Below are 288358 nucleotides of genomic sequence, written 5' to 3'. Positions count from 1 at the left end.
GCCCCCCTCCCATCTTTTCTATTTTCTGGAGAAATTTGTGATTTTAGAACTGATACTATTGTTCTTTAAAATGTTTTGTAGTATATAACATTGAACTCATCTGAGCCTAAAGTTTTCCTTCTTAGAAAAATTTCCAATGTGAATTCAATTTCTTTAAGACCTAGGACCATTCAGATTATTTATTTTTATTTGAGTGAGCTTTGATAATTAGTGTCATTCAAAAAATTTGTCCATTTTATCTAAATTGTCAAGTCTGTGGGCATAATTTTATACATGATCATATTTCCTTATTGTTCCTTAAATGTTTGTAGGATCTGTAGTGATGTTCTTTCTTTCATTCCTAATATTGGTAATCTGAGTCCTCTCCTATATCCATGATTAGTTTGGCTAGAAATTTATCAGTTTTATTGAACTTTTCAAAGAATCAACTTTTGGTTTCACTATTTCACTGCTGTTTCTTCTGTTTTCAATTTCACTGATTTCTGCTCTTCTTTCATTATTTCCCTCCTTCTCTTGTTTTGAGTTAATTTACTTTTCTTTCCCAATTCCTTATGGTAGAAACTTAGATTATTGACTTAAGTTTTCTTCTTTTCTGATATCAGCATATACAGCATAGTTTTTCCTCTAAGCATTGCTTTAGCTATATCCCATACATTTTAATATGTTGTTATTTCATTTTTATTTGATTCAAAATATTTTCTACTTCCCCTGTGATTTCCTCTTTCACCCATATATTGTTTAGTAATATTCCATTTCCAAAGATTTGGAGGTTTTCCAGATTTCTCTTTGTTATGGATTGTAGTTTAATTCTGCTATGGCTAGAAAACATACTACATATGGTTTTTTAATTCTTTTAAATTTGTGGAAACATTTCAGAATATGAATCTATTCAGTGAGCCTGGCATCTGGCCTATCTTGGTGAAAATGTTCCACATGTACTTGAAAACAATGTGCATTCTGTCATTTTGGGTGGAATATTGGCTTTACCCAATGTCAGGTAAGCAAACTCGTTCACAGTATTATGTATTCTATATAATTAGGTTGCCCTAATCTTTTATTTATCACAGGCTACCTTCAAATAATACTCTACTGCTTCTCACATAGTATAAGAATGTTATGACTATATGCTTCCAACTCCCCATTTCTATCCTTCGTGCTGTCATTGGCATATATTTTTCTTTTATATGCCACAATTCTACAGTCCACTGATACTATTTTTCTTTAAGTAATCAATTATCTTTCAGCACAATTAAAAACAAAATGTCAAGAAGAGAGTTAAAGTGGTGGAGAAGTAGGGGATCTACATTTTCCTCATCCTTCAAACACAGCTATACTAAGGTCAGATCACTTGGAACACCCAGGAAATAGATCTGCAGAGAAGCAGAAGGATTTCCACAGTTGGAGGGAGAAGGCTTGGCAGAATGGAGGTGCATGTATGTGAGCTGGGGGAGATAACACAGTGGGGCTGAGGAAGAAAGGGAACCCTTTCTGTGGAAAGACAACAGGGAGAGAAAGAGAGAGTTGTGAAAGTGTGGCATCAGCACAAGAGGAAATCTCTCTGGACCATGGAATAGAGAGGGAGAAGTTCTGAGTGTATATATTCTTTTCTGCAAACAGCCTTTGGAGCTGAAACTCTGAGGTTTTGGAAATACTATTTTCTTCCAAGCGGAGCTGTGGTGCACACTCCTGGGGAGGAAGAAACTATCCTGAGTGCATAGCATGGTGTAGCAATCTCCAGGGTACGGTGAAAGAGAACAGTCCTCTTCCTAGAGTACTTTGGTAGAGAGTTTATTACCTCCCCAAGGCAAAACTCCCTGCAGTTGCCAAAGGCATTTCATCAGCACGGTGGAGGGGGTCTACTCCAGAGGAGGGGAGTGGATCTGCACCTTGCCAGGTCCTTTAAGACTTCAGGTTTTGAATCCCAGCCAATCACCAAGGGGAAGGTGCAGGGAATTGTGGTGCAGGGCAAGCTGATTGCCCTTGCTATTCTGTGAGGGCTGCCTGAATAGAAAGAGTTGAGATCCTCAGTCCGGGGAGGAGAGATGGGGGGCGCCATTTTTCCCTCAACACCAACGTGATGGGACTTCAGAGAGCAGCAAAGTGGCCCCTGGTGGAGGAGGGACACACTTATACCAAACCCCAACCCCGCGTGCCCGGCAACTGCTTATCTACTGGAGCAAGACTAACTGTCCCAACACACCCAGCATCTCTTCCAGGTCAGCACAGCCACCATCCCAGGAACCAACAGACAACTCTTTATTTTTCTTTTTCTCCTCCCTCTTCTTTTTTTTCTTTTGGAATCATGCTCATGGTTTATAACTTTTTTTTTGTCATTTCTTATTATATAGTTTTAACTTTTTGATCAGACTTTTTTTATTCTATTCTTTCTTCTTCTTTTCTCTTTGCTTCTATTCTTTTCTCCTTCTTTCTTTTCCTCTCTCCTTCCTTGGAGTCAGCCTTATAGTTTTTTGATATTCTGTTTGTTTGTTTTTTTCTCCCCTTTCCATTTTCTCTTTTTAGGGGCTAGCCCTCTTTCTTCCCCGCCCCCCTCCCAAGGTTACTTCAACAAACAAATAAAAGCACACCTAGTTAAAGATCCAAACACTCAACCACTACAAGCAAGGGGGAGCCCGGCAGAGGACTGACCAGTGGGATAGAGCAGCCAAAACACAACAGCAGAGTGTATACCACATACACTAGAAACACTTCCTGAGGTGCCAGGCCCTTGACAGTGTATGACCCCTTTTTAATATGGTAGTACTGTCAGGTGCAGGACACATAACACACTTATAAAACGTGCAAAAGACAGAAACCTAGCCAAAATGATCAGGCAGAGGAATTCTCCCCAAAAGAAAGGTCAAGAAGAAATCACAGGCAGAGACTTGCTCAAAACAGATATAAATAGTATATCTGAACAAGAATTTGGAACAAAAGTCATAAGACTAGTAGCTGCGCTTGAATAAAGCATGGAAGACACCTGAGAAACCCTTGCTGCAGAGATCAAAGACCTCAGAACTAGTCAGGATGAAGTCAGAAATGCTAGAGCTGAGATGCAAAATAAACTAGTACAGTGAGAGCAAGGATGGAAGAAGCAGATGAGAGAACAGGTGAAATAGAAGATAAAATTATGGAAAATAATGAAGCTGAAAAAAATAGGGAAAGGAGATTACTAGGTTATGAGGAGAGAATTAGAGAACTAAGTGATTCCATGAAACAAAACAATATCCATACCATAGGAGTTACAGAAGAAGAGTGAGAAAAAGGAGCAGACATTTTATTTGAACATATAGCTGAGAATTTCCCTAATCTGAGGAAGGAAACAGGCATCCATGTCCTAGAGACACAGAGAACTCCCTTCAAAATCAACAAAAACAGGTCAACACCATGACATATCATAGTGAAACTGGAAAAATACAAAGATAAAGAGAAAATTCTGAAAGCAGCTAGGGACAAAAGGTTCTTAATCTACAAGGTTAGACACATAAGGTTAGTAGGAGACCTGTCCACTGGAACTTGGCAGGCCAGAAGGGAGGTGGCAGGAAATATTCAATGTGCTTAATAGGAAAAATGTGCAGCCAAGCATCCTTTATCCAGCAAGGCTGTCATTCAGAATAGAAGGAGAGATAAAGACCTTCCCAGACAAAGAAAAACTAGAGGAGTTCATGACCACTAAACCAGCCCTACAAGAGATTCTAAGGAAGACTCTGTGAGTAGAAAGCAGGAAAGACTACAAAGGACCAGAGAATATCACCACAAACATGAAATCTACAGATAACACAATGGCCCTAAATTCATAGCTTTCAATAATCACTCTGAATGTAAATGGACTAAATGCCCCAGTCAAAAGATATAGCATATCAGAATGGACAACAATAACAAGATCCATCTATATGCTGCCTACAAGAGACTCATTTTAGACTTGAGGACACCTTCAGATTGAAAGTGAGGGGATGGAGAACCATCTCTCAAGCTAATGGAGGTCAAAAGAAAGCTGGAGTAGCCATACTTACATCAGACAAACTAGATTTCAAAGACTGTAACAAGAGATGAAGAAGAGAATTGTGTCATAATTAAGGGGTCTATCCATCAAGAAGAGCTAACACTTGTAAATATTTATGCCCTCAACTTGATAACCCCAAATATATAAATCAATTAATCACAGACACAAGCAAGCTCATTGGTAGTAATAGCATTCTTGTAAGAGACTTTAACACTCCACTTACAACAATGGACAAATCATCTAAACAGAAAATAAACAAGGAAACAATGGCTTTGAATGACACACTGGACCGGATGGACTTAACAGATGTATTCAGAACATTTCATCCTAAGGCAGAAGAATACACATTCTTCTCACGTGCGCATGGGACATTCTCTAGAATAGATCACATACTGGGTCACGAATTAGCCCTCAACATATACAAAAAGATTGAAATCATACCATGAATATTTTCAGACCACAACACTATGAAACTTGAAATCAACCACAAGAAAAAAAATTGGAAAGCTCCCAAATACATGGAGGTCAAAGAACATCCTACCAAGAATGAATGGGTTAACCAGAAAATTAAAGAAGAAATTAAAAAAATACATGGAAGCAAATGAAAATGAAAACACAACAGTCCAAACCCTTTGGGATGCAGCAAAGGCAGTCCTAAGAGGAAAATACATTACGATTCAGGCCAGCTCAAGAAGCAACCTAACGCAAACCCTACACCTAAAGGAGCTAGAAAGGCAGCAGCTAAGAAAGCCCAAAGCCAGCAAAAGAAGGGAAATAATAAAGATTAGAGCAGAAATAAATGATATAGAATCCAAAAAAAAAAAAAATAGATCAACAAAACTAAGAACTGTTTTTTTGAAAGAATAAACAAAATTGACAACCCCCTTGCCAGACTTCTCAACAAGAAAAGAGGACCCAAATAGATAAAATCACAAATGAAAGAGGACAGATCGTAATCAACACCACAGAAATACAAATAATTATTATAGAACACTATGGAAAATTACATGCCAACAAACTAGACAATCTGGAAGAAATGGACAAATTCCTAGACACTCACACACTACCAAAACTCAAACAGGAAGAAACAGAGTATTTGAACAGGCTCATAACCAGCAAAAAAATTAAATAAGTTATCAAAATTCTCCCAACAAATAAGAGTCCTGGGTCAGAGAGCTTCCCAGGGAAATTCTACCAAACATTTCACGAAGAGTTAATACCTATTCTCCTCAAAGTGTTCCAAAAGGTAGAAATGGAAGGAAAACTTCCAAACTCATTCTGTGAACCCAGAATTACCTTGATTCCAAATTCTCCCACTAAAAAGGACAATTACAGGCCAATATCCCTGATGAAACTGGATGCAAAAATTCTCAACAAGATTCTAGCAAATTTAATTCAACAGTACATTGAAAGAATTATTCACCATAATCAATTGGGATTTATTCCTGAGTTTTAAGTCTGGTTCAGTACTTGCAAATCCATCAACATGATACGCCACATTAATGAGAGGAAGGATAAGAACCATATGATCCTTTCAAGAGATACAAACAAAACATGGTATCCTTTCTTGGTAAAAACCCTCAAGAAAGTGGGGATAGAAGGAACATAACATGATAAAGGCCATATATGAAAGGCCCACTGTTAATATCATCCTCAATGGGGAAAAACAGAGCTTTCCACCTAAGGGAATACGACAGGAATGTCCACTCTCACCACTGTTGCCCAAATAGTACTAGGAGTCCTAGCCTCAGACATCAGACAACAAAAATAAATAAAAGGCATCCAAACCAGCAAGGAAGAAGTCAAACTTTCACTCTTTGCAGATGACATGATACTGCACATGGACAACCCAAAAGATTCCACCAAAAAATTGCTACAGCTGATACCTGAATTCAGCAAAGTCACAGGATATAAAATCAACATACAGAAATATATTGTACTTCCAGACACCAGTAATGAGGCAGCATAAAGAGAAATCAAGGATTCGATCCCATTTACAATTGCGGCAAAAACCATAAGATACCTAGGAATAAACCTAACCAAAGAGGTAAAAGATCTGTATGCTGAAAACTATAGAAAGCTTATGAAAGAAATAGAAGAAGACACAAAGAAATGGAAAAACATTCCATGTTCATGGATTGGAAGAACATACGCTGTTAAATGTTGATATTACCTGGGGCACATGGGTGGCTCAGTTGGTTAAGTGACAGACTTTGGCTTGGGTTATGATCTCACAGTTTGTGGGTTCAAGCCCCGTGTCAGGCTCTGTGCTCACAGCTGGAGCCTGGAGACTACTTTGGATTCTGTGTCTCCCTGTCTGCACCTTCCCTGCTTGTGCTCTCTCTCTCTCTCTCTCTCTCTCTCTCTCTCAAAAATAAATAAACAGTAAAAAATTTTTAAAAATGTTGATACTGCCCAAAGCAATCTACATATTCAATGCCATCCCTATCAAGATAACACCACCATTCTTCACAGAGCTAGAACAAGGAATCCTAAAATTTGTATGGAACCAGAAAAGACCCTGAATAGCCAAAGTAATGTTGAAAAAGAAACCCAAACCTGGAGGCATCACAATTCTGGACTTCAAGCTGTATTGCAAAGCTGTAGTCATCAAGATAGTATGGTATTGGCACAAAAACAGACACATAGATCAATGGGTTAGAATAGAGAACCCAGAAATGGACCTCACAAATATATGGCCAACTAACCTTTGACAAAGCAGGAAAGAGTATCCAATGGGCAAAAGACAGCCACTTCAGCAAATGGTGCTGGGGAAACTGGACAGCAACATGCAGAAGAATGAAAATGGCCCACTTTCTTATTCTATATGTAAAAATAAATTCAAAATGGGTGTGAGACAGGAAACGATCAAAATCCTACAGGAGAAAACAGGAAGTAACCTCTTTGACCTTGGCCACAGCAACTTCTTATTTGACACATCTCTAAAGGCAAGGGAAATAAAAGCAAAAATGAACTATTGGGACCTCATCAAGATAAAAAGCTTCTGCACTGCAAAGGAAGCAATCAACAAAATTAAGGCAATCAAGTGAATGGGAGAAGATATTTGCAAATGACATATTGGATAAGAGTTAGTATCCAAAATCTATAAAGAACTGACCAAACTCAACATCCAAAAAACAAATAATCCAGTGAAGAAATGGGCAGGAGACATGAATAGACACTTTTCCAAAGAAGACATCCAGTTGGCTAACAGACACGTGAAAAGATGCTCAACATCACTCAACATCATGGAAATAGAAATCAAAACCATAATGAGATACCACCTCATACCTGTCAGAATGGCGAACATTAACAACTCAGGAAACAGCGGATGTTGGTGAGGATGCAGAGAAAGCGGAACCCTTTTGCACTGTTGGTGGGAATGCAAACTGGTGTAGCCATTGCAGAAAACAGTATGGATGTTCCTCAAATAATTAAAAATAGAACTACCCTACAACCTAGTAATTGCACTACTCGGTATTTGCCCAAAGGATACAAAAATGCTGATTTGAAGGGGCACATGCCCCCCAATGTTCATAGCAGTGTTCTCAACAATAGCCAAGTTATGGAAAGAGCCCAAATGTCTATCAACTGATGAGTGGATAAAGAAGATGTAGTATATATCTACAATGGAATATTACTCAGCAATGAAAAAGAATGAAATCTTGCCATTTGCAACAACATGGATGGAACTAGGGGTATTATGCTAAGTGAAATAAGTCAGTCAGAGAAAGACAGATATCATATGACTGTACTCATATATGGAGTTGGAGAAACACAACAGAAAAACATAGGGGAAGGGAAGGAAAAATAAGAGAAAAACAGAGAGGGAGGCAAGCCATAAGAGACTCTTAGATACAGAGAACAAATTGAGGGTTGCTGGTGGGGAGGTGGGTGGGAGGATGGGTTAAATGGGTGATGGGTGTTAGGAGGGCACTTTTTGGGCTGAGCACTGGGTGTCATATGTACAAGATGAATCACCGGGTTCTACTCCTGAAGCCAAGACTACACTGTATGTCAACTAACTTGAATTTAAATAAAATAAAAAATTAAAAGGAATGATTGAATAAATAACAAAAAAAACCCAAAATGTCTTTTTTTTTTTTTTTCAGTGACCTTGGCACCCAGTGCAGAGCCAACATGGGGCTTAAACTCATGCCTATGAAATCAAGAGTTGGACGCTCATCCAACTGAGCCACCCAGGTGCCCCAAAACATAATGTCTTTTATATTTTACTTTCAGTTTAATCACTTCTGGAGATTTTCATTTCTTTTCATAGATCCAACTTTCTGTTCCTTTGCCTGTGGAATTTCCTTGACCTTTCCTTTTGGGGAAGGTCTTCTGGTAGTTACTTCTCTCTTTTCATTTGTCCCATATTTATGTGACATTTTAAAATATTTTTCCTGAAGATGAATGCCATCAATCCCTTGTTTTTTTTCCTGACAGCACAGCAAGAGGTAAAAATCTAGTTTCTGTCCCCTTGAACCTGGGCTGATCTTGTGACTTACGGTGACCAATGAATACAGCAGAAGTAATCGTGTGCCAGCTCTGAGCCTTACCTATAAAAGGACTGGCAACTTCTGTATTTCTTGAGGAATCCAGCCACCCGGATGCAAAGAAGCTCAAGCACACACTGTATTATGGGACACCAAGTAAAGAGAAAAAAGTCACATGGAGGAACACCAGGCACCAGACGTGGAACTTAAACCATCTTGGACCTTCCATCCCAGCCCAGCTACCTGCTAAATTGAGCTGAGAAAGTGACTTCAGCTGATTCTACACACAGCCAGAGAGCCACCCATCTTATCCTTGCCCGGCTCTCAACCCCTTCACATAGTGATGATAAAAGTCAGACAGATGTTTTAGTTCATTTAAAACATGTTATTACATTCTTGTCAGACTATACACCCCCTTGTGGCTTGCACCCAGATAGAACTGCTCTCCCATTCCACTGACAGACCATTGAATAAGACTGAAAAACCTAGGAGCGCCTGGGTGGCTCAGTCAGTTGAGAGCCCGGCTTCAGCTCAGATCATGATCTCACGATTCGTGGGTTCAAGCCCCACATGGGGCTCTGTGCTGATAGGTCGGAGCCTGGAGCCTGCTTCAGATTCTGCGTCTCCTTCTCTCCCTCTGCCCCTCCCCTGCTTGCACTCTGTCTGTCTCCCCCCCCCCCCGAAAATAAACATTTAAAAAATTTTTAAAAATATTGCAGCAGAAGAGAGGAAGGATTGCTTTATCCTTCGTTGAAACTGAGTCACTGCTCTCTGGCTGCAAGTTTTAGCTGGTTATGCACACAGAAGGGCTGGTTATGCACACACTTGCCCTGGCTTCAGCGAGAGGAGTCCCTAGTGAGATAAACCAGACATCTGCCACGCAGCCTTTGTGGAACACAAAACTGGCTGCAATAACGTGTTAACGAATGTGGCTCTCTAGGAGTTTTCTGTATTTGTATTTACCTTCTCTAGCTGCCTCTCGAAGGTGTCTGGAGGAAGCTACTCATCAGCCGGGAAGAAGTGTGTAAGTATCTCTTCTGTGGAAGGACAGGTCTTCCTCGAGTTATAACTGGTAGACAGCGATGAAGAGAAAACTGACTCCCTGAAATATATACAGAAATAAAACGCCTGCTTTGAGGCGGTCTTTGTTGAGGATACGAAAGATGGAGATAATGTACTTGAAATGGAATGAAAAGGGGTCGGTTGGTTGGTTTGTCGCTACTGACCAATATTTATCCTTGTCCACGTTCACTTACTCTCCTGGTTGCTGTGAGTGTTGGCTTCAGGTAGTCGAGCGTGTTTCTGGACTTAGTCTAGGCCGGAGAACCTTGCTGCTTGGCTCAAAGTTGTAGCCTCTCTTTTGCCCAGGTCATGGATACATTTAAGGGACCGGTCACGTGAGGATATAAGGGCTAGTTCCAATGATGTGCCATCCCGGCCTGAGCACCCATAGGATCAAGTGAATCCTCCTTCCACTGCCTGGGCTTCCTGCCTTCACTCCCTCACAGATGCTGATCCCAAGCGCATTCCCCAGAGAATTTTCTCCATCTCTGAGACTGCTTCCCAGGGGAAACCCAACCCGTGACAAATATATTCAAGTAGCTAAGTATTTGTGGAAAACTTCAAAACTTCCAATGAATGGACTGCATGTACCCATCACCCAGCTTCAACAAGTATCAACCAACAGCCAATTTAATCTCATCTGAGCCTTTACTTGGTTCCCTTAATCCCACCCTAGCTATTTGTGAAGCAGATCCCAAATACTGTAAATTTTAACCTGTAAATGTATCACGCTAGGTCTCTAAAGGGTAAGGATTCTTCTTTTTAAAGATCATAAGTACGATACCATTGTCACATCGTAAAAAATTAACAATAATTCCTTAATACCGATGAAGTCAGTGTTCAGTCAGATTCAGTTAGGATCTATAGAATAGACCCCCTACATTATACCTGATTGATATATCTTTTAATTCTCTTTTGGTCTATAGTTTCTCTTTTTCCCTCTTATAAGTTTTTATTATTTATTTATTTATTTATTTATTTACTACTGATGGGTTGAAAAAATTTTTTTGTTTTTAGTTTTTTAAAAAATTTAATTCCAGTGTAGATAACATACACTGTTCTATTAGTTTTAGGTGTACAATATTAACGATTCTTATCAGTTTATAAACAATATACTTTTTTTTAAAGTTTATTTATTTTGAGAGAGACAGAGACAGCATGAGCAGGGGAGGGGCAGAGAGAGAGAGGGAGAGAATCCCAAGCAGGCTCCAGGGTGCAGAGCCAGATGCGGGATTTGAACTCATGAACCGTGAGATCATGACCTGAGCCAAAACCAGGAGTTGGATGCTTAACTGACTGAGCCACCCAGGCATGATGTTTGATCACTGCCTTCCAAATGCTCACAATCCAGAAGCTGGGGTAGAAGGCGACAGACACAAGCAGGTGCAATGACAAGGGGACTGTGGTGCACGGTATCACAGAGCTACGGGTGAAAAGTGATACAGAACAGAGAGAGAGAAAGAATTCTGCTTTGGGGGATTAGAAAAAGCTTTTGGAGAACCTGGGAGCTTCAGGGCCCCTGAATGATGAGTAGGACATCAGCAAAGTTCAGGTGACTGGAGAGTGAAGATGATGAATACTGAAATATAATACTGCATTCTTGCGAAGTTTACTTGGGGCGTCTGTTCCCCACTGTTGATTTTGATTTTGCAGAAATGCACAAAGCATTCCTTGCAGCTTTCCCCACAACTCAGCAACTTGCACCTTAGGTAGGTGGGAGCTAACTCCTCACCTGCCTCCACCCCCTGTCCAGGCAGGATCTAGGTCAGGGTGGTGAGAGTAAGGGCATATTGATCATCCATATCCACTGCTAATCGTCTCTTTGCTGGTCCCTTTAAAAAAGCCGAGGATCGTGTTTGGATTGCCAGTGGCCGTGGTCCTTGTGGCCTGCTTCTGACCTAAAACTTCCTTCCACTTTGTTGAGGTCAGGCAACTTGCCAGCTCCATCTTGGCGGGGGAGCTTGTTCCCCAGATAACAAGTTTTGTGCCTCTCTGATTACAACCTGATTACAACCCTGGATTGTTCCTGGTGAGCAGTGACAGCTGTCACTGCAGAAGGCGGTCAAACTCCCTGCTTACTGGCACAGCCACCTGAGATTCCTTTAGGTTTATTACATTAAGCAATGAAACTTGTGGCACCTGAGTGGCTCAGTCGGTTAAGTGCCTGGCTCTTGATTTGGGCTTAGGTCATGATCACATGGTTCGTGGCTTTGAGCCCTGCGGCAGGTTCTCTGCTGTCAGCTCAGAGCCTGCTTGGGATTCTGTCTCTCTCCCCCTCTCTCTGCACCATCCCCAGACTCCACATGTGCTCTCTCTCTCTCTCTCTCAAAAATAAATAAGTAAAAACTTAAAAAAAAAATAAAAGGAAATGAAAACTCCTCTTTTCAGTACTTGGAAGGACTACTTCATTTTACAACTTTTTTTTTTTTTTGAGAGAGAGGGTGCAAGTGAGTGAGGGGCAGAGAGAGACAGAGAGGGAAGTGGGGCTCATCCGGGGTAGGTGTTTTACCTGAAGCAGGGCTCATGCTCACTTGATGCGGCGCTTGAGCTCACCCGATGTAGGACTCGAACTCACGAACTGTGAGATATGCCCTGAGCCAAAGTCAGATGCTTAAAGACTGAGCCACCCGGGCACCTCCATTTTACATCTTTACTAAAGAAACCTGTTTCTCTGACTTCATGAGGTTAAGCGAAAAGGGAATGCTGGTTAGCAAATTTTCGTTTCTATTTTGTCACCCATCAGCAGCAAAAGGTTAGCTTCCAGCTGCTTGACCCTTTCTCCCCATCCTGGTTGTATCTCTTCCATCCTCTCACACCCACAGCAGCTATTGTGTGCTCAGAAAAGACAAGTCGGTTTTAACATTAATCAAAGCAAATCCTAAGTAAAGAAGTAAATCTACACTCCACCCCTCCCCTCCAAATCATACGTGGCAATGAATTTAAAAGCCAAAAGGAGAATAGCTTAATTATCCGTGCTAACAGTTCCTATCGTTAAGGAAGAAAGTTAGCGATACAGCCTACAATCCCTTACTTGGAAGATAAAATAACTTCAAAGTCAATGTTGCTGTATTATTTCTGACGACTTTTAATTATTATCGCATTTGTAGCATGTGGTAGTGACAAAGGCTATCAGCCAGATATTTCTGGCTTTCTTCCCATATGCATGTGTTGTATTTCCTAAACTCTACATGTTAGGTGACACGGCCACGTGATTTGCTTTAGTGAAGAAAGTGTGAGCAAAGATAATGGATGCCACCTCCGGACAAGCCTTGAGAGCCAGTGCCTAGTTGCCCGTGCTGTTCTTTCCCTCTGCCATGGTGACTGGCGACTTTCAAGATGGGGGCTACTCCGTCAACCTGATTCCCCTTGTAAGGACAACCCCTGGACAACGACGTGATGGACACGAAGCATGAGCTAGAAAGAAATCTTTGTTGTTGAAATCGCTGAAACTGAGATTGTTATGGCAGCGTTACCCAGTCTTGCTTGACTGATTCTAGGGTTTCTTAAAAAGCTTCTGAGGAGTAAACAAATAGGCCTCCAGATAACCTTGAAGATAACCTCCACAAAGTTTTTGGATTGATGAGTGTGATAACACGCCCTCTACAAAGTTGAGGGACTGATGATGATTTTGCCAACCTTTCCAAAAAGGCTCATCTTCCAATCTTCTGGTAACTTACCTGAGGTATACTATACGTATAATATATATTGTATTATTTGTATGGCACCCTACAACAAGTTTTACCCCCTTGAATGTTAAGTATTTTACAAAGTGACAAGATAGCACAGAGGAAATTACCTTTGTATTTCATTCAATATTGAAAAAAACCTTATAAAATTTTTATGAGCTCTTATATCCATATTCTACTAGACTAGTCCTTTTTAGATGTATTTGCTGTATCTGACCATTAGAACGGAATAGGCAAATCTATTATGCAACTAAACAAACATGTTAAGCAAGCTTCACTGTGCCAAAGTTACATTTTAGCACCCTCTGCTGAAGAAATTATGTGGCCCTCTTGATAAATATAGGTGATTCCTGCCTGTGTGAGATTTTTGACTTGTGGTTTTCAAATATAGGCTCTGGAGCATATATTATTTATACTCCATACTAAAAGAAGTTTCGCAAACTTCTTCTTCTCAAACAAATACGTTGTGATAAACTATTCATCGACCAATGGTATGTGTCTTCTATAGATCCTGTAGAAAAAAGAAATACGGATGCATATGTCATTAAAGTGTTTATAATTTACACATTTACAATGCAAATATATACCTGGTGAAAATTAGACATTTGTGATACTATACGTCTCTCTCTAGCAACACCCTTGCCTCCCATGCTCACATAGGGCTCTCGAGCCTCCAAACTCTCCTTGTTGTCTTCTGAGTTTTTTTTGCCAAAACCCAGTACAAATTATGACATTAGCAACTACTCATTCAACAGACTATGTGATAGGCATAGTGCTGAGGGCAGGAATTTCACGTTGAGCTCAACAGATGTGAAATCTGTCCTCTGGGAGTTGACAATCTTATTGTGGCGCTTTCGCCAAATGAGGAGATCAGCAAGTGTTTAATTATGAACTGTAACATGTGATTTGAAAGGATACAACTCTGTGAATATGTAGCAGGGAGACCTAACTTACGTCCACTAAGTCAGAAAGCAGTGATTGAGTTGAGATGAACGGAAGTCGATGGGCAGGTGCCGACCAGCTAAAGACCAGGGTGGGCAGGAGGAGGAAGAGCATTCCAGGCACAGAAAGTAACGGTGTGGCACTCTGGAGCCTGGATGATTGCAGAAGCGAAAGGCAAACAAGGTTCCTGTAAAGAGATCAAGGGGGAGAGGGGAGGGAGGGGAGGGAGGGAGGCAGGGTCAGATCAGGGGCCTGTGGGTCACGGGTGGGAGATTTGCTCTTGGACTCAAGAATGCTGGGAGCTGGTGAAAGGGGTGGGGGTTAGAGTAGATGCTGCAGACAGGGCACCATCAGCTCTGTGTCTGAAAACAAAATTACTCCTGTTGGGTTTTGGAGAAAGAATAACATTTGATATAACAAGAGTGTTTTCCCTTAGACTCTAGAATTGAACCTACTGCCTGAGCATGACATTAGAGTTCTCCATGACTAGGCAGTGCCTATTTTTCCAGTCCCACCCATTCGTAGGTGCTGTGGTTGCTTATTGTTCCCTGAGAACACCCACCATGCTCATTTGACATGCTCGTTCTTCTTCTTCTCTCTGCCTTCTCCACTTATAAAAATGCCAATCATTCTATTTTTTTTTCCAACTTTATTTATTTAAGTAATCTCTACTCCTGACACTGGACTCAAACTTATGACCCCAAGATCAAGAGCCACGTGCTCTGCTGACTGAGCCAGCTAGGAGCCCTGAAATGTCAATCACTCTTAAAAGACCAATGCAAGGGCCCCTGGGCGGCTCAATTGGTTAAGCCTCTGACTCTTGATCTCAGCTCAGGTCTTGATCTCAGGGTCATGAGTTCAAGCCTTGTGTTGGGTTCTGCGCTGCGTGTGAAGCTTACAAGGAGGGAAGGAAAGAAGAAAGAAAGAAAGAAAGAAAGAAAGAAAGAAAGAAAGAAAGAAAGAAAGAAAGAAGAAAGAAAGAGAAAGAGAGAGAGAAAGAAAGAAAGAGAGAGAGAAAGAAAGAAAGAAAGAAAGAAAGAAAGAAAGAAAGAAAGAAAGAAAGAAAGAAAGAAGGCCACTGCAAAACTACCTCTTGGGGAACGTTTCTCTGAGTGTCTCAAAATGAATTCTGCTTCTGCTTCTATAACATAGGATCTGCATTTCTATACAACACATTTCACACTTCTCTCTTTACAAGATTGTAAAAAATATGATAGGAACAATATCCCCTTCATCTTTGTACCTCTTCCCCATATTTCCTAGATCATAAACTCAGTAAAAGCAATTTAAAACTGAAATTTCTTCATGCATTTCATTAGCCCCCTTAAGAAATTTTATTAAACCTACCATAGATATAAACTAATAAGGCTATACCTACGTGCATAAAAACATTTAGATGTGCAATCCTAAGAGCAAAGTGGACAAAAGGTTAATGTTGTGCTTGGGTTGAGAGAGAACAGAGTAGAAAGTAGCTAGAGAGAAGGAGAGGAGGTGGGAACGAATAGGGAGGTGAGTTAGAGCAGGTGGGCAAGCAGAGGAGATGGTGAGTAGTGAGGTGACCAGAGAATGAATGAAGACATAAATAACCATGCCTATCTGTAAAGCTATCTATCTATATATACATATATATGTATATGTATATATGTATATATATATGTATTTGTGTGTGTGTGTATACGTGTGTGTGTGTGTGTATTTATGGCAAGATGTAACTTATAAAATTATAAATATGTGGCGAGAGGCAAGATATAACTTGTGCCTACTATTCTCTCTTGCTGTTTTCTAATTTTGGGAAAAGCTCTATTAGATCTAAATCGATGAACATTCTCCCTGCTAGTATCTAAAAGTCCCGATTTATAGAGAGGCAAAGGATGAGATTAGTGCATACCCATCAGCTGGGGGTCTTCCAGCTTCTGACTGAGGAGGCCTGAGGTTGGGCGTGAGATTCTTCTTCAGGTGATGCTAGTTCCAGGGGTCTATGGACCGCGCTTTGAATAGCAAAGAACTGGAGGTTCTTGGGCAATTATTTTGTTGGAAAAACTCCACTTTTTGGAGGCATTTACCTATAAATCTCTTCTAGCTTAATCTATACAGTTTTAGGTAAAAACAAAATAGAACATTGCAAGGTTCAATTGCAAGATTCAAAGGTTAAACAACAGTCTTAAATATAAATCTAGAGTTATTCTTTTTTTTTTTAAAGTTTATTTATTTACTTTGAGAGAGAGAACACAAGCGGGGAGTGGGTGGGCAGAGAGAGAGAGAGGGACAGACGGAGAATCCCAAGCAAGTTCCATGCTGTCAGCACAGCACGAACCCTGAGATCGTGACCTGAGCGGAAATCAAGAGTCGGACACTTAACTGATTAAGCCACCTGGGTGCTTGTAAATCTAGAGTTATTCTGAAGGCAATAAAAACTGCCCAAGTAAGTGGTAAGTGCTAGGCCTGAATTTTTAAGCGTGCGCTTCAGTTCAGATGGACAGCCGCTGCTGAGTGAAGATTTGCTTCTAGTCTCTCGGGAAAGGGAATATATCGACTACTGGATCAGCAGATATCAAAGTTTTTTTTTTTGTTTGCAACCCACAGTAAGAGATATCTATTTAGGCTGTGATTCTGTACAAAAATAAGTTTCATAAGTAAAATGATACCTTTACTCTATGAAACATACTCCGACATTGTTATTCTATTGCAATCCATTAAAAAAAAAAAATGCTTCTCCCAACTTGTGAATGACTGGTGACCTGAAAGTTTGAACTGGAGGACACTTTCAGCTTTCTGTCTTTTTGGTTTTGATTACTATTCACCAACAAAATGTCAGAAGACTGTATTGCCTTTAGATTCCTAACACGTGTACTTTTTTTTTTTTCTTTCTTATTGTGTGAGATGGAAAGTTGGAAGGTGGGGCCGCAGCATAGCCTGAATGGCAGACAGGACCTGCCCCGTCTTTCAGGAGCAATTTTATATGATAGGTCCCAGTTTGATTTTCTTCCCCATCTACAACATGACTACATGTCTGATTCTTGGCATTTTACGGAGGCAAGCTGGAGTGTTCTTTCCACCCATAACCAGACACCCCTCCCTTACACAGGCAGGGTAGTAGAGTGGTTAAGAGCTCGGACTTGGAGCTCACTGTCTGGCCTGCACCTTGGCTCTCCCATTTATTGGCTATGCAACTTTGGTCTAGCTAGACATTTAACCTTCCCTGCCTCAGCTTCCTCATCTATAAAATGGGAATCATAATAGTTTTTGCCTAGCAGAATAGAGGTGAAGATTAAATCGTAAACATCGTAAACAAGTACAATAGGAATGTTATCAGCTACTGTTAGACTTCAATTAAGTTACAGTGTAAAGAGTTTGAGCCTAATTTTACATTTTCATGATAGGGTAAAAAAGTACTGTACTGACAAGTGCTTTTTGAACAATGGCTTGAAAATTGTGACGTGAGCTATAACAAGTCCAATAAAAGTGTCTTCAGTCATCACCGAAGGCGATTCTCCCCAGTCTTGATTCAGATGTCATCAACTGATTGACAAACTATCCTGGGGGGAAAATATTCTACTAGAAATGAAAATTTTTGTACTAGAAAAGAGAGATCCAGTAAAATGTCACATTTCTCTGGCAATGCAAGTGTTGGGGCTTTATTGTTCAAACTGAAGGATGCAAACAAACTCCATTCTGTGTATCACCAAGGAAAACAGCATGTGATTTAGGAATTCATTTCTTTTGTATTAGTGCCTCTCTCTGTTGTTGCCCATTTTTCTGATAGGCAGAAATAGCTGGGGTATTTATAAATAAGATAGGCTGAGCTGTTACAGGAAAGAAGCGTGATATGTTATGAACTGAATGCTTATGTCCTCCCAAAATTCATACCTTACAATCCTGCCCCCAGGGCACCCGGGTAGCTCAGTCGTTGAGCATCTGACTCTTGACTTCAGCTCAGGTCATGATCTCACGGTTCATGAGTTCCAGCCCCGTGTTGGGTTCTGCGCTGACAGTGCGGAGCCTGCTTGGGATTCTCTCTCTCTTCCTCTCTCTCTGCGCCTTCCCTGCTTGCTCTCTCCCTCTCTTTCTCCCTCTCTCTCAAAATAAATAAATAAACTTAAAAAAACTCCTAGCCCCCCCCCCCCAATGATGGTATTAGGAGATGGGGCTTTTTGAAGGTGATTATATTATATATATTATATTATATATATTATATTATATTATATTATATACATATATATGTATATATATACATGTATATATATACACATATATGTACATATATATATGTATATGTACATATATATGTATATATATGTACATATGTATATATATATGTACATATATATATATATATATATATATATTAGTGCCCTTGTGCAAGGGACCCCAGAGATCTCTCTCTCTCTTTTTTGGACATATGAGGACACAGTGAAAAGACAGGCTTCTATAAACCAGAAAGTGGTCCCTCACCAGACACTGAATGTCCTGATCCCTTGATCTTGGACTTCCCAGCCTCCAGAACCGTGAGAAATAGATGTCTGTTATTTAAGCCAGCCGGTCTGTGGTATTTTTGTTATGGCAGCCCAAACAGATGAAGACAGTATCCATTACAAATGTTCAATCTATTCCCTTGTGAAAGTAAGAGTATCTATCTTTAAATTTTTTTTTAACGTTTATTTTTGAGAGAGAGACAGAGAGCAGGTAAGGGAGAGGCAGAGAGAGAGGGAGACAGAGACTCCAAAGCAGGTTCCGGGTTCTGAGCTGTCAGCACTGAGCCCACCGCGGGGCTGGAACTCACCAACCCTGACATCGTGACCTGAGCCGAAATCGGACGCTCAACTGACTGAGCCACTCAGACGCCCCCCTCTCTATCTTTTAAAGTTCTAAATTGTTTAGCCTATCCTTAAGAAAACCTAACAAATTGACCTAAACAGCTACAATATCATCGTTTCATCTGTACAACTGAATATTCTATTTGTCGTGGGAATGAGGAGACCAAGAAAGCAAGGATCAGCCACACGTACCCTCTTGCTAGTGACCAGCTGCTACAATCTGTATAGATAAAAATCTATTACTATAGTTAGCTAAGTTGCCATAGAGAAGCTGGTGTGTGTTCCATGCCTAACTATAACTTAAACCACTTCTAAAAATGGAAGCATGCTTATGTGGATTTCCATGAGGTCAGAATGAGAGGAGGAGACAGTGTAGATATTTTTCCAAGGAAGGTCTAGAGGGAAAATTTGGACTCTTACCTCTCCCTGGGTCCCCACATTCACAGAGCTTGCCCTTCTTAGTGATAGCTCTTGATCCCATCCTCTCCTTTCCCTCCCTGCCTCCTCCCCATGCCCTCGCTTTGGACTTCATTAACCCAAAGCTGCACCTCTTTGGCCTCCTTGATGTCACCTTGAGGCTTGCAGGCGAGGTAAGATTCCTCCCCCACTCTCTTAGGGTCTCCAGATCGGCCTACGAATTAAGCTGACAGGAGGCAGATTAACAGGAGAAAAGCATACAAGTTGTATTTAGAGATTTTACATGTACATGGGAGCCTTCGCAAGAAAAATGAGGATCTCAAGAAGCAGTTAGGGTCCATGCTTGTAGTTTGGACAAAGGGCAGTCAATTGTGAAAACGGGACAAGACAAAGGCGCTGGTCCAGGGAAGTTGACGGTGGAGAAGTGGCCAGGAAGATAAGGGTTAGTTTAACCAGGTTTGTTTATGCAGATCTCTCCTGACCTCAACTCTCCGCTCTGGTGGCAAGAATGCCTTCCTTCCTCCTGGTGCAGGGAGGGCATCTTTCCCATGGGAATTTTATCTTCTGCTTTCATGAACAAAAGGAAGATCGGTGTGTCTATCCTGTATATGCTGTCTCTCCTGCACCTTTAATTTAAAATACCAATATGATATGCTGGGGCGCCTGGGTGGCTCAGTTAAGTGTTGGACTCTTGATTTCGGCTCAGGTCAGGATCTCATAGTTCATGGAATCAAGCCTTGCATGAGGCTGGGTGCTGACCGCACGGAGCCTGCTTGGAGTTCTCTTCCTCTCTCCCTCTCTCTCTGCCCCTTCTCTGCTCACACTCTCTCCTTCTCAAAATAAATAAATAAACATTAAAAAAATATATATTAATATGCCAAAGTGGGCCTGCTGGGCCTAATCTTCCCCCCCCCAAGATTTCTAGGTATAATCTTTTATTGTTTTAAAAATGTTTATTTATTTTTGAGAGAGACAGAGTGCAAGTGGGGGAGGGGCAGACAGAGAGAGAGGGGGACCCAGAATCTGAAGCAGGCTTCAGGCTCTGAGCTGTCAGCACAGAGCCCAACACAGGACTCAAACTCACAAACAGTGAGATCATGACCTGAGCCGAAGGCAGATGCTTAACCAACTAAGCCACCTAGGCGCCCCTCTAGGTGTAATCTTAAAAACACTACTTTGATCCTGTCACCTTCTTTTCTTATACTTTCATCCCTTCCTTCGCTTTCACATTCCCAAAGTGGCCTGACTGCTTTCATGAGCAAACTCCACACACTGTACCACCACCACCCCCCCCCCCCACCAGCTGGCCCTGGAGCTCCTCCTCTGAATGTCTTTATCTAGACATCCTGCCATCACGATCCAAATCCAGCATGGCAAATGTCACCTTGCTCCCCAAGTCAAAGATTTCTGTTCAAGGTGCTGACTTTCATTAAGTCACTTGGGGTCACAATCTGGAAGTTATCATTAGCTCTTTGTGTGCCCTGAGCAGCACAGACAACTCATGGGTCCTGTCTCCATAGTGTTGGGCCCTTCTGCCCTTCCTTTGCTATATCCTCTGTTCAGTTCTTGTGGCTTTTTGCCCAGAGGAGTGGAATGTGAAATATAATACACTGAGAACGTAAAAGGAAAATATAAGAAAGTAAATATTTTTATTTGAAAAAGAGAGTAACCTTTCCTAATATTTACTACTATAAGGACGCTGAGGCCCTCACTTGTCCTTATGCTATATGATCACTTGTCAACTAGAGAAACAGGCAGTAACCTGAGGGTATAGTAGGGGCTCCACTTTTGGTGATCACTGTGTGCTACGGTTTCTTTGCTACGAGTTGTTTCCGATGGGCTTCATTTTACGTAAAAACAAGAATTAAAAAGAATATGTCCTCATCAGAATGGCCGACAAATATTTTGTACCACACAGGAGTTTTCTGATTTTCTCTTAGCAAAGAATTATGCATTATTTTCTCTTAGATGTTGGCGTCCAGGTTGGGTTCCTATTGAAGGACATTCTGAGACACAGCCCTCAAGATGGTAATGAAGGGCATGCCCTTGGTTTGCAACATGAGTAGAAGGCAGAATAAGAAGGAAGCAGGTCTGATCAGAAGGAGAAGTCAAGTTGCACCGCAGGCCAATGACTCTTGGGGCTGACCCCACAGGAGCTCTGGAGCTAGAACGGTTCTTTCAAGTTGTCTTGAGTTGTGCTCAAATGGCCAGATGTTTGTATTCGTGTGTGGATCAGTCGCTGGTTGTGGACAGCCTAGGAAGGGGTGGGCAAGCCAACCCCTGAAGTGCTCCTTACAGCTGGAGCTACAGTGTGGCACCGTGAAGGGGGTACACATGGGTGGCAGGTCGGTGTCGTCCCAGAAGCCAACAGTACAAAGTTTGCTGGTCTTTTCTGCAATGAAATGATAGAGTGGCTGTCTATAGTACAGTAGGTAGCTGACAGTTTGGAAAAACAGCCACATCTCATCTGTTTCCTCAAGATAAAGAGGATGTCTTAATAAAGAAGAAAGTAGTTACTTTGAAAAGAAGTGCACATGATGGACAGAATATTTTGAAAACACGTCCACTGTTCTATGACTTACTTGTCAAAAACTACACAGTTGCATCACTCACAAACTTGAAACCAGAACTTTTCTCACTTGTCTCCAACTTTCCAAAGAGTCCTCACGGATTGTTAAGTTATTTATAAAAATAATAAAAATGCACCATCTCCCAATGAGTGCTCAAGAACAACTAACACGGGAAGGATGGAAATTTACTAACTGAATATTTACGGAACTCTTTGTATAATAAATGGATGGGGTTGACAAATGTGTATCCCCATTCAGAAAGTCAGTCAGAGATGCTCTGCTTTCATTTGGATCTCCGGATCTTTCTGAGGCATCTCTTACAATTATGAAAAAACATTAGAATGAACTATAAGGTGAACTGAACTTAGATCATTGAGCTGCTGGATCTAAAACATTAACCCTTTCAAAAGATCTTCTTTATTGTAATGAGGACTGGTGATTGTTAACGGATTGAATTGTGGCCCACAAAGAGATGAGTTGAAATCCTCACCCTCGGTATCTCAAAATGATTTTGTTTGGAAATTGGGTTGTTGAAGATAAACTTCAGTTAAATTAATGACTGGGTCCTTACAAGAGAAGACAGAAGCACAGAGGGAAAGCAGCCTTGTAAAGAGGAGGCAGAGATTAGGTTTACGCTGCCTTAAACCAATGCATGCCTGGGGCTGGAAGAGACATGGGAGGATTCTCCTCTTAAAGGCGTCTGAAGGGGCGTGGCCCAACCAACTCCCTGATTGGGCACTTCTAGCTTCCAGAACTGTGAGAGAATATATTTCTGTCATTTAAGCTACCCAGTTTGTGGTACTTGGTTATGGTACTTGGTTACTAAACAGTGGTGTTAAAATGTTTTCTTACCATTAGGCATAACATTTTGAAAATTTTAATATTTTTTTGGTCTCTATCATATTGTAAGCAAATAAATATGTGTTAAAGGTGTGCTAATTTTTTTTTTTTTTAATTAAGAATGGCAAACAACAATTAAAAAAAAAGCTTGAGTACGTGCTGGGAATTGTGTTCGAAAATTTATTTGTAAAAATAACTTGAGTCCGAGAATGGTGAGTTTCTTAATTTGTTTCTGCCAGGCCTTGGGGCTGTAGTAATCCAGGATTTCCTTAATCCAATTTCAGGATTTGAACTTTTCTGGGTCAGCCAGATCAGGCAAAGCTGACCCAGGCTGCCCGTTTATTTTTGGTTCCCTCTCACTCCTGTGGTGTGGCTTTCTGATTTCTCAGCCCCACTGGCCTGGTAGTCTTCCAGCATCCTGAGCCCGGGACTCCAGCTTTGCTCTTGTCCCCAGAGCTCTGGGAAGAACTGCTCAGCATTCTCTTCAGGACCTCCCCGTTGCATCTCTGGGTAAAAGACCCCTTAAACGCCAGCTCTTGGTTCTGGATTTCCACTTCTGTCTCCTCTCTGATCTTGGACTGGTTATTCTTCATTATGTTATTAGTGTTTTTGACATTTAGAGTTTCTCTCAGTTCAGATTTTTAAGTTGCGTTCTACCAGACGGTCGGCCCTATTGATCTTGTTGGAGAAATGAATAAAATACTGCACCAAAGATGGCCGATGGGACTAAAACAAACTCTGGTCTCTAGCTTAGACACCCTTCCTCCAGTTCTTCCTTTGTTTGCTGTGCACCTGAAAACCCCCACAGATATGGAAGCTAACAACTATAAATTACCCTCCCCACTTGCATTCAGTGCTCAGATCTTAGGAGAAATGGTCTCCTATGAGCCCGCCAGTGTTAAATAAATCTCCGATCCACCAAGATCTCTGAGTGCCCCCTTGGTTTTTCCACCAGTGTTCCAGCCTGGTTCCGTAACATACTGTCTACCATTACCAAAAGGACAATCAAAAAGAGTTTAGAGACCACTCTCCTAGACTATGCCCATGATCTCTTAACATCTTCAATCCCCTTCACCCCCAATCTCTCCTCCACTCGGCTGCCAGATCAAAGTTTTTAAGACATTTCCATCAGGTTATTTCCCTATTTGAGAAAAAAAAAATCCTCAATGACTTACTGTACTGTGGTTTAGCTAAGCTGGAATTTCCTAGAATTCCCTTTCCTGTACGGTTCTGGATCAGTATTGGCCAACAGAGACATTTTTTTGTCCTTTTGTCAAATTGTATTTAAGTTCTAGTCATTTAGCATACAGTGCAGTATTGGTTTCTGGAGTAGAATTCAGTGATTCATCACTTACATACAACACCCAGTGCTCATCACCACAGTACCCCCCTTAATGCCCATCACCCATCTAGCCCATCCCCCACCCACATCCCTCCATCAACCCTTAGTCTGTTCTCTATCTTTAAGAGTCTCTTATGGTTTGGGGTGCCTGGGTGGCTCAGTTGGTTGAGCGACCGACTTTAGCTCAGGTCATGATCTCACAGCTCATGGGTTCGAGCCCTGTGTCGGGCTCTGTGCTGACAGCTTGGAGCCTGGAGCCTGCTTCGGATTCTGGGTCTCCCTCTATCTCTGCCCCTGACCCACTCGCATTCTGTCTCTGTCGCTCTCAAAAATAAACATTAAAAAAAAAAAAAGAGTCTCTTATGGTTTGTTTCCTTTTCTCAACAGAGACATTTTGAATGCTGTTTGGGAGGAAGAAATGAAGCAGCTGCCACATTATTTTTTTAATGCTCTGATGGCTAGTGGTAGGTGCCAGGCACACTGTCTCTGACCTGCAGCTAACCCCCCTATTGTCATGGGGAAACAACCAGCTGCAGTTCCTCCACCTGCACAATTTAATGGTGTTGTCCCCTCTCCTCTCCCCAAATTCATGTCCACCTAGAATCTCAGAATGTGACCTTATTGGGAAAGAGGGTCTTTGCAAATATCATCATTTATACTAAGATGAGGCCCTTCCAGATCAGGCCCTAAATCTGATGACTAGTGTCCTTTTAAGAAAGCCACCCGAAGACCCAGAGAGACAGACACCTAGGAAGAATGCCTCGTCCAACCCCTAGATGGCTTCTCTTACCATCATGGGAGGCACTGAGGATGGAGGTAGGGAGAGGAGGATGTGGGTTCTCGTTAGTCCTTCTGGGTAATACATGTCGGTCCCAGTTTGCCCTTGCCCCCACTCACATCCAATTTTCCTTCTCAACTGCTGGGCTAGCAACTGTAGGATCAACACTGGACATGGAGGCAACTGCCTGCATAGACGGTCTATCACTCACACAACTGCCTTGAATTCTTATAGCAGTTGCCTTATTCCATATCGCCACACATGGTGGTTCTGCTTCTCTGATCAAACCCTCTTCCAAATTAAGTAAAAATGAATTGGATGAAACCAATTGGGCTGCTCTGTTCCTTCTATTATATTAGAATACATTAGGTTATTCATTAAAATTAATAGCTAACATTGACTGAAAACCTCCTAAGTGTAGGGCACTGTGCTAAGTAAGCTCTTTGTAGCAACACATTCAATTCTCAAAACCCTATGAAGAAGGCACTGTTTATATGCCCATTTTACAAAGGTTCACAAATATTACAATGTTTACCAACGTGGAAGTGGTTTAAACTTTTAGAGAGATGAACTAACCCAACCAAGTCAGATTTCATACCCAGAGTCTAATTACAGAACAGGAGTTCTCAGCCACCATATTATACCTCTACTCCCAGGTCATTAGAACTGAAAGGAAATGTATATTTTCCGTGGGATCTTAAGGACCCTGCCCCTCCCCTGTATATACTCACAAAATGCATTTGAGTGACTTCAAGACTTTGCTCATGTCTTTTCCATCTTCCCCTTTTCCTGAGAACCTGCCTGATGTCATCTCAGTCTTGTGGTCCAATGGAAACAAAATTATCTTTTAAATCAGACCGACCTGAGTTTGGATGTCGGCTCTACCATTTACCTACTCCTACATTTCTGGATTCCCTGAGCCTTGATCTGATCTGTAAAATTCCTGTTACAGGTACAATAATATTTCATACAGTCACAAATACATATGTCTGGCTTCCTCTGCTAGACTGTAGGTCTTCAACTTTTTAAAAACTATAACCCACAGTAAGAATGTATTTTGCATTGTAATTCAGTTCACACACACATACACACACACACCCACATACATAGTTAACTAAAACAAGTTTCATGAGTAGTGCTTGCCCTTAGTACTTGTGATACACAGTGGTATCTTCTATTTTATTCTGTTTTTTAAGGTACCTATCATGATTCATTAAACTGATTTCATGACGCACGGAAGGGTCAGTGTTGAAAAAGGCTGAGCCAGTTTGAGTTCTTTTATGTAAGGGAGCATATTTTATCTATTTTTTAAAGTTTATTTATTTTGAGAGAGAGAGAAAAGGAGCAGGGGAGGAGCAGGGGTGGGGGGGGGGGGAAGAGGGAATCCCAAGCAGGCTCCACACTGTCAGCACATAGCCTGATGTTGGGCTCGATCTTATGAACCGTTAGACCGTGACCTGAGATGAAATCAAGAGTTAGAAGCTTAACCAACTGAGCCACCCAGGTGCCCCATACATTCCATTTTTGTATGGCTACTGGCAAGCACAGTACCTGGCACAAGGAAGTCTTTGGTAAACACTTAATTTAGAACTAGGTTTTCCTTGAGGGCAGGAATCTTAGTTTGTATCCATTGCACATTTAGCATAATCCTTTCCACAATACTTAGAAATCAAATGACTAAAATGCAGGCTTACTGCCATGCTTTAGAGATAAAAAATTTGGGCCAATCAATATCTGACAAGCACCTACTAAGTGGTAATACACACATGCTGAATTCATGACTCCTTTTCTTAGTTATCTTAAAAACAGCATGGGATTGCTGCGACGGAACAATGAACAATGTGGTTCAACTGAGAAATTAGAAAAAAAAACAACAGTAAGACATGTGGAGGCCAAACGTCACCTTTACGAATAATAAAGACTAGGTCAGAGAACACATAATAATGTGAGAGCCGGTCAGGCCTGCTAATTAAACCCTAAGTTGAGGCAGTGCTGAACTAGTGTGGCCCTCCCTATGCTGAAAGCCTGCACAGTTATGAGGCTTAAGGCAGCTCACACCCTAGAGGAATGTGGGAGGAGCCAAGCTCAGCAAACCCACTTTATGTCTCCTAAATGCACCAATTAGATAAGTCACTTCTCCCTGGACCCGGGACACAGGGAATAAAAGAGCACAGAGAGACTGGACCTATTATTACCAATTGAGCTTCCTCCCGTATGGAAGGAAATGGCAGGGGAGGAGTAAGTGTTCTTTTCTAAGCATCAGAACGTATATATGCATATGTGAAATATTAAATACTATATATGTACACTTTAAATGCTAAATATATAGGGGCGCCTGGGTGGCGCAGTCGGTTGAGCGCCCGACTTCAGCCAGGTCACGATCTCGCAGTCCGTGAGTTCGAGCCCCGCATCAGGCTCTGGGCTGATGGCTCGGAGCTGGAGCCTGCTTCCGATTCTGTGTCTCCCTCTCTCTCTGCCCCTCCCCCGTTCATGCTCTGTCTCTCTCTGTCCCAAAAATAAATAAAAAAACGTTGAAAAAAAATTAAAAAAAAAATAAATGCTAAATATATAATAATATAAACAATCCAAGGAATATCATAAGGTAAGTACTTAATTTATTTCTGAATATAGTTTATGCCAGTGTTTCTCAATGTTGACTGTGCATCAAAACCTAGAGGATGTTACACAGTTACAGACCCTCTGTATCTCCCTCCCCACCTTTCATATGCCTGACGTGAAACCAGAGAATCTGTTCTTAAAACTTCCTGGAGAACTCCAACGTGTAAGTAAGGCTGAGAACCACTGGCTTAGAGGAGCTAGACGGACAAGTGACTGGAACAGGAAACCAGGAAGTCTTACTGCATAGACCTCCTCTTACTGAGGAGGAATTTGGACCGGCATCTAAGGATAAGTAGGTCAGAAAGGAAGGGGCGGAGCATTTTATACAGGGATGAGAACAGGAAGTAGGAGGGCTCCAGAAATGACTGTGGCTCAAGAGTAACCTCAAGACCCTATACCTGAAAATCCTTACAGAATTAATCCTTGAAAATACGAATCAATGCTAATATAGCAAATGAGGGACCCATGGCAGCATGATTTAGTGGAAAAGCCCTTGGACTTTTGATCAAGAGTTAAGAGACTGGTTTTTGGTTGTGTGATTTTACCCAGTCACCAACTACAGCCTTTGCCCAGGCAGTTAAGGATTTTTGTAAAGACAAGAGTCCGTAAAGCATTCTGGGGAGATGGCTGCATCATCTGACCTTTCAAGAAAGGGCACAGACATTCACCTAGAAGCCCAGGCTACAAACCCAGAAATCATGTTTGATTTCTTTTCCTCACCTGTTTTCACATCTAATTAATGTATCAGCCAATCCCCCCGATGCAGTTCTCCTTCTAAAACATATCCTAAATCTTTCCACTTTTCACTGACTCCATTGATTATGACATATATATATATATATGTTTATTTTTTTTTTCCTGGGATTACCCCAGAGTTTTGGGTTAATAGGTCTGGCTGAAGTAGGTCCTGAGAACTTGGAGTTCCAACAAGTTCCCAGGTAATGCTAATGCCGCTCTCATTCTTTGAGAGCTTTAGAGCAATGGTTAACCATGGGTGCACATTAGAGTCACTGGGGAGCTTTTAAAAAGTACTATGCTTGGCACTGACCTCTAGAGATTCTGAGTCATTTGGTCTGGCCATTTGTAAATTTTAAATCTCCCTAGGTCATTCAGAATGTGCACCTGGGGTTGAGAAATACTACCAAGGTCTAGAGGAATGGCTGTTTGTTTGCTCCTTGTGGCTTCTGTACTAGTTGCTCCTGTTACCTAGTACACTCTAGGTATTTCCATAGCTGGATCTTTCTTGTCATTCAGGTCTCAGATTAAATGTCACTTACTCAGGGCTTCTCTGATGCCCCCCAATCTAAAATAACACCCTTATCTTTACCCCACTGTCCTGCTTGTTTTCCTTATAAGAATTAGCGGTTTGAGATTTCCCTATTTATGCTTATTGTCTGTACCTTCCAATATAAGCATCTTGAGTATAAACACCTTGTCTCGTTCACTGCTGTGTTGCCAGCATTTACAAGAGTGTCTGGCATCTATTACATACGTATTCAATACACGGGAATGGAAAATAAAAAGCTTTAAATTCTTCCAGTTCTTGTGTTATTTTCAACTATTTAATTGGATTTTAACACATAAAATGTTTTATTTATGCAATAGAATTAGACCATCTATTTTTTTAAAAAAAAGCATGATTTTTTTTTTTTTTTTTTGGCAAATGCATCATAATTGCACTGGATTCATTTTCTTCATAGGAACCTTGTATTAAATCTTCCGCAAAGTCATTATCCCATAATGTATTTTCATATGCAGTATTTGTTCATAATACTGCTGCTTAGGGCATAGTTTACAGAGTGAGACAGCTAGGTTATGGCCAGGATATATATATATATATATATATATATTTTATTTTTTTGGCCAGGATATATTTATTAAATCAAGAGATTTCTGCTCAGATTTTGTCGGCTTGTCTTTGGAGACAGAGAACAACAGGAAAGGAATTCGTGGAATGGAAAGGTACTGCAGGAAGCAAGAGTGGCAGGAAAACGGGAAGGCTATTTACGGTACCCTCTAAAAGTGGGCTACGTATTTATCCTCTCCTCTTCGGGGGGCACCTCTTTAACGAGTGAATATAATGGGGCGGAATTGAGGAGTTTTGATTGCAGGTAGAGACAGAGTACTTGAGATGATTAAAAACTGTCTTGTTTCCCAGTGATGTGTTCAAGCCATTGCGGCAAAATCTTCAGCTCTGGGTCCTACGTCGCTTGGTTTCAAGGAAGCCCCTGAATTAAATTTACAACTCAGGTGAATTAAGGGCTAAGCAGATGTACTGAAGTCCCTCGCGGACCATTTTTGAATACATTACTCATGAAAACATAGACCAACATCTGTTACAGGAGGAAAAGGGAGATTCCGTTCTCTGGCTCGCCTGTCTGGCACTGACGCGGGTATTTCCTCAAAAGCCCAAGTATCCAACGTTTCCTCCCAGCACTAGGGCTAGGTCCACCTGCAACCAGTTTTCCAGGCAGCTGCCACCGCTTTCTTCCCTTCTTCGTGCTTCGTCGATCATGGCTTTAAGGAAAAACGATTTCACGTGTGGAGTAATGGTTGCGATCACCCTGGCGCTGCGCAGGAGAGGCAGCCAACTACTCGCATTCCGAGAACACCAACCCGCAGTCGGTGGACGGAGGCGGCGGCTCGAGAAAAACCGAAGGCAGAGGGGGCGGCAGGGAGGGTGAAGCAAAGCTGCCAAACGGGCGGTGCATTCTGGGAGTTGTAGTGTCCGCGGCGCGGCCTCCTTTAGCCTCCACCGGGCTCTGCACTCCATCTCCCAGCAGGCCCCGCGCCGCGGAGGAGACGAACGGTGGGCGTGTTCGCTGCTGGGCTGCTGCTGGGGGAGGGGACTGGGGTCGAGAAGCTGCAGCGGCCGCCTTCGGGAGACGTTAGCCGCCGTCCGCGCCGGCTGAGGGACCCCCTCCCCCCACTCCTCTCGTACCACTCCCCGGACGGGTGACGACGAGGGTCGTGTGTCCGCCGCGCGTCCCCGTGCTCACCCTCTCTCCTATCCCTGGGCGCGCGGCGTCCGCCATGGAAGCACATCCGGCGGTCGCCGGAGTCTCCGGGCGCCGCGTCCTCGGCTCCCCCGAGCGATGAGAGGCTAGAGGCGCCTCTCCGCGCGCTCCGCGGGCCGGGGAGCGAAGGAGGGTCCGCCGGGCGGGCCGGCCGCTGTGCCCGCCCCCGCGCCGCCCCGCCCCGCCCCCTGGGGGCGCTGCCGAGGGGCGTCCGCCGCCCATGCCGCCCCGGCGCTCCGCCGCCCCCGGCGCCCGCCGCTGAAGCCCAGCACGCGCCGCCGGCCCGCCCGCGCCCGCCGCCCCGCAGCCCGCCTCCGACCGCCGTCCTCTCCCCAAGATGTGGCACAACGTCGGGCTGACCCTGCTGGTGTTCGTGGTCACGCTGCTGATCGTCCTGCTGCTGATGGTGTGCGGTGAGTGGGGCATCCGCCGCGGGGCAGTTCCACACGGCGGTACACACGCCCGCGCGACTCGGGGTGCTCGCTTGTTTTCTCTGTCCCTGTCTCTGTCTCTCTTTTTTTTGGTTTTAAATGTCGTGGATGGACAAGTGTCTTAAAATCATCCGCTGCCCACGTCGCTCGGGGGAGATGTGCCCCTCACCCAGGACAGGCCCTCTGGCATCCTGGAGAGGGAAAGAACAGGTTCCAGGGCTGGGCATCCTGACTCGGGGTTAAACCAGATACTGCTTGCTCCTCGGGCAGCGTCTGCTCCTGATTGCCGTTCTTACCACTGTCTGCCCAGATTTTAACCTTGGCCTGCATTCGAAGGTGAAGTGATTGGTTATTCCTTGTCCTTTTTTTTTTTTTTTTTTTTTAGAGGTTCGGGCCCTGATGATAATGAGAACTTTCCGTTCCTTCATTGAATCAGGGGGTGGGGACAGAGTTGGGTATGAAACCCTCCGTGAAATTGTTTACTTCGAGTTCAGGCTCAAACTAGATTCCCGACAGAAATGTCTAGGCTAGGCAGAACTTAAAAAAAACCCCGGCTATATTAAACTTCCAGGGTCAGGTAACCTAACTCTCAGTTTTGTAATAATGGTGCTGTTTTGTTTGCTGTGATTTTTTGACTTTCTTGGGTTGAGACGACATAAAACTTTCTTCTCAGGGTAATATTAGCGTCATTTTAGATCTTCTTGACTTCTGTATGTACAGTAACTGATAACCACAGGTCTCTGAGCAAAGTGGCTGAGCAGTTGTGAAAATTTGGGAAGTAATTGAGAACCAGATGTCAGTGAGCTTAATTTTTCATAATTCCAATATATTGAAGAATGGGTTCAGGTTGATGCAATAACTAAGCAGAAATAAAAATAAATACATTCATTACATGATGTACTAAATGCTCAGTATCGACTATGTTTGGAGAAGATATGTGTGCACTTATGCAAATGCCTATATATGTATTTGTTTTTATATATATGTGTGTGTATATTTTTAATTTTCTTGCTTTAGGAAGGAACCGGAGTTAACAGCCTTTCTTTTCTGATGATAAAACAATTGAACAGCCTTTCTCGGTTTCCTGCTTGCGACGTCAGAATTTGGGGCTAATTGTAGATATGTGAGATTCTGGAAGTAAAGAAAAGCAGATGTGTGTGGTTTGTTTGCATGTGGGGAAGGAGGAAAGCATGTAAGCATCTCTGTCCTTGGCTTGTGGAAGGCTGTCTTTTCCCGGCTGTCTTTTCCCGGTGTTCTCGCGTGGTCTTTTCTCTGTGTGTGTCTGTGCCCTAATCTTTTCTAGTAAGAAAGCCAGTCATATTGGATTAGGGCCTCACCCTTATGAGTTCTTTTAACCTTAATTAAGTCTCTAGAGGCCCTATCTCCAAATACAGTCAACATTGGAGATTAGAAACCTGTGACTGTCCCAAGAAACTGGTAGCCTACTTTATTTTAAAACTCTGACTGGTTCTTTCACATAGTGAATTCTGATGTTCAAATTCCAGGTTCCTGGGGAGGTTTTCTTTCTCTTGTCTGTATTGGTTGTATGTGCTTTTTTGCCTCTCATCCACGCTAAAGTGTTTTCCACTACCACTGTTCACTGAAGTGGCCCTTGTCAAGGTCAGCAACAAATGGTCTCCATATTACCAAGCCCATGGTCACTGGTCACTTAGTCTTAATTGTAGTTAACCTCTCATACTCATTCCATATAGGTGAGCATTTCTTCTACGAAGTATTTCTCTTGGCTTTTGTACACTATACTTTCATAGTATTCTTCCGACCACAGCGCCTAATTGTTTACCTTTTTCCTGGCTTCTCATCCCCTAGAATTTCTTAAATATTTTGGATCACAGTCTCTGATAGGAAATACATTTTACATTATTCCCAGTACATTTATAAGTATACAAATTACATCTACCAATCTGTTTATTTTATACATTTATCTGTCTCACTATCATCTTTCTGTCTCTGAAATAAAAATTTTATGGACTAGTACTTGCCCTTACTCTGTGAAATAATGCATGCTATTTTCTATTATATTTCTGTATTATAATACAAGTATGTATTTCTATTCCTTTTTCCTTCTGGTCTTTCCCTATGATAACCTTATCTAGTCCTGGAGATTTAAATATTAACTGTAGCTAATGACGAAAATTGATTATCTCCAGCTCTCACTTTTTTCCTGCACCCAAGGCTCATGCATCACATAGTTTTTCTTAAAAAAAATTTTTTTTTTAATTTTAGAGAGAGAGAGAGAGTGAGCTGGGGAAAAGGAAAGAGAGAGAGAGACTGAGAATCGCAAGCAGGCTCTATGCTTAGCGCTGAGCCTGATGCGGGGCCCCATCCCACGACCCGTCATGACCTGAGATGAAATCAAGAATCAGATGCTCAACCAACAGAGCCACTCAGGCACCTCAAGTATTTTTTCTTTTTCTTTTTCTTTTTCTTTTTCTTTTTCTTTTTCTTTTTCTTTTTCTTTTTCTTTTTTTCTTTTTCTTTTCTCTCTTCTTTCTTTCTTTCTTTCTTTCTTTCTTTCTTTCTTTCTTTCTTTCTTTCTTTCTTTCTTTCTATTTTTGAAAGAGAGAGAGCAAGCATGAGCTGGGTAGGGGCAGAGAGAGAGAGAGAGGGAGACAGGATCCAAAGTCAGTCATGACCTGAGCCCAAGTCAGACTACGTGTAACCAACTGAGCCACCCAGGCGTCCTCCCCCCGCCCAAATGTCTTTTCTTAATAGCACACTTGGATGTCTAAAAAGAATCTCAAACTTAATACATCTAAAACAGAACCCCCCCCCCCTTTTTTTTAAGTTTACTTTTGAGAGAGAGGGAGGGAGAGCATGCCAGGGAGAGAAGGAGAAAGGATCCAAAGCAGGCTCTGCGCTGTCAGCACAGAGCCCGATGTGGGGCTGGAATCCACAAACCATGAGATCATGACCTGAGCCGAAATCGAGAGTCAGCTGCTTAACTGACTGAGCCACCCAGGCACCCCTTCTCAAGTGTTTTTAACAAAAGAAGCAGTTTCAAAAGTCAATAGCACTAAAGGCATAAAGTAGTTCCCTTCAGTCCTCTGTCTCACTGTTTTGCCTATTTACTTTCATATTCGTAAATAATTTATTCATAGCTAGTTCTTGATTTTGCAACATAGGCATTATTTATTAACCATGGTAGAGTCCCCACTTCTTCCCTTGCATGCCATTGGTAATGACAGTCTTTGGCTCATTTGAGAGTCAAGATTTATATTTTAACTGTGTAAATAGTCCCTGCTGGTCAAATGATGTAATATGACTTCACTTCCTTTCTTGTATGGTTCTTCATTTTTCCTGAAGTTAACAGTTGCCTTTTCAGTTTACCTCCTAGTCTTACTTTTTTCCTGGGTGCACCCTGTTTTTGCCCCTTGGTCTCGCTCTGCCATCCAACCCCAGAGCTCTCCTTCCATCTCGCCTCCCCTTGACTTTCTCTGCTGGCACCCTTGTTTTCTGGATCTCATGTCATCATCATTCTCAATTTATAATCTTGTTTTGCAGGAGCACATTTTCTGGTCGCTTTCTGAAAAAAAAATGCATGGAAAATAACCTTTTTGAGCTACTAATGCCTGCCTGAACATATCTTTCGTTGATGTCAAAATGTCTTTCATTGATGTCAAAATGTCTAGAAAAACTTTCCACCTTTATACGTGATTGATAATTTGAATGATTGTCAGGTGGTAGATAATTTTCATCCACGTTTTAAAAATGATTACTTTATTGATTTCTAGCTTCTTAGGCCTGATTTTAAGAAATCGAATGCCCTCTGTTTCTTTGTCCTTATAAGTAACTTGGTTTCTGTCTCTAGATACTTTCTGGTAGTTTTTTCTATCATTGTTATTCTGAAATGTCATAATTATATGCCTTGGTACATTCTCTTCCTTCCATTTTTCTGGGTCCTTTCAGTTAAAAACACTTCTGTTAGTTGGATGTTGGACCTCATGGGCTTGTTCTTTAGTGTTACCTGTTTATATCCTATTTTTTATCATTTCTCCTTTCCCTTCTGGGATATGTTTTGGGTTTTATCTTCTATCTCTTATGTTTTTATTTCAGTTACCCAGTTTTTAATTTCTGAACTTGTTCTCTGATTGCTTCTCCAGAACCTCTTTTTGCTTTATGCTTTTATATTTTCTCTTTATAAGCATGTTAGTAATACAGTTGACTCTTGAACACGAACCCCCACACAGTTGAAAATCCACAGGTAACTCTTGACTCCTCAAAAACTTAACTAATAGTTCCCTGTCGACCAGAAGCCTTATTGAGAACATAAAGAGTCAATTAACACATATTTTGGGTATGTATTACAACTGTATTCTTTCAGTAAAGCAGAAAAGAAAATGTCATTAAGAAAACCATAAGGAAAATACATTTATAGTACTGTATTTATTGAAAAAATTCTGTGTGTAAATGGACCCGCACAGCTCAAGCCTGTATTGCTCAAGGGTCAACTGTAGTTTTTAATGAAGTGTTTTTCTTCTCCCTGCATTGTCTTTGTTTCTTCCATATCTTTTCTTTTGGTTTGTTTGCTTTGGATTCTTTCTGCGATTGGAGATTTTTACAAATGTCTACTGCTCTGTTCTGTATTCATGTTTAAGGGTGAGGAAGTAAAAGTTGGTAATCAAGTCTTAGTGTCAGTTCTGGCAGCAAGTTCTTCTTCTCTAGGAGAGTCCCCAGTTGTTGGTGGCTGGAGGTCTCTTCTCCATGGGTATTTCGTGTTTTCCGAGGAGCATCCTCTCATTTTCTGCTTGGGTGCTTTACACTTGGCTGCCTGCGTGTCAGCTTTGCAAATAGACTTTCCGCCAGTCCTTTTTTCTTTCCTCCTCAACCCTCCCGTCTTCCCATCCCAAGTCCTGATCTTTTCCATAGTTCTTGAGTAAATTTTGGCTCCATTTGATATTCGTCTTTCCAGCCGTCCAGACTTTTGTTTCCTTTGCTCTGCCAGATCATTTTACCACCCTTTAGAAAATGTCACTCCTTGCTTAAAACCTATCCTCCTGTGGCTTCCCGTTTCCCTTGGAATACAATCCAGATCCCTTACTGTGGCTGCAAGGATCTGCCTGATGTGGCCCCTCCTGCTTCTCCACTCACCTCTGTTCTCCTCCCCGCCGCTCTCACCTTTCCACCAACAGGCCAGCCTTGTACTCTCCCCAGGGCCTTTGCCCTCAATCTTCCTCTGTCTCTTCACGTGGCTGGTTCTGCATCCACGTTTCACATCCGCTGCTGTCTCAGAAGAGACCTGCCCCGTCCGCTTCGGGTAACTCACCCAGTTACTTTTTATCTCGGTGATCCTTGGTTTTCTGAGCTCTTAGCCCTTTCTGAGGTGAGCTGTTTTATGAGTTTGTTTTCCCCAGTTAGGGTATAAGCTCCACGAAGACAGGGACCTTGTTTGGCTGGTTCACGGCTCTGTCCTTGGATTTGAGAGTAGTGCTTGGCCTGTAGTAGACCCTCCTATATTTGAAGAAAGAACAAAGAAGGATGCCCCAGTATAAATTATTAAAACTGTTACCAACAAGTCTTCAGGGTAGTACAAACCAAGGTGGTCTCAAGATGGACAGCCCTCCTATTGCTCAAGATGCACTGAAGGAACTCATTCATGTTCAGGTGCTGTGGCAGTGCTTATGGGTATCCACAAATTAATGAAGCATAATCCATGCTCTTGAGGGCCTTTTAGTCCAACGGGGAAGACACTCATACAAGGTAACTATATTAGGGAAAGATAGGATAAAATAGGCAGAGAGGGAAAGGTCAGGTAGGACGTGAGGTCTCTGGCTGGGGAAAAACACAAATTTTGGAACAGTTATGGGAGGGTCTGACCACAGCAAACTCCTTCGGGCATAAGGTTCCTCTGAAGAATGTGACAGACCACATACTCCCCCTACCAGGAATTTGACAAAAGACCTAACTAAAAATAAGTAGTAGACCTTAACACCTTATGACCCACAGGGAACAGGATGGCCACAGACCGCCCCTCATACAATAGAAAATAGCCAATCAAAAAGGAGTGAGTAGGCTTTTAGAGTTACCCAGGCAATAAAGGTGGCACCTGAGAAGAAACTCGGGGAAGTAGAGAGGCCTGAACAAAACCCTGTAAAACAAAGTCCCCTGCTGTTGTCACAGGCATTCACTTTCAAATGCTCCTTCTCTTAGAGAGCTTTCATACTATTCTTACTTTCTTGCACCCTAATAAACTTTTCCCTGCTGTTCATTTTGTGTCCACCTCTTTATTCTTCAAAGTGGCAAGACAGTGAATCCCAGGTATTGAAGTTACAAAAAAATCCTGCAATGTAACTTGAGTAAGATCTAGGCTTCTGAGCTCCAAGTTGACATACATGACTCTGCTCCTTTTTCTTGTTATTTAATAGAGCCCAGAATCTTTACCCAAAACAACTCCTTATTTTCAGTTTATGCACAAAACCTTAGGCATTGTTTTTACCTTTCTCATTTATTCCCACTTATGGTCAGATGTCATATGCCCTTTCTTCCCTCAAATATTTGAACCTCTCTTATAAGCATGGTTCTGAGATACAAAGATAACTACCGAAAACCTGGTTCTACCACTAAGTCACAAATTCTGGAAGAGGATACAAATTAGTTGTTACTTTCAGCAACAAATTTGTAAGAATCTAAGAAAAGATCTAAGGTAGGCACACTGTATTTTACATGAAATTCATCAAGTTGGGTGTGTGTACTTATTCCCTGTTGTTACCTGATTTTCAAAGAGAAACAAATGTTTTCTTTGTCCTGTGGCTTGAAGAGTAGTCATCAACTAAGGAGTTCAACTCCGTGGGATAATAATATATTTGGTCTTTGTCCTTGGTCTCTGGCAAAAAGTTCCCCAAACCCTTAGAATTTTGGGGGGATAGGAGCATCTTTCCTTATTCATAGCATCTTTGGACCATTGCAGGGAGGTGGCTCGGGGTGGGGCCTCTAGGTGGTTTGAGGCCAGGGGCTGGTCATTAAGAAGAACAAATGGGATTAGAGGGTGGCATGTTTCAGCTCCACCCCCTGACCTCCCCACCTCGAGGAGGGGGGGGGGCCTGGAAATGGGGTCATAAAAACTCTCGAACGAGTATAACAAGCATATCTAAAAGTGCATTCTTGATCTGGGAGCCTTCTCCATCTCAGTAAATGGCAACTTTGTCACTGTCCTTCTAGTTGTCTGCGAGGCCTCCCTAACCTCTCTCTTAAGATACCTGCCTTTCACACACCTGCCCCTTTCCCTCACAATACTTTGTTTTTGCCTAGATTTCCTTATTGGGCCAATATGTTTCAGTAAAGATGGTATTTGGAACATGGCAGGTGTTTCACGAATATTCGAATGAATGAGTAAACGAATGAACGCTTAGTCCTTGAAGTACGGGCTAAGATGAGGTTGTAGATGGAGGCAGGAAGCACCCAGATTGTGGCATTTTATATGCATCGCCTGCAGAATTTATGCTTTCTGATAGACACTGGGGAGCTGAGAGTTTTTTAGCAGGAACTCAGAATTTTATAGGCTGTTCTAGCTACAGTGTGTGGACTGGGGAGGCTAGAAGCAAGGAAAGCAGGTAGGTCAGTATTTAGGGTTGATGAGAGTTTGAAATCAGGAGGCCACGGTGTAGGGGCTGGGAGTGGTCGTGGCCTGACTGTGGCACGGCCTAACAACAGTGATGCCACTTCGTCTGCTCTGTCTGCCCGTGTCTGAAGAGCGTTTGAGATTTGAAGCCGTTAGGTCACGGGAGAGCCTCAGTGGGGGCCTGCAGGAGCAGAGAGAAGCAGCTGTCTGTCTCCGTGGGCACATTCTCCCTTCCCCAGGGGTTGGCTTCCTTGTGCTTCGTGGTTGAACCTGGCTCAGCAGACCCCAGACGGACAAATCTGCAGGCCTGTCTAGTGCCCAGTCCTGGGTTCCTGCTGTGCTGTTCTCCCTCGTCAGGGAGCTAGTGAGCAGAGTTGGACTCTGGCTGATCCAGCTTTAAAGGCAACCAACACTGCCACTTACTTACTAGCTGTGACTTGAGCAGTGCACACAACCTCTACTTTTAGCCGAGTGCAAGTAATAGAATCTGGGAATACGGAGGATCGTATTCGTGACGAAGTATGAATTAACTGATGTGTGGAAAATAGATTTTCAAAGGTTAAGTCTGGTCTTAGACACATAAACTGTCCTTAGATTGAGATGGATGATAATACACATTTCAAAGATAGTGAGAGAATAAGGTAAAACATGTCTGTTGGTCACAGAAAAGGAAGGGCAGAATTTGTTGAGTTTACAACAACAACATGTATACAGTAGTGTGACCACCACCACAACCAAGATACAGAACTTTTTGATCACTCCAGGTTCCCGCATGTCCTTTTGTAGTCAGTTCCTCAAGCCCCTGGGAACACTTGCACTGCTTTCCATAACCATAATTTTGCCTTTTCTAGAATTTAATGTAAATGGAATCATACAGCATGTCTTTTGTGTTTGACTTCTTTCCCTTAGCACAATGCTTTTGAATCCATCTGTGGTTTTGTATATATCAGTGATTCAGGTTTTCAATTGGTGGATAATATTCCATTGTACGGGTATACCACGATTTGTTTATCCTTTTGCTGATTGATGGATGTTAGGATTTCCAGTTTTGGTTGATACAAGTATTACTATTATTATTAACATTCATTTACAAGTTTTGGTGGGGTATATGTTTTCATTTCTCTGTGAGAAACTGCCAAACATTTTCCATTGCCAACAGCTATCTTATCAAGTGTCTGTTTACATTTTTTGCCCATTTAAGAAGTTGCATTATCTTTTTATTATCAAGTTGTAACAATTTGGGGGGACAGTCTTTTATCAGATACATGTTTTATAAATATTTTGATGTGTCTTGCCTTTTAACTTTTTTTTTTAACATTTATTTATTTTTGAGACAGAGAGAGACAGAGCATGAACGGGGGGAGGGCCAGAGAGAGAGGGAGACACAGAATCTGAAGCAGGCTCCAGGTTCTGAGCTGTCAGCACAGAGCCGGACGCGGGGCTCGAACTCACGGAGCGTGAGATCATGACCTGAGCGGAAGTGGGATGCTCAACCGACTGAGCCACCCAGGCACCCCGCCTTTTCATTTTAAAGTATCATTAGAAGAGCAAATGTTTTGTATTTTAAGTTCCATTGATCAGTTTCTTTTATATTTCATGCTTTTTGAATCCTAAGAAGTCATTGCTTACTCCGGGGCACAAATACTTTTTCCTATGAGTTTTATAGTTTAGGTTTTACCTGTAGGACTGTGATCTTTGAGGTGATTTTTTTGTGTATGGTTTTTGAGTTAAGGATCAGGGCTCTTTTTTACATAAGGGTGTTTTAGCATCATTTGTTGAAAATGATGTTTTAGCGTCATTTATTGAAAAGGCAGTTGTTGACAATCAGTTGACCCTATATATGAATTTATTTCTGGACTATTCTGTTTCAGTGACATATATGTATCCTTATATCAATTGTGTAGGTTATGCAGTGTTACTCTTTTCAAAATGTTTGCTATTTTAGATCTTTTGCATTTCCTTAAGCTTCAGAATCAGCTTGCCAGAATAGACCTATTGAATCTGTAGGTGAAGGTAGAGAGATTTGACATCTTAAGGTTGAGATCCATGACCGTATTGTATCTCTCCCTCCTCCTCCCCCCTCCACCTCCTCCCTCCCCTCCTCCTTCCCCTCCTCCTTCTCCCCCCCTCCTTCTCCTTCTTCGACTTTAATTTCTCTTTGCAACATTTTACGTATTTCAGTATATAATACAATTTTTGCATTACTTTTGTCAAATTTAACTGTGAAGGTTTCATATTTTTGGTACTATTGTGTGTGGTACTCATTTAATATTTGCTGCTGATATGTAGAAATATAAATGATTTTCATATATTGACAGTGTATTCTGCAATACTGCTAAATTCATTTAGTTTTTGTAAATTCCGTAGGATTTTCTACCCAGAGATTCGTATTAAGTGCACATGAAGATGATTTTACCTATTTTTTCCAGTATCTGTGTCTTTTTTAGTTTTTGCTTCATCGTACCTCTCTAGTATAGCATTGAAAGAGCTGAGAGCAGATCTTTCTCCCTGATCTTTCGGAGATAAACATGTAGTCTTTCACTGTAGAGTGTAATGTTAGCTGTAGGTTGTTTGTAGATATTCTTAACATTTTTTTTTTAACATTTATTCAGTTTTGAGAGACAGAGACAGAGTGTGAGTGGGGGGGGGGGGGGCAGAGAGAGAGGGAGACACAGAATCCAAAGCAGGCGCCAGGCTCCGAGCTGTCAGCACGGAGCCTGACACGGGGCTCAAACTTCCCAGACCGTGAGATCGTGACCTGAGATGAAGTCAGCCACTTAACCAACTGAGCCACCCAGGCGCCCTGTTTGTAGATATTCTTTATCAGGTCGAAGAAGAAAACTTTCCTTCTTTTCCTAACCTGATGAAATGTTTTAGAAATCAGAAATGGATGGTGGATTTTTTTTTCAGATGCTTTTTCTGTGTTGAGATGATCACGTTCTTTAGTGTTTAAGTGTTTAAGTCTTAAGTCTTTAAGTGTTTACATGGTGTCTTACACTGAGTTTTGAATGTTAAAGCAACCCAACGTTCTTCAGATAGACTCTTTTTATATGTTGATGGTTATCCTTTTCATATGTATCTTTTTTGTATATTGCAGAATTTGTTTCATGAGGAATATTTGTAGCTTTCTTAAATGCTTTTATCTGATTTTGTCCTGAGGGTCCTGGGAGACCTCATCAAAAGTGAGTGGGGAAGTGTTTCTCTTTTATTTCTTGGAAGGAAGAATTTACTTAGAATTAGGGTATTAGTTCTCTCTTGCTGCATAACACATTACCACAAACTTAACGGCTCACAAAAACATAATTATTTGTTCACAGTGTCTGCAGGTCAGGAGTGTGGGGATGGCTTAGCTGGGTCTTCTACTGTCCATCTCACAAATGCAGTCAGGGTGTTAGCTTGCCTCTTACGGCTGTTGGCAGAGTTCAGTTCCTTGTGACTGTAGGACTTGTGGTGGCTTGCTTCTTTAAGCCAGTGGGCGAATCTCTCTGATACCAAGGAAAGGCTCAGTGTCTCTTTTAAAGACTTAACACTTAATTCAGTTGGGTCCTCCTAAGTAATTTCCCTTTTTTTTTTTTTTCAACGTTTATTTATTTTTGGGACAGAGAGAGACAGAGCATGAATGGGGGAGGGGCAGAGAGAGAGGGAGACACAGAATCGGAAACAGGCTCCAGGCTCTGAGCCATCAGCCCAGAGCCCGACGTGGGGCTCGAACTCCCGGACCGCGAGATCATGACCTGGCTGAAGTCAGACGCTTAACCGACTGCGCCACCCAGGCGTCCCTAATTTCCCTTTTCAGTAACTCAGAATCAGTTGATGGGGACCTTAATTGTACCTGCAGAATCCTTTTACATGTGTCTTAAAACCTCATAAAAGGAGTAACTATCCCTCACCTTTGCTGTATTCCATTGGAAGTAGGACACACATTGTGGCCACACTCATGGGGACAGGTCACACAAGAGTTACACGGTGGCTTGACTTTTTTGAGGTTACTAAACTGTGTCTGCCACAGTTCATAGTTTCTTAAATGTTCCGTAGAATTAATCTGGGCCAGAACTTTTCTTTTGGGGAAGGTTTTAACTACAAATTCAATTTTTTAAATAGACATTGGGCTACTCTCGTTGTCTGTTTCTTCTCAAGTGAGCCTTTATAGACACAAAGTGGACATTCATAGAATGAGTATTTTCTCATTCTTTTATTATCTGTAGCATCTGTGATGATGTCTTCTCTTTCATTCCTGATATTGGTTATTTGTGTCCTTTCTCTCTTTTTTCACATGATTAGTTTGGCTAGAAGTTTATAAATGTTATTGATCTTTGCAGTGAATCAACTTTGGTTTCATTTTTTCTCCCCTCTATTAGTTGTCCATATTCTATTCCATTGCTTTATGCCGATATCTTTATTTTCTTCTACTTATCTTTTTTAAAAAGTCAATCAGCCTTTTTTAAAAAAAGTTTTTTATATATTAACTTTGAGAGAGAGTGAGAGAGTGTGTGTGGCATGAGTGGGGGAGGAGCAGAGAGAGAATCCCAGCCAGGCTCTGCTCTGTCAGTGCAGAGCTCTACGTGGGGCTTGATCCCACAAACAATGAGATCTTGACCTGAGCTGAAATCGAGGTGGGTGCTCAAAACTGAGCTACCCAGGTGCCTCTCTTCTACTTACTTTGAGTTTAATGTGTACTTCTTTTCCTAGTTTCTCATGGTGGAAGCTTAGATGATTGATTTTAGGCCTTCCTTTTTTTTTTTTTTTTTTTTTTAAATCATGAAATAAATTTCTTTTTGGGTATTGCTTTTGATTAAAAAAAATTATTCAGTTCAAACTAATTTTAGTTTCTCCTGTGAATTCTGGTTTGAATGGATAATATTTAGGAGTATGTTGCTTAAATTTTGAATATTTGATTTTTTTCCATATATCATTTAGTCATCCATTTCTACTTTAATTTTTGTTACGGTCAGAAAATACATTTTGTATAATAAAATTTAAGAGAGTTTACTCTTGGGTGCCTGGGTGGCTCAGCCGGTTCAGGGTCTGACTTCTGCTCAGGTCATGGTCTCGCGGTTCATGGGTTCAAGCCCCATGTCATACTCTGTGCTGACGGCTCAGAGCCTGGAGCCTGCTTTGGATTCTGTATCTCCCTCTCTCTCTACTCCCTGCTCGTGATCTGTCTGTCTCTGTCTCTCAAAAATAAATAAATGTTAAACAAAAAATTTTTTAAGAGAGTTTACTCTTAAATTTACTGAGACTGATTAATGGTGTATTTCGGTGAATGTTCCATATACACTTGAAAAGAATGATTATTCTACAGTTATTGAATAGAATGTTCTGTACGTGTTAGGTCAACTTGTTTGATAAGGTTGTTCAGTATCTTTAAGCAGTTCTGTCCACTTGTAACTACATTATGTAGTAGGCATCTTCAGAGCCGTGAAATGGCTTAATTGGTGAAGGTCATTAAACCCTTAAACTCATGGGTGGTTTTGTCTGTGTGTTGGGTGCTGAGAGGATGGAGGCTGGTTGATTTGATTTGTGTATCTACTCTTTGCCAGACGTGCTCAAGACATAGGGAATAGAGTGAAAGACACTGATAAACCATACCATTTCCTTAAGAAACTTGTGTCTTGGGGGGAATGAGAGACAGTCAGTTATTAATGCAGTGAGGACGGAAGTGAGCACCCAGTGTTAAAGCCATCACCCAAGATAGCACCACACTGAAGAGACAGTGCAGTAGGAAGGTTTAAAAGTTATGTATCAATGATGCTTAAAACCCTTAATAACAGTGGTAGTAGCCCTGCATCTATAGAGTTTGCCCTAGAGAGGAAGAGACTGGAGCCTAGGCAATAGTAACAATGGTAGTAACAATTCATATACGTTTATTATGTGCCAGGCATCTTTTTAGCCTAGTATATATATTCTTTTTATTATCATTGTCACTCTCTGAGAGTAGGTACTGTTATCTCCACTTCACAGAAGAGGAAACTGAGGCACATAGAGGTGAACTGGCCCAAGTTGCAAGTAAGTTGTTGAGTTAGGATTCATGGCCAAGCAGTGCGGCTCCAACATGCATATGAGCTATAGGAGATTATGCTGATAATCCAGTTGGCAGATAATAAGGTTTTGATCTGGGATAGAAAATGGCACTGGGAATGTAGAGAAGGAAACAGATGGAAGAGGGTTTATTGAGGTAGAATATTATATAGCACTGAGGTGAAGTAGAGGAGGGACAATGTGCTGAAAAGGAACTACTCACCAGAGAGATGGGGAGAGGATATAATACCCATTACAGAAAGAAGAAAATCAGAAGGAGCTGTTGTTCAAGCCAACCATTCCTCCCTCGGGTTCAAGAAAGGTGGAAGGCATGGAGGGAAAATTTGGTTATCATTTGTAATAGAGGTAATATTTGGATCTGTGAGAGTGTTGTGGTCACCAACGAAGAAAATAGGAAAGAGGAGAGGTTTCAAAAGGCAACTTAAAAAATGTCTTGTTTATTGGGTAGAAGAGTTTTGAATGTGGAGGTATTGGTGGTTCAAGCTTGTGTTGATTCAGTAGTGGTATTTCCAGGGGCTTGTAACTTAGTGTTGCCCAGTGGGTCATTACCAAAGGGGCGGGCGGTAGAGGGAGTATTGTGGTAAGAGGTGGAAGAGCATGGCTCTATTTTTACTTAGCCTGTGTCCATGGCCTTGAATATATTATCTTAGAAGTGAGCCTTAGCTACCTTCAGATTAAACTAAAACTCAGTCATAGGGTTGAAAGTGGAAAAAAGCTTTGTACAAATGGAGACTGGTATTGAGCCAGGTAGTTAACCACTTCGATACCATCACGAAGGTGAGATTATGTAACTCCATTGGACTGATTCCACCAAGACAAGAATTTGTGATTATACTGTAGCTGGGCTTTTGACCTGAAAAGATCTTGGGTGGTGATATCAAATTCTCATTCTCTAATTGATGTTTTGTGTTTAAATCTGAACTGGTGATTCTGTCCTTCAGCCATACTTTCACCACAAAAATCTGTGATATTTGATACACTTTTAAAATTCATTGCTCTCTTTTGCCTAGCTGGCTTTCTTCAGTGGTTGAGTCACTTTCTCTTATTTTCTTATCTAGAAAATAGGGATAATGATTCCTAGTCTCATTAATTCAGAGTGTCATTGGGAGGATTAGAGGAGACGTTGAATAGAAAAGCACTTTGTAAAGGGAGAACTCTATAATTACAACCGTCCCTTGGGTTTGTGGTGTGTTGATGGTGTTGGTTCATCACGCAGGTTCATCTGCTATCACCACCCTTCTGCTGCCAGCACGTTTATCTTGCACAGGAAAACAACGTACGATGTGTTTCATGAAATTCATCCTTTGAGCTAATAACGCTTAATTGTTGGCACACGCAAGAGAGTGCTCATTTGCTTGTCCCAGAATATACACCCTGTGTTGCCAGCCAGTGTTTCTGACATACAGTGCTTACCAGTGTGAGACCAGCGAGGTGCAGACTTGCCTTTGAAACTGTGAAAAACTGCCCCACTCGTTTTAACATGTACACATCTAATTGTGGACAATTCTCCTCCGCCACTTCTTTTCTCCCTTCCTCCTTCCCATTTCTCTCTTACTAAATCCCAGGACAAGGCACAAGACACACATCCCATAGAGTAAGGTTAGGTAGGGAGTTTGTGGTACCTGCATATCAGGTCTCAGTGGGAGGGATTATATGAGCTGTACTCCCGGGAGAGTTCCTGAGAGTTCCTGTCGGCTGTAGGTGTGCAGGGTACAAGGGTAAGTCCTTTTCAGTAAAAGATAGCCTTCGTAGTGATTATTCTTCCTTTTATCCCACTCCTCCACAAAGATACATACACGTATCTGGTAGAAGTTAGTCACTAGGGCCCAGAGTCCAAATTGAGCTGGTCTATTAATATGGAAAGTCACAGTCGTAAATCTGAACTGTTGATTCTGTCCTTTGTGTCTGTGATGCCTTTCCACCTCCCGGCACACACTCCCCTCTCCTATTCGATACTGTCTTACGTCAGTAACACGTAGATAGAGTGTGATGCTTCATTTTATGTTACGCAACTTCCCATTTGTTTTCTCTTGTTCATAGTATACAACAGAATGAACTTCAGATTCCTAAGTGTTTCATTAAGTCATTCTGTTAACCGGGTCGTAACCGAATTCTACTTGGAGCAAAGGTATGATTGTTCTTTACGTCCAACTTCTGACCATCAGTTACATCCTTCATTACACATCCATCATCCTTCTGCAGCATCGCCCCCCTTACCAGCGATGCCTGGGAAAGTTTCTTTGTAGCTCCCCCTCATACACTTACTTTGTCCTATTAACGGCTAATGTGGCTCTTGTGGCCTTTTCTCAAGTGGGATCTTCTCTGTTAGATGGCCTGGTCGGCTGGTTTCTTGCCTCCTCCCCACTGCTGATCCACTGCTCATCTTTTTTTTCCTTTTCCTCGGCTCATCTCCATATTTGAGCTGCAACAGCACTCGTGTGTCTTCTTCATTTCTTTTTTCCAAACCTGCATGTGCATCAGAATCATTTAGGGAGCTTTAAAAAAAAATGAGTAAGCGCAGTCCTTGGAGTATGATTTATCTGGCATGAGTCTTTGGGAAGCTGTAATTTCTCAAAGCTTCCTAGCAGAGTGTGATGAGTGGCCAGTTTGAGTGGTTTTGTTGTGAATGGCTGTAATGTGGTAGTCACCTATCGTTAATGAGGGTCATTCCATTGTATAATGAATGCTTTTGAACTTGCCTTGCATTTACATGTGTTCTTTTCTGTAAAAGGGAGAGTAAGACTCCCAGCCTTCTCTGATCTCACTCACCCCTCCTTAGGTAAGTAGTTTCTCATTTCAAGAGGTTGAGGACTTCTTGCAGTGTGGACATTCATTAAAGGTTGCACTGTGTTGCAGTTTTGAAGGAATCAGGGTGAGGAGATTGAAGGTTTTGAAGGAATCAAGGCAAGACTGTTGAAGATTTTGGCTAGACTTTATCCATCAGAAGAATTGTCTGCCTAGCTCTGGGATGTTTTGTTTTGGAGTGACTCATTAGTGGAGACTGTCCTCCAGGACTCTGTTGCTAATGGAAGTAGAAGAGACAGCTTTACTGGCTTCTTTCTCCAGGCTATCCCATCACCCCCCTGCTGTCGCTAAGATCACACAAATTCTACGTGGTAGGCCCGACAGCCACATTCACAATACCCAACAGAGGAAATGCACACTGGCCCTGGGGCTGACGTGTGACCCAAGTTGGGATAGAGATTCCAGGGTTTTATTTTATTTTCTTATTTTATTATTTATTTATTTATTTATTTATTTTTGAGTGTATGAACTGAGAAGTCTTTCATAGGACTGGGAAGAAGCAGCTATGTGCAAGATAAGCCGAGAAGAAAGTGAAGCAAGTGTGTAGAGGGAAACAGATAATGCTGTGAGAACTACCTCAGTTCACAAGAGTCTTCTTGTTCTGTCCCCAGTAAGGGTGCTTCTTCCCATGCATTCTGAGGCTCTCCTGTAAGCTAACAATAAATTCCCTCTTTTTGGTTAACATAAGCCAAGGTTTCTGTTACTTGAAGGAAAAGCCGCTTTATTAACCTAAGAGGAGAGGAATGTGTCTGTGCCTTTCTACTTTGTATTTGTCGTAAGATCAGTACCAGTAAGGTGCTATAGATGAATAGGTCAGGGCCCCGTTAATCAGCTACCAGGAATACGTGAAGAAACAGTTTAGTTAAACTGAGTGACAGTTTGGCCATTAAATTTGTGCAAAGCGTTTCCTTATAGTACCTGTCCCCAAGTCGGACACAAAAAAGTTAGCTAATATGATTTCCATGTCTAATTAACACAGTCAGTGCCTATCTTATTAGTTTTATCTGGCACTGTGATAGTACCTCTCTTAGTTTTTTGTTTGCTAAGTCATGCTTTTCCTGGTATATACCCACTGGGGTTTTAATAATGGTTCTTTTTCTAAAATAAATTACAGCCTGTGTGATTGTTTTTTTGTTTTTGATCAAATTGCCTGGAATTTTTGGTGTCATCCTTTGTTCAGACTACTAATACTCTTTGTAGAAGCATGAGATGTTACTGTTCGTAAGTACTGTGATATGGAAACTCCCTTCCCCCACATCTGTCTTCAACAAATTCTATCTCTGTAAGAACGTACTCATTTTACTTGGAGAACAGCTTGTTGAACTTCCCTCACTTTAGTGAATACCACTGCAGTTCTTATCAACACTGCAATTTCTCTCTTAGCTTTGCATTCCTACCCTGTCATTATAGTAGCCCCTGAAAAACAGGCACGGTGAGTATTTGTTCTTTGTGGCCGGCCAGCAGAGGAACTCCGTATCTGGAATTCTCTACCTCACGATTTTTTGTGGGAAGCAGTGTCACTACCCACATGCTCCCCCCTCCACTGCCAGCCCTTGCATATCTTCCACCCAGACCAGAGTGGGGAGTTTTCTTTTCTCCAGGTTGGGGGATAAACATTAGAGGTGTGAAGTTGGATGGCTTAGCTGGTGCGGGTGAGGAGGGGGTGCTGAGCCGTAACTTACTGCTCTGAACTCAAGCGTCTCGCTGGCAGCCACATTCTGAATTTTGACTCGAGATTGGATCCCTTACATAGGTTGTTGGCAGAGATTGAAAACATTTTTTTGTTTTCTTAAAGTTGAGTTTGTGATCTCGCTGAATGCTTTTGTAGCTTCCCGAACTGACTGTGACAGCTGTCTTCAATTCCTTATTTTGTAGATTTCTGTGCTAGGAGACTTCGCTTTGTCTTAACCATCGCGAGGGCACTGTAGTGTTTCATGGTGGAGCTCCAGTCATGCCAGCCCTTCACTGTAGTCTCTTTTTAATAAAAAAACTTAAACCTCCCTTACGTTTCTTTATGGTCGTTTTGCACCTTGCAGCCACTGTTGGAATCTTTGTGTTTTATGAGGTCAAGACTGTCATCTTTGATAGTCACAACTAATCCAAGAGTTAGGGGTTTTCCTTAGTATTTATTGAAATGAACTGGCTCTGTGATGGGCATTGAGGAGGGCACTTGTTGGGATGAGCACTGGGTGTTGTACGTAAGCGATGAATCACGGGAATCTACTCCCCAAACCAAGAGAACACCGTATACACTGTATGTCAGCCAACTTGACAATAAATTAAATTAAACAGTTTAAAAAATATTGAAAATAAAAGAAATCAACTGGCTTTAATAATTTAGGCCAATTAATGGCATTGGCGTGTTTAAACCTGCACATCTATAGAGTGTTCATGATTTACTTATAGTTTCTGACTTGTTTTTCCCCTGATTTTCCTGTTTATCAAAACCCATGTGTGTCTGTTGTAGAAAAATTACGTTCAGTACAGGGAAGTATTAAAAAACTGTGTAGGGCCCCCATGTCAGTCTACAGATTCACTGTAACCCCTATTAAAATTCTCACGGCCTTTTTTGCAGAAATCAACAGTGCAATTCTAAATTCACATGGAAATGCAAAGAACTCAGAACAGCCGAAACAGCCTTGAAAAGAACAAAGATGGTAGACTTTCACTCTCAATTTCAAAACTTAATACAAAGCTACTGCAATCAAGATGGTGTAGTACTAGCATAAAGATATCGTACGTCAATCTGCGGTCACTTGACTTTTTTTTTTTTTTTTTTTACCACCCCACCTCCTTATGGTCGTTTGATTTTTAACAAAGGTGCCAAACAATTTAATGGGGAAAAGAACAGCCTTTTCAACAAATGGTTCTGGAACAACTTGGTATCCATATGAAGAATGAATGAATTTGAATCTCTCATACCAAAATTAATAAAATGGATCGGACCTAAAACTAAAACTTTTAGAAGAACACAGGTGTAAATCTTTATGACCTTGGGTTAGCCATTGGTTCCTTAGATAGGACACCAAAAACAGAAGCAAGCAAAGAAAAAATAAATAAGTTGGATTTCATCAAAGAAAAAAAATGATAAATTAGGCTTCATCATAATTGAAAACATTTGTACTTCAAATGACATTGTCAAGACAGTGAAAAGACAACCCACAGAGTGGGAGGAAATGTTTGGAAATCGTATCTAATAAAGGTCTAGTATCAAGAATATATAAAGAACTCTTACAAGCTAAAAAGACAAACAATCTGTTTTAAAAAGTAGGCAAAGGAATTGAATAGATATTTCTCCAAAGAAGATATGCAGATGGCCAGTAAACACGAAAAGATGCTCAACGTCTTAGTCACAAGGGAAATGCAAGTAAAAGCCACAGTGCTACACCCACTAGGATGACCGTAATGGAAAAGGTGGACAATAAAAAGTCTTGGTGAGGATGTAGAGAAAGTGGCACCTCATGCGTTGCTGGTGGGGATATAAGGTGGCACAGCCACTTTTTGGAAGACGGCTTAGCAATTTCACAAACAGTTAAGCACAAAGTTACCATATGACCCAGTAGTTGTACTCCTAGTAGGACTGTTGGGTGTCCAAGAAAAATGAAAACACGTCTCTTCAAAAACTTGTACACAAATGGTCCTTGCACCCAAAAGCAGAAACACTTTTTTGTACCAGCCCCAAAGTAGAAGCTACCCAGATGTCCGTTCACTGTTGAATGGTTAAACCTAGTGTGATGTGTCCATGCACTGGAATACTATTCAACAATAAAAAGGAATGGAATGATGATGCCTGTAACAACGTGGATGATGAACCTTGAAAGTATATGCGGACTGGAGGAAGCCAGACAGAAGACTACATATTGTGATTCCATTTATATCAAATGCTCAGAATAGACAAATCCGTAGAGACAGGAAAAAGGAGGCGAGTGGTTGCTAGGGGCTGGAGGGAGAAGGACATGGGGAGTGACTGCTGATGGATACGGGGTTTCTTTTGGGGTCGACGAAAATGTTCTGGGCGGACACTGACCACAGTGATGGTCGCACAACCTTGTGAATATACTATAAACCACTGAATTATATACTTTAGAAGAGGCAATTTTATGCTATGTGAAACATATCTCAATTAAAAAAAAAAGATAATTGACAAAATAGAAGGCACCTCAGATCCCACTGCCCAGGGCTTAGGTGCTACCACAGCTTAGGTGCACGAAGCATTTTACAAAGTGCTTACTCAGTGCTGGACTCCTGAGCCCTGTATGTACCTTCTCATTTAGTTCTTACAGCAGCTTTGTGAGTCTTCTGTCAGAACTGGGACTCCTGACTCCAGAGTTTTTTCTGCTAATTCTCTGTGCCTGTGTTTACAAAGAATTTTGGGTAGAGACAAGAGCATGCTACTTTGGAATTTTATTAAAATACTGTTTTACAGAGTTCAATGCTTAACTCACAGTTGGCCAAAATATATTTGTGGTGTGGTTTGGTTGGTTAGCATTCAGCAGTTTAGGAAAGCGAATACTTGGGAAATAGGGTTAAATCCCTGAAGTTATTAGTCTTTTGATACCAAGGAGCTTGCGTTGATCTTTTTTCTTTCTTTTTTTTTTTTTTTCCTTCAGAGATTGCAAGAAAGTAACAAGTAGAATTAGAAATTTCCTTCAGTGGCCATTCATCCTGGTCTGGTGTAATACTGGGGGTAGAAGAGGTGCTTGGATTTTGTTTTCATAAAATGCTCCTCATCAGGATATGCTGTGATCAATTGCTTTTCTGCTAGAGTGTATAAAGTGGAAGGCACAGTGAAAGGCCCTTGCATGGAAAGCTTTGTTACAGTGGTTACTTTTGTTTGTTTTCATATACTCTTAACATTTCAGAGCAACTATCATGGGTTCACAGGTTTTATCCTGTGCACTCATTTATTGATTGATCCTTATTCGTGGGCACCTAAAACGTAGTGAACTTCAAACTTCTCGTAAAACAAACAAAACTTGGTTAGTGATTTTTTTTTTTTATTTGTAAGTAGAGTTGTTCAGACTTTTTAATGACTCTGACATGAAAATGCCATGTTTTTAAAAACCTTGAGCCTCGATAGTGGTGCTCTGGCTTTATTCTTTTGTCGTGTAATGAAAGAAAATGTATTAATTTTCTTTGAAAGTTTATTATTTCTAGAAACTTATGAATAGCTTGAGTCTGACGGAAGTTCATTTTTGTTTTATTTATTGATTTTGAGAGAGAGAGAGAGCAAGAGAATGGGCAGGGAGGGGCAGAGAGAGAATCCCAAGCACACTCCCCACTGTTTGTGCAGAGCCCGATGCGGGGCTGGAACTCATGAACTGTGAGATCGTGACCTGAGCCGGAACCCAGAGTCAGACGCTTAACCTACTGCTGAAGCCCCCAGCGCCCCTGACCAAAGTTCCTACTGAAGTGCGGGTGCCCCTGCCATGGCATGGCCTTCACCTTGCAGTTGAAGGAGACTTGGTTTTAGTAAATATTAGCACTGAGATGTGAATGTCCAAGGAAACGCAGAGTGTATTTTTTCCCCAGAAAAGTGCTCTCAGAAATTTGACTCTAATAAAATAAACACTTGGACGTAGATATCATAATCTCATCATAATTTTAATGTAGATGGACCAAGCTTGGATTCTAAGTTCCACGAAGGCAGAAACTTTTTACCACCCTTGTATAATGTAAGAGTTTATTCTTACTCCTTGTCTGTAGTAAATACTTAATAAATGTTTGTTATATAAAAATATATTTGTAATCACATATATATTGGTATTTTACATACTGTTTGGTGAAATACCCCCATGCCTATACAATTAACTAGAATGTTCTCAATTGATAAAATTGCTTGTAATAATTTTTCTTAATGTTTCTGTCTCTTTTTAGGTTGGTATTTTGTATGGCATCTTTTTCTATCGAAATTCAAGTTTCTGCGGGAACTGGTGGGAGACACAGGATCTCAGGAGGGAGATCATGAGCCATCAGGCTCTGAAACAGAAGAAGACACTTCGTCATCCTCACACAGGATCAGATCTGCTCGCCAAAGGAGGGCACCTGCTGATGAAGGCCACTGACCCCCAGCCCTCGTCTTGTACTAGTGAATGATGAAAGGCAGTGAGGAGCCTCTGTCTTTAATGACTTGGCTTTGCATTTTTTTTTACTTGGATTTTAAGTCCAGTTGGAAAAAAAAAAAAGATTTATATGTAAGCCATATGAAAATAAAGGGAATTAAAACCAAATCAGACCATTGCAAATTCCATCTTAAAGAATAATCTTTTGCTTCACTAGCTTTCCACTTACATACTACTCTTTGCCTCCTGGGCTTATTTTCTTGCACTGGTGTGAATCTGGTAAACATTACAGGCTTGAAAAACCATATTTTATTCGTTCTATGATGTATGTTGTGTTTTTGTTTTTGTTACCACATGTTAACCTTGTCTGAAAGTGGGACGTAGCTCATGATTACCATCAGCCAGGATATGGTTATGATGGAGTTACCCAGCCCGTGCATGTGTGCACGTACTAATAGCTTGTCCTAGACAGCGTCATCACTGTATTATTGGTGTCAAACGCTTCAGGTTTAAGAGGCATTTAAAAATGTCTTCAAAAAGATTGCACTATGATTCAGCGTTGAAACGAAAAGTTATCGTGTACGCAGAAAAGCATGGAAACAGGGCAGCCGGGCGCACGTTCGGTATTAGCGAAGCCAACATCCGTCGCTGGAGGAACGACCGTGCTTCCATATTTACTTGTAAAGCGACAACAAAATGCTTCACGGGGCCTAAGAAAGGAAGATACCCACAAGTGGACGAAGCTGTACTATGTTTTGTTGGTGAGATGCGTGCAAAAGGATTGCCTGTCACGCGCCAGGCAATGCGGTCGAAGGCGGGAGAGATTGCCAAAACCCTGGGAATAGACGAAACAAAATTCAAAGCGACGAGAGGCTGGTGCGATCGATTCATGCGCCGAGCAGGACTGTCTTTAAGGCGTCAAACATTGTTTTGCTCCAAGCTGTCTGCTGACGTGAAACAGAAGGCCACGGTGGAACACCCTTTCAAGAAACGCTGCCTCCCCAGTGCTCTGGGTGACACCAAGGGTGCTGTTCTGTGGAAGCGAGCAGACCTCCGCGGCTGTGGTTGGAGAAGTGATTCAGAAGAGTTGGACTCAGAATATGAAGTTATAGTTATAACTTAACCAGTTAATTCATACACTTTCTTCAGGTATGTGCAAGATGGGTGTGATAAAAACCCGTTTAACTCTAGAACAACGTTTCACTAAACACCAACATTCTACATGCTAGGAAGGCATTGTGTCGGTTTAATTGCCTGTTTTTTCTTAGTGGTACACATGGTGCCTCCTACAGTTGATGGTATCTTAGGTTAAAAATAGTTTGTAAATTTATTTTTCTTTGTTGGATAGCGGTTATTTATTGGGGAACTTCATCCTGACTCTTAGGCTGTTACAGTGGTCCTCTAGGAGATACAGTTTTTTTTGCAACCTATTCAAGGTTTTAGAGTAGTAATTTAGGCATCTAAGAACTGTCTTCTACTTCAGGAAGAGGATTCGTTTCTCCCTTTTGTGTGGGAGGACTTCATGCTCAAGGCATGCGTTGTGGAGAAAGTACTTCTTCACAAACGATTCAGTGACAAGACCTCAGAGGTCCTGGGTATTGAGGATAAAATAGAGTGGTGACCATGCCCGCCTCACTGGAAAATGATCTGCCGGGTGCCCGTGTTTGTCTTCACTGGACTTTGGACTGGGTGTTCACCAGGGAAGAGAGATAGGAATTCAAAGACCCTTCCCGTTCAGTGTTACCTGCTCTGTACAAGAATGAACTGCAAAGCCGGTGTCTTGTATTAATCCAAGTTCTTGTTAGGTTTTTCCCCTTTTTTTTCTCAAGAACTAGTCATCATAGACGCTCCCCTCTGTTTCACAACCGTGTGGAACCACGTCTGATACCTCGTCTTTCACGCCCATAGTTGGTTTGTTAACAGGCGCACTTGCTGCGCCCCAGCTTGTGTACCTGAGGTTTGCCTCTGCCGTCATTGTAGCCCTTTGGATAAACTGAAAGGGAATCTACAGACCATAAGTTTAGTTTTCAGTATTTGCTAGGGGAAGATCCCCAGCAACTGAGAAGAGGCACATACTCTTTCTGTCATTTCCTTATTGGATGCAGTTTTCTGTTTGTGACTGTGGCGATGAACAGAACCGTGACACAAGTTGCAAGCATTAATTTTTGTGCTTCATGCTAGCTGCATTATCACGTTAAAACGGTCATCAGCTAGAAAAGAATTAATGCCTAAAAGCTTCTTGGTTACTGGGAGGATATTTTAAATAGGTCTTTCATAGTCTAATAATTATTTTGAGCTGTGGATTCTGCTTTCTGGTGTGTACCTTAGGTTTAGATACTAATCATAGTTGCTGACAAACATTAAGTAGCCAGTGAGCTTCTGTACTGTTTCAGTATTAAAGAACGATGGCTGGTGTAACTTCATAAAATCTGCAGGGGTCATCCACAGGTAACTACAAATGAAGCCATGTGAAGGTGTACATGTTGGTATTATTTACATTTATGCTTCAGGGATATCTTTTTTAGTAGGATTTAGGGAAACGGTCTGTTGAACTTACTTAGGAAATACATCCAAAAGCATATTAAGTAGCTTACACCCTACCACCTTTTAACTCTTCGGAGTGCAAAAAGAAATCACTGATGCCAATATGAATGTTTTGCAAACCAATTCCTTTGTTTAAAGCTTTTATCTTTTCTTGCATTCCTTTTGCCCTCGATACACTCACCGTAGTACGTATTTCTAAGGCCGCCGCTAAGATAGGCGAGAGGAGTGTTAACACACAATTATTTGTGTGGGATAATGTTTCTGTTCCCATTTCTCTGTTAGTGCTTTTGTAGCTGTGCTTAACCATAACTTCATAAGTGCATTTTCATTTTCTCAGTGGGAGACTGACTAGCCTGTGGTTAATTTTGAAGCTTAGAAGGTTCCGAGCATTAAGAGTGCATTCAAGTATCCATCTGGTCTGAATACTCACAGAGATGGTGACCAACTATGCCATCTTTTGAGGATTAGTTCTAAAATTGAGGACTCTGATAGGTTGTTTCATTTCCTTTCCAATCAACCATTCCCACATCTCTTTTGCCTCTGACACTTTTGTGAAAATTGCCTGTATCAAGCGTACTGGTTTGCATTGCTCCGATTCCAATGCCAAAAAACACTAGATATTTGTGTGGCACTGTTCAGTGAGGTTTTTAATATTTACATCAAGCTAAAAATAGAATTCATCCAATGGATTTTGTAGTATTGTTTTCATGGTGGAAACATTAAATACCTAGTTTTTGGGTGAATAGCTAATTCACCTATGTGCTGACCCATTTCTTTAGATGATGCTAGGCTTAAAAACAAGTTCAACTGTTATTTTGCTGAAAGGTGGGAATATATTTTGCTGGAAGATGGGTGAACCATATTAATGGCTTCACAAAATGTTACTTTAAACCAAAACGTGTTGAAAGATTTGAAAGTAGTGCTCTTTTATTTTTAGGAGCAATGTAGTTTGAAATTACTTTAAGTCAACAATGCAGTATTTTTTAAAGTCCGTTTTTCTTAAAAGTTGTGTTTTAGTGTAACATGTAACCAATGTCACATTAGATTTTTGACTGGTAAACTTCAGGTGCTTTTATATTTGAAGTTGACTTTTAAAAGCTAAGGAGCAGTACTCAAAGGTTGTAGACTTTGGAGCAACTAATGGAGTCTAGAATTCGAGCACCTAGTATCGTCTGCTTTTAAAGTATCCTATAGCTTTTAACTTAAAGCATAAAGAATAGCATTTTATCTTATATTACTGAAACTTCCATTTTCCATTTCTTAATGTACATGGGCTGCCTGCCTTATGACCAGTGTTTAACAGTAAGTACCCTTCCAAGTCAGTTCTGTGCATAACCATCCACCAAATATGGCTTCTCTGGTTTCTTAAAGGAAACATTGTGTGCTGTGCTATGATGCATTGCCATCCTGCTGCTTGACAAATAGGTCTATGTATAAGGAATTAGAAATGTGTGCATCAATAGTACCATTATATAACGAGATGTAAAATTAGAGTTAAGGAATGTGTGTAAATGATCATTCACTGTTTTTGTTTCAAAACTGGTCAATACTATATACCTAAAGCTTCTGTGGTTTGTTTGATGTTTTAACTTTCACTTTAAACTGCAAAGAATAAATTAAACTGAAAACAAAAGTTTGGTATGTGTCATTGATAAAATATAGTAAATATGAAGGGTACCTGGGGCATGAAGGGAGTTGAAAGCAGTCATTTTTCCCAGTGGTCCACGCTTCACCACATTTTTCACACTCTAAGAGTCTGTAAGAATTAAAGTAACCTTGGTCCTAGTGCCATGAAAGTAATTGACGTAGAACCCAAAGGACATAGGGATTTGAGCTAAATTGCTTTGCCCATGTATAGCCTTTGGCTCTCTTCTCATATTTTATCCAACACCCTCAAGATTGTTTTGATATTCTGTTTACCGTAGGTCATGTCTCACATTTTTGTTGGTATTAACCACCCAGAGGACTGAGTGAGGACACGGACCAAAGCCCAGTAAAAAGATTGAGGAATGCCTTTGAAAACCAGTTTGAGATGGGAAATCATTAATTGTAGAGGCTAGGAGTCAGGTTTTTAAATTTTCCCTCAGTGATGCTTAGCTGCCAAGAAGGTAGAGTGCGGAAAACGTGGCTTTTGCCAGGGTCAGGCTTCATAAGGTAGGAGTGTCTGCAGGGCAGGGCCATTAGAGATTACTGTAGATTGGCTGTAGATTTGGGCTGGGTTGTAAGAGAAGTCTGATCAGTAAGACACTGATAAATTGGGTGAATGGGAAGGGGTAGAGATTGAAGATAAAATGAGTGTGACATTTGTGTATAATGGATAGAAGGAAGTTAGGGGTGGAGGTCAGAATTTTAGAGGTGAAGCAGTTCTGAGCAGTGTCAATACAGCCATCGAAAGGGAATCAGAACTGGGACTCATTCTAGGGGTTCTGTGGACCGTCACCACGGTCACTGTTACGTGCTGGCTGGAGTTGGGATCGAGAAGAGGGCCATGAATTGGGGATTAGTTCAGAGACTCGGGGGACTGATCTCAAGGTCTAGGATGTTAGATGGCTCTCAAAATGTTTTTGGAGAGCTCTCGGAATGATTTCTCTTCACTCTGGGCCCCCCGGCAGCTCCACAGGTCAGTATATGATTGTTGCCTGCAAGTTCAAGTGAGTACTTCAGTTATAAAAAATGATGCTGTTTATGGAGAATGTTAGAGGGTGGGGGGAGGAGCATGGAGGAAAGGACAGCAAAGGCTTCTCTAAAGATCCTGGAGGAGTGGGAATTTTCTGGGTAGAGGAGGAGACGAGGAATTCTAGACAGAAGAAAGCATGTGCAAAGTCAGAGTTGGGGAAAGCTGCTTTGTTTGGAGAACTGGAGATGGTTGGTTATCCCTGGAGTAGAGAGTGGTTAATAGGGCACAGTGGTTTTTCCCACAGAAGTGGGAAAGGTCTAAGTCACAGAGGACCTTGTTTGCAAGGGCAGGGGCTTTGAAGTGCATGCATATGTGATGGACAACATTGAAATACTTGGAATTGAGCGAGAGCATTGATTCACTTGTTTAACGTGTATTGAGTGGCTATTCTTTTTTTAAAAATTTTTTTAATTAAAAAAAATTTTTTTTAATGTTTATTTTTGAGAGAGAGAGAGACAGAGTGTGAACAGGGGAGGAGCAGAGAGGCAGGGAGACACACAGAATCAGAAGCAGGCTCCAAGCACAGAGCCTGATGTGGGGCTCGAACTCACAAACCACAAGATCTTGACCTGGGATGAAGTCGGATGCTCAACCGGCTGAGCCTCCGCTTTTTTTTTTTTAATATGAAATTTATTGTCAAATTGGTTTCTATACAACACCCAATGCTCATCCCGAAAGATGCCCTCCTCCAAGCCCCTCACCCACCCTCCCTCCCTCCCACCCCCCATCAACCCTCAGTTTATTCTCAGTTTTTAAGTTTCTTATGGTTTGGCTCCCTCCCTCTCTCTCTCTTTTTTCCTTCCCCTCCCCCATGGTCTTCTGTTAAGTTTCTCAGGATCCACATAAGAGTGAAAACATGGGGTATCTGTCTTTCTCTGTATGATTTATTTCACTTAGCATAACACTCTCCAGTTCCATCCACGTTGCTGCAAAAGGCCAGATTTCATTCTCATTGCCAAGTAGTATTCTATTGTGTATATAAACCACAATTTCTTTATCCATTCATCAGTTGATGGACATTTAGGCTCTTTCCATAATTCTGCTGTTGTTGAGAGTGCTGCTATAAACATTGGGGTACAAGTGCCCCTATGCATCAGCACTCCTGTATCCCTGGAGTAAATTCCTACCAGTGCTATCGCTGGGTCATAGGGTAGATCTATTTGTAATTTTTTGAGGAACCTCCACACTGTTTTCCAGAGCGGCTGCACCAGTTTGCATTCCCACCAACAGTGCAAGAGGGTTCCCGTTTCTCCACATCCTCGCCAGCATCCATAGTCTCCTGATTTTAGCCATTGAGTGGCTATTTTTCCAGGCACCTGGACTAAGTACAGATGACTCAGGAAGCTCATGCTAGCTGTCAAGGAGGGCTACTTTGGAGGCGCAGTGGAAACAGCATATCTTACTGTAGTCCAAGTACGAAAATAGGAAGCTAGTGGAAAGAAGTGACAACCATGGGAGTCAACAGGACTTGAGATTGGACTGTGAAGACAGGTGAAGAAGAAAGGTAAGTAAAGGATGGTTTCAACGTTTGAGTTAGTTTGAGCCTGATGATATTGAGGGATGCACATGGAAGGAGTAGGTCTGTGGTCGGCCACAGGGAGATCGAAGACGAGAGTCCTGTTTTGGGTGTCCGCATTTGAGTTTGATGTGCTTATGGGCCATTAGCTGGACAGCAATACTGAGCAGTTGTAAAAATGGCCTGAGGGGCTGGGTTGAAAACATAGGCTGTGATCATCAGTGTGAATGCAGTGAAAGCTGTAGGCAAAAATCGTATCTACTGGGGGAGGAGGCTAGCGTAAGCAGAGACCAAGAAGCGGCCCTTGAAGAGCACCGATATTTAAGAGTCTGGCAGAAGAAAAAGAGACCATTAGGACATTGAGAAGGACTGGGGAGAAAACCAGGAAGCTAGCTGGAGGAAAGTAATGTGCTGGAAGCAAACCAGAGAAAGAACTGGAAAGCAGTGCAAGTGTTCAACTGATACATATATGTAGAATGATATTGCTCAGATCTGCCTATTAAGAAATTGTGGCAATAGGAAACTTGCAGTAATCCACGCAAACGATGATGTGAATCTGTGCAAGGCTGCTTGAACAGCCTTGAACAAATGAGACAACTTGAACAAATACCCATGGGAATTGATTTGACTGGGGTTGGTATGTGAGTAGATACGGGAGGTGAAGGATAAGGATGAGCCAGTGGTGGGTGGCTGATGGGGTATGTGGATGGGGCCCGTTTGGGGAAGAGTCCAGGTACATGTAAGACCAGTGGCAATGGCCCATCTGGAACTTAGGATACAGTCAGGAGAACTGATTTTCTACCTTAATGCTTTATCTTCATAGTTGGTGGTTTATTTAACCTATTTCCTGATCTGCTGAATAGGAATGATAACATCTAGGATTATTGTAAGGAGTACATTTTTAAAAAATCTGACTCTCTCTCTCAAAAGTAAATAAACATTAAAAAAAAAAAAACAATATTTGGGGCACCTGGGTGGTTCATCGGTTAAGTGTCCGACTTCAGCTCAGATCATGGTCCCACGGTTCATGGGTTCTAGCCTCGCGTCGGGCTCTGTGTTGACAGCTCAGAGCCTGAAGCCTGCTTCGGATTCTGTGTCTCCCTCTCTCTCTGCCCCTCTCCCACTTCTTCTCTGTCTCTCAAAAATAAATAAATGCTAAAAAATTAAAAAAAAATCCAAGCGAAGCATATTCGTTAATGTATAGTAAGCAACCCATAACTTAACCTCCCTCTCTTCTTCCTTCTTATTCATTTTGTAACCATAGAAACCTTCTGAATGTCAGCTTGGTCTAAGAGTTGGTCAGTCCATTGAAAAAGTGAGTTGAAACGGGAAATCATGAAAACATATACATTCATCCTACAGTATATAGGGTAAGACTAAGGCGCTTTTTGTTTTGTTTTTGTTTTTTAGTGATTATTGATCCATTAGAGTTTCAATCTCATTTTCTTTCTTTTTTTAATGTTTATTTTTGAGAGAGAGAGCACAAGTGAGGGAGGGGCAGAGAGAGGGAGACACAGAATCTGAAGCAGGCTCCAGGCTCCGAGCTGTCAGCACAGAGCCCGATGTGGGCTTGAACCCACGAACTGTGAGATCGTAACCTGAGCTGAAGTGGGATGCTCAACTGACTGTGCCACCCAGGCCCCCCAACCTCATTTTCTTTGTAAAAGCTTAGCCTTAATAATTCTATGATTTCTCGTTTTGTTCTCTTAAAATTGGAACAAGAACAGAACCTTGCAGAACAAAGATTTTTACTATATTTTCCCATCTTTTATAACTGCCTCTCTTGTTCTAGATGGACAGGATTTTTAGCATCTTGGCTTTATCAGATTTTCATAAAACATTCAACCAAGCTTACACAGAAATAGCAATTCTTCTTTTACACTTCTACTTCGTTGCAGCATTTAATTATAGAATTACAATATCAGAGACAACTGAAATAAGCAGGTAGACCCCTCTACCTACCTGGAATAATCCCTCCTCCTGTGCTTTGGATCTCCCCTTTTCAGCAAATTGACACTGTAAATTACAGTTGACTCTGGAGCAATGTGGGAATATCCCCCCCCCCCGCCATGCAGTCAGAAATCTGCTTATAACTTTTGACTCCCCCAAAACTTAATAGCCAACTGTTGACAGGGAGCCTTACCAATAACAGAAATAGTTGATTAACATATATTTTGTTAATGTGTTATATGTATGCCATATTCTTTTTTTTTTTTTAATTTTTTTTTTCAACATTTATTTATTTTTGGGACAGAGAGAGACAGAGCATGAACGGGGGAGGGGCAGAGAGAGAGGGAGACACAGAATCGGAAGCAGGCTCCAGGCTCCGAGCCATTAGCCCAGAGCCTGACGCGGGGCTCGAACTCCCGGACCGCGAGATCATGACCTGGCTGAAGTCGGACACTTAACCGACTGCGCCACCCAGGCGCCCCCATATTCTTATGATAAAGTAAGCTAAGGAAAAGAAAAGGTTGTTAAAATCATAAGGAACGGCCACCCTCGGTGGCTCAGTCGCTTAAGCACCTGACTTCAGCTCAGGCCATGATCTCACGGTTCCTGAGTTTGAGCCCCACATGGGGCTCTCTGCCGTCAGGACAGAGCCCCACTTAGGATCCTCTGTCCCCTCTCCCTCCCTCCCCTTCCCCCGCTTGCACTCTCTCTGTCAAAAAAATAAAACATTAAAAAAATTAAAATCATAAGGAAGAGGAAATACATTTACAGCATGGTACTGTATGTATTAAAAAAAATCCATGTGTAGGGGCGCCTGGGTGACTCAGTTGGTTGAGCATCCGACTTCGGCTCAGGTCATGATCTCGCGGTCCGTGGGTTCGAGCCCCGCATCAGGTTCTGTGCTGACAGCTCAGAGCCTGGAGCCTGCTTCAGATTCTATGTCTCTGTCCCTCTCTGCCCCTCCCCCACTCATGCTCTGTTTGTCTCTCTCTCTCTCTCTCTCTCTCTGTCAAAAATAAATTAAAAAAAAAAAAATCCATGTGTAAGTTGACCCACTAGTTCAAATTCATGTTGTTCAAGGGAAAACTATTTCTTCTGTATATTCAGTCACTTTGTCAACTGGATCATTCTCTTCAACATTTAAACTTATTAAGCATATTATGTCTCGGGAGAAGAAAACATCTATTCTTTCTTCCCTCGGCTGCCAGCCACCCTTCCCTCTCAGCAACAGACGTCTCTGGGCAGTTACCTCTAGGACCCCTGACACAAGATCTGAAGGGCATTTTCCAGCCCTCAACTTTGCCTGACCTCCCAGCAGCATTTGTTGTGGCTGCTCATCCCTTCCTTGAAACATTCTTCTGGTTTCCATGATACTAAATTCTCCTGGCTTTACAGGTTTTAATACTGTCTGTCTGCCCCCCACCCCTTTACCTCATTTGCAGTCATTCTGCAATTAAATGTCCGAGTTCCCCAGGGCTAGGTTGTAGCCCTCTTTCCTTACCTGTGCTATTTCTTTACTTGTCACTTCAGTTATTACCTTTTCTACTAGTGGGACCACATTCCTGTCTCTTGAGCCAACTGCCTTCTCAGTATCTCCTCTTGATGGTCTTAAATACTGGTCAAACTCAACACCTGCAAGGTCAGATCTGTAGTCCCTTCCAAGCCTGTGTTTTTCCAGTGTCCCTCTACAGTTGCCCAAGTCTACAGCCTAGGTACACTGGAGCTCCCTTTCCGGCCTCCTATTTAGCACATCATGTCCTGTTGGTTTTACTTCTGAAATAGTCCTGAAACCATCTGTTTTTCTCCATTTTATTTTTACCATCTGTAGGCATCATAGTGTATTGATCATCAGGATGGCTTCTGGAATTAGACTTCTCTGTGCCCCATTTTTTTAAAATCTGTAAAATGGGTGTAGTCATAGTTATAACTATCCCATAGGGTCTTTGATAGGAATGAGTGAATCCACACAAAGCATTTAGAAAAGTGCCCAGCGTATACTGCGTGTCCCCTAACATTGTAATGGTCACATGGATCACTGGACAGTGGTTGTCTTAAATCCATTATAACTCTTCACAAGTCTTTCCCCCTTGTCACCAGAATGATCTTTCTGAAACTCAAATATGACCCTGTAGTCTCCTTGCTTATAACGTGTAAATGGTTTCCCATGGCTCCTTCTAGAAAATGGGTTAAGAATCCTTAACACTCCCAGTGATATGTTGCAAGATCTCATTTACCAGCCTCGTCTCATACCACAGCCCCCTCACTCTCTATCCCTGTGGCAGTGTAGGCCAACCCCCAGTTGCACAAATACCCACCTCCACCCCCACCATCACTGGACCCTTGTCAGGGCTCTTTGCCTTGACTTGAACACTTGCCTCACTTCCCCTTGTCCCCTGGTCATTCACCAGATTTCAGCTCACAGGTCACTTTCACAAGGAAGCTTCTCTGAACACCACCCTTCCCCTTTCCAGGCAGGTCATTTGATACATAGACAATCTTCCTCTCCTTCGGTGGCCCCACAGAGAATTAAACATTCACTGGTGGATTGATTTGAGTAAGCAGCATCATCCTCACTGAGTTGAATTAGTCAGTATTTCTTTTTTTTTTTTAATTTTTTTTCAACGTTTTTTATTTATTTTTGGGACAGAGAGAGACAGAGCATGAACGGGGGAGGGGCAGACAGAGAGGGAGACACAGAATCGGAAGCAGGCTCCAGGCTCTGAGCCATCAGCCCAGAGCCTGACGCGGGGCTCGAACTCACAGAGCGTGAGATCGTGACCTGGCTGAAGTCAGACGCTTAACCGACTGCGCCACCCAGGCGCCCCATTTAGTCAGTATTTCAGTATAAGGCAGAACCTCCATCAAAATACCATTCTAACCCACAGGCTGCATATCCCATCTTTCAGTTATAATCTGAGTCTAAAATCAGAGGCCTAATTCCTGCCTTATCTACATCTCCTGAAAATGGTTACTGTTTTCTTTCAGGGAGAGCACCAAAGTGTATGTTAATGAGATGCTTATTTCGCAAGCCCCTAGTTCTTTCCCGGATTCTGTGTGGGTTTGCTCCACGGTCCCTTCTGAAAAGGTCAAAAGATCTTGTGGGTGGAATGGCTTTTGACCACAAGATGGCGACAGATTTCAAGCATTCGGTGAGTGTTTTCTGTTCCCGTTAGGGGTGTGCTCCTTTAGACTAGTGTCCATGGGCTTGGTAATTATGTGACATCCTGTTTTACAGCACAGGTATTTTACTTAATCCTCTTTACCTAAAGCAGCCAGGGCGTGAACATAAATTAATCAAACTGGAACACTTTAGAGAGTGAAGGGGAGAGGGCAGCTTCTTCATCATTGGGCCAGGACCACAGATACAAACCAGGGCTGTTCTGGCCACACAGGGACATCTTTTCTCTCCATCTAAAGCTGAGGAAACAATATTTATAGTCCCTCTGATTCCTACTGATAAGGACTTGAAGTCAGAGAAAAAAAAGCGCTCACAAATTTGAACTTCACTTCCCAGTGTCTGACCCCAGAAATAGGACCATTTTAGAAAACCAGTGATGGATTGGTGAGATGTTATGGAAACACTAAGCCTTTGTGTTCATGGTGCCTTCGATGCACACAATCCTTTTTTTATATTTTTGCTTTCCTCGAACCCCACAGCTTTGCGGGGCATGAGGAAGGCAGGGGAAATATTCCCTTTACTTCACAGGTAAAGAAATTGAGGTTCAAAGTAGCTTGGCCATGGGCATGGTGAACACCACACCCCAGGCTTCTGCCTTGTTGCTTAGAGAAAGGAAACACAATTTCTTTGTTACATAAAGCACCGAAACAAAACGAAACAAAACAAAAACTGAACAAACAAACCCCAATCGCCTTAGGTCATTTAGCACAAAGGGAAATGGATACGTGTTTGAATGCAAACACTAGGTGAAGCCCTAATTTATGTGAGCGTACATGGCGGGATAAATTGAGAAAGTCATGGTGTCTGTTTTCTCTGGTTACCTCCCCAACCCCCAGTAGAGCAACGGGCCCCTGTGTTCTATAGTGCTGGGTTTCCCTTGCTGTAGGAGGGACTCAACAGGTGCGGGCCCATGGGGGTTCCAAACCTGGATGGTCTGCTAGGGAGCAGCACTTTGCACAGGGTTGGTAGGGAAAAAGACATTTAGGGAAAGTGACCCAGGGGCCGGTGGAGAATGCAGTTGGATTGCCAAGGATTGGGAAGGAGAAATTTCACCCTCTTCTTCCCGGGCCCTGGGAGGTGGCTTGCAGCTACTTGGGATTTGATGGGGATGGCTTGCAGCTACTTGGGATCTGAGCTCTAAGCTCTGGCTTTGAAAAGTGCAGCCAGGTTTTCTGTGGTCCAGAGAGTGATGCCGGTGTGGCTCTCACAGGGGCTGAGTGATAAGCATCTCAGAGGCAGCCCTGTTGGACTGAAGGGCAAAGTCTTTTGCTAGCGTTTCTGGATTGCGTAGGACCCTTTGGGCTCCCAGGGAGGGAGATGTGTTTGCCAGTAATGACTAATACTCACCAACCCTGGCGAACAGATCCAGAGGCACAGTTCATTTGATTTAGGCACAATACAATTCAAAACAAAATACACAACAAGTCTTGCACCGAGTGTTGTCGCGTTAATGCGTCCTCATTCATGATGGCATGTGAAAACAGGCTTCTTAGCGCTCCTTGGCAGACCCAGAAGGGGAGCACAGAAAGAAAGTCAAGGCCCTGGCCTCTCTGACCTTCCTCTTTATCCCAGAACATGGATTCTTTAGCCCTGTGCTCTGTGCTGCTGCAAACACCTGTCACCTTGTCTGGAGACCTCTGTCCTTCTTCTCCCCCCTCCAAAGCCACCTCTTCTGTCACCCTTCCCTGCACCCTGTGCTCCTGTGTCGTTTCCTCTACTGGAGCACTTCCCATTTGTGTGTCCTGTTCCACCGCTATTGTTGACAGGGACAATCACGTGGATGCTTGCTAAATGCAGATTCTTGGCCCTTCCTCATTTCAGTCCACTGAATCAGAATCTTGGGAAGGTTGGAACTAAGAATCTACATTTTTAAACATTTTTTATTAAAAAAAATTTTTTTTAATTTATTTTTGAGAAAGAGGGCACAGGCAAGGGAGGGGCAGAGAGAGAGGGACAGAAGATCTGAAGCCGGCTCTGCGCTGACAGGAACCAGCCTGATGTGGGGCTCAAACTCACGAACTGTGAGATCAGGACCTGAGCCGAAATCGAGAGCCGGACTCTCAACTGACTGAGCCAACCAGGCACCCCAAGAATCTACATTAAAACAAACATTTTTTTTTTAACACTTCTTTTTGAGAGAGAGTGAGCGAGCAGGGGAGGGGCAGAGCGAGAGGGATACACAGAATCCAAAGCAGGCTCCAGGCTCCGAGCTGTCAGCACAGAGCCTGACGTGGGGCTGGAACCCATGAACTGTGAGATCATGACCTGAGCTGAAGTTAGTTAAGTGTCTGACTTAACAGGTGCCCCAAGGATCTACATTTTTGATGGATTTTACCTTTACGGTTTTTTTAAACCCCCCTGTACGGGGTCAAATATTTCTTTTCCAAAATTCCTGTCCACCTGGAGCGTGCACGTGAGACCTTTTTTGGAAGTGGAGTGTTTGCAGATGTAATCGCGCCAAGATGAGGTCATACTAGATGAGGTCGGGGCCCTGGTTCAATGACTAGTGTCCATGTAAGAAGAGGGACATTCACACACGCAAAGGCGCAGAGGCAACACCATGGGAAGGTGGAGGCAGAGATTGGAGTGATGCATCTACAAGCTGAAGAACGCCCGGGATTGCCAGCAACCTCCAGAAGCTAGCAGAGAAGGAGGCATGGAACAGCTTCTCCCTCCGAGCCAACAAAATAAGAAATCAGGCCTGCTAACCACTTCCTTTCGGACTTGTAGCCTCCAGAACCTTGAGAGAATGCATTCCTGTTGTTTTGAGCCCTAGGAAATGAATAGCACCCTCCCCTTTCCTACCTTCCATTGTCTTGATGAAGTGGCCTCGCTTCCCCTTCCCCGCCGCGGGAAGTTACACTTCTCACGCAAATGATTTTTGTGTTACGGTGCGCTTATGTGAGGTTGTTCACTGGGCCCGTGGGGGCATCTCTTGGGGGATCTCAAGAGCCCAAGTCTCTCTGTAAAAGTGAAAGAGCTCCCTCCCCCCTGTGCAGCTTTCCTGTGTAGCATCCTCACCACCGGGGTGGGAGCTCGTGGCCCCATGGAGCCCCAGGAAGCCCTCGCTCTGGGTCAGCGGTGTGATTCCCCCAGGAGCACCGGCAGGGGCTCCAGGGTGATGGAGGTGATGCCACAGTGAGGGCAGCAGTGTCCTCACCCGGCCGGCTCTGCCTGAGATCAATCTCTTTCCTGCTCTAGTCAGCCCCAGTTGGTTTATGTGGGCATCTGTATTCTTCTCTCTTTTTCCTTCTTTTCAAAACAAGGATGTTTGTTCAACAGATTCTAAAGATAGACAGTAACATTCCCTCCCCAGGGGCACGACCTTGGTAAGTGTTCCGTCCCATCCGTCTTTCGTGTTATTGTGGTTGAGTAAATTACTATTAGCCACTCATTAATCATCATCGTTATCATTTTAGCTCGCAGCGCTTATGCGACTTTGGTTATACCGACATATTTACCGATTTCTTCAGTCTTTCTTGTTCCTTGCAATCCATTCTTCTTTCTGGCTTCAGTCTTTTCACCCAAGACCTTACCTCCCTCAGAAGCTTCCTCGGTGAAGGTCTTTGCGTGGTGCACGCTCAGTCTTTGTCCGAATGTATCTTTATCTTGCCTTCTTTCATGATGTGAACTGGATATAGAATTTTAGATTAGAGGTATTTTCCCTGAGCACTTTCAAGTTATGATTCCATTGTCTTCTGGCCTGTATTGTTGCAGGTGAGAAATTAGGAAAGTTATCAGTGATCATCCCTTTATAAGCTATGTGTCCCCACCTCCCCCAAATACACACCAGTTACTCTGCTGTTTGAGAGTTTTACTGCCACGTTCCGAGGGGTAGATGTGTTTGATTCATGTTGCTTGGGAGTTATGGAGCTGCTTAGGGCTTTCTTATTTCTGGAAAATTCTCATCCACTGCCTTGAAATCATTTCTTCTCCATCCTCTCTAGTCTTTCCTGGGCCTCTAAGTAGACCAATGCTGGATCCTTCAAATTTTTCAACTCTTTATCTATGTGCTCCTTTTTACTGGATTTCTTCATAGTTCCCCGTGAGTTTATTAATTCTCTCTTCAGCTGTGTCTAGTTGGTTTAACCTGTCAGTTGAGTTCCATTTAAGTTGGACTTCATTGTCTGTTTATATGCATACACAAAATTATATTTTATATAAATACATAAATGTGGCCTTGTCAAATGTGTGTGTGTGTGTGTGTGTGTGTGTAATCTTTTTTCTTTCTCTCTTTTCTTTGGCTCTTTCTTCCAGTCTTCCACTTTCTTTATCCTCTCCCTATTCTATGTAACTCAGGTTAACAACGCAGTGTATATTCTCTCATGTTTTTGCCTTGGTTAAATCATCTTTAAAAAAAATTTTTTTTAAATGTATATTTTTGAGAGAGAAAGAGAGAGAGAGACAGAGTGTGAGCAGGGGAGGGTCAGAGAGAGAGAGGGAGATACAGAATCTGAAGCAGGCTTCAGGCTCCGAGCTGTCAGCACAGAGCCCAACATGGGGCTCAAACCACGAGCTGTGAGATCATGACCTGAGCCAAAGTCAGATGCTCAACCTACTGAGCCACCCAGGCACCCGTCATCTTTTTTTTTTTTTCTTAGGGAGACAGAAGTTTATAGTTACATTATCTTAAACTAAGCCTTTATATACAAATATATATGACATATAGATTGGTTATTGTTTATTTCATGAAAGTAGAATTGTACTTATGCTTCTTGGTATATTATTCAAAGATACCTCCTGGAAATCCTCACAAATCTACTGGTAAAATGTTAATTCATGGTTTTATTTTTTTAAATATTCATACTGTTATCTAATAGGTTTTTAAAAATATTTATTGATTTATTTATTTTGAGAGAGAGCACATGCACACAAGCAGGGAAGGGAGAGAGAGAGAGAGAGAGAGAGAGAGAGAGAGAGAGAGAGAGAGAGAATCCCAAGCAGGCTACGTGCTGTCAACGTAGACGCGGGACTCCGTCTCATGAGCCATGAGATTGTGATATGATCTGAAATCAAGAGTCAGTTGTTTAACCGACTGAGCCACCCAGGCACCCCCAACTCATTGCTTTTAAGACTTACTATTCCATGGTATGGACATATTACAATTTATGCAGACACGTTCTAACAACGGACTTTCACAAGCGGTGTTCCAATACGCAATGCTGTACAAACAGCTCTATAGACTTGTGCTTTTATTTCCATGGGATGGAGCAAGGGTCAGCAAACTTGCCCTGAAAAAAGCCAGATAATAAATATTTTAGGCTTGATGGGTCACGCCATCTTCTCCGACCCCTGCTTTTGCCCTGAAGCAGCCATAGACAATATGTAAACAAACAAGTGGCTGTGTTTCGATAAAACTTAATTTGTAAAACCTGGTAGTTGTTTGGATTTGGCCCACAGCCATAGTTTGCTGGCCCCAGGGATGGATTATCGGAAGTGAGATATGAAGTATAGTTTTAAAAATTGTAATACTAACTGCCAGATTACTTTCCAATAAAGCTGTAATAATTCACATGTTCCTGAAATCATCTCTTTTCCTGAATCCCCACAACAAATAGGTATTATGGATATTTAAAACTTTTGCCAGTCTGATGGATATGGAGTAAACAGCTCACCGTAAATTTAGTGGGCATTTCCAATGGTATTAGTAAGTTTGCCCGTTTTTTCATACGTTTGTTGGCCATTTGAATTTTTGTCACCTGCCAGTTATCTCCATATTATGTGTCCTTTTTCTAGTTTTTGTTCCGTTCTTGTTACTCAATAAGGAATGTTTGTATACTGCGGTTACTAACCTTTTCTTCTCTGTATTGACAGAGTCTATTTTTGTTTATTAATTTTGTTTATGCTACCTTTTGTCATAAAGCATTTTAAAAGACTAGAGAGCCAAATGTATATCAGTCTTTATTAAGTAACTTGTGGGTTTCCAGTATTGGTTAAGAAGATCTCTGCCATCCTTACTCTAAATGCATAGTTGCCTAGGATTTTTCTTTAATTTTTATATTTAAGCCTTTAATCCGTTTTGAACTTATTTTTATATGGTTGAAGATAGTGCTATGGATTATGTTCTTTCATACCCACATATGGAAGAGGCCTGAGGTTTTTGATTCCTCAGGGTAGTATTTTCCCCTACCCAAGATGCATAAATGACCAAATTTCTTGTCTCTTTCCCGGACCGATGTGCAAAAACTTCTAGTCCCCCTTTCAGAAATGAGGCTTAGTGATTCATGCCTCTGTTTGTTTCCAGTGCCTCTGCCCCCTGAGGCAGCCCACGTCTGCTGCCCACATTGTCAGGGTCCCAGGGTCTTTGTCAGGACCCTGTTGTTGGTGGGCCTCCATACCCCAGTGCTGCCTCAGCTCCCTCTCACTTCTCCAGCTTTGATTTCTGTCTTGGTTCCTGGCTCCTAGTTATCTCCCCTTCTTTCTTTGTAGCTGCATTATGAAATACCGCAATTAAAAACAACTATTACATCTGACTGTTCTATGTGTTTGCAGTGAAAAGGGAGGCTGGTCTGCATCACCTAGGTAGTCTTTTGTGTTGCCAGAAGAGATCCCTGGTGATGGATGTATATTTTGAACCTTGGAAACCAAATGTGTAGCACCTCTGGGCCCTGCCTGAAATGGGTCCATCTCTCCTTCCCTCCCTAGGTTCCCTACGGTTGCTGTCTTCAGGGGCTGTTTTCTGCATTGCCAATTCTCATTCAGTGTCAGATCCTATGCCAACTATATTAGCCAACCTGCCCAAGAGACTCGTAATCTTCTGGATAGTTGCTTTTTAAACTGTTACAAAAGTATTTGGTTCAAATTCTTAAGTATGGTTGTTAAACCAATGAGTCATGCTTTTGAGCGCCTGAAAGAAATGAGATCGAGGAACTTGGGGATAGAGTCCCACCGAAGTACGTGATCCAATCGAGAGATCTCACGTCACGTTGTATTTGGCGCAGTGGTAAAGGAGCAAAGAATTAGAAATGCCTTATGCTTTTTCTGTTGTTGTTTTTTTGTTTGCTTATTTTTTTGCTTGTGTGTGGGAAGAGAGTGATTTCCATGGAAGAATTTGCTTGGGCAACAGATAAGAATCAAGGAAGAGCTCAGCATTTTCTTTCTTTCTTTTTTTAATGTTTATTTTTATTTTTGAGACAGAGAAAGAGCATGAACGAGGGAGGGTCAAAGAGAGAGGGAGACACAGAATCTGAAGCAGGGTCCAGGCTCTGAGCTGTCAGCACAGAGCCCAACGCGGGGCTCGAACTCACAGAGTGTGAGATCATGACCTGAGCCGAAGTCAGATGCTTAACCGACTGACCCACCCAGGTGCCTCGAGCTCAGCATTTTCTGAGCATTAAGTGTTTTATAACATCTCATGTGCCTTAAGATAAGCCTAGGAGAGCTTAGAGGATGTGTAAATTACATAAAATGTAAGGTATGACTATGAGGTTATGCTACTTTGGGGGGCATGTTGTGGACGTAAATTTTGTTGTTTTATTACTTCTTAGTCATAAAAGGATATCACAACCGTGAGATTGTGGCCTGAGCCGAAATCAAGAGTCAGGTGCTTAACCACCTCAGCCACCCAGGTGCCCCTAAATTAATTTTTAAAAATCTTTTAATGTTTATTTATGTCTGAGAGAGAGACAGATCGCAAGTGGGAGAGGGGCAGAGAGAGGAAGACACAGAATCTGAAGCAGGCTCCAGGCTCTGAGCTGTCAACACAGAGCCCGACATGGGGCTCGAACCCACGAATCATGAGATCATGACCTGAGCCAAAGTTGGACGCTTAACCCACTGAGCCACCCAGGATCCCCTAATTTTTAATTTGTTGTCATCAACTAGGTGCGCTGCTTTTGCTAACAGAGAACGAGGTGATTCAGACCAACCCTCTTGCTAAAGATAAAACTAAAGCTAGATAAAATATAAATTCAGTTTTAAAATCATCAAAGAATTAAGGTAGTGAAAAATTACTGGTCAGGATCTGGGAGAAGACAGAAATCAAGAGTGAGCTTAGTGTTGGGGCTACTCTTGTCTGGGGAACATTTGCAGATCTTGAACAGGGAACTGAAATATTGAGCTACACTTTTAAAAACTTCTTGAGGCTATGAGAAAGAGTTCTGGGTCCAGAGCTTGCCAAGGTTGGAGGCCTTGGGACATACCCTGTACTTTGGATCAGAGTCATGAAGAGCTGCCCCCTAAAAGTAGGGTGGACTAGAATTAAATGGCCCCCCTTATGGAACACAGCCTCTTTTCAAGACATTTGAAAGGGCTAGAAAATCTAAAACCTAAAATTAGAATAGGATTAGTCTGGATTATTAATAGTGCCCCAAATTATGGCATAAGCAACAAAAATTCTCTCTGGAGCAAACTATATCATCCTAGGCCTCATTTCTACAAATAATTTTTCAAATGCAAATGTCCAGCGTATAATGAAAAAAATAGCATGGCAATACTATTTTTAACCTAATAAAACTGTGTGTGTGTGTGTGTGTGTGTGTGTGTGTGCATGCGCATATCAGTCCAAAATCCAGCTTCCTATTTGATTGTCAAATGTCAAACACTTTAGGGAGGCATCTCCTCAAAGTCAGGAAGAAGAGGAGGATACCCACTACTTCTCCAGTTGTTTAACATTGCATTGGAATGTTAGTTACTCCCATTAAATAAGAGAAAACAATTAGATTCCTGAGAACTGGAAAGGAAGAGGCAAACCCTTTGTTGGTAATGTCTGGAAAAAACCCAAAGGATACGAATCAATGGACAAGTGCTACCAACCATAAGATAATAAACTAGTACGATATAAAATGAACATACTGGAATCAATAGCCTTCAAATATATGAATGATAAGCAGTTTGAAGATACAATGGAAGAGAAGACCCTGTATACAACAACAAAAATTTAAACACCTATACAGAAACCTAAGAAGAAATATGCAAAAATAGTAAAACTATAAAACATCCTTGAAAGATATTAAAATAGCTTTGAACAAATTGAAAAAAATACCTATCTTTCAAAGGGAAACTTAAGATCCTAAAGATGCTATTGTCTCCCTAAATTAGTTATTTAATTAATGCAACCTCAATAAAAATTTCCTCAGACTTTTTTTTCCCAGAACTAGGTAAGTCGATTATGAAGTTTATGTGGAAGAATAAACAACTGAGAATAGCCAGGAAATAGTTGGAAAGAATATCTAATGCGTAGCTAATCCTCTTAGAATATACCGAGACACTTAAAATCCTCTAAATTAAAGCAGTAAGGTACTGGCTCAGGGAAAGACTTAAAAACTAACACATTGCCCAGAAATGTAATTAAGAAAAATTTAGTGTATTACAAAAGAGGTTCTGAATCAGAGGGGAAAATTAACTTTAAATTGTGGTGGAGCAAATAGGTAACAGCAAGGAAAAAGAAAAATATTAGATCTTTTTCTCATAAAGTAGTCCAGGATAAATTACAACTGTGTTAAAGATCTAAGTGAAAACAAAACAAAAATGGGAAAAAAAAAACACCCAAGTACTGGAAGAAAACTATGGGTGAATCTTATTTTATAACCTGAATGGAAATTTCTAACTGAAAAAAAACCAAAATAGATTCAATAAGAGAAGAAATTTGACAACAGTGCAAACAAAACAAAATAAGTGGAATCACCAGATAATTACAAATTGGGGAAAATTTTGTAACTTACACTAATATGCTCAATGTAATAAGGATTTCCTAAAAATTGAGAAGAAAAAGATACACAACCTGATTTTAAAAATAAGCAAATGTATGAATAGAGAGTTCACAGAAAAAGTACACTAATAGCCTTCATTCTCAATAAGAGAAATGCGTGTCAGAACTACTGGGAAACTGTCTCTTATCTATCAAGTTGAAACAAAATCTCCAAAGTTTGACAATGTAAATTTTGGCAAGGCTATGTGAAAACAGGTGCTTTCACACAGCGTCGGTAGGGACACAAGACAGTACAACTTCTGTGGGTGAAATTGGGAACAGCTAGCAAAATTTTATATGCATTTGTCGGATACTCAACTGCATATATATGGAGATATATGCAGAAGGCTATTCACTGTGAATATTTTGCTTATTTGTTATAGCAAAAGGCTGGGACAACGGAAGTGTTTTTCAACAGAGAACTGGTTCAATAAACTACAGCATATCTACAAAGTGAAGTACCGCACAGTTGTCAAAGGAAACAGAGGGGCAACTCCCATTTCCAGATATGATGGAGTAGGTAGCGGAAAACTGCTGATTTCCACCGAGAACAACTGACAAAGATGGACACAATTGAAATGGATCTTTTTGAGTGTTTCAGGGAGCCACTGGGACAGCCTGGCGTGGAAGGGTCAAAGGATCAGAGAGAGGGAACCACACGGAAGTAAGCCCAACATCCTGAAAGCTACTTTTCTCCTCTTGGCATCGATGATCCTTGGCATTGAGAAAGAAGCTGAGAGATTTGGTCGAGGGGGGCCGCTAAGAGGCACAGAAGAGGCAGAGCCCTTGGCAGTCTCACAGGTCTGAGGAGCTAATGCTTGGAGTGGGTTCCCAAATCAACCAAGACTCTACAAGCCCAGGTTCCAGAAAAAAAGGGGAGGTGCAGAGAAGTGAGCCTGATATTTGGTGGTGTTCTCTTTGAAGGACTTGGGCATTCGTAGTCCATAAAGTGAAAGGCTATGAAGGCAAGAAAAGCAGCTGGAGTGCAGAGTGGAATTTTTAGGTTGTTGTGGAGATACAAACTGGAAATCAGGATCTCAGAGGCAGCAAGCATCTAGTAAATGCCCTAGACTTTCAGTTGAGACCCTTATGAGGGGGCGCATTAGGGTAGAGCAAACCTTGTTGCAACTCAGTCCCCCATCGCGTTGAGATAAACTGTCCGTACTCTAGCTGCCTGCCAGACCATAGATTGAATTCTTCCTGTAGGAAAATCACTTCATCTGGAGCCTCTACACTCTTTCAGGCACAGTGATTAGCGTTCAATCTAAAATTAGTAGGATCTAAGAAGTGGGGCCAAGAGGAAAACATAATAGAAATATACTCAGAGGTGTTCCAGATGATTACAGTTATCAGACACAGATTTAAAATAGTTCTAACTAATGTGATCAAGAAAATAAATGGAAAAGGGAAGAATTTTGTTAAAGGACAAGAATCTAGACATTTAATAATAATATAGAAATTTTAGAACTGAAGAATATAGTAATCAAAATTAGCATGTTGGTTTAACATGCATGTTGGACACAGCTGAAGAGAGATCTGGCAAGCTGGAGAGAGGGTAGTAGAAAAATCTTGACCGAAGTACTAAAAGGATAGAAAATACAGAAAGGAGTATAAGAGACATAACCTATCATATGAAACATTCTAACACATGTAATTGGAATTCAAGAAGGGAAGAAGATAATGTGGCAGAAGTAATATTTGAAGGGACAATAACCAAGAGTTTCCCAAAAATGATAAAAAATTTTGAGTCACAGAATCAAAAGTTACTAAGAACCTTAAGCAGGACAAAGGCAAAGAAACTACACATTGGCACATCATAATCAAATTGTTAAAAATCAAAGGCAAAGAGGAAATGATAAAGGCAAGTAGAGAAAACAAGATGCATTATTTTCAAAGAAGCAACAAGACCGAAAGTTAACATCTCAACAGAAATTATGAAAACCAAATGATAGAATGACACCTTTAAAAGGCTGAAAGGAAATAATAGCCAGTCTAGAATTCTATATCTGGTGATAATAACCTTCTAAAGTAAATAAAGGTATTTCCAGAAAAACAAAAGCTGAGGGTATATATTACATATGTCACTGGTAGACTTAGAAGAAGTATTAAATGCAGTTTTCATGTACTGCATCACAATTGTGGTGGTGCATACACAAATCTATGTGTGCATTAAGACTCAGGGGCTCCTCAAGTGGCTCAGTCGGTTAAGTGTCTGACTTCGGCTCAGATCATGATCTTGTGGTTCGTGGGTTTGAGCCCTGTGTTGGGCTCTGTGCTGACAGCTCGGAGCCTGGAGCCTGCTTTGGATTCTGCGTCTCCCTCTATCTCTTGTCCTCCCCCGCTTGTTCTCTCTCTCTCTCTCTGTGTGTCTCTCAAAAATAAGTAAACATTAAAAAATTTTTTAAAAGATTAATAGAAATATACATCAAAAAATCAATAATTATTTTTAAAAAAGAGTGCCTTCAGCACAAGGAGAAGAGTCCCAGATGGAAATGAAGATATGTGAAGGATTAAAGAGCAATAGAAAAGATATATAGGTAAATGTAAGTGACTATTGACTATACAGCAATAATAATATGACTTTAAAAATTTACATTGAATCAAAACATAATAAAACATAAAGAAGGATGGGGGTAAATAGAGAAAAGTGTTCTAAGGAATGAATATTTTGGGGGAGTGTAAATACTAATTTACATGTTGCAATCTCTAAGATACTCAGTATAACTATAACCTGAGAAATACATTATGTAAGAATAGTAGAAGAAATGCTTAGTTTAAGAATAGTAAAATAATGTATGACTGAAAAGCTAATGGAGAGGTAAAAGTAAATGATTCTTTAAAAGAAGGGAAGAAGGGAAAGAAAAAGAAACATAAAACAGGTAAACTACATAAACAACAAATAATTAGTGATTACAGTAAATATAAATGTACTAAACACTCCAGTTAAAAGACAAAGATTGTCAGAATAGGTTTAAGAACAAAACGTAACTCTATGCTGTTTTGTTTGGGTTTATTCCACGAACAATGCTTGGTTATTATTTTTAAAATAATTAGTTTAATTCACCACATAAAAGGAATAAACAAAGAAGAAACACTCATGAACTCTTTTTATGAAGCCAGCATAATTTGGCAAGAAAATTGCAAGAAAGGAAAATTACAAGTCAGTCTGTCTTATGGATATGGATGCAAAAATTCTACACAAAATTTTGGCAATTTGAACCTAGAGGTGTAGGAAAATGGTGATATAATACAACCAGTCTATTGGGTTTAGACAAGAATGCAAGGTTGTTAACTATTGCCTTTTCTATACTGTGTGGGGATAATTTTCAAAGGAAAAAAAGTTACTTACAGGGGAGTGAGGGAGTAGGATAGAGGGGAGATGGATGGAAGCAAACCTTCTGTGAAAATATCTTCTTCAGTAGTTTTGATGTTGGAGAACTATAAATGTTCTATGTAATTAAAATACAAAAATTAAAAAGGAGTGAAAGCAAGCAATAAAAATAGTAAATGAGTGGAAACAAATAAACCTAAGTGTATATCAAGTTGGTACCATAATCACAAAGAGAAAAGAATCTCTAAGTGACTTTACATTATACTAATTTGTCTGTACATCTCTCATGGGATATATTCTAGTGACAAAAATAACTACCTCAAAAACCTTGAATGGTATTCGGTATTTAACTTTCAGTAATACTATTGATGTTATTACTTGGAAGCTGTTATATTAATATTATAAGATAAAACAAATATCTAATTATATCACCCTTAAAAGGGATCAAGATTTTCAGTGTAAGTGAAATGAGATAAAAGTGTACAAAGAATTTAAGTAAAACCTTGGAATTTTATATTTAAATTAAAAATATAAATGTGAATTTGTGACTTTTTCCTTTATTACATAAAAAAATCTTATTTCCTAGTTCTGTCAACTACAGGGACTAGAAGAAATGATGACTCATAGGAATAGTTACCCCTTATGCCCAGATTGTGGTCTCTAAATATCATTTCCCACTTAAAGGAGAGCATTTTTAGAAAACTTGATGATTCCAGGACCAGGGAAACACTAGTTCGATCCGGGACATCTTCTTATATCAGAAAGTGAGAAAGCAATCAAAGGCTAAAGCAATCGTATTAAAAGTTCACAGGAATTAAGTAGAAATAGACTCCCACTGACCAAAAATGGGAAAATTTTAGCTCAATAAGAGAATAATGGCTACAATTGAAACACATCATATAAAAATGTGTAAGTTCAGAATAAGACAAGCTTGTCCACTCTTGCCTCTTCAGTATTGTACTAGAGATTCTAGCCAGGGCAAATGGTGGGGAAAAAAGAAAGAAGGAAGGAACGGAGGAAGGGAGAGAGGGAGAGAGAGAGGAATGAATGAAGAGAAAGAAAAAGAAAAGGAAGGAAGGAAGGAAAGAGGGAGGGAGAGAGGGAAGGAGGGAAGAAAAAAAGGAAGGAAGGAGAAAAGCATTCCTGTTGGAGAGAAAGAAGTAAAACTATTTTTATTCACTGCTAAAAAATGTTAGAACTAATAATCAGGTTCAATATAAAAATGCATTTTTATATAGTAGCAATAAACAATCTGAAAATGAAATGAAGAAGAGAATTTCCTTTACATCAGCTACAAAAACAACAAAATACTTAGGAATAAATGTAACAAAATGATGCAAGAATTGCACACTGAAAATTACAAAACAATGTTGGAAGAAATTAAAGAAGATTTAAATAAATGGGAAGACATCCTATGTTAACAGATTGGAAAAGTTAATATTACATATCAATATACCCATTTTATCTATAGATTTGACACAATCCCTGTCAAAATTCCAGGTGGCTTTTTTTTTTTCCAGCAATTGATAAGCTGATCCTAAATTTGTATGGCTATGCAAGAGAATCAGAACAACGTGAACAATCTTGAAAAAGAACAAAACTTGTGCACCTACATTCCCAAATATTCTCAAATCATGTATCTGATTAGGGACTTGTATTCGGAATGTATAAGGAATTCTTACAGCTCCATTATAATAGACAGCCCAATTAAAAAATGGGTGAAGATTTTGAGTAGACATTTCTCCAAAAGAGATAATGAATGGCTAAAAACATGTGAGACAATGCTCAATATCATTAGTTATTAGAAAGATGTAAATAAAATTCATAATGATATATCACTTCATACCCACTAGAATGGCTATAACAAAAAGGACAATGATAAGTTGATGAAAGTGGGGAATCTGGAAACTCATATGCTGCTAGTGTAAGTGTACAAAGTGCTGTCACTTTGGAAAAGAGTTTGACAGTTCCTCAAAATGTTAAACACAAAGTTACTGTATAACCCAGCAATTCCCTTAGGCAGTTATCTGCCCAAGAAAATTAAAACATACGTCCACATAAAATCTTGTATGCAAATGCTCATACTAGCATTGTTCATAGAGCTAAAAGTGAATACAACCCAATGTCCATCATCTGATGAATGGATCAGCAAAACGTGGTATATCCTTACAATAGAATATTATTCAGCAATAAAAGGACTGAAATTCTGATACAGTATTGGATACAGTACATGGATGAAACTCAAAAATATGTTGCTAAGTGGAAGAAGCCAGTCACAAAAGACCACATATTGTATGATACCATTATATGAAATACCCTAAGTAGGCAAATCTACTGAGAAGAAAATATGTTAGTGGTTGCCTAAGGCTTGGTGGGCAGAGAGACCCAGCAGAATGTGAATGATTACTAATAGGTACAAGGTTTCTTTGGGTGATGATGAGAATATTCTACAATTAGATTATGGTGATGGTTGCACAACTCTGTAAATATACTAAACACCCTTGAATGTTGTAGTATAAATTGTGAACATTATGGCATATGAATTTGTCTCAAGCTGTTTCAAAATTTCGTGAGTGTATATAATGCTATACATTTAAAAACAATGATTAGCGTTGGAGATTGCTAGGGTATCAACTCTTACTCTAGGAAGAATAAAGCATTTTTCCTGTTTTTCCTTTCAAACTGAGTTTTTATGTAACAAAATAGTTGGTGAAGGGAAAGTATTCATTATGGGAGAATTATAACTAATAAAGGCAGAAAGATACAGAAATAGAAAATCACCATATTGAAACTCTCATCAGCAATTTCAATAACTGAGGGGTGCCTGGATGGGCCAGTTGGTTAAGTGTCCCACTCTTGATTTTGACTCTGGTCATGATTTCATGGTTCATGAGTTTGAGCCTGTCCTCAGGCTCTGTGCTGATAGTACAGAGCTTGCTTGGGATCCTCTCTTTCTCCCTCTCTCTCTGCCCCTCCCCCACTCACATTCTCTCTCTCTCCCTCCGTCCCTCTCTCTCTTTCTCTCTCTCTCCTAAAAATAAACTTAAAAAAAATAAAGAAGGAACTGAAAAAAATAACCATATTTTAAATTCACAAGAAAAATTAATGGAAATTACAGAACTGAAAAATAAAATAACTAAAATTAAGAACTCAAAATAGTATAGATACAGCTGAAGAGAGAATTAGCAAACTGAACAGCAAGGCAGAATGATGCATAGAAAGACAAAAAAAAAAAAAAAAAAAAAAAAAAAGAGAGAGAAGTACCTCCCAGAGGGTAAGAGACATATATGATCAAATGAGAAAGTCTAACAGACATTTAAATGGTGTTGCAGTAGGAGGGGAGAGAGAGAATGGTGCATAGCAATATTTTAAAAGATAATGGTTGAAAGGTCATACAGTTTTTAGTGCTGAGGCTGCCGTTTGGAATAAGCATTGTGGATCATATAGAAGTAGATGAGGTAGTAGATTTTCTGAGGACGAAGAATGAATAAAATCTGGGATCATGCTGCTTCTAGAGAGACAGGCAGATATTTAAAGACAACAGTTCCGGGGGCGCCTGGGTGGCGCAGTCGGTTAAGCGTCGGACTTCAGCCAGGTCACGATCTCGCGGTCCGTGAGTTCGAGCCCCGCGTCAGGCTCTGGGCTGATGGCTCAGAGCCTGGAGCCTGCTTCCGATTCTGTGTCTCCCTCGCTCTCTGCCCCTCCCCCGTTCATGTTCTGTCTCTCTCTGTCCCAAAAATAAATAAACGTTGAAAAAAAAAATAAAGACAACAGTTCGGTACAGGGATTTTTTTCAAGTCTTACTTTTAGTCCCTTGTGATATCCATCTGTATTTGCTATTCTTTGGTTTCCTTAATCTTTATAATAAATCGCCTTTCACTTAAGCTTTTCTTGTTTAAAGTAAATTTTTAAACTCAAAACGAGTATCTTCTTACTGCTTTATTGCACTGGTTAGACATCCTTGTCTTGTTTTGTACCTTTGTGGAAATGACACTATTGTTTTATTAACATGTACACTCTTTGCTTTTGGTTTCAGATTATGGAAGCATGTTTCTAGTCCAATATACAAAGGGCTTTTGTATGTTAGGAATGGATGTGGGATTTTATTGGATATCCTTTTTGTCTTTATAGAAATGGTCATATGGATCTTTTTTTTTTTTTTTTTTTTAACTTCAACTTATTTTTGTGGTGGTTTACACCAACGGATTCTCTACTGTTATAGTAGCCTTATCTAACTGGACTAAACCTTAGTTATGGCACATGATTCTTTTAATGCACTAAGGTATGCATGTCTTTCAATTTATGAATATCCTTTTAGAATCTGTGTCTGTTTCATTCGTTTGGACACTGGTCCTTATTTCTCTTTTTTTCTCTTGTTTTGGAATCAAGATTATGCAAACCTCGTAAGATGAATTAGAAACTCTTCATCTTTTTCTCTATTCAGCAATAGTTTTAATTCACATCAGGATTATATATGTCCTCCTCTGGACTTTGATAGGACTTTCTTCAAAATCTACCTGAATGCAGTGTCTTATTTTGGAAATAGTGCTTTGAAACCTTTTCATTTTTTTTTCTCCGAAGGGTTATTTTTCATGAAGTTTTCTATCTCTTCCTGGTTTTGCTCTGATGATTAAAATTTCCAGGCACTGTCCTCTTTCATCCAGATTTTCAAACCCACTCACATAGAATTGTATTTAGTAGTTTCTCCTGTATGCTATGATTATATATCTCTTTTCACTTCTAATGTTATAGAGTCATGGTTCTTTTTTTTTTCTTTTTTTCCTGCACACAGGCACTGGGAATTTGTGTTTTTTGCTGGACATTTGAAAGCCAAAAATCTTGATTTTACTTATCAATTCTACATTTTGTTTGTTGTTTAATTTTCATTGCTTTTTGCTTTTATCTCTATAGAGAGATGAAATCCTCTTTCTCTACTTCATTTTGGTTTATTTTGTTCTTTTCTTCCTATTTTTGAATGCAAATTTTAGTTTAGTTAGTTACTTAATTTCTAATTGCTTTATTTTGATGTTGTCCTTTATTTAAACATAAGTATGAAGACAGATACCTTCTCCAGAGAACTGAAAATTCTAGCAGTGGCTAACATAACTGTAGTATGTTATCTTATTCGAGGAATCAATCTGAGAGAATTCATAGGAAAATATGCAGTTAGGGGGCGCCTGCGTGGCTCAGTTGGTCAAGTGTCCGACTTCAGCTCAGGTCATGATCTCGCAGTCTGTGAGTTCAAGCCGTGCATCAGGCTCTGTGCTGACGCCTCAGAGCCTGGAGCCTGCTTTGGATTCTGTCTCCCTCTGTCTCTCTCTAACAACCATCCCCCCACTTGCACTCGGTCTGTCTGTCTCTCTCAAATATAAATAACATTTAAAAAAATAAAAGAAAATATGCGGTTAGATCTGCAAGAGAGAAAAGATTGTTGTTAGTCTCGTAAATTAAAAAGATGTCTTTCTATGAAAACATAAAGAAATTTGATGACCATGTTTCTCTTTCGTTTTTGCCACTTGAGCTTAGGATTATCCAAATTCCTATTTCCTAAAACTGCTAATTCAAAAAAGGTATGTTCCCCCAAGGAGCATCTTTCTTTTAAAAACCTCACCCTGCTTAACCAAAATCTTTATTATTAATATTATTTGACAGCTCTCATTCCTTTCTGACCAACCAGTTCTCCAAGTTCAACCAACTTTCTGCATAAACATTTAAAATTTTTCATAATGTGGAAAAGCGATTCATTTTAATTGAAGAGAGCTTGTTCAGAATTTCCAAAATGAAATTTGAGCTTACACAAAGAAAGCCTCAGACTGAAAGGCTAATTTTTCATAAACTACTGAAAAGCGGACACAGAATGGATGTCTGTCTGTGACCTTAGCATTTGTGGTTTCTGCTGCTGAGCTGAACAGCCATTCTTTATTGTTCTGTGACTCAGCCCTTGTGCCTGAATACTTACATAAAACAGAGGCACACAGCAGGGGAGTTCTTCACTAGTTTAAATTGTTTATGGTTTCTTTTGTACCTATAATTCACAATTTAAGTATTCTAAAGTGCATTTGTTTATATGTTACTCAGGCTCAACAGTGAGGCTTTTGAGAAATTCCTATGCACTATTACCCTATGAAATGTCTACTTAGCATGGAAAAGAAGGCAGTGGGGGGATGGAGAATGTGACTTTATGCCCCCGGAACGTGTTCAAGAAACTCAGACTGTTGATGGGAATCTGAGGAAAGAAATGATTCCTGGAAAAACTGAAAGAGAAGTGTGAAACAGGTGCTCCAGTAGTAGAGAAGATGTGCAGGAGGAAAGAGCCTGGGCTTAGGAATTGGACGGAGGCACGAGTAACTCCCGAGTAATGAAGAATTAGGCCAGTGAAGAAACGTGGCAGTTGTGTGCTTGGTGGAGAACTGGAGTGAGCAAAGTTAAGAAGGTGTAAAATGGCGTGAAGAAGGGCATGGCTGAGGCCAGTGTGGGCAGGACAGGGTGCAGGAGACGAGGCTCCGGTCAAGGAGGACCTTGTATGCCACACCAGGAAGACACTGGGGTGTCCCCGAGAGATGACATAATCACACTGGAGTTGGAAGAAAGTTACCCTGAATGCAGGACAGAGCGTGGATAGGGACGGGCAGGGTGCACGCAGGCAGATCATTTAGGGGGCCCTTACCGTAGTCTAGCTCACGAAGATGGTCCCTGGCAATGAAGGACTCGCCATAGGAGTGGCAATGAAAAGCAGACAGGTTCTACGATGCTAGAGGCCAAATCACTGTTGGATCTGGAGCTTGAAAGAATGGAATGGTTTTTGGCTTCTGGCTTCACCAACAGGGTAGGCGGTAGGTGATGCCATCACTGAACAGACCGTGTCTACAGAGGCTGTCTGCAAAATGCAAGCTACGTAGTTATGCGTCACGGAAGGCGTGAGGAAAGTGGAGAAGGCCTGAGTTAGCCACCTGCACAGTGAGTGAGGAGGTGGCCAGAGGCTTGTTAAGCAGTATTTGTGTCCACCTGCAGATGGGAACCACGAAGGGAACTGTGTACGTGGTTGTATGATTTTTTTTCCCCTGACCTTGTGAAAGAAATGAATGCTGACCAGTGCCCTGACGTGGTCAGATGTCCCTTAGACCAAAGCAGGGAACACGTGGGTGCAGAAGTGTCCCATCTGATAATAAGCAAGGGATGGAAGCAGCCCAATTGGCTTTACCAACGGATGAACAGATAAACAAAACATGGCACATACATACAATGGAATAATATCCAGCCTTATGAAGGAAGGGAATTCAGATGCATGCTGCAACATGGCTGGACCTTGGGGACATGATGCTGAGTGAAATGAGCCGGCCACAAAAAAAGAGAAATACTGCGCACTTCCATTGATATGAGTTTCCTAGGGTAGACAGATTCATGGACAAAAAGCAGGAAGGTGGTTGCCGGAGGTTGGGAAAGCGTCAGTGTGGGAAGATAAAAAGGTTCTGCACAATGTGAATATACTTAGCACTAGTGAACTGTGCACTGAAAAATGGTTAAGTTGGTAAATTTTGTGTTATATGGTGTGTTTTGATGTGTGTGTGTGTGTGTGTGTGTGCGCTTGCCGCAATTAAAAAAAAAAGACATACCATAAGCCATAAAAACGTTTAGCCTGATTTACAATTAAAAAAAAAAAGGTTGCCTCATCTGATGAGGCTGAGCAGGGTCAACCCACCGGTTCCTGTCACCTCGTTCGTATCGCTGGTCCTGGAGCCAGCTCAGCCTGGTGTCTGCTCCCTTAACACCTGGTAACTGACATCGGCCATGACCTGAGGATTCACACTGGCTTTCTGCAGCGCACTTTATTTTTCTCATGGCCTCCCCAGCACTGACTCAGTTAGGGAGGGTGTTGGGTTTTGTTCTCAGCAGCTTGTGGTTGGTGAATGACACAGGTGACTGATCCTTCTTGTTAACCACACAAACCTATCTTGTAACATTTAGCAGAAGTCCACCTCCACGGTTCATTTGCACACCACCACATTTTATTAGGGGTTGAGGGAAGCTTAGCGGCGCATGCAAGCCCTTGACACCTACTGTTTAAGATGAGCACATTGGTGCCAGAGGAAAATGAGGAGAGAAGCATGAAGAAACTTCAGAGTTCAGGATGTTTCCCCGAAGCGCATGCCGGGAGGTCTGGTGCGGGTGGGAGTGCGCCTCGCCTTTGACTCTGAAAGTACTGGGGGTCCCAGCGGTGAGAAAAACGCGTGGTTGCAAAGTCTACCGCGTTCCTAAGACTCTTTCAATAAATACTTATTGGCAATTATGGTGCTGCAGCCGCCATTTGGCTCTGAGAACACAGCGGTGGACAAGATAGGAGGGGTTTCTTCTCCCAGGGGATCCCATTTTCGGTGGAATTAGAGGAAAAAAAAGGCAAGAAATAGAAAAGCTACTAATAAGGGTTCTGAGAAGGTTAAGAGAAGTGAATGTGCTAGAAGGTGGCTGGGAGGGGACATTCGTTTGGAAGGTTAAAGCCGCTGAGCTCTGGGCAACCACAAAAAGCCTGATCTCGACCGTCCGGCAGGGAGCCTCAGGGCAGCAGGACCGATGGTACCAAGGAGTGACTTTAGCTTATTTGAGGAACAGAAAGGAGGCTCCTGTGGTTGGAATGTGGGAGGCGAGGGTGAGTGCGGTCTGAGCTGAGGTCAGAGGTCAGCACTGGTCATGAAGGGCTTTATAAGTCAAGGTTTGAATCAAAGGGCAAAGAGGAGGACTGCAGGGCACTGAGCAGGGGGAGGGGAGGGGTAACAGGATGTGATTTGTGTTTCTAAGAGGCTGTCCTGGCTGCTGTGTGATAATTGCATTGTAAAAGGTGAGTATGAGAACAGGGAGGCGCATTTGGGGGGCATTTGCTACCATCTAAGAGAGAGATGACTCTCGCCTGGATTAAGTTGATGGGGCTGGGTCAAATCCCTTAGGGAGAAGGGTAGGGCATGGGACCAAACCCTGGGCCCTCCAACAACCAATCCCTTATTCAGGAGACCTTAACCATTTCTAGGTCTGAGACCCAAGAGAGCAATTTCTCAGGGAGGCCTTATGAAAGGGACACTTGGGAACAGCAGAATTCTTCTCAAAAGCATCACAGGGTTCTCCCTTCTTCCCCCGGCCACCCCCCCTCTGCCCCTCCTGGAGCCTCTCTTGTGCCACAGCGACTGGAGAGTGTCCAGCACCTGCCATGGCCGATGCAAAACCCAAGGCAGGGTCGAGACAGGGAACGGGGAGCCAATTAATTTAAGGAGGTGGGGCAGGTCGTTCTGTTGGGGGATTACGAGGAGTGAGCACTAGCCAATGCATAAAAACCTGTGAATGACAGGGTTTGTCACTGAGGAAGATCAAATTCCAATTTGATGGGCAATCCGCGAAACCAATGCACCTGTGCAGTGGAGACGAAGGATGACAATATTAAGTGATGTGCTACTTCCCTCCAGAACTCAGACGAGAAGCCGTTCTCAGTTGGAAAAGGGCAGTTCGATTCCACCACACCCTGACTTGTACCCTGATGGTTTACTCGGTCCTTTTCCCATCTCCTTTCTTTTGTCGTACGTCAAGTAACTGGCTTTTGTGACCAGGTTTATTGTGCTATTATTTCTTTTTTTACTAAAGGGTCATTGATGTATTCTGTTGACATCCAAAGGAAATGGAGGGGAGAAAAAGCTTTCTGTAAAAAGGCCCATTGGCAGTGTGCTCATTCAACTGTTATTTATTTTTATTTATTTATTTTTTATTTAGTGTTTATTTGTATTTATTTGGAGAGAGAGAGCGAGCAGGGCAGGGGCAGAGAGAGAGGGAGAGAGAGAATCCCAAGCAAGTTTCTTGCCCAGCTTGGCACCTGACGCGGGCTTGATCCCATGATCTCAAGATCATGACCTGAGCCAAAATCAAGAGTCAGATGCTTAACCAACTGAACCAGCAAGGAGCCCCACAACTTTTATTTTTATATGCCATTAAATTATTTTGCTTTCATTGTTTGGCAAGCAACAACAACAACAAAATCCTTTGCATACTTTATCTGCTTAGAGAATTCCAATGGATTTCATTTATCATTGTAAAACCAAGGACAACTTAAACATTTTATAGTCTTTTGTACATAGCTGTTACATGCGGGGAATCTGTTTTTAAGTTGGAACACATTTCTCGGAAGGAAATGAATCCTAAGTAGCTTTTCTTTTAACTCAGGTGTCTTATTTAAATAAACTTTTTGTTGAAAATAATATTAAAAAGCCCATCATTGCAGCAGGAGAGCGGTGAGGCTGTTTTATCCTGGCTTGACCAGGATAAAGTTTGGCAAAGTGGGAAGTGTGAATAAGCTGGTTATCTCTGGGGTAGCCCAAGCGAATATTCATCACCGTCTCCAGGCTGCAATCACCTTGACCTGCTGGGTTGGAGGCACGCCATCCCTTGGTTGCTGTAGGTGATCATTGTTTTGGAACCCGGAGGATGAACCAGGTGGCCTTTTGAGGCACCCTGGAGCCCAGGGATGGTTGGAGAGAGAGCTCACTCGGGCCCTGTTGACAAGAGGGCTTCCTGACAAGAGTCTTGAGGAACTTTGCAAAAAAGTCTCCTAGTTGCCCTAACTCTGCTGTCTTCCAGGAGAAACAACAGTAGAGGCTGAAAAGAGATTTTTACCTTTCTTTCATTGGGTTTTTGGTTTAATAGGGCATTCTCCTATGAAGTTTGAAATAAGTCATGGCTGTGAGGAGACCATTTCTGACTTTCTGCTTACTTTGTGGCCCCAAACAAGGCTGGACCATCTAAATTTTTTTTTTTTTTTACATTTACTTATTTTTTTTTTTTTTTTAATTTTTTTTTTCAACGTTTATTTATTTTTGCGACAGAGAGAGACAGAGCATGAACGGGGGCGGGGCAGAGAGAGAGGGAGACACAGAATCGGAAACAGGCTCCAGGCTCCGAGCCATCAGCCCAGAGCCCGACGCGGGGCTCGAACTCACGGACCGCGAGATCGTGACCTGGCTGAAGTCGGACGCTTAACCGACTGCGCCACCCAGGCGCCCCTACATTTACTTATTTTTGAGACACAGAGAAACAGCACACGTGGGGAGGGGCAGAGAGGGAAGAAGACAAAATCCAAAGCAGGCTCTGAGCTGTCAGCAGAGAGCCCGACGCAGGGCTTGAACTCAAACCGTGAGATCATGACCTGAGCTGAAGTCAGACGCTTAACCAACTGAACCACCCAGGCGCCCCAAGGCTGGATCATCTAGGATGTTATCGTATTTCCTCTCCCCCTTTATGTATTGGAAACTCAATATAATACTCAAATGTGTTCAGTTCAGTTCAATGAGTACTTATTTTCTCTGTTTTTATTTTATTTTATTTTATTTTATTTTATTTTATTTTATTTTATTTTATTCTACTCTATTTTATTTTATTCTATTTTATTTTATTTTATCTTTTTCACTCTTTTAAATGCTTATTTTTGAGAGAGAGAGTGCAAGTGGAGGAGGGGCACAGAGAGAGGGAAGGAGGATCTGAAGCTGGCTGTGCACTGACAGCAGAGAGCCCGATATGGGGCTCAAACTCGCAAACCATGAGATCCTGACTGGAGCGGAAGTCAGACGCTCAACTGACTGAGCCACCCAGGTGCCCCTCTCTGTGTTTATTTTAACTGAATATCTGATTTGTAATATATTTCACTGTTCTTATAAAAGCAAAGTTACACAAATAGCTTAGGCTCCCCCCCCACCTTTCTGACCTTCCCCGATGAACCATATCTGTCTGATTGGCCACCTAGCAATTAACACACAGTTCAGGCTAAGTCGTTGAAAACACTGATGTATTAATTTAGTCAGTCAATGGATCCTAAGAGGGGATTTTTAGGTTTGGAAAAAGCTGTTTTGTGTGTTTGTTTTGTTTTTAACTTCAGAATTGTGGTGACACATTTTTCAACCAATGGCATGATGCTGACCGTATGCCAGAACCTGTTCTAAATGCTTCATAAACATTAAGTTTTAATTTCAGCTTTGAAACAAGCCTCCTACACAGCAACTATTATTATGCCCATTTTACTGACGAGGAGATCAAGCTTTGCAGAGAGTAAGATCACCGAAGGTCCCACAGCTAAGAGGCAGAGAAAAGATTTAAACCCAGGTTCTTCTGCTGAGGCCAAGATAGAGGTATTGTTGTTGTTTTTAAAGTGTTTTACTTGGAAGTGATCCCAAATTTACAGAAAGGTGGTAAAGGAAGGTGCAACAAGGAATATCCCACTTCCTGAGATTCTTTGTTGTTAGCGTGTGTAACGTTCTTCTTCTGAGACGCAAATACCCACACGGTGGCCCTTTACCCTAGAATACGTCAGTGCGTATTTGCTAGGAATAGGGCCGTTCTTTTACGCAATCAGCGCATGTCTATCTTTAGTAAATGTAGCACTGATGAGATACTTCTATTCATTTGCTGTCTATATTTCAGAGTTGACAGTTAACCCAGTAATAAGGTCTTTTCTCATTTCCGCCAGGATGGGATCCAGACTAGTTCTAGGTATTCTTGTTGTCAAATCTCTCTTGCCTCCTTCATCTGGACACATTTCATCCCCTTCCCGTGTCTTGTGTGACCTTGATATTTTTTTTTGCAGAGTAGGTTTCCCCTCCTGCCTTTAACAAAATAGAACAAGCATTCTTCATCTTGTGTTTGATGCCTTGTCGCGATTAGGTAAGGAGATTCAGTCCTACATAGGAGACGCGGTGACCGGCTCAGGATCTTATCTCTGGAGACACACGATATCTGCCTGCCCCTCGCTGGTGGTGGTGGCTCGGATCACCATGCTCCATCAAGCGGTTGTCTGATTTCTCAGACAAAATAATTACTATTTTTCCCTTGCCGCTAATAAGCCGTCTGGGGGGAGGCTGAAGGATGTTTCTCTGCCACTTGGAGGCACCAGTCATAGGGAGACGCCTATGTGTGTGAGGGTGGAAGCAAGTTCTTCCCTTCCCTTCCGCGGGAATGTTACAAGCGGGGAATACGTGCTCCTTCCACCTGCAGCTGGAAAGTCCGCACATCTTTTGTTGTGATTTCCGGTCGTCACAGGGCATTTCGTTAGGGCTGAGTTACTGCTCGCAGGTAGAGCTTTTGGGGCTTTGATGTTTCTGGGCCCTGATGAGTCAAGCTTGCCTCTGTGAAATGATAAAGCGGCTGAGATGCCTCCCGAGAGAACAAGGAATGGGATCCTCACCCGTAATGTCTGAGACCACATTTCAGGAAAGGGCACCGGTTCCTTGAGGGAAGGCAGACAGCAACAGAAATGGAAATCTGGACTGGCTTCACATCCAAACCTGGGAGACGTTGCAACGAAGGATTGATTTAGGGTGTCGGAAATCGCCAGTGGAACTGGTCCCAGCCCAGAACCCTGGGCAGTAGGCAGAATGGCTGTGAGCCCAGTAGGACTGACCCAGCCCATCCTCCTAGAGAACATCTTGACTCTGCGGAAGGAGAAGCAGAGCCCTGGTTCTTTACACACCCATGAGCATCTGGGCTCTTACACAGCCAAAATATTTCCCACGAATACATGTGATATTAAAGATAGTATGCTAAAAAGAGAGGACAGCGAATAATCTAGGTAGAGAAGATTAGACGAAAAGTTAGAACCCATATACTCAAGCCGTAGGTTACTAAATAATTACTAACACTGGCATCGAATTTGTCTCAGAACTTCTCTATGGGAAAGGCAAAAAGGAAAACGTGATCAATTAGTTACAAAAATCTCACTTCCATGGCAAAAAATTGATCAGTTACTCAGAAGAGACAAAACATTCCCGATGCTTAAACGTGAATACGTCTGTCTTTGCTTTGCTTTGCTTATTGGTAATAGAGCTTTTCTTGAACACTTAGCCTCTTGTCAGTTTTCTCTGTAATTGATTTTTACTTCCAGGTCCCGTGGTGGAAAGGTCTGTAAATGCTGTGATGTCTAAAGATCTGAGTATCAGGATGGGGAAGAAACAGAAGTGGCGAGTCCCATCGAGAGAGCACATAAGGTAACGTAACAACACAGTTAATCCACAGCCACGGATTCCAAATCCAGGGACAGAGGGTTTGGCCTCATTACACCAACTTGCAAGGGAGTGCCCTGGAGCTGTGCCCGCAGGGAGCTAGGAAACAGGAAATCCCACCTCAGGGGATTGCTGGCAGCGAAATGGCAGTCACCCAGCAACAACAACCACCACAACAAGAAGGCACGAGAAGGAATGATGGAAAATCACTTACATGAAGGGAAACAATGCAACCGGAACTTATGAGTACTCTAAATCCTGCCCTTTGGAGGGATTTCAGATTTTATTTGTTATCTTTAAGGATCCTGCAAAGTCCTTTTGGTTCAAAGGGCTTCTCCAATGTGGGATTGGTAGGAGACGTTCGGGGAATAGATTCATTCATGTGGTCAGTTAGCCAGTCAGCAAACATGACTTGAACTCCAGGCCATGAGATGGAGAAGAAGAACTCCAGCTGCCCTATGTCTGAAATATACAATAGAATAGGGACAGGTGCAGGCAGAGAAATAAGAGCAGTGCTATGTGTTTCTAGAGCACTGCAGAATTCTTTTAAAAGCTTTATATTTGTAGGGCGCCTGGGTGGCTCAGTCGGTTAAGCGTCCGACTTCAGCTCAGGGCATGATCTCCCGGTTTGTGCGTTCAAGCCCCGCATCGGGCTCTGTGCTGATAGCTTGGAGCCTGGAGCCTGCGTTGGATTCTGTGTCTCCTTCTCTCTCTGCCCCTTCCCTGCTTGCACTCTCTCTCTCTCTCTCAAAAATAAATAATAAAAACATTAAAAAAAAAAAGCTTATATGTGTAACATCGAGCGAGGTCTGCGTTAGCATCTCCTGCAAAAGCAGGGTGGTGGCAGAATCTGTCAGAAAAGCCAAATTGCCCTTCCGGACTTTTTTTGTTTCCCCAACTCACCACAGGGGGGCGCTGTGTGAGGCTACCCTGAGGGCTCCCGAGTGAACTCTGCTTTACATCAGCAAAATGGTAGGCACTAAATGAAAAGCTTCAGAACCATCCTAGGTGGTGTCCAGATAAAGCCATTGTTACCTGGAGTGAATGAGCATAGGCCATTTGCAGTGGCAGGGACATAAAGGACTCTTGGAGGGCCCTTTCCAATAAGGGCGGCTGCCTGGGAAGTGTAAACACGCAAGTCTGGTCCCCTTTGCAAGCGACAGGACATGCTAACTTTTCTCCAGAACGTTTTCCTCCACACAACAGGCCCCCACAGGCCCTCTTCTGAAGGTTCTTTGCAGACCTTTTGTTTTCTTGCTTGTTGATTTTCTTTTTGCAAACAAGACCGGGGGACCCATTATTCAACTAAAACCTTCTTTTGTCAACTCTTAGGTTTTCTCCCTAGTGTTGATTGGATGTCTAGACAGATAGGTGGAAATAATTGCCCAGGGGGAAGGACAACCTTAACTCAAGCGGTCCATTTACATTTTTACATCCTCCTAAAAATACACCACACCAACCCCTTTGTCTTGGTAGTTCAACGTTGTGCAAGACTCTGGAATATGTTGCTTCTTTTTGCAGTGTTTAAAATGTCCCGTTCAGAACCATTGTTCTTCGAGACTTCAACTTCTTTGATAGGGATTTAAATCACAAAGGGCTCAGGCAGTTCTGAAAAAAACCCTCTGTTATGCTCCCTGGGTCATAAAGGAGACTCATAAACTGCTTTTGCGTGGTAACTGCTGTGGGGGAAGGGTAGATAGTGTCTGATGTCTGATGGCATCCTAACTGCCAGGCGGGCCGGAGAAAATTAAGGGTATGTTTTCATTTAACATCATTCCTTGCTGACGCTTGTCTCCCTGGAAAATTGTCCACGAGGAGACAAACGAGGGTGCCCTTTCTGTTAACTCAGTTTTCTTAATTATAGTTGGTAGGAGATGGGCTTAAATCGTGTTGTGAGGTATGGGCTCCGTCTTCCCTCCAGGCGGTGGAGGAATTTGTGTCAGAGACTGGTAACAGTAAACCCTGAGATAAAAGTCAGCCTGCCCAACTTTTTCCGTTGCCCCTTTTAAAGGTTTCTCTCCGGTGTACTGGCCTCTACTCATTAAAACCCTTTCAAGGTTGTTTTTTTCTTTTCTTTTCTTTTCTTGCTTTCAAGCACAAAATAAGCGTGTGCCTACACGTTCAGGACCTGGGAGGAAAGAAGGGTGGGCTGAACGGAGTCTTCCCGTGGTACTGTTTGGGGTTTCTATGGCCTTGTTTATTATTCCCTCTTTTGCCTAGCCTCGGGGTTCAGTGCCAGGCTGGGATAGTGTTCACCCCAGGCTGCTTTCGTGGAGACGTCCAGGACTGTGGTGCTTCCTAGTTCAGAATGGGTCCACATCCGTCCCGATGCCCAAACCAGAAACCCTCAGCATAGCTACCCCTGCATCAGGCGCCATGTGCAATTCATCAATCGTGTTGATTCCCTCTCCTATACGCCTGGAGTCTGTCTGCTTCTCTCTCCTTTTTGGCCCAGGCTCCCTTCGCCCTTTCTCCTACGACGGACACGAGGGCTTCCTAACTGAGCTCTCAGGATCCTCGAGGCCCGTCCTCACCGCCTTCCACCCTACCAAGTGCTGTGTTCAGAACACGGCATTTGTTATCATGACGGCCGCCTTTTCGAGAAGAACTTCCCAAGTGTTAAGCAAATGGGAATCCTTAGAGCAAAGCCCCGGACAGGCCAGGCAATCTTTGACTGTTCTTTCTCTTTCTCTCCGTATGGATTTCATTGTCCTCTCACTTTCTTGGGTCCCGTCTAAAAAATACTTGTATTTTAAAGCTCTTCATACAAGATTGACCTTCACTTGGGCTTTTGTCTGTAATCTGCCTTAAATTGTTTCCAAAGCATGTTAACTTTTGGCTTCAAACAGAGCAAAGCAGAGAGCAGGACTTCCATTTCCTTCCTGCCCCCGCTGGGGCACCACACATTTGCTGAGCAGGTAGAGACCCTGGCTGGGAGGCTGGACGACTCCTCGGGCTGGGGCCGCCCTTGCCTTGATGGGCACAGCCGATCCGTGCTGTGGCGGCCAGGCAAGAAATGTTCGATGAATGCATGAATCCTCGTTTTTCATATCCTCTGGTGAATGGCAATTTCTTTTGTCATCCTTCCTCAAAAACTGTGAAGAATGTGGATGTGGTATGTGGGGAAACATCTAAAGCCCAGACAGACTTTTAACTGACTAGGGGAGCAGGAAACTGTCTTTGTCTTCCTGGTGAGTCTTAAACTAGCCCGGGGTTGTCACTAAAAAGCTGAACTTTCTGATTTGCCCTTTTTTTTATTTTGGGGGGGGGCTGCCAGCGTTTTTTGGTGAATTCATTGGCAGTGTCGGTTTGACAAAAAAATGGAACATTAGAATCAGTTGGGAAATGCCTTACCTCTTATGAAAATCAACTTTATTGAGCTAGACGTACCTGTGATGACATGCAGCCGTTTTGAGTAGATATTATAATTTTGACAAATTTCTGCACTTGCGTAATTACCCTAAGGCTCAAGATGTAGACACGGTACTGTCCAATACCATAGCCACTAGCCACATGTGGCTACTTAAAATGAACTAAAATGAACTGAAACTTAAAACGGTCCCACGGTTGTGCTAGTTACCTCTCAGATGCTCCGTAGCCGCAGGTGACTGTTGCCTACTATGTTGGACAGCGCAAGTGATAAAACATTTCCATCGTAGAGTGCAGATATAACACATATGTATGGCCCTGAAATAAAACGTGTCCGTCACACCAAAAAGTTCCCTCGTCCTCTTTTCCGAATTATTCCCAACTCCCACCCTTGCAGGAAATCACTGATTTGATGTCTGTTACTGCCAAGTAGATCTGTGTTTTCTAGAACTTCGTATATATGTACTCTTTATTTGGGTGGCTTTTTCTCAGCAAAGTGTTTCTAAGGTGGATCCATCCATGTTGTTACATGTGTCGTTAATTCACTCCTTTTTATTTATTTATTTATGTTTTGGTTGCTCTCTTTTTTTAGAGTTAACATCGCACTATGTTAGTTTCAGGTGTACAATATGATGCGGCAATTCTGTACGTTACGCAGCGCTCATCATGATAAGTGTGCTCTTAATGTCCTTTGTCTGTGTCGCCCGTCCCCACACTCACCTCCCCTCTGGTAACCATCAGTTTTTTCGGTGCGTCTCGTTTTTGATTTGTTCATTTGTTTTGTTTCTTAAATTCCACATATGAGTGAAATCGTACGGTATTTGTCCTTCTTTGACTTATTTTGCTTCCCATCATGCTCTCTAGCTCCATCCATGTTGTTGCAAATGGCAAGATGCCATTCTTTTTTATGGCTCAGTAATATTCCTTATATGTATACCACCTTCTTTATCCATTCATCTATTGATGGACATTTGGGCTGCTTCCATAATTTGACTATTGTAAATAATGCTGCAATAAACATAGGGGTGTATGTATCCTTTTGAGTTAGTGTTTTTGTATCCTTTGGGTAAATACCCAGCAGTGTGATTACTGGATAATATGGTAATTCTATTTTTAATTTTTTGAGGAACCTCCATACTGTTTTCCACAGTGGCTGTACCAGTTTGCATTCCCACCAACAGTGCACGAGGGTCCCTTTTTCTCCACATCCTCACCAACACTTGTTCCTTGTGTTTTTTATTTTAGCCATTCTGACAGATGTGAGGTGGTATCTCATTGTGGTTTGACTTGTATTTCCCTGATGAGAAGTGGTGTTGAGCATCTTTTCATGTATCAATTTGTCATCTGTATCTCTTCTTCAGGGAGATGTCTGTTCATGGCTTCTGCCCACTTTTTATTTGTTTTTAGAGAGAGAGAGAGGGAGCAGGGGAGAGGGACTGAGGGAGAGAGAGAATCTTAAGCAGGCTCCATACTCAGTGCAGAGCCTGACACAGGGCTCAATCCCACAACCCTGGGATCATGACCTGAGATGAAATCAACAGTCAGGTGCTCAGCCAGCTAAGCCACCGGGCGCCCCTTGTGCCCATTTTTTAATTGGATTATTTGGTTTTTGGTATTGAGTTGTATAAGTTCTTTATACATTTTGGATACTAACCCTTTATTGGATATGCCATTTGCAAATATCTTCTCCCCTTCTATAGGTTACCTTTTTGTTTTGTTGATTATTTCCTTCCTGTGCAGAGGCTTTATATTTTGATGTAATCCCAATAGTTTATGTTTGCTTTTGTTTTCCTTGCCTCAGGAGACATAGCTAGAAAAATGTTGCTATGGCTGTTGTCAGAGAAATTACTGGTGTTCACTCCTTTTTATTAATGAATACTGTTCCATTGTAGGAATAGACCACAATTTATTTATCCACTCACCTGTGGATGCCATTGGATTGTTTTCCTTTGGGACTATGGTTAGTTTTTTGTGTGGACATACATATTTTAATCTCTCTTGGGTAAATACCTATGATTGGAATTGCTGGGTTATATGGTAAGTGTATGTTTAACTTTATAAGAGATTGCCAAACCATTTTCCAAAATGGTGGCACCATTTTACATTCCTACCAGCAGTGTAGGGAGTTCCAGATGCTCCCTGGAATAATCTTTACCAGTTATTACTGGTAATTGTTTACTTGTTCTATTAATTACTGAGGCAGGAGTATCTAAATCTCCACCTTTAATTACAGATTTCCTATTTTTCCTTTCAGTTATATCAGTTTTTGCTTCATAAATTTTGAAACTTTGTGATTAGGTACATACAAAATAAATATTTTTTTTATGAGTTGACCCTTTTATCTTGCAGTGTCCTCCTTTGTCCTTGTTCTCAATTCTTTGTCTGCTAATGTAGCTGCTCCAGCTTTCTTTTTAAATCAGAATGTGCACGGTACATCTCTTTCCATCCCTTTGCTTTTAAACTTATTTGTATGTTTTCATTTAGTGCAGGTGTCTTTTAAATAGTATATAGCTTAGTCTTACTTTTTAAAAAAAAATCCAGTTTGAGAATCTCTGACTTTTAATTGGTGCGTTTAGATCATTTAGTTTTAAAAAAGTCATAACCAACAAAAGAATAAATCATATGTATTTCAGGTGTACAAACTGATGATTTGACAGGTGTATATCTGTGAAGCTATCACCATGATCAATAAAATAGCCATTTTCATCATTTCCCCAAAGTTTCCCTGAGCTCCTTTGGAATCCCTGCCACCCCTCCTCTTTCTAGGACACCACTGAGCTGCTTCCTGTCACTATAATTTGCATTTTTAGAATTTTGTGTAAATGGAAACATACCGTATGTAGTCTGTTTTGTCTGTCTTCTTTTATATGTCGCAATGGTTTTGAAATTCAATCATATTGTTTTTGTTTCAATTTTGTCGTTCCTTTTTATTTCTGTGTAGTATTCCACTGTGTAGATACACAATAGTGGTTTTATTCATTCACACAGATGGAGATTTGGGTTGTTTCTAGATTTTGGCTATTACAAATAGAGCTGCTATAAGCACTCTTCTTCAAGTCTTTGTATGGACATATGCTTTTATTTCTCTTGAGTAGATACGTACGAGAGGGTTTCCTAAGTAATACATTAGGCATAAATTTAATTTTTTAAGGAACTGCCTATGTATTTTCCCAAGTGTTTGTAGCATTTTACACTCTCACCAATAGTGTATGAGGGTTCCATTTGCTCCTGTCTCGTCAACAGTTGGGATGGCTTGCCTGCTTAATTTTATTGACTCTATTTGGTGTGTTTACATTTCATTTACTTATTGCCCATTCATATGTCTTCTTTTGTGAGGTTTCTGTTCACATTTTTTGCCCATTAAAAAAAATTTCATCATCTCTTCATTGATTAATGTCCCTGGTGGATTTATGTGATGCGAATATTTTCTCCTGCTTCGCGGGCTGCCTTTTTGTATTTTTAATGGTCTCCTTAGAAGAGCAGAGTTTTTAATTTTGGTAAAGTCCAAATTATCGATTTTTTTCTTTTATGATTTATTCATTTATTTAGTTATTTCATTACTTATTAATTTTTTTAACACTTATTTATTTTTGAGAGAGAGACAGAGACAGGGAGACAGAGCATGAGTTGGGGACGGGCAGAGAGAAAGGGAGACACAGAATCTGAAGCAGGCTGCAGGCTCTGAGCTGTCAGCACAGAACCCAAAGTGGAGCTCAAACTCATGAACCGGGAGATCATAACCCGTTATTTACTTACTTATTTATTTTTCTATCTAAGGAACTTTTATCTACCTGAAATCACAAAGATTTTCTCCTATGTTTTCTTCTAGAAGTATTACATGTAAGTCTATGCTCCATTTCAGTGTTGTGTAGGCTGTAAGGTAAGTCTTCGTTTTTTTCCATGGAGAGTTCCAGTTGTTCCTGTACGATGTTTTCAAAAGACTTCATTCCCCATTGAAGTGTCTTGACACTTTTCTTAAAACTCAGCTCATGTTTATAGATGTGGACAAAATGATACAAAATATATACAAATAACTTCATCTGTTCATCTCACAGTTAGGATACCTGTGTGAAAGAGGGGGCTAAACATTAAAAATAATTTATGTGCATATGAATGTCTAATTTTCATCAAATCTAGTTTTCTTTTAACTGTTTCTTTATGTCTCCTCTAAAATGAATTAAGCAACTCTCTTTGATTCTAAAACCTCACAAATGGTATCATCCATATTATGATGGTAGAAATCATCGTACCCATGATTTAAATGGACAGGCTTTCTGGGGAAGCCAAGGCTTGTTCCAGATATTTGGGTTTGGCAATGTCCACAGATCACAGAATTTTCTTCATATGTAAAGACACTCTGAAGTGACACCAAGTGAAAAAATACACAACTCTCAATTCTCCTAAAAAAATCCAGATCTCTAGTATTGCTCTGTGACAAAGAGAAATATGGAAAAGAAAGCCCAGTGCCTTTGGAAATCGAGATCTAAAAATTTAATGTTTAAAAAATAACCTTTACATACAAGATGGGAAAGAGTAATACAGACTGGATGTTTTGGTTTCGAAAACGTGAAATGTCACCACGTAACTTAGAACAAGTCTGCCATCTCCTAAGAAATACACATTATTATACAATGGACTCTATAGGGACACTTATGAACTCCTGCTTAGTTGATTTTCAGCAGTCTCCTTCCTCCCTACAAACTTACTTGTCATATAACCATACAATTTGTAATCATCTTTTGACAGAGAACTTGGAGAGCTACAATCACGGCTGTTTTCAAAAGCACCTTCTATGATGTTTCACTGATTTTTTTTTTTTCCATCACACTTAGATCACACATTCTTCTCTCTTAAATCCCTTCCTGTTCCAATGATTTGGTTTTTAAAACAAGCAAGCTTAATTAAGTCAAGGCATATATTGCAAAATAAAAACGTTTTCCAATAGGCTAGACTAGAACCATTAAATAAGAACGGGACCAAAAGCCCATAGATAACATGCTTCCTGACTCAGTAATGTGAGAATACCTTTACCCATTGGGTAGGAAAGGTCTCATCTGCCCCAAGATGAATCTGATGGCTTGTGTTGTGTCTGTACTGTGCCAACACCAACAGGTTTAAGGGGGAAGACTATGGAATGGACTTTGCTGAGCTGTGAGATGGCAATGGGCTGTTTACACAGGGCCGTGGGCCAGACAGAATTGTAAAGGCTGGATGGGCTCAGTGCTGGGTCAGCAGCTGCATGTTTGAAGAAGGGTGCGAGATCAAGAAATGGATTTTCATAGAATAGGATGTGGCCTGGAGGCTCTTCACCTTTAAGTGACTAAGAAATTGGTCAGTTTTCCTCAGGTACTGACGGTGGTAGCACCCAAGTGAATGTTGAGAGTCCAAAAAGGCCTCTACTTAAACCTGACAGAACGGAACCATCCCTGCTTTTTGTGGACAATCGTAGTCTGATATGTCTTTATGAATTCCTGCTGCAAATAATCTGGTCTTTGCAAATTTAAAACACCCTCTGGAAAGCCTCATGGCCAAATCACTCATAAACGCAGATGATCAAAAAGCCCCGGGGAAACATGTGCTCTCCTTTTATTGTGATGTCCTCTCTGTTTTGAAACAACCCAGCCCGAACTGGGGATATGGCCTTGAAATACTTCGAAAATATCGGTGCTTGAATCAACATACACTTCCTGAAACTTCTAACAGGGCTTCCTCCATCAGAAGTGCGGCATTTTGCCACAATGTGCCCGAGAAGGTCGACTTTGAAAGGGGCCCCAACACAAGAACAAGTCACATCATGCCTCATTATTGGAAGGTGAACATTTGCATGTATACGTGCTTCCCAGACTTGGAAGTGACAGGCTCAGGATAATTGCTAGTATACATATAGCAATATTACAACTAGCTGGTATGTTTTCTAAAAAAAAAAAAAAAAAAAAAAAAACAGAAAAAAAAGGAAAAAAATGCAGCATTAGGAGGTGGTTACTAAGGTGCTTCTTAATTCATGTTTTCTACTGGAATGTCTCGGACAGACGTCTACAAACGAACGTGCCTACACAGGCATACACACGCACATGGACACGTTTCTGTACAGCTGATGCCTTAGATGCTTACGTGTTTACATAAGAACCACACGGGAAAAAAAAAAAATTCCCCCTCGAGCTCCCTGAATTTCTGAATGTCATCTAACCCCATCAAATGTTAAAATATTTCATTTTCATATAAAATTATCTACAAAAATAGATAACATTTACAAAAACCAGATAGCATTTCCAGTTTTCCTTGGTGGCGCGCTCAGCTCCCCCTTCTTCCTGCCCTTCTCAGAAGGTTGCCATCTCCAGCAAAGAGCGCTTGAAGAGCTGGGCGTTCCTGGACAGGTCTGTCACATGGTGCACCATCTCCTGCAGGGCCGTGGTGCTGGGGTAATGGAGGGCGGCCATCTTGGTCGCCATCACTATAGTCTTGAGCTGTTCGCAGAGCTGGTTGCTGGAGTTCATCACTTTGTGGCGAATGTCCTGGGTGGCCACCTGCCTCGTCAGCGTGTCCCCAATGAACACCAGTTTGTGTGCGCTCAGGATGACAAACTTGCTGTGGGCCACGAAGATGCGTGGGGGCTGCGCGGAGCTGACACAGCTGAAGAGGGCGTCGATGGCATTGAGGAGGGAGATGTAATGGGTCTCACACTGGTCATAGTAGAAGTAGAGCAGCTGCCTATCCTGAGAGCCCACGCTGCTGTTTGTGGTCGGGAGGCTCTGAGAGGGCTTCCACTTGGAGATGTCGTTCTCCACGGGCTTGGTAATTTCCTGTTCCAGCAGCTGGAACTGACTTAGCTGCAAGGAAGCAAAAAGCAGATTTCCTGAAGGGCAAGGCAAGTGCGCTGTGCCGGAAATGAACCCCGGGGCTTGGAGTTCAAGGACAGGGATTTTAATCCCCAACAAGAGTCAAGTGCTCATTAGATGGGAGGCCTTGGTCAGGTTGTCTGACTTTCCTAAAGTGTGAAACGTAGAGGATCCCTAAGGAATCGGGCCCCTGTGACTGCATATTGGTCCCTTCTGCCCTAAGGCTGGAAGGCAGCTCGCACTTAGACTCAGCTCTGTTACCTGCACCTTTATGAAGGTTAAATGAGTTAAGGTTTACAGCGTGCTTAGAATGGTGTTTGGTTTATTGTAGCCTCTGTGTAAATGTTTATTGAACGTTGAGTGGTGGCGAGGGAAACTGAGAGTTGGTTCCTTCTCTGGGAAAGCCTTGACTCTGTCCCTTCCAGACTCTTAGATAAATGACAGTCTGTGACCCCTTTCCATTTCTCCTACTCTTTCAGTCAAGATCCGTGAATGTTATTATCCAGCACCGCAGGAGAGACTAATGCACGTAAATACATGTACATTGTGGAGAAGAGCGTCTCTAAGGGAACCTGAATAATTGTGCATCATACCATTTAGCTGCTCAGAGCTGTTGAAAGAAAAGCTCCTCACACACAGACTCAATGAGCGTTAGCTTTCTTCTTCCCTTCCTGCGTCCAGCTGGTGTATTATTTAAGCTGCAGTGATAATAATTTCATGCTATTCCACCAAATCTCAGGAAAGACCCTTCTTTTGCAGGTGAGGACTATTTGTGACCTTAGCTTAGGACTCAGTGATCTGCTCCAAGGTGGGGCTCAGTCAGAGTAGGGATAGCCTCGTCCAGCTTCCCCCACAAGAAATGCACAATGAGCTTTACTTTTCAACCGACTCTGCTTTCCTCTTAGGAATTGCTATGGTTTCAACAAGTTCCCCAAAGCCCTGCTGTCCTACTTGGCCAAATGCCAAAGCGGATATAACCAGGTACAACGTGATGTCTGAAGTTATCTCGTTTATGCTGTTGCAAACATGTTCATAAATGTATCATCTTACTAGACGGAGAGCTGGGGGTATCTTCTCATTTTATACATAAGTAACTGAAGTTCATGGCGGTTAAGTGACTTGCCTGAGGTCACATAGTTGGCTGGTCCGAAAGCAAGGACATGTCTCTGCATGCTATTTCGTTTCAATTTAAAAGGCTTATAAGTCCTCAATCCATTGCTTTTTTTTTTTTTTTTTTGTGCCCAGTTACTAGCAATACCCATCATTATCAGCCCCACTCATGCCCAACTGTTGAGTGAACCTGCCCTGCCCAAATCCCTTGTTTAAGAGCTTGCATGTAATTTGAAAACATTTGATCCTGCCCTCGTTCTCTTCGATTGGACCAAGAACAAACAGCCAAGCCATAGGCTTGAGTTGTAGGAGAGAGAGAGAGATAGAGATGACCCAATTAGGCTCTTTTTTTTTTTTTTTCGAGGAATTTGATGAACCACAGTAGGAAACCATCAGCTGAGGAAGCTGAGACGAAAAGCCATCTGTAGAAAGGACTTTGAGTGGCCATTTATGGGTTCTGTAAAGTTAGAGGGGCGACAAATGAATAGATAAGCAAAGGAAACTGCTAGAAAATAGAGAAGGGAGCAGATTTAGAGAAAAGCAAAGGAAGTACAGAAGGAGAGAGAATTTATAGTCCTAGCTCTCATCAGACCTGGCTATATCTGCATTTTCTGTTCTTGCATTCCCCTACTATAAAACCTGTTTGCTTGGGCTAGCTTGAGTGGGTCCTGCTCCTTGAGACCAACAGCTTTAACCCAAAGAGTCCTAATACGTTAGATATAAAGAATTAGCCCGGAAAAAAATGGCTGTTGGGACATAATCCAGGAACACCAGCTGGATTACCAATGCTATAAACTTTCTCTTTGTTCTTATACCCTATTCGATGCCTTAGAGCCTATTTATGCCAAAGTATGCTGGAAGGATCAAAACCATAATCTTTTGAAGTAACACCTTCCTTATTAAGTGGGAAATCTTTTCAATACCCAGTAGGTTTTGTTCTGAGTCAACTTACCTGATGATGTTCCAGCTGCATCTTGCTCTGTTTGATGATATTTTCCTTTTCCAGCAGCTCCTTCTGTTGCCTCTCAAACTCCTCCTTGCCCTATTATTTTTCAACACAAAGAAAACATTACATCACCCCTGTGATTCACTTACGCTAACAATTTCATTGACAAACGTGTAAATACCCTTTCATTTTCCAATGCCTTGGCGATTTCCCACAGGCCCGCTTAGGCCCTGTGAACCCCAGGCCCTGGTGTGCTTCTTTGCCAGACTTCCAGAGTCACCACGGAGGTCAAGGCTGAAAAGTAAAGTCCGTGTCCATGTGAGAGGCCACCATCTCTGCTCCACTTCACCATTCTTGGAGATCCACAATCCCCTTCAAACCTCCTTAAGCAACACTGTTTCTCAGCGTCCTAATGGGATCCACGCTGCACTCCTGGTTTCGTTGAATCACCTATGACTCTACACCAAGTCGGTATTTCCAACAGACAGAGCTGGACAACCCGCCATATGAATGGTGAATGCCCCCATCTACTCTCTCTCCACACCTTTCCTTAGCACTGGGAGATGGGGGAGGGAGGGCGGGCTCAGCTCTCTCCCTTCCCCAGTCTCTTGCACCCAAGGGAATTGTAGTAGTTCATCAGTTCTCAGGATAATCCATGCCTCTCAGTCAAGTGAAATAAAACAGCACACCAAATTCTAAGTAATGGACCCTGGTAGAATGTCTGAATTCCCCAAAGTGAAAGGGATCCCAGGTCAGCTTGGTAGAATTTCCCACTTGTAGGAGGCCAACTGTGCCTGTCCAGCTTCCCATGTGCTGGTTAAGTTCTACGTCAATTGACAAATGCCCAGTGTTCCTTAAGGTAAGCCTGAGGTCGGGTTAAGTTTTTCTGTAGGTAATTAAACACACACACACATTATAGAGCTGAAGGGACCTTAGACATGCTTTAGTATAGAGGTTTGCGTTTTTTTTTCCTTAACGGTGCCTTTCTCCTTTTTCAAATAAAATACCACGCAGAACTATATGACAGAATGCCAACAGAAGTGGAGAGGATATGATTATCTGGGGGCCCACTCTCCTACTTGGGGAGTCTCTTTCTGCTTGCCTGAGGCATATCAATGGATCACTCCAACTCTGTGCTTCACTCATGTTGCAAATGAAGAAATTACAACCCTGGCAGGTTTGAGAAGTCAATCACACTTAGTTAGTGTCGGGGAAAGGTCTAGAGCCGGGGACTCAGGACTCTCCGGCCAGTGTTCTCCCAACAGTACGATATCGCCTCCATCTGTGAACTACTAATTTTGTTTGTGAACCAGTAATCATGTTCTCCCCTCCGTGTCCCAGGCTCTCTGGACACGAGTATAGGTGCTTTTATGGGTCTGGTTTCCTTACCTGTAGGTGGACATAATCATAATCATCCATCCAGCTCCTTTCAGACCCATCGCTGCTGCTACAGTCAGGAGGCTGGTCCTTGCCTAGGCTCGGGGGCAATGGCTTGGTGAGGGCTTGGGCCTTGTGGTCCCCGGGATGCAGCAGCTGCATCTGGGACGCGGCGTGTGGGTACTCAGCGGAGTTCATGATGCTCCCAGACCCACTCTTCACGTGTGAGCTGCCCGTGCCTGGTCTAAAGAGCGCCTCCGCGTTGGTGTTGATGGTTGTGGTGAGCTGCTTGGCATCATCGGGCACTGTCTTCGCCACCATCACAAACCGGTCCAGATCATCGCACTTGTTCTGGGGCTTGTTGATGGCCAGAATGTTCAGGGACCAGCTGTGCTCGTTTAAGTCATGGCTGGTCTGGCTCAGAATCTGGTGGGAGTCTTCCACTCTTTGGAGCTCCCGCTTCATTTTGTTATGGAGGACGAGTTCGGGGAGGCAGGAAGCGTTTGCTACAGCTCCCTTGGCAAAATGGAGGTAGTCCCTCACGAACAGCTCCACCTTGTCCACCGCGGTGCGGATCTCGTTGACGTGTCGTTCCATGTATCCGTAACACCGCCAGTCTGTGGTGACCAGCGCCATGAGGCTGGCGACGCCCGTCTCCAGGGTCTGCTGGAGCCGGTGAAGTCTCTCGATGGCTGTGTCTGGATCCAGTAAGAGCCTTTTGTCCTGAGACGGGGAGGCTGACAGCGAGGAGTCCTTGGAGGTGGTCGAAGACGTGGACATGTTACTCCTGGTGCTGCCCGTGCTGGAGAAAGATAACCGGTTGATACTGTCCACCACGTCCTGAGAGCCTTTGACATCTGGTGGGTTGTGCAGAGGGACGTCGTACACGCCGTCTCTTTCTTCGGGGTTTGCTTTCTCACCGCTTTCTGCCGCTGGCTCCCGAAACTGAACCCCTCGGGGGACATCATATGCATCGTTCTGGGCGCCCAGTGACTGTCCCAGCTGTGGGTGGTTCACCGAAACGCTTTGGTGTCTTCGTGTGGCCAGTTCAGCGGCTCCCGGAGCATCACAGTTATATTTTATGCGAAGGTCCTTCCCCATTGGCTTGGTGCTGGCTGGGGGGATGTCATAAACGCCCTCTGGTCTGACGTCCAGCCTTCCCGATTGCCTCACCGGAGGGGGGAAATCATACTCTTTTTCCCTCAGCCCTGCTTCGTCTCGGCAAGTAGAGGGTGAAATGGCATATACCTGAAAAGTAAAGGAAGCAGGAGCTGGTATTTGTTCGCTTGGCGCATACGAACATGCAGAAATGGAAAAGGACATTAAAATGAGGCTAGAATTCTCAGGCCGCCTCTCTGGCTCCTTGTTTTTCACCTTCCACCCACTTGACGGCCAGCGTTTCCCAAGGCTCTGCTCGGCTCTGTTCGTCCCTCATCCTTTGACAGGATCGTCCCGCCCCGTGGCCTCTGTGCCACCTGTGTGTGAGTTGTGAGCCTGGCTGAGTTGCCCTCCCTGGGTCCCAGTCCCTCCCTGGGTCCCAGTCCTGCGTTTCTGACCACCTCCCGGGCCTCCTTCCTCGGCTGAGCCGGGCTGGGCAGCAGACTACGTGTTAACACACAGGACTGGGTGTCGGGAGACCCAAGGTCTCTCCCTGGACCTGTCGGCCGTGAAATGCTGCGTAAGTTGCTTAAATGTTCTGACACACAGTTCCCTTATCTGTACTTCCTGTGCAGGCATACCCCAGCAGATAACAGAGTGCATCAAATGCACCGACCCCTGTCTATGGGCCGAGGAAGCTGTAACACTTTCCATAAATATGAGATGTGTTAGTTGCTTGCCAAACTGAATTATCGTACCTTCTTACTGGCTCTCCTTTACGGACTACCTCGTTTTTAGCACAGTCCCCTAAATATGGAATCCTTAGACTTATCTTTGAGGTGTTTTTTTCCTTTCACTTTTTTTTTTTTTAAATAATCTCTATGTCCAGCACGGGGCTCGAACTCACGAGATCAAGAGTCAAGTGTTCTACCAACTAAGCCAGCCACGTGCCCCTGGAATCCTTAGACTTATCTTTAACTATCGCCTTTCCTTCCTCTCGTTCACTCTCTCAGAAAGACTAGTTTTTCCCCTTTGGTTTGCCCTTCTTGTTTTATTCCAATAAACACACGCACACCCCTTTTGGGCTGCTCTGTCACTTACCCCTTTTGTAGGAGGGATGTCATAGACGCCTTGAGGTTTTATTTCTCCCACTGGAACTGAAAACACAGGGACTTTGACTGATGATGGAGGGATGTCATATACCTGAAGAGAAACATTTGAGTTACCCAGAACAGAAATGTCGCATACTTGTCATTTTTTACACTACTGAGCCTTTCCTTATGGATTTATTTGCCAGGTTATGTACACCCTGGCTCTTTAACTGCATTCTACGTGATAAGAGGTTGATGGAATTTTGCTTTTTATATATCATAATTTTCGACCCAGATCGCATATAAAAATGACATTACGTGAAATATCGACACTGTACGTTCAACTGTGGTTTAAAATTTACACTTCCTGAAACAAAATGATAAGCAATAAAAGCTTTGTCAAGTAACAGCCTATCAGGATTTCCTGATAAAGCAAATCCAGAAAACATAATTTTTTTAAAAAAAATTTTTAATGTTTATTTTTGAGAAAGAGAGAGAGAGAGAGAGAGACAAGAATGTGAGTGGGGGAGGGGCAGAGAGAAAGGGAGACATAGAATCCCAAAGCAGGCTCCAGGCTCTGAGCTGTCCGCACAGAACCCGACGTGGGGCTTGAACTCACGAACTGTGAGATCATGACGTGAGCAGAAGTCAGATGCTTAAATGACTGAGCCACCCTGGCGCCCCCAGAAAACATAATTTACATAACATTGGCTAAAATGGCTTCTGGATGGGTGAACTTAATAATTCTTCACGTGAAACACACCTAATCTGTGAACTTCCCTTTGCTCTGTAGCTTTGAAGGAATACCACCCTGAAGTGATCTCCTCTGCTGGTGACCATGGCCCTGGTACATACCCCTTGAGTGGTGTGGGAAGGAGGGATGTCGTAGATATCCTTTTGGTATCTGGTCGGGTACTCATACACGTAGCCTTGGCCTGTTCTCACGGGGGTTATCACCTGTGGGCAAGAAGACACAGAGGTGTAAACTTCCAAGCCCCCGTCCTAGTATATCTCTTAGCCTCCTAACCAGGCACTCCTCCCTCACCTCTCCCCCATAAACAAAGAACGGAAGACAGAAAAGGAAGGAGACAAGGAGACATCAAGTCAGAACACTTTTAAATCCCCTCTTGAATCCCAGCAAAGAAAAAATCCCTGAAATAGCTCCAACCCTCTTCCTCATGGTGACAAATCATCTCAAAGTAGGTCAAAGTCTCAATTCCCAGGATGCAACTTAAGGGAGAATCATTTTTAAATTATGAAGGTCCTAGATCATCCCTTTGGAGCACCAAAACCACAGATAATGGAAAAAAAAGGTGCACTTTTTTTTTTTAAAGGCTCTGAAACTATTTGTAAAGTGAATAATGCAAATAGAGAGTTCAGCTACTTAAAATTCCTCTCATACCTTCCCCAGGATGCCTCTTCATGTGACATTATTATTATTATAACTAAAATTCCATAGGTCACTAGAGCACTTTTATGAAAGTAACACTCAGACAGTGGTGCTCTCAGAAGCCTCCAGGAACTTTCAATCTAACCTTTGAAACAAATGACAGATGGACCTGTGAGCCACCCGGAACAGAGGTCATATCTCTAATCATTTTCTTGTTTCCACCAGGGAAGCAGCCATCCCAGACAGTACCTATGTCCAAGGGATGTGGGAAGTCAAACACACTCATCACAAGTGCGGCATCTGGAACCAATGCCAGTGAAAGGAATCTCACCCGACAGGCTGGGATTTTCGTATCTACAGCCTTCCTTGTGTCCTAAGCAAGGGTAGAGAAATTATTTTTGAACTTCAACTCATTTGGAAGCCTATTTAGTCCTCCAAGGGCTTCTAAATTACCAGGGTCTTGTTTCTGCCTAACCGCGCCCCCCCCCCCAACCCCGAATGACTAATAGCGCCCACCTTAGCATCACCCATGATGGTTTTTTTAGAACACTTTGTAAATTAGGATGAGTTGGTTCTTCCCTAAGAAACCATCATCTTTTATCCTTTCTCTAATGTGAACATTTCTGGCGTCAGGCTGCCTACAAAACTATGTGAAAAATGCTCGCGTTCATCTTATGCTGAAGTGGGTGGAACTCAGCCAAATGCATCAATACCCTTCTCCCCGGGGAGCTCTAAGACGCTTAAATCCTGGTGTTTGCAGTTGATTACTGCTCTCGATGAAGGTAAAGGGGATTAGTACACAGTCACCGTCCCATCAAATCTCTCCGCCGCCTTGGGTTTTAAAAAAGGAATCTATTGCTTTAAGGCTTGTTGGCATGGAGCATACAGAACCATTTATAGAGTGGCCACTGTATTGTGCATAGCAAATCTTCCTTTTAAAAGCGGCATGCCCTTTGCTCAAGAAAAACACACTGTGTTCCTAGTGCCCTTATATAATTTTTTTCCCCCACTCACTATTGTCCAGGAGAGAAATGAAGTATCTTCTTGGAGTCTATCTCATCAGCCTCTCTATTTATAGCTCTCTATTTTGGCTTTGTAATAGAACCTGTGCAACAACACAGCTTTTGTTCAGTCTGAAAGTTTCTCAGAGTGGATTCTGCCCAAGGTTGCCAAGATAGTAATAATGCTAATGGAAAACCAAGGCTGGTTATGCTGAAGGCCAGCTGAGTGGTTCCATCTTTAGTTTAAAGATGGGAAGGGGGAGCTGGGAGATGGGGGGGGGTGGTGCCGGCGTCTGAAAATAGTCCTGGGTGAAATGTAAACGTATGGCAAGACGTCGGAAAGGCAGGGTCATAGACAAAGCTTTTCCTTGCCTCTGTGGATTTTCCCTGGCAGTGAGCATTAGTGCTTCCCGGTATTTAACATCTCACTTCCTGACAAATGTCACAGAACCTCAACTCGCTCTCTCTTTCTCATTTAGAGGATGCCTGTGGTCATCTGGTTTTTAAAAACTTTGCATTCCAAACCAGTCATTTGCCTTGTTTATGCATTAAAAGAAACAGATGGTGAAAACCACAGGGGGAAGAAGCCAACAAAATACAATCTCTCCCCCCATTCCAGCATTCCCCATGGTACCATCTAATTCACACCGGTCCACAAATAGCCTTTAAATGGGACCCGCGTTCTGCATCTGGTGGGACACATCCACGGCATGCCGCGACCCACTCTGTGACGTCTGCAGGAACGGGGAGCTGGAAGTCTTCTACTTTTGGACACTGTCCTCCTCAACCCATTGCTTGGGCGACTTTGATGCCAATTGTGTGTTCTCTCCTCGGAGGAAAGTGCTGACTGTTCTGTACCTTACAAAGTATCCAGTTTTGTGGTCATAAGACCTTTTCTTCCCGCTTGACACAGTACAAAAAAAAAAAAAAAAAACAACCTTTCTAGGGCCCCAGAGTTACTGAACCTCAGCCTAGGAGGAACACCAAGGTCTAGCTAAGAGGATGTGAATTTCGGAGGCACGCTCCTGGGCACTTGCACGGCAAGGCTTTGATGGACAATGGGCACAAAGGGCACATCAAAACTATTTTCCTCAATGAAATTAAGTCAGGCTTTTCGTTTCCTTTTTTTCCTCCGTCAGTTTTTCTTTTGTGCATTCCTTTTATTCTGCGCATTTATCTCTAGTTACAAGGGCTTAGCCTCAGGAGCTACCCAATCGACCCCTTAGTTCCTTAGAGTTGATGCAAACGGGGCTAAAAAGGGGAATCCTGGGGCTCCCTGACAATGGCTACCGCCACCCCTTTCCCGATGACCTTGGCAGAAGATTTGCATTTCCCAACTACGAATTTTCTGCCCCATGAGGAATCTGACAGCTTCTCAGCTGTTAGTACTCCGTTCCTGTCAACTAACTGAAGAGTCTGAAGGTGGACGCTTTGAGAAGAGTTCTGAGGCAGAGAAGAAGGGGCAGATGTAGACAGGAAAGGAAGAGCCCGCTTAATAAATCTCCCAGGCCGGGTCCTAGCAGGGTGGTATCCAAAGTCCAGGGACTGGGGTTAGGGTAACTCTCCAATGAATGTGCTTTGCATAAAAACAAGCAAACACACAGGGCACACCCCACCCCACATTTTGACCCGTTGGATTCACACCGTTTTCAGCATCAGATCCTGGGCGCCAAGAGCAGCTTTCAGAGATGCTGTAAATAACCTCCAGGTCTCATAATTTTGAGAGCCACGCATGCTGACGTTTTAGAGCAGAGGAGCCTGTGTTTGGGGTGGCAGCAAGGGCCAGGGATCACTAACAACCAGCACGTGTGAGTCAGAGAGCTGGAAGAGGGGTCCTTGGGCAGCGCCACTCACACCTGACAGCCTTTGGCGTGGGCTTATTACTACCCCTGTAGCCAATGAGGGCCTCACACTTAGATACCTGCGGGGCTGAGCAGGTGCGGTGAAGGAAGAAAGAGGCTGGGATTCTGTGCTGGGGAGACAGAACTCACGCCCTCCGGATGGAAAGCGGCCATTGCTTGGCTCCCGCCAACCGCCACCCTGAAAAAATGCACCCCAGGTTGCCGAGTCTCTCGAATTTTCAGGAGAAGCCGGAAATCTGGATTTTTTTTTTTTTTAATGTGAAATCCGATTTCCAGAATTGGCTCAAATATTTCAAGCGGCGTCTTGGCCAAGCTAAACCTATCTCTGGCCCCCAGGGGGCCGCTCTTGCCTTCATCTGTGTATTTCTGCCATCCTCCCTTTAATATCTTGAAAGGCTCCGAGCGCAGGGCCCAAAAAGCTCCTCACGGACTCCATGCCTCGGCAAGACGGAACCACACCGTTTCGTACACGTGCCCTGCGTGTCGAACCTCTGTGCCTTCACCTACGCTGTATCTTCGTGCCAGGTGTTCTCCTTCCTTTCCTCATGTTCAAATTTTATTTAACCTTCAAGGCTAAGCTGAGTGCCTCTCCCATCAGGGCTTTCCAGACGGACATAATACCTCCCTCCTGAGAACTCCCCAAGCATGTTATCCATGCCTCTCCTAATGGTACTTATCACTCGTGGTCTGTTTCATGGCACCTCATTTCCTCTCTCAGCACGGTGGAGACTGCAGGGCCTAGTACAGGGCCTTGACTACAGCAGGGCTTGGATAAATGCATTGGCTGAAGATATTAACAAACTACAGGAAAACTCGAGGCTTTTCTTAAGCAAGATGGTGTGGCACTGGCCAGGGCAGAAAACAAGGTCTGCCTGTATGGGATAAGGTTGGTGTCCGGGTGAGTCAGCTGGAGGATGAGTGGGACTCATGGGATAAGGGGCAGAGCTGGCTGGATCAGCCATGCAGTAACGTCAGGCAAGTGAAGAAGCCAAAAAAGCTGAGTGAATCTTAGATCCAATCGAGAAATCAGAAACCATGGAAGAATGATCGCCTACACCACTACTTGGTACAAACCACAACTGGAGGCCAACAAGGACTGCTAGCTGGTTTCCTTTTCCCCGGTCTAGAGCCCGTGTGTGACATGAATATCTGCGTTCTTCTCAGCCACATGCTAGAAACATATGGCGGTGGGGGGTGGGGGGGGAGGTCTGGCAAAAAGAAATCAAAACAAACTCTGCATTTTACCTTAATATTGGAAGGAAAATACAATGGAAAGGAACAGGACTTCTGACATGTGTCACGAGAAGCTGAGTGTCAAAGGCCATGGCCACGCTAGGTCTTTAGCTCCTTGAAAGAAGGATTAGATCTGATGGGGGGAGTGACTGAGAATATAAGCTGGACTCAGGCAGGCTGACTCTAGCACATGTGAGAGCATGACCAAGGCATCTGTCCATTTGAAGCCGGTTTCCTTATTAGTAGAATGGAAATAATAATACTTATAGCCTATTAGTGTATTAAATGCGATCAAGGACATAAGGTACCCAGCATAGAGTAAACCCCTTAAGCCTTAGTTGTTTTTATTATAATTGTCACCTGGATTAGACAGATTCCACTTTTGGACTTAAATTGTGGACCAGGGAATTCAGATCAATCATCCTACTGAAGACAGCTTTTAAAAAAATGAGGAAAAGATACTAAAAATCTTCTTAATAGCATTAAAGCACTACAACATAGTAAAGAGTTATCAGGTCCAAATTTGGGAGTAGAGAAGGAACTCATAGAGGTAAGCCCCAATTTTTTTTTTAAAGTTTATTTATTTTTGAAAGAAGGAGAGAGTGCACGCATGTGTGCATGCACAAACCAGGGGAGGCAGAGAGAGGGAGAGAGAGAATTCCAAGCAGGTTCTACGCTGTCCGTGAGGAGCCTGACGCAGGGCTCTATCTCACCAACAGTGAGATCGTGACCTGAGCCAAAATCAACCGTTGGATGCTGAAGTGGCCCCAGAGGTAAGCCCAAATTTTGAGGCTGCTTTTTTTCCTGGTGGCATTTGTTGATCTGGAACAGGCATCGGAGAGGCCACAGTGTGTCTTTTCACTGCTTCTTTGGGTGAGGGGGGTATCAGGCTCTAGGGCTCACCAAGGATGAGACTCTGATACCCATCCCCACTTTGGGTTGGGATCCTAAGGGCTGCATGTAAAAGTCAAAGTTAACCCAGAAGGGAACCCACCCTTGCACCAACTAAAGCCAGGTTTTCACTCACTGGGGTTGGTAAGAACATTTCAAAGCCTGAAATTAGATTTATGTGTGGCTGTGAGGCTGGCAGAAGGAAAGAAAATCCTGTCTGGAATTAGAGAACATCTTTATGGGCTTTAAATTATTTCTTACAAATATTTAAAAATACAATGTCCACTATGCAAAGATAACCAGGAATACAGGAGACGAGACAATGGAAGAAGAGAAACAACAGAGGATTCTTGCTTTCTTCCTTATATGATGAGGATGTGGTCTGTGTCTTAGTGATCACAGATTTCGAAGCTGTTTGCTTTCACAATGTTTTATGATTAAACCACGGGAGCAAACAAGATTTAATCATTTAGATATAAGTCAAATAGAAATAGATTAATCTTTACAAAGCATAGAGTGTTCCTAGTGAGGTCTATGAGGCAATGGGAATTTCAAATCAAAGCAGTAAGTGACAAGAGACTTTAGTTCTTGATGACCATCAGTAGATTTACTTGGGTGACCATTTTACTGTGGTCATATCAGTATTGTCATTGTCACAGTTAACACCGTAACAGCCCAAGACACTTCAGTGGAGAACCCCAGGAGAAAACACGCTTTATGAGACTTCAAAATAAACCTACTATCCAAGAGAAACATGGAGGTCCCAAGCCCAGGACACCTTATTGAATTTTTCTTCAGACAAGGTCTTTTCAGTGGAAGATCACAAGCCGGGTTTATCAAGAGGATCTCGCCAAGAAGTAGGGCACATTCCCAACTGGAATGTCTAGAAGAAAACGCTTTCTCTCAGAACAACTCCTGCTCACGTGATATCAATGGGGCCAAGGTCTCAGCAAGTCTCCTTGGGCATCCACTCTACCCCCTGAAAGGGGAGCCAGCTGGCAGGTGCCTGGGAGTGGGGCGTAGCTGCTGTGGAGGCACTGGGTGAGGGAGATGTTAGCTTCTCAGCTGCAGGCCACCAGTTCATTGGCACGCCATGGGAGGCGGGAGGGAACAAGCTGTGCCAATCATGAAGGCAGCCCCTCCTCTCCCTGAGAATCCTATGGGAGCCGATTAATAGGGTCTCAGTTCCTGCCATGTTCTGCCATGCTTCCTTCTGACGCCAGCCCTACCGCTCACCACTTATGACAACTTCTCATCTCTCTCCTCCAACACTCAACCCTGTTTTGTTCCCTTCCCTCCTGCCATGCTACCGGCAACCATAAGGAAGAACAGAAACAGTGCAAAGGAAGCAGAAAAATCCTACCGTTTGACAGAAAGAATTGGGTGGAACAGATGAGGGACTGAGATAGGATGGGGAGGAGCACAGGTGAACTGTTCTGGAGTATTATTACCAATATTATTGCTCATACTTCTACATTTGAGAGATGCCTGTTTCAAAAGTTACAAAAATCACAAAAATGTAATTTCGTATAGCTTTAACAGAATTTTCTTTTTCTTTTTTACCTTTTCTTTTTGAAATGTTTATTTATTTGAGACAGAGAGTGAGCACAGGAGGGCAGAGAGAGAGGGAGACACAGAATGAGAAGCAGGCTCCGGGCTCTGAGCCGTCCGCACAGTCCAACGTGGGGCTCGAACTCACGGACCGTGAGATCATGACCTGAGCTGAAGTCGGATGCCTAACTGACTGAGCCACCCAGGTTCCCCAACGTTAACAGAATTTTTAAAGAATAACAGGAAATCCCGCGTGGAAGGGGAGGGAGGCCATCTTTTGTAACTGTCCTAGTTGCTGTGTCCCATGATTTAATTCTCTGGGTCCAAGTCTCTACATTCCAAAGCAACATCAGCAATGGCCAGAATGACACAATCCTTTCTCCTGATATCCAGATAATGCCTTGAAAATTGACCAGTGGAGTTTTCCCATCAATCTAGCAGAGCAGGAACGTGTGGAACGGGCTCCTGGTGTTCCGCCCCAGGGCCTAGTCAAGAACTAGGCAACCCAGGTGGTGCTCAGGAAATATAATGAGTAATCGAGGAGAAGTTAAAAAGTACCGCTGTGCCATAATAATTACACTACAGGGGGCACCTGGGTGGCTCAGTCGGTTGAGCGTCCGACTTCAGCTCAGGTCACGATCTCGCGGTCCGTGGGTTCGAGCCCCGCGTCAGGCTCTGGGCTGATGGCTCAGAGCCTGGAGCCTGTTTCCGGTTCTGTGTCTCCCTCTCTCTCTGCCCTTCCCCCGTTCATGCTCTGTCTCTCTCTGTCTCAAAAATAAATAAATGTTAAAAAAAATTAAAAAAAAAATAATTACACTACAGATTTATAACTTCACCGTTAACAGTACCTGGGATTGTCTGAATTCAAAAGTAGGCCTCACCAATTAGCAGTCAGCCATTTGCATTTTTTTCTCTTTGTTTTGGCTCATGTGGAAAGTAAAATTAGATTGCTTCCTTTCGAGCTCTAATCTCCCCGAGCCCCCTGTTTTATTTATACTATCTCTGGGTTTCGTGCATTAACAAGAGTATTTAGATTTCTAAGACTGCTTGCTGGAAAGGACTTCTTTCACGTAAATGCCCTTAAAAAGCATGAACAGAACCACCACAGTATTTATGAGATCTTATAACAACCTCTTTGTCTTAAAGCCCATGAACTGTGTGACCCTTTCCCTTTAAAGAAAACCCTTAGGAAGAGAAACATCACTATTATCACTGCCTGCCCATTAGAAGTTGGATCCAGGTTTCCGAAAGCGCAAAGTTATAGAGGTCTGTCTGTTTAAAATCCAAGATTACTAGTTTCTTTTCTATGACGGGAGGAAAGACCACATGTTGCCTACACTGGATTTATTAATTCTCTATAAATTCTCTCTGCCCAGCTTGGGTGTAGCAGTGAGCTCATTTATTATTCGCACAGCAACAATATAATGAAAACGCAGTCTGGCCTTAAAACTACACCCTCATGGGCCAAGTGCACAGTTTACCCTTCCTAATGCTTCTCTTGTGCTCATGGAGGTTTCTCCCCCTCTGTATTTGGGCGGTGATTTACTTTCCTTTAAAGGCATCTCGACATCTGATTTTATGCGAGAACCAAGCCTTTTGCGAGCCAGTCTACATCACGGCCAGTCTCTTTTTCCAAATGAGGAGAAAGTCACAACCGAAGGCTCAGAAGTAGAACGGGGCTCTTGGGTCACTTTCATTGGACACAGCATTTAGGAGGCAAAACACTCAATGGAAACAGTGCCCTGATTGTCAAGCCTCTAGCATGCCTCCCCTGCTGCTTTCTGGAAGCTCTTTGTGCAGCAAGTGCTAAAGCAATATTTAGTTATGGAGTGACCAAGCGCCAAAGAGCAGCTAGAAGCATTTAACGTGAAAGGACATGGTGGGAAGTGACGTCGGGGCTCCTCAGGGGCTGTCTTCCTCTGGACAAAGCCGAACGTGACCCGTGACAGAGCTGGGTGCCACAGTCATTTTTTATATGCCGCGGACCGAAATGCTCTTTGAGAACTGTAACGGCATGGGCATTCTGGTTCTTTTGATGTCCAAATAAATGCAACAGGCCACTGAACACTAAATCTAGATTTTGAAATGCATTTTGTTTATTTTATTTTTTAAAAATTTTTTTATATTTATTTATTTATTTTTGAGAGACAGAGTGAGACAAAGTGAGACTGGGGGAGGGGCAGAGAGAGAGGGAGACACAGGATTGGAAACAGGCTCCAGGCTCTGAGCTGTCAGCACAGAGCCTGACGCGGGGCTCGAACCCACAGACTGTGAGATCATGACCTGAGCCGAAGTCGGACGCTCAACTGACTGAGCCACCCAGGCGCCCCTGAAATGCATTTTAGAGAGATGCTCATAGACCGCCCTGAAGAGGATGTGATTATGGAAAGGGATCAAGGCATGAGAATTTCTAGACCCAAATGCCTAGCGCTCTCGGTTCCTCCCACGGCTTCACTGGGAGACAAGATGCAATGGCTGATGGAACAAACCACGCACGTGGCAGAACTTGGTTCTGCGGCAGGGATGTCGCTTCGAGAGACACCTGACCCACCAAGGGCCTCTGCCTTATTCGAGAAGATTAAACACAGGAAAATGGGAAGAAAATGACAAGGTCTAGGATGAAACACTCTCTTAGCTTTTGGTAGCAAAGCAGGAAAGAGAGTTCTCCTTAACAAGACGCTCTCTGGAAATGTTCCCACGTAGGGGGACAGGGTGAGAACTCTGATTCTCCCTGGCTCAGCATACCCCGACCCTCCCTCCTGTGTTCCACCTGTTCCCTGCCTTCTATCGCCACAGCTCAATCTTCTAGAGGTGACTGCGATTTCTAGATGGGAAGGTGCACTGCCTCCTACAGGAAGAGTAAAAAGATTGGCCAAAACGTAGGGAGTCAGCTAGAAATTTATATCAGTGCCTGCGTGTCTTGTTTTTGTTGTTGTTGTTTTGCGTTGTGTTTTAAAGAATCTTGAGGCCAAGTCATTTTATTAAACTTTTCAAGTGACTCTGGGTAAGAATCAGATAAGGGTATCTGGATCATAAAATTTCAGCAAAGACCATTAGAGACAATTCAACCCTACTCCCCATTTCACAGTTCAGGGAACTGAAGTTCAGAGAGGTTATTCAGACGGTTAATGACAGCAAAGTAAATGAGAACCTGGTTGGCTGGGCACATACTACTTTTCTCAGTGTTCCTGTTGCTTACATTAGCAAGACAGATTAGAAATTTACTAGGAATTTAGTACTTTCCCAATTTCACACAGAAACTCACTTCCTTGCTTGAGAAGCAAAACTTGAAATCTGGGTATCTTAAATTTTGGGGGGGGTCCCCTTTCCCTGGCAAGACCATTCTGGGAGATTTAACTATACAGCAGTCTCCCCTCATCCCTTGTGAATGTGTTCCAAGACCTCCCCCCCCCCACTACCAGTGGGTGCCTGAAACCATGGTTAGTACCGAGCCCTATATATATACTATGTTTTTCCTATACATACATATCTATGATAAAGTTTAATTTATCAATTTGGCATAGTCAGAGATTAACAACAATAATAAAATAGAACAATTATAATGATATGCTATAATAAAAGTTATGTGAGTGTGGTCTTCTTCTCTCAGAATATTCCTATTGTACTGTACGCACCCTTCTGAGAATGACGTGAGATGATAAAATGCCTACGTGAAGAGATGTCAGGTGAGGGGAATGTCAGTACGTGACAAGGAGGATCATTTACTTCTGGACTGTGATTGACCATGGGTAACAGAAATCGTGAGAGCAAAACAGTGGACAAATGGGGACAATTGTGTCTGGTTACATGAAGTCCTCCATTTGGACCAATTTGAAGTCATGTGACAAGGTGGTATTTCCAATGAGAGAGAAAGCCAACACAGCAATGTTCTTGGTGGTACCACGGTCTTTACATCCCCTTAATCATCTGCTCAGGACTTCTGGATCAGCCTGCCATGAAACTGACCACTATACCTGGGTGGCGGGAATTTCCCACCTTCCTAAACCCACATTCCCTCAGCACGGAGGCTACTCTCCTGATCTGGGATGGGAGCCTTCCGAAGTGCCTTTCATTCTTCCTGGCCCAATGGATGCTGTTTAGCACCCAGGATTCTGATGAGGTGGAACTGCTGATAAAGTGTCCTAAACATGTCTTCCTATTTTAGGGCTGGGCAACATTAACCATTAGCTGGACAGATGTGAGTTCAAATATCAATGCTGCCTCTTACTAGAGGGATGTCCTTCAACAAGTTAACTAACCTCTCAGACTTCAGATCCCTCCCCTGTAAAATGAGGTCGTAATGAACATCTTATGAGGCTATTGAGAAGATCAGATGAGATTATGGATATAAGGTCCCTAACACGGAGCCAGGGCTCCAGGGCACTTTTGGGTTACCCGCACTTTAGTTCTACAACTATCTTGAAAAATGAGCCACTTGATAGCATGGTAAAGGTCATGCAGTCAGTTGGTGGTGCATTTGAAAATAAATAGCTATTCTGATAAATAATTGGTTTAAGCACACTCTGCTTTAAGAAAACCAAATAAAATTTACTCCGATAAATCAGATGTGATTATGGCATTGCCGAAGATTCTTTGCTTCAAGAATGGACCTTCTCTGGAGTCCCTTTAAACAGAGGATTCCTTGGTACTCTACAGATATTACTGGAGTTACATAGAACTTTCAGAGGAGACACATTGTCCTAAGTGAGTCACACCCTGACTCCTTCAACAGGAGCAGCATACCTCTCTAGAAGTGTCCCTTGACAACTGGGTGGGTGCACTCTTGAGAAGCAAGTGTACTTCTGATGGCATCTAGCTTTTTCCACAAGGCACCCACACAAGGATGTTATTTTTTAAGTTTATTTATTTTGAGAGAGAGAGAGAGAGAGCAGGGAAGGGGCAGAGAGAGAGGGAGAGAGAGAGAGAGAGAGAATCCCAAGCAAGTTCCTATCTGTACAGAGCCTGACACGGGGCTTGATCTCGCGAACCATGAGATCATGACCTGAGCTGAAACCAAGAGTGGGACGCTTAACCGACTGAGCCACCGAGGCACCCCAACATAAGCCTGCTTTTAAAGATGCGTTCAACCAATATTAAGTCTCGGTTTTAACATCAAATCAAATAAACAAATGCATTCTTTCCTCTCCCTCACAAATACAGCATTATCCACTCAGCCAGACATCATACCACACACAATATCTGACCTATTCACTGTGATAAGCACATTCACATAGCATGAAATCATTGAAAAAGGAAGGAAAATTACCTTTGTTTGCTTTGGTGTGGGTTCATAAGAAGTTGCTACTGCATTCATAGAAATATATACTATCTCTAAGCTTTGTGACAAGCTGCAACTGAGTTAGAAGGCCTTGGCATTGACCAAACAAAAAAAAAAGACCTTTGTACATTTTTAGGGAGGTGTTACAGTTTGCTCATTCCCCCGGCGTGGGTGGCTCGGCTGGGAGGAGAGACTTCTCATTTTCAAAGTAAGCTCATGAAGTCCTGCCCCTAAGTGCTCAAGGACCTCCAGTTCTGTGTAAGATTTAAAATTCATCTTGACCCTTGTGGGTAGGGATTTTAGATGAACGTTCACTCCTCCACACAGCCCCCGGAGCCATGTATTGAGGGGGAAAATCGTTTAAATTTGGATTATCTTTATATAGCGATGCGCAATTCTGAAACATAGTCATACTTCATTGAGTTTATAAATGAAGAAACCAGATGTACCTAGTGCCCTGTCAAACTCTGATTTTCCCTGCTGTTTTTCAGGGTGTGTGTGTGTGTGTGTGTGTGTGTATAAGAAGGCAACAAAGGAAAGTGAGGTGAAGTCAGAGTTTATCTTCCTGGGGAGATTTCATTTCCTCTAAATCTATTTTTACTTGTTGGTAGACAAATCATACTGCTAATATATAGGAGTTAGTTGGCTGGTAACGGAGTGTTGCTGTGAGCAACCAGATTTCACAATGCTTCAAATCCCAATATGGGAAATCCTCGGTTCCCTAACCAATGGCTTTGGGTTAGAGAGAGAGAGAGAGAGAGTGTGTGTGTGTGTGTATGATTCATGATGACTCAGTGTCTAAGAAGGTACAAATATTGTAGTGAATCTATTTCTGGTTCTTATGTTACCTTTCAGGAATGGATCCGGAAGACCTGGCTAAAATCTTTTCATCATCTCCTGCCAACATTGAGCCATGTCCCATGTTGGAAGGTAAGAAATGGTTTTTAGAGATGATGTAATGGGGTCTAGATAAACCTTAATGTTACTTGAGTTTTCTTTAATTTTTTTAATGTTTATTTATTTTTGAGAGAGAGAGAGACAGAGACAGAGACAGAGACAGAGTGTGTGAGCAGGGGAGGGGCAGAAGAGAGAGGGAGACACAGAATCCGAAGCAGGCTCCAGGCTCTGAGCCGTCAGCACAGAGCCGGACGCGGGGCTCAAACCCACGAACTGCGAGATCATGACCTGAGCCTAAGTCGCACGTTTAACCGACTGAGTCACCCAGGCGCCCTGTTACTTGAGGTTTCTGAGTGCTACCACCAATGCATCACTAGCTCCAGCCTAGCCCATCACACACATTGTGATGGCAGGCCATTAGTGTTTTGATGAACCCATGAGCTCCCTTGAGATTAAGTGAAAAGTACAACATATTCTGGGGACCACAGAGGAGGGAGAAAACTGCTGGGGTGCAGAGAGGACGCTCCGTAAGAGGAGATGAACATTGAAATGGGCTTTAAAGGATGAACAGGAGTTTACAGATAGAATAGAGGAGGGAAGGCATTCTCAGTAAGTAACAGAATTATGCAAAGGCAGCTCTACTCCTCAGTAAAAAAAAAGTGTAGTTCTCCTCTTTAGGTGAGGACAGAAGCGTTAACTAATCTTGTCTCCGCTGGGCAAAACGTGTAAAAGCTAGGCTCTCAGACAAGCTGAACTTCACATCATTCATGCTTTGAATGCTCACTTGTTGTGTATAGATGGTTATAATTCCAGAAAAGAGACGGTGGCATTCTCCAAGACACTTCTAGGGGGAAAACTACCATATGGAATCTGACACGTAATCACCACAGATGGTAATGAGCTGGGTGATAAGACTTGAACAGTGCGTGATAGTCCGATGGGTGATAAGATCGGAACCGCTTTTCAGTTTACTTAAAGGCCAACTCAAATTAGACACTTCGTTTCTTGCTTCCGCCTTGTTCATTCGTTCAGTGGCTGTTAGCTGTGTGCTGACACTTGGCTATGAGCTCAGCCTATAGCAGTAAATGCTGTATATGTAAATGACATAGGTAAATGGCAGCCTTGAACCCTGCCTGCCTTTATGGAGCTTATAATTTAGCTCAAAACTGATCTTCAGAAGGATGCAAAACAGACCTAATTCCATCAGTTGGGAATAAAAGCGACATGTCCAGAAAGTAATCAGAAACACGCATAGTTCTCGATTCCGATCGAGGCACAGAATGGACCAACTCAGATGGCAGTTTAACTGATCTGTGAAGCAGAAAAACGAGGCTATTTTAGAGGCTTTTAGACGTGTGGGGGCTCCACTCCCAACCGTAGTCCCTTATTAAGTAGAACTGTCACTTGTAAAAAATTGAGAACATTAAAAAATACACACAGTTTAGCTTTCCAAATGATTGGGCTATGAGTAACTCATTTAATTTAAAATTGCCTGTGAGTTCTTGGCAATCACGGGGCATATTTAGAAACCTTCGCAAAGCAAGAAGAATCTAACCTACAAATTGTTTTCAAATATAATAAAATAGCTATGAGCCGTAAATGTAACAATTAATGAGGTTGACCTTAAGTGGCTTTCTGCACATTTGTGTAAATGTTTATTGATTTACACTTTGCAGTCTTTGTGTGTCATACTTGGGAGTCAATTTTTTTTTTTTTTTTTTTTTTTTTTTAAATCTGAGCTCTCAAACATTCTTGTAGGCCCTGGGCATTCTGCCCGTAATGCCTCATGGATAAAACGGCACTGCACACAAACGCAGAGTGAAAAAGGCCAATGAAATTAAGAAAGGTGTCAGTGTATATGGTTTCCAGATAACTTTAAGCGTTCTTTTCTACTCTGCGCAAAATTCTTGTAGAACCAAAGAGAGAGCCACGCGCTCAAAGGAACAGCAGATGTGCTAGCAATAAAGTACGTGCCTATCTGATGTACGTTCAGAACCACAAACGGGGCTGAGGCCCTTCGAAACAAAGTCTGAGAAAAGGAAAGACAAACAAGGAAGAGGAACTGATTTTTTTTAAGCCCCCTGCTATGTTCAGCTCCGGGCCAGATCCTTTCTGTAGACTGTTGTATTCAATTCTCACGAGAACTCTGTGAGGCAGTTGTGATTGTTCCCATTTCACAGATGGAGAAACGAAAGCCTGGGGAAGTTGAGTAACTTGCCAAGGGATGGACAGCTACGAAGGAAGAGAGCCAGGGGTCAGTCTAATGCCAAAGACCACGTTCTTGGCACAACACGGATGCTGTCTTGTTTCGTAAAAGGGTGGCGATTATATCATTATCCTTCTTTTTCTAACCCCTGATGTAGTAAGTGTTGCATGTCGCGTAACGTCGTTGGGATGGGTCGAGGTTTCTTAGGTGGGTGGAGGCTGCAGGTTGCCAAAGAGCAAAGTTGAAGTGATAGAAGGCAGAATTTTGTCTTTCCTCTCAAATGATTCATTAGTGGATAAGACTCCTGAAGCCCATATTCTGTAGCAACATCAAGGGAATCTTTAACTATGGAAAGTCCCGCATCACAGTCAGATGGGAACACAGCCAACCGCTCTCATGGTCACTTCACAGAGTTTCTCAAAATGCAGTCCTGGATCCCCTCTCTCAGAACTAGTGGAGGAGCTCGCCCCAGGGCAGATCCCAGGCCCCAGGAATAGAATCTCTGGTGAGGACGGCCTGGAAATCTGCATTTCAACTCACCTTCCCTACCTCTCCAGATGATTCTTATGTTCCCCAAAAGCTCCCTTTAGTGGTTTAGAATAAGCTGCACTGCCCTCCTCTTTTTCTTCTAGAACAGCTTTTAGGGACCATAGCTTAAACTACCAGAAACGTCTAGTGCCAGGCTCACCACCGTTTAAAAGATGGGAGAGTAAAGAGAAAACTTGTAGCGAGTCAGCTACGAGGAGAACTCAAAACAAAGACAAAACAAAAACAAAACCCAAGAAGCCTTCCTGATTCTTGCTGTACTCGGATTAACTCCTGGGGCCTTGGCTTAAGTCAGTACTGTGATTCTCACCCACTGATAAGATTCCTACAGAGAGGTGGATGTTGACAGAGGTTTTTCAAGCAGCTATTATTGCCTAGAAGGTTAAAATTATCTTTTTAGAGCAGCCAAGCCATCTCCACCAGGAGGGAAGAAGGAAGGATGGAAGGATGGGAGGATGGAAGGAAGGAAGGAAGGAAGGGAAAGAAAGGGAGAGAGAGAAACAGCAGGAGCGAGAGCGAGCAAGAGAGAGAAGGAAGGGGGAGGGAGGGAGAGAGGAGAGGAAGGAAGGAAGAGAAGGAGAGGAAAGGAAGGAAGAGGTTCTTCCTCCTCAAGCCCATGGGGGTTCAAGCCAGTGGCCCAGTGGACAGGATGGACAGTGTAGGGAACCAGAGGCACTAAAATGACTTTCAAGGTGAGGCCAGGATATTCTGTAGAACACTTGGTGTTTGGCAGGGAGAAGCCAGGACCAGTCCATCTGCGTGGCCACGTTACCACTTCAGACCCCCACTGCTCGAAGCTTAGCACTGCAGTCATTGTCTACTCCCCAGTTCTGGTAAGGTCTCCCCACCCCCCGTCTGCTTGCACCCCCTATATGAACTGGCAGAGGTCCAATTCAGAAGCTGGCTTCCTCCTACCGGAATCGCCTACTTCTTGCTAAACATAAAATGTCCCACGGATTTTGGAATTAAGCAAACAGAACTCTGAGCTCAAGCGCACACCCCAGCGTCAATCCAAGGGAAGGCGTGGTCAAAGTGTCTCCCCTTTAAAAGGATGCAGGGCCAGGGAGCAGGTCAGCAGCGCAGTTACAGCAAATAAAATGGGAAGAGGTCTGAAGGACTTTTCAGACTTGGAGCTAAAAAAGGTTGAGTCTAAAAAAGGAAAACGTGTCACCTTCCTGCCAAAATAAACTGTGATGAAAGTTTAGACCCCACCACCTTTCGGCCAAGCATTTCCTGTTTCGGCCTCCCTTGTCCGCCTCAAGCTAGCTCAGATGAGGGAGAGCTATTTTTAAGGTGCAAACAACCGGGAATAAGAATGAGAGAAGCTATTTATTTAGAGTTGCACCTTTCAACTGTTCTGTTTTTCCCTCTGGAGCTAGAGGCTTGGTTTGGCTTTCCCTTTGAATCGAAAGCTCCTGGGGTAAGAAGGATTTTGAAAGGTCAGGGTGAAGTCGCCACGCCTCCAGACAGCGATCATTGTCTTGGAAAAGACAAGTGCCCACTTCTTGAGGAATTTCTCCTAATATACAGCTACTCGGCTTATGCAACACAGGTGCTCTTGAGCAGTGTTTTTCTTTTAATTTTTTTTTTTTACTGTCTATTCATTTTTTTGAGAGAGACAGAGAGAGAGAGAGAGAGAGACAGAGCACGAGTGGGGGGAGGGGCAGAGAGAGAGGGAGACAGAGAATCTGAAGCAGGCTCCAGGCTCCGAGCCATCAGCAGCGTCTGACACGGGGCTCAAACTCATGAACTGTGAGATCATGACCTGAGCCCCGCCACTTAACTGACTGAGCCACCCAGGCGCCGTTCCTGAGCAGTGTTTTGTAATACATTCCTTTTGTATAAAAGGTGACTTGGAAATACACTCTTGGCTTTGTTATTTATGGAATCCAACAGTGATTCTCCCCCCCCTTTTTTGTCCAACAGAGCATTCCATTATCATGCAAATAGACATTCCATAATTTACATGGGTTTTAAAATTCTTTGTATTAGATTTTCTTGAGGCAGGGGACATGTATACGTAGTGTTCTTGGAGCCAGCAAGCTCGTTCTGCTATCTAACTGCGTCTTCCCTTATTTCTTATTCCATTAAATCAGTCCATTCTTAATACCAAACCTCAAAGGACCCATTGTAGACCCTTGGAATTTGCCAGTAAAAGAAAGAGAAAAGCCTCCGTTGTACTGTTTACATAGGCGTGGCCTTGGTATTGGCTATCACCCCCATAGTTCACCAACATTATTTTCTTTCCCATGTGTATTTCCACCTGACATTACAGTTTTTTTGTTTGTTTGTGTGTTTTGTTTTTTAATTTGGGCTCTATAATGTAAGCATCATGAAGGCTTTTAAGCATCATGAAGGCTTTGCTCACTTTTTAATTCATCAATGTATCACAAGCATCAAAAATATACTAAATGAAAGGAGCAAGTGACTCTTGATCTCAGGGTTGTGAGTTCAAGACCCACATTGGGTATAAAGATTACTTAAAAAAATAAAATCTTAAATACACACACACATGCTAAATACTTAAAATTAATTCGGTTAACAAATTTCTATTTATCTCAAATTATTGTGGCATTTTGAATTATACAGAGTGCTGAAGAGGTCCTTCCTTCCTTCCTTTTTTTTTTTTTAATTTTTTTTTTTAACGTTTATTTATTTTTGGGACAGAGAGAGACAGAGCATGAACGGGGGAGGGGCAGAGAGAGAGGGAGACACAGAATTGGAAACAGGCTCCAGGCTCTGAGCCATCAGCCCAGAGCCTGACGCGGGGCTCGAACTCACAGACCGCGAGATCGTGACCCGGCTGAAGTTGGACGCTTAACCGACTGCGCCACCCAGGCGCCCCTCTTTTTTTTTTTTTTTTTTTAACATGATGCTTTCCTAAAAATTCTAGCTCTCCTGTTTTTACCCACTGGCTCAAGCATTATCATAGGAATTACTTGAAGGACAAGAGGATGTCTCCTTTCTAAATTCACTAGCATTTCTGTGTTTTAAATGGGTCAATCTGAAAGCTAACAACTCTGTGGAACAAGTAGGTGGGTATGATCTACTTCCAGCTCCTTTGCTCCCTTTACTTCTGGTGGGTTCTTTGTGCAGCCAAGCCAACAGGGTCATGATTCAGCTTTTGGTGAAAGGAGAGTCCTTTCTGCATCGTTGTACAAAATTTGGTGGCTTGTACCACTCAAGGAAGAAACAGAAAAGACTGGAAACAATTTGAGTGCAGAGCTTAAGTATAAAAGCAGATCTATCAGAAAGAGAGAAACAACTGAATGATCCAGTATGATCTGGAATGACATATGAACTTATCACGACACAGGAACAAAGTTTAGCTGACCAGTGAATGGAAAATGGTGCAGAGCTGGTGCCCGAGATCAGGCATTTAGGTCTACTTACTCTTTGGAAGACATACTTCCTTCTTGGCAGTTTCAAGTTCTTGTTTTGGGACCATTTCAATTTCTCTGAGTGCAACGGAGACATAAATAAATAGGAAGAAAAATCCAGTTGGTCGCTCACTCACCTTTTTGCTTAAGTGGGGGCCGTTAGCCCCCCCAATGCTTCTCTGCACGGATGACGGTAATTGATACACATCCTGTTCCTGGGTACCATGGCTAGTGGGGACTTGGTAAATCCCCTGATGTTGGTAGGAAGGTGGCACTTGGTAGATTGTGTCTCGAGGGCCGCCATGTGGGTTTGGCGCTTGATAGAGCTTCTGTTGGCCAAAGGTCTGGTGCGTGAGTCCAGAAGTAGGCTGGTCCTGACTGGAGGGGGTCTCCTGAATGGGGCCAATCAGAAGCTTCACCCGGTTGCCGGGGACAATGCCTTGTCGACCATGTAAGGAGCAGAGCCACCACCCTTCCAGTCCTCCTGTGTTCTGTTCTATGACAGTCAGGATATCTCCCTTGCGGAAGGCCAGCTCCTCGGCACACTCCGGGACGTTGTCATATAAGGCCCTTGCCATGAGATTCTAGAAGAAGAGAACAGATGGACATCGTGTTAGAATTCTAGCTCGGTCCTTTTTCACACCTAAATCCCACGCTTTTATGGAGAGGCACACTTCCTGGAAAGAAGAATGAACGTGAACAATAGTCTGTAAGGAGAAGAACAGATGGTGCAGACAAAAGACAGATACATACGTACTGCGTCTGCCACCAATGACATCAGACTGCCTCCTCGGAAAAGCCCAGAACACCACAAGAGTTCTTTCCTCTAGCGGTAGCTGCTGTGCCAAGGAATTATGGGCAGCGCCGTTAAAGAGTTCACTACACAAAACATTTTTCTTCCTTTCTTAAAGCCAGCTTGCAGAATAAAATATTCCAAGTGCTACAGCGGACGCGTCTCATCTTTTTCCCTTCACATATTGGAGGCAGAAAGAGTCAAAGAAAAACCCAAATAACAAGCAGTACGAGTGGCATTTCTATTTGGTGTGAAAATGGAAACAAACGTACAGTTATATATGCCTTGCCAGCGCTTAAAAATTCTTACTCTCAGTTGATCAAGAAGTCCTTGGATCCAGGGAGAATCTACAAGCAAGCGTTTTTGGGGTTTCTTCCCCCCCCCATGGAAATCGAGCCTGGTGCGTGGCGTGACAGTAGTCTCCATCTCTATATTTGACGGCAGGGAGTGATGGCAGAATTTGCCACACGTAGGTGGATGCCATCCCTTTTCTTTTTTGGTCTTTTATTTGTACCTTTCCTGAAGGCCTCGCCTCACGCTGCCACTTTTTCCCCTACTTCTTGAATCTCGCCATTCACAACAGAAACGCTGTGCCTTCCCCTTTCATGGGCCCAAAACACTCTCTCCCTTTGTAAGAAGGCCTGTCTGGCACATTCAGTACTAAGCAGACAGCCAAAGTAGGCATTCAGCAGAGAGCGGGCAGGCAGTACGTGCTGACATTCTTGGAAGCCTTTCAAAGGCTCCGAAGATTTCATTTCTTGGCGTCAGTAATGTTTCGCAGGATGATGGCAGCCATCGCCACATGCCTGCTCCTTCCCAGCACAGAGAGGAGTCGGGATGCCATAAATTCATCGCGAGCACTTGGAAAACTAAAAGTGATCTCTCTGGTGCTTCCCTAAAGTGTCTGGATGCACTTGAGTCACTGCAGTGGTGATCCTTTGTGGGAGGAGGGACAGCCTATCGGGCGGATCATGTTTGGGACTTTACATATTCGTGGAATTTTTGGCAGTTGTTGTTTGGATTTCTGCCCCCTGTTTGCTTCTCTAGAAACATGGACTTGATCTTTCAGCCTCGTGCTTTTCATTCCTTTAGAACTGACATGCATTAATCATCTCCCCCTGTACTATGCCTCATAACCACAGGCTTGTGCTGTATGCTGGTCCTCTCCTCTGGGGGCAGGGGGGCTGCGTTATGGTCAGTACCTGGGAAGGGGTCCTACTCTTGCTGTTAATCCTCTTAGTGCAACTATTTAACCTAAGAAAAGGAGATCAAGCCATACCCAGGAAGCTTGATGATGCTTTTTAAGAATAAGGTTGCAGGGGCGCCTGGGTGGCTCAGTTGGCTAAGCGTCCGACTTCGGCTCAGGTCATGATCTCATGGTTTGTGGGTTTGAGCCCCACATTGTGCTTGCTGCTGTCAGCACAGAGCTTCTGTCCCCCTCTCTCTCTGGCCCTCTCCCACTCTCAAAAATAAATAAACATTAAAAAGAAAAAAGAAGAAGGTTGAAGTTCTTGTTCTTGGATCAGTTTTGAGATCCAAGAAGTCTGTGGTGTGGACAGGTGAGCGGTCAGGGAAGCTCAAGGGAAACTGGGGGGGTTTGTGTTCTAGGTGAAGGTTTTACTCAGAATTTATACACTAGGAAACTTTGGGATTTTTTCTAACAATTAGAAGCCCACATACATAGAGATAGAATCATGCAGCATTTTATCCTGGCTTGAGGAACCATTTAAGGATGTGTCATAATCCCCAAATCTCTGTTTCTTTTCTTCCATCTTTGGGTGTTCTGTAATTTAGAAGAAAAGTCGTAGAGTTACGGATGATAAGATTCTGGTCCTCTGTACCAAAATAATCTGAAGGAGATCACTCCACCAGAGTTATATGGTGATTATAGGGTAAGGAGAGAGCCGAGCGCTCTCGTCTCTGTCCCTTGCTCTGGGGACCATGCAATGATTGGGGATGGCTGGTACGAAAGCCCCAAGATGAAATCAGAAGCGATAGAGGTAGGACCAGTTCTGTGGGAGCTGAGGGTAGATAGCTGTATGATTCTAGCGGCTGCAAAGAAGGGAAAGAAGAGAAACAGAAAACTGTCTCTACTGTATTCTGTAGAAAGGCAAAGGACTACAGACCTAATCAGCATAAATAAGCTCAAGGCATGTGGAGCTGGGTCACTGCCATGGGACTCCATGAAGCACTGAAGTGGAGCATTGGACCGTGCTTGATTAGAAGCAGATAGAAATCCCCGTGTGAGAGCTGTTCTGGATGTTCTTTGTCTCCTATCCCAGTGACTTTCCCACCACCTGGTAAGCACCATGCTAATGTTTCAGATGTGCTTCAAGAACAGTTTCTCTGGGGCAACTTTCAGAGACTGTTGTCTTCGCCAACGGAGGCACCATGGGTGAGTTCTCCTGACTCTTTGTCCGTGATTCCCCAGCAGGCCTCCTGCTGCCCACACAGATGAGGATTTAGGAAGAAAGCTTGGCATGACCATTGACGGCATGCACCCCAGTGCTAGCCTGACATCTCACACACAGATATTCTCAGCCTTGGCTGAACAGGAGTGAGTTGCTTAATCTCTATACAAGCTATAGAGAGAGAATCAGTGTCTACACCCATCACTCTCCCATACAGAAGGTTACATACAGTTCCGGAGACCTTTAGCAATGACCTGAACCCAGTGTCCCTGTTTTATAGATAAAAAAACAGGTCTGGGAGGCCAGTTTATCATTTGCCCAAAGCCACAATATTGGTGTCAGAGGTGGGAATGGAACTATGGTCTCTTGGCTCAATTCTCTTTCCAGAACTCTTAAGCTGCCTTAGCTCAACTACACGCTGTCCTCCGAACTGGGCTCAATTCCATCGTATAGTGAGTTCTGAAGATGACAATTCTTGTCATGTCTGTAGAATAAATAGATCATTTCCCTTCGTGCCCTAACTTCCTCATCTATAAAATGAGAGTGAGGGTAACACTACCCATCTCACCGGTTTACTATGAGGATTAAAGAAGTGAACCCAAGTCAAATACCTTAACACCGCTGGAGACTTAGGAAGCCGTTATGACAACTTATTTAATTTGCTGGGTGGCACTTTGGTCTTGGAATCTCTCCCCACTTGGCCTCCTGTCATCAAGGTTGAGTTCTGCTCTAATGATGCTATTATATATATATATTTATACATAGCCGATCTTTCTCTTGTTCAGTTATATATCAGGAGAACTGTATCTGTCAGTATTTCTCTGAATTAATAATGAATTGTGGACACTTGCAGCCTCTTGTGGAACATTTGCCTGTAAATAGCAATAATGAAACTATTGGTTGCCCTCAAGAGACCGAGACAAAATGTTATTATTATTACTACTACCCTGATTATTATTACTGAATGAATTATGGCTACATCTCTTTAGATTCCAACAGGGTACAATCCATCAGAGAGTGGGGGGGAAATGGGTGAGGAGCTTGGCTTTTGAAAATACTTGGCATTTTGGGGTCAAGAGTTCATTCGAGAAGATAACAGCAAAATGAACGTCATCCAGAACACAAACCATCTCATGCAAAAGTGCACAGAGTTGATGGCAGATCAAGAGTTAATTCCTCTGCCTAGGAGAAGGTGGACAGACCGCCTCCTTCCGTGTGGGAGGTGTGATTCCTTAAGGCCACAAAGTCAGAAGAGTGATTACCTGAATATCTTAGAAAAACCCAGAAGAAGCAGTTTGTCTATTGAAGATCTCCTCTTTCTCCCACCCGCCCCAGGATATTTATCTCCCAGGCAGGAAAGGTCAACACAGAAACAAACCCAGGAGAGATAAGAGAGCTATGTCATTCTATAGCCCGTTGGATGGTTAGCCTCCGCAGGGTGGCAGTTAGAAATGCAGCTAGGGCTTGGCAAAGTGCCAGTGCAGTTGGGGCACTGAAGTTGAAAGCCAGAGGAACTTCAAAAGGTTACACTCCAGCTCCTTCACCTTACAAATGAGAGAAATGAGGTTTGAGGAGTTAATGATTTGCCAAGACACCTGGCAAGAAGGTCATAGAGGTGGGGCAAGAATTTAGGTCTCTTGTCTCCAGCTCCAGAATTGGGACAGTATTTAACAAAGTCATATGCGCATGCTACCAAAACTGTGGTTCTCATTAGGATTAGAAATCAGCATTGAGAGTTATAAATCCCATTTGAGGGAACCCTAATTGTAACAGCCTCTAGCACTGACCCCCACCCCAATCCTTCTTGAAACTCTCTTTTGGCTTCCATGCTTTCATGATTTCCATGAACTTCACTTCCTGGTTTCTTCTCCACTGTTGTTCTCATGACCACTCATCTTCCTTGTTCTTCACAGGCTAATCGTGTTGCAAAGGGATCCCCCCTGTGTTCTTTGCTTTTCTTTACATGCTCGCTCTCTACGGAGAATCTCATCCAGACCAATGGCATCTGGACACACAGATACCAGATCCATAGCTCCAGCCTAGATAGTTCTTCACTCCATTTCCGTATTTCCAACCGGCTAATGGGTATCTTCACCTCTAACGCAACAGGTGCAAAAACCCCTTTCTCCTGCTTTATCTCTCTTAGTTAACAGCACAGACACAGCTGCCCAAGGTAGGAAGAAGCCTCAGAGGTTTGCTGAGTCTCTTCACAATCTGGAACCCAACCAGCTTCGACCCTGCCTTTCGCCTCACTGCCTCTCCTAGTTCAGGCCCCTCAACAACCTTTTATTGGGAGTATACAACTGCTTCCCAATTGGTTCTCCTCCATTCACCCTCTTCCCCCTCAAAATCCATCCTCCATCTACCCAGAGGAGTTGTCTTTCCAAACCTATCCAGTTGTTTCCCTTTCCAGTTCTCTGTAATAGTATTTCTTACAGTATGACTTGTATTATCTCATTCACGATTGTCAACTCCTTAAGTTCAGAGAGGCTGCCCTATTTTTTTTTTTTTTTTTTAGCATTTCCAGAACTTCAGTCCAGTGTCTGAAGCAAAATGCACATCATTAAATGTTCGCTAACCTAAAATGGGCTCCGGACTCTGTATTCCTGGTTCTCCTGGGTGAAATTGTTTTCTAGAGAACTGAGGAGGATATTTGGTTAAAATTTTATACGGACTTGGGAAGATGAACTAACAAAGCCTGAAAGATAAATAGCATGTCCAGACGTCACAGCCAGAGAACGTGGGAGATGGCAAGAAGGATAGTGCCTGCCCCTCCCTATTAAACAGGATAATGACGTAGACAGAGAGCTTGAATCTAGTGTCCACAACCACTGAGCAAACAGGAAGGCCAGGAGGAACTGACCATTAAATGATTAAATACAGTCATCTCTGGAAGAGCTTTTTCTTCCTTCAGTGCAGCGACCTCCATCTGGGCAGCAGGTGACTGAACACCATTCATACTTTGCCAGGACGTTGGGTTCTGCTGTTCCTGGTTCCCAAACTATGTCTAAGGAGTGGGAATAAAATACTGGGCAACTAGCTAGTCACTGGGCACAGAGAGCTCTAGGTCATGTGACAGCTTCTACACCATCCCCCACTCTCCCCTGCCTTTTTTTTTTTTTTTTCCATTGCTATCGAAATGTCAAGAAAGCTTATTACTCCTACTGCCAGGGAAATGATATGCTATTCCAAATACAGAGAGGTGTGACTTATAATTTCCATGACCATTCATGCTGTTCTTTGAAGAGAAATGCGACACAATGGCTGATGTGTCACCCCACTAGGACTGATAGCATCATCAATGGCCCAACTTCCTCTTATTATTTTTACTTCATTCTATATTTATCATGTAGGAGTTCCTGCCAAAGACCTTGGGGCGGCCACATGCTCAACAACATGCCTTTCCTGTACTCAAGTTCCCAAGCTTTAGCCCTGGACTCTGGTAGGGTGCATGCGTGCTCGTGTGCGTGCATGAACACACACACACACACACACACACACACACACACACTGGACAGATTCTGAAAAACGGACACAGTAAAGAAGGAAATGGTCATTGTCAAGGAAATCAGTCCTAAAGGAAGTAGCTAAGGAATGAGCATCATCACGGTCAGTCTCAGGACACAGTGGGAAAGAGAAAGAAAGGCTCATGTGCTTTTGTGCCTGCTGACAAAAATCAGCTAAGGGCGATCAAACTGCTTCGGCTTTCCCCCATCGTCACGTTTGGGATATAGGGAAATGTGGGATTTCCTCAAAGCAGGTAATAGTCAGCCAACGTGGATATCTATCTACAAGTGTCTGGATTTCAATTCTTGGAATACTTGGTTTACACCTGGGTTTTTTTTTCATTGCATGATCTGGACTGTTGAATGTTTGGAGTTGAATTCTCTGGAGGCTGTTAACGTAGCAGACATAAGACTTTCAAGTTGAGGCATTAGAAGATATGATACATATCACTTCTGGGGTTTTTTCTCAGCAATATGTGTCGACTGCAGTCTGACATGGTGTTTGTTATGGGATTTGAACCACCCACGGCAACGCAGCAGCAGAATTTCCCTAGTTATGCTTCTGATACCTGGTGTGGGGTGACCAACATATGCCACAAAGATCCCTCTGGCACCAAGACCACATTTCATCCAATGATATTCATTTTCTGGAAAGTGCTTCTAAACCCCTATGGTGGTCACAAAGCTTCCATGAGTGTCTTGAGCTTTCTGAACATTCATGTCATTTACTCTGCCCCAAGTCCTCACATTTTCTTAGATTTTCTAGCCTTGTGAACTCTACACATAGCATTCTCTTTTAAGCATTTCTGAATGGAAGATGCTTGAAGAAATCTGACATTAGATACCTGTCTCCCAAAGGTACTCTTTGACATACAGCAGCCCTGACAGGCACCTTGGGGCTGCACCCTGTGCGTGGTCACCCCAAGGCACCCAGATTTGGGAATCTTAACGTCTCTTCCTTCCATTAGTGGTCTATTCCCATTTGATGAGGCATCATTTAGAACCCGTATTATTTTGGTGGTTCACATACCAGAGTGATACCAATTGATGACTGGTGAGAGAAAATGTGAGCTTCTTTGGCAATTTGGATATTTGGATCTCAGAAAGAACTCTCCATCTGACCAGATTTGGTCACATCATAGGGACAGCATAGCTGTGATTTTAAATCAGTGTTTCTTCAGATGCTAGTTTCTCTTCCTTCCCTGCACTAGAATGAATGCTACCTATTTTCCCTTGATTTAAGGTTGATATAGGAGAGAAACATCCATAGGACAGGATTTATCATGAAGCCGACAAAAGCCTGGAGCAAATCCTTTGTTTCATCTAAGAAAAATTACAAATGGGTTGTTAGGGAGGCATGCATGCGTGTGTGTGTGTGTGTATGTGTGTGTGAGAGAGAGAGAGAGAGAGCGAGAGCGAGAGAAACTTCATAGTCAACTTCTATTATTTCTTGGCCAACTGTGGAGGATGAATTTGAATCCTGACAGTTATTTGAGAAAAATAGTGAGAAAGGAGCATTTCCTCACAACTCTGATGATCATAAATAATACATGTGTCTTCAGGAGCTCAATTTTCCATCCTCTGTGGTCTTTGAGATTTTTTAAAGCAACTCCAGAGGGTCTTAAAGAAGGTGGAAGGGAACCTTCTATGTCTTAGAACCAGAAGTCACCCATAGCTTGACCAGAACCAATTAGACTACAATTTTAGACTAATAAGATTCTAGAGATCATTCTAGAATCTTGTTTTACAGCCCCGGGGGTCACCTATGATATTAGCAGCAGAGCCAGAACTAGCATCTGGTTCCCCTCTTAATCTAGGATTTTTTCCACTGGACCAGGATGTGCTTCCCGAGAACCTTCTCCATCTTAGAATTTAGTACTGTTGCTATTAAGCCTTGGAATTTATAAGCATTTGTCCCAGGTTGCCTGGTTTTGATAGATTTAAGTATAGTATATTGGCAAAGGATCAAAAACATGGGGCAGGCGCAAACTCTTTTCAGGGTTCTGTCCCTAGATAAATCTGACAGGCGCCATATAATGATGAAGGCCTGACACCCACTCACCCAAAACATAGGTTTTATTAACAATAAAACAACCATCTGGATTTCAGCCAACATTACAGTGTTGGCACGAGATCACATCTATCTGCCTGTCTAGACAAATCCGTTCAACATCCAGGTACTTGGGGGGAAGTGAAATGAGAATTAAGTTATAAAGGAGTAGGAGACGCCAGTCCACTATATTACCACTATTATAATACCACTACTATATTAGTTGTTTATTTCCCCAAACAGGATCATTTCTTAAAAGTCAAAGCACAAAAGCTATCACATCTAATAAATTATTTGAAAGAAGGGAAAGGTCTTACCATTTTTTACATTCCCACGTATCTTCCAGCACCAAGGGATGCAGCTCTCAAGGTATGATATCTAAACCCACCAATACAAATATGTACACATTATGGCAACTCTGGTCTGTCTCCCAGCTAGAGCCCAGCTGACACCTCGGATGCCCCTCTCAAATCTTTTAGATGTCACCTCACCTAGGTCAGCTGCCTGAATGCTATTATCCCACTTCACATGCGAGGTCTTCAAAGAGTTTTTAAAAATGGATCGATATACTTGGCTGAAAGGGTATCTACAACCATATGCTGTCAGCATTGCACCTGCAGAGAGGTCTCCAGAAAGAACCTTCAGGTGCTGTAGCTTCTCAGCTAGAACAGAGAGGAAAGATGGCAGGAGCAAATGGAACAGAAGAAAACCTCTAAATGAAATTATTCAGCGGCTAGGTATATAGACAAACACCTACATGTATGTATTATTTACCAGTTTATTAGAATAAGAGAGCTTTCTTCAAGGTTCAGTGCTAAATGCATGTTTATTATTATATATATGTCAACATAAAATTATACATATGCATTATACACACATGCGTGTGTGTGTGCGTGCACACACACACACACACACACACAGCAGAGGAAGGCTTCAGAGAACTAAAGTTGTCTTAGAGACAGTCTGATGGCTTTATATATGGCCCGAGTGAGACCCCGTGCTTCTTAGTATTTGATGGTATTCTCATGAACAGATTGGGGCTACGAATTTAAGAGGAAGCTCCCTCTTGCTTAGGACCTCTTACATGAAGCGCAACCCCAATCATGGTAAAATTATGGCAAACAGTTCTAGGGCTGTCTTTTTGTGCTTCTGTCACATAAAACCAGTAGGGCAATTATTTTTAAGCAGAAGGGAGTAGGGGAGATTAGACTGGTGATTCCTAACTAGGGGGATTTGGGGATCTGGCAATGTTTGGCGACATTTTTGGTTGTCACAATGTGTGTGTGTGTGGCTGGTAACCGGTGGGTAGAGGCCAGATGCTGTTAGACATCCTGCAATGCACAGGGCAGTCTCCCATAACAAAAAATGATTGAGCTGTAAAAGTCAACCGTGCTGAACGGAGAGCCCTGGATAGAGGAAGGGACACTCACTGAACTGAAGGAATCTAGGCTCAGGCCTCATACTGTAAGATCAATGGCAAGGAAATCACACCTTTTGTGCTTCTGTCTCCCCACCTGCAAAATGGGGATAATGAACATATTCTTGATATTATGAGAAGTCACGGAGTCATAGATGCCAAGCGCTCTGATTTCTTCAGAAGAAAGGCTCTGTCTAAAATCAAAGGCACAGTTATTATCACCACATTATTATGAGCTCATGAAATGTGTCTCAAGAACTGTAGTCCTCCCTCCCAGAAAAAAAAAAAAAAAAAGATTCCTCCGGGAAAAGAAAACAAACCAGAAATGATCTCATCATGATTACACCTGCCACACCAAAAAACAGACAGAGTTCAGAGAAACTAAATTCTTTCCCTGCAGCAATGAAATAGGCTGCGTCTGTAATTAAGATCTTAATAAGGGAGGCAGGAGGATTGATGCAGACACTGCAGGCTACAAGGCACAGAGCTACCCTGCCAGGTTTAAAGCAAGAACAATTGAAATACAACACCCCTCACTGCTTAATGCTCCCAGGTGTTCTCAGTACAAGTCCATATTTCAAAAAGGGTTTTCCTTCATTTCTAGAGATGCCTGTTTCTGCAAGGAAAGAGAAAAGAACCAACCAATTATTTATAAGTAAATATTATTGATGACTCTCTGTGAAAAAAATGTGTCTGAATTCACTCTAAAAAAAAAGCACCTCTTAGATAATTTCCTGTCAAAGGGCTGACATAAGGGAAGAGGGATAATGCCTTCAACAGTTGATTGATCTCTGGAACAGCCCATGTTGACTGTCTCGAGTGACCATGTGTTCCTGAACTTTCTAAGACAGTCCCAGTTTCAAGTATCTTTCCCATTGTCAGACCATATGTCCCACGGTTGGGTGTGTGAAATCACACACATATCCACAGAAATTATATATATTTTAAACTAAAAATAAAAGATAGGCGTGCAAGTATATACCTTGCTAATGGGTCTGCCTTGGTTGAGTTTAGGATTTGGGAGGAAAAAAAAGGTGCCGATAAGAGGCTTTGATTCAGTCAATGGACATCTTCTGTAATTGACAAGCTGATCTTTATAAGGAAACGAGATATATTCCGAGGCCATCTGGGTGGGCCTCTGTGAGATTGTCTAGAAATCTGGCTTCCCAGCGAGTAGGGTTAAGAGAAGGAATGCCGTTGGGCTGACTGTATTCTTTTTGCTCCTTCCCCTGACTCCCATTTAAAGTCACGCTCGGGGCGCCTGGGTGGCTCAGTTGGTTGAGGGTCCGACTTCGGTTCAGGTCATGATCTTGCGGTTTGTGAGTTTGAGCCCCGCGTCGGGCTCTGTGCTGACAGCTCAGAGCTTGGAACCTGCCTCAGATTCTGTCTCTCCCTCTCTCTCTGCCCCTCCGCTGCTCACGCTCTGTCTCTCTGTCTCAAAAATAAATAAAAAACATTAACAAAAATAAAGTCACGCTCAACACACTTAGCTGTGAGTGCAGAAGGCTGGAGAATTGGAGAAGAGCACGTAAGTTCTATCCCAGAGGGGCACTCAAGGAAAGAGGACTTCAAAATTTTGCTGTGCCAATGCCATTGTCATTGGTAATGCAGTACTGATGGTCCACTATAGCCCATTTCTTGCCAAGCTTGGACCCATAACATAAACAAGTAGTAACCAAAAACAAAAACAAAAAATCATCACTGACCTGTCCTGATAGACACTAAAGATTCTGAACTCCAAGAAGGCTGGAGTGTTTAGAAGTCTACTACACTGGCTTCCCAGTGTGCTGGTCTTGCTTGTTATGGTGATTTGGGGGTGGGGGGGGGGGTTGCATTCCAGCTCATTCTTTTGGTAGAGTGCACGGCTAGGCAACAGAGAAGCCTAGATGAGCCCTGAGTCAGCCACATCCCCTGTGGGAGTGAGGTGCTAAGTTAAGAATAACGGACTGACTACCACAAATCAATGAGAATAAGGCTAATCTATATAAGAGCATAAGGTTTCCACGTAACTAAAAAAAAAAAAAATCAGAAAAAATATTAAGGGCACATCATTGTGTCTAAATACATACTGCTTTAATAAATAGAAAGATCTGGTTTAAATCTTAACCTTATATGCTTTTTGGTTGCTGCAACTTTCTGTCTAGCTTCACAAATAATCCCCCTTCAAACACACACACACACACACACACACGTAAAGAAAGGAATTAAATTCAAATTCAGAAGATCGTATCAAACATTTTTGTGCAAGGCTTGCGCTTTTACGTATTCACAGTTGCTCAATCCTTATTTCTGGTAAGCATAGGCATCAACATGTCATTAAGGAACATTTCTGGTAACGTAACTATTACCTTGACATGTTAGAAATATCAGGAGGAATTTTCATTTTGCAACACACACACCATGATTTACGAAGAGATACGACATCTCCAAAGTAAGGCTGAGTCCTTGGAATGAGGGTCCTGAACTGTCTATTTAAACACCATTTAGCACCATGAATGGTTAGGGAGGAGGTTGGGAGGAAAGAGATGAGCTCTTCTTTAAGAATAAACTGGTATTTAGTAGCCCATGACAGGGTCCAGGTGGATGTGTTGGAATGCACGTTACTGGCGATTTTAGTATCTCCACGGTCAGCTGCCCCAGTGCCACTTCAGGTATGAAAAGTCACTGTCACACATTATCACAACTCACGCCTCTTCCATTTCCCTCGGAGTATATGTCTCAGTTCACCTCAATCTCATTGTCTACTAAAACTACCTTCTAAAAGAATCACTCTTCCCAGTGGATGGTAGACAAAGTTCACCACCAAGGCCATTTATCTTAAAACGAAGATTCTTCAGGAAGATAGTCTTGCAGCCAGGCCATAATGTTCCCCAGGCGTGCCTCGTCCTCATTAACCAGTAAGAATGACCGCGGGGAGATGACTGGAATGCTCTAAGTAAATACGACGGAGGGGATGCCATTGATGGAGCATGAACAGAGGGTTTTTTTTGGGGGGGGGAGGGGAGTCCCCTTCCATGCCCATATTCTTTGCAATCATCCATCACCTAGGAAACCAGCAGCTATTCTCCTGTACTTTAAGTGGGAAATACAGTACTTCTTCCCAGTGGCCCTTCTTTATCTTGGCAAAGAGGCTTGGTAATTAAGTCTATATGTTCCTGCGGGGTAATGCCAGGGGCCCAGTGGTTGGCATTTCAAACTAATTTGTTTACGTTTCTTTCTAACCCTAAAATGATCCCCAAACAGATCACCAAGGACTCTTACTTTACATCTACATCACTAAGTGGCCGCAGTGGGATGAAGGATATAGTTTCCCCTGAACTTCTGTGTCCCTCCAATCACCTCCTTCACATTCTACTGTTGATTCTGTACACTGATAACTTTCTCTTGTCCTGTGATATTTTTGGTATGGATAAGCAATTCTAGTAAATGCTTCCTCTTAAAATTTATCTATATAATGTTTCTATACCTATATATTACATATGTCTTATAATGCATATTATAATAGCTGCCACTTTCAAGTGCCTATGGGCTAAAAACTGATGATTTCCATATATCATATCCTTACCGCTATCCAGTAAGATGCGTATTATTACTCCCTCCCATTTTATAAACAAGGAAACAGAGGCCTGAAGTAGCAAAAGTGGGTTTTGCAGCAAAACCTGGGTTCTTTCCACTATGCCAAACGGCATTAAGGCTTTTCTTTTTCTTTTTTTTTTAATGTTTATTTTTGAGACAGCACAAGCACGGGAGGGGCAGGGAGAGGGAGACAGAGCATCTGAAGCAGACTCTGTGCTGACAGCAGTGAGCCTGACGTGGGGCTTGAACTTGTGCTCTCATGACCCGAACCAAAGTCAGACGCTCAACCGACTGAGCCACTCAGGTGCCCTACATGAAGACTCTTTTTAATGGCTCTTTGTATAAGTTTGTTAGGTCACTCAACATTCAGTTCACTGTTTCTAGAGTATTGACTATGAGCAAGGTCCTGTGATCTCAGGAATATCAATCTTATGAATAACAATGACGATACCAAGTCATTAATTAATTAATGTGCAAGCAGGCACATAAGTATGCTGGTAAATCCCTGTGGCTGGCATCTGTATTTCATGTAACACCTCCAGGCCCATGGAGCACTAAACAATGCTCAACCACCTTTACCTAGTAACTGGGGTTTTGACATAGTCTTGTCACCGAGTCTTGAGTCCACACTATCCTTTCAACATCCATCAGTGCAAAGAGAGCTGAGGCTGTCTACTTACTACATGCCAGGAGCCATGGTAGGTCCTTTACATCCATGTATTATCTTACTTAGGCCTTAGAACAATAGTATGAGACAGTTACTCTCCCTGTTTTACAGATAAGAAAGCTGAGGCTCAGAGAGGTTAATTTGCCAGAGGCTATATAGAGCAATGAGTCACAAGAAACAGAAATGCCTTTCTCCAAAGCCCACATTCTATCTTGTATCTACCACAAGAACATATAAGATCAAGGCTGTGCCCCCTCCAGGCTGTAAGAGATCCTAGATCACACTTTTTATTCAAGGACTTACTTGTCTAACAGTCTCTCTCTACCCACAAATAAAGGGTGGGTCTCTCATTTTCAGTGGGGCTTACCGAAAACTAGACAGCCCCGGCGGGCAATCTATGGGAGTTAACAGCTATCGTTTAGATAGCGATTTGATTAAAAGGGGTTAATAAGTAAGGACGTGCTAACAGAGCAGGGCAGAGGTGGAAAACATAAAGCCTGTTGTAGGGATTATAGGACAGTCAAGGAGACGAAGGTGTAGGCTTTTGATGGTTTTACAGAGTGGATGGCTGAGGAGACCCGGCTTGTGGGAAGTGACAGACTAACCAAGTCAGGTAGGCGCAAAGAGACAGGGACAAACGAATGGGAGCAGCAAGAGACCAAGATTTCCCACGGCAGAGTCAAAAGAGAGGAGAGAGGTAGGGGGTACAGGGTGTGCTTAAGAGCATCATGTCTACGTGGGTTGGGGAGGCGAGCCATACACAAGTCTGGTGTTAGAGCAGCATAAAGACGGCTTAAATGAGAAAATGAAAGAAGATGAGGTCATGAGGGCACAAAAGGGGGAGGGAATTTGTAAAGGGGAAAAAGCGGAGAGGAAGTTTTTTCAGAAGTCTGGTGGGACGAGTAGGGGCAGCGGACCGGAAGCCACTGATGAACTCTGAGAAAAGGGTTGACGTATGTTACAGTAAGGGAAGGGTGCCACACAAATCCTTGGCATGTCCCACACTGTGCGAAATTTGGTATCGTCGGAACAGCCCCAGTTCTCCAAAGACCCTCAGCCCCCGAAATGGGTTTGCCCAATAAATACATGCATCCATAAACAATTAACATCTTTTGGTGTTTTTTAAATTCGTAGATCTCACCTAAGCTTTAAAAAGGAGATACCGTATGTTTTCACTCTTATGTGGATCCTGAGAAACTTGACAGAAGACCATGGGGGAGGGGAAGGGTTAGAGAGGGAGGGAAGCAAACCATAAGAGACTCTTAAAAACTGAGAATAAGCTGAGGGTTGATGGGGGGGTGGGAGAGAGGGAAAGTGGGTGATGGGCATGGAGGAGGGCACCCGTTGGGATGAGCACTGGGTGTTGTATGGAAACCAACTGGACAATAAATTTCATATTAGAAAAAAAAAAAAAGGAGCATGAGGCAGGGCAGCCGGGTGGCTCAGTCAATTGGGTGTCTGACTCTTGATTTTGGCTCAGGTCCGGATCCCAGGATCATGGGATCAAGCTCCATGTCAGGTTCCACGCTGAGTATGAAGCCTGCTTAAGGTTGTCTCCCTCTGCCCCTCTCCCATGCTCTCTCTTAAAAAAAAAAAAAAAAAAAAAAGGATCATGGGAGACAGGAGTCTCTGGTTTGGATTGAGCACAGCAAATCATATCCAAGGGAACAAATAACCTAAAACCAAAATGTCAAAGCAAGGCAAGAATTGGTAATTATACAAGTCACAAATGACCACGTTGATTTAACTGAAGTCCCTTGATCATCTCTTCTCAACCTAGCTTGGGAAAATAAAAGTATTTTCAAAGTCCCCCCAAAAGCTTTTAATACGACACACTTTGTTTGCCCGCATCCAGCCAGAACACAGGGAACCGCATGTAGGTTTCTTATTTGTATCATGGGTTCTACCTATTCTTTTATCTTCACTCAAAACGCTTAAGAATGAATTTGTTGTCAACCATGCTTCAATTAAAAAACGAATTTGTTGAATGGGAGACTAGATTCATCATTTAGAATTTTCGTGTAGGCACACGGGGTTCAGAAATTTGGCAGAGCCACAAAAGCTGCTCAGCTATTAGAGATCAGACAGGCAGTGCCTGCTGAGCTCTGACCAGGCCTGGGCCTGCACAAAGTGGGCGGGGTCTCGGGCTTCTGCTCAAACACAGCTGTGCACGGATCCTTCCACCACCCTCCTGGCCGACAGCAGCAACAGTCTGCCTCCAGGCCCCTCGGAAGGGGAGCCTTCACTGAGCAAGCCACGGCCATTGAGGCACAAGCTCCTTCAACGACCCCCCAGCCCCCAATTCAGGACATGCTTTTTGTATATTCCGAAGAGCTTGTGGAAAACTCTTAATAAGTGAAGGGCCTGTAATTTACTATCACAGAACCTCAAACTGAATGAAGCCTTTTAGGAGAAACGGAGCATTAAGTGCATAGGAGACAGCAGCCTTCCCATGAACAACAACCACAAAACATAAAACAAAATAAAGCTAGACTAGTTGTTGCTCACCAAAAAGTTTGTAAGGCATAGCTTACGCTCCCGGGTTCTCAAGATCATTATAAATGCATTAACTGGCTGGCCTGGAGCTATGTGTCTAAGTGCAAATGAGTGGAGGTTAGCCTGTCCTCTGGTTACGATTCCTGAAGTAGCCAAACCAGATAATCTGGTTAAAAAAATCTTATAGTGGCTGAATTATAAATCTCTCGGTGAACAGAAGTCTGACTGTGCTAGGTTTATAGTGTGTAGAGCAGCACAGTGTTTAAAAGATCATTCCTGACTCCAGGATTTTACAATCTAATAACTATCTGGTTTTATGCCCTAAGTGGCTCAGATTAAACAAATAACTGCCAAACGTGCAATTCACTTTGCTTTGTAGAGTTTCTATGTTAAAAAAAAAAAAATCAATCCTGCAGGAATACTTGAGATGAAATTGTTTTAAACTTCCTGGGGGACAAAACCACCAGTCACACAGAGCATTTTAGGTAGGTCACAGATGATTCTTTCTTTAAGAGTGGCTTAAAGTCACAAGTTCTGGAACCTGATCCCCTTGGGTCAATTAACAGCTCCACCATTTTTTTAGCTGTGTGGCTTTGGATAAATTACTTAGCCTCTCTGGGCCATAATTTCTACATTTGAAAAATGAGTATATGATAAAACCCACCTCAGAGTTTTTGGAAGAGTGAAATGTGACGATCTTGTATTATCATGGTAATTCTTAATTAATATTATTTACCACTCTTCTACCTTTGCATCATTTCCTCTACTTAAAATGACAAAATGGTCTCCTGAAATAGAGCTGTGCATTATTTAAAAAAATTTTTTTAACATTCATTTATTTTTGAGAGACAGAGAGAGACAGAGCGGGAACGGGGAAGTGGCAGACAGAGAGGGGGACATAGAATACAAAGCAAGCTCTAGGCTCTGAGCTGTCAGCACAGAGCCGGATGCAGGGCTCGAACTCACAAACCATGAGATCATGACCTGAGCTGAAGTTGGGCGCTTAACCGACTGAGCCACCCAGGCGCCCCGAGCTGTGCATTATTAACTAGAGAGAACCCAGGCTTTCTAAGAAAGGGACAGCAGATTGGTTCAGCTACTGGTTTATTTTATAGTCACCACAAAGTGTCAATCTGACATTTGGTCGGTCAGAGAAGTCAGTATTTTTTCTGGTGAGCTAATAAAGACCCTATATTTACATCACTTGGTAAGGGTGTTCAACACTGGTAAGACCCAGCAAAACAGGAGGGTGAGGGTTTTTCCGTGAATGCCAGTCGCAATTTATTTCGTCCGTTGCCATGCTTTGTTTCCATAAGAGTAAAATCAAAACATAATGAGGTCACTGAATAAAAGTGACTTTAGACTTTGTCACTTCTGTCACTTTCTAGATTGCAGCGCTCAATATTGATTTCAGCCATTTATACTTTCCAATAATGAACGTATGAACCTATTTTCTCTTTTATTTTTTCCCTGCAAGCTGGTTATTATGAAACTAAAGGCATTCAGTAATAGGGACAGGAGGGACCAAAGAACTATCACAGGTTAAGTAACCACTATTCTAAACAAGGGACTGTGGAAATACAGGGCGAGCCACTTCAAGAATGGGAACTTTGCTGCCAGGTAGAAGGATTTGTTTCTGGTCGCATCCTAAAGTCAAAAGCATTAGGAATCGTTAGGATTATCCGTGCCTCTGATCTTCCCTCTTGAGGCAGATAATGGAAAGCTGACAGTACAGTGATAACGAATACCTGTGTCTTCAGACAGTTGTAACCTTTCCGAGGAGAACCAGAACTCATGCATTATAATAAAGACTTTCAGCATTTAGATTTAGAGCTTTTGAACAAGATTTATAGCTTTCGAATAAAAGATTTATCACTGAGGTTAGCCAGTGGCTATTAGCTGGAACCGAGTATTTACAACCTCACATTAAAAAAGGATGGGCCAGAAGCTAGATAATTCAGAAAGGAAGCAAAATAACTCCCAGCTAGCACAATCCCAAAGGTCAGACAGGTAATACCAATTGTCAGTCCAAAGCATAGCCACCTTGCCAACATTCATTTTAATAATAGCACCGTTGTTTCAAATCATTAGGTCTCACGTCTCTTCTAGACGTCATGCCCAACTCACTGCAATGTGCTTCTAAGTACAGTGTCTCCGGGAGCTGCTTGCCTGATTCGATGGGGGTGCCTTAAACAAATGGGATACGCCGAGCAAATGATGATCCTTTAGCCAAGAATACGTAAAAACAATGGTGCATAATGCATGAGAAAATAATGTATCCTGAGCCTCTGTACGCTTCGGGGACAATAAGCTGACTGGACAATTCAGACTCTCAGCCCATTCAAACGCCGCTAGAAGTGTTTCAAAGAAATGGCAAATGCTCATTCGTTCTTACATCCAGGATTCATTTAAGGACGTCAGCATGCTCCATCACGGGCTGCATAAGAGTACCTCGGGCTTTTAATTTCTCCCACCAAAAGTGCATAAGGCAAACCGCTTCTCTTACCAAATGCTTAAAGCAAAGGCTGAAAACTGCTTTAGGAGCCAGTCTGAGGGGACTCAGCAGTTCTGATTCCTCTCTCATTACGGCCCTCGGCCCGTGGAGGCCAGGCCCAGGGGAGCCGCAGAGTCTTAAACTCCGCTCCGAGTTAGACACCCTCTGAATGCCAGTGGCTCCAGTGGCGGCTCCGATCAGACTGATTCTTAGTCCTTCAGTGGAGATGGGCCCGGGTATGCTGTGCCCTCCCGGAGTGGGTCTCAGAGACTGGGTCTCTGCCTGCCTGCTTGTATGCCAACCTCGGTGACTGAGACCCCCTCTCCCTGGGGCACAGAAGGGGTCCCTGCAGGGGAGTTGTCACGGTGGGCGACACACACACGCGCGCGCGGAAACCTGACGGAAGAGGCACCCTCTTACCTTATACTTCATCTCGGCGGCGGTGGGTTGAGCCGTTTTCCTACCCTAGTCAGCCTGCATCAAGCGCTGGCGTGTCCGCGCCTCCATGGAGTGCAGTGCTAAATGAAAGTGAGAGCGTCCGGGCCCCGGGGCGGCTTTGCCAGTCGCAGCGCGCCAGCTCCCGCACAGCCTCTGAGCTCACTGTTTTGATGCAGCCCGGCCGAGCCCCGACCGTATTTGCATATCGCCAGCCATTGGCTGGCCGGCGAAGGTAATGTGGGGCCCCGCCCACCTCTTAACTTCGGAGAACTGACAAAGAACTTGTAATGTGGTCATTTCTTTTTTACAGGAGCCCAAAGGGTGGAAAATAAAACGAAGTGGGGAACCGTCTCGAACGTTACTCCCCATCCCCTCAGCCCCCCCCCCCACCGACACCCGCTCCCCCCAAAAAAGCCCCGGGCAAAGGAGATTCTTTTTTAAGATTAACCTAAGTTTTAAAGAAATTGAATTCACAAAGCAGTCTGACAGTCGTGCTTCCTGTGACCTAGCAACTCCTTCATAAACCCATTTCATTTCAAAGCCATTCACCTCGCAATCTCTACATGAAACGAATTCGGGGAACAAAAGGTTTTCTGTCTCCGGGCCCCTTTTTACTAACTACCCCTGCTGATATCTCTCTCTCTCTCTTTCTCTCCTCCCTCCCCTCCCCTTTTTTGTGGCTGTTTGCTTTTTTTGTTCTTTTCAATGTTCAAAGTACTTGCAACGTCAGTCTGCGAGGAGCCAGAATACAATTCTCTCTGTGAAAAGGGACTCCGCTAGCACAGGCACCAGGGCTTTCCTTAGCCGGCTTCTCCCCAGGGCCTCGGAGAGTTGAGTGTCAGCCACATTCAGTGATCTCCTCTGGCTTTGCTGAGGATAAAGGTTAGATGTGACCCCTTAGATGAGGCTGGCCAGTGCATGCCCTATACATCATGGCTGTCCACTGAGCAGTGTGTTCTTTGATGGCTGGCGTTGCCAGCTCCAGCTTTGAACACTGCAGTGTTTTCCTTCTGACCTCTCTCCTGAAGATGACCCATTAACCCACCAACACTTATTATCGGGGAAACAAAAAAAAATGCCCACTGTTTGAGGAGCCTGGTTTAAAAGACCAGTCTCTCCACTGAAGCACAGAACATTCGGTTCAGCCTCATGATTTCTATAGAGAAAGACATCACCTAGGAGAAGACAGAAAGGGTCACCTTTAGCGACTCTTCTAAAGGATGAAGCGGAGAGAGGGGAAAATTCCTTTGCACTGGGTCTCAGGATTGAGACTCGGTGATTTCAGACAATAGCTGTCCCTGAGTGGGATGGACTCCAAGCAGACTACACGACCTGGATGGAAAAATCATCTCTCTTTTTTTTTTTTTTTCCTGACCTAGTTGGATCAGAATCAGTTTGATTCCCCTGTCCCCAAAATTCCCAGTGAATTAAACTTTTACTTTTATGATCCAAACAAATAGAACAGGCGAGCAGCTACCCTGCAAAAGTGGTTTCCAGATACAAGGCTCCAGATCACAGTTTAATAAGGCACCGATTCCTTGGACGTGACCCCCTCCCCCCCGCCCCACTGGTCGTAATGAGGTTGATACACCCATTCAGGCCTCAGACTTGGACTTTGCTTTTCCTCATTTAGCCTTGGAGTGAAAATAAGCCCGAGTGATTTTGCAAGGTCTTTCTGAACACAAATTAAGCATGCAGCATATTGTACTACAAGGATCTTCCTAACAGTCCTACCGGCTTATGGGAGAGTCATTAGTTTGCAGGAAATTGTTTTTGGTGTCTGCCTGGATCAGTCAAAGTCCTTCCCATCTGTAAGATGAGTCTTGTGGCCTCCAGAAGATCTAGATAACATTCCTTTGGCTTCCTAAGCAGTAGGGCTGACTCTGCTTTCTGTCCTGTTTGATGAGTACCACTGAATAGGCCAACACTATCTCACCCCAAATGCTTTCAGTTTCCAAAGCATTTGCTAGGGCTTTTTGTCATTTCATTCTCTAGCTAGAAAGTTTAAATCGTACTAAGTGGCCCCCTTGGTTTCCTGCTTCTCTCCTCTTCAGTGGACACTTGGAATCTACCTGAAGTTCATTTCAGTGGAGTTTGGATCAGCGTTAGTCACACCGCAGTCGGGTATACTGTGATAGTCTCAACAAATGTCTTAACTTCTTGATTTTGGTGCCCTGAAGTATGACATGGAGAAAATAATAATGCCTACCTGCTAGGTTATAATGAGTATTAAATGAGATAGTGTGGATAGAAGTTAATACTACCCAGCACATAGTAAGGTCTTAATAAATGTTCACTTATTAATGTTCCATTTTTAATTATTGTTTTAATATTTAAATGCATCACATATTATTTTATTACTATAGTATATGACATTATTATGATATGTTATGTAAGCATTAATATTCACTTAATTATTAATTGTAGCTGTTATTACTATTAGACTCTTGTCAATATCTTAAGTGTGGCAGGCATTGAGAAAAAGGCAGACGGGTGCCCTCATCCGTGTGTCACTGTTTCGCAGGACACTTTGTAATTTAACAAATATCGATTGAGCACCTACCACGTGCTGGGTACCGTTCCAGGTGGGGAAGATACAGGAGCCGCCCACACAAAGCTCCTACCTTCATGGAGCTTACGGCTTACTGGGAGTGGAGGGCAATAATTAAATGAATATGTAATACAGTTTGGAGTGATAAATGCCACGAATTAAAGTTAAGCAGGGAAAATTGCTAGAGGGAAACAGAGAAGGGTTAGCAGGTGCGTGTGGGGGGGTGTCTTAGTTTAGAGCGTGGTCACGTAAGCCCCTCTAAGGAGGTAATATTTCTGCTTCAATATGAAGGACATGAGGGATCCATTCAAACATCTAGGGAAAGAACATTCCAGATAGAGGAAAGCGCCTGGAGTAGGAATGAGCTGGGTGTGTTCAAGAACAGCAGAAAAGCCAGGGCGCTGGAGTTGGGCTCCTGGGGGGATTGGGAAACGGGTGGGTGAGACTCAGACAGGTAGGCGGTAGCACTTGGATTTTCTCCTGACTGCCACAGCAAGGCACTGGAGCGATTTGAGCAGAGAATGATGTGATCTGTTTCTCTGTTTTTACCCTTTGTTCAAACACTCAAGGGCAGCAGGCTATTAGTTAAAATATTGAGCTCTGGTCTTAACACAGCTTACATAATGCAGATAGTTGTCATGACTTTATTAGTATTTAGCTGCTTTATTAGTACTTAGTTATTTAATATGTTTCCTTCAAAGCCCTCTGGGGAAACACAAGTTCTCTCACTGAATAGAAAAACAGCCCCATCCCCGCCTATTACCTGAGATTTTTGGGTGCCCAAATCACTGTTTAACCTATGCTGTGTAAACATCGCCGATTGGTTTATGGGACCGCCCTCATAACCCCATGGGTAGCCTCCTAAAATGGGCCGGGATGCTGGGGCTCGGGTCCTACCCTGTGCTCGCCAATACTGTGTCCGCCCGTCAGCCTTGCCACCCGCCTGCTTGTCGGTCAAGGGCTCTATCTCCCCAGACACTGATACAGGCAGGAGCGAGGGGGAAGTGACACCAGATGCTGTCCAAATGATTTTCCAGCCGCCATGGCCATGGGCATGGATATAGCAAAAAATCGTGTGGATGCTAGAGAGAAGAGATTCTCCTATGCACAACTTGGGAGGAACCCATGTGGCTGCTCTCTAAAAGTAAGGGCAAAGTCAGAACAAGTGAGGGCAGGAAGTGACCTCGGGAATCTAGCACAGTCACCTCTAAAGCAGACGAAACTGCTGCTCTGAGGGCTGGGTGCCCCACACAGGGTGCCTCCGGGTTGTCTGGCTCGTAACAGCGATCAGCGTTTCAGGTCCATTCTCTGTCTCTCTTGTCTGATCTATTCCAGTCATTCCTTTGTAGTTTCCCGGGCCCGCCATCTCTCCCTGCTGGAATCTATATTCCACGTTGCTACCTGTTTACTTTCTAGAGTACAGAGCAGGACATGTTGCTACTATGATTAAAAACCGCTGGGGACACTTCAGTGCCTTTACAAACAAAATCTGCAGACTTTTTGGCTTGGACTGTGATTTGGGCCCACCCTTCCTTTCTGGCCTCGTCTTCTCCCGTGCCCCCTACCCCACATCCCACACTGCAGCCAAACAGGGGCGACTCACCAATTCCAAGACACCCTTGTACTGTCCTGAGTTTGCACAGATGGGTTCCTCTGCCTGGCATGTCCTCTCTTCTCACTTCAGCTGTCAGGCCGAGCCCCCACACGAACCCTTTTGTGCTTCCTTGCCAACCGCCCCCACTCTGCCCACATCCTCCTCTCAGAACTAACTCCTCCCTCCCTTCGCTCTGCCCCCATTGTACTTGGAACACAGTCCTCTTATAAGGCTTTTCCACATTGTGCCATGATACTGGTTGATCTCTGTTGTCCCAGCTTCAAGGCGAACCCCCCAGGGACAGGGTGGTATCTTGTTCATCTCTGTGTCCCCTGCAGGCTTCTACTTTGCAGGTACTTACATGTCTGCTGAGCGAATGAATGAATGAATGAATGAGAGGACAGAAGTAACATCAAAGGATGTATGTTATCTTGAGGTTCTGTGTGATGCTCAGGAAAAGAATGGAGAAAACTCTCGAGTTTTGAGGGCAGTCGTGGGGTTTGCATTTGTAAGAAGTGGAGCTAAGATGCGACTTTCCAGAACCAATTCCAGGCCTATTGCCAGTTCTGGCTCCCGGACATGTTTTGGTCTGAAAACTATAGCTTGTAGGCCTCCTGTCTTGGTACAACCAATGAGCTAAGAATAGTTTTTACATTTTTCTATGGTTGGAAAAAAAAATAAAAAGAAGAATGTTTCATGAGATGGGCAAATCATGTGAAATTCAAATTTCAGTGTCTATAAATAAAGTTTTATTGGAACGTGGGCACCCATTCCTTTACATGGTATCTTTTGAGCTCTAATGGCAGACTTGGGTGGTTGTAATAGAAGTGGTAAAGGCTTCAAAACCAAAAAAACAAAAAAAACCCCACTATTATTTGGCTTTCCACAGGAAACGTTTATTGACTCATGCCCTAGAAAAGTGCAAGATATATCTATCCTCGGGTTCAGACTAGAGTAGAGGTCCTTGTATATCCATAGAGAAACAATCTAGAAATACCCAATCTAGGGCCATGTTTCACCATTTCTAGTTTGCTATCGGTTAAAAAAATTTCTACAAAAAACAAAGTTATTTCCAAAAATAATTAGAGGCAGCAACTTTTCAACCCTGTAAATCTCCAGAAACCTTCCCAAACAAAGATGAGCCATGGGGAGTTTTCCAGCTGACCCCTGCCACATTCAACCTTGATTGTTGAAACCCCCCACAGGTGCCGGGCCCTATGCTATATATCACAAACGTGATTTCATTCCGTATTTATCTAATAGGGCAACCCTGCGAGGTAGGTTGCAGCATCCTAATGTTACACGTAAAGAAACTTGAGATCCAGAGAGGTCATACAACTTGCACAAAGTTACAGGCAGATGAGTGCAGGTCCTGTACATGGAGACAGGCTCTCGGGCTCCCGAGTCTGCGACCTGAACCACTGTGCATACTTCTCCCCAGCATCCTCTAACCCCATTTGTCAGTCAAGTCAATAAGGTAGCTTCTCCACCAGAGCGGGACTGAACCCAACCGAGGAACGATCTGTGCATTCGAGCCCCACTTGTGTGGACTGTCCCCCTTTATCATTGTGTTTCTCTAGATCCCATCTTTACCCCGGCTTGTACCCTGTCTCCTTCATGAGACCTTTCCTTTCCAGTGTTGATCTCTTCCTCACCCCACTCCCTCTTCCCTCACCTGTGCCCCAGGTTGGTACTTCCCTAACCTGACCTCCCTGAAAAAGCAATTATGAAGGCTTATAGATTCAGTGGACCTGGGGTGGGGACTTGGAGTCTATCCATTTAAAAAGATCCCCAGATGATTCTGTACATAGCTATATGGGTACCACTTGTCATTTAGTGCTTAGCTACTGCCTTTACTGTTTCTCCTGCGAGGAGGCGCTTCTTCTCCACAGTGAGATTTCAAGCGACTTGTAAAAGGGCATCCTGTCTTGTTTTTGCTGTCTCCCCTTCTGCATTTATGCAGGTAACTGAGTCTCATCGTACGTCTTCTCAAAGCCCTGAATCATTTCCATGCTCACCGCCTTTACTGACGTCAACGTGGAAAAAATAAGTCACTTTTCAGCAGGCAGAAGAAAGAACATCTCTCACTCCAGGCAATCGCCCTTTTTTTTATCTGCTGAGCTGGTCAAGCTCTTGGAATGAATGAAAGTCTATTATTAGAGAGATGTTCCAGATACAGTTTCTAACACTTGCTTCTTCGTGGGCTGGGGAAAGGAGATCTCATTCACTTTCTCTCCACTAATAGTCGGTAAAAGAGACTCACGAAGGCCATCCCATCCTAACCCTTCCCCCCCACTCCCCTTTGAACAATTATTAATATTATTGTTATTATTATTTGAAGTTTCTCTTCCTACCCCCCTTTTAACAATAGTGTCTAAGAGATAAACGCTGATTTCTGCAAGAGTTGTTCAAAACATTATTTTACGGTATTTGTAACGGAGGGTGGTGTTTCTTAAAAAGCCTTGTTGCCTCAGGATCCCCAAACTACTTCTGACTTGGTGCCTCCCTGACTTATTTCTTCTTCTCACTCAGTGACGAGCCACCTGGGATGGGGTGGGGCTCTAAACAACAGAGAATAGGAACGATTCCTCTAGATTTTCTCTTTATTGCATGACACGGCGGATTCCCACACTGTGACAGCTTTACGAGGTCTCACTGCCCCCTTTTATTCAGCCAAGTTTATAAGTGTGTCATTGTTATTGTCCTTTTAAAAATATACCATCCTTTCCCTTCCCCCCCACCCCGGTTTTCCCACTGCCTTCTGCCCTCCATCACAGATTCTTTGAGGTGGCTTTTAATTTTCCCAAGGGGGAAGTGCTAAAATGGAGAGTGTCTTAGACCCCAATCAGTCCTTGATAAAGCATGACAAAAAATACATGTAATGCTGTGTCACTCACATGCTACTAAAAACCTACAGAGACCCCTGTATATTGCCCCTGGCGACTAGACTTTTGAAAAACTGTGTAATTGTGACGCTTTTGGTGTTTTCTACATATAGACATAATAGTGTTATTATAACTTTGGAATCCTTAATTACTAACCGCCCCCCCCCCCGCAAAGAACTGAAAAACAAAACAGATTAAATTACATGTCAAGTCAACTTGCTCCACTGTAGTAAAATAACGACGAGCAATGATGAGGCCCCACTTGAGCATTTAGCATTTTCTTTACTCGAAGGATTTGGGGGGTTAACTCGGGGGCGAAATTATGAGAAAACCAAGCGGGCAAAGGTTTACATTTCTACTATTTATATGTATCCCGCTGGGCACAGGAATGATGTTCGGCGGAGCAAAAGGACTTTATTAGTTAAGGTTGTGCAGACTGCCTGGCACGGCGTTCTCCTGTTTTCTCTAGCTGCGAGGTATCCCCTTATCGCAGGCTTTGGTTCGTCCGAATAAACAATTTGTTGTCCGAAACTGCCCCGCAAGTCTCTTCTGCTGGTAGAAACTGCAGACCGTGGATCTTTACAAAGGTCAAGGTGATCTGCCACGACCAAATAGACAGAAATCCCCTGCCCGGGGGGAGGATGGCCTGTTCTTCCTGAAGGCACCGCGGGACACAGTAACATTGCTCTGTAGTTTGTATTCAGTAAGACGGGACAAACGCACCAGGCTTCCTTCTTGCTCGCGTCTGTTCGTTCTTTGTTCTTAAGTTTGAAGTCTTCCTGTCCTCTCCTTGCATCTGTATCTAAGATGTGACGCGATGTGCTGGCGCTTTGCTGTCCCCTCTCCCCTCTCCACTTACTGCTCCTGTCCAGGTGTGGTAAACAGAGGGGCTTATGGACCACGCGCCTGGATGAGGCCGGATGCTCTGTTTCCAGTCGACTCCTCCAGGCACACGGGCCATTAAGGTTCACCTTCCACATCCGGCATCCAGTGTGGCTCCAGGTGGAGGTGGGGGGTGGAGATGGAAGCCGAGGTGGGGGGGGGGTGGTGGGGGGGGGAAGAATCAGGGAAATCAGGGAGCATGGCGAGAAGGAAGGTGTTTTAAAGACCAGGTACCCGGTATTGAGGAGGGCACCTTTTGGGATGAGCACTGGGTGTTGTATGGAAACCAATTTGACAATAAACTTCATATATTGAAAAAAATAAAATAAAATAAATAAATAAATAAAGACCAGATACCCACTTTCCTGGAGGCACAGGGGAAACTATTTCTTCAGGGTTTGGAGATGCATTTCCCCCCCCCCAACCCCGCACTGGCCCCTTAAAAGGGGCCAGTTGACCCAGCCCTCCAAGGAAGCCGGCCTCCTGTCCCTTGCTGCCCTCACCAGCTGAGGCCAGCGAGTGGCCAGTGGGCCCCGTCCCAGGGCATCGGGCCTGTCTGGCCAGCCCAGGCGGCCGCCAGCTGGCGCTGATGAGCGAGGGGAAGGAATCTGAGTAATGCAGGGCCTTGGGGGGTGGAGGGGGGAAGACAGGATAAGAGGAATGTGGTGTGGGGACACAGCTCACCCGGCACTGTTCAAGCCAAGCTTTTGAAGAGCTTGATTCATTTTAGAAAGCAAACAAACTCCTCCAGCTCTCAGCAGTCTTTTATTTTGTCTGCAGGACGAATGCCTCTCCAGCATGGGCGGGGCACCGGGTCGCGGTGGCGGAGACGAAGGCGTCCACCCTTGCGTGTGGACAGCGTGTTCCTTTCTGCCCACTGGGGCTAAGAAATGCAGAGCGGCTCTCTTCCTCCTACGCAAAGCCGAGGGGGAGCCCTGCGAATCAATGAACGTGTCCAAGACCTTAAGGCTCACTCGCTCGCACCACTGGGGTTTACAGATGTTGAGTGTAAGTTCCCTTAATTTGCTTGTGTCTTGGCACGCTGTCACTTCCAACTAGGGAGTGGAGAAGAGGGGGTGTTGCAAAGGGTTTCTCGAACGCCGGTGCCTGCGGTTCTCACGATTCATGCTCTAACCAGCCTTAGGAGCTGCTGGTCCTCCGAAGGGTGGAGAGCTGGGGGACGAAGCAAGGCTTCTTCTGCTCTTTCTGCAGAACCGTGTCCCCCGCTTTAGATTTTGCGGTCTCAGAACCCCTCTGCATCTTCAAAAGCCATCTCCCGTGCAGTTCTGGTCGCTGGGAAGACAAGTATCTTTGCTCCTTACACAGACAGCGCTGGGCGTTTTCTTCTCTTCCAAGCCCACTCTGGGACTCAGCTTCCCGCTCTCCCTTCTCTCGTTTTTACCCCCCGTCTTTCACATCCTGCTCTCTACACACACGTTCAGGTCTTCCTCATCCCAAAGACAGATCCACAGTTCCTTGTTCAAAACCCTGGAGGTCAGACGAGTTTGTGGAATTCTGAATATTTCAGGTTTTAGAACCAGACTTACCTATCCCCCATACTACGCAACTCCCGGTGAGACCTGGGCCAGCATCCAGTCTGCAAACTCGTTCATGTTCCAGCAGGAAGACGTACATATATTCATGCCAACTGGGGTAAATGAAGAATATGCACTGCCTCGGGCCGATCCAGGTCGGGTATTGCCACCAAATGAGTTATGAAAGAACTGTAGACCTTTATACCTGATAATGGTGGATAGGCGAGTGTGGATACAATCCAGTTCCTCCAAATCTTCCCTTTGGCACCTCTCCCTCCCCCAACATCAAGCCGGGCGCTCTCTCTCTTCCACTTGCCACAACCAGAGGGCCTGAGTGAGCAGTCTGAGGCCTGGCCTCCCGCCGGACCTCCTCTCCTCGGCCTCTGCCATCCATCCCACGGACCACCCTTCAAGCTGGCACCTCTCAGGCCGTCCACAGAGAACCACCCGTGCCTCCCATGTCCCAGTCCATCATGGGTCAGTTGGACTGTAAAATACTTAACGCGTCATCAGAAAAACAGAGTACAAGAGACATATGACGTACAAGCCTTGTCCGTTGTCTTTATAATTAAATCTAACGATATAAATGGCCCCCGTCTAAAAGCTGTCAGGGCTGTGAAGTACTCGATGGCCACCTCACCCTCGCTGTGGACCTGTGCAGTGTGCGGCCTGGTGGCTGGGGGTCTGCAGGTCACATTTGGAGGGCCCGTGCGGGGGGCCCTCCTGGGCCCTTGGCCTCCCCTAGCTCCTGACATTTCCCGCCCCCTCCCTCCCCCCACCTCTCTTGAAGCGGCCTCCTCTCCTGGCCTCCACGGCAGCCGGCTCTTCTTCCTCTTCTCCTTCCCTCACCAATACTTCACGCCCCTTTCCAGGTAGGCTCTCCCCCCAGGTTGTGTCCTCACCCTGCATTTTCCCATTTTCTATCTCTCATTCCTACATAGATGACAATCACGTCTCCTGACCTGTGTTCTGAGTCCCAGACTCTCACCTCTTACCGCACCCAAATAGTCCAGAGGTACCTCACTCCCTCCTCCGAGTCACAGATTGCGATGGTTATTTTTATATGTCAACTTGGGTGGGCCACAGAGCCTAGATGCTTGGTCAGATAGTAGTGTAGACATTGCTGCGAAGCTATGTTGTAGACGAGAATGACATTTAAGTCAGTAGACTTTGAGTAAAGCAGATTACTCTCCATCCTGTGGGTGGGCCTCATCTAATCAGGTGAAGTCCCTAAGAGACAAAGTCCCCCTGGGAGGAGGGAATTCTGCTCCAGCCTGCCTTTGAACCTGAGCTACAGCATCAACTCTTTAACTCTTCACGGGGTCTATAGCCTGCCGGCTTGCCCTGTAGATTTTGGACCTGTCAGCCTCCACAATCATGTGCCTGTTCCCTAAAATCCATCTCTCTCTCTCTTTCTCTGTCTGCACATACACACACACACACACACACACACACACACACCCTATTGGTTTATTGGTTCTGTTTCTGTGGAGGACTCTGGCTAATATTCATATGAACTTGCTATTGAAACAATGTCCGTTTCTAACTAATCTGCCTGTATTTATGATGCTGCTTTTGTCTAAGGTGCCTAGAATTGAAAGTTCAGACTGATCTTTTGATTTTTTTCCCCACCGTCTTCCCACATCCAGTCAGCCCTGTCAGTTTTACATCCTCATATTTATGGCATAAATACCCTTCTTTCCATTTGTCTGCTAATGAAGATTCCCCAACAACCACCCAGACCTGGTCTGTCATAGAAGATATCCTCCTTTCCACAATGACAGGCCCAAGAAATTGGCATGTGATTCAGAGTCAATCTGAGATCTTCTTTGAGATTTTGTAAATGAAGCTTGGGAGATAGGAGACCTCTCTTTCTTTGGATCATAGTCTGTAAACCTAGGTTTGGTAGTGAACTTCTTTTCCTCATTGTGCAGAGTGTCTATAGTAAGAGAGTGAGTCCACATGAAAAAAGAAGCAAAGATATTTGGAGTAGTGGAATAGAGAGAACCCTGATGCTGTTGTCTCTGCCTCTGGATCAAGCCATACCTGATGTCCATTCTTAGACAACCCAATTCATAAGGCAATAAACACATTTTCTCCCTAACCTAGTTGGAATTGAGCTTCTTTCATTTTCAACGACAGTGTCCCGATGAACCCTCTTGCCAGAAAGTATCCTCCTAAAGGGCAACGACTATACCTTATTCATGTGTATCCCCTAAATGTGGCACCACATTTAGGAACATCTTGGTCTCTGTGTTGCACTGAATTCCCAGCTTGTCCTTCTTAAGGTACCAGCTACGTTGTGAAATTGTGTGTGAGAGGAGAAATGACAGAAAGGAACATTTTCTGTGGCTCCTATGATGGCAGAAATAGAACAGAGACTTATAGATGAGGAACTTCCCAGGGTGATGGTAGCTGGGGGCGTGGTGGCCCAAATGAGAAGCAGATCCACCTTTTGATTTTAAATTCATTGATGGAGATGCACACATTTCACTATGAAAGGAGAAGCAAGACATATTTTTACTGTGAGGTGTGGGGTATCAGTGTTTTGTCTACCTACGGATCCGTATAAATATTTATTTTATATTGCCTTTCCAATTAACTTGTACTTGCTAATCACTGCTGAGATACCACTCATCCGTCCACCAGTGCTTACTAATTGCTCAACAGAATGCTAGGCATCATGGGAATTACAAAGATGAATAATACCCAGACGCTGCCCTTCCTTCTTAAATACCTATTACGGTAGCGGCCAAGGGAACTTCATGAAGATAAACTTGTGTAGAAAAAAAAAAATCACACCGTAAAGTTATGTAAGTTTCTATTTTAAAATCATCTGGTTCTAATTTACTAAATTTAATGCTTTAGAGTCAATGCCAAAGTGCTACATTTGATTTATGGAAATACTTTAGCACATTTTTCCATCGCGCTCTTGTACAATACATTTACCGCTCTTTTGTTATGGTTAGAAAGATTATGGATCTTAAAAAAAAAGCCCTCTTTATGAGCTTGCTGATATTTTATTATAAAATACCATAAGATGGAATAAGAAGTCTAGTAAATAATAATACTGACTTAGGAGCATTTCACATGGTTTAGCTTTATTTGTGTGTGTGTGTGTGTGTGTGTGCGTGTGTGTATATATATATGTGTATATATATATATATATATATGTATATAAATTTAACAGAGAGGTCTGGAAAATGGATGTTTAATAACTTTGACTTTATGCTAAACCACTTCTTTTCAGGGTAAACAAGTACTTTGCGGGGGGGGGTAATATAAATGGCAGTCATACTCTTACTACACCACTAACAACATAATAATGTTAATACCGAAGGATACAGAATGTCATAGACTCAGACTTCTATCACCCCAAAGAAGGAGCTTACCAGATATCCCAGCCAAATGGAATTTAAGAATATGGACATAAACACCATTGGTGTCGTTGACCCAGGGTCCCACACCTGCCAGCAGGGCAGTGGCGTGAGGTTTCAGGAGACGCCAGCTTTCTCTGTTTCGTCCGCCCTCTCTGACATGTTCCCCCCCTGAAGACGCAAAGATAGACCTGCCCCAGGTTCCGGAAATGAACCACCTCTACGTGGCCTTCTGGGCTCTGGGCTCCACCAGCTCGTCCGGCATGGCAGTTTGGTGACTCCCCTGTGACATTTTGCTGAAAAACCAAGACTCCGTGGGTCAGCCTTTTCTCTGAAGCCTCCCAGACATGCCAGCGAAGGCTGGCCTGGGTCTTCAAGGTGGTATTTAAAGCCCGGGTATATTCATTTTGTTCCCGCTTCACCCTGGCTTCTCTCGGCTTGCAAAAAAATGAAGGTTTTTACGCTTCACACCCACATAAAATAAGATGCCTGCCTAGGAATTCCCCCTGCGCCCTGCAGCTTTGTATTTCTTTAAAACAAAGAAACCTCACTTCTCTCAGAGTTTAGTCACCTCTCATAAATGAAGACTTGCAAAGGCCAGGCCAGTCAAAACGTTTCCTTTCCAACAGGCGATCTTTACGTCGTTATATGATGTGGGCCACAGGGGTTCCAATGAGTTGGAATGAATGACGGGTGAATGTCCAGCACGGCTCAAGGGCCTCGAGCTCTGTCCTGCATCCTCCCGCGTCCAGACAGAGCTCACTAGCAAGAAACGATCGAATGTGGCACTTCCCTGTCTGGCCAAGACCCGTTCTCCCCTGTCCTCTGCCCTGGAGTCAGTCTTCCCATCTCTCCTTGAAAACACTATAATAAGAAATGAAATGAAAAAGACGACAACGAAGCAAAGAGAACAGCGCGACCTCTGACTCCTTCTGGAGGCTTCTCTGGAGTGTGTCTTACTCCACCTCTTCAAGCCTATCGATTGCTCCCTGACACTAAGCTCAAGCCTCACCTTCTCCTTGAAATGTACTCCAGCCTCTATGGATGAGCCCTTTTCCAGGATCCGTGCTACGTTCACAGGCGGGTGTGACGCATCCTGGCATCACTGGGTATCACTTGGGAATCCCTAGCCGTGCCTTGCTTGGCGGCAGGTGCCTCACGTCTGCATGACAGTTGACCTTGGAGGTAGCCAATCCCCTCTGTCACTTAGCCAATAGTCACAGGTTTTTACTGACACACGATTCACATACATACAATTCGCCATTTTGAAGTGTACCCTTCAGTGATCTGGGGTATATTCACGGAGTTGCAGCACCACGGTCACTGATTCCAGAACATTTTTTATCACCTCGAAGAGAAACCCTCTCCCCACCAGCAGTCACTCCCCATTTCTCTCTCGTCCAAATCCTGGCGACCACGACCAGCCATCTAATTTCCGTCTGGCAAGAGCAAGTGATAACTGACTTCATGCCTTTTTTTTTTTTTCCCAGCACAATTCGGAAAGCTGGCATAAACACGAGATTGCTCATTAAAGTCTCTGTATGCATTTAAAAGGATTGCTTCGGTTGCGTGAACACATACATATTTAATACTTGCAAGGGAATGTGGAGTGATAACAACCAAAAAATGGTAATTAAATACAGAAAGGGAAAGCAGAAGTTGGGAGGGGGTGTTGGTGAGTCGAAGAGAGTTGGGGAGTGAAAGCTTTGGAGAGAGGAGAGAAATAGGTCTTGCAGAGACAGGGAGATTATTCTCTTTGTATTTACAACGTAGGGTCTGATCATGTGCGAGATGGAGCTAAGAACATTATCTAATCTCTGCAACGATCAGGCAGGAGTTCAGAATCCTAGGCTATCGATGAGGAAGGGTCCTGATGTTCAGAGAGGTGAATGCTTTGCCCAGCACCACCCGGCAAGGGGTTCATCAAAGCTTGCTGGCTTCAACTCTCATGCTCTTAATACTTTGTTATTTCCTTTGAACGCTGTGGGTCTACGGATCTTCCAACTGGTCCTAAAAAAGTACCCTGATGAGAAAATTGCTATGCTATGGAAAACAGCCAGGAAACAGGGACAGGTATGCAAACATTTTCCCAGCCTGCACAGGAAAGGGCATCAGCTGTTCTCTTAGGCTGCCCGGGTCCTCAGGCTCTGTGGCCTCTGCAGAAAAGCCATCAGAACTTCTGGCCTTCTGTATCCCTGAGGCCGCTGTCATCCGGAAGCAGCTTCTTCTGGGCCCCAAGACCAGCTCTCCGGTTGGCACTAAGCCTCCTGAGTGCCAGAGTTACTTGGATTTGCTCCAACTCTGCTAACTTACTTGATGGGACACAGAGGTCCCAGCTTGCCCCTTGGGTGGCCCAGCTACCTGCACGTGGCTCTGCGATGGGTTGGTCTCTGAGGACTTGGTCAAGTGACATGGCGGTCTCTCCTGCCAGCTACCTGCTGTCACCTACACCTGGCCATTAAATAGTGATGCTCCTCAGGGCCCTGCCTTTCTCCCTTTGTTTTCTCTCCCCGGACAAATGCCACCCACTCACCATGCTTCCGTAGTCACCTAACCACACTCCAGTGACTCCCCAGTTCTTATCTCTGCGATGGGTAATTTTGTATGTGAACTTGGCCGGGCCACTTGTCCAGATATTTGGTCAAACATTATTCTAGGTGTTTCTGTGAGAGTGTTTACGGTTGTGGGTGGGGTTCGTGTAATCATTTGAAGGCCTGAGTTGAACAGAAGGCCTCCGTTCCCTGAGCAAGAGGGATTTCTAAGACTGCCTTTGACTGCACTGGCTTTTCCTGGTTCTCAGCAGCTTGTCTTTGAACTTGAACTACAACTCATTTTCCTAAGTGTCTCCCATCAGATTGTGGCCTAGCCACCCTCCACAAACACGTAAACCAAGTCCTTCAAATAAGTCTCTTTCCGTGCATACACACATCCTATTGGTTCTGTTTCTCTGGAGAGCCCTGAGTAGTACAATCCCCTCACACGTGTCTTTCAAACTATTCACATCCCTTTGCACTGTCTGTCCCCAGCCATACATCCCAGGCCACCGTTGTCACTCCCTGACAGCTTCCCTGAGCCTCTGTGCATCCATTTAGGCCTTCTATGCATTCTCTTCACTGGGGCCACCGAGACTTTTTGAAATGGCAAATCCTACTATGCTTTTATGCTTAAAAGGGTCACATCCCAATTTTCTCAAGGAAAAGTAACAACACAAAAACAAAACAGAACCTAAATCTCTAAGCTGGCCTGTAATAGTGCTTCTCAAAGTCTCTCAAGCACGCCTGTGTCCTGCAGCTCTTGTTTTAATGTTTATTTATTTTTGAGACAGAGAGAGACAGAGCATGAACGGGGGAGGGTCAGAGAGAGAGGGAAACACAGAATCCAAAACAGGCTCCAGGCTCTGAGCTGTCAGCACAGAGCCCGACGCGGGGCTCGAACTCACGGACCGCGAGATCGTGACCTGAGCCAAAGTCGGACGCCCAACCGACTGAACCACCCAGGCGACCCCGCAGCTCTTGTTAAAATGCAGCTCTGATTCCACAGTCTGGGGGAGGCCCAGGAATCTGCATCCCCCACAAGCTCCCGGGGGATGATGGAGCTGTTGGTCCATAGACCACTCTTAGAGTGTCAAGGGCTCAGAAGACACAACATGGTCAGGCCCCTGCCTGCCTCTTTGGTTCCCTCCCTGTGCCTCTCCTTGAAGGCAGGGCTGTGGACATTGGCCGTTTTCAGTTCCTCCGGTGCCACACACTGTCTCTCTTGCAAGGCTTGAAGCATTCCGTCTCCTGACTCTTGCTCAGAGTTCTGGATCCATCTGAAGTACCACTCTGCATATTGTGTTGGAGCTTCCTGGTTATACGCCACCATTGCGCACCACGCTTCTCACGTTCATCACACATATTTCTTGTTCAAAGTCAAGCTTTCTTGCAAGGTTATAGGCACGTGAGGGCTGGAGCCATGGCGGTGTTATTATGGGGTGGGGCTTAGCATAAAGAGCTAGGCACCAAGATATATATATATATATATATATATATATATATATGTATACATATATACATACATATATACATATATATATATACATATACATATATACATATATACATACATATATACATATATATATATATATATATATACACTTAATCACCCAGTAGGTCAGTTGGTCACTCAGTGAGTATTTATTGAGTCCTATAGCACTAGGTTTGACTGTGAGTGACAGAAAACCCTAGAAGGACAGGCTTAAACAAAGTAGAAGTTACTTTTCTTCTCATTTATTAAAAGTCTGGGGGCGCCCGGGCAGCTCGGTTGGTTAAGTGTCTGACTCTTGATATCAGCTCAGGTCATGATCTCACGATTGTGAGAGTGAGCCTCGTGTTGGGCTCTGTGCTGAGTGTGGAGCCTCCTTGGGATTCTCTTTCCCTCCCTCTCTCTCTGCCCCTCCTCTGCTGGTTCTCTCTCAAAATAAATAAATAAACTTAAAAAAAAAAAAAAAAGATCTGAAAGAAAGCAGCCCAGGGCTGGTTGAGGGCTTACAGACTGCAGGGACTCAGGCTCTTCCTATTTTGTGCTTTGCTGTCCTCAATAGAAGGTCCAAGCTTGCTCAGCTTCTAGCCATAGATCTGCACTCCAGTCATCAGGAAGGGAGAAGGAGGTGAAGAAAATGTGCCTCTACTCTGGAAGATGCAAAGGGACCCTCAGCTCATATCCCATTAGCCAGACCCTGATCACATGATAACAACTACCTGCAAGGGAAGCTGGGAAATGTATTTTTTATATTGGGTGGTCATTCCATGACAAAGGAAGAGGAGAATGAGTATTAGAGAAAGACTGTTAGTGTCAGCCACAAGTACCTACTGTATAATTATGTATAGTAGGTGTTTAATAACTATTTGCTAAATGTGTGTGCGTCAGGCTTTGTCTGCCTGTCAGGATAGCCCTCCGCTCATGACAGATAGTCATACTGGGTCAGTAGGTTGTATGTTGCATTTCTTTCCCCCTGCCCAGAGGTTGTGTTCTTTCTGCTGGCGTGGGCTTCCTCTCAGCTCCTACCACTGGGTCTGCCCTCCTCGTGCACAATGTGGTGAGTGTAGGCATCGTGGTGAAGGGCCTGTCTGAGGCTCCAGCCAGGACTGGGTCTTTCCCAGCTTTTTTTCAACCTACAGTGGTGCCTGTGCCATGGCCAGCTGGGTCCTGATGCGGGCCACGAGCCCTTCCTCTTCCCGTCCTTCCACATGAAGAGAAGTACAAGTGGATTTGGTGTGACCAAAGAGTAGCCAAACATCCCACTCGTATGTGTTTCAGAGATAGGAAGGGAGGGAAAAGCCGGGACTTCAAGAGGAAAGGGCCCCTGCTGGTCTTTTCCCCAAATGGCCATTACTCTTGGAGGTCAAAGACGGTGTCAAGTTGTAAAATTTTGCAAAATGTTGGTTCTGGATGACGGGTAAAGCCCCGTGACAAGCATAGTACCCAAATCCTAAATTCAGTTTGACACACCATGAAAAGAAAGACAATTGTGTGCTATTCCTTGTTGGAATCTCCACCTGCCGCCCACCATGAGTCTCCTTCTCACGGTGGGCTCCATCAGGTCCCCTTTTCCTTAGCACATCATGTGCGTCCTTAACACACTGAGGAGGAGGGAGGCTGCTAGTGCCTGGAATCATTCGGAATCTACCAGAGGGTTTCGCTGCCAGGCTTAGGCCCACAAGTGCTCAGAAGCCTCCTCCCCAGCATGCTGACATTCACCCAGTGGGAGGCCCTCCTCCCCAGGTCCCCAACAGAGATCTGCTGCTGAGTCCAGCCACAGTTCGTAAGTTTGACAATGATTATTCCCTGGGGGTAAGTGCGTTGAGGAATTCATTGTGACTTTAGCTCGGAGATTCTAGAAGGTTCATTCCCACCTCTGCTTTCCCAATCCTCTGAGCACTGAAGCTTTTCTTTCTTTCTTTCTTCTTTTTAAAATTTTTTTAATATGAAATTTATTGTCAAATTGGTTTCCATACAACATCCAGTGCTCATCCCAACAGGTGCCCTCCTCAATGCCCATCACCCACCCTCCCCTCCCTCCCACCCCCCATCAACTCTCAGTTTGTTCTCTGTTTTTAAGAGTGTCTTATGCTTTGGCTCTCTCCCTCTCTAACCTCTTTTTTTTTTTCTTCCCCTCCCCTATAGACTTTTGTTAAGTTTCTCAGGATCCACATAAGAGTGAAAACATGGGGCATCTGTCTTTCTCTGTATGACTTATTTCACTTAACATAACACTTTCCACTTCCATCCACCTTGCTACAAAGGGCCATATTTCATTCTTTCTCATTGCCACGTAGTATTCCATTGTGTATATAAACCACAATTTCTTTATCCGTTTGTCAGTTGATGGACATTGGGGCTCTTTCCATAATTTGGCTATTGTTGAGAGTGCTGCTATAAACATTGCGGTACAAGTGCCCCTATGCATCAGCACTCCTGTATCCCTTGGGTAAATTCCTAGCAGTGCTATTGCTGGGTCATAGGGTAGGTCTATTTTTAATTTTTTGAGGAACCTCCACACTGTTTCCCAGAGCAGCTGTACCAGTTTGCATTCCCACCAACAGTGCAAGAGGGTTCCCATTTCTCCACATCCTCACCAGCATCTATAGTCTCCTGATTTGTTCATTTTAGCCACTCTGACTGGCGTGAAGTGATATCTAGGTGTGGTTTTGATTTGTATTTCCCTGATGAGGAGTGACATTGAACATCTTTTCATGTGTCTGTTGGCCATCTGGATGTCTTCTTTAGAGAAGTGTCTATTCGTGTTTTCTGCCCATTTCTTCACTGGATTATTTGTTTTTCGGGTGTGGAGTTTGGTGAGCTCTTTATAGATTTTGGATACTAGCCCTTTGTCCGATATGTCATTTGCAAATACCTTTTCCCATTCCATTGGTTGCCTTTTAGAGTTTACCATCCCTCCGCGTTTCAAAGTTCTCATTTGCAGATCAGTTTAATAAGGCCTTTGGCTCAGCCGCCTGGTTAACGACATTGAAATGGCCCTTCTTACTAGATTGAGGAATAAAACCACACACCTGCAAAACCACACACAAACTTTAACTCTGACTATAACTGTGAGTCCACGTGCTGTATTCTAACTCTCTAGGTACTGTGCCCAGATCTTCCACCTGCGGAAATGTCTCCAGAAATTTCCCACTCTAAGAACATTTAAGGAGATGATGGGTTATATGATAAGTGTGTCTTTCACTTGGATTTTAAAGGAATATAACCTATGATGGGAAGAATAAATGAAATCCTGTAAAAAAATAAAGCCCCACAAGAATTGTCTGGCTATTATTCCATTCTTTCGATCTGAATTCTGCCAATATGAAAAAGTTAATTGAAACTTAATTAATTCAACCCGATTCGAATGTTTCGGGGAGGGGGGAAGGTTTTCAAGTCCAATAAAGGAGTTTTGCTGTTACGGTTGTTGTTTTGTTTAAATCACCTCTCTTGGTCTGTTGCCTTCTCTTAATGGGACACCTATGATGGGGACTGATACTGACATCGGGGTCCAGGGTAGTTAAATGAGGAGCTCAAGTCCATGCTGGAGAGGAAATAGCTTCCTTCCTTGTGAACAAGTTACGTCCGGAAGCACCTTCAGCTCTCCAGGTTCTGTCCTCCCTCCAACGTGGGCCAGACCCGTATCAGGAGCCCAATTTTGGAGGGTCAAACCGCTGAAGGCTGCTCGTCCTCTGTAGCGTTGATTTCCGCAGGCAGCAGGGCCGGCTGGACCCTGACTCCACGCTTCCCGATTTGGGTCCAGTTCCCTCCTACTCAGTAGATTTCAGTGCCCCGTGAAAGTACCTAGCCTCAGAGACAGGCGTTCACCTCTGCAGAGATTCAGAAGCAGAGCTGCAAGGGGAAAACAAGGCAGAACTGGGAATAGGCCTGGTCTCGTGGAAGAATATGGTCCTTTTCTCAGGCGTTTCCACAAAGGAATGACCCTTTGTATATTCTAGACGTCCCAGAGTCCCCCACTAATTTCTGTGACTCAATTCCAGGGGTATGTTTGCCGTGGGCCCCGCGATGCTTCCCGCCTCAACACCAGCATGCCGCTGCATGTGCGCATGCACAGGTTCATGCATCTGTTTGTGCAAAAGTGCATGTGTGTGTGCGTATGGGGGAGCGAGATGAGGGGCACAATTCTCTCCTTATCTCCTGCTCTCATTTCACACAAATGCCTCTCCCGTATTGTGTGCTTCCGCTCTGCCCCTTGGTTTGAGGCTGTGTTATTTGATTCCTGTCAATCACAGGTTGCACTTCGATCTCCTGCCCTGAGTTAGAGCCTCATCCGCTATCCTGGCCGTGGTAGGACCACCTCTGCCAGGTCTTCATTTCAGGTCTGGCCTGGGAGCCTTGGCAGTGGCTGTCATTTTCTACCAGCCCAAGCATGTCGTGAACTTCCCGGCCTGGTGGCAGCTGGGCATACAGATGAACACAAAAATCAAAAAAGGTCTTCGGAGGCTCTAAGAGGGTGCCAATCAAGTAAAGGGGCAGTTGGTTCCTTTTGAAATATCTGAGCCAGCTCTCTGGTCCCTACCTCGTAGTAACTCATTTATCTCTGTTTATTTGGAATGCCTCAGCAAACCTGTGCTAATACAATTCTTTGAGGGTCTGAGTGGGCCGGTCTCTTCCTTTAAAGGGAGTGAGACAAATTAACACATGCACACAGGCGCCCCCTGCACCCCACCCCACCCCCTCCCAGCACACACACAATCACAGATACGCACTAAAACATGATTCATTGCAAATTGGCGTTAAAGACCCTGGAAGTTATGGTTGACCTTTCCCAGGCCTCCTAGAAGCACCCCCTCCATGGTCAAAGAGACTCTATAGAGAAATAGACATCTTAGTTCCATGCCACTTACACTGTTTAATTGTGCAGAACCTTCTACACATGCCAAGCATTGCTACCTTAATATGCAAAGTTGGAAGTGACAAATATTGAAGAGAAACTCATTCCTAGCCTGGCCAAGTTCTAATTTCCAAGAAAGAGCTCTGTTTCTCAAGTACATGTTTTGTTTTTGTGTGTAAATTGGTTTTGTACTCTAGGGTCAACATATGCTTGAAAGAAAGAAAAGAAAGAAAGAAAGAAGAAAGAAAGAAAGAAAAGAAAGAAGAAAAGAAAAGAAAAGAAAAGAAAAGAAAAGAAAAGAAAAGAGAGAAAGAGGGAGGGAGGAAGAAGGAAGGGAAGAAGGAAGAAAGAAAAGCTAAAGACAGAGATAGATGATAAGAAAGAAAAAAAGACAGAGATGATAAGAATACATTTCCCCCCTCAATTTCAACACAGAAATCTTTTTTTTTTTTTTTTTTTTTTTTTTTGGAAAACTGGGCTTTGAACTAGATGTTTTTAATGCTAGCTGATGGTCACCTGGGAGCATTATCTTCTGGGGAAACAGTAGGAACACAGGAATGTTTAAGATTGTCTTAATGATCTAAGATTCTTGAGCACAGCTGCGTCCCAAGGAAGCTGGGACATGTTCTTTCAAGAACCTGTAGACAAGGATCAGGTTATGGTCAAAGAAAATGCACCGACTTCAGTCCTAATAAATTCTCAGTTTCTCATCCAGGCAATGCCCTATTTTGGTTTTTGTCACATTCACACATGAGTATGGTCACTCAACTCACAAAAACTTGTCATATCAAACTGAGTTTTAAGTCTTGTAAATAATAATTTTAAAAATGTCTCACCTTGCAGGATCACAAGGGAGGAAAAGATAAGATGAAATCAAACAAAACCTCCCCAGTTATAGGAACATGGCCTCCTCCACTGAGGTTGTGAGGTCCACTGTAGCAGTTGTCATTTCTGAAGGACAAATTTGATCAGGGTAGATGGCTCCTTCCTCACTCTTATTTCTTCCTCCCTGAGAAGTCTTAGGTCTCCAGGAAACTTGCTGGAGAAATATGCTTTTTCATTTCCCTGCACAACCCCATGTTCCGGGACAAACACAAGTGATGGTGAGCTACACTGTGAATATTCGTGCTCACCGACCCAAAATGTTCAAAAGTGGCTTCCACTTTTCCACTTTTTTTTAATGTAAAATTTTGTGTATGGGAAACTACGGTATGATTTTGGAATTTAACTCTCCATCTTCTGGAGGAACATTGTAACAACAATCCCCAAAGGCTATTCCCTCCTCTCAGACATAATAGGCAGTGACCTGAGTATGCATTGAGTGCATATGTAAATATGTCATCCTGAGGATTGTATACAGAGAATAAAATAGGTCCACCCTCCCTTTCAGACAATGGTGATTCAGGCAGTGATATGGCAGCCGTGGTGAATAAACATTGAGAAGGATTACATTCATCTGATCACTTTGTACTGGTATTGATTTTTTTCGTGGATTGTCATTTGGAAGCACCCGCTAATACCATGGGATCTTCGACCGTATGTGAAAAGCATACAGTAAGGTTGTTAGATAAAATCCAGGATGGCCAGTTTCAGTGGAGTTTCTGATAAATTATGAACACTATTTTAAGTGTAAGTAGATCCCATTTAATATTTGGGACACATTTATGCAAGAAAGTATTTATTGTTTCAGACTAATTCAGACTACCTGGCAGTCCTATATTTCTGTTTGCTAAATGTGACAAGCTTACATGCAGAGAACCAGTGCTCTGCCATGACAGCCATCCGAAACAAGAGGAGAAATCCCACGGGGGCCTCACAGATGATAGAAACTTCCTGGTAATCAGAAGACGCTCACAACGTACCTAGTCTCTCTCCCGCCGCAGGGAGAGAACTTCTTCTCATGTCTGTTCTATATCCTGTGTGAGTAGCTGAGTGCGTGGACCAGCACCGGCATTAATGTTAGAGTTGCTACTTGTCATTATTCCCGTCGCCAGAGCTTTGACAAGTGGCATTTCAGTTTACCGAATACTTACTGAGCACGCACAACTTTGCAGAACGGTGTGCTAGGAGGAGGCTCTTTTCTCGAGGAGTTTAGAATCCAAAGTGAAGAGTAACATGTTGACAACGGATGCCAATTTAAAGCAACATGTGAGGAGATACAGAGGAAGTGTGATGGGGATGAATAAATTCTGTGAGGAGTGGGAGATGAGAGAGGGCTTCATGGAGGAGAGTAGGTGAACTGAGCTCATGGGGAAGGAAGAATCTTGTGTGGGCAGATGTAAGCCAACAACCTCCAGTGCCGCGAAGATAGAACCACTAAAGAGACAGAAATAGGAATGTGTGGTCAGAGTCCCTATTCCACCCGAGGAGGGAATGAGTCATTCGTTTGTTGACTAGATCTTTATTAAACACCAATAGATACATTAATGTAAAATTGCACTTGTATAAAGAGCAACGAAGAAGAGACACACAGTCCCAGGAAGGGTAGTGTAGGAGGAATGACCCAGTGAGGGTGGTCGGACATAGTCTTTGTGAGGGAGACAGTGGTTGAGTTGAGCTCTGGGAGGAGAACAGAATTAGCCAGGTGACCAGGGGTGGTGAGGGCCTGGGAGGAAGAGGGTACACGACAGATAAAATAGTATGTGCAAAGGCCCCGTGACAGAAGGAAGCGGGAGGCATTCAAAGGACTGAAAGAAAGCTGCTGTGTCTGGAGCATAGAGAGCATGGTGGGATATTATGCCTGCCAGGGAGTAGGTAGCACCTGGATCCATGCAAGGCATTTTGGAATCTTTTAGGGAATTCTATCACAACCCCCTGAGCCCTATAGAGTCATTCTATGCTTCAAGTAGGAATGTAACATAACTGATGTTGAGTGGGAAAGAATGACTGGCTATACCGGTGAGAAGAGACCGGAAGGAAACCAGATAGCTGTGAGGAGACCAGTTAGGAGGCTACTTTAGTAATTTGGGCAAGAGTTGAGGGGAACCCATATACCCCAGCTTTCCTGATGATTTTTTTCTGCCTCATTTTCAGAGGAATCAGAAATAGCAGCACGAGGCCTCCAGTCAGCATGGCCACAGAGCACCTGGGTCTTGATGGCCCAGCAAGGTGGGAAGATTTCCACAGGTCTCCGTGTATCGTTACTGCCGGAGGTAGGGCGCGGGGTATCATAGCTGACCAGCGACAGTTCAGTGGGGTCCCGAGTGGATATTTTAGGCCTCAGAGGCATCGGGGAATGCAGGCCAACTCAAAAGGCAGTTGGCTGTCAGAACCACCTTTCCTAGGCCAAACACCTGCCAAGGTAGAGCCCCAGCTGCTTACGCTGTTGAGCCTCCTGTTGAGGCCTTCAGAGTCCTAGCACTTTGCCTCTCCCATTGGTTCCTCTCTTCCCAGGCGTGTCTGTGGCAGGAGAGCGGGATGGTTCTATGACTCTTGGAACCTCTCCGGCCAGTTCTAAAAGCACAGGGGCACCTCTGCTGTTCTTGGCCTTATTCACCAAACACTGGTGATGCAGGAGGCATCTCTTTTGCAGCATCCTTGGATATATAATTCGTACATTACATGCTTGTTACAAACTCTGGGAGTTCAAAAGAACCCCTTGAAGTAACCTTTTAATATCCACAAGCGTGAATTGATGTAGGTGACATCATGTGTTGTTCACACTCGGAGCGGCCCCCGTATGGGTGACATATTTGCTGACCTCCCAACTTTACCACAGGCCAAACCTCCCTTTGAGTAGCACTGGCCAACCTCTGGGTATGTTGGACTTGTGTTCATGAATGCCAGGAAAGAAGGCAAAATTTGTTAGTACAGTGGGTCACATTGGCTCTCGGGCCCTTGGAAAAAATGCAAAGTATGGCTGTTAGACTCCTGGTTCCGGACAAGTCCTATTTTGGGGGTTCCATCAACCACGTGGATCTTACTAGAGGTTAACAGACCCTTTGAATGGTGCAGCCCAGAGTTTTTCAATGTTGACACTAGGACATCTGGGCTGGGTAACTCTTGGCGGTGGGGCTGTCCTGTGACTGTAGGGTGTTTGGTAGCATCCCTGGCTTCCTCCCATTTCTGACAACCAAAACTGCCTCCAGACATCAGCAAATATTCCCGAGAAGGCAGAATTGCCCCTAGTTGAGAACCCCCGTGTACTCTACCTTCCTCATTTATGCCATGGGAAAATCAGGACCTGGAAAGGGAAGGATAGCTTTGGAGGGTCCACCATTCCGTAGAAACAACCCTAGAACGAACCCACAGGTCTCTGGAATCCTAGGCGGGGTCTGTCTCCAGGGCCCCCCAAACAGATGATTATTCTGAACAAGGTTGTGTCTTTCTGCCCATGTCCCCCCTCCGGACCCTGCTCCTTTCCCCTTCCCTTTTGTCCGAAAATCTTCTTGTGTCCTCTCGCTCCTGAGGTCTTACTGGAAGCAATGAGACGTTCGCTAAGTTGAATTTCAACCCGACAGAAGAGTAGGTCCCAAGTAACGTTCCAAACAGGATGAGAACCGAATCCTTTCATCTCTGCCTTGCCAGCAGTCCAGCAGCCCACCAGGCACAACATAGTTGCCGGGTGTGTATTTAGTGTGTGTGTTTTGTGCATGCGTGCGTGTGTGTTAATCGGCTAGCCTGACAGGTTATCTTTATATTCCTTGTCTCGTACCCTGGTGAGTAAGATCTCGCGCGTGGACAAGTGTCCTTCCGTCCGTCTTTTGCTTTTAGAACTGATTCGTGTAGCCTTTGTTCACACGAATGTATAAATAACTGGCAATGACCGCAAGTGATCATTTTCTACAGAGTGGGCATATCCCGAAAGAGGAAGCGTACAACTTCCAGTGGCGCACGACCGCGGACCTTTTCTAAATGAATCATGTCAGAGCAAAGCCCAGGGTGAAGGCCGACAAACTCAGGCTGCGCTGCAGCAAGCATGTTGCTGACACAACAGTCCATTTCTTGGTGTAACCGCATTTTTACAGGACTCAGGGCACGAGGCTATGAGGGTGCTATGTGCCGAGCAGGGAGGCTCAGGGGCTCGCCCTGGCCACTACTCCTCGCCTCTTGGCATTTTTCTCACATCGGGACCATGTGAGAAAGGGGCCCCGGCACCCCAGATGGGCCCTGCTCTAGAAGGTGTCATTGCTCTTCTCTGAATTTCACCAAGAGCAGGCCTCACTTAATAATCAAACACGTTTGCCATCCAGAAGTTGAAGGGAAGTGGTTTTGTGGCTTTTTGTGCGTTCTTTACATTTAAGTTTTGTGTCACTTGGTTATTGACACGAAGAAGCGTTTTTGCTGTTTGACCTCTTTAGAAGCTCGTTTGCTCTCTGTGTGCTTCTCCCAGAATCTGGACCAAAGGTTGAAGGTTTGGAACCACCTGAAGCCATGCAGGCAGCGTAGGACACCCCCTTGGTGACCGTGCCCACACTTCCCAACCAGGGTGAGTGTGAAGCCGACTGAGGTCATTAGACTCTCAGAAGGACACAGAGTCATAAACCTTTCAGTGCTGATTGTGCCTCAAAGTAACGTAAAGCTGGTGACCGTCTGGGGGAAAGGTTATTTATTACTTCATAGGCTTCTGGCATCGCCGATGTTATTTCTAGAAGAGCTGCAATGTGAAACCAGAAAACGCACACCTCATTTCTCTCTGTTGGCACTTGGTGCTGCTGCTGGGTTTTTTTTTTTTTTTCTGGAGGGGGGGGGCGTCCAGTGGAGTCTCTTTGTACAGGATGGAGGGGGGACCTGGAAACACGACCCAGATCTGGACAGTTTGTGTGAAGGAGCCAGACATGGGAAGGAGGTCGGGAGGGAACCATGCTTGGCCTTTTGTGCTCCGCCAGGTAGGTAGGGTGTCCCTTCCTCCCCTCTTCCTGTGTCCCCAGGCAAGCTGAGAAGCCTTACAAAATAGAACCCTCTGCCAGCCAGAGGGATCCTCCCATTACCTTTGCTCTGAGAGCCTTGCAGGGAGTGCCATTTCTGCAGGGAAGGGATGTGTGGAAGGCGCTCTCTCCCTGGAACCCTGTTACTCAGAAACATTTCCCAGTTAGCCCAAGTTTAATGACCTTTCTGCCCCGAAGGCCCGCCTGGAAGAGGGGCAGAAATGGCAAATCCCAAGCTTTTCAAGAAAGCAAATTATTGGGGCACCTGGGTGGCTCAGTGAGTTAAGCATCCGACTCGGTTTCGGCTCAGGTCATGATCCCACGGTTCGTGGGTTCGAGCCCCACGTTGGGCTCTGTGCTGGCAGAGCAGAGCCTGCTTGGGATTCTCTCTCTCTCCCTTTCTCCCTCTGCCGCCTCTCCCACTTGGGTGCTCCCTGTCTCTTTCAAAATAAATAAATAAACTTAAAAAAATTAAAAAAAAATAGCAAATTACTTTTTCAGTTTCTTGTAATTCAAGTATCTGATCCTTGAAAACAACAGAAACCCATGAAAGCTCGGTGTGATAGGGCAGACTTTGAAGGTGAGTTTTTAGTCCTGTCCACCCCCAAACCAGCCTTATAAGGGAGTGCCTCTGTGAATAATGTTATGGGTACATACACTAATTTAATATTAGAGCTGTAGGCATGCTTTACTATTAGCAAAATCGACTGTGTATACACTGGAATTTTGCTTGCATGCTCTTACTCAAACCAAAAAAGATACCCCACAGAAATAACACGCAAACATGTGTGGTCTGCAACACATCCCCTCCCCTTTCCGTAACACTAGGAATAATCGACATAATTTCTGATTTGCTGAATAATAGGGGCAGGTACTGCTTTAAGACATACTGAGCAAATATTAATATTAGCCAGCCATTTTTACGTTTAGGATGAGGACATTGAAAGCGATACCAACACGTCAAAACTTTGAGAGGTCAGGTTGGATGGTCACCTAAAGGGTGTGGTGTTTAGGAGCAGGGTTGCAATGATGGCCCCTTTGAAACAAACAAAAACAAACAAAACCCCCATAGAAACAAAGCTTCTTCCCTATCTGCTTGCCTAACTGTCGGGGATGGTACCGTTAGGAACTCTTTCATTTAGCTCTTCTTTTATTTTTTGTGTTTATTTATTTTTGAGAGAGAGGGAGAGAGAAGGAGAGAGAGAGAGAGAGACAGAGCGTGAGGAGGGGAGGGGCAGAGAGAGAGGGAGACATAGAATCTGAAGCAGCTCCAGGCTCTGAGCTGTCAGCATAGAGCCTGACGTGGGGCTCGAACTCCCAAACCACGAGATCATGACCTGAGCAGAAGTCAGACACTCAGCTGAGCCACCCAGGTGCCCCGATTTAGCTCCTCTTTTAAAACACAGGTAACCCAGGGTGCCTGGGTGGCTTGGTCGGTTAAGCATCAGACTCTCGATTTTGGCTGAGGTCATGGTCTCTCATGATCATGATCTCACGGTTATGAGACTGAGCCCCACAACAGACTCCAGGCTGAGCATAGAGCCTACTTAAGATTCTCTCTCCCTCTGCCCCTCTCCCTCACACATGTGCTCTTTTCTCTCTCAAAAAATCGAAACAACAACAACAACAACAACAAAACAAAGGTAACCCTATAAAAGGGCTAGTAGTCACTTATATTGTGGAAAGACTGAGTTCTTTCTATTTCTCCAGGCCTAGCATAGTCAGCCATATGTACCCAAGAGTTTAATACAAGGATTAATAGTCATGAACAGAGTGGAAGATGTACATTGAAGAGCTCCCCAAAGGCCTTCTTCCCCCCTCGCAAATCTCTGCCTTAGCAGACCCCCAAACTGCCCTGTGGTAGAAACACCTGGGAAGGCAGTAGTAGAGCGAGGCGGATTTAGAATCAGGTGGAACAGGTTTTCAATCCAGACTCTCCACTTAAAAGCTGTGTGCCTTTGGGTAGAAGATGATGATCTCTTGCCCCACTCACTGCCCACCCCGCTGCCGGCTTTGAGCAAAGGGCTTGCATCAACCAACTGACTGACAGGACTGGGGCAGGTATGGGAACACGTCTGGAGGGTTCTTGACCCCTTGAGGACCTGGGCATCTGGAAGTGGGGACGGTGTTGAAGAGGAAGAAGATGCCGTTGGCTAATCATGGAATATGATCTATTTCTCAGTTTTCCTGGGGGTGGGCCTTCTTCATACCTATCAGCAAACATTCTAAGTGCTGAAGGATATGTGGTATTGGGGTGTGTGTGTGTGTGTGTGTGTTGCTGAAGAATTCTTCCTGGAGTTGGTGCTGTATAATTTCCAGCATTTGTTTGTGCCCTGGTTGTCTCACTGCAGGGACAAAGCATGCAGCGTTATGAGTTATTTCTTCATTATTATAAAAACAAAGCCAATTGGAAAAGTAAGTTCAGATACAGCCTGAGATTTGTTGGGGCTACTAGCCATGTTCTTTTGGACGAGATTTGAGAGGCTGAGCACCCTGGGGGTGTAGGACCGTGATCATTAGTGACAATAATGATAAATAATGATAAAAATTTTTTAAAGCCATGATAAAAAGGTTACATTTGCATTCCTCTTTTCAAGTCTCCTAGCATTTTCATTCAGTGTCTTGTTGGCTTGTATAACAACTCTGTAATATAAGCTCAGTAAAGGAAGTTAGTAGCTCCATTTTATAGATGGGAAAACTGAGTCTTTGGAAGGCTTAGTAACTTTCTCAGTAGTGCTTTGTAGGGCTAGGATCAGAAGCCAGATCTTTGGATGCTTAGTTTATGCTAAAAATCAGTCATCGAGGTAGAACAGCTTATTCATTTTTTAAATCGTATGTTCATTCAACATATATTTTATTTGCCACAGGTCATATAGGGCATTAGGAATACAAAGATAGGGGCGCCTGGTTGGCTCAGTCGGTTGAGCATCCAACTTTGGCTCAGGTCATGATCTCACTGTTTGTGAGTTCGAACCCCGCATGGGGCTCTGTGCTGACAGCTTGGAGCCTGGAGCCTGCTTCCGATTCTGTGTCTCCCTCTCTCTCTGTCCCTCCCCTGCTCGCTCTCTGTCCGTCCCCCTCTCACAAATAAATAAACATTTAAAAAATTTTTTACAAACACAAAGATGAATGCGTCACAATCACTGTCCTCAAAGAACGGTTAAATCGTATCCTCTCTCTTATAAACCGTACCTGGTCTATAACTTTAACTTTCCTAATTAAAAAAATGGAGGCCAACTACCTAGCAGGTTTGTCTATTTTGATGGGAATGACTGGAGAGATTACATGGACATAGGTCATGGAAGGTCCAGGATATATCGTGGTTGTTGATAACTCATACCTTGTTTTTATCTTAGTTTCCCTGCTTCCCCTAATTCTTGCTCCACTCAAATCCCCAAATGGGCTAAGTGTGGGGAAGGAAATATCACACCGGCTCAGGGATGAGGCCTACAAACCACCACACAGCCACTGCTGTGATCCGTAAGACTCTTGTCTCGTCCTGAGGACGTCACATCGGGAGCTCATCTCCTTGGAAGAAACCTCCACCTTAACCACCTCCCCAATTCCTCAGCTTCATCTGATTTTGAAGCATTTCTTTTAAAGAAATAGACAAAGCAAAAACCTTCAGTATTCTGGAGAGTTCCCCAACATGGAAAATTGGCAGCAAATATTTGCCCGGACCAGATTTGCAAAGGGCTGTGGTTTAATGAGTCCCTTTGCCTTGCAGCCCGCTGGCCCCGATTCTGTTTGCTGTGAGTCCATGGTGCCTAAGCTCTGGCTCTCAGATGTCCAGGGTAGGGCAGGAGGAAATTAACGAGAAACTTCCCAGAAGAGAGAACCAAAGGGGCTTTGCTCTAAAGATTTACTTTTTCTGCCCCTTGAAAATTTCTGGCGGCTGCATCGCTGACAGGTTTGTGGCAACATTCTTTTGGCCCAGGTAAATGTTTGCTCTCTTTTTTTTCTTCCTACTTTGTGCGTTCAAGAGCGTATGGGTCTCGATTCCCTCCCTGCCCTTAGGTGGAAACACGCAATCTACCCTCCTTGAGCGTAGAAGGAAAACACAGACTTTGTTCACTCCTCAGATTCCCTGCCTGAAGCAAGTTTAGGAATGTATGTGTGGTTAAGACTATTCTGGAACCTGGCTACCATTCCACAGTTGCAATTTGGCTTCAATTGTTATCTCAGGATAGCGTTCTTGGGGAAAAGCATTTCCATCCACACAGCCCAGAAAATCAAAATAGAAAACTGTTGAGCTAAACACAATATAGATTTGTTAAAATAATAAAATCATTTAAAGCCTAGCAAATACATGGAAAAGAGGTTTGTGGAGGAGCGAAGAAAAGCGACACTCCTGGACTTCAGATAGATGTGGTTTTGTGAATCATGACATCTGCTTTATCTGAAGGTCATAAATAAAATCAGGTGACATTTTAACATACAGAATCATCCATTAAAGTGTAAACTCTGTGCTAGATTCTCATCCAATAAAATTAGAGGGAAATGATAATAGAAAAGAAGTTATTCCATTTTTTCCCATTGTATTCCTGATGGTGAAAATCTTGGATAACTAATAGCGGAGCAGGAAATCTAAAGGAAATGAACAATAAGTCCTTGGCTAATTTTTAATTCTCATGATTGCATGATATGCACAGCGATTGCATTTCTGGCTTTGAGGCCATTTTAAAACGATTAAACATATGCTCAGTGTGGGGTATGTATTCCAGATAAACCATTGTTTCAATGTTTAAAATCATTTAAATCAGATAATCAGGCAGGATTTTGTAGCTTTTTTTTCTTTTTCTTTTCTTTTCTTTTCTTTTCTTTTCTTTCTTTCTTTCTTTCTTTCTTTTTTTGCAGGGGGTGGTGGTGGTGGTTCTGATTAAATGTAAAACAATTCAAAGAAGTTCAAGAGTCTGGTCTGCATGATTAATAGTCTGCAGTGGATATTAGAAATCCAGACAGACTAAAGGCAAAATGCCTTCCTCTCGTAGACAGACTGTATTCTAACCTCCAAGGACCCTGCATATTTAGTCACTCTCTCAATTCAACTGCCTTTTGCCAGCCCGGGCTTCACTGGATTAGAGAGTAGTGGAAAAAACCCCTCCCAGGAGTGATCGTATCAAATTCCCCGAGTGTTTAATCTGTCTGGCACATGGATGGCCCTCTTGGGCTGTGGAGAATGCACAGCACAGAGCCGTCTTGGGCTGTCGTGCTTGTGCTTGGAAAGTGAAAGCAGGCTGTTATTTTCTCCTCCCCAACTCGCATTCCTGGCCTTCGACATCATGAGGCCATCGTTTGGTTGGAATGGAAGAGTGTGCGTTAAGGTCACACGTGGAAAGGTTCATTTCTGTCTGGGACATTTACCCAGGAAGCCTCTAACCTCTCGTGGTAGATGGAGGCCTATCCTCTTCACAGAAAGGAAGTTCATTAGTTCTCACCAAAATTTTAATTTACGGTTCCTTATGCCTGTACCCTTGCAAACCATAGTCAAGATGAAGAGCAGCCCATTTTCCCCAAAACAGTCCACGTTGAGCATCTCCTACTTTTAATGGGTTCAGGTCAAGACTTTGCCGCTTATTAGCTCTGACCTGGGCAAATATCTTGATTTCTCTGTGTCTCAGTTTCCTTATCTTTCAAACAGGGACAATAACAGGACCTCTGTCCTAGGGTTATTGTAGAAATTGGACAAGACCACTGTGGGTACAACTTAAAGCAGTTGCCGTGTACATAAGAAGCACTCAGTTAATATTTATTACTATTATTATTAAAGCCCTATATCCTGATCTTTCACTTACTTTTGGTATTCCCTTATGCATCCTTTCTTTCGTGAGCCCTGGAACATATTAATAGAATTCTCAATATATCCCCTTTATCAATAAATACTTGCCAAATGCCATCATGCGTAGGGCATTCTGTTTCGAGAGGCTTTGGGACACAACCTAACAAGTTAACTATTCATGCAGTCTGGCCTTTCTGTGTGTATAGTAGATCGAAAGACAGTCAAAATTTGTGGGGGAAGGAGACAGTAGGCAAGAGTAAACCAGGTGACACTTGAAGAAGTTGGGAGTTATCTGCCCTGAAGGAGAAGAGCTTAATACTGGAACGTCAGTATGGAATCATGGGATAAATAATCCTTGGTTATTTCATATGCACATATTGGGAATGAGTGGGGATGTTAAGAGTATACAGGGGGACATTTTGGTACCCATTAGAGTAATGAGGTGCACCCAAAGGGCGGAACTCAATTACAGGTCCTGAGTGGGGAAATTAAGCAGAAGAAAGACTGGAAGAGACAGAAATGTTGGCTTATTCTAGGAAAGGGGAGGAGGAGATGGCCCTATGCCTTCTAGATTCCATGGGAAGAGAATGGGAAGAAGGGAAAGAGTGGTCACCAGTGTTCCTTGGAGGTGAACAAAGGGCAGCGGGAGAGGAACAAGGGTCTGCTCCTGTTGTCACTGTCAGAGATGAAGAGGTGACTGTTCCTGGTACGGGGTAGAAAGGCAAGACGAGACTGGCCCCAGAGCCTGCAGGCTTTCTACACCTTCTGGATGGCAGCAGTGACCACTAGGTGATCACAGCAGGTGTGGGCTCTGTAATTGACTCCCTGAGAGAAGGAACCAGCGTGCTGGGTGGAGCCATCCGGCCCCAGCATCCAGCATGGGCTCAGAGTAGGAACCAGCCATCTACTCCGGTAGTCATCACAGAATGGTGTCTGTAGAGCTTGAGGACAAGAAACGGTCACCCAAGAATTGAATCTCTGGCCAAGTTGTCCTTTGAGTATGAAAGCAGCAGGCAGAGATCATCAAGGGCTGAAAAGCTCAAGAAATACAGCATCTGTGGGTCCTTTCTGCAAATGAAAACTGTGTGTTGAAAACCAATCCAGCCAAATAAAAAAAAATGAATCAAAATAAAGAATTCAGGAACTGAGAGGCTGTGGATTCATTTAAAATAGAAGCGAGACCAAACAACCGTAGGAAGTATGGCTAAAGAATAGAACTAAAAGATCACAGGTAAATATTATAACTAATCCAATTGGGGATGGGAGGAAAGGGGTAGGAAAAAATATGGTAACTTCTTTTCTCATCTTTTCTGTGAGGGAATCAGTAGGCGCGACTTCACGTTGGAAAGGACAGCTTAAAAATAACAATAACATCAGCTCTTAAAATTTTGCATAAACATTTTCTTAATTTAGGGAGCTCTTTTAAGATGGCGAAGAAACATTGATCTGAAATTCATCAGCCACTTCAGTTTTTAGTTTCTCATCTGAAAACTTAATCGAATCCTTTAATTTAAAACTGCATAAGTATAATCTCATTTTTGTAAACGTCAACGTGGAATCATGGGATAATTTATCCTGGGGTTATTTGGGATACGAACTTCCATATATTCATCTGGCTTTATACCTGTATAAGTACCTGAAAAGATGTCTGGAAGAATGCCCGCCAAATATCACTAATGGTGATTTCTGCCTGGTTAGATTTTGGGTGATTTTTAAATGTTACCAAAATTGTTTCCTACATTACTTGAATTTTTCAAGGGTATTTGCTGGACTTTAACTTGTATTTCATTCTTTCAACAAACCTCTACAGAGAGTTTTCAATTTTAGTTCTCTAGTGTGTGTGGATGGCAAAACTTTTGTCTTAGAGCTATATCCTGGGATAGTAATTTCAATCAATTAATGTGTTGTCCTTATGACCAGTCATGTTGGCAGGGAAGTTGTTTAAACTAAAGCTGGTCATCTTTTTGTAGAACAAGAAGCAATTCTTTTGGAGGGCTTAAGAATAAGAAATTGGGGGAGAGGTGTCATTGGTACAGATGAAATGTATTTACTAAATAATGCCCTAAACAAGGCATTGTTCTCAACTGGGTATGATTTTGCACTCTCTCCCCTCTGGGGAACATTTTTAGATTGTCATAACTGAGGTGGGAGGAATGTATGGGGTCCAAGGATGCTACTAAACATAAATGCACAAGACAGCCCCCAGAACAGAGATCTGGCCCCAAGTGTCAATAAAGCCAGCATAGAGAAAAACTGCTCTAAAGTCTTAGAAAAGAAACCGTTATATAGACAACTAATTCACTCACAAGAGTGAGCCCCGAGGCAAAGGATCGTATTTGAAGATGAAATCTCTCTAAGAAGCTAAGTTGATTCTTTCTGGCCACTAGAGTTTTTAGCCGAAGTACGTTTATTAAAAACAACCTCTCTGCTTTTTACTGGGCCCTAATTAATCCTTAATTACAGTATCAATTTGTTTGTCACCGAGGGATGAGAAATTGTCATTGTAATCACGGGGGTAAGTCTAACCAAGGGTCGATGTAGTTTTCAGTGGTACCTTCAATACCAACTCGACTGAGCCGGTCTCCGATCTTAATCTTTACTAGCCGAGCAAGCCCAGCCAGGCTATTTGACCTCTCTGTGAAAACAGCGGATGGTCCAGATCGGTTGCAGGAAGCAGGAAGTTAATGCAGGAAGACTGGACCCATTTTGATATACAAGCGTACCCTCTCCTCATTCGCCATAAGGACGAGCCATCAACAGATGGAAGCAGGTTGGCGTCAGTTGAGTAGAGATTCTGCTCTCAGCCCAACAGCTCTTACAGCACCCGTGCCAAAGAAAACCTCTACATGTTGGAATTACCTGTCTGGCTCGTGACTACAAACAGCCCTCACAGAAAAATCTCAGCATCTCTGGCTGCTGTTCTCGGGACCTCTTCCTGAAGTCAAGATTCCTTGAAGTCAATTCCTTTATTTGAGCCCCAGTCATTTCTCTCTGGCCGGTGCTTCCTGCAGATGTGTCTTTTCAAGAAACTAACCCCGGAAATGGCTTGTGACATACCGTCTGACTCTAACGCGCAAAGAACAAATTGGCTCTCGGGCTCGTTAGATGCCAGATGAACTGATGAACTGAGTTTTTGGTCTGAAGCCTTGATAAGGTCAGACGTCTTTGCAAAAAATAAAAAGCTACCACTTCCTTGGCTTCAGGCAGGTGGTTTTCAAAGATCTTTTCATAATGCCTCCACACCTGTACATTGACTCAACTCTATCGTATGTAGCTTAAGAACATAGACTTGGCTTTATGATAATATAGAGTCCTTTGGTACTGTGGAGCAACGTGGGTATCCAGGGTTGTCAGAGGCATTGGCTTTCAGCTGCATATGCTGATTGCTACATACACTATCAATTTACAACAAAGGTCCTAGGGGCAAGAGCATGGGGTGGGGGGGGGGTTGTGGGGGCAGCACTGAGGAGCTAGGACAACAAGAAAAACATGCAGTTATTATTATCAATGATTATTGAGATATGGGTCTTGTCTGGGGGGAGGATAATTGCTTTTTTTCAATTATCTTCCCTAAACTGATCCTATCTGAATATTTTATCTGAGGCTTATGATAAAGCTTATTTATATATGCCACAACCCTAGATTGCATTTAAGTAGAGAAACGTAAGAAGGGTAAGGGGCTTTGCCTTACAGGAGTCAGTGCCCTCGACCACAGCAGTGAGCCTCAACTCTACAGTCCCTAAAAACATTCTCAGTACACCCTGAGCCGATGAGGCTCAGAAGACAGACAGTTCCGAAGACAGAATGAAAATTAATTTAGAGCAAGAAATATTATTGCGGAGGAAGTCAGGACTCTAATCACATCTGTGCTCTGCTAGTTCGTGGGTATGTGTAGCTGCGTTTGTTTCAAAACATTACTGTATTGGGGGGGGTGGTTACTACAAGTGTATTTTGATGAGCCTTTACTATTCTACATTGTATTTTGGCCCTCTAAGTGGCCTTTTGGGCACGCCGTTTAGACATTAACTGACTAGTACCCCCCAGGCTACTGCGTGAGGATGTTACCTACCTCAGCTGTTCAGTTTTGGTGGTGTTGTCTTTTTGCACTGATACTTGTGCAATTGTTTGACTTTTTTTTTTTTCAGTTTCAATCTTACTATTTTACGAAAAGTGGAAAATGAAGTGATACATGACATTTGAAACTAGGAGCCAGACACATAGATGTCGTTAACCTAATGCAATGGAGTCTTTGGACCAAGTGGGCACAACTTAGGCTTCCAGTAGGCACTTGCCATGAGAAAGAATGAAAATAAAGAACATGTATGAAATGCTGAAAATATGCTGTCAACTACTGGGCTAAAGGATTTTCTTGGTAAACTTTAGCTCCTTGAGAACAACTTGCTCCTCATAAGACAGAAGTCTAATGTTGGGAATTTTGCAGGTAATTTTTAGGAACAATTATATTATGGGCAAATCTTAGAGCTTTCTAAGATCTAAACAAACAAACAAACAAACAAACAAAAAAAAGCCCCTTCTCCCCTGAAAGTTTTCTCCCATACTCAAAAGATCTGAAAAACAGTGAGATAGTATCCCTCTAGTCATATTTCAGACAGAAACCTTAAGACAGACTCTTAGGGCATTCTTTTCTCTCCGTCCAGTATACTCTCTTGCCCCCATGAATGGACAGGGACACATTCTTCCACTCCCTGTATCCAGACCCATGAATTCTACCATTCTTTTGCAGACTGGCCTTTCCCCGGCAAGATGCAATGTAATTGCCAATAGTTGCAAAGTGATATTTCCTGGACAGACTTATGTATTTCCTAAGTCTCCCTTAGCACACATTTACAGCCTCACTCAAAGATGGTTATTCCTGGTCATGGGTAAGTACAAGCATTTTGTGTTGGTTTTCACTAGGTTTTCTTTCTTTCTTTCTTTCTTTCTTTCTTTCTTTCTTTCTTTCTTTCTTTCTTTCTTTCTTCTTTCTTTCTTCCTTTCAAGTTTATTCATTTGTTATTTCTGAGAGAGAGAGAGAGAAAACACAAGCAGGGGAGAGGCAGAGAGAAAGAGGGAGACACAGAATCCGAAACAGGCTCCAGGCTCCAGGCTCTGAGCTGTCAGCACAGAGCTGATGTGGGGCTTGAACTCAAAAGCCACGAGAGCATGACCTGAGCCAAGTTAGACACTTAACTGACTGAGCCATCCAGGCACCCCTTCACTATTTTCTAAGAGGATCGCCTTTCCTGAATTTATCCTTAATTTGGATTCATGTATCATTCTCTCTGGCCTGACTAGTCCCGAAAGAAATGTTAGTTTCCTACTAAAGATGGAAAGTGCTTGTAACATTTGGAACCTCGGGTATTTTATATTATCGCTAACAAAGACGTCAGTTATCACTAATTATATTACATTTGAGTAGCACTATATTATTTAAAAATCATTTTTTAAAATTCATTTATTTATTTTGAAAGAGAGAGAGTGAGCGAGCAGAGGAGGGACAGAGACAGTAAGAGATGAGGGAGAGGGAATGAATCCCAAGCGGGCTCTGCACCATCAGCATGGAGCCCCATGTGGGGCTCGAACTCACCAGCCCATGAGATCATGACCTGAGCCGAAACCAAGAGTCTGACACTTCACTGACCGAGCCACCCAGGCGCCCCACAAATCATTTTCACAGCCAGGCCTTCCTGCTCTCTGATTTTGTATCTGGGTACGAGGAAATGGGAAAGAGGCAAAATAATCCCACCATTTTCTCCAACAGTCCTGGTGTTCATACCAGCAAATGCCCCTGCCCTCGGGTTAGGCAGTCATCCCTCAGCCCCATCTAGCTCCTCTTCCAGCAGCAGGGGGTGGGGGGGGGGGAGACAATCTTACATGGCATTTTTGAGCTATTCTGCTGAGTCTGGAGAACATAGAAATAAGCATACTTTCAAGTATTCTGGATTCTATGTATTGACCTTATCATTTAACTCTCAGGTGGAAACCTTCTTTTTCTGATTTTCCAATGAATCTAGGGCACATTTCAGGAGATCCCACACACTCGAGACATAAGCCAGTATGTCAATTTACTAATTTGCCATGTTTTTATTCCTTTCTCAGTGACTTGTCTATTGTTTGGGGGCATCTCTTTTTCAGAGTGGGGTATGTGGGTGGAAGAATCAGGTATCAGGGACATGTATGGAATTGGGGAAAACAGACTTGATTTCAGGCTCAGAGAGATATTTGACCCGAGCCTTTGAAAAACTTAACGGGAAACTCTTGAGCTGATAACATACCTCTCCAATGCAAAAATGCTTGAAAGAGATCTGTTCAGAGGGCCCCGTGAAGGATGTTGATTAGTTTTAGAGACTTAGAAGAAGGACAATCAGAAGTGTGATCCCATGGGCTTGCCCACTGTCTGGGGGAAGAGGGGAGCAGCTGGGCGCTCTGGGACTTTTCAATTGCAAAGAAATCCATAATGTAGAAACAGCTAATGGGAAGAGTATAGTTATTAGACTCTATTTTTGCCACTGTTGGTAAAATGATTCCTATTATCAGATGGATGCCTTGGGATGTTTTGGCCCAATTCTATTAACCTTCCATTGATTGAGGCCTCTTGTTCTGATTCCCAGGACACCCATTCCCCTTCTGGTTAATACTTGGCTTTTCCCTGTAAGTTTTCAGGTAGGGATGATGTGAATGGCCAGCAACCTGTTTCTTATGGCAACAGTGTCTCAAGAGGAACCAACAGATCGCTTCTGATGGTGGCAGAGCTTCCCATAGAGTCCAGGGAGATAATCACACCGGTGTGGTTGCTTATTCTGGTCCATTGTATTTTTAGTAAGTTTGTCATTCTAGAGGGTACCCTAAGCACATCTGCATGTTGGTTGATGTCACCCACGAACACAGATTGGAGCAAATTTCTGGGATTTCAAAGCAGAGCACCAGCTCTTTCTGGAGGTACCAACCATCCTGGGTTCTATCTGACTTTCCCCCCTATTATTTTTCAACTGATTTCTACAGGTTGTGTCTCCGTCTCTTCTCCATTTGGTTAATCTGAGTAAATTCCTGAGCCTCGGGTTTGTCCTGGAACAAAGATGAAACTTTTTTTTTTGTTTTTGACTTGTAGGACTTATGGTCAAATGTGGTGACCACACCTGGAAACCCGAGGCCAGCAGCTGGGCTGGCTGGCCCCTCCCCCCTCATTAGCTTCTCTGTTTCCTTGACCTCTAACCAAAACGTGGCAAATGAAAAAAAAAATGAGAGGACATATTTTCTGGGACACACATGGCAACAGGAGTAACTTGTTTCGTTTGCTGAAACATGGCAGAAAATTAAAATGGATCTTCAATTAATTGGCATTGAATTATTTTCTGATTTATAAATTATCTGGTAGCAATTTTAATGTTGGTTATCTATCAGTGAAGGTAAAAGGTAGCAAATATACATATAAAAGGCATTCTGTTGTGAACACCAGAGAAATAAAAGATCATACATATAAAATAAGACTGGGTTAAAGCTGTTGCCTTTTAAGGGTAATAAAGAATTTTCCAGTATTTGGGAACAGGGGCTACATTTATATTTATTGCAGCTGGCCGAAATGGGAGTAGTCTATGGTATCTTAGTTCCTTAACATAGCTTCCTTTAAATCTACTTGAAATTAGGAAAAGAAATTTTACTTGTTTATAACAAAGTTCAGTGAAGTTGAAAATTGACATTAAAATTTACAAATTTAAAGTAAAGGCCCAAATTTCTGAAATTCCTTGTCACATGAAAGTGGTGCTCTCTCTTCTAGCTTTTTTTTTATGATGATGTTTTTTATTTTTCTAGCATGTATTAGAAGTAATAGGACACAATGAACAATGCAATGAGAAGTTCATTGTAAGATATAAATATAGGCCAGATTTCTATTTCACTTTGGTGTCCTGAGTTACACAGACTAGGGACTCGGCTCAGTGACTGAAACAAAACAAAACAAAACAACACAATCCTAGCCAAATGTCTTCTAGCTTTTGAATGCTTCGTGTAAGCCTGGGCCTTTGAATTTCACTGCAGTTCAGCGAATCTAACCCATTCATTACCAAGGGTGTCCTTGGGAGGTTTTGGACCGGGATGGGGGACAGTCAGGAGGTGGGGGTGGGCATTCGTGATGACTTTGCAGGGTAGACCTTCTGGCTTCTAAACAGCCTTCAGTGGAACGCCCGTCCTGCAGTTCTGTCCTGTGCTCTGTCTGGTTAGGTCATGGGCATTCTTCTTGCTGTCGGGAACAGTATGGACAGTCAGTTTTCTGACCTTTGATGTCTTAGGCTCTTTAGAGGGCTGGTGAGATCTTTGGGAAGAGGACGGAGAGAACTGTAGCTGTCCCAGTTATTTTGGTCCGTTTTTATTCCCAGAGATACATTCAGATTATGATGGCAAAATGGATTACTTATTAATTGGTTTGGGCCAGGTTACATACTAAGATCATGCTCACGACAGATGACTGGAACTTTCCCCCAAGGACTTTCCTGAGAATAAAGTCTTTGCTTTCTCTCATTGAAACCTAGGGTAAGCCATAAGGAAATAAACAAACACTCCCTATTGATAAACAAAGAGAAAATATGCCCCTGGTGTAAGGGGCGTGCCATGAGGCTCTTTCTAGCATTCTGTCGACTTCAATTAACAAGAAAAGCTACAGTGTTCATTACTCTTAGGTTACAAGATGGAAAGTGATTATTAACTGCTCTTAAGGGGAACTGTAATTACTGTATCACCAAATGCAGATAAGAGTATGCTGTTTCTCCTCCGCCTTCGCTTTAATGTGCTGGAGATTCCAACATATCTTCACACTGTTCTAGTTTAAAGAGTTTCCAGTGATCCACTATGCACCCAGGAACAAGAGCAGCACTTCTCTACCTAAAATAAACAAGTAGACACTCTGAGGAGTGGAGTGGAGGCCTTGAAAGGTCTTGACCGAGGCTTAGTTGTTAGTGACCCAGTGGTGAAGCCAGGAAACTCTGGGGCACTTAACTTTATCCTGAATAGCAATCAGTGTCACGTCTGCATTCATGAGCTCAAACGGTCCTAGAGACTCAACGAGCTTAAGTGGTCTGACTAATCAGGTGACTGGGAAGGGCTCATTCATCCTGGCTGCGGTCACCCTCGTTATTCATTTTGTGTGAGGGAGACACCGATGTCTGCATAACTGTGAACCGAGCACGTCAAGAGTGTGTTCAGTTCACATCAGCGTCTTTGCATTTTGTTGTCGCTGTTAACCAAGAAGGTATAATGTGTTTCTCTGCTGAATATCCCAGTTAAACTCAGGTAGTGAAATAACTGAATTTGGAGAAATCGCCAAAGTACTCCTGTGTTAACACCAACTTAACAGCCTACCAGACTCTTACTCGAAGGGCTACTGAGGAATCCAAAGAGGGGAGTCAATGCAAGAGGGCTGCTTGAGGATTTCAGGAAAGGCTTCTAGGAGGACGACAAAGAATTAGGTAACAAAGGGGGGGTGGGGTGGGTGAATGAGGGGGAGAAGTCATCCCAAGCCAAGGTGATGGTAGGAGGAAAGACAAGCTATTAAGAAACAGCAGTGGAGCAGTGCTCTTGGTTGACGTCATTTAAAGAGTTCAGAATCCTGGAGAGCCTGGGTGGCTTAGTTGGTGAAGCATCTGACTCTTGATTTCGGCTCAGGTCATGATCTCATGGTTGGTGGGTTTGACCCCTGCCTCAGGTTCCATGCTGACAGTAGGTAGCCTACTTGGGATTCTCTCTCTTTCTCTCTCTCTCCCTCTCTTTCTGCCCCTCCCGTACTAGCTCTCTAACACTCAAAAATAAATTAAGAAAAAAAAAAGAGTTCAAAATCCTTTGCTGAACCATTTTCCCTGCTTTAGCAGCCTTTGGCAGGGCAGAAAGTCCTACTCAGGCAGTGTGAGCCTGTCCCAGGTTGCAGAGGGATTTAGTAGCATGGCTGGATCTGGGTCATAGCAGTTAGCAGGTGCAATCTCAGCTCTTGCACTCCATGGGGGGCAAGTGTCCCCCAGGAGAAGAGTCAACGGATGCATTCTAAGCAGTTACAAGTTTGCACCTCTGAAATAAAACAAGGGCCCCATGGGGGGGGCAACTACAGAACTTCAAGAAATCAAGGTAAAACATTTTTTTAGCTTTATCCACTTTATTTTCACCGTCCTGTTTTTTGTCCACCCTCACTCTGGGTTGAGAAGAAAAAAGGCAGAGCCAGGACACTTTGACAGCAATGACATATGACGGTATCTAGAGCTTCATTGCTGAGGAAGTTAGTTATAGGTTGTCCATTCTGGTGTTTGGATTCCTCCCCATCCTCCTCCCCCCCCCCCCCATCTCACTTAACCGTTTTCTCCAGCTGTTGTTGGTAAGGAAATGATAAACACGTGCATAGCTTAAGTATGACAATATTATACAGAGTGCATTTTTGCTGCTGCTAGATAAACTAGGCTCATGTATTGTAAAACCACAATGGGCAAGACACATCCCTTCCCTGAAATCGCGTATTTCCGTCTGGCTCTCCTATTGAGATATTTCCTCCTGCACTTCTTAGGTGGCCCCACCACAGAAGGCGGTTGCCATATCAAAGGACAGTTCAGTGAAGAGCTGGCATGCAAAAATCCGGAAGACTGTCTCCTTCTGTGTTCTTCTACTGGCCCTGAACCTGGGGACTCCGTCTACCCTCCTCTCTGGAAGCTGAGACAAAGGATCTCTGCAGCTCACGGATTGCTCGCTTCGTGCACGACACAAATCAGATCTAAGTCCACCCTCAGGTCTTTCTTCGGCCATTGCACACTGTGGCTTCTCCCTTCCGCCAAAGCCAGGTGGAAGGAAGGCGAAGCTGGTACCAGGTGTCACAGTGACATTCAGCACTGAATAGAAGATACACTCGCTTTTGAAATTTCAACAAAACAAAACGCTCCTCTCCTATTTTTCGGCCTTTTTGCTCCGTGCACAATTGAACGCAAGTTGATCTGGATGGGCCTTCTTGGTTTGCCTTTCACTGCCACGTTTCAGATTAAGGTTGGATGTATGAGCACGGGACAAAAAGAAGGAGAACACCATTGCCCGAGGCGTTTACTTCAAGATGGTTAACTGGGCAAGTTCCATTCTTCACTAATGGCGGAAGGCGTGTTATCTCATCCCTCCCTATTTCTGGGCTGCTCGGATCCTTGCACTGGCCTGGCACCGGCCGTGGCTTCCCCTGGACACTGGAGGTGGGTGACCAAGGTGCAGAGCCTGAGGAATGAGGCTGTGGAGGGGGCTCTAAGTTCGGGAGAGAAAAGCCATGCCTGGAAACTGCAGTTGAGAGCACCATTTCTGTATTTCTGGCTTCACCCTCTTGCACATTCTTCAGCGTGCAAAGGGGAGCATTGTTTATCCACGCACATATTGGACTCTTGTTCCTCTTATCTGGTCTTCGTAACTGTCTGCTCGATTTTCATTTCTCTTCCCTGTGGTTTGATTAATTGCTTCTCTCTTGACCCTGAAGCCATGCGCTTGTTCATGCCAAAACGCTGACCCCCACAGCGATGTGCCTGGCGGATGAATAGATCTGCCACACGGTCCTCCTTGACTTGGTTAGCGACAGATCATCAGAGGGACTGTTGGCTCTGTGCTGTGGTGGGAACAAAAGATGTCTCTGTTGCTCAGTTGTTGTCTAGCTCGGTCAAGGAAGCAGTTTCTTTGGTGTAGGCAAGGTGAAGTTTTATTGAAAGAAGTATCCAAGATTACAATATTGTCAATTAAATAGTCATTTGATTACTTATCTGCCTTTCTTTATAAACGTGTACTTGGTGATAGATGTATTCCTGAAAAATGTGTATTTTCGAACTTTAAAAAAATTGAGGCACCTGGGTGGCTCAGTCGGTTAAGCGTCTGGCTCTTGATTTCAGTTCAGGTCGTGATTTCGTGGTTTGTGAGTTCAAGCCCCACATCGGGCTCTGTGCTGGCAGTGTGGAGCCTGCTTGGGATTCTCTCTCTCCCCTGCCCCACTCTGTCTCTGCTCCTCCCCAACTCTCTCTCTCCCAAAGTAAATAAATAAACTTTAAAAAAATTATAACTACGAGCACAGAGGTGCTCTTTTTTTTTTTTTAATTTTTTTTTTCAACGTTTATTTATTTTTGGGACAGAGAGAGACAGAGCATGAACGGGGGAGGGTCAGAGAGAGGGAGACACAGAATCGGAAACAGGCTCCAGGCTCTGAGCCATCAGCCCAGAGCCTGACGCGGGGCTCAAACTCACGGACCGTGAGATCGTGACCTGGCTGAAGTCGGACACTCAACCGACTGCGCCACCCAGGCGCCCCCAGAGGTGCTCTTTAAGACTGGTTAAATGAAAAAAATTTAAATGAATAGTCCCTCTTTAGTTTCTAAAAAAAAAAACCAAGTATACTAAAGGTTAAATTTGCTTAAAGCAAGGACAACCTGAATCGTGACACGTGTCACGTAGCATCACCAAAGCCGAGGTGCGAATACTCCATGGCTGTGCTTATCTGTGTCTGTTTACTCAGGCTGCGTTTTACACAGTCCCTGAATGCGGTCAACCTGGCAGATATCTCCTGCCAGTGACTCAGTATGACTTTATTTATTTGAGGTTTGGAGTAAATGTTATCAGGGTTCAAATGACTCGGGGCATTGTTCGTCCGACTGGAGGCAGAATCGACGCCCCGTGACCTTTAGCACACCTACCTGTGAGTAGTTCTCAGCACATCATTCAATACAAGGTTGTTCCCTGGAAAATGACTCTGTCCATTTAGACACACTTTATCTTCATGGATGTGACTCCTATGTCTGATGAGGGAGAAGTGCTGTGCACAGGGCACACTGTGGCTTGCTCATGTTGGATGGGTTCCTGCTTCATTAGCATTTTGCCAGGGTGAGCCAAGAGAGGAGGACGACAACATTAGTGACACTTCAACATCCAAATGCGCTTTGCCTCCTTTCTAATGATGGGATTTAGCCACGGGCTCCAATTAAATCGCAAAATGCTACGGCACTTATCGTCCTTGACAATTTTCTTGAAATGTGTTCCAAGCAAAATCCAAATGTCCCTTTGAGACTAAATTCTTTGTCTCTTCCTACGTCAAACCTGAGAACTAGGTTAGAATTGGAGTAACGATTTGTTAGGAACTTTTGAACCTACCCTAGTTTACGCATAATCTGGTCTTCCAGTTTTATGGGAGTTTTATGGGAGAGTTTTATTAAAATGGGATGTGATAAAGGGGCTAAGTGATCTGGTCCTTGTCTGGGCTGCTCCATCATCTGGGAGGGTCTGTGCCGTGTGTTCCGAAGGGTGATGAAGACTGTGCCCCTGAGATCCTTCCCAGACCAGAATGGGACACCCCAACCACCAGCTCAGTCATCAACCCTCAGTGCAAATGGTGCTACACTCTGGGGTGTGATTTTGCCAAGGAAGGTGAGTGACTCCGTAGACAGTGCTTCCTGTCTCAGAATTACTCGTCGGTCCATTCCTGCTCTCCAGGAGTATGAATGCCTATGATTTCCCATTTTCCATTAGTTGGTTATTCAATCAATTCATTCATCCACAGTTCCCTGGGCCTGCTGAGCCCATAACACTGTGCTCCATGTTGGAAATGCCAAGCCGAACCCTGCATGTTCTCCAAGAGTGCACAGTCTAGCGGGATGAGGCATCTGTGTGTGCAGGCAACAGGCACAGCCTCTTTGAGAAGTGCTGTGACAGAAATATGGACAGGCCATCAAAGCAAATAAAGCAGGTGTCAGTATGATGAACTGATGGCTGATTTGTATGCCGACCACTATGGGCTAGAGCTGAGACATTCTTCAGAATCACTCATTGCTCATGATTGGACTTTGCCTTTCCTATGCCAGTGACACATGTGGACAGATGTGGACAGGAGGAGGGGGCTGTTCTTGGAGGAATTGGCTTTGTTATAGTGTCTACCCTGAAAAAAATGAGGACTGAAGATACAAGGCATACACCTCATCCTACCTAAATGGGGAGTTAGTTTTTAGACAATTTCTACTTTAAGGTATTTAAATCTTAAGGTATCATCTTGGAGCACCTGGGTGGCTCAGTCGGTTAAGCGTCCGACTTCAGCTCAGGTCATGATCTCACAGTTCGTGAGTTTGAGCCCCGCGTCGGGCTCTGTGCTGATGGCTCAGAGCCTGGAACCTGCTTCGGATTCTGCGTCTCCCTCTCTCTCTGCTCCTCCCCCACTCATGCTCTGTCTCTCCCTCTCAAAAATAAAATGAACATTAAAAAAAAAAGACATCATCCCAAGACATATCCTTAGATATGGACGGATAAATTGTTAGTAAATTTGTGGATGTGTCATGAAGTCAGGATGTCAAACAGTACATCCGAGGATTTGGAAGTGGGAGAAATTTTTCAGCCACCAAAGTTATGCACATGGAAACAGAGACACACGAGGAAATATAGTAAAAATCCCACCAACATCAATTGAAATGGAAATCGCCTGGGTAGAAAGAGTCTTAATTAAGGGAAATGCCTGCATTACAGATTAAGAAAAGTTTTTTTCACGTTTATTTATTTTTGAGAGAGAGACATAGAGTGCGAGCAGGGGAGGGGCAGAGAGAGAGGGAGACACAGAATCCAAAGCAGGCTGCAGGCTCTGAGCTGTCGGCACAGAGCCCAACAAGGACCTCGAACTCACAAACCGTGATATCGTGACCTGAGGCAAAGTCGGTGGCTTAACCGACTGAGCCACCCAGCTGCCCCTGCATTACAGATTTTAAAAATGAACCCAATTATTATTATTTATGTACTACTGAATTGGCATTCATCCTTTGCCAGCCTACGTTATCGGGGTGGGAGCGTGTTGCACGTGTGTGTGTGCACATGCATGCACACTGTGTCCTCCCTCCTTATCTAAAATGCAAGCTCCTGCATAAGGAATACAGTCAATGATATCGTAACAGCCATGCCGTGGGACGGATGATGGCCACACTCCTGGTGAACAGGTCTAGACTTGTCCAGTCGCTAAGTTGTCCCCGTGAAGCTAACATAACCTTGTGCATCTGCTATGTTAAGAAAAAGTGCAGACCTTAACAAAAACATACAAATAAATAAAAATAAAATGTAAGCTCCTCGAGGGCAGGGATTCATTGAATCCCTAGGACCTATGTGTTGAGCGAGTGCCACTGTTCCTGCTGCAGCTGCTTTTGGCCACTCTGAACCCAAATCAATGGTTAAAATCCTGCCAACTCAGACCTGAGCAGGTGTCTCTTCACTTCCATCCCCAGCTCCTTCTGAGGACATTGGCACATCATTATGATGCTTTTGCTCACAGGCCCTTGAGTACTGGGAGGAGGACAGGAAGGGTTTCATCTTCTCTCTTGCCTCAGAAGAGCCCTGTAGTAACGTCTTCCAGGCTTCTGAAGGGGAACAGAGCCGGATGATGGCTGTTATGATAGCACAGTGTGTATGTGATGGAAAGCATGAATCCGAAGGAATTTGGAATGCACATAATGGAGTAATAAGGATGAATAGTTCAATTTAATCTGGTAAAGGAGCATCTAGTCGGAGGATCTGGAAAAGGCTTGATGATGTCAATGAAGACAGGGTCACAGCAGGGTTCCCAGGGCAACCAAGTGCATGTATCAGCCCAGTATGAAAAGTTGCCAGGGCACCCGGCCGTGAATCCAAAAGTTAATCATTTTCATTTGCCATCAGGTGCAGTGACAAAACATAAAGTGCAGTCACACTGCCTAGATGTTTATGGGGAAAGCCACCAGTCCCCGTGAGCACTGCCTCTCACCCCTTACACTTAGAATGGAAGTTGTCGGAAGATAGGGGCTTCTGCTTCCGCTCACGTCACTCAGTACTTGACAGGTAGTGAGACTCCGAGGGTTGGGGGGGGGGTGTGGTTTCGTAGGGCAAACGCAAACACAGCCGAGAAAGGGCCACTTGAGTAGAAAGTGGGAAGTTGGAAGACTGCCGTCTTCATTGGACAAAAGGTCAACATTCCCGAGGGAGGGGAAAGAAGTGGTGTTTGGGGGTGGGGAAGGGATGGAAGGAGAAATTCTTTAGCTGCAAATCAGGCTCAGGAATGTGGCTCAGGGAACAGAGGGAGTGAAGGAGGAGCTGTTTCTGACACTTTCAGGCAGGGGTGGGAAAGAAGCTGAGGAGAGCAAGTGAAGTGAGGGTTCGGAGGGCAACCCTGGCAGCTCCCCAGGGCTGAGGGCGGAGCAAGACCCTGCAATTCCCATCAAGCTCATGCCAGTGCTCTGATTGGACTTCCGCACACAGCCATGTTGAGCCACCCCAGTTTGGTGCTGAAGGCCTGTGGTGATGGCACCTTTCTTTCCAAACGAGTGTGGCTTGAGGGGCGACACTCTGGATTCTACAGCTGATGCATGCTGGGTAGATGCACCCCCCCCTAGGGCAAGGAGGACTCTCTCTGGTGACTTCCCAGCTCATACAGCAATTAGTAACAGCAAATTGTGCTGGTTATTCTCTCTCGACCTCCCTGCCCATTCTGATTCATCTCCTTCCGTTTGTGCTTAGCTGTGTGCCGCAGAATGCTGACCCCGCCCCGGAGGGCCTCTTCCCTTCCACTATCTGGGGCTCAGCCAATGGAAGGCAGCGGGAGAGAGAGGTCGGGGTACTTCTTCCCTGTTCCCTCCCTGCTCCTTCGCCTCCTCTTCGGCAGTTACTCTGTGTCTCCACAGCCTTGGCTTGCACTGGATCCTGGCAACACCACTTCCTTCTCCCCTGCTGGCCTGGGCTGGTAACAGCTTCCTAGCATTGCCCTTCTCCGGGAGCTGCAACACCCCTGCTTTGTTCCCTTAGCCCTGCCCACATCTCCTTTCTCCACTTTGACTACCTGAATGCTGCGTCCGGAACTAACAGCACTAACTTTGTGAAGTGTTATTACGTGCCAGGCTCTAGGCTCAGTCCTCTGTGTGCACTAACCCCCTGAATCCTCACGACACTTTATTTTTTAAAATTTAAATCCAAGTTAGTTAACATATAGTGTAATAATGCCGGCACTTTACTGATGAGGTTGAGGCCCGGAAAGATTAAGCCACTTACCCAAGGTCACAAGTAAATGGCACAGTCAAGGTCTGATCCTGTGCAGCTGCACAGGAGACACCCAACGCTAACCCACCGATCCATTCTACCCTTTTCCCTGCTTAAATCACTTCCTCGGAGCACAGCTAAAAAGGAGAACACGAGACCCAAAGAGCTCCAAAACACATCACAGAAAGGTTCATGTACTAACACTTATTCATAGGAAAATCATTCGGATCATAATTCGCTCTTATTTTCTGCCTCATTCTAACAGGGTAGACTATTCCTGTTCTGGTGGGTCCCAGCTTTGGCCGCACAACAGACTCACCTGGGGGAGTTTTAAACTATCTCCTGGCCCAGGCCATGCCCCAGACTAACAAAATCACAACTCTGGAGATGAGACTCAGACGTGGACGATTTTTTTTAAACACCCAGGGGATTTCAGCATGCTGCAAAAACGTAGCCCTCGGCAGCAAGTGCTAGAAAGCAAGGCCTATGGGTGAGCAGGCCTGGTTATATAAATAAATCGTAATCGCTGACAGCTGCCTGCAGGGAGGGCAAAGAGGAGCTATGGAGGGTTTGCACAAGAACCAAAGCAGGGCGGTGGGGTGGGGGAAAGCATGATCTGGGTTCATTTAATGCCTGGGCAAAGTGATCCAAGGTCTGAGAACATCTTATTTTCTTATTATTATATTAGAGTAATTGTCCTGAGTCACTTGAAAGGCTAGAATTATTGTCAATATGCTTTGTTTATCGAAGCAAGGAAAATGTATACCGTTTAGAAAGCTTTCCACCCCTGAATATGCCAGCAGTAAGGTTTTTCTTAAACAGGGTAACTACAGGTATCTGGAAGACTCACTTAAAATACAATATTTTCAATTGATCTGTAGATGCCAAGTGAAAGAGGAATCGAGGTGTGACAGCACATGTCCATCAAAATACATCCGCTGACCTTTAGCAGAGGCTAAGTTCACCTGCTCCTAATTCATGGTCCCAGCTGACATTTTCATGTGTTTGGGTCCTATCGTTGGTGATTACATACAGAGGAGGGCTCCTCAGGCCGTGGTAAGAACACAGGACGGGGCCAGTGGTTAGTCCCCTTGGAAATGGTCCTGGCACAGGGAAAATGCAGGCATCGTGTGGTTCAAAGTCAGACGCGGTCTCCTAATTGTTATTGTTGGTTGTTCCTTTTGGACTGGGGTTAGGATATTCCAACAATCTGTTCCTGACGGCAGACCAAACAACTTTTATTTCTTTCTTATGTTCTCGCGGTTGGCTTTCTTGTTTATAGGCTTGCCTGCGAAGAGCGGGTGTTGGGGTGTGATACAGCTCGCATGCAGCCCCACAGCTGGTGGGGGTCCGGAGTGGCCCGTGGGCTCGCTGCTCCCCACCATTGGCTGGGGGCTGTGCACTGACTGAGAGAAATTCAACAAGGGCCATTCCTCTGTGAGCACAGAGCCCCTCCTCTCTCTCCCGCCTCTCCCCCCACCCCTGCAACTCTGCTGCCACCAACCCCTTCCCTCCCTGCCCTCAAAGAACCCTGGTACTGTTTTTGTATTAGCTCACCATGAAACCAAAGATTTCGGCCCAAGTGTAAGGGGAAACGTTGGGCTGTGGCCCCTCGGGAAGGTCTTACACCAGCTAAGTTTCTCATCTGTGGCACTATTGACATTTGGGGCCACGTCATTCCTTGCGGCGGTTACCGCGCTGGGCCTTGTGGGATGTTTAGTGACATGCCTGGTCTCTACCCCCTAGATGCCAGTAGCACTCCCTGAAGTTGTGACAATGGAATTGCCAGTGTCTCCTACTGAGCAAAACTGCGTCTGGCGGGGAGGCACCGTGCTAAGGAAAAGATACATGGAGACCCCAACCTTCCATCTCCAGTGGACACTGGGGTCAAGGACTAAACTAATCTTAATGACTTTTGCCCTAACACTTGACTATGTCTTCCATCTCAACTTTTGTCACAGGGATGAGGAATTAGGCCTGTTCTATATAGATCCCCCCCCCCCCCCAACTTCCCTGGGTTGACTGGGATATTTTTAGAAGCCAGAGTTTCCCTAGGTGAAACGAGTGGCCTCAGAGTGGCTGATCTTCCCTATGGGGCAAGCCAGATATCTTCTGTTTGTTCTTCCAGAACCTTCTCCACTCTTTTCTGTTTTGTGCCTCAGGGTCTCACCTTTGTTTTCTAGTTGGAGGGAGAAAGGGGGTGAGGCAGAGCATTTATTCCCTAGCATCCTTCATCCTTCTAGGTGGCTGTGGGTTGGCTGGCTGTGCCCCTGGACCAAAGGTCTCAGCTCCTATTGGGATGTGGGGAGGGAGGCATCTCTCATACTAGCCTGGACTGATGCACTATCCCGTGGTTTTGCTGTGTTCTGCTCTCACTCATAGATGAGGCTGGCATCAGATCCTCTGAGTTCCTTCTAAATTAGGATAATTTGGATAGGTCCTATACTTCTCTCTGGAACCTTGTCTAATGCACAAAGTCATGAAGATTTGACATTGGAAATACATGAACTTTCCAGGTCTCTTCTACCCTCGGAGTCTATAATAGTATGGTTGCGTACGGCTATGTGCTCCCTGCTAAGATTTGTGTAGGCGTGAGTTTGTGACCCATTCTGGTTTAGTTGAAGAGGGAATTCTGCGGGGAGGCTACTGGTAAAGTTTCCTCTTAAAAAGAGACGAAAAAGGTTGTTCTCTTTATCCCACCTGTGGACGGTGTGAGAGGATGTGACATCTGGAGCTACAGGAGCCATCTTGCTGTTATGAGAATAGCAGAGTCCAAAGATGAAGGAACCTTGGTTCTTCTTTGTTTTTTAAGTTTTTATTTGCTTATTTTTGAGAGGGAGAGAGTGGAGAAGGGGCAGAGACGGAGGGAGACAGAGAATCCCGAGCAGGCCCTCCACTATCAGTACTGAGCCTGATGCGGGGCTCCAACCTGTGAACCATGAGGTCAGGACCTGAGCTGAAACCAAAAGAGCCTGGCTCTTAACCAACTGAGCCACCCTGAGGCTGAAGGGGTCTTGGTTCTTGATGACATCATTCAGCCAATGAATTAACCAAGCTCAGAACTACTCTTCTTCCAGAATTCTATTATGCAATAAACGTTCTTATTGTTCAAGTTCATTTTACTTGAGATTTCTGGTACTTGGGGTGTACCCTGAAGTACTCCAATGCCCTGTTTTAGGTGTCCATCTCATTTAACCCACTAATAAACTGGAATCTTTTGTTTGGACCCCCCTTTTCTTGTTGGAATTCTTTTCTTTTCTAGCAACAGTCACCACCCAGGTGGCGCCACTTGCTGCCGTAAATTCCATTATCATGCAGACACTCATGACTCCAACCCCATATACACAACTGCCCACTTGACCTGCCCCTGGCATAGCTAATGGACGAGCCCAACTTAACATGTCCCCAACGAACTATTGGTGCGCCCTCTTCTTCCTCAGGCTTCGGTATCTCAGTTAATGCCATCCTCTTCTTCTCCAGGCCAAAATATTAGAGTCATCTGTTACTCCTTTCTTATTCCTTCGTTTGAAATGCTTCCCCTACATCTAAGTGTTTAATGTTATGTTCCAAACATTTGTTTCTTACCTGTCCTGAGCACGTCAGCCCGAGTGAGTGCTCGAAAACAAGTCAGATCTTGTGACTCCCCTGCTCCAAACCCTGCAGTGACTTCCGTGTCCCTTAGACCACACACACTCTCCAAAGTCATCATGCTGGCCGGCAATGCCCCATATGTGTTGTGCCCTAGACCCCTCTCCAGCTAACTCTTTACTGCAACCATATGGCCTCTTTATTTTCCTCAAACACGTCGAGCAAAATGACCTTCACACTTACCACTCCCCATTCTGGAATGTTCTCCTGCCAGCTTGCCTCACATCGCCTCACTTACTTCCTTTAGGCCTTTGCTGAATTGTCACTGCCTCCGAAAGAACTTCCTTTGCCACCACCTAAATTAGCATTCCTTTTCATTCTCTGCCTCTTTGCTCTGCTTTATTTTGATTCTTGCAATTCACCACCCCTTGACGATCTATTACATATGTGTTTACTGCTTATTATCCATCTCTCTGACTTGCATATGAACTCCGTGGGAGCAGGGATTTCGTTTTGCTCACTGCTGTGTCTTCTGCACTTAAAACAATACGTGGCTGTGGTAAGATTTGCTGGGTGAATGAATGACCCAAATGGCACCATCCCCTTAGGGTACAGCAGAGAGCTTAAGTGGAATCTTAGGTTACAGAAAAGGGAGAAGAGCAGCTAAGATTAGAACCCAAGCCTTGACTCTTCTGGTTTGGCGCTCTTTCCATGACGTCGCACTGTCACCTACATGAATAAGCTCATGATCATTTTTTTTCTTCAAAGGTAATTTGCAGTTTTACAGGGAACTGAGTAATCAAGTGCAGACATGGGTTTCCAATTAGGCAGCTTGTGTCAGCAAACTAGAAGGGGAGATTGTGTGTGTGTGTGTGTGTGTGTGTGTGTGTGTGTACAGGGGTGGAAAGTAGTGGTGGGGGGTGCCGAGAGGTGCACGGGGCCTTCCTGGGTTTTGAAATCAGAACACATCATAAAACTACCCCATAGAACCAGTCTATATGTAACCTGGACACTTCTCTGCCCTATAGCAAGGGTCAGGGGTAGAGTAGGTGTATCATCAGGAAGGAGTCAGCTTTCTAAGGATGTTGGAAGTGATGAGAGAGAATGATTTATACAATCTCTTTCAGACTTCTAAATCTCAAAATGGGTGGAAGAGAAATTAAGGAGGCTAATAGTAAAGCTAGCTGTGGGAGATTTGCCTACATGTTGAGATCCTGTGTTGGGTATGTCTGAGGCAAACTCTCAAATACTACATTCAAAGAGTAGAAAGGGGAGTCTGTGTTCAGTATCAGGGTCAGGTCTTTTAAGAACAAACCTCCTAGAGCACCTGGGTGGCTCAGTCAGTTAAGCATCTGATTCTTGACTTCGGCTCAGGTCATGATCTCACAGTTCATGAGTTCAAGCCCTGTGTTGGGCTCTGTGCTGACACCATGGAGTTTGCTTGGGATTCTTTCTCTCCCCCTCCCCTGCTGCCTGTCTCTCTCTCTCTCTCTCTCTCTCTCTCTCTCTCTCTCAAAACAAACATGCTTAAAAAAAAAGAACAAACATCCTTCTAGCAAATTCAATTCAGCCTGTGGTACTCAAATTGATGTGAAGCATATGTGAAGGTGTTAACCAGGTAGCCTAGTTTGTTATATAACCTAATAATTAAATCTACCCTTTATTGGTTGCTTACTATGTTCCAGATGCTGTGTTAAGTGCCGTTAATGATAAAATCAACACCCATTGCTAACATTTATTTGTTGCTTAAAATATGACAAGATATTTCTAACTGTTTAGCAAGCTCATCATACCCTCATGAGGGTCCTTATGAGGGAAGTACTAGTATCTTCTGCATTTTGCTGATCAAAAAGCTGAGTTGAATAGGGATTGTGTATTTCCGAAGATTGCTCAGCTCTAAATGGTGGACCTGGGATTTGAACCCAGGCAGTCGGAACCATGGCCTGTGCTATCTTAAACTGTATACTTGTGCTCTCTCATTTAATGCTCAAAATTCTAGGAAATAAGTACTATCATCCCCTCTTTACAGTCCTTGCATGGTATTGCTGTAAAACAATACTGGGGCTTAAGACTCTGGTGCCTTTAGCTTGTCAGTCTTGAAGAAACTGGTTGTTCTCTTTTATAGTTTGTGACTGAGAAATGTTTACAGTTCTCTATGCACTAAAAACTAAAAAAAATTCTGCCAAGAAAAATTAAAGAAGATCTAAATAAGTGGGAAGATAGAATTTATTCATGGATCAGAACACTCAATATTGGTAAGACGTAGTTCTCCCCAGATTGATTTATAGAATCAGCACCATCCCAATCAAAATCTCAGTAAGCCTTTTTTGTAGAAATTGACAAGTGGATTATAAGCTTCATATGGAGACACAAAGGACCTAGAATAGCAAAAGTAAAACAAAACAAAAGAAAAAAAAATTTACAAAAGAAGAATCAAATTTGAACACTGGAACTCAAGACTTATTAGAAAGCTACACGAATCAAGACAGTGTGTTATTGGCTTAAAGATAGGTCAAGGGAACAGAAATAACATATATGGACAATTGACTTTTGACAAAGGAGAAAGAAAATTTGGTGGGGAAACATGGTCCTTCCAACAAATGGTGCTGGTACAACTGGATATCCATATAGAAAATAATGAATTTCAATCTATACCTTCCATCATGTAAATATTAACTCAAAATGCACCAGAGATAAATGTAAAACCTAAAGCTGTGAAACTTCTAGAAGAAAATATAGGAGAAAATGTTTGTGACCTTGGATTAAGTGAAGATTTCTTAGCCACCACACTGAGAGGCATAGTCCATTAAAAAAAAGTTAATAAATAGGACTTCATTACAATTAAAAATGTCTACTCTTCCAAAGACAATGTTAAGAGAATAAAGACAAGCCAGACACTGGAAGAAAATATTCACAGTACATACATTTGACAAAGCAATTGCTTCCAGAATAGATAAGAAACTCTTGACACTCAATGATAAGAAAACAACCCAATTAAAAAATAGACAAGATATATGAATAGTCATTCTATTAAAGAAGACTTCCAGATGTCAACTAAGCACATGAAGAGATGCTGAATAAAACCATAGGAAGGTATCACTGTACACCTATCACTGTACAACTATATGGATGGCTAAAATCAAAAGAAAAATCGAACCATACATAGTGTTGGCAGGGATGTGGAGGAACTAGACTAGAATTCTCATGTACCACTGATGGAAACATAAAATGGTACAACCACTTTGGAACACAGTTTGTCAGTTTCTTCGAAAGTTAGACACACATCTACCATGGGACCTACTCATCCATCCTAGGAATCTGTCCAAAAGAAAACAAAGCACACCCAAAAAACAAATAATCCAGTGAAGAAATGGGCAAAAGACATGAATAGACACTTTTCCAAAGAAGACATCCCGATGGCAAACAGACACATGAAAAGATGCTCAACATCACTCATCATCAGGGAAATACAAATCAAAACCACAATGAGATACCACCTCACACCAGTCAGAATGGTTAAAATTAGCAACTCAGGAAACAACAGATGTTGGCAAGGATGTGGAGAAAGAGGAACACTTTTGCACTGTTGGTGGTAATGCAAACTGGTGCAGCCACTCTGGAAAACTGTATGGAGGTTCCTCAAAAAATTAAAAATAGAGCTACCCTATGACAGGGCAATTGCACTACTAGGAACTTACCCAAAAGATACAAAAATGCTGATTTGAAGGGGCATATGCTCCCCAATGTTTATATCAGCATTATCAACAACAGCCAAATTATGGAAAGAGCCCAAGTGTCCATCCACTGATGAATGGATAAAGAAGATGTGGTATATACATAGAATGGAACACTCTCGGCGATGAAAAAGAATGAAATCTTGCCATTTGCAACAACATGGATTGAACTAGAGTGTATTTTGCTAAGTGAAATAAGCCAGTCAGAGAAAGACAAGTATCATATGATTTCACTCATATGTTGAATTTGAGAAACTCAGCAGATGAACGTAGGGGAAAAGAAGGAAAAATAAGATAAAAACAGAGAGGGAGGAAAACCGTAGGAGACTCTTAAATACAGAGAACAAACTGAGGGTTGCTGGAAGGGGGGATAGAGCGTGATGGGCATTAAGGAGGGCACTTTTGGGGATGAGCACTAGTGTTACATGTAAGAGATGAATCACTGGGTTCTACTCCTGAAGCCAAGACTATACTGTATGGTAACTAACTTGAAAATAAATTAATGAAAAAGAAAAGAAAAAAAAGCACGTGTCCATGCAAAAATGTTTCTGCAAATGTTTACAGAACTTTATTTCTAATTGCCTCCAACTGGGAACAATCCAGGTATCTATCAACAGGTGAATGGATAAACAAACACATTGCGGTCCACTCCTACAAGGAATACTATTCAGCAACAATGAGAAAATGAACTATTGATACGCACCACAACATGAATGAATATCAAAATAATTATGCTCTGCAAAAGAAGCCAGGAAGAAAGGGTATATATTGTATGTTTCATTTATATTAATATCTAGGAATTGCAAACTAATGTATAATGGCAGAAAGCAGATTGGTGGTTTCCTGGGGATGGGATGGGAGGTGGAAGGGGCAGAAGGTGGGATTATAAAGGAACACAAGAGGGGCACCTGGGTGGCCAGTCAGTTAAGCATCCAACTCTTGATTTGGGCTCAGGTCATGATCTCACTGTTCAAGAGATTAAGCCCCACATCCAGCTCTGTTCTGACAGCATGCAGCCTGCTTGGGATTCTCTCTCTCTGCTCCTCCTCTGTGCATTCTCTCTCTCTCTCTCTCTCTCTCTCTCCCAAAATAAACAAACATTAAAAAATAATTATTAAAAAATATAAAGGAGCACAAGAAAACTTTTGGGGATCATGGATATGTTTGTTATTTTGATAGTGATGATGGTTTCACAACTGTATATGTGTGTCAACATTATCAAAACGTACATCTTAAATATGTGTAGTTCATTGTATGCCAATCATACCTCAATAAAGCTGCTAAAAAAAACCCCAGAGAATTAGCACTTACAGACTTAGGAATATACATGTGAGGACACAAGAGTATACAAACCCTTCCCTAGGTACACAGGGAGACACAGACACACACATGTGCACACACACACACAAATCTAAAAACTCGAAGAGCCTGCGGATAATGCTCTCAAATTTTCAGGCCATATTCTTTATCCTCTTCATTCCTGCCCTCTGTGTATAGTTTTATACATAGTTTTATTCCTAGGTTCTGTAGTAGAGCCTTCTGACTTTATTTTCACTTCAAAAGGCTTTGTGTGAAATCTAATGCCTTGAGCGCACAAGACTGCAGACAGAACTGTGGGGTTGGGAGTGGAAAGGGACAGGGGTAAGATGCTAACCTATCACCCAGCAGGTGAGAGGTGCCACCTAACCTTTCAGCTTCTGGAAGCTGAGTTTTGTAATGAGCTGTCACTGTATTTATCACCTAACAATTACTGCAATTGGATAAGGTGCGAGAAAACCTGGAAAACATTACTCTGTCAACTATTCGGTATCTTTGATGAAGCTGTCTGTGGCAGGGTCCCAGATACAATAGAAAATCGGCGCGCGGCCTGTTAAAGTGGTTTAGGTTCTCTCCTTCCCTTTATTCTGCAGGCTGCTTCTGGCTTACAATATGGCAATTGTTCTGTCAATTATTAGAACATCCTGATCTTGACTTTACGTATGCTTCCGTCAAAATTGCACGGGGCTGGTTCAGCGACAGTTCACGAAGAGCAGAGTGAAGCCTGAGCTGTGGCTACGTAACAGTACTGTATGCCCAGGTGGACTCCAGAAGGTGATGTTTACCTTGAAGGACACATCATGGTCTCAGGTCTCTCAGGTTCATAAAAGGGATTTGGTTGGCGTGCTTAGGGTGGGACCAGCTCATAGCCATCAGATACAATGACAGCAATTTAAAATAATAATTACCACTGGCAGATAGACCAGAAAGCATTGAGACAGCTCTGTCATGAGGAACCAAATTATCACAGGGTTGCCTGGTGTCCACAGAATCAGAAGAAAAGGGCTCTTTTTTTTTTTAATTTTTTTTTCAACGTTTATTTATTTTTGGGACAGAGAGAGACAGAGCATGAACGGGGGAGGGGTAGAGAGAGAGGGAGACACAGAATTGGAAACAGGCTCCAGGCTCTGAGCCATCAGCCCAGAGCCCAACGCGGGGCTCGAACTCACGGACCGCGAGATCGTGACCTGGCTGAAGTCGGACGCTTAACCGACTGCGCCACCCAGGCGCCCCAAGGGCTCTTAATTGATCTTAGAATGTTGCTGTCAGTGGCTTGGGCACTCTTGCTCCTAACAGAGATAGTCTCATCAAGGGAACCATAATGCTTTGGCCAACACTGCCAAGACTGTGTCTTCTTTAGGTGCTTCCGTGTTGATGGACTGTGCCATCGAGAGGGCCTCTATGACCCTCTGGCTCTTTTTCCTGCTCTTTTGGTTAACCAACTCCTTCATTCACATAGTCTTAATCCAAACAGTTACAATGCAGTTAGTAAGTTTTCTGCTTACTAACTTATAATCACATGTGCATCCTTCTCATTACCGTACCCCCAGATCAGTGGGGCTGAAGTCTGAGATGCTTTTACCTCTTCTATTTTTTTTTTATATATAAATGGATGGTTTCTTGGCTTCCTTCCACAATTGGCCAATTACATCCTTTCTGTTTTACTAGGTTTATGCACTTTATGTATGTCTTTTACTAGTTTAACTCTGAGAGCTGCCTTATTTCCAAGTTCTTTGGAGGTACCTAACAAGCCTGCCTCCATTTCTCTTGCTCACCATGCTGACCATTGATCTGAGTCCAAGCTTTGCCATAAACTATCATGGGATTCAGCAAATCCATTTGTCTCACTGGCTTCATTGTGACCGTTAGTAACGTGGACACAATGTTCCCCCAACTCACAAGGATGAAAGATTTTTATAAAAAAGGGGAAGTATTGAGAATGAGGTAAAAAGATTGAAAAAAAAAAAGCACATGTAATTACATTCTGCACTATTTTTAATACCTTATCAGTGAATCTAGGAAATGTGATTGTGCTTTGGTTAAATGAAGTAATATAATTTGGCACTCACTCTATAAATCTAATTCTATTATTACTGTTATTTATGTATTTTATGTAATAAAATACATTATGTGTAATAATGTTTAGTTTAAATCAGCACCTTAGTTTCCAGCCAAGTGGCATGTATTATTTTTATTTCTTTTCCCTCCCTAAAACTGATGAAAACTAACATAAAGCTTTTAACGACTCAACATCAGAACTCCAGGTGAAAATTTTAAGATTCAGGCAAAAAATCCAGATATACAAACTTTGTGATGATAAAGTCAGACTTTAAAAAATAGGTATGCACCTGAGGGATCAATAGACATTGATATAGATGGTCAGAAGTGTGGCAAAGGTTCTGGGGTGCCTGGGTGGCTCAGTTGGGTAAGCATCTGACTCTTGGTTTTGGCTCAGGTCATGATCTCGCAGTTCATGAGATCGAGCCCCACATCGGGCTTTGTGCTGCCAGTTCAGGAGCCTGCTTGGAATTCTCTCTCTCTTCCTCTCTCTCTGCCCCTCCCCCACTTGTGCACATGCTTAGTCTCTCTCTCAAAATAAATACACTTAAAAAAAAAAAGAAAGAAATGTGGTTCATCCGGATTCCCACACAGGAGTTCTTTCCACTCGGGTTTTCCACTGTTCTCCAGATAGTGTTTAGAACCTGTCAAAGAGACCATGCCTGCACCCATTTCTTTATCCTCTATTAGGTATTTTCTGGAAGTCTCTGTCTCTTCTCATTTGAACTCAGCCGTGGGGAGGACAATCTTTCAAGACATATCCTCCATGAGCCAACATAATGGTTACAAACCAGGCTGACCCCATCCAGACTTTCTCTCCCTATCAGCTGTCTCCACCCTGTAAGCTATCTTGACAGAATCAAGAACAATATGCAAGGCTTACTAGGTGACTTTTGGCCTCTGAAGAAAGCTTTACAGTGTATTCTGTTTCTATTTTTCTTGACTTTCCGCAAAGTAATTTTATATCCTTAGGAGCCAAGAAGCATTTCCCATAATTAGGGTTTGCTACTGGCGCTTCCTCCTTGAAACATTCATCTGTCCAGCTCTCAGATGGACAGGACTGCATCGGAACTGTGGGTTTTGGAGCAGGGTGGTCATAGTCCTCCTCACCCTGGAGTCCTGGATAGAAAGTTCTAGAAACAATGCTCCAACTGTATCTTGAGATTTTATGAGCCTTTTTATACATTAATTGGAACTAATGGGAATGGGCAAGAGGCCTTTTGGCCAGCACTGAATTGAGCTGTCACTGATTGGCTCTGTGTAACTCTGGGTCTCGGTTGCCTCAACTAGAAAACACTCGAAGGCATTGAAAGCAAAGGGGCATCTAAGGACTCTCTGAGACAAACACTATTAGCATCTGTGCACTTGTCAACATTTGTCAGCCATCTCTGGATCAGTGGAATGCTGGTGGACCAATTCTCCACTTTCCTGGCCTGCTTGCTGAAACGTCCCATACCTTTTCTCTTTGTGTCTATGCTGCTGGAAGGGAAGGACTCTGAGATGGTGGAAGATGCCCAGATGCCTGAGGATAGCTGCCCAGGAGAGCCAGTGACTATCACAGGAGTGAGAACACAACTGTATTGTGCTGCAATGCCAAGATTATAGGGCTTACTCATTACTGCAGCTCACTGTAATACTAACCTGACTAATGTGTTCTTCCGGCCCTAAAATTCTGTGTAGCTAAAGAATGGCAGAGTACAGGGCTGAGTCAGAAAGAGATGTGAATACAAGAAAGAAGCACTAGATGTAAACCTACTACTTAATTGGATGTTGTACTCAAAGATGCTTCTCTAAGTGAGCCAGGGAAAGAGCAAAGGACTCTAGGTAATATTTAAAGGTTAGGGGATGCATGGTTCCTCTAGTGTAACGAGGACTCAGTGTGTGTTACAAGGCCCTAGTCAAACCCAGAGGAATATTTTTTAAAAGAAAATAAAGGCAAGTTGTAGGGAACCCTCCTTCATCGATAAGAACTCAGAGCAGGTCTAAGGATAGAAGAAGCTCACCAACTCCCGGACTAGTGGTGTTTAGTATGGAGACAATGAGCACAGAGCCATCTTGGACTTCTCGCTGATCGTAATGCTTCTGTTGTGCTACTTCTAGAATTTTTGTTGTTGCCATAGGGAAAGGGACCACTTCTGGGTGGCTGCTGATCATTTGGGAAAAACAGACCATTTCTCTCATGTTCTCAGTTCGATCCATTTTCAGAATGGATTCCCACAGATAACGTTTTTGTCTTGACTTATTTTTACTGAGTGAAAGTACCATTTTCGAGAAACCCCCAAAGCTTCATATTTTAGAACAAATGAGGCCTCATTCTGTGGGAAAAGAAAGCCGCAGAAGACACTGGGAAACCACATGGCCCCATGTTAAATCAGGGGAAGTCTGGTAGGGATGTGAAAGCCCGTCTGCGCTCAGGGGTCACTCTCTGTGTTCCAGCTCCTGTTTACTTTCTGGACCCCGGTCAGGTGTCTTTTTGACAGTATAATTTCTGCAGCACAGATGGGCTTTGTGATCCCTAATCAAACACAGAAAGCCTTCAGCAATCCCATCCAGAGGAACTCCATTTACCTTGATTTAGATGAGAAAGTTAAATCTCGGTCCAGACGGAGCTTCTTTGCAGGACACGCAGCCCTTACACCTGCAACTCTGAATATGCTTCCCATTTTCCAGACAAGCTCAGGGGATCTGCATCCCCCAGTAAAATTCCTGTCTGCACTAAATTGCCTTGTAGTAGTGATTTATACCTCAATAAAAGTACATCTTGAAAAGGAGAATTGGTTTGATTCTATAGCTGACATAATTTATGCATGTTTTAGCTTTGGAATGCACAGTATTTATACAAGGGGAGAAGTCTTTGTGATGAGATGTGTACATCTACATCCACAGAACTAAAGGACAATGAAGACAGCGGAAATGTCCCCAGGCATCTAAGCACTGAACTCCCATTCTTACTGACACAACACCCACAGCCTCAAGCAGGGGGCCTCAAGATTTTCCAGGTATCAGAAACCCCCATGGGGCTTGCTAAAATTACACATGCCTGGTCTTCACCTTAGACCTCCTGAGTTAGATTCACTGTGAATGGGGTCCAGGAATCTGTTTTGACAATCTTCACCAGTGATTCTGATCACACCAGAATTTGAGAAACATCACTTCTCAGCCTTTCGGCTAAGATCAAGTGCAGAATTTGAGAAACATTTTCCCTCATGTTAGGAGACTAAATGTCTATTTCTGGTTTGAAATTGGTTACCACCGATTAATTATTTGCTTAAAGAAAGGGAAGGAAACGTACACTTTTGGAATGCCTTCTGTGTCAAGCATGTGCCCGACACCCTGACGTGTATTTTTTTCTTTGAATCTTTCCAACAGTCTAACAAAGTTGGCTTACTTATCCTCATTTTGCAGAAGAGACATTGGAGATTTGGAGAGGGTATATAGTATTAGTAAATAGTGGGGAAGAGAGTTGAACCCAGATCTCTTTGTCTCCAAATAGCATACTTTTCCCATGAGGCCATACACCCTGACCATTCTGCTGGGCATTTTTGATGCACCCAGAATTGGGCCAAGTGTTTTAGGGTTCATAATAGGTCACCATTTAAACTACTGAGAGGTATTATGAGAAATTTCTTAAGAAGATGATGGTAAATCTATTCATTCACATGGGGAACCTCTGCTTCCTTATACTGTAGACACCCAGTGCACCGACCAGAGACTCCACTTGACTGAGCAATCCTCTGTCAGCTCCCAAAGACCGGGTGATTGGCAACTCTCAACTGAGTCTGCCTGAGATTGTCCTCAGCTGAAGAGAGCCTGTTCATGAATATCATGCCTCTTTCCTGGGGGCAGCCTACACCCCATGACTAGTCCTTGCAGGAGTAAAATGGCCTAGTGCCCTTGTTTCAATTCCAAACAACTCTCCACATGCCTGGAGAGTTCTGTGGTCATCCTGGGCCTTGACCATGACTTCACTGCAGTCCCCTTATGCCTAATTCTGCTGCCTTCATTGCTTGTAGGTTTTCCTGAGAGCATCTGCCATAAAACCCTGCAGGCCAATCTCCGTCTCTTCAGAGTCTGCTTCTCTTAGGAACGTGACCTGTGATGTTGTTAGATCTAATTTTCCTTGTGGATAAATTATGGTTATGTTCAGGCAGCGTAATGGGCTTAATCGTGTCCCCCTCCAAATTTATACGTTCAAGTTCTAGCCCACAGTATCTCAGAATGTGACTATATTTGGTCTTTTAAGATGTGGTTTGGATATAGGGCTTTTAAAAGAGCATTTAAGGGGCGCCTGGGTGGCGCAGTCGGTTAAGCGTCCGACTTCAGCCAGGTCACGATCTCGCGGTCCGTGAGTTCGAGCCCCGCGTCAGGCTCTGGGCTGATGGCTCAGAGCCTGGAGCCTGCTTCGGATTCTGTGTCTCCCTCTCTCTCTACCCCTCCCCCGTTCATGCTCTCTCTCTCTGTCCCAAAAATAAATAAAAACGTTGAAAAAAAATAAAATAAAAAAGCATTTAAGGTAAAATGTGGGTGGGCCCCAATCCAATATGGCTGGTGTCCTTATAACAAGAAGAGATTAGGATGCAGACTCACATGGAGGGAAGACTGTGTGAAGACATAGGGAGAACTTGACCATCTGTAAACCAAGAAGAGAAGCCTCAGGAAAACCAGACCTACTGACACCTTGATCTTGGATTTCCAGCCTCCAGAACCATGAGAAAATAAATTTCTGTTGTTTAAGCCATCAGTCTACAGTACTTGTTATGGCTAGCCGAGCAGACTAATAAAGGCAGATTTAGAGGTACTTCTTCATTTCAGTCCCTATTCTTTCATCTTCACTCTCAAGGAACAACCTTGGAAATCTGAACAAGTTAAGCTGTCCTTTAAGTGTTGGGACATAAGGTATTCATTCTCAGTACATAAAGTTTTCATATTCCTTAAAATATGTTAGAATAATCAAAATACTATTTTTAAGGGCTGAAAAAAGAGTATGTGAATTACTCCACTTCATTGCATCTCCCTTTTTGGGACTTTACAAACCTAGGGCAGGTGTAAATGCAGTTTGATGACTATTTTAGACCTGGGGTGAACGTGTATTTAATCGGAAAAAAAGGACAACATTTTCAAGTTCTGTCAATCGATACATTTTGACCATCCGTGAAGCAATAGTCCACCTGGATTTTTCTTCTTTAGATAAACCACGACAGACCATGTCCAACTGCCAACTTCCTGCCCTAGTATAACGGGGAAGACTGAGGAATGTCAAAAGAAGACGTTTGCAGTTTAAAAGGTTTTTATTGCCAGTGTTCTTGTTTTTCTGAGCCAGCTTCTCTATCATCCCCAGTGGTGCACTGGGAAATATTAACCTACCAGCTCTCTGACAGTGAAACAAAACAAAATACCCTGAGTTATAGTCTGCCAGTTTCTGTGGTGTAAATACCCCCACTGTGGCAACTGTTGAGTTACCTACATGAACTCACTGGGACGCATGGACACAGTGGGCTCCAGGAAGCTGGAACCAGCTGCCTCCAGCACACCACTGATTCATGTAGAGACACAGAGGAAGACTGCCCACTGCCCAGCCTCTCTGCAGCTCTCAGATGGCCCCCCAGGTGTGAGCACGGGCTCTCCACCTTCCCTCCACATTGGTATTTGCAGTCAGCTCGGGGCTTGCTTTCACTTGCTGAGTTTTTTGGTAAAGGGCTTGCTTTTAAGAGTATTTATAAGGTTAGCACAGGTTTCCCCGAAGGATGTTTCTGGCCATGACCTCACAGTGTCCTCATTGTGGCTCCCCAAACCAGAAAATCACAGCAGAGGGGGTTCAAAAGAGCAACCAAATCTAGTCTGACCCAGATTCCTAGAGGCTCAGTCTCTCAAGGCCTTTTTTACACTCTGCTTCCCCCATCTTCTGCCTTTAGTGATTTCTTTGAGCCGTGTAGACTTTACTTCCTATGTGCCGTAGAACTCTGAGTTTCACTGGAAGCCTCTATTGAGGGTTTAGTATGTGCCAAACATATTTGTAAACAATTTGCATGCTTACTCATCACAACAACCCCTCCCAAAAGGTGCTATTTTCACCCATTTTATAAATGAAGAAACTGACGCACAGAGAGGTTTAATAGTTTGTTAATAGTTTGTCCTACTCCTTATTCGTGACAGGGCTGGGATTCAAATCAGGCGGTATTGCTTCAGATCTGCATCTTTAGCCAGCACCCTGTCCCCCAAAGACCAGTAGGGATATATCTTTAGAAAGTATTGACGACAAGGAATCAATGCTCTTTTTTGCTATTAGGTGAAACTAATAATTGCCAGATATTTCCATTCTACCTAGTCTAGTGTGAAGTTACATGTAAGTGTGTATGCGTGTGTGTGTACATGTGTGTAATATTGAAATACAGTTCAATCATAAAAAAAAAAAAAAAAAAAAAACAACCACCCACCCAGAAGTGATGGAATTAAGGATCCAAAAGGACCTTGGACTTTGAACAGATAGTTCTAAAGCAAATTAAAGACTTCAGGTGGTTGAATTATCTGGTTTTCAGATCTAGAATACCAAAAGTTGAGAATCAACGTGTATTTGAAATACCACAGTGCTAATGTTCATTGCAGGGACTCAAATGGAATGAAATACTGGCTTGCTTTAGAGAATTGCTAAGTTTTTTTTTTTTTCCCATCTCAATTGAGTGAAACTGAGTAGGTCTAAAAAAATGAGGAGAAACTAGTTTTATTTCACTCTTCATTAAGAAATTATTGGGGCGCCTGGGTGGCGCAGTCGGTTAAGCCTCCGACTTCAGCCAGGTCACGATCTCGCGGTCCAGGAGTTCGAGCCCCACGTCGGGCTCTGGGCTGATGGCTCAGAGCCTGGATCCTGTTTCGGATTCTGTGTCTCCCTCTCTCTCTGCCCCTCCCCCGTTCGTGCTCTGTCTCTCTCTGTCCCAAAAATAAATAAACGTTGAAAAAAAAAAAGAATTTAAAAAAGAAATTATTTTTTTTTTATTTAAAAAAAAAATTTTAAGTCTATTTATTTTGAGAGACCGAGAGAGCAGACAAGGGGCAGAGAGAGAATCCCAGGCAGGCTCCATGCTGTCAGCACAGAGCCCGATACGGGGCTCAAACTCACGAACCGTGAAATCATGACCTGAGCTGAAACGAAGAGTTGGACACTTAACCAACTGAGCCACCCAGGCACCCCAAGAAATTAATATTCATGCCTGTGACTTGAGGAATCACAAATAAGTGTAATTTGCTCCAGTTTGAATTCATACAGTAGTCTTCTCTTTATCCATAAAGAATACATGCCAAGACCCCCGGTGGATGCCGGAAAACACAGATAGCACTGAACCCAATACACACTATGCTTTTTCCCATACGTACAGGCCTATGATAAAGTTTAATATCTAAATCACGTACAACAAGAGATTCACAGCAGCAGTAGTAACACAGAACAATTATAATGATATACTGTAATAAAAGTTATGTGAATGTGGTCCCTGTCTCTTACTGTCCCTTACTCACTCTTCTTATGATGATGTGAGATGATCAAATGCCTAAGTGAGATGCGGCGAGGTGAATGACATAGGCATTGTGACAGGGGTAACTACTGACTTTCTGATGACACTCAGAAGGAGGGTCATCTGCTTCCAGAATGCATCATCTGCACTTGACCGTGGGTAGCTGAAATTATGCAGAGCAAAACCCCGGGTAAGGGGGGGACTACTGTAATTCAGTTTGGTTGACGCTTCTGAAATGTCCAATTCTGTGACAGAATTCTGTATCATAGGATCTTAGGACTAGAGGGACTTTTAAGAGATTGCTATTTTAAAAGCAATTACAGTGATATGGCCATTTGGTTTTTAAAGACTTCCCTGCAAATCCTTTTATTTCTCATCAAAATGTTTTAAAGACACATTTGTCATTTTACTTGACTTCTAGCCTTTCTCCTGCAAACGAAATATGGCGCTTTTTGGGTTGACATGACTGCCCAGTTGCCTTCTATTTTGTCCTGATGGTCAGTTCTCCATGTGATACAGACAGCAGATTGTGGATCCCAGCACATCAGGGAATTAACCTTTCTTCCTCTGAGCACACATTGCTTCATGTGCGTTTTCTCATTTAATCCTTAGGACAACCTTCCTATGTCCATTTTATAAATTCAGAGACAAAGATTAAAAAGAGTCAGACAACTTGCTCCCGGTCACTCTACTGCTCAGCATAAGAGTGACATAAGTCCAACTCTGCCTGACCCCAGGGCCACTCCATCATGCCATGCTGCCTGCTTCCAAGTCAATGAACAGATGTGCATCACACAACACTTCTTCGACTTAATTTCCATAAAACTTTTAGGAAGCCTTGGTTAGATGGGCGAATCAACTATTTTAACCCTAACCTCCACCCCAGGCCGAACTGACTTTCTTGTGGAATGACTGTATGGAAAGGGGATGGTTTAGCACTGATGGGCAGAGAGAGAATGGAGGCACCAGAGACCTGGCTAATCTAACCTAGGTGATCAACTTCTGAGTTGTCAGTGAGTATAACTTTCAGACTTGCTTGGGAACTGGTTATACTAAGGGGAATATTCTGCCTTTATTCCAGAAGACTGCCTCCCTCGAGATTTCTGAGTGGAAGAGGATTTCCTGTGGGCAAAAGATCCATCTCAAAAGATTCACCTAACAGAGCAGAATCCGGTGACCTGAAATTAGCCCTTTAATTCCAAACATAAATTACAATCCTGAGCGAGGATGGAACACCATTTGGATTATTGTTCCGCAGGAATGAGTCTGAGTTGAACTGGACAAAAAGGAAGTGCGTGAAATGTACGTTGTTTCCAACACTACTCACCCTTGCCCACATTTTCGCAGGTGCTTCTCTCCGTGAAGCCAAGGAATGTTGGAGTTCCGGATCTTGAAAAGGACACTTCCCGTTTTAGTCTCCTGACCAGCTTCTTTCTTTTCATAACTCTGTTTAAAGAATACACGATATTCTCATGCCAGTGTGTGACATTACGGGATTCACAGCTTCTTGACTCTGAAAAGAAGTTAAAAATGCAAAAATGGGTAAACCTTGGCAGAGGCTGAGACACTTTTTATCACTTAAGGATTGCATCATAGCAGTTGGAAAAGCCAAATCCATACTCCCATGAATGAAATCCATCATTCGTTTATTCATTCATTCATTCGTTCATTCAATCACGCAACCAAGGAAAACATTTATGGGACCCTCACTACGTATTGGCTGGAACTGCAAAGAGGCATAAAATGTGATCCTGTCCTCAATGACCCCACAGTATAGTAGGACAAACCAAAAATATATAGTTCCATAAATCGCCACAGTTACTTTGATAGAATATGAAGTGGACCTGGTGAGGGCATAAAGGAGGGAGAAGGGAAACTTGGGGTGGAGTCTTGAGTGATGGGTAGATATTTGCCAGGTGTTTCATATTGGGACAGAATGGTAGAAGTGAGTGAGCCTTCATTGTCCGTTGTCTACAATTTTAGTCCTGCCATTGACTGACATTGACTTCACTTGTTCTTCCACCCCCCCCCCCCGCTTCATTATCCCTCTTTATGTTGTTGCTTTTATCATATTGAAGCCACCACATGTCCCTGACTCTACCTCTCATCAACAGCTCGAGAAGGTCACTGCAGCCATATGCTTTTCTTGTTTCCCTAAAATGAGGAAAACTGGCGCTTTGGCAATGTGGCTTTTAAACAGCTTAGATGCAAAGCCCAGAATTTTGTTTTTTTGGGGAAAAAAGTTGACTGGGCTTTTGGTTGGTTAGTAGAGGCCAGGTTTTCACTTCCCTTGCATCATCTCACTGCTATAAAGTTCAGTTTGGGGATGGTGTGTGTGTGTGTGTGTGTGTGTGTGTGTGTGTGTGTGAATGTGTGTGTATCCATATGGACCATAGTTGAAATATATATTCTTAGAAAAGTCCTGATATTTAAACCACATGGGCTACACAGAAATCTCTTTGAGAACCGGGAATCTGAATCTTTGTGAAAGGAAAGTGTTTTTCCTATCAAGGACGAAAAATCAAAACCAAATGGGTGTTTTGAAGTGTGTAGCAGAAAAATAAGGACTGTGTCTGGCACATAGTAGAAGCTTAGCAAACTAATGAATTTATCCAGCTGCCCTTATGGGGAAGGGAAGGCTTCTTAGAACTGCTTTCCAAACAGAGGATAATTGGGAGTTGGTCTCTTTTCACTTCTGCTAGGATGGGAATGGCTTCCTGTAATTTCGGTTTGATAAACACAGTATTTAAAATCTTGGTTAAGATGGGGAAAAGAGAATTTTCCTCTGAGGCGCTCTGCAGTGGCTAGGCAAGAGGACATGGCCCCATGACTCATGTGCACTGCCCGAGCCCATCCATGGTCACCGAAGTATCTGGGCCCCAGATGGTAGAGAAAACCAGCAGTGAGAGTTACTATGTTTCCAGAGTTGTCTCCATTTCTCCCCGAGGTGTTCCTGCCTTGAGGCATTTTAACTGTACAAGGTGTCTGAGCTTAAAGGCAAGCATTCAGAGCTGATACAGAGGGATCTCATAAATGACAGTACCAGAAGCAATAGGTGAATAGATAGATAGACAGATAGATAGATGATAGATAGACAGATAGATAGATGATAGATTGATATATAGACAGATAGGTGATAGATAGATAGATGATAGATAGATAGTAGACAGATAGATTTCATTAATTATTTATTGTGAAATATAACACACATACAGAAAACTATATAAAACAAGTGTAGAGCTTAATAAATTGTCATAAATTGCCTTCCAGGTTAAGGCACAGCATACTGCCAGGACCCCAGAAATTTTTCAGGTCCTCTTCCCAATACAACCCCTTTCTTTAGAGGCAATACTACCCTAAACCCCATCCCGTGGACCCTATGTTGAGCCTTGTGCTTTTAGGCTTCTAGATTTCCTCCAGAAATACTGCTTTCCAAGGAGAGAGGAATCTTTGAGGTCAAGAGGCCGTGTCCACCTGGAACCTATGTCTCCCTTTCTAGACCATTCACCAAGTACTGGGACATTGGGATTCCTGTCCAAATGATTCTGAGTCCACTTTCTGGCCTCTTCCTCAGGCCCATCTTCCCAAGAGGTGGCCTAGGGGCAAATATGTGTGGGAGGGTGCAGATGAACATACATGGACACAGGGGCCCTTGAGGTATGGGATGGGGCAGACATGGAAGAAGACGGACGGCCTGGGAGTCCGAGGGCCACCTCTTCTTGTGCCACACATTCCAGTGACAAGCTCTAAGCAGCCCAAGAATCCTAGGGTCCAGCCTGGTCTTCCGGATTGCCATGAAGATGCTATTTGTCGAGGTGGAGGATAAAACAGCTTTTATTTCATATAGTGTTAGTTTAACTGACTTTAAAATATTTAGGCCTAGGACAATGATCTGCAGTTCTCTATTTAAGCCCCACAAATGTTAGAGGTGATCCTGCTTAAAGGTAACTATCCTGACTATCATGGTAATCCCCTCCTTGCCTTTCTTTAGACTTTACCCCTTAAATTGGCATTCCTATACACTACAGTCACTTTTGCCTATATTTGAGCTCTGAAAAAATAGATCATACAGTATGTATTCTTTTATGTTAACTGCATCCGCTCAGCATTATGTTCATGGCATTCGTCCGTGTTGTTGCCAACAGCTGTAGTTCGTAATTTTTTTTTTCAACGTTTATTTATTTTTGGGACAGAGAGACAGAGCATGAATGGGGGAGGGGCAGAGAGAGAGGGAGACACAGAATTGGAAACAGGCTCCAGGCTCTGAGCCATCAGCCCAGAGCCCGACGCGGGGCTCGAACTCACGGACTGCGAGATCGTGACCTGGCTGAAGTCGGACGCTTAACTGACTGCGCCACCCAGGCGCCCCATGTAGTTCGTAATTTTTATTGCCATATAGTATTCCAGTGTATAGATACCTATCCATTTTAATGTGGAGGGACAATTGAGTCATTTCCAGTATGAGGCCATTGTGGATAATACTGCTATGTAGACCTTTGTCTATTTCTGTTGTCCATATACCTAAGAATGGAATTTTCTGGATGATAGGCGTTTATTTTATTTACTGGAAAATAGAAGCGGTTGTACTAATTTATATTCTCACCAGTGGGGTGTGAGGGACCCCACTGCTCCTGACAATGTTTGGCATTTCTTTTTAGTTTTAACCTTTCCGTACTAGGAATATTTCAGTGTCCTACTCAAAAGTTTCTTTTTCTTTTTCTCCCCAGGGATTTGTTTCTGAAAATACTGAGGTGATTCTAGGAGCTTAGGGTTTCAAATTGAGTGCTAATAACATCAGTAGAGGTATAGAATAATACCAATGATATGTGTAGTAATATCCACAGTTTTTATTTGAACTATGGCAGCTAAGAGAAGATCTGTGCCCTTGGAAGATTCACAGCAATGAAATCCAAACCAATAGGGATGGCCCACTTTAAAATAGCACTGATTAGCAGACCGACCCAGGGGCTGAACCAATACACTAGATATGCAGTTGGTATTGACCTCTTCCTTCCATAGAGGCACACATGTCCCCAGAGCATGCTCTGACAGTTGTGGCAGCACTGGGCACAAATGACCCAGCTGGGGCCAGTTAGGACCACCGTAGAGGAGGAAGTTTAGCTGGGGGAGCCCATCAGCTTGTGGCTCGTTAGCATGTCACATCTGGCAACATCTGTTCCTCCAGGAGGCAGCAATAACCATGTGCTCTGGTCAACAGAAAGCAAGGGACAAACACCAGCCTCTTGTGCAGAAATGAGCAGAGCCTCCTCACTGCGCACTTTCTTCTTCACTTACTCGCGTCCCTGAGCTTTCTCAAGTCACCTTCCCCTTGCTCATATCCTCAACCTCCTTGCCCCTTTGTCCTTGTAAGGCACCCTCCTGGACAAAGCCCAGCTCTGGATGTACTCAACTGTTTACTTTCTCTACATCAATAGCCCAGCTGTTGAGCATTGCTGAAAAAAACCACACACCCTGCAGATGGTGCCACTATAAACTTTGGTCACCCATGCCATCTGGGCCCTTGTTACCGTCAGGCGGCCCCTTTCTGTTCCCCCTGGTTTGCTCACCCTCTCATTTCCCCACCTTTCTATTCTAGTAATAGATCCCTTCCTGTAATGATGCAGTGGGTGCATACTCTAGACACAGCTGGCTCTGGTCCATTACGCACAGGACTATTTCAAACTTTCCTCCACTCTCCTCAAGTCCCCGGTTTCAGTGCCAGTCCCTCTGCTGAACCCTAGTTCCTACTGAGCTGTAGTTCCCACCTCCATTGTCAGCCCCAGCAGGCAGTGTCTTCTCCTGCTTCATGAAGAAAGCTAGAACCACCTCAGGTGAACTCCCTCGACTTCTCTCCTCCTCATCTGTTGATTCATTTTGTATCCAAACTCATCCCTTTCTCCCGCCCGCCTCCTTGTGACAATAAAGGAAGTGTCTCTCCTCTTGTGGCAAAACGTATCTCTCCATCTGGCCTCAATGCCCACTCAGGGACATATCTCTATGTGCCTGACATATCTCTTTCCTGACTTCTTCCCAGTAGTTGTCAAATATGCCCACGTCTTTCCCTTAAGGACCAGGTATCAGAGACTTCCTTGTTTGGCCAAGAACATCCAAACAGGGCAAGAAGCAATGCTACGGATTGGATTGTGTCCCCCTCCCCTACCTTCCAAATTCATATGTGGAGGAACTAGTTCCCAGTATTTCAGAATGTGACCTTATTTGGAAATGGGGTCATCGAAGACGCGATCAGTTAAAATGAAGCCATGCTCTTTCTGGATCTCACTCTCCTCATCCGGGACAAGGGGAGTTGGTAGGTTGTCATTTCTGTGGTGTGCAGTTCCAAAATCTGTGGGAGCAGAGGTGGCACATGAGAGAGGGAGACCAGAAGCAAGGGTCCTGAGCCCTGCACTTCTCCTTTGGCCAAAGCCATTCTAGTTTTAACTGGTTTCAATTTGGGGCTCTTGGTGATACTTGGCTTAAAAAAAAGCCACTTTGCTGTTTAAAAAATGAAATACAAAATTTAAATCTGCTGGCTCAGGTGGCATCTCAGATCCTTTCTCACCACAATAGACTACGATTATAAGATTTTGCAAGTCAACGCTTATGGGTTCGACGAACGTATTGCACAGATTTTTCTCAAAAAGGCCTGATTGAACGAAATCTATTTCTCGTCAGTAAAAGAAACTTGATAAAAGACTTACTAATGCAATTTAATTTCTAAGCCTTTTAAAGAGGTTCATCTGAAACTTTACACATGAGAAAAGCGATCTTGGGCCACCTGGGGGGCTTAGTAGGTTGAGTGTCTGACTTCGGCTCAGGTCATGATCTCACAGTCCATGAGTTTGAGCCCATATCAGGCTCTGCACGGTCAGCGTGGAGCCTACTTGGAATTCTCCCTCTCTCCCTCTCTGCCCTTCCCCCCATTCTCTCTCTCTCAAAAAAAAAAATAGAAAAGCGATCTTATTTTGAGCACCATGTGTTGGAATTTGGGGGTTAAAAATACGCTCACTGTCCACCTGGGTCTGAGCCCTGTGTGCGAACAAGAGCCTGTGCACGAACAGGATGTGCAGCTAATGAGTTCTTGAGGGTAATAACTGTGGCTGCCCCATCTTTGTTTCCCCAGGACCTAGTTCGATATCTGGTGCACAGTAGGTGTTCAGTAAGTATTTGTTGACTGAGGCCATATGCTGAAGTAAACTCCCTGAAGCTCTGTGAGAAGTCTTGGTGATAAAACAACAACAACAACAAAAAACAGAACTTCTTTCTAAAGGAAGGAGGGGGTGAGGTGGAATCCACCAAGAGATTAAGAGGAGGCAGTGCTCTTGACCTAAGCCTGGGTAAAATGGCAGGGTTTCTGCTTGTAGGACAGTTACCTGCGGGATGGGGTAAGCACAGTGGAGGAAGGCAGTCCTGTGACTTCCTCAGACCAGTCTGTCTTAAGTTCCTCATTTCCTGGCCAATAGTTTCATTTCCTATATGGAAGCCAGTGGACCCCCGAGTCTACATTTTTCTTATCTATCCTTGGATGTTTCTCTATGTGGTATCTGAACCTTCTATTGAAGGACCTGAAATGGAATCCTTGAGGGGAAAGGACCTGGGGAGCTACTAGCATAAACCAGGTTCTCCAACCTTCTCTATCTCCCATGCCGCCATATACAGCTGGCGATGTTCGTGGTAGGGAGTGCCCTGGAAGTCAGGAGACCAGGGCCCTAGTCCCCATTGTGTGTGACTTTGGGCAACTCAGCCATTTCTCTGCCTGTTTCCTCATGTGCAAGATGAAAAGCCAGAAAAGCGTGTGTCCTCAATTCCATATGTCATATAGGTTATCACCTGGATATGTAATTGGTCGGACACCAGGAAAGGCATTATTGACCATAAACAGTATCTTTCTCCGTCTCTATGTCTCAGTCTATCTCTGACCCTGTCACCCTTGGTGATGTTTCTACTTTGCTGTGCCTTTTAGATAAGGCCTTGGAGGTGCCAGTGAAATTGCAGCACTATGTAATTAAAAGGCACAGAAGCTAAGCATTTATCAGTTGTGAACATCAAAGATGTTACGCCTTCACCACCTGGGGAGTATCCTGAGGTCAGGCTTAAGGGCAAACGTGTCAGAAAGACCCTCATCTGGAGACTGGGCAATGCTCCCCCAGAGGAGGAGACCTGGAGAAAGAGGAACAGAGCAGGGGCTAAAACCAGCCGGGTGCCCCTTAGATTTCCGCGTAAACGCGATTCTGGAACTGGGACGATGCACTCAGCGGAGCACACTGGCTTTCCACTGTCTGGCTGCTGACAGCACCTGAAATAGAGGCCTCTGGAAACTACGCACTTACTAAGTTGTCTTCCTTGGGAGTTTTATGTCCCTGGGCTGTGGAGGCTTTCTGAGATGTTGCTTGCCAGCTGATGGAGGCCTTCTACCATATTGGGATTCACATAGTTTATTTGGGTGGGTAACTAAGACAGAAAGAGTTAATTAAAACCCTTCATAAAACAGTCCATCAGCCACCTGCTTGCAGAGAAAAAGTCAGATTCTTTGCTGTGCTTTGGCAGAAAGATTATGTGCCTCAGCTTGGCCTTGGGCCTCATTCAGGATTCTAACCAGGTATATATTTTTTCCATTTGTGTCAAAACAGTAAATAAATACCCGTGATCTCGTCAGGCCATGCCAAAGAGGAATTTGTCGGGGATTTAATACCCCGATGCATCGGACACACTGGAATTTGGCTAAACATTCAAACTGGGTGGTTTGGCCCAGTTGCAGCCATTTAAATGTTGGGGTATAGCCTTTCAAGTGACCTCGGTTCTTTCAGAATGATCCCTGCAAGGGACTGGCTTTTAAGTGAGTTGGAAATTCCCAGGTGTGTTCTCGAGATCTACGAAACAAGCCTTCCCTTTGTTGCAAATGGGTAAGACTCAGTAAACAGTGGGACGAACAGAGCTGTGGGTTCATCCAAGGGCACATCCACATGTGCACCCTGGGGGCATAGCAATGAAGTAACACGTGTTTTAAGATTTTTTACAAACATCAAGATACTCCAAACTGCGGCCAAAACCCTGACCAAGAAAGAGGGCATGGCAATGATCGTGAAATAAACGAGGGTGGAAGTCGGAGTTATGAGGTCCTTTAAACCCTTCTGCGCTTAGGTAATGTCTTGCTGAGCTCACGGCCCTGATTCTTTTCCTGGTCTCTGCCAGCAAATTTTCAGGAATCTCTTAGCAGAAGAGAGGACATTGCTGCACCTTCCACTCCTGCGGAGTTCTTGGATGCTGTTTACAGGGACTTTCAACTGCCTTCTTTCCCCATCTGGTATTAATTTTTATTTCTTTTTCTTTACTAGGCTCTGACTCATCTCCACCCAAACTTTCAGGTTTCCTGAAGGCTTGGTTCCCCAGACGTTGGCGCCCCACCCAGGTAACGCAACTGGCCACGAAGAGAGAACAGTGTCTGTCCCCAGTCTCGGAGAACAGGACCGTGATTTATTCAGTCATCCAAGTCAGAAGCAGAGAGGTTTTCGTCAGTGCTTTCTTTATGGTCACTGCCCACATCGCCTCAGCAATGGGGTCTTGTCCTTTCTATCTCCTTAAGGTCTCCTTCTCCCTGCCCCCCGCTCCCCAACCTGCCATGCCAGCTCCCACTGTCTTAACTCTTGCTGCTGGACCACTGAAAATTTTCTTGCCACTTTATCCTCAAGGCAAAGGGGAAGACTTTGAAAGCTTTTGACTGGGAAGTAATGCGATCACATTTCTTTGTCATAAAAATCACACTGAATCCAGTGGATGAATTGGAAAGGCGGCTGGTGTGGAGGTGGCGAGAAATCCATCACAGAGCTTTGCTAAAATCCAGATGCAAAACCAGAGGGTCCCCATTAAGCTCAAGACAGAAACAATGACGAGCAAGTAGCTATTTAGGCAGTCGGGGGATAAAGTGTAATACCCGATTGGAATTCGGAGGTGAGGTTGGAGGGAGTGTTTGTAATAATTGTCTCCCAGATAGAAGTGGAGGAGATTGGGTGGATGATAGCATCATCCTGAGAAAGAAAATTCAGAATTAAGTCGGGGAGCAAATGATGAACTTAACACGACATGTTAGGTTCCAGGGTCATGTGGGGAAGGTCATGTGGGGAGAAAACCCATAAGCAGTTATATATACAGCTGACTTTTGAACGGACTGCAGACCTTTGGATTTGTTCATCTTCATATTTATATGATTCACTTCCTTACACTAAATCATAATATCTATAGCTATATATCCATGCTGCTACTGCTGTGTCTGTGGAGGACCCTGACTAATATAGCACAGAGTGGAGAAGAAAAGAAAAGGAACAAGATAGGAAATAAGGCAAGAAGGGAGAGCGAAAGGCAAGTGTTGGATGAATGAGGTCCATGGGAGGCTACGTGCTCTGAAAATGCAGGGAGAGGGCGGGTGACTGTCTAGTTGTCTGTAATATCTGATGGCATCGGTGACTCATGAACGTTATGTAACCAGAATTAGCCTTCAGACTTTGCTGCCTTGGAGGTTATGTCTCATAAATGCGGGACTGCCTAGCTTGGCTTGTTTTCATGTTACTAAGGAGCCGTTGCTAGCCTAAGTTCATACTCAGAAAATGGAACCCTCAATAAGATTACTCAGAGTCTTGGCTGCCTTCTCCCTGGTCATTTTATCTTTAGGTTGAAAAAAGAAACAGCTCACTTTCCTAAAGTGACATTACACATCACTTTGAAATACGCCCTATAGGCGAGCCCTGAAATCTGTTGGGTTCTTTTTTTTTTTTTTTTTTTTCCGATACTCATGAAAGAGACACTTTTGTTTTGAAAAATGTAAAAAACTTTTTCTGTTTGCTTTCCTCTACGGATCTTCTTTGATACGCCAGTTTTTAGGAAACTACGTGCTGAAGAGAACCTGAGGCAGAGGTGAAGATTTGCCCAGCTCACCCCGTTTTATTTCTGACACAGCGATGGGATAACCTCAGAAGCCAGGGAGGTGATTTCAATGAGAGGTTTATTGGGCACAGAGAATTTATTTGGTTTCTGCTCTATTTTTATGATCTTTTTTGGTATTAAAGTAATGGTGGTTGGGGCACCTGGGTGGCTCAGTCGGTTGACTGTCCGACTTCGGCTCAGGTCACGATCTCGAAGTTCGTGGGTTCGAGCCCCGCGTCGGGCTCTGTGCTGACAGCTCGGAGCCTGGAGCCTGCTTCGGATTCTGTGTCTCCCTCTCTCTCTGCCCCTCCCCACTCACACTTTGTCTCCCTCTCTCTCTCAAATAAGTGAATATAAATTTTTTTTTAAATAAAGTAATGATGATAAGCCATTTCGTTTTGGGGTTGTCGCACACGCCATTTGAAACATCTCCCCAGCTCAAATAGACGCCCTTGGTTGTCCTGTTCACTCAGAGAGGTCGGTTCCAGATTTCCGTTTGGGCAACATGGTTGCACATTACTGTTCACAGCTGCCTGGACCTGGGATGAATGCCTGACCCAAGTGTAGACTCAAAAGTCCTTCATACACAAACACACACACACACGCACACGCACTGAGTCACTCACAGAGCCCCTCTCCACATGGGAACTTGGGAGCATAACCGCATTTCTGCTTCTGGTACCGTGAGATCTATTCTTGTCCTTACAATGACCACCTCCCTTCCTTCCCCACTATCCTGTGAAATATTATAAGAATGAGACTGGAAATTCCTTCCCTGTGATAAAGTCTACTATTCCTCAATATTCAGCAATGGAGAATAGGCCTAAAATGTTACCGTGTCTGAGGCAGATAGAAAACTGTGACTCAAAACTCACACTAAGGTGTAGAAACCTCAAACTGTGGGGCTCCTGGGAGGCTCAGCCGGTTAAGTGTCCGACTCTTGATTTGGCTCATGATCTCATGTCAGAAACTCAAGTCTGCAAGTCTAACCTGCCTCCGCCATTTTTTTTCCCCCTTAAACTAGATCTGAACCTTGGGAGATCCTCTGGAGCATTTGCTGCATTCTAATGGGAACTGAGCCCTCCAAATATTCTTCTTCTTACGGTTTGCTAACATTTTTTTTTCCTGGAAACACGTCATACTGAGATGTCTTGTAACCCTTGTTTTCCAGACTATTTGAAAGCTAAAGTATGCAGACATCCAACTTCCGAGCTGATCCAGACTTTTCATGATCTAACCAGGGTAGGCACTGATTCCAGAGAAGGCCATGGGTTTAGACCATCTGCATTAGAATCACTGGGAGCACTTGTTTAAAGTCCTGGTTCTTGGCGGGGAGGGGTACCTGGCTGGCTCAGTTGGTTCAGCGGCCCACTCTTGACCTCAACTCAGGTCATACCTCATGGTTCATGAGTTGGAGCCTCCCCTTGGGTTCTGTGCTGACAGCATGGAGCCTCCTTGGGATTCTCTCTCCCCCTGCCCTGCTCATGCAAGCTCTCTTTCTCTCTCTGTCTCGCAAATAAATAAATAAACATCAAAATCCTGATTCTTGGGACCTGTCCTAAAACTATCTTCTGAGTCTCTGTGGGAGAAGGCCTGGGAATCTGCATTGTTCATGATCTCCACACCCCTCCCCTGCCCATTCCCGGTGATTCCTATGTGCAGTAACGTTGAAAAGCATTGGTAGAAGTGAGAGGGTCTTAGATTAACAGCCAAAAAAACTGGAGTTCAAATCCATTTACTACTGGGGTGACTGGGGTGATGTTGGGCAAGTTACTTCGTAACTGCCAGCCTCATTTTCCCATCTGTAAAAATGGATATGGCATTTTATAGGAGTTATCTATACTTTTTCCTTGAGGATTAAATGAGATAAGACATATGACAAGGCTAGCAAACAGAGGTCTTGCCAGGTATTCGTACACTATGCCCTAAGAGAGAGGAAAAAAAAGGGATGGTGAGCTTTGCAGACCTTGAGATGCATGTTTTGCAGCAGTTTGCAACGGCTCATGTAACTCCTTTTGGACGGACAAGAACAAGAAGTCTTATCCATTACGTGGCTTTACTACCAGCTAAGGCCCTATTAGCATAGCCAAGAGGGGGGATATTGCGCTCTCAGGAAGATGAGACCTTAAAGAGACGCTTTCAGAAAAAAAGATGCAAGTTAACAGACAAGTGGGATAAGTCAGGAGCACCCGGGTGGCTCCATTGGTTAAGCGTCTGACTTCTGCTCAGACCATGATCTCATGGTTTGTCGGTTCGAGCCCCACCTTGGGCTCTGTGCTGATAGAGCCGGGAGCCTGCTTCAGATTCTGTATCTCCTTCCCCGCCCCTCCCCTGCTCACACACACACACACTCTCTCTCTCTTTCAAAAATAAATAAGCATTATAAAAAAAGGGTGGAGTAAGTCAGCGAAGAGCGCATAGTGAAAGTGATGTCTTTGTAGGTGTGTTCCTCAGCAGGGGCCACATACTCTAAGTCACTGACTCACTGAGGGCGATTATGTGCCCTAGAGCACACGGGGCAACGTCTGGAGACATTTTTGATTGTCACACCTGGGAGACACTACTGGTATCCACTGGGCAGAGGTCAGGTGTGCTGCTAACCGTCTAATGGTGCATAGGACAGTTGCTCACACAGGGCTCAAATTATTATCTGGCTCAAAATGTGAATATTGCCAACGTTTAGAAACCCTGCTGTCAGTTAACACAGATGACTGAGTCATGAATGACAGAAGGAGGCCTGCAGGTGGCTTACACACCGCCCAAGTGACCGTCTCCAGCTGCTGTTATTGCAAAGTCTTATGGATGAACCACGGGACCCAGTGGCCTGCGAACCGACGGGTCACCATGACCGCGTTCCATGTCACACGTTCCACGGGGCCAGTTTCCAGCTCGTTTCCACAATGAAGCCATGGGGACAAGCATTCCTAGAGCTTTGGAGAAGGGGAAGGAATTGCTCTCTGCAGGAGCGGGAGAGTGATTGTCTCATTTTCTACCAGGAGGTTGGAGCGGTGGGAAGGATCTGGGAGGGAGGTTGCCCCTCGCAGGCCCATGACAAGTACCTTCCACACTTACAGGGATGCCACTGGGGTGCTCAGCATTCTGGGATGCGATCAGATCCAAATGGCCATTGGTTTATGGTAACCTTTGCTGGTATCTTGCCCCTCTGTGTGATCCTTGGCTTTGGACTTCTATGGCTTTGGACTTGGCTATGGACTTCTCCCAGTGCCTCCAGTTTAGTGACTTGTGTCTTGGCTAACCAGAGCTCCGACTTTGTTCCCTCCACTTGATCCCCTGTCTCTTCTTGTCTCCTCTTTCCTGACGTGCCTTGTGCTCTAGGGCTGTAACCTCTGAGAATCAGTCTCTTTGGTTGTTCTGGACTCCTCCTGCACTAACTCCCCTGGGTGCAGGCCCAGCCTCCTAGTTTTCTTTCTCTGGGCTCCACCCATGTGCCCTGGGGTCTCTTTAGCATTTTCGTACATGCTGTCTTCCTGCTTGCCGGGTCACCGTCATGGTATGTGTGACCCTTCTCAGAAGGACCCCAGGCTGGGTTTAAAGGCTCTGTTGCCACCATATTAAAATTCTTAATAGTGTTTTTCTTTGAACTTGTATGCTGTAAGTGAACTCTGATGGGACAACAGAGCACGCACAAGAACACGAGAGATGCATACAATATGAGTGTCTGCCTTTTCTCATGACTCCGCGCTTGTAGCGTGTTCGCCGGGAACCGGGATTCCAGTGGACCCACACGTGCGGCAGTTCTTGGCGATTCAAAAGGAACACCACTGGTGGTCTTCCACTGGTTAAGCTGGGAGAGGGCGGGACACTGGCCGCCCCCAGAGGCCACACTTTCCTTCCGAACCAAAACTTGCTTCAAACACAGAAAGAAAGGAATGACATGCTAAGACATACCAGTGACCAAAATACCCTTCGTCCATTCGTACTGACGTTACGTCCCTGTACTAGCAAACCCTGAGCTTTCCTTCCTATCCTTCTTTACCTTCTAAGCCAAAGGTGGCGACTGTTAGTACAATGGGCGTGATCAAGAAATGACATAAAAGCAGCTGAGTTAGTTTTGCGCAGCTTTTCCACCCTGACGGTGAGAACAAAATATGCAAATTGGGTAATTTTGGCGATGAGCATATGAGTTAAACGCTCTTGTATTTGCATTTACAAGCGGCATCACACAATGTGGAGATGAAAGGTAAAATTCACGCTAATAATTTAAAATTTAAATGTCCCTCTTCTTAGAGCGGCATGAAATAGCAAATTAAAAAAAAAAAAAACTAGCTGTGACAAGTGAAAAGAGAGACGGTGGATGAAAGGGGAACGCTTTTATTTCAGTACCTCTAATGGCATCTTTTTCTTGCTTTAAAAAAAAAAAAATGGGTGCCTACATTTCCATTTTGCACTGAGCTCTGCCTGTGTGCTTTTATTTCCTAAGGCCAGAGCCAGTGTCTCTTCGTGGGCGGACTGTGCTAAGGCTGTAGGAATCCACTGGCCTGTATGCGCGGACAGCAGGCAGGATGCTCCCTGGGAGCAGTGCTGACCCAATGGCTGAGAGATCCAGAGGTATAAATACGGCAGCTCCGGTGAACCCCTCCAGGACACTGAATCCAGGCTCCCCTGGGGGTTACCAAGCCAGCCGCTCTGTGACTTCCTCTGGTAGCACCCCTTTGCCTGCTCCTTACCTTCATGGTCCCACTGCCTGGCCAGTTTTTCCTGGGAAGATCTCTGAAACGGTCACTTTCATTCAACCGAAAACAGCATCTCTCCGTCACCTGAAACCCAGGACCTCTCCAGCTGAAACATTTGAGTGCGCTGTGGGCAAGCTCACCTATCCTTCCCAGTTCTATGATTCTCTCTGCCAAGGCCACGGGTTCGGTAAGGTGTCAATGATCACGTGCCTCTGATCAGGTGGTGGGGTAGGAAACAACACTACGGACATGGCCAAAGGAGCCCGCTGTATACGTTGGTTTCTGAGGTTTACACTGAAACGTTTGACACAAAAAAAATCTTTCTGTGCCGGTCAGAGGGCATTTGGAAAGCACTTTGGAGAGCTGGCCCATCACGGACTACTCTGCCACCAAGAAATGTTCCGGGCAGATCTGGGCTGAGACCCAGATGAGAGAAGACTGAATGGCTCGGACCTCAGGGGGATGTGCTCTTTTGACCTAACGATCTTCTCGGTACCACAACGTCTCCAGCTCATCATGTTTGCTGGGAGACAGGGGAGCAAAACTTACAAACAACAGACTTTGTCCTACCTTTTTAAATTAGTCATAATCCAGGCTGAAATTAAATCAGGCTGAAACTAAAACAAAAGTTTACCAGTGGAAAAAAGACAGCCTCTTTAACAAACGGTGCTGGGAAAACTGGACGGTGACGTGCAAAAGAATGAAATTGGACCACTTTCTTGCACCATACACAAAAATAAACTGCACGTGAATTAAAGACCTAAAGGTGAGACTTGACATCATAAAATTCCTAGAAGAAAACAGAGGCAGTAATTTCTGTGACATTAGCCATAGAAACATTTTTTCTAGATATGTCTCCTTGGCAAGGGAAATGAAAGCAAAAGTCAACTATTGGGGCTACATCCAAATAAACAGCTTTTGCACAGTGAAAGAAACCATCAAGCAATCTACAGAACGAACGATATTTGCAGAGGATATATCTGATAAGGGGTTATTATCCAAAATATATAAAGGACTTTTACAGCTCCGCAACCCCGAAACATGGGGAAAGGACCTGAGCAGATGTTTTTCTGAAGAAGACATACACGTGGCCAACGGACACATGCAAAGATGCTCAACGTCACTCATCGCCAGGGAAATGCAAATTCAAGTCACAATGAGATATCACCTCACACCTGTCAGAATGGCTACACTCAACAACACACAAAACAACAGGTGTTGTTGAGGATGTGGAGCAAAAGGAACCGTCGTGCAAACTGGTGCAGCCGCTGCGGAAAAGAGTATGGGGTTTCCTCAAAAAACTAAAAATAGAACTACCATAGCATCCAATGATTCCAGTCTTGGGTATTTACTTAAACAGAATGAAAGCACTAATTCACTGATAGATGAATGGATAAAGAAGACGTGGAATCCATCTTGGAAGACATATTCCATACATACGTACAATGGAATATTATTCAGCACCCCCCCCAAAAAAAAGAAAGAAAGAAAAGAAAAGAAATCTTGCCATTTGCAATGACCTGGATGGAGCTAGAGAGTATAATGCTAAGCAAAATAAGCCCGCCAGGAAAAAGACAAATACCGTATGATTTCTCTCATATGTGGAATTTAAGAAACAAAGCAAACAACCAAAGAAAAAAGAGACAAACAAAAACCAGGCTCTTAAATGCAGAGAACAACAGTCTGGTGGTTGCCAGAGGGGAGGTGGGTGGGAGGATGGGTAAAACGGATGAAGGGGATTCAGAGCACACTTACCATGTTGAGCACTAAGAAATGGGTAGAACTGTTGAATCGCTGTATTGTGTCCCTGAAACTAATGTAACACTGTATATTGACTATACTTCACAAAAAGTTATCATCGTTTTCTCCTCATCTAGGTACATGGTTACTTGGGCCATCTTGGAATGCCTTCTTACCCTCTCTGCCTGGAGAATTTTTATCCACCTTCGAGAATTCACCACAGATGCAAATAGCCTCTCCTTACGTGCCACTTAACGTCCCGATGTAAGTATTTGTGTGTATATTTACTACCCTTAAGTTAGAAAGACCTTGATTCCGAATCTTTATCTTATTAACTTTTGAAGTCCCACAGCCTTGTGCAGCACTTGGCCCACGACTGATCTCAAAAGGGTCAGAATAGATAACCATAATGGCAGCTAATATGAGCCTGGCACTATGATAAGTACTTTATATGCATTATCGTCTTCCGCCTTTCACACCAACACAATTAGTATCTGTAAGGTGGAGGCTGGTATCCTTATTTCACAATTGGGGAAGCTGAGGCCAAGGAAGGTTAAGTCACGTGCCTGAGATCACACAGCCTCCTCAGGGATACAATGGAGTCAGACCGAGGTTTGCTAGCACGGGAGACTGCGTTGTTCACCGTGGAGTGAATGAAGTCCGTGAAGAGGTATTTCCAAGGCTGTCAGGAAAAGTACTCATTAGAAAGACTTGTCAGTACAACAGCCTCTTCATTAAACAGTACAGCCAAGTTCCTTACGTTAAAAAGAAGCCATTTTTACGGCCCACCTCCGCGTGGAGAAATTTTCATCGTATCTAGCTTCGCCCAAGTCCACCGAGCTTTGTTATCAGAAGGCCTTTTTTTTTTTTTTTTTTTTTTTTTTTGCAGGAGTATTTTTAGCTCTGTGCAAGTTAAAAGCAATATAGTAAACCAAGCACAGCTGCAGAACCAGGCTGCCCTCAGCTCATGATCACAGCTTGCTGCAGGACCCCACCAAAATTGCATTGTGTGCTTCCAGCACATAAGAAACTCCTGAGGGTGGTCCCGATATACCAATTAAAGACGCTGGTACTTTTGGCCCCGTGGGGCAGACGAGGAAAAGGGATTGATTTTGTTATGAGAAACACTTTCTCAATTCTTCCTAACTTTTATTGTTCACTAGGGTATTTCAAAGTGTTATCAAAGAATACGGATGCCATATTTGAGTTATCTGAACGTGCTGGACGTGCACAGCCTAATGGGTGGTGTTTAACAGTGTATTTCTTTTCAATCCAGTGCGGATTCATTTAAAGCAAAAGTCAAAAAAAATTCACCAGCTTCCCTGCTCCTGCCCCCGCTCCAGCCTTTGTCATTGAGAATGTGGGAGCATGTGGGTAGCTGTCCATGGCTTGGTCAATATCAAGACTGCGGGCTCACCTGGGCCTGGTTGATCCTATTCTTGGGGCGATTTGTTTCCTTGTCCACTCAGGAACGAAAGGCCCCAGAGTTCAGGCAGTCTGGACTTGACACTGTGATTTATACCCACCCAAACTTTGAGGATCACTAGATTACAAGAACACAAGAAACGGACTCAGATAGGAGGAAAGGTGTGTGAAAGCCACAAAAAAGAGAGAAAGAGGAAGGTTGTGTAGCAGAAAAGTAATAAATTGATGGTTAGGAGACTTGAGTTTTAGGTAGGCTGACCACCTCATTTATTATCCAAACGGGGACTTCTTTGAGAGTGAGAGGGATTACTTTTGATAAGTGTGCTAGGACAACAGACACAGATGGACACTGTCCTGGTGTGATGTGGTCACAACCAATCTAGGCCACTGGCTAGCTGTGTAACCTGCAGCAAGTCACTTAGTGTCAGTATCTCTGGGTCCCAACTTCTTGCAATGCACTCAGTGGTGGTAGAGATACCCCCTAACTGGTGCTGGGAAATGTGTTAGGAGGCACCTGGTTGTGACAGTGACTGAAGGCAGTCACCCCTAGAATTTTGTGCCCAGAATCTGGGAATGCTAATATGTCCTGTTATAACCCTTGAGATCACTGTCGCGATGAACAGTCAGCCCACTCAAAGTGTTGAAAGTATCCCCACTGGGAAACACCAACTAACAGAATGGCTTTTAATTCTTCTTAAAAAAATTTTTTTTAACATTTATTTATTTTTGAGACACAGAGAGAGAGAGAGAGACAAAGCATGAGCAGGGGAGGGGCATAGAGAGAGAGGGAGACACAGAATCTGAAGCAGGTCCCAGGCTCTGAGCTGTCAGCACAGAGTCCGATGTGGGGCTCGAACCCACAAACCGTGAGATCATGACCTGAGCCAAAGTCAGAGGCATAACCAACTGAGCCACCCAGGCGCCCCAGCTTTTAATTCTTCTATATAAAGAATTCTTAGACATGGAAGAGGGCTCAAGTCACACTGGACAAACTTCCATGGTGTCAGGCCATTGGGCAGAAGTTCCAGATGGAGCAGGTTAATTTTGATAGCCCCTGGATAAAAGCAAAGAGCATAGGTCACCCAAGAAGACACTGTGCAACTCATCCTCACCCCAAGATAAAGTATAAAAAGTATTCTATGGGGTGTTTTTTTTTCTTTCCATGTTGACAGAACTGTTGAATAATTGTCTTCATTTATTTATGAGATGGTTGACATTGTCCCTCAAAACAGAAAAACAATTGGAGCAACATTAAAGCCACAAGTAGGCAGCTGACGTAGTGGTCCTTTGTCTCTGCTTTGCCTTCTGTGATAAACTTGGACTTCTCCTGAGCTTGGTTCCATTCATTTCAGCTAGAAGTGTGTAGCAAACAAACTTTCCACCGGTCTTCCCATGGAACGGTGGATTCAGCTTTGCTATGAGTTAGTGGCCCCAGGGGGGAGAAGGCCGAGGACTCCCTCTCCAAAAGATGCCTCTTAAAAGGAAAGAGGTCATTGACAACTCACAAAGGAGGCTGTGGCCATAAATATTTCAGAATTTGGCTTCCTTAGGATCTTAAATAATGAAAAACATTTGCTTGCTTGAGACTTCTAAGTCCTCCAGTCTTTGGATTCCACCCTTAGTGTCTTGCTTCAGAATTCCATGGCGAGGCACAAGCATGCCATCGTGGTCAGGAGCAACGTGTACCACGTAAAGCATGGGTCAGAGAGAAGTGCTAAGCTCTCAAGAGGGCCCAAAGACAAACACATACAGGCGGCCTAGTGCATGTCAGAGATCTGCGTGAGGGCAAACATCTTTATGACTTTGGTCTTGGGAAGAGAGACCCGGCCTGGGATTAGAATTTACAGCTGACAAGCTGCTGATGAGGCAGTAATGGCCATTTAGTGCATGAATGGCCACTTTGGGAACAGGGGGCTTAGCACACCAGGCTGAAAATCTCAGAGTGAAGCCGGGGGCAACCCCATTCACCTTTGCTGGAATAAGTTAACTCACCCACAATCTGTCTCTTGGGCCTTTTCTCTGCCTTCCTTTGGATTTACAGCCTTCCCTGCAGTTCTTTAGAGCTTTGAAACACATGACAATTTAGCATCAAGGGAATTTCCAAGACCAGGGAAGAATATCTTTCTTGGCTATAAACGTCACTCTGACATTCTCCTCATCTGTAATGTTTCAAGAGCACTTGAAATGTGCACAGGCTGCCCCCTGCAGAGTCCCCACCCTCTAAGAGCTCACAACTTCCTGCTCACAACTTTCCTTCTTGCTCACAAGAGTGCTTACAGATGTCTCCCGCTCCCCAAAGCATCAACCAACTTTAGTGCAGTCATTCTCAACAGAGAGCAGTTTTGTCCCCTAGGAGGGGACATTTGGCAATGTCTGGAGATATTTTTGATGGTCACAAGTGGGAGAAGGGTGCTACTAGCACGTAGGGGATGGAGGCCAGAGGTGTTTCTAAATACCCTACAATGTAAGGGATGGCCATCCACAACAAAAAAAGGACCCAATCTACAATGTCAGTAGCGCTAAGGTTGAGAAATCCTGCATTAGGGCGGGAGTAGACCACCTCTGCATAGGCCAAGAAAGTAATTGTCTAAACTTGCACTATCCAGTGGAACTTTTGGGATAAGAGAAATGTTTAACATTGGTGCTGTCCAGCATGGTCACCACGAGACACGTGTGGTTCTTGAGCACTTGAAAGGTGGCCAATGTGGGTGAGGAATTGAATTTTAAATGTTATTTAATTTTAACTAATGAAATTGTAATTGTCCTATGCAGTTAATGATTACTATACTGGACAGTGCAGCTAGGTCCATATAATGGGGGCTTGGAAGCACTGAGAGATAGCCTGCCCTACCCAGTTATCTACTCTGCCGGTTTATAACTACAATTCTTCAGTTAGACACTCCTTTTTCAGCTAAGACTTTGACCCATACTGGTATCACGTTACCCTGGGAGGGAGATGACCTTTAACTTATAAAGAACTGGTGCTGAGTTTTAATATGACTAATGGACCTGCAAGATGTTTTGACAGGATCCCAGACAGCTGAAGGCTCTGACCTGAAGGAGGGGACACCATGAGACTGAGCGGCAGACTGAGAGGGAGATATCTAGAATAAACTGGAGGACGTGAGGTCATGGGCTAGAGGTAGCAAAAGTAACCTTTGCTCACTTTAATCATGTGCATTCTGTTGAGAAGAGAAGCCAAATACTCACCATTCCCATTCAGACACGTGTTCTGTGAACACCAGGACCAAAGGGCAGTAGGAAAGACAAAGAATATGACAAAGATGAGCCTGTCTCCTTTTCTTCTACAGGCTTTTAGTTCTTAGACCAAGTCTCCAAGTACTGAAGTAATATGGTGCCTCCTCCCATACGTAAGCCCAAACAAAAGCAATACTGAACCACAAAACACAACTTTTTTTTTTTTACCTGTTTACAAAATTCTGGATAAGTCCATCAAAACCATTTGTTTTGAATTCTGCTGGTGCCTTAAGCAAGCAAATCCCTCCTAGTTAATCTAGCCCTGCTTTGGGGATTGAGTTTTAGGGCCTATTTTTACACAATCCATTGAATGGCTAGCTTATGATACAATTTGCATACATGGAATATTGTGTACTCACTGTAAAAATTTCTACAGAAGTCACCGACCTCACTGGGTTAGCTGCATCTATCTATATTTCTTGATATTGGGGGAAAATACTAAGTAAAGTAAATCAGAGCGGGCCAAACCAAACCCTGTCTTCCTAAATGTTCCTTAGGGCTCAAGCTGGAGCTCCTGGTGGCATCTGTTTTGGTGATTCCCACGGGGGAACAATGGGGATCAAACTGAAAGAGTAAGTCCACCAAAGTTATATCAGAGATGTGGGGGTTTTGGTATAAAAAGAGCTAAAACAACAACAACAACAACAACAACAACAACAAAACAATGAGAATTCCTCTGCTCAGAAAGACAGAGTTGAGAGAGATGCATAACCCAGAGAATAGATCGTTGTGAGTACTGACTTGTTCACAAGTCTCTAGTTTGCCTGAACATGGCAGAGGAGAAAGTGGTATGGAGGGGAAGGTAGGTATATTTAGGACAGTGAAAGGAAGTTTTTTCATCCTAGTTCACATAGGTTATTATAACAAAAAGTACCACAGTCTGTGTGCTTGTAAACAACAGAAAGTTATTTGTCACAATCCTGGAGTTTGAAAGTCCAAGATTAAAGCACTGGTAGATTTGGTATCTGGTGAGAACCTCCTTTTGGCTCATAGACATATTCTTTCTATGTCCTCACGTGAAGGAAGGGACAAGAGATCTCTCTGGGGTCTCCTTTACAAGGGCACTCATCCCATTCATGCGGGCTTCATCTCATGACTTAACAACCTTCCAAAGGCTCCACCTCCAAATACCATCACACTGGGCATGAGTTTTCACTATATGAATGGGGAGGGTGCAGACATTCAGTCTTCAGCATTCTGCCCCTGTCCCCCTGAAATTTATATCCTCTTGTATATAAAACACCTCAACTGATTACAATAGCCTCAAAATCTTAACTTTATTCCAGCAGCAATTCAGAAGTCTAAACTCCAAAGTATTATCTAGATATCATCTAAATCAGATACAGGTAAGACTCAAAGTTCATCCTAAGGCAAATTCCTCTCCAGTTGTGAGTCTGTGAAATCAGATAAGTCTCCTGCTTTGCAAATACAGTGGTAGGGCAGGCATAGGATAGACACTGCCATTCCTATGGAGAAACAGGACAGAAGAAAGTGATGTCAGGTCCCTTGTAAGCCCAAACTCTAATAGGACAAGCAGTATTAAACCTCAAGCCTCAAGGATAATAATCTTCAGCTTAGCGCTCTGCTTTTCAGCCCACTGGGGTACCAACATCACTCCATGGTTCAGTGGGACAGCCCCTCAGTGGCTCTCAGCTAGGGCTCCGTCTCTGCTCCTGCCCCAGTTCTCTGCCGAGCCATGATCCACCATGGCTTTCTGCTGGATCCCAGCAGCTCTCCCCACATGGCCTTGTCCATGCCATGGTTCTACTGGATACAGCCCAAGTCTGGGCTCTCTGTGGCCCCACCCTTTGAAATCACTCTGTCCCCCAGGGCTGTGGTAGGAGTAGTATCCCCAGTGACCTCTGAATTGGCTTCAGGGTCATCCTTTCATTGTCTTAGAGAACTACCCCTGGCTTCTGTTGAGATGGCTGATCCATACTAACCTTATCAAATAGTCGCCTGGCCACACTTCCGGTGTTCTCATCTTTTTGCAATATAGATAGGCTGAGAGTTTTCTAAATCTTTAAGTCCTGCTTCCTTTTTGTTTAACCATCTCATCTTTAAATCTTTTCTCTCTTCTCGAATTTTACTATCAGCAGTCAGGAGGAGCCAAGCTGCACCTTCAACACTTTGCTTAGAAACAGTTCCTCTAAATATTTAACTCCATCACTCGCTAGTAGTACGTTGCACAACACTAGAACAAGAACACAATTCAGCCACGTCCTTTTCCAGTAGGTAATAAGGATGGCCTTTCTTCTAGTTTCCAATAACATGTTCCTCATTTCCATCTGAGACCTCATCAGAATGGCCTTTACTGACCACATTTCTACTAACATTCTGCCCGATTACTTAGGTATCCTCTAAGAAGATCAAGGCCTTCTCTGCAATTCTCCTTTTCTTTCTGAGCCCTCATCACAGTCACCCTTAGTGGGACATTCTTGGCAATGTTTGCTTTTTCTAGCATGTACCCCAAAACTCTTCTACACTCCATCACCTGGTTCCAAAGCTTCCACATTTTAGCTGCATTTATAGCAGCACCCCACTGCTCAGTAGCAATTTCTGTGTTAGTCCATTGGGGGAGCAATAAGAAAAATCATACATTTCTAGGGCATATGGGTGGCTCAGTCGGTTAAGCATCCAGCTTCGGCTCAGGTCATGATCTCACAGTTTGTGAGTGCCAGCCTTGCATCGGGCTCTGTGCTGACAGCTCAGAGCCCAGAGCCTGCTTCGGATTCTGTGTCTCCCTCTCTCTCTCTGCCCCTCCCTCACTCACGTGCTCTCTCTCTTTCTCAAAACTAAGAAAACATTAAAAAAATGGTACATTTCTCACAGTCGTGGAGCTTGGGAAGTCCAGGATCAAGGCAGATTTGGTGTCGGGTGAGAACTCTCTTCCTGATTCATAGACATCTTCCCACTGTGTCCTTACATGCTGTAAAGGACAGGGGAGCTCTCTGGGGTCTCTTTTATGGGAGTACTAATCCCATTCATGAGGACTCCACCCTCATGATCTAATCACCTTCTAAAGGTCCACCTCCTAATACTATTACATTGAGGATTAGGCTTCAACACATGAATGGAGGGGGTGGAGGGACACAGACACTCATTCTATGGCAATTACTTAATATAGTGTAATAGTGGCAGTAGTGGGGGGGGGGCGTGGTGATTTAAGAGCTTTTTATCCCAGTACCAAAGGCTGCAGAAATAAAGAGCTCAAAAGATGTTTAAATATAAAATGGCAGTTCCATAATGAATTCTTGATTAGAGAAAACTACGGTACTTAAAGCTAATTTCTTGAGGCAAGCACACAAAGGGGCTTCATCTCTTTCCCATAACAACCCCTGTGCCATTCTTCAAAACAGAACACCGGGCCAATCTTGCCACTAGCCTTTGGGTTTGTCTCCCCTGGCCATACATGCTAAACATCATAACTGAGTTTGAAATTAAACCATACTTGACACAAACAGCGTTTACAGGCTGAGAAACATGATACCTCCCTGGATGGAAGTGGGAACTTCTTGGTGGAAGCAGCAAGCCCAGGCATATGGGGTGGGGGGCTGCAGTTCAAATGCACTAATAGCTGTTTTTAAACTGATCCACTCTAAGTCTTGAGAGTGTAATGGCTGATTATTGGGTCAACAAACATGAAAAGCTTTGCCATTGGCCCGTACTTGGACCAGAAGCGACATGTCTTTCATGAGCATTTAGGATGAAAGATAGAAGATTAAAAAAGAAAATGTTGGTAACAGTGAGCAGCATAGGAGGGTCTTTTTAATGTGTGTTTGCCTTCCGAGAAAAAGCAGAGCAATAAGGTCTATGCAATGTCCTTGATATTTTTTCATCTCAGGGTTATAAGCCCTGAGTTACCTTCCTGTTTCCATCACCAGACCTGTGGGGTAGTGTTTCCAATCAGACTTCCAGCTTTTAGCTACATGAGATGATATCGTCACTCATATGGAGTGGTGCACTGAACACTGGTTCAAGGCATAGTCCACTGAGTATGAATTTGACCATATAATTCCCCTTTTTAAAATCTTTAAAATTCACCTGTGGTCTCCATTGCCTCCAGGCTGGAGAGGGGAGCTCACTGTCCACATGTATGTCTCTGACCTTTGCTCCCATCACACTGAGATCTTTCTGGTTCTCCAAGGACTCCATGGTCTCTTATAACTCCACCCTCTGACACATGCACGTCCCTCAGACTCATTTGCATCTTCTCTGTGACAACCTCAACAGCCCTTGAATTAGATTCTCTTCTGCACTCCATGTTTAACTTCATTGTAGTGCACATCGTGTCCTATTGAAATTACCCCACAACTTGACTATGAGATCCTGAAGGCCAGGGGTGATGCTACGATGCAGTCATCCTTGCTTCCCCAATGCCTAGCACAGTGCCGGGCACAAAGGTAATATCAGGTTAATAAATGCTTAATGATGGAATGGGTGAGTTTCAGTGAGTTGTAAATAATAGAGACCTTTTCAACCTAGGCACATCCCATATTTTCTCTTTGGCAGAATAAATGCTATTAGAGAAGTTAATACTTCCCTCATATCAGCTCCACATAGTTAAAGATGTAGTTAAATCCCATCAAATAAAAAATGAAAGGAGAAAGTGAGAACAGAAGTAATTCATACATTTCAGTCAAGGAAGGAAGGAAGGAAGGATGGAAGGAAAGAAGGAAGAAAGGAAAGAAAGTTTTCCTTCTGAAAGTCCCTGTCAGATGCAAGAGAAGAAATTATTTATATTTTGTTCTGAGGCTTGGTCCATGAACCAAAAAAGAAAAAAAAAAACCCAGAAAGTGACGGAATATATTATGTTCCATCCACAAGATTAGAAGAGGGATGTCTTTCAGCTCCCAATCCTTCAAAAGACACAAACTGTATTTCAACAAACTGTATTTCAACTGATAAAGCAGCCCAGGAGTGTGGGAGTTGCATTAGACAATGGAAAGCAAACTGAGCCTAACATGAAGTGCCTGATTAATTAGTCTGTTTATCTCCCAATACCTCCCCTTTTCATTCTTCGGAAATGAATAAGCTTCATTATTCACCTCCTTTGGACTTACGGTGTCTCACCTGCAGAGAAGCCTCTCTTGCAAAAAGCCACTCCTTCTCCTCCCGTCTAGCTGTGGAAAGACCAAGGGAGTGGTAAGACAAACAACCCCTCCCAGGATGTGGGGAAGACATCAGGTGAGTGACAGGTGCAGAGGCCGGGCCAGGGCCACACAGCCTGGAGAAGTTTCCCCTCCTGGCAGAGAAGGCTGTCTCTACTTGCTTCTTCGCTCAGATTGCTCATCAAGTGAGGCAGGGATTTGGGCAGCCCGCAGCTGTGTTTAGGAGAACATTTGCTTTATCTACCACATCCTTTGAGGATTTCATTGCAGACCATTTCATCTACCTTAATGAATGCTCTGGCAGTTTCTGAACATGGGGCTGTGTCTGCATGCCCCGAGTGGTGGTTATTTTCACCACTGTTGAGATTGAATGGAACATACGCTCGCATATCCTTTTGCCATATCTTTTTCATGACATAACGCTTCATTTCGGGCCACAACAAGCAGATAGCCAAAGAGAGAAAGGCTTTAGCTCAAAAGTTGGGGCTATCCGGGTTTTCCTCCTTCCCCTCATACCCCATCAGCTAACCCATCACTTCCTGCTGTTATTTAGAATTCTGTAACACTTTTCAAATCTGGCTAGATAAATATGGCACATCCATTAGAAATCAAGTTGTGCACAGTCACTTCGTGGAACGAGGAAATATATACAGAGTGGAGAAAGTGGGTTATAAAATAGTTTGAGGAAATGTTTACATATATGTATATATGTGTATGATTTGGAAAAGAACCTAATGGGATATACACAGAAAAATCATGATTATTCCTGGAGTGGAGTTAAGGGTCATTTTAATTTTATTCCATCTACATTTAAAATTTTTTTCCAAATTTTTTACATGGAGCGTGTGTAATCTGAAAAATTCATACAAAATGCTAAGAAAACAAAGATACATGCAAAGTAGTCCTTGTGCTTTCTAGTCCTGTCACTCCTCCCAGAGTTTATTACTCTTTTTATTTTCACCTGGAAATTTCTCCTTGCATGGCACCCTGTCTTTAGTCTCTCCCACCCTTAATTCACTCTCTCTCCTAAGGGTCTTCCTGAGAAGGAAAACTGACCAAGTGGCTTCCCCAAATCCTCCAGGGGGTTCTGTAGGACAAAGGAGTCCAAAATCCTCAGGCTGAAGATTAAAACACTTCAGAAGCTTGTGTGCATCCAAGGTTCAAATGCGACTCCTGTGTCTCCATTCCAGGCCACCCCAAGGCTGTCTGGGCCTTCTGCTATGAGCATCGAATCCCCTGGGACTCTGCTCTCCCTTCCTCCTCTCTGCCCTGCCCTCACCCGCATCATTTACTCTCTGACTCAGACTTTCCCACAGGAAGCCTTCCTTGGCATCTCCAGGTAGAGTTAGGGGGTTTGTGTCTTGTTCACATCTCCACCTTAGCATTTTCCATAGCAATATCATTATTATGTTATGAGTCTCTTTTCTCCACCTGAAGGGCAGGAGGGTCTCTGTCCATCCTTGTGATCAGATCTCAGGCGAGTGCCACACCCGAGTAGGTGCTTCATAGACATTACAGAGTGAAAAACCCTTAGCTGGTGTGGACGGGGAGAGGGGAGGAGAAAGTATCTGAACTTATTTTCATTGATTTCCTGCTCTAGCTGTAGAAACTGATTTTTAGTTAATAAGTTTAGACTCTCTCTTTCCTCAGATGAGGAGGGTAAGCCATGCCCAAATTTTAAGGTATTCCAATTGGGGCCAACATTTATCCACTTCCTCCATTTGGGGCGTGTATCCCATTAGCTGTGCCTTAAAGACATACTGCAAAATGCTTCCCCTCTGTGAGCAGTATAATTCTGGATAAGTGAAATGTCATTTGGCGTTGTGGGTTGCGTTGTGCCCCCACAAAATTCATATGTTGAGGTCCTAAACCTCCAATGCCTCAGAATGTGACCTAATCTGGAAATAGGGTTGTTGCAGATGTAATTAGTTAAGTTAAAGTGAGGTCATTCGGGTGGACCCCCTAATCCATTATGACTAATCCAATACAATGTTCTTGGGAAAGGGGGAAATTTGGGTAAAGAGACACACGCACACAGGGAGAGTGCTATGTGAAAATGAAGGTGGAGATCATGATGGTGCTTCGATGAGCCAAGAAATGCCAAGAATTGCCAGCAAAGCACCAGAAGTTAGGGGAGAGGCATGGGTTCTTCCCCAGAGCACTAAGAAGGAACAAGCCACAGGGACACCTTGGTCTCAGACTATAAGCCTCCAGAACTGTGAGATAATAAACTTCTCTTGTTAAGCCACTCAGTTTGTGGTATTTTTTTAATAGCAGTTCTAGTTAACGAATATACCCAAGGGCCCTTAAGTGAAGTAATATCAGAGAGGAGGATGCTATCCTAAATGTCCTCTGTTGAACTACCATTGTGCTGACCAGCATCTGGCATGATTCTGGCTCTTTTAGCAAATAAGAAAAAGAAGGTCCTATTCTAGCTGTTCTGACAATTAAATTGTGGGCATTATTTTCCTTTCTCCTCTACTTTTTAATTTTTTCAACGGAAGAAAGCAAATTGTCTGAATTTAGGTATATTTAGAACTAATTTCAAAAGACACAGGATAGACTGAACAATGAGTCTTCTGCTTCCTGTCAGCCCCTGCCATCCACTCCCCCTCTCCAGAGGCAACCTCTTTTACGTCTATGCATATGTATATTTCATTTTTTTACATAAGTGATCATACACTATAAACACCATTCTGCCTTGATTTTATCATACAATTATTAGAATATACAAACACGGCTTATTCTTTCTGATGACTGCATGGTATTTCTTTGATAGATATTTTCTGCTTGTTCTTAATAAATTTCTAGCTGACTTTTCTTAATCAATATAAGTAGGAAGCATTCCCAAAGTTCCCTTCACAGCCCAGACAGAGTTGATCCTGCCCACTGCTCTTATCCCATTAAAGAGATAGATGCTCTCTTTGCCACCAAAGTTTGGTAAATATGCTTTAAACTCTGGGAAAGGCTGACTTTCCTTATGTTTTATACAGATGTCTCCAAAGCAAAGCAGCTTGTGTTCAGCATGGGACTGGCCCATACTGGCCCTGTAGGTCCTATGTCATCAAATGTTTCCCCTCCCATGGGTTATGCTAGAAAGCCTCACTTGGATACATGTTGGGCCAGATGAAATGTGAGGCCACATGCATTAATCAAAACCTTTGAGTAATGTGTCCGTTTCCTTCCTGTGACCCATGCTACTGCACTGGGATTTCAGGAGTCACCTGAGTTCTCTCTGCTTGCATTTTTTTTGAACCTTACCTAAATTCTCACAGAGATAAATGATACATGCTTTTGGTTCTGTAAGACTCTTCTTACACTTTTCACCTCATTTCCTAAAATTAGTTAATAAAGTGACTCATTTGTAGTATAACTATGTCCTACTTTATATGGTTGATTCTAACTGTGAACTTAAGGGGATAGTGACCATTTCTAACTCATTATTTTTCACGTTGAGTCTAAAAAACTCTTTAAAACATTAACCGTGGCCAAGATTCAAGTGACCTTCAGAAGCCATAACTTGCGTGGAACCTCATCCCCAGTGGGCCTGTGACTTTCAAATAGGCCAGGCAGCACATATGTGTGATATACATTCATTCCTTTCCAGAATATCCATCCCATTTATCCTTCCAAGTCTAACTGAAGTCTTCAAAGATCCCCCCAGTGGAACGAATAGGTTTCCCTCTTCATTCAAGATCTGAAAATGTGTATCTCTACTTAGGTTTTGTTTCCTTCAGCGTTGTTGTAAGATATTGTTTCCATGCCAGTTTCCTTTACTAAGCTGCACATATGCCTTTAGGACCAGAACTGGTCAGAGCAGGAAATCAGCCAATGTCTCCTGAGTGAAGAGATGATCATCACACATTCAAATTATCAGAGTATTAGTTATCACATGGAGCACTCACTTAATACACATAAGTCACCATTTAAAGAATTGTACATGTGTTACCTAATTTAATTGTCTTAACATCCTTTCTGTGATATTATTATCTCCACTTTATAGAAATAAAGAGAGACATTTTAAGCCACTTGCCTAAAGTCATACAGCTAATTTGGTTGTAGATGATATATTCTTAGGCCTTAAGATGTCTTTTTTCGTGAGCCCTAAATTATACAAACTTGACAAAAACCTGGCCACGAAACTTGTATAATACAGTATTTTAATTCATTTGCAAGTTTAGTCACTTGATTATTTCAATGGTCTTCCAGTGAAGCTTCCTGTCTTTTCCCTTGTTCCCTTGCGTTTGTTCTATAAGGTCTATGCTCAACAGACAGTGTTATCCTGTGCTAACTCAAATTAGTTCTTGGGCCCAAAACTTCTCAATGGCTTTCATTTCACAAGAGTAAAAGCCAGAGTCTTAATAATGGCCTATTAGGCTAAACAAGTTCTTTCCCCATCCCACAGCCTCTCTGGCCCTATTTTCTACTCTCTCTTTTGCTCACTGTACTCCAGCCAAGTTGCTTCCTTGTTGTTCTACGAAGAAGTCAGTGTGCTTCTGCCTCACAGCCCTTCTCATAGGCTTTCCCCTCTCTCTGGAACTGTCTTCCCCCCAATACTCTTCATCTCCTTCAAATTGTTACTTAAGAGGAAATTTCTTGGGCTCCTGACCATGATGATGGAACTGATTTCAGACTAGCTCATTTCCTATGAATAATTCGGAAACTTGACAAGGTAGGTGAGGTAAGATCGCTTTTAGATAATGGAAAATAAATAGCACAAGACTTCAGTACCTGGGAGAAAGGAGCATGAGGTAAGCCCCACAGTTTTTCAGCTTTCTACCTAGAGAGCTGAATTTGAGCAAAGCACATTAGTCCCACTGAGCTGAAGAGGCAGGGATCAGAGTTCAAGCCAACTAAAAAAGCTGGAATCTCTGTAGAAAGAAAGCCCTAGAAGTCCAAGTATATCTGTGGGCAGGTCCTCCTTGAGTCCATGGCTTAGGGCTGGATTGTACATGTGCAAACCATCCAAGGCTTACTAAATACCAGCTACTATGGGCTTGATACTGATGCAAATACAATAAAGGTTGAGACATTCTGGGGGTAAATGTATGAGTATTTAAACTTAAATGAACAAAAATTAAGTGAAATTTAAAACTCAGTTCTTCAGGGGCACCAGGGTTGTTCAGTTGGTTAAGCCTCCAACTTTGGCTCAGGTCATGATCTCATGGTTCATGAGTTTGAACTTCACGTAAGGCTCTGTGCTGACAGGGTAGAGCCTGCTTGGATCCTCTGTCTCACTCTCTCTCTCTCTGCCCCTCTCCCCCAACCCTTTCAAAAATAAATAAACATTAAAAATTTTTTAAATTCAGTTGTTCAGTCATGCTCACATGTTCAACAGTTGCTACCATATTGCAAAGTGCAGACATAGACCACTTTCCTTAATTCAGAAAGTTCCACTGAGCCATGCTGATCTCGAGACTCTACAGTGTAAAATTCACAGTGTCCAGTAGTCAATCATAAATCACTAGACAGGCAAAAACACAAATTAATCAGGATCGTGTCATTCACAGTAAAAAATAAAAGTAGTCAAAAGAAACTGATTCTACAATGGACCAAATGATGGACTTAGTAGATAAAGGCTTTAAAGTGTATATGTTTTATAATATATATTCAAAGAATTAAAAATATTTTCATTAAATATTTTTAAGAAAAGATTCCAATGAGTGAATAAATAAGGAATCTTAGCAGAGAAATGGAAAGCATAAAAAGAGCCCCATGGAAATTTTAGAATTATGCAAGACCTAAAGTGAGTCACTCACCGAGGGACTTGAGATTGTAGAAGAAAGATGCAGTGAGGTTGGAGACAGATCAGTAGAAATTATCAAATAGAGAAAAAATATTAAGGAAAAATGAACAGCAGGTCAGGAACCTGTGGAATAGTATCAGTTTAACACATGTGTGATTGGTGCCGCAGAAAAAGAGAGTGAGAACAGAAAGAAATATCTGAAGAAACAGTGGCCAAGAACTTCCCAATTTTTTTTTGAAAAATGACTTATAAATCCAAGAAGTTCAGAAAGGGTAAAGATAGAGCCCCACATAGGTACATCATAGTCAAACTACAGAACACTAAATATAAAGACAAAATCTTGAAATCAGTCAGAGAAAAAAGACACATTACATACGGGTGCACAAAGTTAAGAAAGGTTGTTACTTTTTCATCAGAAACAATAGAGGCTAGAAGACAATAAAACAACATCTTTAAAGTTTTGGATGAAAAATCATGTCCCTCCAGAATTCTATAATGAAGAAAAATATTCTTCAAAATCAAAGGTGAAATAAAGTCGTTTTCAGGTAAACAAAATCAGAAAATTAATCACCGGCAGACCTGAACTGCAAGAGATACTAAGGGATGTCCTTTAGTCCATAGGGAAATAATACCAGATGGAAACTACAGAAAGAATGAAAAGTAACAGAAATATCAAATAATTGAGTAAGCTAGTTGTGGCACATGCATACAATGGACCAACAGTAATAAGAAAGAGTAACTACTAGTAAGTGAAATAACATGAATGGTTCTGACTCAAAGAAGCCACACACAAACGATGTCATTCTGGGGGCCCCTGGGTGGCTCAGTCCATTAAGCATCCAACTCTTGATTTCAGCTCAGGTCATGATCTCACAGTTTGTGAGTTCGTCGCACATCTGTGTCTGCACTGGCAGTGTGGAGCCTACTTGGGCTTCTTTCTCTCCCTCTCTCTCTCTGCCCCTCCCCTGCTCGCATGTGCTTTCTCTCTCAAAATAAATAGACATAAAAAAAATTAAAAAAAACCCAAAAGATGCCATGCTGTATGATTCCATTTGTACTGCATTCTAAAATAGGAAAAATTAGCAGATAATGATATGAATAATATCTGTGGTATCTTGGGGTGGGAGTATGAGATTGTGCATAAAAAGGTAAGTGGTAACTTTCTAGGGGGCTAGAAATTTCCTATAGCTTGATTAGGTAGTAGACGTGTATACAAGTCAAAAGTCATCAATCTGTACACTTAAAATGTGTGAATTTTACAGCAAAAAATTATATCTTAATAAGGTGGGTTAAAAAAAATTTAAGTTACCTTCTCTGCAACATTTCCCTGAGCACCCTATTTAAAACTGTACCCCACTGTTCCCCTTCATTAGTTTTCTCCTTAGTATGTATCACTAACATACTACATATATATATTTAATTTTTTAATGTTTATTTTTGAGAGAGAGAAAGACAGAATGCAAGTGGGGGAGGGACAGAGAGAGAGGGAAACACAGAATCCAGGGCTGACTCCAGGCTCAGCTGTCGGCACGGAGCCCGACGTGGGGCTCAAACCCACAACCCGCGAGATCATGACTTGCGCCAAAGTAGGATGCTTATCCGACTGATCCCCCCAGGCACCCATATTTTTTAAATTTAATTTGAGTGTTTTTATTGAAGTATAGTTGAAACTATATATTTTATTCGTCTTATCTTATCGTCCCTTCTGGAACGTAGCTACCAGGTGCGCAATGGCTTTTCTTATTTCTTTCATTGCTGAACATTGCCAACAACAGTACAAGGCACATAACACCTGCTCAATAAATGCTCCATGAATGATTACATGAATCAACATATGAATAAATGAAGAAATGAGTTGACTTTCTTTACTGGTATCAAAAGTAAGATCGCATACATACGCTAGAGTGATGCTACGGTAGTATGTCGTGAAACTCAAGACACCAGGTTTTAGTCCAACTCAAAGAAAGAAGGGAGGAAACGTAAGTAGAGAAAGTGTTACACACCGACTAAGTACATGAGCAGGAGTTGGCTTGTCACGTGAGATGCTTTACCCAGGCTCTCCCATGACTATGGATGTTTACAACAAATACAACCACTAGACGATAGAGATGTATATAACCAGGGAGTCAGGATAATAAGGGGGAGGGGAGTGGGGTTGTAGTTGGCAGGGACATAGGCGAGTGGCCTGATATTTGTCACTCCAAGACCCACACCACCGCAAGGCTTCTTCCTGTTTTGCTTACTGGTTTGTTGTCATGGTGTTAGTAAGTGTAACTCTCCTAAGTGTATTGATCTTGCGATGGCTGGGCCTGTCCCATCTCTGGCTACCGACAAGTGCTGATAAGCACTTGCAGTGGACATAATATTAGAATATGAATACGGCCTCAATTCCAAAGATTAAGGCATCTCATTGAGCCTCAAACTTCAGACAAGTGAGAAAAATCCACCTCGTTCTCTTCCTATCGGAAGGTCCACCCTATTGAAGAGATTTACCTTGAAGATAGAGAGACTTCCATCAAGGTAGACCAAAGTTCAGAAGGGGGGTTACACAAAATTCCAACAGCGTCATTCTCCTCTCCTGAGCATCACACCCTTCCAAAGGAAAGGGAAAACTGGATTCCTAATTTCAGGTAAGGGTGTGTTTATGCCATAGTTGATGAAATAAGATTCCAACGTACAGAGCCATGTGGATGGCTCTGACAGGTGTGACCTAAGTGCCACTCCCTCCGAGGCAGACTCCAACCTCCTTCTGCACTGCTTTCCTCTGCACTTAGATCACGTAGCACACGGTCCAGCATGTGACCACATTCTGCCTGGGCGCTGGCCAGTATTGCATCTCCTTTACCCACCCCAACGTGTATATCAGTCTCTCCAGCTCCAAAGTTCAGAAAACAGCTACCTTGTCTCCCCTACTTTGTTTATTCTTATCATTGAGCAACAGCAACACATTTCTTCTCTTCTTTTTTATCCCCCACTTTCCCCTACTCCCGTCCCTGCCCCCCTTAGAGAATTAGTACTCAAAGAAACTGGGGAGAGGGACTCAGGGGTGGGGATCAGAGGGGCATATTCATACTTCTCATTCCGTGTCCTTCTGACTACTGGAATTATAAGTCCCAGGAGGCAGCCCTTTCAATGGAAAGAAATGGAATCTGAGGGCATTCTTGTGGGAATGGAGAAGATATCAGAGAAGAAAGTATTTTGTAAAAGATCCTGTCGGGAATAAGGTGACTGGGAAGGGGGCCTGAGAAAGGGGACCGAGGTGAGGCAGGATGGGAAGAGGGTAAGAGTGGGAGTGAAAATAAACATGAAGATACTGAGAAAAGAAAGAAGGAGAAAATATCCACCCAAGGAAATATTGAAGGTTTGATAGGGAGCTGCTGGGGGAGGGGGGTGGGAGGTGGAGAAGATGAGCCCATGGGCGCGTTGAAATCAAGCCAAGAAAACTGAGTAACAAGAAGCCATGACATTTATGACTTATTTTGACAGTGTGAAGCTTTGGACAGTGTGAAGGAATTTCAGGGTTTTGTGTTACTTGTGTATGGAGTTATCTCGATTCAGGACAGCGGTGGATGTGATGGAGAACCAAGGACCAAGACAGCAGGTGTGTGCGTGTGTGTGCGCGTGCACACGTGCTGCCTTTGGAGACCTTACGGGAGACTCTCTCCTTCTGCCAGCTTTAGCTCTGCACACTGAGTGAGGATCTGTCTCCCTCCCGTACTGTCACAGTCACAGAGGGTGATGGCTCTATTTCCCAGTGAACTTCAGACTATGCAAGATTGAAGCTGCTCTTAGTCCCCTGTCCCCAGCTGCCGAGTTTCCAAAGAGGTTTTCCGAAGGAGAGATTATCTTCTGTTCAACTCCACGAACAGGTTTAGAAGATTTCTCTCTGAATAGGAAGTGCACAATGCACCATGTGTTAGTTGTAGATACCAATACAGTGCTGAGCAAAGCAGCACTACTGAAAGGTATTTTTATCTGAGATCAAAAGGCCCAAGCCAGTGTGATGGATGAGGGCATAACCGATCTCCCAGCTCGTCTTGTACCACTGTCCCTGGCTCAAGCCCTCCAGCCCCACTGGCCTCTGGCTGTTTCTCAAGCACAACTTCTGCACCTGCTCTCTGCCTTAAGGCTCTGACCCCAGCTCTCAAGGGTTATGGCTTCTGAGACCTCCATATCTAAAGTGTCTCCTACAATGCATCACCCACATTCAGTTTCCTTATGGCACTCCCCACCCTCTGATATCATCTAATATATCTATTTATTTATTTGGCTGATTTGTGTCTGCATCATTAGAATATAAACTCCATGAGAACAGGAGCTTTGTCCATCTTTTCCAGTAGCAAAGATACTGTCTGGCACATGAAAAGTGCTCAATAAATGTTCATTGAGTGAATAAAAATGCCTGTTGATATAATATCTGTATTTTTTTTAAATTACATAGAAGGCATTTTTTTCTGCACTGCATACTGATTCAGTAGACTCTCCCAGTCCTACTATTCTATTCCATGATGGGTACAGTCTTTAAAGGACGCAAGAATGAGGGGACCAGTTAGCTGTTAAGGACCCAGTGAAACAGCAATGCTCTTAATTAAAGAAGCAAATGTCTGTGGTTACTTTTGCTGTGTGGTCATAAGAGACCCCCGTGTGAGTTCAAATCCCTTCTGTTTACTTGGCAGAATCAATCTTATTAGGATGCACATATTAGGATTTGCAGGCAGAGAGGGCTTGACTCTCTTTGACTTATCTCTACAGTTTCTGTTTGTGGCCAGGGCGACTCTCCTTAAGGAACAAGGTTGGGGCTGGGAGCACTGGTGTTGCAGAGGGGATCTGGCCTGTTTGCTAACTGAGCAGCTACCCACCTCAGCTTTTCAAGACTCCTCCACTTGCTTTGATCGCTCAACCCATTAGCTGCTGCAGGCAGCACTTTGTGCTCAGTGGGGTCCCAGCTCTTGGGTCTTCATGTAGAGAAGGTGTGAAAACCTTTTTCCTCTGTGGGGCCCACACTCAGCCAGCTTCAGAGCCCAGAGCTACTGAGTCAGTGCTGACCCAAAGCTGAGTTGTGAAGGGTCAACCGATCTTTTCTATTCCCAGTCTTCACAACTGCATTTCCATGCCTCCACCCCTTCCTCTCACCCTTCATAGATCCCCTTTTGGGTTAAGGGGCGCCCAGGGTATATTTTAGCCAGCCTGCCTTGCACAGCCCAGCCCTACCTCCAGCCTCCGGCTTCAGTCCAGGGAATACCCCTCTCTGCCAAAAAAACAGGGCTGAGAGGTACAGTGCGAAGAGGGGCACTGTGGAGACAAAGATGGGGACACCTGGCCACTTGTTTTCATCTTTCTGAGCTGCAACCTGGGGCAATCTCTTCTTTCTGAGACTCAGTTTCTTTCTTTGTAGATCTGTGATGAAACTCCCAGTTTGCCTGCCTCAGAGTATCTCTAGATTCAAAAGAGGTAACAGATGGTGTACAGACTAAAAGTCTTACCCAACCTTGTAAACTGAGAAGATCACACTAGAAACGTTTAGAAGTAAATGGTTCACAGCTCTTCAGGAGCTAGTCTGGGCAACACAGTTTGATCTACAAAACAACAAATTCATTTATAGTTGGGTTTTAATGGCAGTAAGGGTTACACCATGTAGGTAATATATTTTCATTTATATTCAATCTCTTCAAGTAAATGCAATCTTAAAGAAAAATCATTTAAGGTGAGGATTTCAGGTGTCAGGCTGACCTCTAGAGGCAATACCTTGAGGGAGAAGGGGCTTTTAAACACTCCTGTTCTTTTTTTTTTTTAATTTTTTTTTTCAACGTTTTTTATTTATTTTTGGGACAGAGAGAGACAGAGCATGAACGGGGGAGGGACAGAGAGAGGGAGACACAGAATCGGAAACAGGCTCCAGGCTCCGAGCCATCAGCCCAGAGCCTGACGCGGGGCTCGAACTCACAGACCGCGAGATCATGACCTGGCTGAAGTCGTACGCTTAACCGACTGCGCCACGCAGGCGCCCCTAAACACTCCTGTTCTAATTTTGATGGTTATCCTCTTGGCCCGTATGCAAAGCTGAGCATGCAAAGTCTCAGGTAATTTGGACAGACCAAAGATAGTCTCAGAGGTTCCCATCACCTTTACATAACTAGTTATTTTGCAACTCTTGCCTCATCAAAGCTATGTTTTTCTCTTGGTTTGGTTTCTTTTTCAACTGATTCCAAACTGCAAAGACCAGGTGGACCTGGGCAACCCCAAACAGAAGTCGCGTCATCTGGCTTTGGCAATTTCCTCTCTGTGACTAACTGTGGGAGTGGAAATAGACTCACAGACTTTGGAGCAAATGGGAACTTAGAGGTCACTGTGTCTGGCCTCCCTCAATGTCACCAGTCAGTCAGTATGCCTACAGGACACCTACTCTGTGCCGGATGCTGGAGTCGGTACTGGAATGGGTAGGACCAAGGTGCTGAACTGGACACTGTGGCTAACCCCTTGGAGAAAAGCAGACAGGAAGATAAGAGACTGGGATGCACAGATAAATACAGTGAAGCTGAATGCTCAGGCTCATGGACTGAATGTCACCCAAGGTTGGGGGGGGGTGGGGGGAATCAGAAAAGGCTTTTCAGAAGAGGTAGAGTCTTGAAGGAAGAAAAGGAGTAAGCCCAAAGAAGATCAAAAGGTGGCGGGGAGGGAAGAAGTTCTAGGTAGTTTATAGCATGTGCAGGGCAGAGAGACCAGAAAGGAAAAGAGCTTGGAAGAAGAAAAAGAGAGATGGAAAGGGCAAGACGAAGACGTGGGAGAAGACCAGGCAAGATCAAGGGGATGTGACCGAGCTTGTGGCCCATTTAGGCAGCTGCCAAGAGCCCCCCTCCTCCCCACTGCAGTGTGAAGGTCCAGGTGGGGAACGGTGGCAGTTGAGGCTGGACCAGTAAGCAGGGGCCAGATCAGGAGGAGGCTTCTGGTCCTTGTGAAGGAGGTAGGAAGGTAGGACTTCATCCCAGAGATGACAAGGCGGTCTGAAGGTTTTAAACACCACGGTGCATTCTAAGTTTTCTTCGGTGGTCCCCCTGGCTGGCAGTTCATTCCACCGTGAGGCAGGTCAACTTGTTAATAAAATGTGTGTCCAAGTGGAGTCCAGAGATGGACTCCAGGAACATCAGCCTGGTTCTGTCTCACTGGTCTGCCTGCCCTTCCTCCTGCAGTGGTCTCATACTGGAAGACTTTTTCTTCTCCCACTTGCGTCCCATATTTCCTCCTTTTCAGGGTTAACAAGCTGACCCCTCTACCTCTTCTCATAGATATAGAAGAGCTTCTCCTTGGAAACGTGGGGCTTGGAAACTCCGGTTTTTCCCCTCTTGCCTCTCTAAGTGGGTTGTCTACACCACAGATGCTCAATCGGCCATCCGGACACAGATGACGCAGATGAGTCCTCTCCTGGTGGCAGTAGAGATGTCTACACAGACACTGGGCCCGGCCGCTTTGTCTTACAACACTCAATCTCTGGCACTGCTTCTTTGACTAGCTAGCTCTCCCACTGCCGCTCACTTGGCTCACCACTTTCTCTTCACTCTTGCCAGCTTCCCCCCAAACGGACTCTTGGTGCTTTGTTTTGTTAAGCTTCACTTATAATGATTCAGTTTCTTCTTGCTGAGGGTAGATAAATCTTAATCGGGATGCCTTAGCGCTCCCCTGGCAACGTGGCATAATGGTAAGAACGGTCTTCAGAGTCAGAAGGATCTGAGTTTGAACCCTGGCTCAGCTGATTAACACCTGTGGGACTTACAGGCAAATGACCTAGCCTGTCTGAGCTTCGATTTCTTCATCTGTATAACGCTGACCAAATCATATTCAGAACTATGAAGATCTGAGATCATTTAGGTAATGTCCTCTGTACAAAGTGGGTACAGGCCTGCAAGAACTGATGGCTGTTAACAAAAAAAAAACAAAACAAAACGGTGATCTGGCTCTTCCACTCACAGCTGAATGCCCTGGGTCTACTGCCTTACTTGGAGCCTCAGTTTTCCCATCTCTTAGATGAGGATATCAGCAATTCTTTGGTAGAGCTATTTGAGGCTCCAATGTAATAAACATGTGCAAAGCACCCAGTAGGCCCTAGAGCGCAGATACCTGCTTTTTTCTCTCCAAGGGACCCCTTTCCTTTTAGCCATTATCTCCATCCTTAGGCCCTCTTCCCTCCATCTTGGCTGTTCCTGTCAGGGGTCATAAGCTTTTTCTGGTTAAATAGTCTCTGAGAAGTGAGGCTTTCCTTTTTGTTTGCCTATCGTCAGAGTCATTTTTCTGTCCCTTGTTTTTCTCTTTTTATCGCTTTCTGGCCTGTTATGGATTGAGTTCTGCATCCCCCACGTCTCCTGGGTCAGGGGGCGGAGGAAAGTATGTTGAGTACCAACCCTCAGTACCTGTGAATGTGACCTAATTTGGAAATTAGGTCTTTGCCGATTTAATTGAGTTAAGATGAGGTCATTAGGGTGGGCTCTCATCCAACATGACTGCTGTCCTGATAAGAGGAGAACACCATTTGGAGACACGAACACAGAAGACAGTCTGTGAAGACAGAGAGAGATTGGAGTTTTGCCATCACAAGCCAAGGAAGCTGGGATTATAGAAACTGGAAGAGGCAAGGAAGGGTCCTCCCCTAGAGGTTTGGAATTAAGTATGGCCAATACCATGATTTCAGATATCTGGTCTCCAAAACTGTGACAGAATGCATATGTGTCATTTTAAGCCACCTGCTTTGTGATCCTTTGTTACAGCAGCCACAGGAAACTGACACCCTGGCCACATTGCTGGTTAGAGTCCACTTGATTGAGAGGTTCATCAATTTGTGAAATAAAAATTCTTTAAATTTTTTTGATGTGTATTTATTTTTGAGAGAGAGAGAGAGAGAGAGAGACAGAGCATGAGCAGAGGAGGGGCAGAGACAGAAGGAGACACGGAATCCAGAGCAGGCTGCAGGCTCTGAGCTGTCAGCACAGAGCCCAACATGGGGCTCAAACTGATGAACCGTGAGATCATGACCTGAGCCGAAGTCGGACGCTTAACTGACTGAGCCACCCAGGTGCTCCTGTGAGATAAACATTCTTAAAGCACACCTTTAGAACTGACAAGTCCTTTACCCAAATTTGGGATATATTATGCGATTACTTGTGAAATAAATCGATAAAATGGAACAGGGTTAGTCGGATCCAGAAGGAACAAAGAGTCACTTAAGAGTCAAAGCACCACCCTCCTGATGAATAAGACAAAGCGACTTGTAAAAGTAGGGAAGGTCTAAAATGGGGGCCAAAGTGGCCACAATTCATAGGTCTCAGGAGGGCTGGCATTTCTGTGCCAATTTAATCTACGATTTCAACTTATCAAAGGATAAGGTTGACAGAGTAAAAATTAGCCACAGGGTGAAGCTTCACTCCTGGCTAAACAGAAGACTAAAGGCATAAAGCAAGTCGCTGTGTCAGAACTTGCAGGACAGTGTGAACTGTGGTTTGAACAAAGCTGAGTTGGCCTGAGTATGAATTACAGGAAGAAAGGAAGGAAGAAGAAGAAAGAGCTCTGGGCTATTTATTCCTTTTCTATGGGACACATTGAAGACAAGAATTGTCACATGTCACAGACCCAGCTGGAAGACGTGGGGCCAGAGAGGGCACAGGGGCATGAGTCACAGCTCCCAACTTTCAGAAGCTCCAAATTTGGAAACCAGCAAAAGGCTCTTGATAGAGTCTATCTTGATAGAGGCCCCTTGGCTTGGAGGCTGCTGTGAGCTTCAGCCAAATGTTGTACAGGTCTTAAAAATTAGAACCTGTGATGATGGCCTTGGACTCATGAGGCATGACGTTTCAGGTAAAACAGTACTCAGATCTCAGCTGGGTTTGGGATGGAGGAAACCAGCTGACACTCTGTTGATGGGATAATCAGACCTGATGGGGGTGCGGTGGCTCTTGACTCAGTTTTAAGACTACAGCGGACTTTCATCTGCCTAGTATGTGTTCGTCCCTTGCTTCTGGGAACCATGTTCTGGTGTTTCTTTGGGAACTCACTCTTCTCTCTTCTCAGTTCCTGCGACTAAGGGCTGATGAGTGCCCATGCTACAGCCAATTAGGATATTCTGTTGTCCTGGCCCCACAGTAATTGGTTTAGGAATGGGCGCATGTCAGCCCAAAGAGTCAATCCTAGGGTCTTTTACAAAAACGACTGAGAATAAGTTGCAGTCAGCTGGGTTGCTGAGAGAAGATGTGCACCAGGAGCTTCTGGGGGCCATCTTGGTACCATGTTGGAAGGGCCTGTCTGAGTGAGCTCAGGGATGGAGAGAGAGTCCTGATGAGACTGAGCCCCTGTATCCAGCTGTGCCTAAAGCTCTTTTTTGTTACGTGAGCTAATAATTCTAGCCCTGTAGTTTCTCAGGCCACTAGAAGTTAGGTTTCTTGGAAACCTAAAGAGTTCTAACTAACACACAGACCTGAGCAAGGCAAAATAGGACAACAGAGAATACCACCAAAATATGTAGAAGACAGAATATACAAGATGTAATGTATGGCATATTGGATCCAAGGGCTTCTAAGGTACAGATGTGAACATAGGAATAGCTTTGAAAGCATTTTAGATAATTTAAGAGTATTTCCAAATAGAAAATGATGGTATTACTCTTTTAAATTCTTCTGGAATTGGGAAATAAAAGTTAAAAAAAAACAGTAAACTGAATTCTTCTTGTAGTAATATGGAATCGTGATAATAATAAAATGACCATCCCAAAGGCAAGAAGTGTGGGTTTCATCTGGGGTCTGACCTAGGGCTACCAACTTGTCCTGGTTTGTCCAGTGGTACTGTCCCTGTTTTGAAATTGACAGTCTCCCATTCCCAGAATCACCTTGGCCTGGGCCAAACTGGATGGTCCATCAGGGAGCTCCAGGTTTTCATAAAGAGTTACAGCAGTCACTGTAAAAGGTAAAAGGGTGGCAAGCAATCTCTTCTGCTTTGGTCAGAGGAATCTTTTTTCTGCTCAAAAATAAAAATAAAAATAAAAATAAAAATAAAAATAAAAATAGTCTGCCCATGACAGTCAGTGGAGCTTCCAACTCTTGATTTCTGCTCAGTCACTAACCCAGGGTTGTGGGATCGAGCCCCATGTTGGACTCCATGCTGAATGTGGAGCCTGTTTAAGATTCTCTCTCTCTCTCTCTCTCTCTCTCTCTCTCTGTCTCTCCCTCTTTCCCTCCCTCTCCCTCTGCCCCTCTCCCCTGCTCATGCTCTCTCTCTCTCACTAAAATAAAAAAAAATTTAAATTAAAAAAATCAAATTAAAAATTATTTTTAAAAATTTAAAATAATATGCCTGAGATTTGTTGGGAATAGGGAAACCTGCTCTTTGCAGGACCACCCTTTAGAATTCCACTTTAACATTCTTTGTTACAGGGCAAATGGCTCTTACAGACCATGGTTCCTGCACCTGGCTGATCATTGCAGTCACCTGGGGAACTTTAAAACGACATACATTCCTAGCCACCACACCCGGAGATTCCAACTCAGCCAGAATCGGGCAGAGCCAGAGATCTGTATTTTTTAAAAATCTTTGCAGGTGACATAGATATAAATTATTCACAAATGTTGGTATGTTAACTATCGTTAATAATAAATCACTTTCCACACACCTCACAAATGGCCAAGACGCACCATTGTTTGAGGTACTGTTTCCATTACATATTTAACTTTCCATGCATCAGGAGGGCTTGTTCAAACAGCTAGAGGGACCCCACCTGCAGGGCTTCTGTTTCAAGTAGGGCTGGGGCAGAACGGGCACTTCGCATTTCTGACGTGCACAGGTAGGCGTCATTGTAGACCATAATAAACTTAGTTGAGTGTCTTCTCTGTTCTCTTGAATGTTCGTAATCATTGTAACACCCCCCTCTCACGTCCCCCTGGCATAGTTCTGGGTAAATTATTGATGAAACAATGTGTGGGTAAAAAGTTTCATTGATGACAGTGACCTTCCCACCACTTTCCGAAGAATACCGTGACCTATCCCCCTTAGCATGCAAGAAAGATTTCTGTTGGTTATCTAAGGAACACTGCCTCATGGGACCTCTGCTGAGGAGAGGGTGGGGAACAACAGGATTTCCTGCTCTGGGATTTAGGGGCTTTGTGCTAAATACAATGAGGTCACTGCCACATTCTGTCCTGGGGCCTCCAGCCATGCACATTGGACTCTCCCCAAGACTCCATTTTGCTTGCCTGTCACTCTCTTTCTGTAAGGCTGGCAGATTTGCTTTTCACCCACCAGCTCCTCTCTTTCTTTAGCTTATATGTAAATGTTTAATGTCTTTATATTTAAACCTGTAAATGGACTTGCCAGGACATTTCCTAAACATACTCTGACTGCTGTAACTCTTTCATTTCTGTGGGTAAACTTGTCATCATGCTGGAAGCCCATGAATGACTACTCCAATCCCTGCTCGGGCTGTGCGGGGCCCCGAATCATGCCTGCATCCTTCGGCTTGTGTTTCTTCTCTGTTGGTGCTGGACCAGCTGTGGGGCACTTGGCACCGTCTTCCCACCCATCCTCGTTAGTACAAGAAATGTTTCTTGTACTAAAGAGACCTACATGCGACCACAGTCCAGACCTCAACGCAGACACACCCCAAACAAAGTTTGAAAAAAAAAAAAAAGAAAGAAAGCCACTGACCACTATTAGCTGCTAAATACGGGAGCACACTGTCCAAGTTCTGCAGGAACATTCAGATCGTGTTTAAGTGGCTTTGTACCTTGTACGTAACTACTCGAAGCAAGAAACAGCGCCCAGAAACCCAGAAATAGTAATAATAATCAAATGTAAAGATTCCATCTCTTTATTTCAGACTCCTGCTACCATGATAATATTGCAGATAGCCGTTTAGTTAGTATACCGTCTAGTTACCCCAGAAAACAAGATATGTGCCCCCAAACGCAGGAAACAGAGGACCATCCCAGCTCCTCCCTGGAAACAGGGTTTGCTTTTGACCAGGGCATATCATAATGGAGAAATAGTCCCTTCTAGATCAGCTCTACAACAGCAGCCTGGCTAAATGACCAAGTCTGGGGCAGCGAACAAAAGCGGCCTTCTCTGCCCATTACTCAGGCGGTCCCCATGGGCCTCAGCTCCAGAGGTGACTAGTCAGCAACTAAAAGGAGCAGTCACTCTGCTATTCCACATTGCCAACAGCATGACGGGAACGTTGCCTTTCCCCCCAATGCCATGGTGGCAGAAATGCTTGCCGGTGTGGAACGGTTCTCTGGTGCAAACTGGTCTGGCTTGGCCATGTGTGATCTGGAAGGCTCCAAAACCCTTTCAGTGTGGTAATGACATGGGTGTTGCAGGAAAAACCTCTGAACCTGACTGACAGGAAAATACCGTGTTAGATAATAATAAATAAAACTGAGGGCTGAAAAAGTTTTGACTTTCCCTTTGAAGAGTCAAGTCAGTCTAGAGGGAAATGGGGTATTTTTCTTACAGGCTTTCAGAAACACGGTGGGTGGTGGTGGGGAAGGGTGTGGGAGGAGGGAGGAAACATGGCCTGCAATTCAATCTTCATAAGTGCCTCTTGACTTTGAATTGGGATGTTGATAGTTTTTCAGTTCACAAAGCGTGTGTGTGTGTGTGTGTGTGTGTGTGTGTGATGGTCAGGGAAGGGTGTCGCAAGGAGAAGTTGAAAACAACTCCCACCATTCATAGAGACTGAAGAGATTCAAATAGGAAGAAGTCAAGCTCACACCATTGCAGGCAACAGAGAAGGCAAAAGTATCTCGGCTTAATGATGCATATTACCACCGCTAGGGGGGAAACTAGGCAGTCCTAAAAGTCCATCTTTTTTATGATGGGTCAGGACCAAATATTTTGTAAGAGACACACTAGTTTGTAAAGCTTTGTGGGACTTGAACGGGCTTCTGTAGATAACAGAGAGAATACAAAGTTCCTGCCATGTGGGAAGACAAGTCCTCAGCAACCTAAGTCAGATGAGTTACAGGAAGAAAGCCAGCAAGGATTTCTTTTGGGGTGGGGGTGGAGGAGCTCAGGGAGAAGGAAATATACATATATCTTGATGTAGGAAATTGTTGAAGAAGCAGACTGAAGTTTCCAATAGAGCCTGTTTACCCCTGGAATCCAGAAGCAAATGAGCCTTTGCTCAGGAGTCTAAGAAGTCACCGATCATGTTCGGATTTCTCTGAGGAAGAGAGTGGAGGAAGTTTCTACCCAATGGTTCTGGCATTATGAAGACATACCCAATAGGCTTTACAGAACAAGTGACTGACTGTTTATATTTCATCATAGTCCATATTGGTGAGTTAATCTTTGGTAAATTCACATTAAAGAGATAACTGCATATAAGCCAGTTCAAAGTTATCTCATAAGTTCCCCTCATTCTCCTGCATGAACTTGACTTTTACCTCATGTCCTTCTGGACATATTCCTCCGTGTTGATACTTGGTTGTCATTACAGCAGTTTCTCAAGAGCTGCTTCAACCATTGTTAGGCAGGGTTGAAAAATGTTCTGTTTCATAATATCCCAAATATTCCAAATAAATTGCCACATGTTGTTGACCCCAGGCTTTAGAGAGATCTATCATATAAGGTTGGCATCCGATCTGTTAAACACCATCTTTGTCATGAAGATCTCTAGTCAAGAGAGCTTACCATGTTGGTGCGCCATTTTGTTTCCAGATACCTACTCTGCTGAGACTTGTCTCATGCCACTGAGGGACAAACCACATCTTGAGGCAGTATGGGGGGGGGGGGAATAGGCCTTATGAAATAATTTTCTGAAACTTCTGCCTATATCATGACAAAGGGAGGATGCTCTTCTATCAGCAGAGACGGGTGTGAAATTCATAGTGAAACTGCCCATCACATGCTAGGATTCTGCTGGCTTCAGTTGCCAGTGTGTCACAGAGCAGGGCAACAGTAGTCCTTCCCAGCTCCAAGTTCTCTGGTTCCTGGGAACTGCTGTTGGAAGAAGCTTCAGTCTCCAGTGCCACCCAACAGAGAAGTACGGATAGATTAAGGAGACATCACGCAAAAGAAACCTTTCACTCCGGGTAAAGAGGGCATGACATATGAGAAAGGGTTAAACTACAATGCACACCAGATATCAGCAAAATAGCAGCCAAAGGAGAGCAGGATCAAGAGTCTGTTGGGGCGCCTGGGTGGCGCAGTCGCTTAAGCGTCCGACTTCAGCCAGGTCACGATCTCGCGGTCTGTGAGTTTGAGCCCCGCGTCGGGCTCTGGGCTGATGGCTCGGAGCCTGGAGCCTGTTTCCGATTCTGTGTCTCCCTCTCTCTCTGCCCCTCCCGCGTTCATGCTCTGTCTCTCTCTGTCCCAAAAATAAATAAACGTTGAAAAAAAAATTTTAAAGAGTCTGCTAATAACTTCAAGAGTCTGGGGAAGAGGAGGAAATGAAACAATCCTCACAAATCAGAATGGTGTGGTCACTGCTTAGCCAGGAAGGGGTACCACCCCATGCCTACGTGGATCTTTTGTGAGAAGCTGACATCTTCACAACAGGAGGGCAGTATGGCAGGAAGAGAAAGGGTACACAGCACAGTTTCCCACTCAACGTCAAGAGACTGGCCAAATCCTACCGATGTGTAAGCTCGTTTGTGTGTACGCACACGAGGCACTTTTTCTTAGTGCCATTTACTTTTGGGGTACTCAAACCTTATTCAATGAAAGAGTGGAGGCATGATCTCCCGAATCAAGCTTCTTGGTCTGGAAAAAAGCAAACCACCTTTAGCAAGCTTGGTTTTGGGTTTTGCTAAAGGAAACTTTTGTGCTTGGACGGCAGTACCATTGAGGTAGGAATTGGAGGAGAGGGGATCCTGGTTAAAGTCTGATCAAACCTTAGATGGTGCCCTCTTTTTACCCTCTTCACAGTAGATGGTTAAGAAATGCGTGTTGCTGCTGAGAAAGAAAACAAACCTGTCAGTTTTTGTTAAGAAACTTAGGGGAACATTGTGTGTCAACTATACCTCAATTAAAAAGAAATTTCCAAATCTAAAAAGAAGGAAAAAAACCCCATCATGTTTTAAATCACTATAAACAATTAATGATGTAAAAATGAGGTACTTTGTTTCATATGTGATAATTAAATGTTATAGTCAAAGATTCATAATGTCAATTATATGAAAAGATTTCATTAAGGAAAGAATCTTTTGTTGCTATTAAAAAAAGAAACCGAAGTGTAGCAAAAAAATTTATATATATAAATATATATCATCTCCACTGATAATTATATATGATCTAATTATATATGCATATATGTGCACATAAATATATAAAAATATAGTTATATATAAATATGTAAGAATATTTATATATAACTATATAAAAATATAGTTATATATAAATGTTTTAAAATATGTTTATATATAAATATATAATCTCCACCGATAATTATATATGAGCTAATTATATATGCATATACGCATACATGCATATATGCATTCATGCCTATATATATGATCTAATTATATATTCATACATGTCTAATGTATGCATAATAGATTATATGTAATCTAAGTGTGACCCTAAGAAGCAATATCTAATATTAACAAGGGAAGCTGTACATTTGAAGGAGGGAGAAAGCACTGGGGGCTAGGGGCTGGAACATTCAAGAAAAGATGTCAAGAAAGAAGGAGTATGTGAGGTAAGTCTGGTACATGGGTAGAAAGCAGAAATTAGTCTGGACAATGGTGAAGACAGATATTCAGGGGATAGTTGGGAGATTATATAGGAAGAAAAATGAAGTCTTGATGGATGGTCATATGCTAACAGCCTCATTTCATCTCTCTTCCTGCTTTGTGTGCTCTAGGTCTCCCTTCTTCTCTGCATGTCTTAAGTCCTTCGGTAGCACCCTTGGGCCTAGCTACTAGCAACCAGAGCCGCAATGAATACTTTGACCTCGATGTTCTCTGAGCTTTACTTCTTTTTTTTCTGGGTCCCATGATTTACTCTTCAAATTATGAAAGTGAACAACCCGGGTCACATTATTCTTTCATTTTAGTTTCCTTCTCTTGCTTGCTTTTCTCACTGGAGGGAGAGATTGTGTAGATGTCAAAATTTCGCACTGGGCTGATGATAATCATCCAGGAAATACACACCTACACACTTGGGATATGTCATAAACCACCAAGTCAAAGGTGAACCTCTTTTATTAATAGCAATACATTAGGAATTGAATGTTAAAGGAACAGATCTTTACTGACCATTCATTATGTATAAATTCTATGCAAAGCTTAATAGGGGACAGAAATGACTAAGACGTTTACAAAAGCTCCATTTATTGGACGAGACAGATGCATAACAACTGTCCTAATGTTGAAATAAACTATTGTGCCAAGACTCTTGGTTTCATCATACTCTATGATGATATGGCAATCACCATTGATAGTGCACTTTTTTAACCGAAAATTCCTTCCTTACAAAGTTTCTCTCATAGAATCTAACTATTGAGGCAAAATTCAAAGGATTCAGCCAGCCCTGACCAATTTCCAAATCCTTTTTTTGACTAAAATATCCCTCTCAATCGAGAGACTCTGTTTCAATACAGAGGTTTCTCTAGTTCAGCTGAATTAACTTGTGCCACAGCTGTCTACACTGCATTCACAGCCACCTGTGGGATACTCTCCTGCTCATCCTGTTTGCAGAGCCAAAGACATGAAAACCTGGTGAAAGATGAGGTAGAGGGAATTCTGTGATGTAAAGTCGTGATTAATTGCTTAGCCCTGGGAGGGGGTAGGCAGGGGAAGTTGCTTTGCCAGGATTTGTGTTAGCCTGAAAACGATGTACAATTGGATGACTTCAATTATCATGTGAAGATTCACCATCTAGAGGTCATGAAAGAAAATTCTTAGAGCATTAAGAATACATATCCTGAAAAAATGAGGGACATCAACAAAGCATAGGGAATTGAGTAGGAGGGAAGGGCTGTGGTAAGTCCAAACTATGCTCGTTTGGGACATTAAAGTACTAGACTCTAGGAGTATGTTTGACCAAGAAGGGCTCCGCATCATAGTGTGGCATTGTGTGTATTTTGGGGAAATTATTTCTTCCAAACAGTCAGCTACACTTCAAGGCTCCAGCTCCTGTGGGCCGGAGAAGGGAGGGACTTATACCACCCCCATTTCTAGCTGGGGTTTGAAGGATACTCTTTGGCTTATGCTAGTGTGACGTGAATAAATGCATGAGTGTTTTCTGGTTGGGTAGAAGTGAATTAAGATTCCTGATGGAATAATCTTGGTTTCATAGTTACTCTAAATCTTAGTAACTTTTTTTTCCATTTAATAGTCATGGCTAAAAAATGCTTAGGGCTTCCCAAGTATAAGACAGTTGTGGGGCACCTGGGTGGCTCCGTAGGTTAAGTGTCCGACTCTTGACTTCAGCTCAGGTCATGATCTCAAGATTTGTGAGTTCGAGCCCTGCGTTGGCCTCCTCACTGGCAGTGGGGAGCTGGCTTAGGATTCTCTCTCTCCCTCTCTCTCTCTCTCTGCCCCTCCTCCACTCACTTATCTCTAAAATAAATAAACTAAAAAAAAAAAGACACTGTTGTAAGCACTGAATGTATTTTACTTCATCTAAATTCACAACAATCCAATGAGATGATGTGCAGAGAAGAGTTAACACAGCAGGTCTGGGGCTGCTATCCTTAGAAAGCCCTGTTTGAAAGGTTGGCCTTTGGCTGGCATCTGGGAACTTGGATTTCAGGAAGGTTTCCACCATTCCCTGATAAGAATGACTTACTGTAGCTGTTTGTAAAAACAATGTGGTTTGTGTTAACACCTGCTCCCCTTTCTGGGGTTTGAAATTTTGCTATGTTCCAGACAGAGGATGCCTAAGTGGCCAGCCCTCAATCAAAACTCTAGCCTTGAGTCTCTGATGAGCTTCCCTGGTAGACACCATTTCATACCTGTCATGACTCATTGCTGGAGGAATTAAGCCTATCCCGTGTGACTCCTCTGGGAAAGGATTCTTGGTAGCTTGTACCTGGTTTCCTCTGGACTTTGCCCCATGTACTTTTCCCTTTGCTTATTTCAGCTTGATTCCATTGGGCATAACAGGTCTTAGCTGTGGATATGACTATATGCTGAGTCCTCTGAGTCCCCCTAGTGAGTCATCACACGGGGTGGGCTTGGGGATCCATGGCACACGTGTGTGACATTATTATCATCTCAGTTTTAAAGGTGAGGAGGCGGTTTCATGGAGAGTTTAAGCAAACATCTTAAGGTCACACAGCAGGCACATGGCACCATCAGGGTTTGAACCCAGGCAGAATAGCTACAGAGCCCTTGTTTCCCCCTGGGGAGCCTCTAAACTTACAATAATAATACTTCCCTCGTTGGTGGATTGCGAGTCAAAGGAGATATGTTTGCTCAGAACATACTAAATGCTCAATGAAACTATATCATATTATGAGGCACCACGCCCTCTATCTCTTCTGCCTGCTACCCAGGAAAGCTACCATACATTTCCCACAGCTCAATGACACATAGAATGTCTCCAAGAAATTGAAACATCCATGAAGAGGGAAAAGGAAGGGGAATGGTATGCAACTCCATGACTATCTTTTTAAATGTTTATTCTATTTTTGAGAGAGAGAGAGACAAAGAGAAAGAGAGAGAGGGAGAGAGAGCACAAACAGGGGAGGGGGCAGAGAGAGAGGGATACAGAGAATCCGAAGCAGGCCCCGTGCTGACAACAGACATCCCGATGTAGGGCTTGGACTCGCAAACTGCAAGATCACGACCGGAGCCAAAGTCAGACCCTTGACCAACTGAGCCATCCAGGTGACCCAATGACTATTTTTTAGACAAAAATGTTTATAACAAGGCTTTTGCTTTATATGCCAAATGGAGCCTCTACGCTTTCTCTCCTCTTCCCTTGCCTCTTCTCTCTCCTTGGGTCCAGCGTGGAGGGGCTGGACACTGTGGTGATAAATTCAGCAGAGCTGGCTGGGTGTTTAGGAGAACTGAAGCACAAGCAGGAGAGAGGGGCTGGGCAGCTTGGGTTGAACCCCTTTCATCATGGTCACCCTGTTTTCTACCACCCGTCCCCCAGACGGGAACACATTGTCTTGCAGCAGAATACCTAACATTCTGGTTGCTAAAATTATTTCTCAATCACCCCTTCCTACATTTCAACCCCCCTAGTTAATGTAGAAACATCCAGTCTCTTTCCACTTGAGGAAATGGAATGACCCTGGCATTCCACAGACTTATTCTTGCACTGCTTTCAAAGAAAAACCACTCTTTCTGTTCAATGCCTGTTGGCTATATGTCAGAGCAAATGTATGGCAACTTGCTGTGTTGCCCTAGTCGATAGATCCAGATGTCCTACTTAGAGCTGAGTTGGCCAAAACTCACTACACCTACATGGCAGAATTTGGACGGTAATGGAAGATGCCCTTGATGTAAAACCTCATCTTCTCCATCTCCTCCTCCGAATCCCTTTCAGTAGGGAAACAAACGTCCTATTTCCTAGGAAGAAATATGACTTGCAGTGTAAATGGTGGGTGAGCAGTGGCCTGGCGATGCCGAATCAATGAGATCAAATCCTTCCCTGTGAGCACGTTTTGACAAAGTAAAATCGGAAGGAGCCCACGGATATTAGATAGCTGGAAAGAGGACTTGGTCACAACGAGTGCCAAAAAAAGGAGATGGGACCTACCTGTACAGCAGACCTTCCCATGGGAAATCTTGGCCCTTGCTGGTCAGCAGGATGTAAGCAATATGGAAGAGGTGCAAATAAAGACCAAAACCTCCTATCTTGAAATAAAGTGTATTTTCGTCCAAGAAAAATCAATGTCCTCACACCAAAGGCAAGTACACTGTCAGGATCCACTGGGAAGAGTTGCCTGGTCGTTGGATAAACTCTTTTAAGCCAATGACTCAGTGAAAAAACCCGAGTTTCAGTCCTAGCTATATCTGGTGCTCAACCTGCCCAAGTTTACATGAGTTACCTCATTGATTCTATCTCTATTTCAGTTTCATCATTGGTAGAGTGGGGGATATAATAATGCTCCCAGGACGCCAGTAGACATTGGGTAAGATGATGTGGGTCAATGTGCTGACTGAACTGTAAATTAGTACCTACATGTTAGCTATGAATGTTTCGCTCCGATAACGTTAGCTATCACCAAGACTGAAGAGAAAAATCAAATGTGAAATAAAAACCTAGTTTTCATTGTATTGAGCATTCAGAAAGGAGGGTAAGTTACCTCAAGCGTAGAGCCTTTTAATGCTAAGTTACAAATGGAAAGGGTATTGCAATAAACTCAGTTGTATGACCAATCAAAATATTAACTTTTCCTCATTGTAGCAGCTTAATCCTTCCTCCTGGGTTGGTCTGCTACAAACCACACGCAGCGGTCTAAAAGGTGATTGGGCATCAATGAAGACTTAGGTCAGAGTCTCTGGAGTGGCCAGTGATTTAGTTTCTTGGATTAAGGAAGTCAACACCCTCACCAATGGCTGGATAAAAATAACATTCCTTTCTATTGTGATCATCCTACATCAAGGCAATGTTTGAGATTTAAGCAGCACAGTGTGATGTGCCTGCTACAGTTATTATGTGGTTGAACTTCTAAAACACACAGCAGCACAAACGTGTTTTATCAATCTTTGCTGTTGGTACGAATCTCGGAGAAAGCAAAGTTGCGTCACTTCCCAATGCAGCTCACTCTAAAATGGATCATTATTCTAAGGCACTCATCATGCCTGTTAGATTCAGATTCATCTGCTCGGAGCCCTTCACCCCCCTCCCCCACCCCAGCCCCCCCTCCCCCCCTGCTCTGCTCCCCATCATTCAAACACTCTGCGCTCTCTTCAAAAATGCCGCATACAGACTCATTAAGTTCAGAGTAAGCTGCAATTAGTAAGCCTGTCAGCTTCTCTTACAAGGAACTTATTTTTCAGTGGAAATTTTTGTAATGGTTCCTGTCTGATCTTTAACTCTTCCCTGGAGACCAAACTCCCCAGCTCAATTCTTGGCAGTGCGATCCTGAGAGTGAGTGATACCCCTTTGGACCAATTAATTACTGCAATTTCTTAAATTTAGCCACTAGCTGTTTGGCACCTTCCACACAGCACCCCTTGCAAAGAAATCCTGCTGAGCTCTGAAATGCCTGGCCCCCTGTCTGTACCCTCAGAGATTTGTAAGCCTGGATCCTGGTCCTCAAAATGCCTCCTCAAGTGTGGTCAAGGGTAGTAAGCAAAAAAAAAAAAAAAAAAAAAAAAAAAAAGAAGCCTCCGTGTTTCAGGGACTCACCTGCATTTATTTTACTGGGTTAGGGTGATGAGGTGATTGCCAATGTCTCCCAGCTAAACGACCAAGGGACTGCTTAGAACGTCCTGCGTGTCACCTGGATGTTGCTTCTCCCCTGGGCCCACGGGGCCATTTGCAAGTTAAGAAGCGGGGATAGGAATGTGGGATGACTAGGAATCCCAAGAGATGGAGTAAGGTTTTCAACTTAGAAGGCAAAGCAATGACGATCTGTTTAACTTACAGATAAAATAAACATTATGTCATTTATCAGTTCCTGGGATTCCTCACAAGCCCAGAAAATCAAGGGTTGTCTATGTCTCTAAAGAGGTAAATACAACGATTTTGTTTTTCTATTTGAGTCACACGGGGGTAACTACTAAAACACTTGGGTATGTTACAAATCAACATACAATGAAAGAAATCACCCCAGTAGTTTTCTGACTTTAAGCCCACTTGAACAAAGTCCCATGCTGGCAGGGACTTTTGGTACTATTTCCAACGTAGCTCAGCACGCTGTAGGGAATCCATAAATATTTGTTGACTGGTGACTGATATGCACGCTGATCTCCACGAGGACAAAGGATATCCTCCTTATATTTCATCTCAATACTTATACCTATGAGCTCATGTTTATCCTCTAGGTAATGAAATATCCTTTTGGCCTTCTTTACAGAGGTGGAGATGAATTTAATTGGGTTATTGTATTCATCCGAGAAGTGTTTGGGTTTTGTTTTTGCACGCTTTTCTGGCGTTCTTCTCTTGTCGGACCCTATTCGCTCTTTAGGCCCCTTATCTTTTATGAAAACTTATTCTCTCTCCTCCTCTTCTTCCTCATACATAGTACGTACTGAGCATTTAATGTGTCAGACACAGCTCTAAGTGTTTTGCGTAGATTGACTCATAGAACCCTCAAACCCATGTACTGGCTCAAAAGAACCCCACCGAGTGAGGTATCACTGCTCTTACCTCCCTTCTGCAGATGAGAAATGGAGAAACAGAAAGGTACAGTGGTAACCTCTTCAAGGCCACACAACAGAAAAGAGGTAGAGGTGGGATTCGAACCCAGGTCATTGGCTCCAGAGCTGCCCTCTTAAGTATTCCACTGGTTATCCAGATCTCCTGAACTCTGATGATCCCTTTTGTTGTTGTTGTTGTTGTTGTTTACAAGAAGATAGTTAATAATCCTCATTTTGTTAAAAATAGGCTAATACTCTCTGCTCTATTGTATCTGTTGCTTCGATTTTAGTCCACATTTTTTCGTATCTTTGTGGTATAGATCACCTTTATTCTTTTTTAACAGTAGCATAGGGACGCCTGGGTGACTCAGTCAGTGAAACATCCGACTCCTGATTTCAACTCAGGTCGTGATCTCATGGTTCGTGAGTTTGAGTCCCGAGTCGGGCTCCATGCTGACAGTGGGGAGCTTGCTTGGGATTCTCTCTCTCTCCCCCTCCCCCTCTCCCCCCTGCCCCCCCTCTCAAAATAAATAAACTTAAAAACAATTTTTAAATAAACAACAACAACAACAAAAAACCACACACAAAACCCCAGAAGCATAGTAATTCGTAAGTGTGGATTCCCAAGTTATAATGAGGATCCTCCTGATGGACGTCGTGACAGTGTTCACACTTTCGATATCAGGCACAACTGCATTTCAAATCCCCGCAAAATAAAGAAACACATGCTAGGTTGAAGTCAAAGAGAGAGTGTTGGGTCACGTAGCTCTTCCATGCCATTAAGAAATAAATTATTCAGCAGAGAGAAAATAAGACAGAGATAAGGCCAGCACTTCTCTAAGTGGGTATTATTGAAGGAATATTACTGCTGCGGGTATTAACTCATGTATGTAAAAGCCCTTTTCTCTGCACAACACTTTGTTTAACTGTGAAATAGACATTTCGCTGTTAAATCATGCTGGCAGGGACCCAGGAGGGCCGATCACGGGCCTGCTTGGAGGAAGGCATTGCACGAAACAATTCCTGAACTTTTCCTATGGCTGAAGCAAGCAGCCAGCCATGTTTTCTCTGAAGACTGCTCAGGCCCAAAACATTCTTTGCTCTGCTCTATCCAGATGAACTCTGCTTTTCAATCAGGCTGTTATTCAAATACTGGAACAGGTCCAAATTTGCTTTCCTGAGGAAAAGCCTGTCTCTGCCTCCAGCATGCGCAGTCCAAGAGGGCGGGCTCCTGGCCCCTCACCAGGGACAACCAGGCCTGCCCCCCATTCTTTCAGTGTGCGAGGGGGGGTGTCTCCTGCCTCTGCCCTCCCACTATCTGCGCTCAAGTCAAAGGGACCAGCTTGCAGGTCCCCCAGGAGCGTCCTGGTGCACAGCCACCTCGATCCGCTGCTCAGGCCGCCTCTTATTCCCCCTCACAATCTCCTCATGCTTTTCTAGGTCTTTCCCACTCCACGAGGCCGGCCATCTGAGCCTCAGCTCTCCCGAGCAGGCTTCCTGACTCAAAGAACTCTCCTTCTTCATGGTGACACTGGCCTCTAACACTCACTTGGCGATCCACTCACTCACTCACTCACTCACTCACTCCTTTGTTTATCCATCCATTCTTATGCGCCTATCAATGCCAGAGACACAGCAGTGAACAAAACTAAGTCCAGAGGAGTAAACAAAAAATAAGCAAATACACAGGTATTTACAATGGCAGGTGGTGGTAAGTGCAGGTAATGGCGGGAGTGTTGGGGGCATATATATATATATATATATGTGTATAAATAAATATATATATATTTATTAAAATAAATATATTTATTATATATAAATAATATATATTATATATAAATATATGTAAATATATAATATATTATTATATATTATATTATTGTTATATATTTATATGTATATAAATATATTATATATAATATATATAAATATATATATTTATTATATATAAATATATATAAATATATAAATATATAATATATATTATATATAAATATATATATTTATTATATATAAAATGATCAGGGAAGACTAGTGTGATAAGGTGTGACCTGATTGCTGAGGGAAGGGGGGAGCCTGGCAAGTAAGACTCGGAAGGTCCTTCCAGTGCAGAAGTCCTGAGTCGGGTGCATAATTGGCCTTTTAGGGGAACATTAAGGAAGCCACTTAGCGGCCTTTTAAGTGTGGTCTTTGCTTTGCAAACAAATGTGTGGTTTTTTCCTCAACTTGAGGGTAAGCTTCCTGAGAGGGGGTGGATAATCCGTGATAAAGTGTCATGATGCTTTCTTTCTTCAGTAAAATTTCACTGTCTGAAGTATACCAATCAAAGTTTTTGATAAGGGCTGGAAAGGGCACAAGGATACTTGGATAGGATTATAACCCCTAGGTTGTGGCCCTCGAATATCCCAGTAAAATACCAATGTTCTTAGAGTGTAAGTTATGCCTAGGCTCATAGGCCCAGAGCCACATACAGCACTTAGCAAGCAGGCACAGATAACCTCATCACTTTTTAAAAAAATGGATTCTCAGGGAGCCTGGGGGCTCAGGAAGTTGAGTGTCTGACTCTTGATTTCTGCTCAGGTCACGATCTCATGGTTCGTGGGATCGAGCCCTGCATCAGGCTCTGTGTTGACAGCGGGGTGCCTGCTTGGGATTCTCTCTCTTCCTCTCTTTCTCTGTCCTTCCCCCACTTGCTCTCTCTTAAAATAAACAATTAAAAAAACTTTTAATTAAAAAATGGATTCTCAGCTCTAAATAAAATGAACTAATCCCTTTATTTCTAATAACTGCCCTTGCTTCAGACAAAATACCAAGAGTGCAATGAAAACAGGGGCCAATAAAGTAAATAACTTAAAGCAACCAACCAAAGGAATATCATCAAACAGTCCTAGCTGAGCCTTTCCAAATCAGTGCTTCTCAGATCATAACACCTTTATTAAGTGGTTCTTTTATCCATCTTGCCATAAAAATAGAGAAATATGAAAAAAAAACTATGTACAAAATAGTTCAGTCACTTTATTTCAAATACAACTGTATGCAATTTGTTAATCCTCACTGTCATTTATAACTGAATTATATGTACTTTGGAAAGCTGTACAACGGATAGCATGCTGTGTGTGATTGTTGAAATGTGTTTATGGTCGTTCTATAATTTACATCTGAGGTCCCTCCTCAACCAGGAATTCCATGAAGACACAACCTTATTATATCCCAGTACCATAGTATCAAGTAAATTGGATTTGATTGGCTCATGTTGTATTTGTAGTGCTTCTTGTAGGCATAAATCTTACAAGGGATTTTAATTCCTTGGGCATCTCTTCTGCATGATTTCCTTAAAGATGGGGATTTTGTCTACTTAGCTTCATGGTTGAATCCTCAGTACCCAGCACAGTGTCCGCCCATAGGGGGCCCTTGACTAATGTTGAGCAGATAACTACCTGATTTTCTGAAATGAGATATGGTATCTGCGATTGCTAATTTTATGTGTCAACTTGGCCAAGCCAAGAGATCCCCATATTTGATCAAACATTATTCTAGATGTTTCTATGAAGTTACTAGTCAGGTAAGATGAAAATTTAGATTAGTTGACTCTGAGGAAAGCAGATAGCCCTCTGTGATGTGGGTGAGCCTCATCTAATCGGTTGAAAGCCTTAAGAGAAAAAGACCGATTGCCCCTGAGGAAGAATTCTGCCAGCCGACTCTGCCTTCACACTCAGCTGCAACATCCCCTCTTCCTTGGGTCTCCGAGGAGCTTGCCAGCTTCCATAGAAGCATAAGCCGATTCCTTAAAAGAAAGCTCTCTGTATCGTTACACACATACTCACATGCTATTGGCTCTGCTTGTCTCAAGAACCCGGGCTAATTCAGTATGCCTTACTCATTTACTCTCTCAATGAATCAGTCAACACATGCTATTTACCAAGAATCATTCTCACTCACCGAGGCCCCACAGCCGCCGCCAAAGCCAGACCAGTGACACAACCCAGATAGCTTGCTTTTTTTTTTTTTTTTAATTTGAGAGAGAGAGATAGAGAGAGAGTGCCCAAGTGGGAGAGGGGGGCAGAGGGAGAGAAAGAGAATCTTAAGCAGGCACCATGTTCAGCGCAGAGCCCGACATGGGCCTCAATCCCACGATCATAGGATCCTGGGATCATGGCCTGAGCCAAAACTCAAGAGTGGGATGCTCAACTGACTAAGCCACCCAGGTGTCTCCCCACCTCCGACAGCTTTTGACCTTAATTTCTCCCCTCTGGTGGAGGACCAGAGAGCATTACCTCCCCAAAGTTTCATTTCTCTTGTGATGCAAAGCACCTGTACATCTCTCTAGAGAAACAGGTGCCGAGAGAACATTGTACTTGTCAAAGCTGTGTTGTGATGGTGTTATGGGAGGCACCAATTTACTACTGTAATTTTAGGGGAAAATACTTCCCAGGGCGATGCTGAGACATTAATAGTATCACTTCCTCTAAATATTTCCACTCTTTAGAGTGAAGCTGTGGGTGGGGAATTTCCATCATGGAAACTAGCCAAAAGGTTACAAAAGGTTCACGGACACGGTACCACTTGATGTGTGGCAGATAATTGGTCCCCCCATAAGGCTAAGGAAAAGACGAATCTAAAAATACGTCAGCTGGAAGCCTCTAGGGGAGCACGGCATGAAATCTGGTTCTTTTGGGGATCTAGCAACGAGATTAGCAGTCACGGAGTCTATCTGTGGACCTGAGGGAGGATGCTTCTGTAGAGTCCATATTCACATAGACCCTCCCACTGAGGGTTTGTGTGGTAGGGGAAGTGGACATTGAGAGTGAAAGCCTTCCCTAATGTGCCTGCAGGAAGCACAGTTCACCCCTGGGAGTATGTTTTCTCTCTGGGAGTCATTTTTATCTCTTTCTTCCTTCCCCTTTAAGGCCCCTCCTCTCCTTTGATGTCTTTTTCCTTCTGGCTCTCGGTTCCCTAATTCATTTACCTCTTACCTCCAGTGGAAGCCTGTTTCTAGCATGAAGCCAGGCCTCACGCCTCTGCTGGTAGTGTTTTGTGCATGAAAGAGGGAGAGATCTGGGGAGCATTCCTGAAATTATACCCTGAGCCTTCATTGGTGGCAATTACCTAGCACTGTCAATGGGGAGAAATGATAAATAGACTGTCATATGTCCACTTGATAGAATGCTATACAGCCATCAAAATAACTCGTCAACACCTATTTGCATCGATGTGGATTAACCTTCAGAAACAATGTTGAGCCAACACGTTCCAGTTATAGAAGGATATATACGGTATGATCATATTTGCTTAAAGTTACCAAACAGGAAAAAATAAACAGCATATACAATACACATAAATTACATATTAATTAATGTTTATATAAATAAATTTAGACATAACTTACAGTCCACATATGATATATCTGTACCTATAGACATATGAGGCATATCTAAAAAGAAAAGTAAGGGAGAATGATTAACATAGAATTTAAGAGAGCAGTTCCCTTTGTGGGGGGGCATGGGTAGAAACTGATACAATTGGCTGGGGGCATGAATCAGGCCTCAAGGGTTGGTAAGGTTTATTTCTATTACTATTTAGAAGGTAGGCGCACGTAACATATGCTTCTTTGTAGTATGAAATGTTTTCCAATACCTAAAAATTTTTCCTAAAGTGAAGTTTGTGCAGATTATTAATCCTCATTTATCATCTTCCTTGGAAAACGAAGGGAGGGGCTTGGGGGATAACAGCTGCTTATAAAAATCAAAGAGAACGTTAGCGGAGTTATAGACCTCCATTCACCAAAGCTTCCAGTCGGAACCGAAGGTGAAAAAGAATTGTGGATGTACTGATACCTTCACTCGTTACCTCCCTTCACCATTGCTTGACTTACTTCTGACTCCCCAGGATGCTTCCTTAGGGCAGAACCACCATGTGATGGAGCCGGGAAGGGTGTCAATTTCAAGCTATCATCACTGCCTGGATATTTGGGAGCTACCGTGGGTGCAGTGTTGATTTGAATGATCAAAACAGTCTGCAGCAAAGGGTGGCTTGGACACCCCAGCGTGGGACGTCCCTGTCATTCGTGGCCCTGTGGCACGCACACATGGCAGGCGCTGGCTGGAATGAGACTCAGCTGTGGCCTTGAGGAGCTCCCGCTCGAATGAAGCTCTGCCAGTCTTCTCTCAAAGTCCTGCCTCCCAGTGTCTACCATATCAGTTGTGCTCCCAGCACAATTAGTAACATGATTTTTTTTCCTTTCAATCGGCTCACTTTTTTTTTTTAACTTGAAGATATTTACTTATACTAAAAGAAAGTTTATACCACTCCTGCAGGTGAAGAGCCAGTGTCGCTACAGTTAATAGAAGGTAATCATGGAAAACAGATGCAGGAAAACAAAACTATGCTGGTGAATTTTAGCTGGCTCTCGTTGACTGCTGATGGCTCATAGTCCAAGGCTCCCTTTCTCCTTGTTAAAAAGGTAAATGGCCAATGGTTAGAGAATGTTAAGATCAGGCCAATCTCAAACGATCAGGAGAGTGAAAATGGAAAAGTTTTCTGTGGCAAGGTCTAGTGACAGCATGATTGTATGCTATATCTGTGTATTGTGTATATCCTGTGGTGCCCCACAGTTTGGAAACTTTGATCAAAGGAGTTGCCAGGAGACAGATAAGCGGAAGGAAAATGGAGGGCATTTGGAGTAAGGTGTGATACAGTTTTGCACAGGACATGTTACGTCTAAAGGAACTCTCCCTGGGGCGCCTGGCTGGCTCCGTTGGAAGAGCATGTGACTCTTGATCTCGGGGTTGTGAGCCGGAGCCCCATGTTGGATGTAGGGATTACTTAAAAATAAACTATTTTCATTACTTTTTAATGTTTATTTATTTTTGAGAGAGAGAGAGAGAGCGGGGGAGGGGCAGAGAGAGAAGGAGACACAGTATCGGAAGCAGGCTCCAGGCTCTGAGCTGTCAGCACCGAGCCCAACACGGGGCTCGAACTCATGAATTGCAAGATCATGACCCGAGCAGAAGTCAGACGCTCAACCGACTAAGCCACCCAGGTGCCCTAAAAATAAGCTCTTTAAAAAAAATAAAGGATCTCTCCCTGTGTACCTGAGTCCTTTCTCTAAGCAGGATCTCATAAGGGGCTGAGGAGGACGTCCTCCATATGGCCCTGAATAGATATGAGGGATATCAAAATGCAGATGCCTAAGTAAACGGGGAACAGTGGGTGACATGACCTGAGTATGCACAGGGCTATGTAGCAGCTTGAATTTCCCCAGAAGCAGACCCTGACTCATATTCGAGTGCATGTACTTTGTTTGTTTGTTTACTTTTAAAGTTTACTTATTTGTCCTGAGAGAGACAGAGACAGTGCAAGTTGGGGATGAAAAGAAAGAGAAGGAGAGAGACAATCCCAAGCAGGCTCCTTACTGCCAGCGCAGAGCCTGACACCGGGCTCAAACTTGCGAAACCAGGAGATCAGGACCTGAGCCCAAACCAAGATGCTTAACTGACTGAGCCACCCAGGCCCCCTCAAGTGCGGGTAGTTTAACCAATGATCCCAGGACACCTTGCTGGAGAGCAGGAAGCCAGGGAAGAGTCGTGAGAAGGGACGGCACATAAAAGGTCAGTTATCAAGCCGGCTACCCCTGTGGCAACTGAGCTTAAGTTCACATGGAAACTTTAGGGAATCGGTAAAACATGCGTCTTAGAGTTATTCCACTCAGGCCTGAGGGAGCTGGGATGTTTACGGCCCACTCGAGAGTTGGATTCTGGGCCTTTTCATTTGCCTTTAAGCAATTACAGTGGCCCTGCTTGGCTTGGAGAAAGCTCTCAGGTCCTGAGATAAAGACTCAGGCTGTTAGAAGTTAGTTCAGTCCTGATGAGGCCCAAAGGATGTAGGTAGGAAACTGTTTTCACTCCACCCTTCCTCTGCTAGAAACTTCAAAAACGTGTCATGCTTGACCCATACCACAGCATTCCAAGAGGGCTCTTTCCCCTCATTTACATACAGAGAAAGAGGCTCTATCATTTTAGGCATCATTTGCCCAAAGTTCTACACCCCTGGTTACACCTTCCCGGTCGTCTTCTTTTTTAACATCCAGGTGAAATTCACATGACATACATTAGACATTTGCAAGAGGACAATTCAGCGGCGTTCAATATGGTCACAATGCTGTGCCAACACCACCTGCATCTGGCTCCAAAATACTTTTATCACCCCCACAGGAAATCTCCTACTCAGTAATAGCCACTGGTAGCCATCAACCTGCACTCTGTCTCTACTGACTTATCCATTCTGGGTATTTCATGTAAATGGAATCAAGTACTTCTTGTGCCTGGCGTCTTTCACTTTACACAGTGCCTTTGAGACTTAACCCTGCTGTGGGATGTATTAGTTCATTTTTTCTTTGGTGGCTGCATAGTATTCCATTGCGTATGGACATACCACAATTTGTCTCTCCACTCATCTGCTGATGGACATTTAAGCTGCTTGCCATCTCAGGCTGTTGTGAATAGTGCTGCTAGGAAAGTGTGCACACATGTACATATTTGAGTCCCTGTCTTCAGTTCTCTTGGATGTTTTACTAGGAGAAGAATTGCTGGGTCACGTGGCAATTTTGCATTTCTCTTTTCAAGAACTGCGCTAGTCTTCTTGCGGGGGCTCCTTCTCCTCTAACTTCTATTTATTTATTTATTAAAAAAACTTTTTTAACATTTATTTACTTATTGAGAGAGAGGGATGGAACACGAGCAGGGGAGGGTCAGAGAGAGAGGGAGACACAGAATATGAAGCAGGCTCCAGGCTCTGAGCTGTCAGCCCAGAGCCCGACGTGGGGCTGGAACTTACGAACCGCGAGATCATGACCTGAGCCGAAGTCGGATGCTTAACCGACTGAGCCACCCAGGCGCCCCAAGAAATTCTAACATTTAAATAGAGGTAGGGGATGGGGTGCCTGGGTGGCCCAGTCGGTTAAGCATCCGACTTCGGCTCAGGTCATGATCTGGTGGTTCCTAAGTTCCAGCCCCATGTTGGGCTCCGGGCTGCCAGCTCTCTCTCTGCCCCTCCCCCACTCATGTTCCTTCTCTCTCTCCCTCTCTCAAAAACAAACACTAAAATAAAATAAAGGTTAGAATTTCTTAGATTCGATTCTAAGCCACGCTTTCCTTTCCCATTTGATACTTTCCCTCAAGCATGTATCACCCACAATCATGGTTGCAATTACCAAATCTATGCCAAGGATCCCCAGACCTCTCCCCTGAGCTCTAGATATTGGCCAGTGTCGAATGCCTGGCTGACATCTGCATTTGGATCAATTCTAGAACTGAACCAACCCAAGCCTGGTCCCCACCAGCTTCCCCAGTCTCAGTGACTGGCTATGACAGCATCAAGATCCGTTTGAATGTGCAAACTGGGAAACTGGGGGTCATCTCTGACCCTTCCCCCCTCGCTCTCCTTTTCTGTCCACCACCAAGTGCCGTCGAGTTTCCTTTCTAGCTGACTTTTAAATTTGTGTAATTCTGTCTCCACTGCGACCACTCTTGTCTGTATTCACGTAGATACACTTGCCTGGCTGACTTTCTCCACCTTCTGATTGGTCTCCCTGTCTCTAGATGTGGTCCCTTTCCATCCGTCCTCCACACCTATTCTAACAGCCGTGGAGAACCCCTCTACCTTCTCCGTGGCTTTTGGAATAAGCAGCATCTTTCATGCTGCACTTCGGGCTAATTTGACCCACTATCCCCTCGCCTCCTGCTACACTGGCCTTGATTTTGCCAGATAATTCTGTGGTCTCCTACCTCAGGAAACGGTCTCTGCTGTTCTCTCTGCCTGGAGCATAGCCTTGTGAACTCCTACGCCTTTTTTTCAATTCTAGTCTCATTTTCTTTCTAGAAACCTCCCTGCCTCCCAGGCGAGATCAGCTTCCCCCACAATATGTTGTGATCCTTATCGCATTTGTGTAATTAGTAATTAACGTCTGCTTCTCCCCTGCGCCGTAAACTTTTTGGAAGCAGGGCAATGTCCGTTTTCCTTCATCTTATGTAAGTTTTGACTTAAAAGCAGCTGCCCCATGAATGAACTAATTAATGAGAAATGGTGGAGCTCCAACTCAAAGCTGATTTCTCATCCTGCCCTTTCCACTGCTCCACTTTGCCCCACTCTTAAAACAGGGAGGTCCTTGCAGATTGGAAGGAATTTATCCCCAAACTGGAAGGAAGTAGAAACAAGGAGGAAAATCACTTGACTTGTTCCCAGGGTCCTGTCATGGGCTCTTCACACCCACTTCTGGTGGGAACCAACTTTCTGGGAGGCGGGGGAGAGCTCCTCAAACAGGGGTTAAGAAGACCAGAGCACACACCCTCAGCTCTCATCACGGGCACACAGGGCAGAAAACCAGCCCGCCGACGTCCACACAGCTTTGAACAACATGCAACGCTTTTCGGATGGCATTCCCTTGAAAGTTGTCCGTGTTTTTCATTTTGAAATGATTTCAGCAAGATGAAAAGGCTGCCTCAATTCCTTTGCGGAAGAAACGCTACCGAATGAATGAACGACTCAAGGGAATTAGTAAATACAGAATAAAGAAAGGATGGAGAAGTTGAGGTGGCCCAGTGCGAACAGGTAGAACATAGTGTGATTTGTCCCCAACCCCTTAGAGATGATGCTGATGGCCAGTTCTCTGCAGAGCCAATCAACCCTGAGTCCAATCCCCAATCACCATTTCCTACCCCTCCAGGCTGACTCCCAGAGGGACTGAAAATGACATTATGAATGATTTTAGTCCATCACAATGTGCAAGTGACAGCCCACACTTTGAAGTAATGAAATAATTTAGGAGAAGCCAAAGCTCAAGGTTATCACAGGTATGCCCTCTGCGGAGGGCAGCAAGGGGGAGGAGCCATCCAGCTTACACACCCGGAAGCACCTCCCCACGATGATTTCAAAAATAGAATCGTGTAGGTTTCAGGTTGCTTTAAAGCCAGTGCCTGCGGGTCGACAGGAAAGAATCCTGGAGTCCCTCTTTCCACTTTTGGGACGTGTTGAGGCCCTCTCAGCTCCAGTTCAGGGGTGTCAACAGAGGGGAACACTAACAGATGTCTGATACCAGCTGAGGAAGTCAGAGTCTGAGTGAGTCCCACCCCCCGTCAGGCCACAAGTGTCTGAGAACTTACCCAGGGCAGAGCCACTGCTGCTGGATCGTCTGGTCTCACTGGTATTCTCTCCCTCTCCCCAGTCAGGCAGGTGGGAGCTGGGAGCTCAGTCCTGCCTCATCCCGATGCTTGTGTCTTGCCCCGGCCACCAGATTCGCTTCTAAAGGCAGCTGCAAGCATTACCCTACTGAGCAACCACACATATAGACTGTGAACAGGGTTTGTGTGTGTTTTTCCTTCCGGTTGCTGCAAGTGATGTTGTCTCAGTTCATTTCCTCTCTGTGTCTTTTTTTTTTTTTTTTTTTTCATACACTGGGGGAGATATGTAGTTTAGGGGCAGGTGAGAAATCTAGCTCTCATCGGTACTGCTTGCTCTTTTGAGAAAGAGAGGTGATCTTTAAATTATCATTGCACTGGCATTCTGCAGAGTGGCATAAACTCCTTTCTAGGCTGCCTGGAGGCAAACATTCGGCTATGTTAAGGCCAACCAAATCAGGGTTTTGTGGTTTTACGGACTTAATAGACTCTAAAGAATTCCACTATAAGTTGACACGAAGCAACTTTTCATTCGACCAGTATTTTTTGAGTCTGTGCACTGATAGGCACCCTGCTAGGCGCTAGGCACCCAGATGGAGCATCCCAGTGTGGAATGGAGGCCTAGACTGAGCATGTGGAAAGGACTTTGGAAGTTCCTTAGTCTCAAACCTTTGTCTTCTGGCTGTGCCTCTGGGTAGCCGACAAGTGGTCTGGTCTGAAGCTAACTACCTGGTGGTTACCCTTTAAGCGCCTTTGGTCTTTCTGGGCCTCAACTTCCTCATCTGTAAAATGGGACAGTCATAGGATTGTTGCGAGAGTTAAATTAGTTACTATATGTAAAGCGCTCAAAGAGTGGCTGTCACAAGTCAGTAGGTAGGCAGGATATGAGCGTTTGCTATCATCACTAGTGGTGAGTTATATTATTATAAGCTCAGTCCTTTGGTTTTTACTTCTCTTCCCACTTCCCATCCCTTGCTGGTGCCTAGGAAGGGACTGGGGGACAGAGAGGGTTGAGGAGAGAGGGAGATGGTTTGAAGGATCGATACTCCCCCGTGATCAGGTAGAGTTCCTGCTCCAGGGTCAACACAAAGAAAAGCACTGCCCTTGACCTTCCCCCTCATCTTTGATCTCCGCTCATGGTATCCACTGCGCTCTTGTGACTTCTGTTTCATTGCCGTTTTGGGTGTCTTAATATCCTGCAATACTTTTCTGAAATTCAGATCCGTGTCGTCTATTTTTAAGTGTTGGGCCGGCCTGAGTCATATGAAGGAAATACTTCACCCATAAGCAGATGCCATATTTAATTTTTTTAACGTTTATTTATTATTGAGAGACACAGAGAGACAGAGCATGAGCGGGGGAGGGGCAGAGACACAGGGAGACACAGAATCCGAAGGAGGCTCCAGGCTCCGAGCTGTCGGCACAGAGAGCCAGATGCGGGGCTCGAACTCACAAACCGCGAGATCATGACCTGAGCCAAAGTCAGACGCTCAGCCGATGGAAACACCCAGGCACCCCAGCAGATGCCATATTTAAGTAAAGAAACAAAACACTCTGCTCAATGCCTTGTGTAATTAGGACTTATAAATAAATCGATGACAAGAACATCCATGGTAATCCTTATATAAATATTGCATCCATAGGTGTAATTAGCAACATTCATGGTAAAAGTATCATCTATTTTTTCTTTCTCTCTTCTTTTCCTTAAAACACCGCTCTTGCATACATGCTATATATCAGGAACAGTTCCAGATCTGGGATAGAATTATCCTATTCCCCAATTTTTATTTTCTAGGGCAGCATATCCATAACAAATCGAGCAGAGCGGAAGTCTAGACAGTACATATTTTTTCAAAATGTCCCTCCATGCATTTCCCGTTATCCCATATCATGTGCTATTTTCTCCACTAGATATTTAAGCAGCATAAATTTAAGTGTGTCAATTTCGGAAAAAATAATTTCCAGTTATCCATAATACCTCGAAGACGAATGCTATCGAGCTGTCTCCATAAGTCAGTGACACCTTAGATATATAAGAAGGCTAAGCTTGGCCTTCATTTACATCAAGCACTTGAGATGGGCAACTTGATTATCCTTAACTCTGTTCTTTTGTCCACATCCCCATGGCTTTCTTTCCCACTGCACGTCCCACGGCTGAGGCTTTAAAATGGAGAGAGAGCATGTCTGTCAAGACGAACTAAGGAGTTCAGACTTTTTCCAAACACAGATCACACTTGTTTTAAAAAAACAACTGAAATATTTTTTTTCCACTTGGAAAGATGAAGGTTTTCTATGTCTGTTTTCCTACTTACGGTCTTAGATGTTTTCCTTCTTCTTTTTTTGGGGTTTGTTTTCTTCTTTTTTGATTAGTGGCAGATTATGCCATGCGTCAAGATTTTGACAGGCCCCAGATGGCTCTGATAAAAACAAACACCTGTAATTTCTAATCACTCTATCCAATGAAGATCGTGTTTACATTTTCGTCTTTATTTAAACAATCTTCTTGACTGCTCTAATTAACTTCTTCACGCCGACTCAGTTCGCACCACTGCATGGTTTACAACTACCTGCTAAGCAGTAGCCAAACCCCAGGCAACTGTTTTGAATTTGTCATGGGTATTGGGTCCAAGGAGTGACTGTTGTATGGAGTGAAGTCTGAGGGGCAGGCGGGGATGGGGGGGAGGCAGAAGTGAGAATTTGAGAAGATAAAAAGTTTAAAAATCCATGGCCAACTTGTGTGTGTGTGTGTGTGTGTGTGTGTGTGTGTGTGTGTGTTTATGATTCCCTATGCGTGACTCATTTCCCTCCATGACTGAATACAGTATGAGCCATAGGGAATCAGCTACCCACAGAGGAATTTCAATGAACATGACCCAGAGTTGGTTTGGCAAATTTCAAGAGCAAAGTTGTCTAGTATTATAATGTGCGCTTCATCCCTGCTCAAGAATGGCAGTCAGTCTTGTGGTTTTCATTTTTAGACGAAGAAATTAGAACTCAGAAAGACCCAGTTCGTTTGTCCGTTCAGTAGGTGCTGCGTTCCTACAAACTCCTATGAGCTTTCCTGGGCATGATGGTACGTCAGTCCCCAAGACACGGGACCTGCCCTCAAGGTGACCTGGTGAGAAAACTATTCCCATTAATGGGTTCACTCAGCCATCAAAATCATTTATTGAGCAAGTGCTATGAAAAATTAAAAATGAATGAGAATCAGCTCCTTCCCTAAGGGACATTACAGGCCAGTAGGCATGGCAAAACGAACCTTATCCACCTTCCTCTTTTGCCCTTACAACCCTCCTTTACCACTTGCAACCCTCCTTTTCTCTTGTTTCAGGACATCTTTGTCTTCCTCCTGTTCTCTCATCAGCCAAATCCCCAGTCCCGAATCCCAGAACCTCATGACCAGCTCTTTAAGCAACACGCGCGCATTAATGTCGATTTCCTTGTTCTTGTTCTTTTGGGTGTTTATGCATTTCCAGCCGTGAGTGGAAGCTCAGTCTACTTTCTCTCCTGCTCCACAGCTACCCAGTTAACCGAGGCGGATTTGTTTCCTTGCAAATTCTCCCCCAATCAGCTCAGCTAGGCCCCTCAGTCGCTCAGGAGTCTTCTCGTGCATCTCCCACGGACTGTCAAGTCTTCTTTCCATACTATTGCCCACCGTCCATCAACTGTGCGTCCAGCCCTCACCTTGCGCCGCGCCCCGGGTAAGCGCTGACGTGAGCTTCTAGAGACTCCATGGTCTCTGCAGAACTCGGTTCTTCCATCCTCCTGCTCCTCATTCTCCGCGCATTCTCCAACCCTTTCAGCTGTAGCTTCTAGCATTGCCACTTGACCATAAGAGCAATCGCTACCATTTTTTGACGTTTATCCTTAGGAAGTAAGTCGCATTTGCAAAGATGAAACCATTCTTCTAGGTCACAGAACAGCTGTTTGAAGAAATGCAGGCACCTGGGAAGGCCAAAGGAAGAAAGGCCAAATTAGTTTTAAGAGAGCACTGACGGCAGCTTTTCAAGATTGCGATCTTGGGGAGCATCCGTTGCCTTTAGTCATCTGTCAAACACCACGCACTCACTTCTCCATAACTTGTATCCTGTTCACCTATCCCTCTGCTGCACGGTAACCGTTTTTGGATCCCTTCCTATAATAATTGGGAAAATCTTGTTAGTGTTAATTTTTCCATGATTTTTTTTAACATTT

General features: G+C 43.6%; 2 protein-coding genes and 3 long non-coding RNA genes across 9 annotated transcripts; 3 read left to right on the top strand and 2 right to left on the bottom strand.

The window, feature by feature from the left end:
* Window positions 1–27540: 27540 nt before the first annotated feature.
* LOC123385301 lies at window positions 27541–30735 on the bottom strand. The gene is made up of 2 exons (XR_006597568.1): window positions 30566–30735; window positions 27541–30083 (listed from the first exon to the last, which is right to left on the bottom strand). It is a non-coding gene; the product is annotated as an uncharacterized LOC123385301 (long non-coding RNA).
* Window positions 30736–30761: 26 nt separating this feature from the next.
* On the top strand, window positions 30762–57673 carry SMIM13 (small integral membrane protein 13). The gene is made up of 2 exons (XM_006931455.5): window positions 30762–30996; window positions 53312–57673. Exons 1-2 carry the CDS (start codon window positions 30921–30923, stop codon window positions 53497–53499), a joined length of 264 nt encoding a protein of 87 aa, XP_006931517.2. The 5' UTR covers window positions 30762–30920; the 3' UTR covers window positions 53500–57673.
* A 42570-nt stretch (window positions 57674–100243) lies between these two features.
* Window positions 100244–284344, bottom strand: NEDD9 (neural precursor cell expressed, developmentally down-regulated 9). Of its 5 annotated transcripts, none has more exons than XM_019830242.3 (8): window positions 284150–284344; window positions 218196–218381; window positions 128598–129044; window positions 109081–109182; window positions 108236–108337; window positions 106049–107284; window positions 104666–104755; window positions 100244–102594 (listed from the first exon to the last, which is right to left on the bottom strand). In XM_019830242.3, the coding sequence occupies exons 2-8, from the start codon at window positions 218205–218207 to the stop codon at window positions 102085–102087; spliced, it is 2499 nt and encodes an 832-aa protein (XP_019685801.2). In that variant the 5' UTR covers window positions 218208–218381; window positions 284150–284344; the 3' UTR covers window positions 100244–102084. The 5 variants fall into 5 exon arrangements, with proteins under 5 accessions (XP_019685801.2, XP_044913055.1, XP_044913056.1 ...); XM_045057120.1 differs by having other exon boundaries at window positions 218196–218314; XM_045057121.1 differs by lacking the exons at window positions 218196–218381; window positions 284150–284344 and adding an exon at window positions 152463–152485.
* LOC123385300 lies at window positions 102591–105964 on the top strand. Its single transcript, XR_006597567.1, has 2 exons — window positions 102591–105172; window positions 105674–105964. It is a non-coding gene; the product is annotated as an uncharacterized LOC123385300 (long non-coding RNA).
* On the top strand, window positions 121093–124679 carry LOC123385299. Its single transcript, XR_006597566.1, has 2 exons — window positions 121093–122361; window positions 124509–124679. It is a non-coding gene; the product is annotated as an uncharacterized LOC123385299 (long non-coding RNA).
* Window positions 284345–288358: the final 4014 nt, after the last annotated feature.

Source organism: Felis catus, chromosome B2 (genome assembly GCF_018350175.1).
Source record: "Felis catus isolate Fca126 chromosome B2, F.catus_Fca126_mat1.0, whole genome shotgun sequence".
Classification (NCBI taxonomy): domain Eukaryota; kingdom Metazoa; phylum Chordata; class Mammalia; order Carnivora; family Felidae; genus Felis; species Felis catus.
This window is presented reverse-complemented; position numbering and strand designations above follow the sequence as displayed.

Excerpts from the sequence above, each read along its gene's own strand:
- NEDD9 (XM_045057119.1), bottom strand. The coding sequence starts at position 129,238 with ATGTCATTGGTGGCAGACGCA. Across the intron at positions 107,285-108,235 it reads ACATCCCTCCTACAAAAGGG|GTATATGCCATTTCACCCTC; the intron begins GTAAGTGACAGA and ends TTTACTTTTCAG. Across the intron at positions 102,595-104,665 it reads TGCAGCTGGAACATCATCAG|CTAAGTCAGTTCCAGCTGCT; the intron begins GTAAGTTGACTC and ends GCTTCCTTGCAG.
- SMIM13 (XM_006931455.5), top strand. The coding sequence starts at position 30,921 with ATGTGGCACAACGTCGGGCTGACCCTGCTGGTGTTCGTGGTCACGCTG. Across the intron at positions 30,997-53,311 it reads CCTGCTGCTGATGGTGTGCG|GTTGGTATTTTGTATGGCAT; the intron begins GTGAGTGGGGCA and ends GTCTCTTTTTAG.